This window comes from Cnephaeus nilssonii (genome assembly GCF_951640355.1).
Source record: "Cnephaeus nilssonii genome assembly, chromosome: 5".
Classification (NCBI taxonomy): domain Eukaryota; kingdom Metazoa; phylum Chordata; class Mammalia; order Chiroptera; family Vespertilionidae; genus Cnephaeus; species Cnephaeus nilssonii.
The window spans coordinates 6021998-6302035 of NC_137076.1; the positions used below are offsets into that span (position 1 = coordinate 6021998).

Consider the following 280038-nt stretch of genomic DNA (forward strand, 5'->3'; position numbering starts at 1 on the left):
TTCTTCTTACACTTCTTAAAGAGTACCTTTCAGCATTTCATATAATACTGGTTTGGTGGTGATGAATTCCTTTAGCTTTTTCTTATCTGTGAAGCTCTTTATCTGACCTTCAATTCTGAATGATAGCTTTGCTGGGTAGAGTAATCTTGGTTGTAGGTTCTTGCTATTCATCACTTTGAATATTTCTTGCCACTCCCGTCTGGCCTGCATAGTTTCTGTTGAGAAATCAGCTGACAGTCGTATGGGTGCTCCCTTGTAGGTAACTAACTGTTTTTTTTCTTGCTGCCTTTAATATTCTCTCTTTGTCTTTTGCTCTTGGCATTTTAATTATGATGTGTCTTGCTGTGGTCCTCTTTGGATTCCTTTTGTTTGGGGTTCTGTGCACTTCCTGGACTTTAAGTCTATTTCTTTCACCAGGTGGGGACGTTTTAAGTCAAATAGGTTTTCAGTATCTTGCTCTCTCTCTTCTTCTGGCACCCCCATAATTCGGATGTTGTTATGCTTGAAGTTGTCCCAGAGGCTCCTTACACTATCTTCAAATTTTTTTATTCTTTTTTCTTTTCCGGTTGAGTGTTTTTTGCTTCTTTGTATTTCAAATCTTTGACTTGATTCTTGCGTTCCTCTAGTCTACTGTTAGGTCTCTGTATAATATTTTTTATTTCAGTCAGTGTATGTTTAATTTCTAGTTGGTCCTTTTTCATATCCTCGAGGGTCTCGCTAAATTTATCAGCCTTTTCTAGGAAATTCTTGAAAAACTTTATAACCGTGGTTTTGAACTCTATATCCAGTCGTTTGTTTTCCTCCATTTCTTTCGTTTGTGATCTGTTTCTTTGTCTCCGCATTTTTGCTGCTTCCCTGAGTTGGTAGGGTAGCTTTGTGTGGTAGGTGTCCTATAGGGCCCAGTGGCTCAGCCTCCCCAGTTACCTAAGGTGGACACTCTTGGTGCACCCCTTTGTGGACTGTGTGTACAGCCTTGTTGTAGTTAAGTCTTGATTGTTGTTGGTATCACTGGGAGGAATTGACCTCCAGGCCAATTGACTGTGAGGATCAGCTGTGTCTATGCTGGGAGAACTTCTGTGCTGGAGACAGCCTTATGAGACAAGACTTGCAAAATTGCAAAAGCCTCTGTGCTCAGCTTGGATGGGGCGGAGTCTCAGGGCTGAGCAGACAGCCTTGGCTTCCCGTCAGCCCTGCCCTATGAGGCCCCTGGGTCTCAGTGTCCCTCAGTAATTGCTGCAGTCCTCTCTGCACGCGCTTGCGCACACGCCTACAGACCTCTGCCTTTCTCGGCTCCCCTGAGTTTCTGTGCGTTCCTCTCTTTTCCCGACAGTCCAGACTCCCCCTGTATGAGTCTGGGTCCCCAGGGTCTCGCCCGGAACTGGGGTTCAGTGCAGTCGGAACTGGGGTTCAGTGCAGTCAGGAGCTTCCGTCTCCCTCCCGCTAGAGAAAGCCAGCCAGGCACTCAGCCACCCGTCCTCTCCACGCCTGTGTCTCCGTACCTCAGCCTTTTGCAGCTCCTCTGATTCTCCGTGTGCCCCTCTCTTTCCTTCTAGTTGTAGAATTTCCACTCATCCAGCTTTCCTGTGGTTCTGGATGATGTCCGTTCTGTCTTTTAGCTGAAGTTTTGAAATTGTTGTGCGAGGCAGCAGTTTAGGTGTTCACCTATGTCGCCATCTTGGTTTCCCCAATGACCACAAATTTAATTGCTCCAGGCACATAACTTTATTACGCTGCAGTTCTGGAGGTCATCACCTAAAATGCGTCTGCAGGGCTAGTTCCTTTTGGAGGTTCTGGGAGAGCATCCATTCCCTGCCTTTCCAGCTTCCAGAGGCTGCTTGCGTTCCTTGGTTCGAGAACCCTTCCTGTCTCCAAAGCCAGTAGTATCGCGTCTTCTCTCCTCCCTGACCTCTGCTTCTGTTGTCACATCCTCTCATTTTTCTCTATCCCTGTGACTCTAACTGTACCGCCTCCCTAACTTTTGTAATTACATTGGGTTCACTTGGATAATCTTCCCATCTCAAAATCTTCAACCACATCTGCAAAATAATCTTTGCCCTACAGGGTGTTTGTTTTGTTTTAAATCAGTTCCTGGGGTTAGGATGAGGACATCTTTCCGGAGGAGACATTATTCTGCCTACAACATACCCCACAATAGTTACTTGCATGACAATGAGTTCAGCCCACAATAACACATTCTACTTTTATTATTTATAATTCTATTTAAGATAGGATTTTATTTGTAGAAACTAAATAGCACAGAACTTATCTGGGACGTACTGTTTAGATACTAAGTCACATAATTTCCTGCAGCTTTTTATCAATGCGCCTGAATCTTCCTTTCACCCATGAGAATAGATCAAACGACTTCAGTCATGTGCCTGAGATAGAGCCATTTGCCTAATTTTCTTCGTGTCCAGAGTTACCATTCTACAACCGTCTGAGTGCAGAGGAAATCAAAATGTCCCCTGCTTTCCTTCCCCCTCATTGATTGTATTTATAACCTGAATACTAATCATTTTTTGTTCCTCTAGACCACTGATCTTCAACCAATGAGCCTCCACACACAGGTGTGTCGCAAGAATTTTCAAAACAGGCAATACCTGTTTAGTCAGGGGCACCAACCTCTTTTCCCTTAGATTGTCAGATTAAAAAAAAAAATGACAACAGCCAACGTAACAATAACTGTCTTGTGTGGATAAACCAAAATTATACCTTATTTTGGTCAGATCAGCAAAATATATACTTTTTGGTGTGCTGCAGAATTTTAGTAATTAGTCTATGTGTGCCGTGAGATGGAAAAGATTGAAAAGCACTGCTCTACACAAATAGAAAAAGCTTACTCATAGGAGATCACATTCCTGAGCATAGCAAGTAAGATAAGAATGAAGGGGGAAGCTCTTTTAACACTCAGTAGAAACTAGACATGAACTAGATAATCTAGGGTTATAAAAATCTATTATATGGCCCTAGCCAGTTTAGCAGAATGGATAAAGCATTGGCCTGAGGATCAAAGGGTCCTGGGTTCAATTCCAGCCAAGGACATATACCTCAGTTGCAGGCTTCTCTCCTGCCCAAGCCCTCGTCAGGGTGTGTGCAGGAAGCAACCAATCGATGTGTTCCTCTCACATCGATATTTCTGTCTTTCCCTCTTCCACTCTCTCTAAAAATCAATGGAAAAATACCCATGGGTGAAAATTAACACACAAACAACAACAACAACAAAACCCACCAAAACAAAGTATCTATTATATGAAGAAAAAAATATGGAAGGGAAATATATACTACACCATACTACATCTAATTATCAGTGTTCAACTGTTGTTATCTTGATCCTTGGGGGCTGCTAAAACCACATAACCACAGACCGGGTGACTTATAAACAACGGAAATGTATTGCTCACAGTTCTGGATGCTGCAAGTTGGGGACCAGGTTGCCAGCACTGTTGGGGGAGGGCTCTCCTTGGAGCCACAGCCTTGAGGTAGTGTCCTCACCTGGTAGAAGAAGGGGCTGGGGAGCGCTGTGGGACTGCCTTCATAACATCACTAATCCCACTCAGATCGCCCTTTAACCAGCCTGCTCGCCCCCAACTGCCCCCCCTGCTGGCCTGATTGCCTCCAACAGTACCTCCCTGCTGGCCTGATTGCCTCCAACAGCACCTCCCTGCTGGCCTGATTGCCTCCAACAGCACCTCCCTGCTGGCCTGATTGCCTCCAACAGCACCTCCCTGCTGGCCTGATCACCCCCAACTTCCCCCCCTTCCAGCCTGCTCACCGCCTACTGCCTTCCCTGCCAGCCTGCTCGCCCCCTACGTCCCCCCTCACCTCCCTAAGGCCCCACCTTCTCACTCCATCACCTTTGGGGGTAGGATTTCAGCATATGAACCAGGGGGAACACAAACATTCAGACCATAGTAACTATCAATGTATAAAACCTTTTCACATCTTAATTATGTGGTTTCCAGCCTGACGCTCCAGCGCTAGCTATTTTCAGGGCTGCCAAGCAGGACACCAGGCTTTCTCCGTGGCACTCTTATTGGCTTCAAGTCTTCAGAGTTCAGACAGGGCTCTTTAAAACATGATACTCCAGTCAAAGTTTTCGGTCAATAAAACCACTATTGGAAACCGGTTTTATTGAATTTATGCAAAGAAATGTATTGCCATGATTTATTTATTAAGTATTGCCAAGTTGCGGAGGAATTATATAAGGAGAAAAATATATATTGACCTGCTTTTAGATCTTCTGATTTTTCCTTGCCAGTCCTTTTATGGACTTCTCAGAGAAATATATATATTTTAATGTATTATAACCAAACAGTAACTGTTAAATGACAAGAAGAAATTTAAAATGTGTAACCCCCTTCTAGGATAGCTAATATATGGCCATTAACTATGGTGCTCAGTGTGGGAAACTGTACACTTGCCAGTTACTCCCAAAGACTACTAAAGTCTGTTGACCAACATAGGTCTATAGTAATTGGTGGCAGATGCATTAAAATCTGTAACAGAATCAAAGGTTAATATAACATATTAGTAGCCTGGTGCATGAAATTTGTGCATGGGGGGGGGGTATCCCTCAGCCCGGCCTGCACCTTCTCCAATCTGGGACCCCTTGGGGGGTGTCTGACTGCCGGTTTAGGCCTGAGGGATCGGGCCTAAACCGGCAGTTGGACATCCCCCTCGCAATCCAGGACCGCTGGCTCCTAACCGCTCACCTGTCTGCCTGCCTGATTGCCCCTAACCACTCTGCCTGCCGGCCTGCTCACCCCCAAATTCCCCCTCACTGGTCTTCTCACCCCCAACTTCCCCCCTTTGCTGGCCTGATTGCCCCCAACTTCCCCCCCACCAGCCTGATTACCCCCAACTCCCCCCCCCCCGCCAGCCTGCTTGCCCCCAACTGCCCCCCCCCCCGCTGGACTGATTGCCTCTAACAGCACCCCTCTGCTGGCCTGATCACCCCCAAATTCCCCCCCTTCCAGCCTGCTCGCCGCCTACTGCCCGCCCCCCCCCCGCCAGCCTGCTCACCCCAACTGCCCCCCTACCGGCCTGCTTGCCCCCAACTGCTCCCCCTGCCAGCATGCTTGCCCCAAACTGCCTCTCCCGCTGGTCTGATCATGCCTAACTGCCCCCCACTGCTGGCCTGCTCACCCCAACTGACCCCCACCAGTCTGCTTGCCGCAACTGCCCCCCCTGCTGGCCTGATTGCCCCCAACTGCACGCCCCTGCTGGCCTGCTCACCCCTAACTGCCCCCCTGCCAGCCTCCTCACCGTCTACTGCCCCCCCCAGCCTGCTCGCCCCCTATGTCCCCCTGCCGGCCTGCTCACCCCCTACTGCCCCCCCAACAGGCCTGCTCGCCCCCAACTGCCCCCCCCCCCGGCGGCATGCTTGCCCCAAACTGCTCCTCCTGTTGGCCTGATCATGCCCAACTGCCCCCCACTACCAGCCTGCTCACCCCAACTGACCTCCCTCTGCTGGCCTGCTTGCCCCCAACTGGCCTGCTCACTCCCAACTACCCCCGCCAGCCTGATTGCCCCCAACTGCCCCCCCTGCTGACCTGCTCACCCCCAACTGCCCCCCCGACTGGCCTGCTCGCTCCAACTGGCCCCCCCTGCCGGCCTGCTCACCCCCAACTTCCCCCACAACCGGCCTGATCACCCCCAACTGCCCTTCCCTCCTGGCCTGATCACCCCTAACCGCCTCTGCCTCGGCCCTGCCACTATGGCTTTGTCTGGGCAGCGGCCACAGAGCCAGCTGGGGCGACCAAGGAAGCCAAGCCTCCCGCCCACTCTCTGGCTGGCTTGGCTTCTTCAGCGACCAAGGAAGCCACACCTCCCGCCTGCTCTCTGGCTGGCTCCGGCTGGTGCTACCATCTTTGTCATGTCAATTTGCATATTCACTCCTTATTGGCTGTGGGCACCACCATCTTTTATTGCAAAGTGATGGTTAATTTGCATATTACTCTTTTATTAGATAATCAAGCGCCATCTCAGGATAGCAAGCTGACATGGCGAACGTGGGCAGTTTCACGGGAAGCTCTGTCAAGCAAAAAAGGACGGAAACATTTCAATAGCTATTGTGTCCAGAACATTGTATTAGTTGCTGTCATTCTGACCACTTAACACAAAGTAATTATTTCCAACCTAAAGATACAGAAGCTAAAGCTCAGGATTATTTAATTCATCCACAGTCCAGCTGCCTCCCAGGAAAGGATAGACTGTTTCAATAAAGGCCTATTTCATTTTTAAAAACATATATTCTTTTAAAAAATACATATTTGTATGCTTTCAGAGAGGGAGGGAGAGATTGAAACATCAATGATTAGAGAGAATCACTGATCTGCTGCCTCCTGCATGCCCCCTACTGGGGATCAAACCCGAAACCTGGGCATGTGCTTTGACTGGAATCCAACCCAGGACCCTTCAGTCAGCAGGCTGACGCTCTATCCCTGGCTAGGGTGGCCTATTTCATTTCTGAAGGGAAAGAGAAATTACCTAAGTGTGCACTAAAAGAACCCAAGGGTTTAAATGATAAATTTAGCCAGTTCTGTTGTGAAAATGTAATATAAATAGGAATGCATGTTGTTAAAGAATTTAAATGCCCTGTATCCTGTAATCCCCTCCTTTATTTTGAACACCAACAGAGCATGTGGACATAGTTTCTGTGCACTTTCCTCCTCCTCGACAGTGCCTGTCTCCAGGCCACGTGGAGCTCACCCTGTCTTGGCTCAGGTTGCTTTTTCTGCTTGAAACACGTTTCCTTTCCTCCAGATGATGTCATGCTTGCCCATCAGTAAGGATTTACTTCATTCAAATGCCACCTCTACAAAGTGAGCTCTTCCTGCAAAAACCCCTATTAAAATAGCATCCCCTTCTCAGCACTTAGCATGTGAACTTGGTTTGTTTGTTTGTTTCTACTACTTGTCTCCTCCAAAGAGAATATAAATACATTCCTTAAGGAACAGGATCCACCTCGCTTCTCCAGCACGTGAATTATTCTTAGGACACAGGAGGCCGTCTCAAATAATGTAGGAAATTGCAAGCGGCACAAAGTGAGACCACACTGTATTCGCAGTAGAGGGGGGAAAAGTGTGAAAAGAGACCAAAGAAACGGAATGGAGCCAGTGTAGGCGGACTAGTGCCTATCACCCCCGAAGCAAATGGAAACAAAATACTACTAGGCAAACACTTCAATAGTAGTGCTTACACCATGCCAGGCACTGCCAAGCATTGCACATGCATCCCCTCTTATCATCCCTCATAATAATACCCCTGTCACTCCAATTCTGCAGATGAGTCAAGTGAAACACCTGGGCTGACTGGCTAGGGTCACAGAATGAGCCCCTGGCAGAGTCTGAATCCGAGCCCCGGTGGTTGGAGTCGCTGCCTCTCCAAAAAAGCCCAGTGACCGGCGGCACCGACACCCCAAGGTCCCTCCGTGCCCACAAAAGGACGTCCATGTGTTTAAAATAACTGAGAGCCCGCCAGGGCGGCGCGAACCGTGCACCAGGAGGTATTCGGCCGATCCCCCAGCAGGGGGCGTGGAGGAGGCAGCCCATGCATGTTGATGTTCTCTCTCAAATCCATAAAAACATATTAAAAACAAACTAAAAAAACAGGTAGCAATGATAATTATTTAAAAAAAAATAATTGGAGAGGCTGGAAGACTTAACAGCCAAGGGTGGTTCCGACATCACTGGTTACGAAGTGGGACATTCTCAGTGCTCATCGCCCTCTCGGGCCTCCGAGGTCCCCCCCCAGCGCAGCCTCCTTCTCCCCACCCTCCACCTCCGCCCGCCCCGGCGCCGCCTCGCGCGCGTCCCACGGCCACACCGCGCCTGCCCCGCCTGCCTCGCCTGCCCCGCCTGCCCCGCCTGCCCCGCCTGCCCCGCCTGCCCCGCCTGCCTCGCCTTCCCCGCCTGCCTCGCCGGTGGGGCGCGGGGACGCCTGCCCCGCCTGCCCCGCTAGCACTGAGGAAAGGGTGCGGGGCGAGAGCGCGGCGCTGACGTTCATTTCTACGACTGGGGCTTATTTTGGGGTCCTCTCCGCCCCTGCCCTTGATGAGAAAAGAGGAGATACGTCCACTCAGAGACGCGCAGCCGTGGGCGATGGGGCTCTCGGGCCACGGGCGCCCGCGCCCTCGTCGCTCTGAGCGTGAGCAGCGGCGCCCCCCAGCGTTGGCTTCCGCACGTTCCGCCGCCGAGCCCGATGACGCAAAGCGCCTGCGCCGCTCTGATGACGTAATACCTGCGCCGCCAGCGAGCGGGCCGCGCGTGCCGAGGCTTGGGTTCCCTTTGCCCCACGGATTTCCGCGCCGCCCGTGGGTCCCGCGCCCCGGCAGCATGAAGGAGACGCCGCTTTCAAACTGCGAGCGCCGCTTCCTCCTCCGCGCCATCGAGGAGAGGAAGGTAGACGGCCCCGGGGGCCTCGGGCTGCGTGGGCGCTCGGTGGCGCGGCCGCGCGCGGACCGGGCCCTCGGAACCCCTGGGGGGTGTTCCCAGTCTCCCGGGTTTTGTCTCCAGTGGGTTCTTCTCAAGGCTCGAGCTGGCTCCGAACTAAGCAACTACCGCTGCCCACCGTGGGGCGGTCAGCATCCCGCTTCCCCCCGGAGCCCAGCCCCGGGCCTGCCAGAGTAGCTGTTCCCTGAATATTGCCGAGGAACTAACCGAGTGAATGTTGTGCTTTCAGCGGCTGGACGGCAGGCAGACCTATGATTACAGGAACATCAGGATCTCGTTCGGAACGGATTACGGGTGCTGTGTTGTGGAGCTCGGGAAAACAAGGTAACAGAGCCTTCGCAATCGAAGCTCAGTGGCGGGAAGTTTAAAAGAACGTAATTGGCTCAGTTGGTGACCGAGCAGCTAGGAAGTCTGGCCTGTACTTTGTTTAGCTGCCAAAAATAAGTATAGTTCCTTTAATGCAAGATTTATTTTTTATTTATAGTCGCACTTAAAATTTGTAATCGTAACTATATTTTCTGCCACATGGGCATCCTATAGTTCTTGGTTGCACCGAGTTTCCTGCATGTCGTGTCAATAAGTAGGTCCTACTTACCTGTTTTTCCTGAGTGACATGAGAATTAGGTTTGTTTGTTTTTGTTTTTTTTCTGGAGTGTTTTTAAAGGTGTGTATTAGCTTACTAGGGCTGTCATAAAATACCACTACTTGGGTGGCTTAAATGACAGAAATGTATTGTCCCACGTTGTGGAGGCCAAAAGTCCAGGATCCAGGTGACAGCAGGGCTGATTTCTCCTGAGACTTTTCTTCTTGGCTACAAATAAATGCATTCTCCCTGTGTCTTCACCCGGACTTCCCTCCGCGTGCCTTCATGGCCCTGGTGTGTCCGAGAATTCGGTTTTTAATATTCATTTGGAAGTTGTGAGGACATTGGTCAGATAATGTTGGTGAACCGGTGCCATAGGAAAATTTCTTTCTTAAGAAATCTCAAGTTTTCAAGGTATCTTGTATGAATAGATACTTATTTTAGAAAAGAGAAGGTAAGGTCATTGATTTTTTTTCTTTTTTTTTTTAAGGATCTGTAGAATAATCAGTATTGTAAATAAGAGATTTTTTTTCTTGTATTTCTTTGGGTACACCAATATGCACTTTTTTTCCTGTATATATTCTACTACTATACTTTATATGTAATATAAAGCCTCTAATGATGTATCCTGCCGAGTGTCTTATTACTCAGAGTAAGATTGAAACTTAATTAGTATTTGTTTTAGATTTTTTTAATTGGAAAGGAAATGTATTTAGTCAACAGATTTGTACTTTGTCTTTGCAGAGTTCTTGGACAGGTTTCCTGTGAACTTGTTTCTCCAAAACTCAATAGGGCAACTGAAGGTATACTCTTTTTTAACCTTGAGCTCTCTCAGATGGCTGCCCCGGCTTTTGAACCTGGCAGGTATTTAAATCTCCTTCTTAAACTGCTTTCACCAGAGACGAGAGCAGCGGCCAGGTATTGTTCTAATGCCTAGTGTCATAATCATGACATTAGCCCATTCCTATCTTCATAGGCAGTCAGACCTCTTGGTGAAGTTGAATCGTCTCTTGGAAAGATGTCTAAGAAATTCGAAGTGTATAGACACTGAATCTCTCTGTGTTGTTGCTGGTGAAAAGGTGGGGAGTATGCCCAAAATTCTTAGTTAGGATGAATATTGTTGATTCATCGATCCCTGTATCTCTACATTAATTCTCAGAGTTTCACTTAACTTATTTTTATACTGGTTCACTTTAGTTCAAATGTTCCCTGGGTGCCACCTCTAGAATTTCGTGTCATCTCTTTCTGAAGGGACAAAAAACATTGTGAAAATAGCAACTTGAATTTGTGTAAAAATGTCTTATTCAGAGAACTGGTTTTTCATATATTTTTATTTTCTTGTGTTATTTAAGTCAGTTGATGGAAGCAGGTAATGTTTTCCTTATTGGATGAAGAACTGAAGAACAGATTCAGTCCTTCATCTGGATAGGCCACACAGTGAGTCAGTGGCAGGCTGGTATTGGAAATCTTATTGTTGTGCATGATGGTATTAGAACTTTATTCTTGATTAGGGTATTTTGACCATCTTCCTTTTTTTAAACTATATTTTTTATTGATTTTAAAGAGGAAGGGAGAGGGAAAGAGAAACACCCATGTTGAGAAAGAATCATTGATTGGCTGCCTCCTGCATGTCCTCTACTGGGGACCAAGCTGGCAACCCAGGCATGTGCCCTTGACTGGCATCGAACCCGAGACGCTGCAGTCCTCAGCCCAGTGCTCTATCCACTGAGCCAAACCAGCTAGGACTTTTGACCAGCTTTTTTACTTCAGGAAGTCCCTTAGCCTTTCCCCGTTCCAAGCTTGAATGTGACACTACTCGAATTACTTGTAGGGTTATCATAAATATTATCAAGTAAAACCTAAGAGGTTGAGGTTTTTGAGTTAGGAGAGACAATAAAAATATAATTAGGCTTGTTAGGGAAATTTTAGTATTAAATGTAGAATGGTTTGTATATTTTGAGCATATATTTTACTGTTGTCAAATGACTCAAAGAACGGTAAACTATTGGTATTTCAGATGTTGGTCTGACTTAACATTTTTCTAAATATAGTTTTATTGATAACAAGAGAAGAAATAACCCTGTTTTAACAGCAAGAGAAAATTTGGCACATAATGTTACTTTTACTTTTAAATAGCCATTGGTTGTGATCAGTTAGGATTTATTTTTGTTTTAAATTCACATTCAGGTTTGGCAGATACGTGTGGACCTACATTTATTAAATCATGACGGAAATATTATTGATGCTGCCAGCATTGCAGCCATTGTAGCCTTGTGTCACTTCCGAAGACCTGACGTGTCTGTCCAAGGAGATGAAGTAACACTGGTAAGCTCCCACGATGTGAGCCACGCTCCCCTCTGAATGAGTGAATATCCTTGATGTGCAGGCAACTTGTTGGTCAGGTCTTGTTGTAGATGGAAATAGGTATATTATAAAATTTGTTTGCAAGCCCTGACCAGTTTGGCTCAGTGGATAGAGCATTGGCCTGCGGACTCCAGGGTCCCAGGTTCGATTCCTGTCAAGGGCATGTACCTTGGTTGTGGGCACATCCCCAGTAGGGGGTGTGCGGGAGGCAGCTGATAGATGTTTCTCTCTCATCGATGTTTCTAGCTCTCTATCCCTCTCCCTTCCTCTCTGTAAAAAATCAATAAAATATATTTTTAAAAAAAATTTGTTTGCAAGGCAAAAACTACATATCATCAAAATTGTCTTTGAAATCTCTTAAATATCCTATAGTGAAGTATCTGTTAGTAAAAGCATACCGTAGCCTGGCTTTCTAGAATAGAACTAGATGACTTCTTTGGATTGAGCATGGGTGAACTAGTTGTTTTACGTTTAGACCATATGTGTGAAAAATACGTGAGTCTCAGCACAGTGAGATGCTGTGAGGCGAAGTTCTTCAGAAATACCTGTAAGGCTTGTTCTAACATTGCTAGGCTCCACTCTCAGAGGAGGATGCGGTAAAACCTAGGGTAGTGCACTTCTATCAGCTCCCAGGTGATACTGATGCTGCTGGTGCAAGGACCACATTTTGAAAACCACTGTTGAGTATGTCCATTTTAATTTATGTAAATTACATGCTAGAGTTGTGAAAGTGCATGTGGTGGTAATTTGAGTCCTGGAGTTATAAAAGGAAACATCAGAGGTCCAGATTCTCTAAGCAGTCATTCATGATGCTGCTCTTAGGCAGTAGAGGGGAGCAGATTTGTTAAAGACTTAGAAGTAGGGACAGTAGAGATGTGGTCTTTTAGAGGAGGGAGATGGTATAAAGAAGTAAAAACAAGTAAGTGATTAGTAGACAAAAAAAAAAGGTATCAATTAAAAATACTGTAGAGGGGCATTAAAAATGGTGGCAGGGTAAGTGGATGCTGCACAGACACGCTCCCAGGACCAAACTGGAATTACAACTAAAATACAGAAAAACTTCCTGAATAATTAATACCGAGAACCGAAAGTGCAGATCACAAAGAGACTGATAGGAGGGGCGGAGGTGTGAAAGGGCTGGCAGGGTGCCCACAGACAGCAACTGAAGTTCCCGAGAGCTATCTCAGTTGTGAGGGGTTGCCACTGAGAACTCTGGGATCTAATCCCCAAGCTGGTCTCCCCAGCAAAGAGCCACAACTGAGAAAGTAACCACATAACATCTGGCTGTAAAAAGCAGTGGGGTTGCTGTCTGCCAGGGAGTGACAGCTGAAAATTCAGACACCCTGTTAAAGGGCCAATGCATGAAATTCCCTGTGGAGCCACCCACCTTGTGCTCCGCCAGAGGGAGGGCAGAGTGGACCAGAGCTGTGTGAGCAGAAGCCAGGATTGAGAACTCGAGGGTTAGAGCTCAGAAAGCAGACAACCCCCCAGTTTCCTGTGCTGAGTCATTCCCTCACACAGCGGGAGGACATCTTTCCCAGCAGACATCTGCCTTGCCTGGGGGGAAGACAGTGGACACACCCTATTGGAAAACACCTTGCCCTGAGGCCACTTAAGAGATTAAAAGTAACAAATTAGCCTCCAGGCAGAAGCAACTGCCCCACCCTGTTGAAAAAAACTCGCCACACCTGAGGGTGATTGCTTGGGGGCAGTTCAAGTCAGAATCCTATCAGTCTGTAGGTAGAGATGGTCTCTGGAGGTTTTGAGTCTTTGACTGATCTAATTAGCTAGAATTAGTGTTTGACACTGTCCTGCACTAGAGATTGAGAGGCGTAGAAAATCTACCTAATACATACATAGTCACAAACCCAAACAAACAGCCAAAATAAGGAGACAAAGAAACAACCCAATGAACAAGAGAATTCTCCAGAAGAACAATAAATGAAGCAGAGATAAGAAATTTTATCTGAAACAGAGTTCAGGGTAATGATGGTCAACAGCATGAAAAAAATATATAGTAACTATGAAAAAAGAACAGTTGGAAATAAAGAATGACATAACACAAACAAAGAACACAATGGAAGGAATACACAGCAAATTAGGGGAAGCTGAGGATCAAATCAGTGAATTAGAAACAGGGTTGAAAAAAATCAATTAGAGAACCAAAAAGAAAAAACAATTAAAAAACTGGAGGACAGCTTAAGGGAGCTGTGGGACAATGTGAAACATAACAATATTAGAATAACGTATGCCAGAAGAGGCAGAAAGGGAGAATGGGATAGAGAAGGTGTTTGAAGAAATTATGGCAGAAAACTTCCCTAACATGATAAAAGGAAAAAGCCACACAAGTTCAGGAGCCACAGAGAACCCCAAGCAAGAAGAACCAATAAACCCATGCCCAGACACATCATAATTAAAATGCCAAAAATTAAAGACAAAGAATTTTAAAGGCAGAAAGAGAAAAACAAACTGGAGAGTTATTGCTGGTGGTAATACAAAATGGTGCAGCCACAATGGAAAAGGTGGCTGTTTCTTAAAAATCGAAGTGTAAACGTATAGAGCCCAGAAATTCCATGCCTAGAAATCTACTCAAGTGGACGGGAAGGAAAGTGTATGTTCACCCAAAGACTTTTATGTGAATGTTCATAGCATATTTGTAATAGCCCCAAACTGGTAACAATCCAAATGTTTATCACTGGAGAATGGAGAAACAGAATGTGGTCTGTCCATACCATGGACTACAATTCAGCAGTAAAAAGCACCAACCTGCTGATACATACCAAAGAATGGGTGAGACATGCTAAGCTGAAAGGAGGCGGATGCGAAAGACTAAAAATTGTTTGATTCCACTTATAGGGAATGCCCAGAAAAGGCGGATTTATAGAGACAGGAAGTAGATCGATGGTTGCTTGGGGCTGGGAGTGAGAATTGACTGCAAACAGGCTCAAGGAAGGTTGTAGGGGGAGGATGGTCATGGAAATGTTAAAAAACTAGATTGGGGTGATGGTTACATAACTGTAAATGTATTAGAAAGGTACTAAAATGTGAATCCTATCCTTCTGATGAGTGGACTTACGGTATGTAAAATATACCTCAATACCGCTTTTTGACAAATGCATTAAGTTTTTTGGTGTGTTTTTTTTAACACATTTTATTTATTTTTTTTACAGAGAGGAAGGGAGAGGGATAGAGAATTAGAAACATTGATGAGAGAGAAACATCGATCAGTTGCTTTCTGCACACCCCCTACTGGGGTTGTGCCCGCAACCAAGGTACATGCCTTTGACCGGAATCGAACCTGGGACCCTTCAGTCCGCAGGCTGACGCTCTATCCACTGAGCCAAACCGGTTAGGGCCAAATGCATAAAGTTTTAAGGAACATTAGCGACAAAGGCAGATAGGTAATAGAAAGTTATTTAAGTACTCATTGAGGATTGAGGGAAGTTCATTTTTTATTTTACTGTTTGATGTACAGGATGATTTTTGTATGTTCTCTTATTTCCAAACAGTACACTCCGGAAGAGCGGGACCCTGTCCCGTTGAGCATCCACCACATGCCCATCTGCGTCAGTTTTGCCTTCTTCCAGCAGGGGTGAGTCTCCTCCTCTCGTGGCCGAAGTGAGCATCGCAGCTGGGAAATGTGCTGTGGGCAAATACGCCAACCCTCCTTCCATACTACAGCACCTCACAGTCCAGAAAGAACTGCATTTCTCACTGTGGCCCTATCTTGTAAGAGCTGTAGTTGGAAAAGAGCTTTCTCCATAGAAGAGACATTTTTCTTTTCATGGTATATCATAAATTTATGAATTTACTACCACGTGGGAGCAGCTTCTGTTTCCTGGAGGTGTGCAGGTGTTTAGAGAATTGTATGCTCAGCTCTGATTTGGGGAAGTGGGGAGAGAATCAGGATTAACGGAAGCAGGACTTTGGAACACGTTCAGGGGCGTCGTTCTAGGATCAGGCATGGGGAACGGTTCTCGCCTGGGAAAGTCGGCTCCTTCAGCTCCCAGTTTCCTCACAACTCCCTGCTGGTTCCTCCCACGGCAGCAAACCTGGGGCCTGGGGCCATGCCTGTACCTTCCCATGAAAGCCTGGGCCTTACATCTTCGTAGAAACAAAGGGAGCTGTACATATTTTTAACAGTTTTATGAATAAGAACCAGAGGAAAGCTTTCACCTTTCCGTCATTGTAGTGTAGAATTTCATTAGAGGGAAATGGACCAGCAACATCAAGCAGAAAGATGTGAGTCTGCCCTAACAGGTTTGGCTCAGTGGATAGAGTGTCGGCCTGCAGACTGAAGGGTCCCAGGTTCGATTCCAGTCAAGGGCATGTACCTTGGTTGCGGGCACATCCCCAGTAGGAGGTGTGCAGGAGGCAGCTGATTGATGTTTCCCTCTCATCAATGTTTCTACCTTTCCCTCTCCCTTCCTCTCTGTAAAAAATCAATAAAATATTTTTTAAAAAAAGAAAGACGTGAGTCATACATGTAATTTAAAATTTCCCAGACATTAAAAAGTTAAAAATAGGTAAATTTAATTTCTATATATTTAATTTTACTTAGTATATCTAAGGTATTACCTTATTTTAATATGTAATCATTATCTTAAATTTGTTCACGAAATACATTTTATTTCTACTAAATCTTCGAACTCCAGTATTGTGCACTTAGCTTGGACTCACTACACTAGAAGGGCTCAGCAAACAAGTGACTGAGGCTACCATTAGACATACAGAAATAGTGTTTTCTAAATGAGCCATTACCGGAACCTGAAAGACATTCAGACCACAGGCCATTAAGGAGACTCTAAGATTAACCAGATTATCAAGTTTTTATTAATGAGCCACAAGTTACTTAATCCAAGTGATAGCATTAGATTTTGATTGTATATTATTTTTAAAAAAAACTATTATGAACTTGATTTTACTGTGATAGCTAGCAATATACACATAGTGTTATTTTGGATCCATAAAACAAATTCTCTTGTATCTTTTCCCCTTAAAATGACTCAAATTCACAGGCTTAGGCCTTTACTGTGTTGACTTTATTAATGCCATCTTTAAAAAAATATCCATTATCTTAAATTTGACATGATTTGTTCAGGTCCGTTTAACATTCCTTTCAGAACATTTTTATTGGTGGATCCCAGCGAGCGCGAGGAGCGTGTTATGGATGGCTTGCTGGTGATTGCCGTGAACAAGCACCGAGAGATTTGTACCATCCAGTCCAGCGGTGGGATAATGCTGCTAAATGAGCAGGTTAGTGCTGCGGTTAACATCCCATTTAGAAGCTTTTTCTCATTTTTTTAACTAAAATCCAACAAGGGCATTTCCAGTGATTCATCCTTGGCTGTGCTGGAATCCGGTTTCAGTACTGTCATCACCCTGTTGAGACGAGTTACCTTCCTCTTCCCTGCTGCGCCCATGCATGGCCTCCAGAGTCTAACCTCTCTAGGTAGAGAGACACGGTACTTTCCAGGGAAGAACGAGGTTCATATTTCTATCCAAAAAAAGTGTCACAAATAGGAGTGAGGTTAAAAGTAAAGTACTTGTAGAATTTGGGTATAATAAGCAGTTCTCAAACCCAGCTCCATATCAGATTCCCACGGACTTTTAGAAAAGAGGCTGCCAGGTACTGAGGTGCAGGTGCTTGAGCGCAGCCTGCTTTGTTGGAGCTCCGGCTCTGCATTAGACTGACTGGCCTTGGCCAATAATTTCAGATCTTCATGCCTCCGCTTCTTCATCTGTAAATAGGGAGTAAGTTCCTAGTGACACTTCATTGGTAGAAGAATGTAAAGGTAAGTAGGCGTGTGACACTGTAGCATATGTTAAGTGAGCAGTAAATGTAAGTTTTCTCATCACTGCCATTCCCAGCTCCCTAACTCCAGAGACACATCCATTAGGCGCCGACGCCCGAGAACCTTGCTTTCTGAAAGCTCCAGGGATGCTCTGTGGCCTGTTGACGTTGCTCACTCACACAGAGGCAGTCAGTGCACCGAGCTTGTGTGCGTCCTGGCCTTTCCTGGGGTCTGTTAGTGCCGCGGGGATGTTTTTGGGTCTGTTTCCTTAATGTGAGAGTCCTTCAAATATTCTAAAACAACTCCCACAACTTGCTTTATTTTATGTCTACATTACATTAGGAAACAAAGGCAGGCTTAAGTTGTGAAGTTAGAAAAGCTAATCTTGTTCTTGGTTTTGTTAGAGAAAGCTATTTGGTTTGTTGTCTTTAAATAACAGCTCATTTTTATAAACAGGTTTTGAGATGCAGTAAAATAGCTGGTGTGAAAGTGGCAGAAATCACAGAGCTAATCCAGAAGGCTTTGGAGAATGACCAGAAAGTTCGGTAAGTTTAATTTTGTTAGAACCAAGTGGTCTTTTTATAGATTTTTCTGTTAAGGATTCTTCTTGCACAGGGGTAACCACACACTTTCCTTATCTGTTAATCTCAGTTGAATATACTAAATGTTGTTTGAAAGTAGATTGAACTGTTTGTTGTATTGTATTCCAACTTAAACAGTCTGTATTGAAAAGCCACATGATATTTTTCTTTAAAAAAAGTAAACATGTTCTTAGGAAAAAGAATCTGGTAACGCAAATTAACTGAAAGGACACACACTGGGCTGATTCCCATCTTCTCCCCATGTGACATTACACCGGACCTGTAGCCCCGCATCAGTGTCTTCTACGACGTGGAGGTTAATGCCTGCCTGTATGGCTGGTTTGAGGATTAGAAAATAACCTACTTTAAGCCCTTGGCATGTGCCCAGCACATGATTCAATACATGGTAATTACAGGAACTTGTATTATGTCTCTTGATAGGCATAATAAATTGGTGAGGATAAGTTAGTCTCACCAAAGGGTAAAATAGTTAACATTTTTTTCTTTTTTGTCTTCTCGTCCATCTACCATCCACCCCGTCCCCTTTCCTTCCCCCAAATACCACACACAGGAAAGAAGGTGGGAAGTTTGGCTTTGCAGAGTCTATAGCAAAACAAAGGATCACAGCATTTAAAATGGAAAAGGCCCCTGTTGACACCTCTGACGTCGAGGAGAAGGCAGAAGAAATCCTGGCTGAAGCGGAGCCTCCCCCAGACGTGTATCTTTACTGGTGCTGGGGTTTGCTTTTCCAGTAGCAACAGGATTCATTCCACTGGGGCCTTACTAGGCTGTGGAAGGGGTACATACTGACATTTCTCTGAAACACTATACTTTGTTAGAAAAAACATTTAAGATACCAGATAGTGAAGTCAGTAAGTTGATGGTCTAATGTCCACCTTCTCTTCAGCTATCCTACAAAATCCAGAAAATTCTCTAAACCAATTTATAGCGTTTCATTTTCTTTTGAAAAATTAGCCTTTAATCTCAATGGCACGGTCAATCATTCTACACTATTACATATTGTTCTTGAATTTTTTCTACATTCACCAAATTTATTAGTATACAACTAAAATGTTCAGAGCCAGTCTCTTGATGTTTCTCACCATTATGTCCATAACAATCTTGAGTTATGTTTTTTCTTCATTGTTCAGCCACCTATAGTATAAGCTATTAAATTTCTTCTCCTAAGACTTTGAGGCACACTTCTGTCTTAAAAAGAAAACTTCCTTTAACTGTTAAGTGTTTCTAAACCTGTGCTCTGGACTCCTGGAACTGCCCAGATTGGAGAAGGAGTAGAGAATTCCTGGGGTGACCTTGAAGACTCTGAGAAAGAAGACGAGGATGAAGGCGGCAGCGATGAAGCCATCATTCTGGATGGAGTGAGGACGGACGTGGGGACGGAAGTCTCCAATACTGGAAGCCAAGGTGGGTGGTACTTTATGGCTTTTAGTATTAGACCAGAGGCCCGATGCATGAAAATCGTGCAAGAATAGGCCTTCCTTTCCCCAGCTGTTGGTACCGGCTTCCCTCTGGCACCTGGGACCTGGGCTTTGCTCCGGCAGGCACCTGGGATCCGGGCTTCCCTCTGGCCCTGGCTTTGTCCGGAATGATGTCTGGTCTAATTAGCATACTACCCTTTTATTATTATAGACTAGAGGCCCGGTGCACGAAAATTCGTGCACTCAGGGTGGCGGGGGGGGGGGGGGTCCCTCAGCCTGGCCTGTGCCCTCTTGCAGTCAGGGCCCCTCGGGGAATGTCCAACTGATGGTTTAGGTTCGCTCCCCAGGGGATTGGGCCTAAGCTGCTAGTCAGACATCCCTCTGGCAGCCCGGGATCCTCAGGAGATGTCTGATTAATGGAGAGAGTGAGCCTAAGCCATTAGTCAGCTTAGTGTTGCCGTGGAGGCAGGAGAGGCTCCTGCCACTGCGCTGGCCAGCCATGAGACCGGCTTCTGCGCCACGTCCCAGGTCAGGGACACAGGCAGGCAGCGTCACATCCCAGGACAGGGACGGATTCAGATAGCACCGTGTCCCAGGTCAGGGACGCAGGCAGGCAGCGTCACGTCCCAGGTCAGGGACGGATTCAGATAGCACCGTGTCCCAGGTCAGGGACGCAGGCAGGCAGCGTCACGTCCCAGGTCAGGGATGCAGGCAAGCAGCTTCACCTCAGCGCTGGGTGAAACGTTAGGGCTGGGCAGGCCTGGGTGTGCCTCTGTTGGGGGCAGAAGTCCCCGCCCCCGTCCCTGCCCCCCAGCTCCTGTGCGTACACAACCCGTTGACTGGTCGTGATCATGACACCATTGGGACCAATTAGCATATTACCTCTGTATTATATATAGGATGTTATGTAGACATGTAAATTATATATGTAGTTATATGTGTATAGAATCTATCCCTATTTATAAAGTACCACTAAGATAGGGATTATTTTTATATTAGCAGTTCCTGTTTTTAGAGGAACTGAATTTCAACTAAACTGTTGAAGCTAACCGCACTATTAACTCCAATTCTTTTCTAAAGGAATATGCTTGTTTGTGGTAGCTCTTTGATATGTAAATGTAGTTGCATTTTTAATGTGTTGTTCTCTTTTCTTTTATGTATATCTCTCTGGGCCAGTTTTAAGGAGGTTTCTTAAAGATCTTATTTCTGCATGCTAATTTTTCTTTGTAGTTCTTAAGAGTGAAACATATAAAGCCTGTAACATTCTACAGTACCAGAAATGTCCTACATCTACACTGTCTAATATAACAGGTCCACTAGCCACCCACATGCAGCTGTTGAGCACTGAAATGTGGCTTGTGTGACTGAGGAATTGAATTCTAAAGTTTACTTATTTTTCTGTTAATCCTCACCTGAGGATATTTTTCCCATTGATTTTTAGAGAGTGGAAGGAAGGGAGGGAGAGAGAGACAGTGACATAGATGTGAAAGAGACACATTGATTGGTTGGTTTTTGCACCAGCCCCAACTGGGACTCAGGATCGAACTTGCAACCCAGGTACATGCCCTTGACCAGGAATAGAACCCTCAACCCTTCAGTGCAAGGGCCAACGTTCTAACCACTGACACATCAGCCAGGGCTGAGTTCTAACATTTAATTCTGGCTCCTACATTGGTACAAAATCCTAGAGTTACCTAGAAAACGTGTAGTCCTAGGTGTTTCTTGCATTCTGAAATACATAGAACTGGAGCAATTGTTTTTACCTGTGGGTGTTTCGTCTTCCAAGAAAACCCAACTTCTTGCTTGGCCCACAGTAGAAAATAATCACGAGTTGTTTTTTATGTAGTAAAAACAAATCATACGAGGAAGAATATAGGCATTAGGTGGGCAGGGAACTAAAGGATGCACTTACAGTCTGTGATGCACAGTCCAGCCTGCCTTTGAGGAGGAATTCAGTGCCTGTGAGCATGACTGAGCTTGCTGGGTTTTGTAGAAAAAACATCCCCATTGATTGGGACCTTTATTCACTTTCCCAGGGTTAGGGTTAGGGTTAGGGTTTGGCATCACTCTTCCAGAGCTTGGTCCAGATATTTATTTACTACTAGAGGCCCGGTGCACGAAAAATCATGCACTCAGTGGGGCGGGTCCCTCAATCCGGCCTGTGCCCTCTTGCAGCCCGGGAGCCCTCAGGGGATGTCCAATTTATGGCTTAGGCCCGCTCCCCACAGTTGGACATCTTTAGTGCCGCAGAGGTGGGAGAAGCTCCCGCCACCACCGATGCACTCGCCAGCCGTGAGCCCGGCTTCTGCTGAGCGGCACTCCTCATGTGTTGAGCATCTGCCCCCTGGTGGTCAGTGTGTGTCATAATGACCAGTCATTCTGCCATTCTGTCAATTTGCATATTAACCTTTTATTATATAGGATATATTTATAGCATATACGCTGCTTCCACAGTGAGACCATGAATGAAGCTTTAGACTTTCCATGTAATTACATATACATCAGTCAGTCTTTAATGCTGCATAGAATTCTGTAGTGTTGAATGTTACTAGTTGGTTTAGTTATTCCCTTATTGATACACTGTTTCAGTGCTACAGTGAGCATCCTTTCATATGTTCCTTTACATATTTGTGAACTGTTTTTCTAAGATTAATAAGACTAACTGCTAGAATATTCAATTGCTAGCTTCAAGATTAATATTTTCAACTGAATAATAAAGGTGGACTTAAGCCAGTTGGGAGGACAGAGCAGGTAAAGCCTTTCTAAAGCTTATAAACAAAGTGAGAAACTAACTGAAAACTCAAAACATGAAGACCTGATATACCAACAGCCAATTGGGGAAAGGGATAATCCACATTATGTATCATTAATGAAGGCTCAGGAGAAAACTACAAAGTAATTCTCACATATAAATGGCCAGTTACATATGCCAACCCTGGTAGTAATAAAGGAAATAAATTCAAAGCAAAAAGATAAGAGCATTTTTTGACTGCTGTATTGGGCAATATTAAAAATACTAGCGTTGGCAAGGTTGTATGAGAAAATGGGTTCTTCATAGACTATTTCTTGGAATGTAAATTGGAACAATATTTATGAAGGGGTTTGGCAGTATCGTTTGGAATGTATATATACCTTTTGGCCCAACCACTATGTTTCTAGGTATTTCCATTACAGTGTTTATAATAGGGAGAAATGAAAAATTTAGATCTCCAAAATTAACAAATTCTAAGATAAACTGTGGTACCTTATAGAGTGGCACGAGCACTTTGAATGGCATCTTGACTTGTTTCCAAATTGGTTCTACAAGATGATATATACACACATATACATATACACTGAGAGGCCAGATTATTATGACCTCTGAACGCATAATAATCTGGCCACTCAGCGTATATAGTATATCTACACTAATAAAAGAGTAACATGCTAATTGACTGTACCTTTGTGATGCCCACCAGCCAATCAGGAGTGAGTATGCAAATTAACCCACCATCTCTGTTGGGTTAATTTGCATACACAAGCTCTGGGTGGCCAGGAGCGGGGTGGGACACTTCCGTCGTCGCCATGGTGACTACGCAGGCGGTCCGCACCACCTCAGCCATTCCAGGCCTCTGGGCAGCATGGGAAGGCAGAAAGGCGGCTCCAGGTGGAGCGAAGGCGGCGCCAAAAGCCAGGGGAAGGAAGGCCCATTCTTGCACGAATCTTTGTGCATCGGGCCTCGTGTGTGTGTGTGTGTGTGTGTGTTAGAGGCCCGGTGCATGAATTGGTGCATGGGTGGTGTCCGGCCAGCCTGGCCAGGGGGAGGGGACATGGGCGGTTGGCCGCCAGCCTGCCTGCTGGTTGAACTCCTGGTCAAGGGGACAATTTGCATATTAGCCTTTTATTATATAGGATATACACTGAGTGGCCAGATTATTATATGTTCAGAGATCATAATAATCTGGCCACTCAGTGTGTATGTGTGTATGTGTACACACACACACACACACACACACACAGATTTCCCCTAACTTTTCTATTATGAATGTACAGAATGATGATGTAATTAAAGACATGTTTGGGGAATCAAGCATACTGTTTCAAAGCTCCAAGAAGTTACCTGAGGGAAGGAAAGAACCAAGTAGGCCTGGCAGCCCGCCCTCAGAGTAAACTGGGCTCTAGTTGTATGAAACAGTTTTAGAATTGCTGCTATGGAAACCAATTTGGAAACTTTTAAAGAGATTACAGGCCCACCTCAGATATACGGAGGGTTTGCTTCCAGATCTTCACAATACAGCGAGTTACTACTTTAAGTTAAAAACAACTTATTGCTCAAAAATGCTAACCATCACCTGAGCCTGTAGGAGAAATAGCCTTTCTGAATACAGTGAACCCAGGTGCCTGTACTTACATTGCTTCCTGAACATTTTCTTAAAGAGGCCCCTATCGTGCTGTCTGACAGTGAAGAAGAAGAAACGATCATTTTAGAACCAGACAAGAATCCGAAGAAAATAAGGTAACAGTTTCTGGTTTATTTCTCTGGTTTTATTCTCATCTTACCTACTGTAAACAAAGAGTTGTCTCTTTCTCATTAGAAGTCTATAAACATTAGGACCTAATTCTATAGAATTGTTTGGATGCCTTTCAAAGTCACTTTTACTGTCATAGTTGGCAAATGTTATATATATCCTACTGGGAAAAAGTAAGGCCTCCTATTTTTATGATCCAGAATTTAACAAGCACAGTGGGGTGAATCAGCTTCTGGTACTAGTACTGTTCGTAAACTCATAATTGACTTTATTCACAGAACACAGACCATCAGTGCAAAACAAGAAAAAGCACCAAGTAAAACAGCAGTGAAGAAGAGAAGAAAGAAGAGAACTGCTAATTAAAGCTCACATGGTTGTATTTGTGTACAGAACTATTAAAAGGATATTTATTTAAGTGCTAGCAACCTTGAACATTTTTTATTCACAAATCCATTATAAAATCTAGTCATTTCCTTCGCTTTTACATTATGCTTTTAGTAAACCTTCTGGAAAACTTAACAGGTTTTAAATAACTGCCACTTCAGCTGTGTCCAGGTGAACAGGCGTGGAGAGCACTCTCCTGGTGTACACCAAGGACCATGACTGGTCAGCAAGCAGATCCACTCCAGACACGCTGGTTGTGCGAGCCAGCAAATGGCTGGATGCTCAGGAAAGTGGATGTCAGAACTGCTGTCTGTTTTCCCGAAACTAATTTTATGAGAACCCCTTCCAGTCCCCATAGGAGAAATTTACTTCTCTGTGAAACCCTGAAGTCAAATTTTTACTTCAAATTAAATTTGACTTACAAACTAAGTTTTTCAAATCAATTTATTAATTCTTACTCTTATTATCCTGACAGCTGGCATCATTAATACTTTAACAAAACCACTCATAATCAGCCACATATCTAAGATACGACAGTACATGTACAAAAGATATACAAATTAAAACCATTAAAAAGGAATAGAGACCATAATTTGTACTTGACCATAACTTTTGTATTCAGAAATGATTGTAAATTTAAAACTTTAAAAACTGTACACCATATACCTTGATTTAACTCTTAGAAAGCAAAGTCAGTCTTTCACTGTTACACCTGTAGTGTCTCTGGTGGGATGAGGAGAGAAACACCATGATACCTGTAAGCAGGGGAAAAAATCCACTTTTAGTCAACATTCATTGAGTGAATATACAAAGAACTCAAAGTGCTGTTTCTACCTGAGCAAGCAATGATTACAAAACACATACACACATGCCCGTCCCCTCTTCTCCCTCAAATACAGGACAGACACAGCCCTGCCAAGAGAACAGCCCCCAAGGAGGCTGTGCCCAATTCGCGGACCCTTTCATAAAGGTCAAATGTCATGGATCTCGGAACCATACGACACCCCGGGAAGCCAGCTCCTTTAAATCATGTTGCCCTACCCCATTTGGCTCAGTGGATAGAGCGTTGGCCTACAGACTGAAGGGTCACGGGTTCAATTCCAGTTAAGCGCATGTGCCTCTGTCCTGGCCCATGTGGGAGGCAACCAGTCAATGTGTCTCACATCAATGTTTCTCTCCATCTCTCCCTCTCCCTTGAACTCTCTAAAAACCATGGAAAAAATATCCTCTGGTAAGTAAGGATTAACAACAAGGTTTGGTTCAGTGGATAGAGTGTTGGCCTATGGACTGAAGGGTCCTGGGCTCGATTCTGGTCAAGGGCACATGCCTGGATTGTGGGCTCAATCCCCAGTAAGGGGTGTGCAGGAGGCGGCCAATCAATGATTCTCATCATTAATGTTTCTCCCTCTCCCTCTGAAATCAATGAAAACATATGAAAAAAAATTCTCATGTTCCGCCTTACTTGGAATGTTTGTACTTTTCCCTGATGGACTGCTGCGCGTGCTGTGGCGCTCTGAGGTAGGTCTGGTGCAGGTCCAGGAGACAGGGCTTCAGACTCTCCAGGGTGTAGCCCGTCTTCTGTACCAGGGATTCCGGCTGCAGAGGGAGAACACGGCTGGGTTGGTTTCAGGAGCAGCCACAGTTAACATTTGGCACTGAGCTGCAGCTGTAAATTTCAGTGCTAACAGCAACTGACAGGTCTACCAGTTTTCTAAGCTGGCATTCCAACGCTTTTATGCTGATTTGGATCGATTTCGACTACTTTCCCTGCAGCAGGTTGGGAGGCAATGCTTTCAACACACCTTTTAAATCCAAGCAACAACAAAGCTTTCTACCTAACAAACACGCTTAAACTGTGTTAATGTTAAAGTTTTCCCAGGTCAGTCAGTTAATGGCCCAAGCGGTTAAGTCCCAAGGTATATGTGTGATGATGTAATACATACCCAGCTTTGTCCCGTGACTGTGTAGAGTGCTAGATGAAAGGCCGCTCCGGCAATAACTGATGGCAAATACTTAAGGTAGGGGTCAGCATCTATCAAACTTAACTCTCCCAAAAACTGGAATGAAAAGTAATATGCTTTATGGTCATAAGAGCTCTAGAATTCAAACCTCACATCTCTGCCTTCTGACCTATTTCCCCTGAAGACTGACTGTAGAGCAACCATCGGGGAAAATTCCCACAGCCTCGTCTTTTAGATACATTCACTATCATAAGTGTTTTCCATTCTCTCCCTCACTTTCCTCTTAATCTCTTTTTTAAATCCCCAAGGGAGAGAGAAACATCAATCGGTTGTGTCCCGGCTAGGAACTGAACCCCCAACCTTTGGGTGTTTTGGTGTACGGGACGAGATCCAAGCACCTGAGACACCCAGCCAGAGCACTTTTAATAACTTTAAAAATAATCTGGCTACCATTTCCCAAGACTTTATTTCTATTATCTTTTGCCAATGGTAGTCTTTCTTCCATACTGCAGCATGAATCTGTCCCTGGAATATTAAATCCCTTGACCAGAGCTGCATAATAAAACTAGGGCTTGTCCCTAATTGTGACCTAACAATCTTGCATCAACAAAATGAACTTACCATCGCTAAACTTTCAACTTTGCAGTTCGAAGGCTGCTGGTGCAGAAAGTACTGGGTGAGGAACTGATTTACAGTTGGTGCCGCCAAGTCAAAAGAAAGGACTTTCAGAACGAGGTGCTCCATTCTCAGAACTTGTTTCTTGGTGTAGGTATCATCTGTAATGTACACAAACTCTGCTACCTCTGGGGGGTATATTTCTTCAAACTTTCTACAAGGAAAAAAGTTTTAAGTAATCAGTCCTAAAAGAGAAGCAAGCATGAATATCCCAATTCTGAAATCCCTCTAGCAGATTACACAGAACAAATCCAGTTTCTGCGGAGACTGGGTAAATGCTAATTAGAAGACCCAGATCAATGAAGGACTTTTAAGATCTTTCTCCCAGTGCAGTCAAAGGAAATAAGTGAGAAGCATGAGACTTCCCAAGGACACCACGTAACTGAAAATTTAAGAAATTTTCTTAGAAAAATAAACATTTTATATTTTAGTTTTAAAATTTAGTTTTCATGTCTTAATGAGATTTTGCTCATATGCTGGAAAGCACTTTTTAATGGAAGGGACCACATGTTAAAACTTTGTAATCTGGTATGAAAATGTAGCCAGTGTACATGTTAACTCAACAAGGTACCCTGGGATCCAGATCTGGAAAAGTAATGTCCTAAATTAGGCAGGTTTCATCCACACCTGTCACCACTGAAGTAGGCACCAACTCTCTGCCTTGTGTAGTATTGTCACATGTTAAAAATCACGTTAGTTCCATGCACAGAAAGGTACTGATCCCTTTTAACCGAACGAACTTACGAGGCCAACAGCATAGCAGCAGTGCCCACCAGCTGAAGTTTTCCTCTCAGCACAGACATGGAGGAAAGGAACCTGTCGATGTAGTTCACCGCCAAGTGCAGGGTCTCATTCTGTAGTTTATATTCTTCTCCTACTTCAACTAGCCAGTCCACGAGGATGGCCCTCATGCTGTTGTTGATGTCTGGCTGCTTCTTCATGTAGCCCACTTTAGGCTTACATTTAATCTGTTCAGAAAGTCACTTAGCATAGTGTTAATGCAGTTAGATTGTTCTACACTCGCAAAGTAGCTATATGCTAGAAACCAAAGTACAGCATTACAGTACTGCACGGGAAGTTAAAAAAGCTCACAAACGCCCTCAATGCCATCTCACCACACTGAGTAAGTAACAACATAGAAAGTGGTCCTTAAAGCCTTTACCTCCATTTCCCTGAGGTATGTGTGAATGTCCTCATGGTAGTCTGGGACTTCATTAACACTCACTGGCTTTTCCTCTTCCAACACAATTGACATGTCCATAGCGTGTGGTGACTCTGGGAGAATTCAAAAGCACGATTCAGTTCCTCGTTTAATTTTCTCTTTTTATATTTCCATTTATTTCAGAGAGGAAGGGAGAGGGAGAGAGACTGATACATCAATGATGAGAGAGAATCATTGACTGGATGCCTCCTGCATGCCCCTACTGGAGATCAGCCTTCAACTCGAGCACGTGCCCTTGACGGGAATCGAACCTGGGACCCAAACCGGCTAGGGCCCTCATTTAATTTTCTATTTAATTGCCAAAAGTGATTGCCCTTGTAGGTGTCCCACACTGCCAAAGCAATTATTTCACTGATGACAAAGTATACAGACTACCTCACTCTGGTTTTAGTACCTGTCCACTTAGCTTTAGAATGAATTTAATTAATAAGAAAAAATAATGACAGGCCAATCACAGGTATTATGTTAGAGTATCTCTCATCTTCCAAGAGAGACAGTGGCACGGTGGTTCTATTAGGACAGGATTAAAATCCAAGTTCTAAGATAACACACAGGATTTGCTCTTAAGAATTTGCAGAGCCCCAAGTCAGATGCATTCAAAGCACAATCTAGGCCAGTGATGGGCAACCTTTTGAGCTTGGTGTCAAACTTCGCCAAAAAACTGAGCATAACTCGGGTAGTGTGTCACTTTGAGGAAAAAACATTATTTCGCGATATTTATAGTTTAAATAACATAAATGTATAATTGTTATATATAATTGTATTTAATAAACCAAAAACTAAATATTTAACTTACCTGCTTAGTGACTTCTTTGTTCATCCGTCAGTCGGTTTCTTTTATTGGTCTTGATATTATTTAGCTTGTGTGGGGTGCCGTGAACTAAGATAAGTGAGGGGGAGGGGGAATTCTTTAACTAACCTGCCTATTAGTGACTTTTTTGTTGTTGAATTTTATTAGCTAAATCTTCAATTGAAGGTTGGTATTTTGTACACTTCAGGCCCAAGCAAGCGCTACTAACTTCATTTGTCAATCTGTTTCTTTTGTTGGTTTTGATATTATTTAACGCTGAGAATAAGGCCTCACAAAAGTATGTAGAGGGGAAAATTGTGAGTAAAGCCATTGCTATATTTTTCAGGGTGCTAAAAGTGTCTGGTAGTCGGTTCCAGGCACTCCAAATTTCCTGTTCGTAGTGGCACTCCTCTTGATTCTCCAAGCGGCACCTTTCCAGATTCTCAAGCTTTGACCTCAAGTCGACAAACACCTGAGCCCAGATACTGTCTTGAAATTCTGCAAGTTGCATCTCCAAATCATCAATTTGCATCCATTGGAAACCATTTAATTCCAAACTACTGTAGACTACTACATCAGGATACTTCATTATTTTCATGGTCTGTTCTAGACTTCTAAATTGACTAAATCTATCACTAAACTGGTCAAGTAACGAGTCTAAAACATGCTGGTACTTCATATGCAAGAGCTCCATTTCATTTTGTACAGCTGCACTGGCCTTCTCAAAATACTTTGTTACTTGAGGAAAATACTTATAAGTTTTAGTTTCTACATCTCGCTTGAAAATTTTAACTTTACTTTCAAAAGCTTTTATGTATCCAAACATAACGTCAATACTTTTGCCAAAACCTTGTAACTTAAGTTCAGTTCATTAATATGAACAGAGAGATCTGTAAAAAACATCAGGGTGTTGACCCACTTATCATCATTAAGCTGAGGAAAGTTTCCCAGATCCTTATCGTCAAGAAATACCTTAATTTCTTCAAAGCACTCCACAAAGCGCTCAAGAACTTTGCCTTGGCTCAGCCATCTTACATTATTGTACATCAGCAGTCCACTGTAGGTGGAATCAACCTCCAGTGAAAGTGCCGAAAATTCTCGCTTGTGAAGGGGGCGAGCAGCTATTAAATTAACTATTTTTGTAACAACTGGCATTAAGTCGTTTAAGTCGGTGAATCCTGCCTTGGCACATAAAGCCTCCTGATGGATAATACAATGAAAAGGCACAATCGGATGTCCAATAGCTTCTGTAAACCATTTGACAAATCCGACTTTTTCCCCCACCATATTTGGTGCCCCATCTGTCGTCACTGACACAACTTTAGAGATATCAATGCTTAGGTCACGAAATGTTTGTATAACAACCTTACATATTTCGCTTCCTGATTTACTTGTTGACACTGATACTAACTTTATCAACTCTTCTCTCATTGTGAGACCATCAGAATCTCGACCAATAACGGCCAACTGAGCATGTGATGTGACATCAGTAGTTTCATCAAGAGAGATCGAAAAATATTTACACTTCCGTATGTCTCTCAATTGATGTTGTACGTTTGTGTTCAGTCTCATTATTCGGTCTTTTATGATATTTCTACTGAGTGGTAACTCAGATATTCTCTTAATAATTGCATCTTTATTGTGCATATCGTGAAATAGAACTGGTGCACATCTTAGGAGAGTTTCTTTAATAAATTTTCCCTCACTGAGTGCTTTTCCATGCTGAGCTATAGAGCAATGCTCAAACTTGCAGATGTTAAATTTGTAGAGCCTTTCATAAATTTAACCCTTTGCACTCGCTTGCTTTTTTCTCGATTCCTTTATTCTAATGCTAACCGTGTCGAGTCACACTTGACATCCAAGTGCACAAGGTTAAGGATGGAATTAGATTGGCTCTTATAAAGGTGTAGCTGCCTGGAAATGTATTCCTTCCTTTCATCCTCACTTTTTTCCAAGAGCGGGGAATGATTAGTTTCAAAATGTCTATTTATATTCCACGTTCTGCTTACTACCGTTTCAGTAATAGAACGCAAAATGATCTACCATTTTTTTCTATAAAGCCATACATCTCGGTCCATGTCTCTTGAAAAGGTCGGCCACTGCTACTACCACTTCCTTTACTTAACCTTAGTTTTTTATTTTTTGGGTTCTCCATCAGGGGGGCAGTGACAGAAGGTAGAATTATAGATAGCTTGTTAGGCCTGCAGGCAATTAGGGGTTAACTAGCCTAACTAACCACAAAATGGTGCATATAACTGTCTTTTAGGAAAGGGCAGGGTTAAGAAGCAGAAATAGGGGTTAATAAGGATGCACAACAGTAATAGTGGTGAAATGGAGTCTGCGCTATGGAGCAAGATGGTGTTCCTTATGTGAATGAAAATGGCTGCCGCTATTTCTAATGGCGGGAAACGGCACCCATAGCACGCCACAAACCCTCGCCTCTCCCAGCCTCCTCCTCACTTATCTCAGTAATGATGGATTAGAAATCCATGACACCCCAGAACAGTAGATAATGGTTGCTGTGGTTAACTGTTATTTGGTTACTGGTAATGGCAGGGTCCCCAGAGATGCGTCCCCCGCTGCGTTCCGCTGCTCCCTGCTCTGCCGGCGGAAGTGAGGGCAAAGATCCCGGCTTAACCAGAAGTCCCAGAACTAGACGCTCTGTGCCGGACTTCTGTTGTTTTGGCCTGCAGACCTCCGGCACAGAGTGTCTAATAGGGGAGGATGAAACATTTGCGACTAGAGTCTTGGAGTTAATGTTTCATCCTCTAGTCGCAAATGTTTCATCCTCAGGAGCAGCAAATGTTTCATCCTCGGCATGCGGCCGCCTCAGCGGCTGCGTGTCATCAGAAATGGCTACGCGTGTCAGTGCTGACACGTGTGTCATAGGTTCGCCATCACTGATCTAGGCAATAACTAGAAGCAGGGCTAACACTACATTCAACAAGTGATTCATCTTTTTCAATTTTAAATTCTCTTTTGAAGCAAAGAATATCCTCCATTTTTGTTTTCACTTCAAGGTTCACTTTGAGGTTAAAATTTATTGCAAATTTTAAATAAAAATACATAAATTGTTTTAATTCCAAAGGACCACCTCTCACCAGCAGAACTAAAAGTGAAATGAGTTTGGATTTAGTGAGCTGTCCAGTGACTCAACAGCCCCAGGTACAGAAGCAGTCCACTGTGGGCACAGCTGCTTTGATCCACTATAGATCCACTATTCTCCTTACAGCTGCTTACGTACAAATACCTATGGTTCAACCCGACTCACAGGACAGCGTTCCTCGCTGGTGTCAGAGGATGGCTCAGACTGGTTTCACAGAAACAAAATTTTAAAGCCAGGAGAGATGTTAGATATCAGGGCAGGTCAAGCTGCACGCTCACACAGCACTCTCTGCAGTGGAATGCACCAAGGGAGTCTTAGGAATGAATAGAACTGAAATCTGTTCTCCCAACCCTGGGAACATCTCTAGGTCAGATTAAAACCAGGGTTTGAGATCTAGTTAAACTGATGGGACTGGCAGGAGCACCCAATTTGGATCTGGGTCTTTTTGTCGGCACTGGGTCATGTATTAGCTGTGAGGTCTGAGATAAATCACAGTTTCTAAACTTGTGACATTAAACCAAACTCATTATATAGTAAGGATAAGGTAAGATGCCTTACAATGCAAAATATCATTAACCCAACCTATTTAATAATTATGATTACATCGATTTGATACAGATGTTCGTTAAAACTTACCAAAGCTATCTTCCATTGGATAATCAAGAGGCACCAGTGGTTTTCTTGGTTCAGGTAAAGCAATAGCTGAATTAAACGCCAGGACATCTTCGCATTCTGTTTCTTTAGACTCGCCTGAGCTCTTCTGAGTCTCTTCTGGTTCATCCACGTGAATGGTAAATGCAGGCTGTTTGCTGTTTGCTTTCCAGGGAGGAACAATGACACGCTCATCATTTACAGGAAGATCCTTCAGAGGTGCAACCTAAGAAGAAACCAATGACTGACTTTGAGCTTATTAAATGGAGTGTTGCTTTCTTCCCCTTATGGGTCTCAGCCACCGCTTCTACTCCCAACTACTCCAGGAAAAGAAACTTTCTGGGGCAAAATCCAGGCAAGGAAGTTTGGGTAGTCAAGGAAAAGAAGGGATGGTTCAATTTGTCACAGGCACGTATACAAAGGTTAGAGAGTCATACCGAGTGGAAATATGAAAAATTAATCAAGGCCACAAGAGGGATAGAGAGGCCAAAAGATGACAAGCTTAGGAAAGAGATGGCAAAAACATGTTGGTCACCACGTTCACCCCGGGGTGGAGCAACAGAGCAAATCCGGTAAAATGGCGGAATTTACCCCAAACACAGTATTTTTATATCCTTTCCTAAAGTAGAGGTAACCTCCTAACTTCCTTCTATGGGGAGGCGGAAGGAGGTCCTAGGGTTTAAAAGCTAAGAGTAAGGCGTGGAGGCGGGCACAGACCACACAGGCGGCAGGGCTTGGTTTGACCCCATTATCTGCAGAAAAATAACCCAACAGAGGACAGACAAGCAGCAAACACACAGTGGGAGTCACGGTTCCCTCCCAGTGGCCTCCCAACACGCCAAAACCAGGGATCGGGGGACGGCAGACCCAGACCTCCCCAGAAGCCAGCGTGCCTTCTCGCCCCTCTCCCCTGCCTAACCCCCGGCGGAACCACGCTCATCGGTACCCGTCGCGTCTTGGGCCTCTGCGGCGGCGCTGGAGCCCGCTGGTTCACGGCCTTCAGTGCCGCCAGCCGGGCCCGGGTCCGGGGCTGCTGGGCGGGAGAGGCCTTCTCGGGGTTGATGTTCTCCTGGTCCTCGTGGGGTGCCGTCTGCTGCAAGGAGAGCGGCGCCGAGCCCGCCTCGCGGGCCGCAGAGGAGCCCAACATCACTGCTCCGAGGCCGCGGCGGGATCCGCCTGCGGCGCCAAGCAGCGTGCACTCGCTCCCGCCGACCGGCCGCGCCGAGGAACGCTCCCGCCGTGGGCGCCCGCCTCAGCCCGGCCCGCCCGCCCGGGATGGCCGAGAGCCGAGGAGGCTGCGGAAGCGCAGGCACGGCCGGGGTGAGCAGCCAGGGACACACCGAGAAGAAGCGAGCTGCCCGCCGGAGCGGCGGCTGTTCAGGCAGTTCAAGTATCCCGCGACTATTGAAATGGGCCAATGACAAGGGCCGCAGCCCGTGACGTCACCCGAGCGACCCGGCGCCGGGGAGTGAAGGCGGCCGCGCCCGCAGAGGGGCAGGGGCGTGGCAGGGCGTGGCGGGAGGGCAGCGCCTGCGCGGGCAGGGGCGGGGCCTGCGCTGGCGGGGGCGGGGCCTGCGCGGGCAGGGGCGGGGCCTGCCTTAGGCGGGAGGCGGGGCCTGCTTTAGGCGGACTTTAAACGAGCCCGCCAGGCCGGCTGGGCGCCAGGCTGCTGCCCGCAGGCCCGTTAAACGACCCAATGAGCCGCCGCTGCCTTTGGCCCTGGGGCCTCAGGTAGCTTCACGACGTGTTTCCCAAGGTCTAACTGGCTCGGCCCCTCACGGGCCTGCTAGTCTTGGTCAAGTTAGTCTCAGTTTCCTTATCTGTCCCTTGTTAGTATCCACATGTCATACACTAGTCGTCAGGGTTAAATTATGTGCACAGGTCGTTTAACACGCTCCCGCTGCAGTGGCAGACTGTCATCTACCATTTAGGTGTTTCTTCAGTCTCAGGCTTTCCATTTCTCCTAATGAAGATGCAATTAATTTGAGGTGCCACCTTGAACGACTGTTGATCTGTATAACAAATAGTAATGTTCTACAAGAAATTCAACTAGACAGCCATTAATTCCCATTTCCCCCCAAGCTGTAACAGCCAATAAAAAGCACCCAATGACCTACATATAACTGTGTTCCATTTAGAAATGAAGGTTGTTTGAATATAGTAAAATATATGACCTTATTAAAATAAAACTCTTAGCGATATGTGCCTTTAACAATTTTTCACATTTAATATACAATAAGGCTCACACATAACAAATATAATGGCATATAATTAAGAAGCATGATTGTTTTCTGACAAATTCATGGTGTGCCCTTCTTAAAAACATAAATAGCTTATTTTCCATTATAATCTTTATGCCATTTTAAAGCAACCTTTACAATATTCCCCTTGAATATGAATAAATATGAATTAAGTTTAATAAACAAAATCTCCATAGCCTTAAAGTCTTATTTCCCCTCACACATGATATAAAGGAAATGCGTGGATGCTATTGCAGGAAACTCTAAGAAGCCATCATTGCTCTTGACTATTCACATGGGTACTTGGTAATTCTACTGGTTACAGAGCGTCACCTTAAGATCACCCCCCCTCCATCGGTGCAAGCTCTGCTCATTTTTCTGTCCACACTTTATACCAAACTGAACCTGGTCACAATGCTCATTATCAAGCAAGAGTGAAATCAGGTGCAAATCAATCTCAACTCCTGGAAAAAATAATTGGTAGGTTATATCCACAGGCTGACAACATACATAATAACCAGGACACAAACCAGGTACCGAAATGTGGGTTCTAGTCCCCAGTTTACAAAATAATAGCATTTCCTCTTCATCACTTAACCTCAGTAAAAATGAGCTTTCTTATATGATTTGAGAATATAACATATGTTGTGAAAGTCAAATGAGTTAACGAATGTAAATACATTCTGAAAAATGTAAAGCAGTTTATACATATACTGTATGGGAGTAGCTTAAATATTTAAATACAGAGTGGGGCAAAAGTAGGCTTACAGTTGTGAGTATGCAAGTTTATTCTTGTGTTATATTTTTAATATATTTTTATTGATTTCAGAGACAAAGGGAGGAGAGATAGAAATATCAATAATGAGAGAGAATTATTGATTAATTGCCTCCTGCACATGCCCTACTGAGGATTAAGCCTGAAACCCAGGCATGTGCCCTGAGCCAGAATTAAACCATGACTTCCTGGTTCATAGGCTGACACTCTACCACTGAGCGACAGTGGCGGGGGTCTTGTGTTATTATTTATTATTACATTTTCCATACGAACAACTGTAAACCTACTTTAGTCCACACACTATATAGTTTTATTTTTAAAATATTATTTCTCAGCATAAAATTTAAAACACCACTTGCAAAAGAATTCATTAAAATCCCTTATAATCATTCTATTTGTATTTTAAGAATAAAAATGCTATTTATTTTTAAAAGGTTGCATTCATCAAAAGAAATGAAGCATTACTAAAAATATTCATTTATCTCAAATATTTTTAGATAATATTTAAAAAGTATCCTATATAATAAAAGCCTAATATGCAAATTGTCCCCTGGGCAGTCATTGATCAGGAGTTCGACTGCTCACTATGACGTACACTGACCACCAGGGAGCAGTGTGGTACATGGCGGCCGTTGGCGATGCAGCGCTGGCAGCGGGTGGCAGTGGAGGCGCTGCCGGCCCCGATGGGCCCCGATGACAGCAGGATGGTGGAGCAGGCGAGCAGGCGGCACCAGGCCAACGCGGGGTGCCAGGCGGGGCTGCAGGGCACAAGTTAGGGCCCAATCTCCACAGGCCATCCCCAGGGACCCCACCCGTGCACACATTTTGTGCACTGGGCCTCTAGTTTGAAATAAAAGTTTGCACAGTTAGCTTGTAATTTTATTTTAACATTTTCATTTAAAGAGACAACTTCTCCAGAACTTTACCTTACTTACATTTCATGCAGCATCAAAGAAAGCAATCAGTGTGTTTTGGTCATAACTGTCCAGAATCTCCAGTAAAAGAGGTACTTTGGTTTTCACATTGGTGCCTTTGAACTTGAACTTATCTATAAAAAGATCGGTGATCATCCCTATAAAGAAAATGTTAATTTCCTGTCATTGATTAGTTCTAATTAATGACACAATATTTAATGAAAGTAAATGATTTCTTGATAATCTATTTCTAATCACCTGTAATTCCATTATTTATAAACAAATCTAAAAGGACTGGTGCTTTAAAAAATATTTATTTTGGAGAGATTTTAAGGCAAGTTTAAAAATGTAAGTCATTTGGCTAATAACTCTCTTAACAACTGGTTATGGCTATTACTTCAGGCAATCAAAGGCTGACCAGTTCTGAAATGCTCTTGGCATATAGGGCATCACAAGTGGTTTGCTTTTCACTAAGGCTGACCAGATGACATAGTGTAGAGCAAGCATGTCAAACTCACGGCCCACAATGAGTATTTTGGAGGCCCAGCCAATATAAGGGTATGTAAGAAACGTGTTAATAAAAATTTCATAACTTAATTTTTACAATATCCTGTTATACATAATTACTAATAATGAACTACAATGTTCGCTAATGACTGATTACTATAAACATGTTGTATTCATTTTCCTTACTCGCCTTACGCACAGGCACACCATTTCTCTCCACTAATACCAGCAGTGAATATTTTAGCAGCCGATGGCCACGTCATTAGTCTTGTGCTGACTTATTTGGTGTGAGCAACAGGAAATATTACGCTTTCGGAGAACAAGAAAAATAGGTTTATTTGTGTTATGTTTCTTAATTTGTGAAGTTATTCAGTGTTTGGTAAGTTAATGTTCAAGAAAAAATATTAATTGTTATTAAAATGTTCTATTATTTTATGTTAATGATTACTCATTTATTTCAGCCCTTTGTATTCAGCATGGCTCTATGGAAATAAACCGACGTTTCTATGAAAATTGAAGTTTTTGTTTTTTTGTGGCCCACATACACTTACACCTTGTTTATTTGGCCCATGTTAGCCTTTGAGTTTGACATGCTTGCTGTAGAGATTCGGTTCTCAACAGGTTTATTTAGATTAAAATATTCCACCCTGGCTAGTGTGGTTAAGTGGTTAGAGTGTCAGCCTGAGCACCAAAGAGTTGGGAGTTTGATTCCCGGTCAAGGGCATGTACCTGGTTTGTGGGTTTGCTCCCTGCCCCCAGTTTGGGACTGTGTGGGAGGCAACCAAACTATGTTTCCTTCTCTCTCTCTCTCTCTCTCTCTCTCTCTCTCTCTCTCTCCCTCTCTCTCTCTCTCTCTCTCCTTCCCTCCCTCCCTCCCTCTCTCCCACTTTCTCTGAAAAAGCAGTGGAAAAAATATCCTCCGGCGAGGATTAGCCATATAAATAAGTAAATAAAATTCCATCTACATGTGGACCATTCTTGGGATTTGACCTAAAGGCAAATATTTTTAGGTTCAAAGATCTGGGCAAATTATTGCACCTTTAAGTTCTCTCATATGTACAATGGGGTTAATTCAAGCTGTCAATCCTTTATCCAAAACCCTAGTTACAAGAGATATTTGAGAATTTTTCAGTTTAGAAGGACAATAAAAGGAATACAGCTTATATGGCGTAATAGCCAAGGGGGTAAACAGAGCAACGTTTCTGCAACAAAACACATTGATAAAGAACCATACTAGAGAGAAACCAAGATGGCGGCATATGTAAACACCTGAACTTGCTGCCTTGCACAACCACTTCAAAACTACAACTAAAAGGCAAAACGGACATCATCCAGAACCACAGGAAGGCTGGCTGAGTGGAAATTCTACAACTAGAAGGGAAGAGAAAAGCACACTGAGACTCAGAGGAGGTGCGGAAGTAAATTGCAGAGGTATGGAGGCGCGCGCGTGCGCGGAGAAGGCTGGCAACCGAGTACACGGCTGGCTTTTTCAATCCACAGGGAGACAAAAGCTCCCGACTGCTCTGAACTCCAGTTCCAGGCAAGACTCTGGGGTCCCAGACTCATACGGGGAGAAACTGGACTGTCTGGCAGCGGGCGGCTTTCTCTCAGAGGTGCTTGCAGTGATTACCAAGGGACACTGAGACCCGGGGGCCTCTTAGGGCAGGGCTGACGGGAAGCCATTGCTGTTTGCTCCGCTCTGAGACTCCGCCCCACCCCAGCGGTGCAAAGAGGCTTTTGCATATGAATGGCCTGGTCCTTTGAATTTTAAACTTACCTAACAAACTGCAGCTGAGTCAGAGAGACCCAGAACATCCAAAAGAAGGCCCAAGGCCCCACAGCAGCCTGCATTGCTTCACAGCTGGGCCTCATCTGGGCACCTCCAAAACCCAAACAAAGAAGAGGAATCTGCAGATCTCTCCATAGCTCCTGCTGGGTGGCCTCAAGCAGAGGCTAAATTAGCACCTTCTTGGAAATCCAAGATCCAGTGTACCCAGGGGTTAGAGTAGGACCATCCAGATTACAACTCCTCAGATCCATTAAGGGACACACTCAGGGGGCAGACTCAGTGAGCACCAAAGCCCCATAAGGGTGTCTCCAGCACAGAAGTTCTCCCAGCATAGACACAGCTGATCCTCACAGCCAATTGGCCTGGAAGTCAATTCCTCCCAGTGATACCAACAACAATCAAGGCTTAACTACAACAAGACTGTGCACACAGCCCACAAAGGGGTGCACCAAGAGTGTCCACCTCAGGTAACTGGGGAGGCTGAGCCACTAGGCCCTATAGGATACCTACCACACAAAGCTACCCTACCAACTCAGGGAAGCAGTGAAAATGCAGAGACAAAGAAACAGGTCACAATGACAGAAATGGAGGAAAGCAAACTACTGGATATAGAGTTCAAAACCACAGTTATAAGGTTTTTCAAGAATTTTCTAGAAAAGGCCAATAAATTTAGTGAGACCCTCGAGGATATGAAAAAGGACCAACTAGAAATTAAGCATACACTGACTGAAATAAAAAATAATATACAGAGATCCAACAGCAGACTAGAGGATCGCAAGAATCAAGTCAAAGATTTGAAATACAAAGAAGCAAAAAACACTCGACCGGAAAAGCAAAAAGAAAAAAAATCCAAAAATTTGAAGATAGTGTAAGGAGCCTCTGGGACAACTTCAAGCGTACCAACATCAGAATTATGGGGGTGCCAGAAGAAGAGAGAGAGCAAGATACTGAAAACCTATTTGAAGAAATAATGACTGAAAACTTCCCCCACCTGGTGAAAGAAATAGACTTACAAGTCCAGGAAGCACACAGAACCCCAAACAAAAGGAATCCAAAGAGGACCACACCAAGACACATCATAATTAAAATGCCAAGAGCAAAAGACAAAGAGAGAATATTAAAAGCAGCAAGAGAAAAACAGTTAGTTACCTACAAGGGAGCACCCATACAACTGTCAGCTGATTTCTCAACAGAAACTATACAGGCCAAACGGGAGTGGCAAGAAATATTCAAAGTGATGAATAGCAAGAACCTACAACCAAGATTACTCTATCCAGCAAAGCTATCAATCAGAATTGAAGGTCAGATAAAGAGCTTCACAGATAAGAAAAAGCTAAAGGAGTTCATCACCTCCAAACCAGTATTATATGAAATGATGAAAGGTATTCTTGAAGAAGAAGAAGAAGAAGAAGAAGAAGAAGAAGAAGAAGAAGAAGAAGAAGAAGAAGAGGAGGAGGAGGAGGAGGAGGAGGAGGAGGAGGAGGAGGAGGAGGAGGAGGAGGAGGAGGAGGAGGAGGAGGAGGAGGAGGAAGAGGAAGAGGAGGAAGAAGAAGAAGAAGAAGAAGAAGAAGAAGAAGAAGAAGAAGAAGAAGAAGAAGAAGGTAAAGATAAAAATTATGAACAACAAATACATGTCTATCAACAAGTGAATCTAAAAATCAAGTGAATAAAAAATCTGATAAACAGAATAAGCTGGTGAATATAATAGAATCAGGGGCATAGAAAGGGAGTGGACTGACAATCCTCGGGGGGAAAGGGATGTGGAGGGTGCGGGAAGAGACTGGACAAACATCGTACACCTATGGATGAGGACAGTGTGGTGGGGGGAGTAAGGGCATGGGGTGGGGTGGGAATCGGGTGGAGGGGAGCTATGAGGGGAAAAAAGAGGAACAACTGTAATAATCTGAACAATAAAGATTTATTAATAAAAATTAAAAAAAGAACCACACTAAGTGGAATAAGAGACTATAAATAACCTCATGCCAGTTTAAGTGAAGTTTTGCCATTATATTAATTCAGCCCAAGTCACATTTGATGCAAAATTAATGAAAAAAGCTTTCTTTTCAAAGCTTTCTGCGTTTTGGAATTTGTGATGAGCGATGTTGGTTCTGTGCCATGCACCTGCTAAGTTGCTCTAAGGATGGAAGTTCATGTGTTTGCCATTTAGTAAATACTAAGATATTAGGTCTTATTATTACAGTTTGTGAGCAAGTCTCTGAAATTCATTACGCAGGCTGAAGGGTCAATGTAGACTGATGACACCAATTAACTCTACAGAAGACTTGACACAGAGCAAAAAGCAGGCACTGGGGGTGAGGGGGTTCTGTAGGCCCTGCCGCTTCCTGCCGAGGTGACAGCAAATGCTTTGTCTCAGACTTCACATTAAAAATAAAAAATGGAGATGACATCATCTACCTTGCAAAGCTGTGTGAAGGATTAAATGTGCCACCTGATTATGAAGATGCTGTAGATAATCTGGTGTGCTGTGCACAATGGGTCTCAGGTAAAGATGGCAAAAAAGAACTTTTTCTTAAGTTATTCCTTTCAACCCACTCTAGCTCTCTTTCAATATAATTTGTGAAACACTCAATTTCTACCACCAAAGCAAAATGAGTTTTGGGTTGGCATAGCACATATATATCCTTTATTAAATTATGGTAAAATTATTAAATGTTACATGTTGATTTTCACAATAGCAACAAAGCCTGAAAATTACTGGTGTGAATTATAGCCTAAACCATAATGCTTCCTAAGTTATATTCATTTCACACCAGGTTCCTTCGTATATATAAGTCCATTGCATTAAACTTATTTTACTTCCTAATTTTGCTTGCATTTTATCGAGTAAAAATATTAAATAGTAGGTCCAGCTGGTATGGTCCAGTGATTGAGTGTTAAATCATGAACCAGAAGGTCACGGTACAATTCCCGATCAGGGCACCTGCCTGGGTTTCGGGCTCGATCCCTAGTTGGGGGTGTGCAGGAGGCAGCTGATCAATGATTCTCTCTCATCATTGGTGTTCCTATCTCTCCCCCTTCTCCCTTCCTCTCTCTGAAATCAATAAAAAATATTTAAAAATATTAAATATTAGAGCAAACTTGACAAAATTAATATTGTAAGCAACAAATTGGCTGTCATAGGTTCACGATTGCTGTAATCTTTGCCTGTCTCCTCTGCCCAGCTTCCCTCAAACAGCCAGAAGAAGAGAGATACGGCAAGGCATTCTAAACAGCACACTGACCATAGAGCCTTTCCAGGTGTGCAGGCTGCTTCTTGTACTCCTCCTGCAGGCGGTCTGCCTCTTCCAGAATGCAGCGGTACTCTGGTATCAGAAAGTCTGTATTTCCTTCATGAACCTGCAATTCCTTATTTTAAATTAAAAACGGAAGAAACTTAATGTTTAAATTCAATCCAGTGTAACTTTAAAGTCTTTACAATTTTAGAAATCCCATCACAACAAAATAGTGATCATGAGTCCAAAACACATACACTTACTTTTAAAGCATCAATTAACTGCACTTTCTTAGCCAAAAGCAACTGGTACTCCAGCTTTGGGTGGATTAGCTCTAGAGTGTGCTTAACTGACATTTCATTGATCTCTAGAAGGAGTCGAGCCAGACACAGTTAGACAGTCATTTTGATTAGAAACATTCTTATTATAACAACAACCAAAAAAAAAAAAACCAAAAAAAAGATTAATTTTTCTTTCTTTTTTTACCGTATGAAATGTTGAGGTTAATTTTCTTTTTTGTAGCTTCTTTAGAGAGCACATCTTTTAGGATGGATATAGTTGAAATGTTGTCAGATTTAAAAACTCCTTCTCCTTTTCTACAAAATTAACATACATTTTTAAAAGGACAGCTTTAGAAGGAAATACACCCAGTAAACATATATTTTATAACTAGTGTTTAGATTTCATTTGATTTTAGATTTCTCTCTATATACATCTCATTATTAATAGAAAGCATATTTAAATGTGTAAACTTTTACTGTTATATTAATTCAAGTTCTGAACATACTTGTAAAACTTAACAAAAGATGGCAGATATATGTCTCCTAAAGATATGTGAAGTCATAGTATGTCCTTCATGTAAAACAGCGTATGTGTTTTCACAAATAAGATTCCAATAGCTAACCCTTCATGTATATAAAACAGAGGTGCTGTTTCTCTCTGATGTGCTCATGCGCTCATCCTGACGCTGACGGCAAACCTAAGAGTAACAGCTTCTGTGTCAGGCCGGCATCATCAAGCGGCTTATGGTCCCAGGACCCTCTTCCTTTGGGGGAACCACTCCCTCCCTCTCACCTCCTCCATCCACAGGACCTCCCTGGCACTGGCCTCAAGCCCATTTCTGGGACTCCAGGGGGAAGCAGTTAGCAGTGTATCCCACACCACCGACCACAGCGGGTCACGGCTCACCAATGGCACTCAATCCTGGGATTTTTGTTACTGGAACTAGTGGGAAAGAGACTCTATGGTAGCTGATGGCACCGCTGCCACCATGGCTACACAGGACAGCCAAGAGGACAGAACAGAGCGGTGCAGCAGAGAGATCTGCCTCCATGACATCAGCGAGGGCGCTGGCCGGCGACCTGAGCCAGGACTGCGCCTCTGACGTGACAGGCGCTGGGAATGCCATTTACTAGGTTAAGCCGTTTGTGCTGGCTCTATTTTCTCATGACCAGATATTTCCGTTTCCTAACTAACATCTACCATTTTTCATGCATTTAATGGGCCTTTGGTTTGGCTTTCATACACACCAATAGTTTATATTGACTAGTTATAGGCAAATACCGATTTCTTTCTTCTAGAAAGATGATCCCACACAATTTTGATGCCAATTATAGTTTAGAAATCATGAGATTTTTCACTGGTCTTTAATTCTAACTGATGGAAGTTACTATTAAACACACAGTACCTGACACTGGGGGTGACTTACATGGCTTGTTTTCTTCTAATCACCACAATTCAATGAATCTGTGCTACTATTTCCACTCCTCCGAAAAGAAAAGTACAGGTCAACGAGTGAAGTAATCTAGCCTAAGAGCCAAGAGTCACACACAGTAGGGCCGCTTCCTCCACACATACGCACTTTACGTAGATGCCTGGAAACGTTTACTGAGAACCACTATGTTCAAAGCCATGTGTTAGGCACTTGGAGGACTCACACAAAAATAATTAAGAAATAGACTCTGGCCCTGGCTGGGTAGCTCAGTTGGTTGGAGCATTGTCCTGATACTCTAAGGCTGAGGGTTCGATCCTGGTCAGGGCACATACAAGAGTCAACCAATGAATGTATAAATAAGTGGAACAACAAATCAATCTCAATCTTTCTCTCTCTCTTTCTCCCTCCCTCACTTCTCCCCTCCCTCTCTGAAATCAATAAAAATACAAAAATTTTAAAAAAAGAAATAGACTCTGACCATGAGGAGCTTATAGTCCAATTTAGAGATACAAGCTTACAGAAAAACATTATTATATACTTCAAATGAATAATAATAAATACCTAAGGAAGGTAAGAATAAAATGCCATGGGAACAGAGAAGAGAATCAAGAAAAACTTGAAAATGTAGCTATGAGTTGGGCCTTGAAGAATAAGTAGCGTGTGACTGGTAAGGGGAGAATATTAAAGGACACAGAGTGGTAAAGAGCAAAGTTATGCTGTTACACAAATACACGCTCTGCCTGCTTCGGCAGCACATACACCAAACATATGCACTGTGCCAGGGCACGTGGAATCGTCGGCTATGCCTGAAGCATAAGGCTCACTGTAGTACCTCAAACAGGAGTCATTCATTGCTCCAGGTTTGGACACATGAGATGCTGGCAGGCACAGTGAAACGGGTCCGAGGACTGATCCTAAAACCAATTAGATTTCTGGAGAGCTCCAGGCCCCGAAAGGCTGCGTTCTGAGGTAACACGATGTGTGTGTTCCCGGCTGTTTCCAGAATTAGCATGCTAAAGCTCAGCTAGGAGGCAGAACAGTTCAAGAATCTGCTTAGGAAAAGAATCCCTAAGAGACAGAGACCAGGGGAGGAGAAGCCACCCAGTCCCCTCCAAATAAAACAAAATTAAAAAAAAAAATCAAACAAACAAAGAACAACTACAGATGAAGTGGGATGAGAATGCGAAGACTCCGAATGGGAGGGTGAGGCTCAGAGCACAGAGGAGAAGTCACCCAAGAGAAGGAAGTCATCTCACACTCAGCAGAGGAAGGAAGGAGAGGAGGTCAGCTTCCCTGTGCTCAGAATCAGACACTGAGGGAGCCACTGCAGAGGAGCGGGAGGGAAGGCAAGGTGTGCGTGCAACCAGCCACCTCCCCTCATGATACACCGCCTTCAAAAGCCGGCATGTCCTCAGCTGCGAAGTGCTGAGCCATTTCCTATTTTTGCATAAATTTGGGAAGGACTGTCAAATTTACAATGTCTTCCTATTAAGGACTATGGAATATATTACTCCACTGAATCAAGTCTTTTATGTCAATAAAATTTGAAAGTTTCATCAAGTAACTTCTGTATATTTCTTTTTTTTAATTAATTTATTTATTCATTTCAAAGAGAGAGGAAGGGAGTGAGAATGAGAGAAAGAGAGAAATATCGATCTGTTGTTCCACTTGTTTATGCATTCATTGGTTGACTCTTGTATGTGCCCTAACCAGAGATCAAACTCACAACGTTGGTGTGACAGGGCGACACTCTAACCACCTGAGCTACTGGTCCAGGGCCATGTGAATTTTTATTCAATCATTTTTAAAAATTCATTAATTCTGCTTGTTTTTCAATAGATTCTCTCGAATAGTATAGGTTTCAAATCTATTATTTACAAATTGTTCCTGCTTTAAAACAAAGAAAATGTGGAAGCTCGTTTATATCAAAACACTTGTGGGTGGCTTAGCTCAGTGGTTGAGTGTGGGTCCATGCACCAGGAGGTCACTGGTTCTATTCCTGGTCAGGGCACAGGCCTGGGTTTCCAGCTTGATCCCCAGTAGGGGGCGTGCAGAAGGCAGCCAATCAATGATTCTTTCTCATCATTGATGTTTCTCTCTCTCCCTCTCCCTTCCTCTCTCTAAAAATCAATTAAAAAAACATACTTAAACACCCCACACACGTGTGAACCAGTAACGAGCTGTATTACCTGTAGGTGCTTTCCAGCTGTGTGTCCAGGAAGGTGTTCTGGAAGTAAAACGTCACACATTCTCCGGCCGGAGGTTTCTCGGGAACTTCAGGAAGGCAAAACACCACCCAGGAGTGAACTTCCGCAAAACTGAACTGGCCCGTTAAAGTCAGTGTGTTCATGGGTCTGTAATTCACAGCAGAGGGACACATTTGTGTGTGGAAGTGTGTTCGATGTACACAAAATACTAACAAACAGAATTTTGTAGTAACAGCTAAACAAATATAAGTTTGTTTAATTTTTCTCAGATCAATCTTACCCATCAGATAAATGAACATTCTGATTTCATGGAAGAGAGAAAGAATATCTATTCCTCTGCTTTTACCAGTCAGGGGACACAAGTAGCTTGTTTTTATTATAGCATCTTTACAAATAAAATCCAGTTTGCTCAGGCATATTTCACTTTTTAAAAGTTCACCTAATACTCCTACTGTACAAACTATCAAAACATACAAGAATCTCCTTAGGGAAATAATGAGGTCATGTGACAGCCCAGGACCGGGCTTCTGAGTAACATGAACAAGGGCCTGAAACCCCTCCTTGGCTTACCAGCTGCAGGCACGGGGCAGGGAGGGGTCAATACCTTCTATCTTGCAGGGACGTGGAAGGGTTAGAGGAATTCTAAGAAGATACAGAATTAAGGAACCTGAAGCTAGAAGAGATTTTGAGATCATCCAGGCCACCGTCTCATTTGCAGATAAGAAAACCAAATGAGATTGTTATGTCCCCCAAGTCACACAGGAACAGAGGCAAGATTCGAACCTGGTCTCTTGCTTCCCCGTGGCTGTTCTTTGCAGCTCGCCATGCCACCACCATCCACAACTTTGACTTTGAAGCAGGGAGACATACCCAAAAGAATCTCTCCTCTTTAATGCTCTAAAAGAAATCCTTAGGAACATTTCTCCTTACATCTTATTTAAGCCACCTCCCTTTCCCATTCCACGCTGCGATAGGAAAGACATGGGCGGTGGTCTCACATTATAGCTGTTTCTTATGTCAGCAAGTTCCTTCCTTCCTAAGCATCCCAGTGTCATTTGTAAAACGGAGGCATTTCCACCTGACTTGCCGGACGACTTAAACGATACCTAAGCCCCTAGCACAATGCATGGCGCAGGGCAAGTATTCAATAACTCATTTCTTTCCCTTCTCCCTCGTTTAAGCCATGTCTCTCATCTTCAGGAAGTGAAAAACTACAAACAGGAGGATGCTTAAATTATAGGGGAAGTGGGAAATAGCCGATTATCGCAGTCAATGGCTCGAATATTTCCTGAGGTAGAACAGAGAGGAAACAGAATGTTTGAGGCTCACGCACCAAGGGCCTGTTCACAGGAAACGCAAAAGAGAAACGGTGACTCTGCTGATCGCGGGACGGCAGTCCACGCGAAAGAGGAAGTCCAGCTCAGCCAGCCTCCGAAAGTAGACAGGGGCCCTAACATGCAGTAGGAATACCAATCCACAGCCTTGAAATGAAAATGGACACATCTCTACCAGAACTGACACCATACAAATTAAAGGCAAGTTGCCCTGGCTGGAGTGGCTCAGTTGGTTGAGCGCCGTCCCATGCACAGATACGTCACCGGTTCGATTCCCAGTTCAGGGCACACACCCAGGTTGCATGTTCAATCCCTGGTTGGGGCGCGTACAGGAGGTAAAAGATGGATGTTGCTCTCACATTGATCTCTCTCTCTCTCCTTCCTTCCCTCTCCGCTTCCCTTCCTTTCTCTCCAAAACATCAATAAAAACATATTTTTAAAAATTATCTGCATCATGTAATATCCTAAAAGTGAACTGCTCCTGCCTTGGTCCTACCTGTCACGATCCATACAGTGGGTTCTCTGATGCAGTGAAAGGGGTTTGATAAGGTACTGGCGGACCTGACAGGTTTTGGGTTGAATTCTTGGAGTCACGTATGCTTGGAGTGTGCCATACTGGCCTTCAATTGAGCGGATCTGATTCAACACAGAAGAGGAAAGAAAATAAGAATAACCCAGCAACGTAAGCATTCTCTCTAAAATGGTTAACACAAGTACTCAAGTACGTAGGCCTTCGTCTCTTCTGCGATATTTTGAAGAAAATAATGACATTCTATTAAACAGCTACTTTTTATCACTAGAGTAAAGGAAGATTTTCGTAGAGGAAAGCAAAATTAACCGATCTACTGAAGCTGTTCCCACCACATGTTTTCAGGTCATCTGTCTACTATTCCAAAAAACATACATTGTCACATACTACCCTGCACATTTAAAAGCACTGTCTATAGCCCTAGTCGGTGTGGCTCAGTGGATAGAGTGTCAGCCTGTGGACTGAAGGGTCCCGGGTTCGGTTCCAGTCAAGGGCACATTCTGGTTTCGGGCTTGATCCCCAGCAGGAGGCAGCCAGTCAATGATTCTCTCTCATCATTGATGTTTCTATCTCTCTCCCTCTCCATTCCGCTCTGAAATCAATAAAAATGTATTAAAACAGAACAAAACAAAAACCACCATATACTATATTTTATAAGATTCACATAAAAATGGTTAGAATTTAGACATTTTTGTTGAAGGGATAAGTGAGTTTTTCAAATAACGAAAACTTACATTCTCAGAAATGGGGGTACTATAGCATAAAGCTGCTGTTATAAAAATCTACTGACAGCCCTAACTGGTTTGGCTCAGTGGATGGAGCGTCGGCCTGCAGACTGAAGGGTCCCAGGTTCGAGTTCGGTCAAGGGCACATGCCCAGTAGGGGGTGTGCAGGAGGCAGCCAATCAATGATTCTCTCTCATCATTGATGTTTCTAACTCTCCCTTCTTCTCTGAAATCAATAAGAATATATATATATTTTTAAATCTACTGACAGAAAATGTTGCCAAGAACTTCACTCTTGACTTTCTATGAAAATAGAAGCAGACTCATAATCTATTATGACATATTTAGATTAGGAAATTCTTTTGAGCTATTTTGAATGTGGCTGGTGGGCTATCCTGGGAATTCAAAACCGGTTACCAGAAGACAGTAATTCAGTGAACTAAGACCTAATCTCAGAAGAGGTGGAGAGCTGCCCAGTTCTGCCTCCCGCCCCCTCAGCTCCTCTCTGCTGAAATCCATGTCCTGGGTGGTACTCCCTCTTGTATTACAAAGGTGGCTTCTCTAATCTGATATTTTAACTCACACTTTTCCTGGAATGTGAGGGGGAAAAAAGAATCAATGTTTTCCCTGAATGGGAAAAATAAATACAAGTTTAAAGCAAGATTTTTTTGCGAACGTTACACTACAAATATTGCTCTCAATGGGAAGACAGAAAAGATAAAAGGAAAAGAAATAATGAAGAAAATAAAAATTAGGATAAAGCTATATTTTAGGGCTACTTTTATTTTTTTAAAAATATGGAACAATTCACGAATTTGCGTGTCATCCCTGCGCAGGGGCCGTTGCTCATCTTTTCTGCATCGTTCCCATTTTAGTATATGTGCTGCTGAAGCGAGCACTAGGGTTTCTTTATAAAGGGTAAGCTTACACATAATCTTAAAGAGGAAGCTGCACATAACTTTCCCACAATAAAAGGTCATAATGCTCTCTCTGGTTACATAATTCATATTCCTTATTTTAAATATCCTAATGATCAAGAAAGATGACCATTATTGCTATTTGGGTAGCATCCTTTCATATCTCTCTATACAGATGTACAAAAACAAGTATATAATTCCACATAAATTCTATTTATATAATAAACATCTTTGTTTTTACTTTTTAAAAAATTTAATAAATCTTTATTGTTCAGATTATTACAATTGTCCCTCTTTTTCCCCCCATAGCTCCCCTCCACCCGGTTCCCACCCCATCCCATGCCCTTACTCCCCCAGCCCCACTGTCCTCATCCATAGGTATACGATTTTTGTCCAGTCTCTTCCCACACCCCCAAACTCCTTTCCCCCTGAGGATTGTCAGTCCACTCCCTTTCTATGCCCCTGATTCTATTATATTCACCAGCTTATTCTGTTCATCAGATTTTTTATTCACTTGATTTTTAGATTCACTTGTTGATAGACATGTATTTGTTGTTCATAATTTTTATCTTAACCTTTTTCTTCTTCCTCTTCTTAAAGAATACCTTTCAGCATTTCATATAATACTGGTTTGGTGGTGATGAACTCCTTTAGCTTTTTCTTATCTGTGAAGCTCTTTATCTGACCTTCAATTCTGAATGATAGCTTTGCTGGGTAGAGTAATCTTGGTTGTAGGTTCTTGCTCTTCATCACTTTAAATATTTCTTACCACTCCCATCTGGCCTGTATAGTTTCTGTTGAGAAATCAGCTGACAATCGTATGGGTGCTCCCTTGTAGGTAACTAACTGTTTTTCTCTTGCTGCTTTTAATATTCTCTGTCTTTTGCTCTTGGCATTTTAATTATGATGTGTCTTGGTGTGGTCCTCTTTGGATTCCTTTTGTTTGGGGTTCTGTGCGCTTCCTGGACTTGTAAGTCTATTTCTTTCACCAGGTGGGGGAAGTTTTCAGTCATTATTTCTTCAAATAGGTTTTCAGTATCTTGCTCTCTCTCTTCTTCTGGCACCCCCATAATTCTGATGTTGGTACGCTTGAAGTTGTCTCAGAGGCTCCTTACACTATCTTCAAATTTTTAGATTCTTTTTTCTTTTTGCTTTTCCGGTCGAGTGTTTTTTGCTTCTTTGTATTTCAAATCTTTGACTTGATTCTTGTGGTCCTCTAGTCTGCTGTTAGGTCTCTGTATAATATTTTTTATTTCAGTCATCAGTGTATGCTTAATTTCTAGTTGGTCCTTTTTCATATCCTCGAGGGTCTCGCTAAATTTATTGGCCTTTTCTAGGAAATTCTTGAAAAACCTTATGACCGTGGTTTTGAACTCTATATCCAGTCGTTTGCTTTCCTCCATTTCTTTCATTTGTGACCTGTTTTTTGTCTTCACATTTTTGCTGCTTCCCTGAGTTGGTAGAGTAGCTTTGTGTGGTAGGTGTCCTATAGGGCCCAGTGGCTCAGCCTCCCCAGTTACCTGAGGTGGACACTCTTGGTGCACCCCTTTGTGGACTGTGTGTACAGCCTTGTTGTAGTTAAGTCTTGATTGTTGTTGGTATCACTGAGAGGAATTGACCACCAGGCCAATTGGCTGTGAGGATCAGCTGTGTCTATGATGGGAGAACTTCTGTACTGGAGACACCCTTACGAGACAAGACTTGCAAAACTGCAAAAGCCTCTGTGCTCAGCTTGGATGGGGCGGAGTCTCAGGGCAGAGCAGACAGCCTTGGTTTCCTGTCAGCCCTGCCCTATGAGGACACTGGGTCTCAGTGTTCCTCGGTAATCGCTGCAAGCACCTCTGAGAGAAAGCCGCCCTTGAGTTTCGCCTGCTGCCAGACAGTCCAGTTTCTCCCCGAATGAGTCTGGGTTCCCAGAAACTCACCCGGAACTGGAGTTCAGCACAATCGGGAGCTTCCGTCTCCCTCCTGCTTTAGAAAGCCAGCCGCACACTCAGCCGCCCGTGCACTCAGCAGTCTGTCCTCTGTGTGCGTGCACGCCTCCGCACGTCTGCCTTCCGCAGCTCCCCTGAGTCTCAGTGTGCTTTCTCTTTTCCTGACAGTCCAGATTCCCCCCGAATGAGTCTGGTTTCCCAGAGTCTCGCCCGGGACTGGAGTTCAGCACAGTCGGGAGCTTCCGTCTCCCTCCCGCTTTAGAAAGCCAGTCGCACACTCAGCCGCCAGTCCTCTCCACGCGCATGTCTCCATACTTCAGCCTTTTGCAACTTCTCTGAGTCTCAATGTGCTTTCCTCTTTCCTTCTAGTTGTAGAATTTCCACTCAGCCAGCTTTCCTGTGGTTCTGGATGGTGTCTGTTTCGTCTTCTGGTTGTAGTTTTGATGTTGTTGTGCGAGGCAGCAGTTTAGGTGTTTACGTATGCCGCCATCTTGGTTTCTCCTTTGTTTTTACTTTTAACAATCACATTTTCCCCTTATCGCTGCCTGTCCTCATACCGTCTTTACCTCCCTGCCTTCCCCCACTGTGGAACCTGTCAAACAAGACAGGTGAGTTTCTTACACACCTTTCTTCATATTTATGTCATTATAATAAACATATATACATATTCAGAGGTTTCATCTGCGGTATGTGTTTTTCAGGAATCTGCTCCATGTTACCAGGAATACATTTATTGCAGCTGTGTAATATTCTTTGGAATGAAAAGTAGCTATTTAACCCACCATTAAATTATCAAGTGTTCATTTTGGTTCCACTTTTCTGCCTCTACAAACAATGCTGCAATTACACTTCCATGAGTACAACACTGTGATCCTATTGCTGTGAAACTGATTCCTCCAAATGAGTGACTGTAACACTTGTCCTTTCCTTCAGCTAGGATTGCGTGTCCTTTTCCTCATCCCTGCCACCTGGTGATGTTGCTCTGTACAATTTTTTGCCAACCTGTCAGATAAGCAGAAACTGTTTTTTGGTTATTTTAATTTTAATTTCCCTAATAATGAGGTAGAACATTTTGATCCCCTCTTCTGTGAATTGACTATCCATATCCTTTGCCTATTTTCCTTATTCGGTAGTCTTTTAAAAAAAAAAATTTTTTTTTTTTTATTTCAGAGAGGAAGGGAGAGGGAGAGAGAGAGAAACATCAATGATGAGAGAGGATCATGGATAGGCTGCCTCCTGCACGCCCCACACTGGGGATCCAGCCCTGACTGGGAATGGAGCCGTGATCTCCTGGTTTAGAGGTCGAATGCCCACATCAGCCAGGCTTGGTAGTCTTTTTAATAACAACTTACAGGCAGTCTTTATATTTTATTGACATTCACCCATTACCTGGAAGACAAGTAAATTTCCTTTTTTAAATAACTAGGTACTTAATTCATCTAAATATTTTTATATATGACATAAGTAGCTGCTTAATTTTCTTCCAGATGAATGCTAGTTGTGCCAACAACTATTTTTAAAAAGGAAATAGTAAGTTAGTGAATCTTTCTCTAATTACAAATGTCACACATTACATTTCCATAAATGTGTGCTGGGGTCTATTCCTAGACCGTATTTTGTTGGATGGCCTATTTATTTAGGCCTTATAAATACCCTGCAATCGCAGGCATCTTATCATAGTTACACAGTATGTTTTACTACACGGCAGGATAAGTCCCACCTTTTTTTCTTTCTCAGTTCTCTTGGCTCTTTCAGGCATTTATTCTTTTCTCTGAACTACAAAAGTTTTTGTACCCAATTTTAAAAATAACATAGCTTTTAAATATTTTTAGGCCTACTTCCAAATGAATTGGCACCGTCTTGCTCAGTAAAAATGTAACTTAAAATGTTTAATTAGGTCACATAAAATATGCTTAAATATATTCCTTTAGTAATAAACTTATTCAGTTTTCAACTTCTCTTTTGAATTACATGAAAGGGGACTTAATGTAGACTAAAATAAATTGTTTAGAAAAAAATTCGTTTAACTGAAACTTCTTTAACTCTATGTAAAAAAATTGTGTAGCAGCATCTCTCTTGAAAAAAACACTCAGAAGATCAGCAACACCAGAAAGACATTATTGTTCTTAATTTTTAGATCATAAATGTATCAAAAATAAAAAAATTAAATCTCACATTACAAATTAAATAACTAAAATAGATTTATGTGCTAAAAACAATATTTAATTATAGAAGTACTTATGTTGCTAAAATACTTTAAAAGATTTTCTCTAGAATAAATAGTAATAAATGATATCGCTGGAATGGAACCAGAAAAATCCAGGTAGTAGGAAAATATAGATACTTCAACAACCAAATGACCTGACCTGGCCAGTTTGGTTCAGTGGTAGAGCGTCAGCACGTGGCCTGAAGGGTCATGGTTTTGATTCTGGTCAAGGGCACGTAACTCGGTTGCAGGCTCGGTCCTCGGCCCTGGTCGGGGCACGTGTGGAGGTAACCAATCGATGTCTCTCACATCAATGTTTCTCTCTCTGTCTCTCCCCCTCCCTTCCATTCTCTCTAAAAAAATCAATGAAAAAAAATCCTTGGGAACAAAAATCATCCCAGCCAAGTGGCTCAGTTGGTTGGAGCGTCGTCTTGTGCACCGAAAGATTGCCGGTTGGATTCCTGGTCAGGGCACATACCTAGGTTGCCAGTTCAAGCACCAGTCAGGGCTCATATGGGAGGCAACAGATCGATGTTTCTCTTTCTCCCTTCTCCTCTCTAAAATCTATAAAACACAGCCTCAGGTGAGGATTAAGAAGAAGTTAGTGAAATCTGAACAGTAAATATTTGATGACATCTAGGAATTACTGTAAATTTTTCTTAGGTTATATTTTCTTGTGGTTATGTGTTTTTTTAAAAATATATTTTTATTGATTTCAGAAAGGAAGAGAGAAGGAGAGACAGAAACATCAATGATGAGAATCATTGATCGGTTGCCTCCTGCACGCCCCCCACCGGGGATCACACCCACAACCCGGGCATGTGCCCTTGACCAGAATTGAACACGGGACCCTTCAGTCCACAGGCTGACGCTCTATCCACTTAGCAAAACCAGCTAGGGCCTATGGTTATGTTTTTAAAATAAGAGTTATCTTTTAAACATATGTACCAAAATATTTATTTACAAGTGAAATGATAAAATATCCTTCAAAATATTTGCTTCAAAATGATTTGGAATGGAGAGTGAGAGGATAAACAAAACTACTGTGAGTTGGACACTGAGGGAGCTGGAGTCCTTACGTTTAAATGTTTGAAACTTTCCGTAAGAGAAAATTAGAAAACAAATGTCCAACTGCAGGAAATTAAGGACTGGTAACTGCAGAGAAGATGCTTGGTTAAGTGATACCAGCAGAGATAGTGGTCTGGGCTGAATTAAAACCTAAGAGATTATTTAAAAGTCATTACTCAAAAATGACTCATTTCAGGGAGAAATTTAATGCAAAGAAATTATATCTTATGTTATACCAATATAAAAAAACAAAGTTCTGACTTTCAAGTAAAGGTAACTTCAAACACTTTACCTTGAGCTCCAGCCTTGTGGTATTTGCCTGGCACCGGTAAGTGGCGAGAAGAAAGTTGTCGCTGGACTGGGTAGAATTCAAAGTTAAGAAAAAGGATGAATCCTTGTTTTTAACAGAATAAACAGCATCAGTAATGGTTACCGTTTGCCGAGCACCTCTCATTTGGGTGGCACTGTGCTAAAGGCTTTTTGCTTATTCCTATGCAGTAAGTTTTACAGATGAAGAAACTGAGGCATGAGCGGTTGGGTTAATTTCCCAAAAGCCAGTAAGTAATAAAATTGGAATTGAAATTCATGTCTTTTAAGACTCTAAAGCTCATGCTCTTTCCATCTTGAATATCTATAACATTTAAAAATACTGTTTTCTAAAAATGTAATGGATAGTAAAAACTGCTAATGTTTATATTATAAACACAAAGACATCAATGTTTAGAATGTCTTTGATTTTCACAAATACTTACAGAGGACTGAGAAATATCTCATCTCTGTATTTCCACCAATGGCTTACTGTAGGAATTCAATGTTTGGTGAATTAAATTGCAGAGATAACTTCAAGTATTATAACTTCTTGAAATTAAATGTTAAACGACTAAAAGAGCATAAAATAAGACTGGCCATATGTTGAAGTTGGTGATGAGTACATGAAGATAATTCTACTATTCTACTTTTGTATGTACTTGAAATCCCCACAGTAAGGTTTTTATAAAGCTATCGTGCCTGAAAGTAGGTTTTAAATTAGTGTAAAATACTCATTCCCAAGAATCCAGCAGTGATGTAAATAAGGTTACTCTTTCACAGTAATTTACAAATGAAAGATCTTAGGTTTATATTAACTTGATTTTTAAAATGATGATAAAAATGTAGACCCTAGTGTTTTATGTTATAATTTGCAAACAGGGATGACAAGCCATATATAACACAATACAACCGTTATAAAATTTCTTATCAAGTGAAAAAGCTTTATGTTATATTGTAAATTATTCCCTAATATAGCTATCAACTTTGTTCTTTATCTATTCTTCTTATTCCTCCTTTTTGTATATGTATAACCACATGCCCGCTGCGGCCCCGACTGCTGCTCAGGCTGCTGGGCACGCAGCCATGGCAGCCCTTGCTTCCCGCCCGCCTCCTCAGGAGCACACCCGCTCTGGGGCTGCTCCCCAAGGGCACGGTGCATCCAGAAGCTCCAACACAATCTCATCCCTTGTACTTTGCACACAGGTGCTCGATAAATGTCTGCTGAATGAACATTAAGCAAAATTCAACAAGCCCAGAAAAGGTGAGGAAGGGCTGGCAGAAGGGACTGATCACGTTCAAATGCAGGAATGTGTAAGACTATACCGCATTTTCAGGAAATGTCGAGCACTTCAGCGTGGCAGAAATAATGTGCATGGAAGGAAGGTCGCAGATGTGAGACACAAGTGGGAGATGGAATCAGAGCTGCATCCTGGGGGAATCTAGCTCACATGCCACAGGAAACAAGGAGGCTCTGACAGGTTTAGAAGGACACGGTGATGTCTGTTTTAGGAAGAGCTGTCTGGTGACAGTGCACAGCACAGCTGGAAGCGAGGGCCATCCTGGCGACAGAGAAAGGGGATGAGGGAGTGGTTCAAGCAAGCACGGGGCGGGCTGGACAGCTGAGAGCAGTGGAAGGAAGCAGAGCAGGGCAGGACAGCCGGGAAGGACTGGCAGGAACTAATCGGATTTCACGGGTCAAAGGGAAGGATCTAGGACAGCCCAGTTTCTGGATTATCTGAGGGTAAAGAAAGAGCAGAAGCAGATTTTGAGGGGACGGTTATGAAATGAGAAACTGATGAAGAAATATAGACCCCTAGTGGTGTTTGTAGGCTTTATTCAAAATAACAAAATAGAAATGAAATCGTCTGAAGAATTCTTTATTTTCACTCACCTCAGAATCACAGCTGCTGAAGCTGACAACAGCAGAATTTTTGTCCACATCAAGCAAATCTATGGGAACATCACTCTATAGCCAACATTAAAAAAAAAATGTTCAGATGGAAAATTAAAACTTTTTTTCAAAATCTATTTTCTTTAAGGGTTTCCTTATGTTCATCTTTAAAGTTGAGAGTATGAATTCTCTTAATTTACATTTGACTAGAGGCCCAGTGCACAAAATTCATGCTCTGGGGTGGGGGGAGTGTCCCTCAGCCCAGCCTGCGTCCTCTCCAAGTCCAGGAGCCCTCGGAGGAGCCCTTAGGCACGGAGAGGGCCTAAGCTGTCAGTTGGACACCCTTAGCACTGCCATGGAGGCGGGAGAAGCTCCCTCCACTGCAGCTGCACTCACCAGCCCTACTTCTGGCTCAGTGGCACACCCCTGTGGGAGCGCACTGACCACCAGGGGGCAGCTCTTGCATTGAGCGTCTGCCCCCTGGTGGCCATGTGCGTCATAGCGACAGGGGAGGGCAGTTGGGGGCGACCAGGCAGGCAGGTACCTTTCAGTCAATTTGCATATTACCCTTTTATTAGGTAGGATAATATGTACTTCTAGAAAATAAGTAGAGAATAATAATAGAGAATAAGTATTATTATGACCCACTTTTTTCTAATTTGGAATATCAGAAGTCATAGAATATCACCTCACTCTCCCCTTATAAGTATAATCTTCCTGTCTATTTCTGTCAGTGCTAAAAATGTTACCATAGGCTGTAAATAATCACATGGCCATTCTGACTATATCAGTTCATTTTTATTGATTTTAACCTCAGCTGTAACACAGACAGGAGAGAATTTTTGTTCTCCTCTGGAAAGGTAGTTTTTTTTAAATTTTATTTTTCAATTACAGTTTATATTCCATATTATTTAGTATGAGCTTTAGGTGTACAGCACAGTGGTTAGACAATCATATAAGGTACAAAGTATTCCCCCCAATATTCCCAGTACCCACCTGGCATGCCACATAATTACAATATTACTGACTATACTACAGGCCCAGTGCCCGAAATTCATGCACAGGGGAGGGGGGCCCTCAGCCCAGCCTGCACCCTCTTGCAATCCGGGACATCCCTCTTGCAATCTGGGACCGCTGGCTTCTAATTGCTCTCCTGCCTGCCTGCCTGATTGCCCCTAACTACTCGCCTGTCTGCGTGACTGCCCTTAACTGCCTCTGCTTCAGCCCCCACTGCCACAGCTTCGTCAGGAAGGATGTCTGGAAGGTCATTCAGCTGTCCGGTCTAATTAGCATATTCCACTTTTATTATTATAGATTCCCTATGCTGTGCTTTATATCCTGTGACTGTTTTGTGACTACCAGTCTGTACTTCTCATCCCCTGCTTCCCCATCCAGCCCCTGCAGGCAGTCTTGAGGCCGATGCCTGCGCTGTGCTCTGTGTATGTGGTTCCCGAGTTGTTCCAGGCGGCAGTCCTGAGCTAGAGTTAGGAGAGATTTCCGCCTTTACGTTTTGATTAATAATCTGATCTCTCATCCACATCGTTTTAAAGCTTATGTACTTCCTCCCCTTAGTCTTTTCTCATTTTCTGATGGGTTTTCTATCATTTCCTTGCTTTCCATTCTTTGTACTATCATCCTTTTCACTCCAACTAAAGAAATCATCCTATATATAAAAAAGAGGTAATATGCAAATTGACCATCACTCCAACACACAAGATGGCCACCCCCATGTGGACACAAGATGGCCAGCAGGGGAGGGCAGTTGGGAGGAACCAGGCCTGCAAGGGAGGGCAGTTGGGGGCGATCAGGCCTGCTGGGGAGGGCAGTTAGGGGTGACTAGGCTGGCAGGAGGGCAGTTAGGGGCAACCAGGCCTGCAGGGGAGGGCAGTTGGGGGGACTAGGCCTGCAGGGGAGGGCAGTTGGCAGGGACAAGGCCTACAGGGGAGGGAAGTTGGGGGGACCAGGCCTGCAGGGGAGGGCAGTTAGGGGTGACCAGGCCTGCAGGGGAGGGAAGTTGGGAGTGACCAGGCCTGCAGGGGGGACCAGGCTTGCAGGGGAGGGCAGTTGGGAGTGACCAGGCTGGCAAGGGAGGGCAGTTAGGGGAAACCAGGCCTGCAGGGAAGGGCAGTTGGGGGCGACCAGGCCTGCAGGGGAGGACAGTTAGGGGCGACCAGGCCAGCAGGGACGGACAGTTAGGTGTGACCAGGCCAGCAGGGGAGGGCAGTTAGAGGCAATCGGGCCGGCAGGGGAGGGCAGTTAGGGGCGACCAGGCCTGCAGGGGAGGACAGTTAGGGGTGACCAGGCCAGCAGGGGAGGGCAGTTAGAAGCAATTGGGCCAGCAGGGGAGCAGTTAGGCATCGATTAGGCTGGCAGGGGAGTACTTAAGGGGTGATCAGGCTGGCAGGCAGAAGCAGTTAGGCGCAATCAGGCAGGCAAGCAGTTGGGAGCCAGCAGTGCTGGATTGTGAGAGGGATCCCAGGTTGGAGAGGGTGCAGGCTGGGCTGAGGGACACACACCCCTCCCCCCATGCATGAATTTCGTGCACCGGGCCTCTATTTAAATATATTGAAGAATGAAGTTGTACATTATTATCCCTACATTTCACCTTCGGGATTATGTTCTTTGCCTACTGACCTCCCTAAGAACTGGTAATGCAAGCTGTACTGCAGGCTATTTATTTCAGTATTTGAAGTTTAAAGGTTCTAATAAGGGCATTAAACACTGCAGTTTTCTAAGTTGCATCTCTATTACGATTCTCTTAAAGGTTAGCCGAAGTATAAAATCCTTACTGTCCTTTCTGACTCATCCTCAAACTTAAGTGCATCAGCCTTTTGTTTAATATGCATAGGATAAATAAAGTAAAGCTGTAATTTTGATAATTTATGAGCAAACTGATAATCTAATAGAAGACTAAAATAAGCCTTTGAAAGTACTATCTAAACTAAATATAATATTTAAAAGACCAACATTTACATTACAGGTTAGACATTCTGCTTACCTGTATTAAGACATTGTCTACCGCAGTCTGCACCTCCAAGATAAGGCTGTAGCTGGCATCATCTTTATTTAATGTAAATTTGTCATTTATGCTAAAGGAAGGGACTGCTGATTTTGCTTTGCTTGACTGCGAAGACTGTTGATACTTCTCTCTTTCCTGTGTTACCTTAACCTGAAGTTGCTCCAACTCAGTCCTGGAGGAAAACAGATACAACTCTGTCACCTGTAAGTGTAAACATTTGAGGTCCTTAAAATGTTTATCAAAATTTGAGACATTTACTTCTGCAAAATGGAATTTTTTAACCCTCACCTCAGGACCTATTTAGATAGAGGAAGGGGGAGAGGAAGTTCGAGAGAGAGGAAGAATGAGAGAGAGAAATTGATGCACTCTGACCAGGGATAGAAACTACAACCTTTTTTGGTGTACGGGATGACACTCCAACCAACTGAGCCACCCAGCCGGAGTGGCGAATGGATTTTTATTGGTTGAGCTAGAACTGTAACACTAATAGGAACAAAATTTTTGCTTATAGGACTAACTAAACGATTCCATATTATTTATCTCTAATCTAAAAATTAAAACATCTACTCAGTCCCACACGAGTAACATTAATACAAAGCTGTAGGTATCAAGGCAGGCTGCAGACAGCCAATGCTCACACACGACCCTGGCCATGGCACCCACAGCACCAATCGGAGGAGAACCTGCTGTCCGGGCACAGGAACACATCAGACGTGAGAAGAAGAAACCAGTGAACATGCACCTTTCAGTAAGACATCAGGGAGACAGACAAAATAAGAAGGAGGCTGCAGAGTTCTAACATTTGGGGACCACAAGGGTGATCAGGAAGCGTGGAGCAGCAGACTCTCGGTCCAGTGCTGGGGAGGATGCTGGGACTGAACTGCACGGGCAGTGCTGGCAGTCGCTCCCGCTGAACTGAATGGGTGACAGAGCAATCCCTGGGTCTAAGGAAGTCAACGCTATTCATTTCCACTAAGAAAACTTATAAGCCAGAGTTAGAGATTCAGAAAGGCCTGCAGGAGCAGTGAGCATTAGAATGAGTGAGTGCAGAGCCATCTGTGTTAGCTGCTTTAATGCCTGTAAAAAAAACAAAACATAGCCCTAACCGGTTTGGCTCAGTGGATAGAGCATCAGCCTGCGGACTCAAGGGTCCCAGGTTCGATTCCGGTCAAGGGCATGTACCTTGGTTGCGGGCACATCCCCAGTAGGGGGTGTGCAAGAGGCAGCTGATTGATGTTTCTCTCTCATCGATGTTTCTAACTCTCTATCCCTCTCCCTTCCTCTCTGTGGGAAATCAATAAAATATATTTAAAAAAAACAAAAAACATGACGACTACCTATCACCACACAAACAATATACTTCTCTGTCTAAGAAGAAGCCAATATACAATACAGCACACAAAAAGTATATTTCTAACTCCAAAATACTAATCAGCATTTACTGCTAATTTTCTCAAACTGATAAACTTACATTTAAAAAAGTGATAAACAAATTACTGTGTAATTCCTTCCGATATAATATGCTGCATCTATAAGCAACAAAAGCAACAACCACTGCACACTTCATGAAATGAAAACTAAAAAGGCAAACAAAGGCCACGTTACCGTAAAGAGGAAAGTTTGTTCTGCATCTCCTGGTTGAGCCGGAGCTCTTCGCCCGGCCCGCTCTCCTTGTGCACGGGCTCTGTGGTCAGCCCCGTAACCCAGCCTGCAGGACGGATTGCAACCGGGCACCGTGAGTGCTACAAGGGCTAAAGACACCCAGTCCACTGCCCCGTCCACCAACATCAACCTCACTCCACGGCACACTCCTCTTCAAAACCCCAAACTAAACAACAACTAAGAGAAATTAAGCTGGAAAATAGTCAAACCACAGGGAAATTACTTAAGCATTTTGTGACACCATTTTTGCTTTGCCTGAAATACTATCAAACTATGATTGAGGAGATCTCTCATTTAATTGACAGTTTTAGTTTTCGAGTATGAAATAAGTCAACACATTCTAACAAATGCAAAATAGCTGATGAATAAGAATCGTTTTTCAAAAATTATTTTCATGTTGTTAAACTCTTGTATAACATTGTGAGAATGTAAAAATGACCTAGTGAAAAGCAAGCAAGATTTTATAACAAATGTGTATTTCTTATATTAATGTGTATTAAATAATAAAACATACACTAAATTTCTTTTTAAACCAAAGAATATTATTTAACTTTTAAAGATACTAGTGATATGCCAAACATTCTTTTTAAAAAATATATTTTTATTTATTTTAGAGAGGATGGGAGATGGGGAGATAGAACTATCAATGATGAGAATCCTTGATCGGCTGCCTCCTGCACGCCCCACACTGGGGATCGAGCCCACAACCCAGGCATGTGCCTTGACTGGGAATCGAACCGTGATCTCCGGATTCATAGCTCAACACTCAAACACTGAGCCACACTGGCCAGGCTTAGAAAGTATTATTTAAATACTAGAGGCCCGGTGCACGAAATTCGTGCACGGACGGGGGTTGTCCCTCAGCCCAGCCTGTACCCTCTCTAATCTGGGACATCCCTCTCACAATCCAGGACTGCTGGCTCCCAACTGCTTGCCTGCCTGCCTTCCTGATTGCCCCTAACTGCTTCTGCCTGCCAGCCTGATCACCCCCTAACAACTCCGCTGCCAGCCTGTTTGCCCCCAACTTCCCTCCTCTGCCGGCCTGGTCACTCCTAACTGCCCTCTCCTGCAGGGTTGATCACCTCCAACTGCCCTCCCTTGCAGGCCTGGTCCCTCTCAACTGCCCTCCCTTGCAGGCCTGGTCCTTCTCAACTGCCCTCCCTTGCAGGCCGGGTGCCTCCCAACTGCCCTCTCCTGCTGGCCATCTGTGGTGGCCATCTTGTGTCCACATGGGGGCAGGATCTTTGACCACATGGGGGCAGCTATATTGTGTGTTGCAGTGATGATCAATCTGCATATTACTCTTTTATTAGATAGGATAGAGGCCTGGTACAGGGGTGGGGGCCAGCTGGTTTGCCCTGAAGGGTGTCCCGGATCAGGTGGGGGTTCCCTTGGGGTGTGGGGCAGCCTGAGCAAGGGGCCTGTGGTGGTTTGCAGGCCGGCCACGCCCCCTGGCAACCCAAGCGGAGGCCCTGGTATCTGGAATTTATTTTCCTTCTACAATTGAAACTTTGTAGCCTGGAGCGGAGCCAAGCCTGGGGCTCCCTCCGAGGCCGGCAGCCATTTCTGTTGGGGTTATAATTGAAACTTTGTTGCCTTAAGCGGGTGAGCCCGGCCAGGGTGTGTGAAAAGCTTTGCTTCCCCTGTTGCTGGCGGCAACCCTGGCCTGCTCTCTCAAGCTCCATTCTGCCGCCATTTGTTTGAATTTGTTTACCTTCTATAATTGAAACTTTGTAGCTTGAGTGGAGGCTTAGGCCTGGCAAGGGCAGGCGGAAAGCTTGGCTTCCTCTGTTACCTAGGAAACCTTGCTCTCTGTGGCTGTAGCCATCTTGGTTTGGGTTAATTTGCATACTTGCTCTGATTGAATGGTGGGCGTGGTTTGTGGGCGTGGCTTGTGGGTGTGTTGGAGGTATGGTCAATTTGCATATTTGTCTATTATTAAATAGGATTAACTGTTTTATAAATCAACTAGGGACCCGGTGCACGAAATTCGTGCACTGGGGGTCGGGGGTCCCTCAGCCCAACTTGCCCCCTCTCACACACTGGGAGCCCTCAGGGGATGTCCTACTGATGGCTTAGGCCCGCGCCCCACAGGGAGCGTACCTAAGCCGCAGTCTGGCCTCCCTTTGTGGGAGGCAACTGGGCTGGTCAGGGAAGGCACCAGCCCCATCGCCCCACTGCTGCAGCCACTGTCAGTCACCGCAGCCACCAAGGTGTTTTCATCAACACGGACTCCAGTCCCTTCACCAAGAAAAATTGACAACTTTCTTTAGGGATTTTCAAGATGTGTCTTTCATAGGATATGGATTTATTTATTTATTTTTTATCCTCACCTGAGGGTATGTTTCCATTGACTTTTAGAGAATGTGGAAGAGAAAGGGAAAGACAGAGAGAAACACTTTGATTGGTTGCCTCCTGCATGAGCCCTGATCTGGGCCCCGGCCAGGGAGGAGCCTGCAACCTAGGTACATGCCTTTGATCAGAATCAAACCCAGACCCTGCTGTCTGCAGGCTGAGGCATTATCCACTGAGTCAAACCGGCTAGGGCAGGATATGACATTTCTTAGCCCTCCAGCAGCGGACCTTCATTTTTTTCTCCAGAAGTGTGGTGGAAAAACCCTAGATCACCTTTTTGGATTCTTATTACCCAAGTTACTAAGAATATTACCAGTGACATACAGGAAGCTTAGCCAATGTGCAGTCAGAAAAGGTGTTTCCTCTATAGTTCACACCAATGGAGGGCTGGGCCCTGCCCAGGCCTAAAGCCTCTGGCCGAAGCTTTAGGCCTGAGCAGGCCTCTCCAGCTCCCTCTGATCTCTGGCTCAGCCCCTGCCCAGGCCTGCCCAGACTGAAAGCCTCTTGGGCAGGAGCGGACCCCCAGCTCCCTACAATCAATCGCAGGGGGTCTGCTCCTGCCCAGGCCGAAAGCAGACCCCCAGCTCCCTGCCCAGGCGATCAATCGCAGGGGGTCCGCTGGTGCACCAGGCCGAAGCAACCCCCAGCTCCCTGGGATCGATTGCAGGGGGTCCGCTCATGCACCAGGCCGAAGAAACCCCCAGCTCCCTGCAATCGATGGCAGGGGGTCCGCTCATGCACCAGGCCAAAAGCCTCCGGGGGCAGGTCAAAAGCCTGGCGGGGGAGCTGGGGGTCCGCTCGTGCACCAGGCCAAAAGCCTCAGGCGCCTCTCAGCGGCCGGATAGGTCCGCCCCCCGTTCCTCTCAACGGCTGGATAGGCCACCCCAAGTCCCGCCCCCCAGCCTTCCGCCGGCCCAATCGTGGGCGTAGCGGAGTGATGGTTATTTACATATTACCTTTTTATTAGGTAGGATATACCCTTATTTTTTAACCAATAAATTTTTTAACACTATAGATAAGAGTGACTTACTATTTGGGATAAAGAACACACAGTACAATACAGAGATTATATATTATGGAATTGTACACCCAAAACCTATATAATTTTATTAACCAATGTCACCTCAATAAATTCAATAAAAAAAGTAAAACATAACTAAATGAAAATGAAAATTTTTAAAAATGTTAAAAAGAGGGACTTACTAATAACACATTAAAAAACAGGTGTCAAGCCCTAACCAGTTTGGCTCAGTGGATAGAGCGTTGGCCTGTGGACTGAAAGGTCCCAGGTTCGATTCCGGTCAAGGGCATGTACCTTGGTTGCAGGCACATCCCCAGTAGGAGGTGTGCAGGAGGCAGCCGATTGATGTTTCTAACTCTCTATCTCTCTCCCTTCTCTGTAAAAAATCAACAAAAAACAAACAAACAAGTGTCAAAAGCAATTTATTCAATTTATATTTTTATTATCCATTCTTCCTTCAACTGCCTATTACCCTTTACCTTACCTGAATATGTGGATACTACGATTTCGTCGTAGCCATCTTTCCCCACACAACCTCCCTGGATAGATGTGACACTTTCAGACAGCGCCTAAAAGAAATTTAAGACCAAGCACTTCCTTAATAACTAAACATTTCACAGATATGTTACAGTATGCCACAAAACTTATTTTCCTGTCTCCAGACCTTCCACATATGTTTACTGAACACTTAGTACATGTAGACATTGAGATTGGAAAGGCAAAAACCCTGCACAAATGTCAGAAAATTCCAGTGTTGTTTTTGTTGTTGTTGTTAATCCTCACCCAAAGATATTCTCTCTATTGATTTATTTTTTCTTTTTAGAGAATGGGGGAGAGAGAGAGAGAGAGAGAGAGAGAGAGAGAGAGAGAGAGAGAGAGAGATTGCTTGGTTGCCTTCCGAACACGCCCAACCAGGGGGCCAGGAACCTGGGCAGGGAATGAACCTGCGACCCAGGTACATGCCCTTGACGGGAAATTGAACCCAAGACCCTTTGGTGCATGGGCCAACCACTGACCCACACTGGCCAGGGCACATTCCAGTGCTTTTAAATTTGAGGAAAGATTGAAATGACTCCCATATTTGCATGTACCACTCAACTACAATAGTCATCTAATGAGCAAATATCATTTATTAACATAAAAAAGTTTTAAAAATTGCATAAGCAAAACTCTCAAAATATAGTCTATTATTTGAATTCCATAGATCCTGTCTCATGTGTTTTCTCCAAATAGCTTTTTAGATGAATAAAAAAGATGATGGCATCGATGAAAGCTTTGGAGAATTTGCTACTATGGAGAGAAAGCAAGCTTTTCCGAAAGTTCGGGGTTTACAACTTTTTAAAGTAATACTTCCCCAAATTTTCAGATAATAATCACTTGGGTGAGTCAACTAGCAATCTGTATTTTTAACCAGCACTCTAGGTCAGTAGCTTTTTAAAAAGAAACTTTTTATTTATTGATTATTTTTAGAGAGAGAGGAAGGAGGGAGACATACAGAGAGAGATTTGTTGTCCCACTTATTTATGCATTCATTGGTTGATTCTTGTATGTGCCCTGTCCAGGAATCGAACCCGAAACCTTGGTGTATCGGGACAATGCTCTAACCAGCTGAACTACCCAGCCAGGGCTAAGTGAATAGCTTTTAAGCTATTTGAAAGCAAGCAATGTATTTTATATTGCCATCTAGAATACATTCACACATGAAAATATACAACAACAGATATATCTTAAAAGGTTTGTGTTGCACTCTGATATATTCTAATCTATTCTAATTAATTTAAAAAATGTGTTGCAGCCCTGCTGGCGTGGCTCAGTGGTTGAGCCTTGATCTATGAACCAGGAGATCATGGTTCAATTCCCGGTCAGGGCACATGCCTGGGTTGCACGCATGACCCTCAGTGGGGGGCGTACAGGAGACAGCTGATCAATGATTCTCTCTCATCATTGATGTTCCTTTCTCTCCCTCTCCCTTCCTCTCTGAAGTCAATAAAAATATATATTAAATAAATAATTTTTAAAAAATGCTAGTGACTGCAGGGAGAAAGGGGGATGGGGGGAGGTGGAGGAGGGTCTAGGTGGGATAAATGGTGATGGCTGGAGACTTGACCTGGGGTTGTGAAATTTAACCAGTGTCACCCCAATAAAGTCAATATAAAAGGAAAAAAAATAAAATCCAAAAATAAATAAATATACCCAATTTTTAATCTTTTTTAAAAAGTTAGTTTTCTTCACCCTCCCTATAAGAGTTATCCTGCAAATCAGGCGTTTCTTAGCCTTTCCTGAGACTAATTTCCTGAGACCTGAGAAAGTCAAGTTACAAAGGTTTGCATAAAGTTAGGTTCACAGGTGCATTTTATTTATTTATTTATTATTTTAAAATATATTTTTATTGATTTTAGAGAGGAAGAGAGAGGGGAGAGAGAGAGATAGAAACATCAATGATGAGAGAAAATCATTGATCGGCTGCCTCCTGCACGCCCCCTACTGAGGATTGAGCCCACAACCCCAGGCATGTGCCCTTGACTGGAATCAAACCCAGGACCCTTCGGTCTGCAGGCCGATGCTCTATCCGCTAAGCCAAACCAGCTAGGGCCACAGGTGCATTTTAAATAAGCAGATCTCGCACACACTAGAAGTCTCCAAAACTTTTTGCTCATGTTCCCACTAAAGTAATTCTGAAAAAAACTACGTACCCCCACTTCCCATACATTTTTAAGTTGCCTTTTAGAGTTTTCATCACAACTTTAAATAGTTACAAAGAAAGTAGTTTTTAGAAGTTTTAAAGATTATCATTTTAAAATACAACTGTCATCCTTAAATCAAACCCAATGAAACTAAATACCAGAACTTTATAAACACAATCATTGACTTAAAAAATGGAGAAATAAATCCTTCTTTAACAGTTGGAAATTTTACATTATTCCTTTTTCTCCTTGAACCCTTATTTTCATTCCATTTCCATCATATATATTCATCTTTTTTTGTTGTTGTTAATCCTCACCCGAGGATACTTTTTCCACTGATTTTTAGAAAGAGAGTGGAAGGGAGGGAGGAAGGGATGAGAGAGAGGGAGAGAGAGAGAGAAACACTGATGTGAGAGAGATACATAAATTGTTGCCTCCCGCCCTTGTTCCCATAGGGTGGGGATCAAACCGGCAACCCAGGTAAAATGTGCTCTTAACCCAGAATCAAACCTGAGACCCTTCAGTCCCTGGGCCAATGCTCTAAATACTGAGCAAACCGGCCCCGGCCACATATATTTATCTTAATGAAACATAGTCATATGCTTGCAATTCTTTTATACTTCTTGCAACCCCAAAAAATAAATCGAAATGTTTTATCTTTGGTGATTATAAAACTCTAAGCATTAGAAGTTTCTATCATTATAATTAGTATTACATAATTGATTGAAACGAATATACAAGATTTAGTAAATAATAATTAATACAAAAGCAAAATTCTATAGGAAATGTATCTCATGAGATGAATAAAACATTTTTTTTTCTTCTAAATTACTCATGTAGCACAATGAAAATTATTTACACAAGGCTAGAATAAGACTGGATTCAACATCAGCTCTGGTCTTATTTTTCATTTTCATAGATATAAGCACTAATTCACCTTAGTCACATAAAGATGCTGATGAGAACAAAAGAAATTTTGTTATAGAAAGTTCGTTTAATTATTTCAACATCTTCCAAGTTACACATCTAAAGTCACCAGAGTGCTTCTCCATGCGACTCTGTACCCTGGGACAAACAAGCTTAACGACATGTAAAATCTGTGAACTAAAAATTACTCTCACCTAGCCGTCCTCCTTACACAGTGGAGCCTTGGGGAGCCCCAAGGGAGAGGGCTACTCTTCCCTCTGCTGAAGGACAATTGTACATTGTTCTCACAACCTGGAGCTTCCTCCTGAAACCTCACTGCTCTACAACAACAGTCTCATTTACGTTACCCAAACATGATACTCCGTAATCTATTTTGCATTACAGAAACTAAGGCAAAATATTTAATACTTAGATATACAATATTTAAAAACCAAATGGAAGAGTAATTTGTTATTCAGCTTGAAGACAACACAGGAGTAGTCTAGAGAAGATTTTGTAGCATCAAAGCAGCAATATTTTAAGGCAAACACAAGATTTTAATATATTTCATTTAATAAAACCCAACCCTCTCAGTCATGTCTATAATTAGTTATTTGACTAGTAAGAGGCACATAGTCTTTAACAATGAACTTACTTGATCAAAGCGCAGAACAGGCTCATTTGCATTATTAAAACTGTACACTTCCACCATTCCGTCATCTCTCCCAACAAGTAAATCTTTAACCCCATCACCCATAATGTCAAAGCTGTCAACACACAAAATACCTTTAAAAATGAAAAGAGAAGTTATTAATAATACCAATATTATAGTTAAGTTTATGCCAAGTAAGAATTAAAAAATAGAATAGAGAAAAAAAAACACTAAATAACTGAGCATAATCAGTTACCCATCCTTTTCTTTTCTCTGCATTTGTCTATTTCTAAGGCTTTAAATACAGTCTGCAGGGCAATGGCGCCCCAGTTTCCACCTCCAGCTCTGGCCTCTCTCCAGAGCTCTAGGCTTACATAGCAAAGTCCCTCCTCAGCATCTTCTCCGAGGCATCATTTGCACCTCAAACTTCCCAAGCCCCTGACAAAACTCTCCTGGCACCCCCTTTGTCACACATCAATAATAACGCTCTTTCTCTAGTCTCTCCTCATCTCGGTCTGATAACACCTAGTTGCTCAGGCCAAAAATCTAGACTACATCTCTAATTCTTCTCTTTTTTCTCACTTCCACAACAAACACATTAGCAAATTCTATTAACTCTACGTACAACTTTCCATTTGCAACTACCATTAGCCTAGTCCAGGCTACCGTATCTCGAGTCTAGACCAGGAGAACTTACAACAACTGCAACAATAATCTCCAAGCTGACTTCCGTGCTTCCAATTTGCACCTGCTTCCTTCAAAATCCATTCTCCATGGAGGGTTTTTGTTTGACTTCCCACTGCACTTAGATTAAAATTCAAACCTTTTCCAAGACTCACAAAGACCTACATGATTTGGCCCTTCCCTACCTCTCTGATTTCATCTCAGGCCATGCTGAGGCGTGTAGTCACACTGGTCTTCCGAATGCTTTTCAAATGAACCATGTTATCTCTGCCTCAAGTCTTCTGACCAACTCCTTCTCTTATCAATCAGAGCTGAGCTCAAATTTCACCTCTTATAAGATACCTTCCATGACCACCCACTCAGTCTAAAAGGAGCCTTCCTCCTTCTACCCATCATCATTCCCTGTTACATTTTCTTCAGGTGACTACTTGAAGCTATCTTATTTGTTTATCCTTTGTCTCCCCTAACAAGTGTTTGTTGAAGGAATAAATACATGAATGAACAATGCTGTCCTTATCAATAGCCATCTCACTACTTACCAAGTCAGACATAAGTTTCCCTTAGAAGGTATATATTCCTGAGAAAATAGGAATAGTTCCCTCAGCACTTCTTCCTTGCTTCAAACCAAGTACTCCCAAATTCTAATGTATTCCCTACACCAAACAATGCAAAGTGGATTTGAGCATAGAATGATCTTATAGATGAACCCTAGCCCATAAGAGCCAATCCATTCCAAATTATGATTAGCATGTCTTATTTTTTATTTTTTTTTAATATATTTTATTGATTTTTACAGAGAGGAAGGGAGAGGGATAGAGAGTTAGAAACATTGATGAGAAACATCGATCAGCTGCCTCCCGCACACCCCCTACCGGGATGTGCCCGCAACCAAGGTACATGCCCTTGACCGGAATCGAACCTGGAACCCTTAAGTCCGCAGGCCGACGCTCTATCCACTGAGCCAAACTAGTTGGAGCAGCATGTCTTATTTTTAACAAATTATACCAAAAATATGATAGACCCGATAAATAAACAAATAGTAAATACAACTGAGGTAGCTCTGTGAATTGCCAAGTCTGCTATATACATACTCTGAATGAATAAAAGAATGAACTATACAATCTAGGATACTTTATTTAATAATTACCAAAATTTCAGAATCTGAAAGACATAAAAACATACCTCCCCTCTTTTTCTCATTTTGAATTTCCCACTTGTGTGTTGGCGTGGGTGGAGTGATCTGAACGAGCCCAAGTTTTCCATCTGATGTTCCAAACAAAATGTCTTCTCCAGAGTCACCTAGTCACAGTTAAAGCCAACATGTGCTTACCCCACAACTCATCTCTTTAAAATTAAAATATTTTCACAAATATTGACTTTCAGGTAAAAATCTCATTTAAAAACTAATATATAAAGACAGAAAACTTAATTTGGGAAGATGGTTATATACTCACATAATTGTAAAACCATTAGAGGTAAGACTCTTCCTTATCTAATTTTAAGATGTGAACACGCAAAATTAAGTTCAATAACTCATTACTGTTAGTGGCTGGCAAGTTGTCAGATAACAACCATCTCAGTTCCAGTTCATGCTCCTTCCACAAGTTCCCATTTTCACTTTATATATGGTTAAATGATTAAGAACCTGAAATATCTTGATTTCACATAAGGCACTCCCTTATCTGATTGTGAAAAATGAAAAGCTGATTACCGCCATTTCCATTGTGTAGAGCTAAGACAGTAGGTGGGCCAGAAACTTCAATTTCAAACATCACATCTGATCCCTGAGGGAGAACAAGTATTTTAAAACAAACAGAATACAATTATTTTTTTAAAAAATTTTATTTTAAATCTTCATCTGAGGGTATGTTCTTTTTTAAAATTGATTTTTAGAGAGAGGCAGGGAGAGAGAAAGAAACATTAACTAGTTCCCTCTCATACGCACATGACCAGGGATCAAACCAGCAACCTAGGTATGTGACCTGATCTGGAATTGAACCCGCAACCTTTTGGTGTACAGGATGACACTCTAACCAACTAAGCCACCCGGCCAGGGCCAGAATACAAATTTAAAACAATATAGGCACTCAGAGATAACATCAATACTCATAATGAACTCTGGAATAAAACTGCAGAAAAAATTAGGTTGCTAATATTAACTTGCATGTTAGCAATTTTGCATGTGTTAATTCATTTTATTTTATTTTTTAAGTATTTTTTTAATTTTATTTCAGAGAAGGGAGAGGGAGAGAGACATAGAAACATCAATGATGAGAGAGAATCACTGATTGGCTGCCTCCTGCACGCCCCCTACTAGGGATTGAGCCAGCCTCTTGGGCATATGCCCTGACTGGGAATCAAATGGTGACCCCCTGGTTCATTTTAAAATAAAATATACATAAAGTGTAAAGATCAAGAAGATAAATATTTAAAATATCCTCCACTTTCAATGCTTTTCATTCTAACTCCTCTGTTTGTCTGAAAATCTGACACTGGTCAGTTTTCCTAACAAAACTACCCGGGAACAGTTTGCTTCTGTGCTTTAACGAAGAGCACATTCAAACGTGTGGCCAGGCCTGGAGTTACTTCCTAGGAAAATTCTGGCCTTGCCTTTGGGTGTTTCCAAAACCCGTCCACTGAGAGGCAGGAGGACCTGCTATTTAGACAAGGAAACAAGTTAGTTCCTTTTGTCTTTTTTTCCATTTTGCCACTTGTAATGCTTTTATTTAGTGCATAGTATTTGTGAAACTGTAAAGAATGAGGCAGAAGTACTCATACTCACATGGAAAGAACATCTATGATAAATCACTCAATGACAGGAATTTGCAAAATTAGAGTAAAAAGTTTAAATACATTTAGAATATACAAGAGAGCTATATGCTTTATTTTTTATTTAAAACTAGAGGCCTGGTGCATGAATTCATGCACCAGTGGGGTCCCTTGGCCTGGCCTGCGGGATCGGGCCAAAACTGCCTCTCTGACATCCCCCGAGGGGTCCCGGATTGTGAGAGGGTGCAGGCCAGGCCGAGGGACCCTACCAGTGCACGATCAGGGCCGGGGAGGGACGTGGGAGGACTCCAGGGCATGTCCGGCCCATCTTGCTCAGTCCCAATTGGCTGGACCCCAGCAGTAAGCTAACCTACCAGTCAGAGCACCTGCCCCTTGGTGGTCAGTGTACGTCATAGCGACTAGTTGACTGTCTAACTCCTGGTGGTCAGTGCATGTCATAGTGAGTGGTTGAGCAGCCTTAGCATATCATTAGCATATTACGCTTTGATTGGTTGAATGGATGACCAGACACTTAGCATATTAGGCTTTTACTATATAGGATAACATTAAAAAATTTACAGACATCTACATATCCTATATAATAAAAGGCTTAATATGCAAATCGACCAAGTAGCCAAATGACAAATCGCTATGACGTGCACTGACCACTAGGGGGAAGATGCTCAACGCAGGAGCTGTCCCCTGGTGGTCAGTGGAGCGCCACTCAGCCAGAAGTCAGACATCCCCCAAGGGCCCCTGAACTGCGAGAGGGCGCAGGAACCCCCCACACACACACCCCCCAGCGCACAAATTTCGTGCCCCGGGCCTCTAGTAACTATATAAACACAAAAGGTACCTCTGGTGCAGCAGCCGCCTAGCAAGGCAGACAGGGAGCAGGGAGAAGAGGGAAGACTACACCTTTTTGCTTTCCATAAACCCTTGGGGATTTTTCCCTCTCCAATAAGCATATGGAGCTCTTCTTATAAACAGAGCAGAATCCTAGAATTCAGCCACATCAGTCTCTAATCGAGTGCCAGCCAGCTCCTAAAAAGCCTATTCAAACGACTCCTATCTGGGAGCACGGCGAGGGAGAAGTGAATCTCTGGTCTCTAGAATGACCTGCAACACTACTTTAATTCACCTTAGGGAAAAATAAAACCTCACAGAACCACTGGATTTCCCTTTCATAAAAGGGCTGGTGCCAAGAAATGGCCATCTGGCTATGAAATCCCAGGGGTGGCCCGGAATAAACAGCTCGACTTTCATTCAACTGCACTATCATTGGCCTGTTTCTGAACCAATTAATCTACCTGTTACATATTATTTGCACTTGAACTTTATTTTATGGGTCCCGGTGTGTGTATTTTATTGAAAAGTTACTTTCTTTTCTAGAAAATATTTTTATTGATTTTTAGAGAGAGAGGAATGGAGAAGGAGTGAGAAAGAGAAACATCAGTGTGAGAGCGGCTACTACCTCCTACGGGGAATCAAGCCCACAACCTGGGCATGTGCACTGACCCAGAATCGAACAGCACCCTTTCAGTGCACGGGACGACGCCCAACCAACGAGGCCACATCGGCCAGGGCTGAAGAGTTCCTTTCAAGAAGACATAGTTGACATGGTTATAACAGTTATTACTAGTAACAATGGCCTTAAGCAGTGGTCAGCAAACTGCAGCTCTGTTGACTAATGAGTTTGCTGACCACTGCTAGGGAAAAACACTTAAAAAACATTTTAATAATTTACTAATGTCTTTAACTTGAAGTCAAAACTTCCGGGTAAGGGTAATGCCTTAGCAGTGGTCGGTAAACTCATTAGTCAACAGAGCGGCAAACCGCGGCTCGAGAGCCACAGCTGCAGTTTGCCGACCACTGGCCTTAAGCAGTTGTTTTAGCCAATTATGGCTTTTAATTTTTCCCTCTATCACTCACTCATCTAACTAATATTTACTGAGTGCTTATTCTGTTTCACATACTGTCATAAACAGTAGATAAACTCAAATGATGCAACCCTGATCTCAATATCCCCTGTTAAAGCCCAAGAACCTCTCCCCAAACCAATTTCCTCCTTTAATTTTATTTGTTGGGCGAGGGGAGAGTGATGAAAAAGGAAAAGAAAAACTGGGAAGGTTTTTTGTAGTTAAGGTACCCCATTCTGACTATATTAGTTCAATGCGGCGCGGGGGGGGGGGGGGGGGGGGGCGAGGGAGGAGGGAGCGGGAAATTACCCTTTTTTCCATATATGCCTCTCTAAAAACTTGCCAAAGATCTGAACACATTTGCCTCAAGTAAACAAAATTAGTTATAAATTAAAACATTTTTAAAAAATTTCCAGATATAATTTTAATTAGGACATTTAAAATGGTAGTAACCACTAAAATAATTTATCTTAAGTAGATATTATTTATCCATAGTCATTTATCTAATAATGAAAAATTATAAAGATGCAAATAGCAACCTGTAACACTCGGAGAAGTCTGTCCTGGCAGGCCAGCACCGGGGTAATGTGAGGGAGTCTCTCCACAGGGAGGCAGGTAACATCATTGATTTTGTCCCCAGAAAGGTAATAATGTTGGTCTTTGCAGTCACAATAATGGCTGTAGATATAACTCGCACTGAGAAAGAGATCTGAGCCAGATATGTGCCTGAGAACATGAAAAGTACTTTAAAACATCCATATTTTTAAAAATAAGCATAAAAAACTAATTTTCTTGCACATGTAAAAATAAATGCTTATTTATACAGTGTTAACTATCATTTTATCACAAACTTAAACAGGTTTTTTCATCTCTCCCCACTTAATTTCTAGCTTTTTGGTATAACACTGATTTTGAAAACTGAAAACAAAGAGAAGACAATGATAATCATCTATATCTGAAGATAAATAATGTGTCAAAAAGTAACTGGTTTTGAATGCATACTATGTGCAAAGCACTGCCCTAAGAGATTTACACGTATTAGCTCAATCCTCGGACTGTGTAAACTAGCGACCATGACCATCCCTTTTCACAGGTGAACAATAAAGTGTTAAGTAACTTGCCTCATGGCGCACAACTAGACAGTGGAGTGGATTGCAATTCAACTCAGGTAGTTTTTAACGCTAGCGTTAGCTTTCTTACTACAACACTGTATTGCCTAGAAAAGGCTATTTGAAATGAATCTACTTTAAATGATAACAGTGGGAAAAATGCCTTCATCAGAATTTTATCTTGAAAAAAGAAATGAAACAAGTGCATTTCAAACTATATTTACTACAATTTAGGCAATAATCACAACTATGTTCTAAATTGCAAGATTGAATCCAGTTTTCATCGGAGGAGCTGAAGTTTTTTTTGTTTTTTTTTAAAATATATTTTATTGATTTTTTACAGAGAGGAAGAGAGAGGGATAGAGAGTTAGAAACATCGATGAGAGAGAAACATCGATCAGCTGCCTCCTGCACACCCCCTACTGGGGATGTGCCCGCAACCAAGGTACATGCCCTTGACCGGAATCGAACCTGGGACCCTTGAGTCTGCAGGCCGACGCTCTATCCACTGAGCCAAACCAGTTAGGGCCGGAGGAGCTGAAGTTTTTTGAAAAATTTATAGACTAGTGTGTATCTTCCACTTCTGCTATTACCATGCGATCAGAAAGAGGTTACTGAGGTTTTTTAAAAAATTTTTTAAAAATATATATTTTGCCGAAACCGGTTTGGCTCAGTGGATAGAGCATCGGCCTGCGGACTGAAAGGTCCCAGGTTCAATTCCGGTCAAGGGCATGTACCTTGGTTCCTGGCACATCCCCAGTGGGGGGTGTGCAAGAGGCAGCTGATCAATGTTTCTCTATCATCGATGTTTCTAACTCTCTATCCCTCTCTCTTCCTCTCTGTAATAAAATCAATAAAATATATATTTAAAATATATATATATATATATATATTTTTATTGATTTCAGAGAGGAAGGAGAGGGAGAGAGAGATATAGAAACATCAATGATGAGAGAGAATCATTGATCGGCTGCCTCCTGCACGCCCCCTCCTGGGGATTGGGCCCACAACCCGGGCATGTGCCCTCGACAGGAATTAAACCTGGGCCCCTTCAGTCTGCAGGCTGGTGCTCTATCCACTGAGCCAAACCAGTTAGGGCTACTGAGGTTTTACTTGAAGGATTCATCTATTCACCTCTAAGGTGTACTTAAAACTTTTTGATACTAAGATTATTTCTTATTCTATAATAATCCTCATTGATTTTCTCTTCTTTAATTATTGCTCAGGTGGCCTTACTTTGTGACGCTGCATATCATTCCTATCCACCTAATGAAACTTCACATCTTTTTTTATTATTTAAAATTTCATTTTGAAATCCATCTGCATTATATTTGCATTACATTGTCCAAAGTACTACTTGGCAATCACTATTGTTGACAAAAGTGAGATACATGGAAACGTTAAGCCAGGAAGCATGTGGGAGTGTTAACCAATTTTATAGGTGTCAATTTCCTTACTGAATATTTTTGAGTTATAACCTTGTTTTCTTATGCAACCTTATAAAAATGTGGATTTTCAGGTCATTTTTCAAAAATTAAGTAAATAGCCTTTTCACCCACCTCTGCCACTCTGGTAAAAACAGTTTAAAAACCAGACTCCTAGCCCCGGCTAGTGTGGCTCAATGGCTGAGTGTCAGTCCGTGGACTGAAGGGTCCTGGGATCTATTCCAGTCAGGGGCACGTACCTTGGATGCAGGTTCAATCGCAGGCCTGGTCAGGGTGTGTGCAGAAGGCAACCAATTAATGTGTCTCTCTCATATTGATGTTTCTCTCTCTGTCTCTCCCCCTCCCTTCCACTCTCTCTAAAAAAGAAATGCTCGGCTGGTGTGGCTCAGTGGTTGAGCGTGGACCTATGAACCAGGAAGTCATGGTTCGATTCCTGGTCAGGGCACATGCACAGGTTGCAGGCTCAATCCCCAGTAGGAAGTGTGCAGGAGGCAGCCGATCAATGATTGTTTCCCATCATTGATGTTTCTCTCCCTCCTTTTCCCTTCCTCTCTGAAACCAATAAAAATATATTAAAATAAATAAAAACTAGACTCCTTATTGCAAAAAAGTCATGGGTATATAAAGTACAGCATGGGGAATGTAGTCAGTAATGTTGTAAGAACTATGCATGGTCCCAGGTGGGCACTGGAAATATTGGGGGGAGCACTCTGTAAAGTATGTAACTGTCTAAGCACCATGATATACACCTGAAACTAATATAAAATAACATTAAATGTAAACTGTAATTGAAAAATAAAATAAAAAAACCACTAGACTCCTTATCATCCCAACTCTGTCCACATACCTTTTTAAAAAATATATTTTTATTGATTTCAGAGAGGAAGGGAGAGGGAGAGATAGAAACATCAACGATGAGAGAGATTATTGATTGGCAGCCTCCTGCAAACTTAAATATCTAGAGATTTCTTCAACTTTTTTCTTTTACCCCTTGATTATAAATCATAACTGAGTCAACCAGTCAAAAATAAATGTCATTCAGCTGGCATGGCTCAGTGGTTGAGCATCAACCTATGAACCAGGAGGTCACAGTTTGATTCTCGGTCAGGGCACATGCCTGGGTTGCAGGCTTGATCCCCAGTGTGGGGCGTGCAGGAGGCAGACAATCAATGATACTTTCTCATCATTGATGTTTCTATCTCTCTCCTTCTCCCTGCTTTTCTGAAATCAATAAAATATATTAAAAGAAAACAGAATAAATGTATAAATACTATAAAAGCCTTAACAAGAAAACATTTCAATAACCCACTGATTTTATAATGATTCAAGGTCAAATTTAATTTCCAAATAAATAAAATACCTTTAGTCAATTTTATTTCCCAGAAAACCTGTTACGATATGATACTTAATCAAATGTTTGTCACCTTTCTAAAATGTAAAAAATGTAAAAAGAAATATTAAAAAAGAGAATAGACATACATAGCTTTAATGCTTTCAGTGAGGTTTGTTTCAAAAGAGAGGAACTGTTTTCCTCTTTTTGTGAAGCCTCGAATCTCAGATCCTGCAGCAACAAAAATTTTCTCCTGGGGTGTGTTAAGAATGCCTCCTAGCTCCAGTCTTGCGATCTTCTGCCCTGGTAAAGTCTTGAACACTGCCTGCAGGAATCATTGGGGTGAAATTAAGTAGACAAAGTTACTAAAAGCATTTTCCTTTACTGTAAAAATGCTGGGATTTTAAATTTACAAAAATATTATAGTTCTACTATATAGAAATACTTTTAGATACAAACGAATTTATTTCAGTAGGTCTTCTGGGTTTTTTGCTAAATATCTTGAAATTTTGGAATACTTTTCCCACACATATTTCAGTGACATCCTTAAAATCTAAACCCTTGCAACTCAAAGTAGAGCTCACTGAACAGTGGCATTCCATCACTACTTTTTAAAAAGTGCAGAATCTCAGGCCCAATCTCGATCTACAGAATGAGAATCTGCATTTTCATAAGACTCTCCACCTGGTTCCAATGGACATGCTGTTACACTGAACCACCTTTTAAAAACAAACCTCTCCTAGTTTCTTTATAATTTTTATAAATGTCAGTAGTATAAATAACTACATAATTTACTGGAAACCTTATTACTTCTCTATTAACTGGGAAACAACATTGGTATAAATTTTTTCCTTATTTTCCATTTTATTACTGGCATCAGATTCTTCTCTTCTGTGACTTTAAAATATCTGAGAGGATGCCCTAGCTGGTTTGGCTCAGTGGATAGAGCATCGGCCTACAGACCGAAGGGTCCCAGGTTCGATTCCGATCAAGGGTATGTACCTCAGTTGCAGGCTCCTCCCTGGCCAGGGCCCTGGTCAGGGCACGTGCAGGAGGCAACCAATCAATGCGCTTCTCTCACATGGATATTTCTCTCTGTCTTTCCCTCTCTCTTCCACTCTTTCTAAAAAATCAATGGAAAAATATCCTCAGGTGAGGATTTAAAATAATAATAATAATAATAATAATAATAATAATAAAATATCTGAGAGGATATATGAATAATGGAAATATTAATTTTCTGATAGTTTTCACTTTCTTTATCTTTTTGTAAATCCCATATATAGTATAATGAATATTAGACTTCCCATCTCAAACCCACTACTTGTAAATTATGATCTGTGGACATGAGGCTGTAATGACCACTTCCTGATTAGGTTACGTGAAGTGGCAACGGTGCGGGACAGTCACCTCCATGAACACCATGTTACGTAAGCCGCATCGTACAGACTTGCAGGTTTTCCTGCTGGTCCGAGCAGTAGGTCACAATGCTGAGCGGGTCCGGGAGAGCACCACACAGCAAGGAACTGTGGGGCCTCCAGAAGCTGAGACCCACCCTGGCTTACAGACAGCAATAAAGTGGGGCCTCAGTCCTTCAACAGCAAGGAACTGAATTCTGCCAAAACCCTGAGTTTAGAAACAGGATTTTGAGCTCCGGGAAAGAGAAGGCCTGGCTGACATCTCCATTGCAGCCATGTGAAATTTTGAGCCCAGACTCCTGACCCAGAGAAACTGTGAGATAATAAATGTGTGTTGTTTTAAGCCCCTAAGTTTGCGGTAATTTGCTACTCAGCACACAAAACTAATGGACCACCGTGGGCTGCCAAAGGTGTTTTACAAACAGCCGGCAAATGACTCTTGTGCTGTCTGTAGCCTCGTACTTCATATAACTATTTCCCTCACCACCCATTTTTCATTGAATTTTAGAAAGTTTTTAACCTAGGATTATTCAATAAGTGGTGTGTTTCTCTTTTAGAAATTCCTGTTTTCCCCTAAAAATGCTGTACATACCACTGCTTCTCCTTTCTTCATGCCAAAGCACAAAACTACCCCTTCATGATCTCCAATAACCACCTGTAATAGATTGAAGAGAATCTACAATTATTATTATTATACCCTATTAACTATATATGGAGAAAACAATATTCTCAATATATAAATTGTGATTTTAAAAGCAGAAATCAGAAAATCTAGGACACCCCCTCAAAAATTAATCCTCCAAAGAATTATAGAAAAGGCTAACTAGAAGGCCATGGAGTGGTTATGAAAGGAGGTGGTCATATGTTCTGTTCCTACAATGTAAAAGCACAAGAGAATAAGGACAGAGATGGCAGGGAGGTCATTTCTTTTTTTCTTAACTGAAGCATAAGAACATTTCAAAACATTACCAAATAAAGCGGTGACTCACTGATTTGATATTTTTAAACTTGTTTAATGGAAAACTTTTAACATATGCAAATGTACACAGAATAACATAATGAATTCCCATGTATCCATCACCCAGCTTTAACAATGATCAATTATCCAATGTGGCCAATGAATTACTCTGAAATAAATAGAAAGGGAGATTTTAACATCTCTTTCTCAGAAATTGATCAAGAAGACAAAAGAAATAGATTAGAAAAACAATTACTTTTGATCTAATATATAAGCATCCTATATAATAAAATCCTAATATGCAAATCAACCAAACAGTGGATAGAGAGGAACTGTTTTCCTCTTTTTGTGAGGAAATGACCATTTACTATGACATGCACTGACCACTGGGGGCAGACGCTCAACACAGGAGCTGCCCCAGCCTGCAAACCCTGACCGGTGGTGGTGGGGGAGGGGGGGGAGAGGGAGAGGAGGCCAGCAACCAGGCGGCACCAGGCCAGCCAAGGCGGGTGCGAGCAGGGGCCTCGATCACACCACTGATCGGACCTGATCACCGGCCAGGCCTAGGAACCCTACCCGTGCATGAATTTCATGCACTGGGCTTCTAGTATATTTATATATGTAGGAGTGTGTGTGTGTGTGTGTGTGTGTGTGTGTGTGTAAATAAATAAGTTACTCATCCCAAGAATCAAAATATAAATGTTCTTTTCAAGCACAAAATTGGCCTATTAGGATATAAAACGAGTCTCAAATATAGTAATGTTGATATTGTGCAGATTTTGTTCTTAGGCCACTGATTCTTAACTTCTACAGGGGATCACAAACCCCTTTGTGTACTTGATGAAAATGTGGACTTTTTCCCTAGAGCAATGAGCATTCACAAATAATTATGTGCACATTTTCAGATTCATGGATCTTTGAAAAGATGAAGAAACACATAGTTAAGGTTTTGTTTTTTGACAATACACTACTCAATAATTTGTAAAACAATCTATTACAGGGATTCCCAAAGTGGGTTCCTAGACACATGGAAGTCAAAGAGAACCTTTTAGGGAATCTGCCCAGTCAACACATTTTTCTAAGAAAGACTTTATTTTCCTTTTTAATTAGGTTGATATTTGCAATGATGATACAGAACTGGTGGGCAAAGTTAACGGTATCTGACAAGAAATAAAACAATGACACAAAACAATATCAGTAACCTATCTTCATCATCAAATGAGAGTTAAGGGGAAAACAATCTAGTTTCATGTAAGAATGTCCTTGATGAAGCAATAAAAATAATTAATCTTACTAAATATTGACCCTTGAATACATGTCTTTTTAATATTTAGTGTGAAAAAAATAGGAAGTATGCATTAAACACATCTGCTGTATACCCAAAAAGCACTTGTATCATTGTTTGAGTGATGAACGACACTACGACATGTTGTGTGTTTTTTAATTGATTTTTAGAGAGAGAGGAAGGAGAGACAGAGAGAAACATTGACCAGCTGTCAACTGGGGACCTTTAGGTGCATGGGGCAATGCTCAACCAACTAAACCACACCGGCCAGGGCCAAATGTGATATGTTTGATATTCTATAATAAAATGTGTTGCCCTGGCAGACACATACACAATCTGGTACACACAAGTATACACATAAATTATTTCCAAAAAAACAGAATATGATTTTAATAGGTTTACTTATACTATTTACTAACTGTGCATAATCCTCTCTAATAAAAGAGAAACATGCAAATTGACCGAACCTTCACTATGCCCACAAGCCACGCCCACCAGCCAATCAGGGTGAGTTTGCAAATTAACCCAACCAAGATGGCAGTTAATTTGCATATCCAGGCCAGAGCAAAGACTGAAGACAGCATAGAAAGAAGCCAAGCGCTGCAGAAGGGAGCGAAGCTGTGGAGAAGCAAGCAAGCGGGGCGGCGGAGAAGGGAGGGAAGCAGGCGGGGCGGGGGAGAAGGGAGGGAAGCAGGCGGGGCAGCGACCGCAGCAGGAAGCCCTATTGCAGGAATCTTCCTGCAAAGGGCCTCTAGTCTATATATATAAAAGGCTAATATGCTAAGTGTCTGACTGACTGATGGGCTGCTATGACACACATTGACCACCAGGGGACAGACGCTCAATGCAGGAGCTTCAGTGACTTGACAGCAGCAATTCTCAGGTGATGCACCCTGAAACCAGAGAGGAGGGAGCCTGATTCCTTGTGGAGCCGCACAATTCCACCTTCGGCCATGGGTTATGTTGTTGCTGGGGCACTGTCACCCCGAATCTGGTTTACTGCACACTGCGTTTGCGTTACACACCCTGTACAACAGCAACTTTGCAGAGTGCCCTCTCGCACTCAGGGACCCCTTGGGGGATGTCAGAGAGCCGGTTTTGGCCTAATTCCCACAGGCCAGGCCAAGGGACCCCAACTGCTGGAAGGACCCCGGCTCACTCTGCAGATGCTGGGAAGGGACTATGGAGGTTGGCCCTTTTTGCCCAGTCCCGCCCCACCAGCCACCTTCTAATTAATTTCCTTTCAATGTGCACGAGTCCATGCACTGGGTCACTAGTAAGCTTATAATGTTCTAGAAAATGACTGTTTATAAATGTCACTTGGTATTTCAACCTGTGTTCTAATCTAAAGAACTTCATTGCCATTTTCACACTAGCATTGTAAAAAGAACAGCTTACCACTAAGGAAGGAAACACAAACCTCTCCTCTGCTGCGGCTAAGGCGATGTGCAGAAATCGCATCGCTACAGTACCTTTTGTGCAGCGCTGCCTCTGGAGGCCGGGAGCAGCTTCATGGTCTTCTGCGATGTCACTCCCACCTGGAAACACAGCAGCACCCGTGAATGTTCTCTCACCCGTCCCCTAAGTCTCTACATCGGAAATCAGCAGGACCGGCAGGTGCAGGTCGCAGTGAGTTTTATTTTTCACTGCAATGATTAGTGATACAAAGTAATTATTACTATCAGCGACGTACTTGTTACCTAATAAAATATGTCACAAAAGTCAGAACACAGGAAATAACCCCCAAACAATCAAATTTACCTTTGTCAAAATTTATGCTGTCAAGCCAAAAAAAATTTTTTTGTGTGTGACCTTACTGACAAGCTACTTCATGAAAAAATATTTCTAGAAGCCTTCTTTTACAAGTTCATACAGTTGTTAGAGGTTTTGTGTTTTTTTTTGTAAAGGAAATTAAAAATCTTGATTGGACACAGAGTAATTATTAAAAAGGCAACAAAGAAGATTTTTGCTAAAACACCAAATATCCTGATGGCAATGATGTCCAATAAAACTGATGCTGAAGATGGTTTTACAAAAGGTACAGAAGAGGGAAAATGGCTTGTTCCCCGGAACTGTCACCAGCGGTGCACTGAGAGCTGGGGGAGGAGGACCAGAGACTAGTTGGAGAAAACAACCAATCCGGAAAGAATCCCCAGGCAGTGTGATCTATAATGTTATTCTGCATGCCGGGGAGGGGTACTACAGTTTAAAAGCATGTACTTGGATTTGGACTGAAACATAAATCTAGGAAGGGACGTGAAGGACGGCCGGAGGGAGGTGGGGCTGGAGGCTGGGAGCCCAATCCGGAGGCTGTTTCAATTACCCGAGCAACAGGGCGGGGGGACAATGGAGATGAGAAATGGGGCCTATTCGAGGGGCGTTTAATTTAGATGAGCAAGGCAGGCGCGGCGACAGCGGGAGACGGGCGAGAGCCGGCGGGAGCGCTCAGCATAACCCCCGGGCAGGTGACCGGCCACACGAGCACCGCCGGCCGGACGGGCTGGCCGAGCCGCAGGACGTGGAGCAGACGAGGGAACGCAGGCGGCGCCAAGGCTGTTTCTACAGCAACTGCCTCCTCCGAGCCCCGGGACCCTCATCCATCCCAGGACCATTCAGAATGTCCATGGGGATTCGGGACTTGTTGGCCGCGGTCAGGTCGGACGGGCCCGGCTTACAGGAAGGAATAGGGGCGCTCCGGGGAGGGTACGGGGAGACGGGGACTCAGGGTCAGAGGGATCGGGGGTCGCGTCGGAGCCCGCGGCGCCAGCTTCCTTCCCGGACGCCGTGGACCGTCGCGGACGAGCCGGAGCTGCCCGGGAGGAGGGCGACCCGAGGGCAGCTCCCCGCCCCGCATTCGCCACCGGCCCCGCTCCCGCGCACCGAAGTCAGTGGAGGACCGACCGCGGCCTCCGGGCAGCTGGGCCCGCCGCACGGCGCCGCCCCGCCCCGTCGGGTTTACCTGAACGTAATCCGCTCGGTGCAAATGCAGATCCATGACGGCGGCGGGGACGCGCCGGGCACCGCCGGGCAGCGCCGGGCCGGGCCCGCACGGACAGAGATGCCAGACCCCGGGCCTCCAGGGGAAACTGCTCAACAGCTCAACTCTAGTCCCTCGGAGGGGCGACCCCAGCCCACGGCCGCAGTGGGGGATGCAATCGCGGGCCTCAGAGCTACGGCGTCCGGCGTGACGTCAACACGTTCGTGCGAGTGGGCCACCAACGAAAGGAAAGCCACGCCCCTTTCCCAACCTGCTCCAATCAGAGGTGAAAAGGGACTGAGTGTGAAAGGGTGGTTTCCAGGGAGACCGGAGACGCAGTCTTGGCTCCACCCCACCGCTGCCCTGAGCTGCACTTGTTAAGTCTTTTTGAATGAAAAGGACTGATGTGAAGACGGGTACGTTCCGACCTATTTCTCCGACATTGGAAAGGATCCCCCAACGAATTTCACCGTTATCGGCGTTAGCTTATTGCAGCAGTTCTCAAACTTTTGGCTTTAGGATCCCTTTACAATATTCTTACAAACTTTTGAGGGCCCCACAGACCTTTTGTTTATATGTTATCTATTGATATTTACCGTATTAGAAATTAGAACTGAAACTTTAAAAAATGTTTAAAAATAAAATCATTAAATATTTTTATGAAAAATAACATTTTCCAAATCTATTTACTGCCCACCAGGATAGTAAATAGGGGAGTCCCAATTCTACTTCTGCATTCAATCTATTTGGTATATGTGTGTGCTTTTTTTAAGTATATGAAGAAAATTTGATCCAAACTCAACAAGTGGTAGTTTTTGAAAAGTTGGTTGCAATGTGGAATGTGGCTTCATCATACAACATTCAAAAGTTCCATTTATTAATATCACCATGGATTTCATCAGAACATATTTTAAGTATTGGAAAGCTGTCAACCTCAGATGGTGGATACAAATTTTGCAAAACTCTAACTTGTGCATAAAGGCTCAAATTTTAATAATTGGTAAAATATCCATTGTTTTCCTTAAAATGATAGGTTCACTTCTTCAATTCACAAGAAAGTGAATTGAATGCCAAATATCCAAATCCAAATAATCATAATTTGTTAATTGTGCTTTAAAAAAATGTTCCATGAAAAAAAAATGAGTTCAGCTAGCAGCCCAAATATAATCACACCAGTGCTTTTCCTTGAGGGAACTGATGTACTTTGGTATTCAGTAGAAATGATGTATGCATATTGCCCATTTCATCACATAGAATACTTAAAGACACTCAAGAGTAAAGACTTAAAATGAACAATTTTTACTGCTTCATAACACACATTCTTACATGAAACTTTTGTTTCCTGACAATGTGGGCATGACGAATAAGAGATTACTGCTATAGTTTGAAGCCGCTGCTTTGTCTCATGCTTAAGAACCGGCAGTAGCAACCTCCAAGGCTTTTGTACCATCAGTGCAAATGTCAACACAGTGAAAAAGGCAAGTAACATTTTAGTGTTATGAAAATACAGTTTCGAAATCAGAGACCTCCTGAAAAGGCCGCAGGGACCCTCAAACTACTGCTGACCTGTGGGGACCCAGGATCCGACCTAGAGCTGACATTCCTGGACTCCTGTCCATCTACAGAAATACTATCGGTGAGTAAGATACTGTACCTTCCCCAGTTTCTGTGGTCTGCGAGGGAAGAGTTCATGAATGATTGTGAATCAAGAATTAGCCCTAGCTGGTTTGGCTCAGTGGATAGAGCATCGGCCTGCCGACTGGAGGGTCCTGGGTCCGATTCCGGTCAAGGGCACATGCCCAGGTTGCGGGCTCATCCCTAGTAGGGGGCGTGCGGGAGGAAGCCAATCAATGATTCTCTCTCATTATTGATGTTTCTAGCTCTCTCTCTCTCTCTCTCTCTCTCTCTCTCTCTCTCTCTCCCCCTTCCTCTCTGGAATCAATAAAAATATATTTAAAATAATAATAAAAACATATTGATTTAAAAAAAAAATTAAACCCCTGAACCTGATCGGCGTGGATCAGTGGTTGAGCTTTGACCTATGAACTTGGAGATTACGGTTCAATTCCCCATCAGGGCATATGCCCAGGTTGTGGGCTTGGTCCCCAGTGTGGGGTATGCAGGAGGCAGCTGATCAGTGATTATCTCTCATCATTGATGCTTCCATCTCTCCCTCTCCCTTCCTCTCTGAAACAAAAAATAATAATTTTGACCAGAATTGAACCCAGGACCCTTCAGTCCAAAGGCTGATGCTTTATCCACTGAGCAAAACCAGCCAGGGCAAAAAATATATATATATATTTAAAAAGAATTAAACCCTTCAGAAGAGTTGCTTCTTAGGAAGATAAATCATTTCCAACAGAAGAATCTGAGGTTTTGCCCAGGTTCCAAGCTGTTCCAGGTCATTCTTTTTCTGAGGCTAATATAACCACATTAAAATAAATAGTAATGCCTTGAGATGGGTTAGCTCTGTAACAATTTGGGAAAATATATATTAATTTAGGCTCAACAAAAATACAGATAAATTTTAGAAGTAAATTGAAAAATAGACATAGAGGAGCTAGGATAAAACAGAATTGTATAGAACTTAGGGGGTTGGAAGGTTTATTAGGAAGATAGGGCCACCATAACGAAGTACCCTCAGCTGGGTGGCTTCAACAAGAGAAATGCATTTTCTTACAGGATCTCACTGGCCAGGAGCACAAGATCAAGTTGTCAGTGGGGAACCAAACCCATCTCCTGAGGCCTCTCTCCTTGGCCATCTTCAAACTGTGACCTCACCTGTCTTCCTTCTGCGTCTGTGTCCTAATCTCCTCTCCTAATAAGGGCACCTGTCCTGTCAGAGTAAGCCCTACCCTAGTGACTTCATTTTAATGTAATTCTCTCATAAAGCCCCATCTCCAAATTCAGTCGAATTCTGAGGTCCTGGGGGTTAGGACTTCGGCAAGTGAATTTGGGGTGGGGGGAGGGCAGGCACAATTCAGCCCATAACAGGAAGGAAGGTGTCTAATCTGTGTTGGGAGTTCTACAGTTGTGGGAGGCAGGACTTAATGCTGTGAGCTGTGTCTTTATTCAAGACTCCGAGGAGTGTAGGCTGAATGTATCCAGCTGAATTGGACACGTTTCCCCAACCCCCAGATGGGAATATTACTAAATATTCCATTCAAAACGTCCACACTTACAGTCCTAGACAATACTGTAAGACTGACAGTATTGTTGTAATATAGTAGAGAAACATATAACAATGAAAAAATTCAATATTTTATTCAGTTCTGAGGCATAACATTAAATACAGAAAGTTTGAAAAACATTTAAGACAAAGTACTATTAGAATAGCATAAAAGTTAGTGAAATAGTCTACAATGGTAGCAAAAATGTATAAAGTTCTTTTCTTAATTTTTTTAAGTCCCAAGAAGTAGAAATTAAGAAATCATCTTAAAGAGCTTTATGTGGTTCCACTTAATGCTCGTTTTGTCTTCATGTCTAGAAAGCCTTGCTGTGTGAGAGCAATGATCTTAAAGTACCATGTTTTAAACCGGTGTCTGGGGCCTATAAAACTACCCTGGAGTTGTGGTCACAATTCGTATTCCTCTCAGTCTTGATGCAAACAGATGGAACAGGAGGTTAAGCATAACTCTATGAGCCATGGAAGCCTAACGGCAGTAATGTATTTGAGTGTTTCGTGGTCTGTGAAGAGATGAGGGAACTTACTGGCCTGTATCCCCTCTCCTGTGAAAGCCCTGAGGCGTTGTAGATATTACCAGTATTCAGCTCAGTTACACAATAAGCCGAGAACAGATACATCACAACCTGTTTTGTGTAGAAAGTATAAGCGCAATGCTTCGATCAGATCAAGGATGCCAAGCATTGTGAGCAACGGCAAAGAGAGGCCTCAACGGGCAATGACACCCACCCGGTGATGCTTGGACAGACCGCTCCAGGCCCACAGCCACTGCTCTGCCCTATTTCTTCCCAGAAGCATGGCCTCCAGAACGCAGAGGCAGAAATCAGGAGGTCATAACAAAATAACCACCCTGCACCGCCCCCGTAAAACAATTCACCGTCCTGCTGACTAAATTCACATGACTGAAAAACAGCAAATGAACATCTAAGACAGAAAACAGTCTATCCTTTAGAAAAATGTTTAATAAGTTACTTTGAGCAATGCTATGAAACTTCAACATAATGATATTTTCTATTAATCCATTTCATTGTTAAATTCTTCCTCAGGGCTCAAAGGTTCTAGGATTGTTAGTGATGCCAAAAATTCTAAGAAAATCTGATCAAGTCAGAGCTGCTTGTCAGTTGTCTTCAGTTTCTATTTTTTTAAAAACCGCTTCAGCACTTGGACCAGAGAAGGTGCGCTACATAGTGATGGCCTTTTTATTTGTGTTTGTACTTTGTTGGCAGTTCAGTGCAGGCGGTCTCAACAAATTTACTGCGCACCTCCTTTGTACCAGGCACTGTGCTAGGTGCTGGAGACACAAAGATGAGTAAGACATAGTCCCTGTCCCCAAGGAGTTTACTCACAGTCTCTGGGAGGCCCACAGATAGTGCAAAGATGTGGTAGAGTTCATTCTAAAATGGACAAAAATGGCAGCCATCGGGCCTTCCCATACAATATCGTGTCGTGGTTTGTAATGCCAAGGCAGACAAGGCCAATGAAGACCATTTACACGTGATAAAACAGTAAAATCATGAAGACCTAACTTTCGAAGATTCACATGATAAAGGTAGTTAACACTAAAAATGTACACCATGGTTTTTCAAGTACTTCATACTTAGAAATATTATTGCCCACATTTGCGCTATAGTCCAAGCCGCGGTCCAGGCTCCACGTCACTCACACCTCGGCGAGCTGGGGCTCAGCTTCTCGCTGAGCTTATGAATGAGCATGGCTAGCTCCTCCGTCGCCTGGCTCTTGTCCTCCAACAGTTCATAACGAAGGCTGGAGATATCTTGCTTGATTTCTTTTAGTTCGCCTGAAGTATTGGAATTAAAGAAACACAAAATCGGTCATTTTCTCTTTGGATTCAGAAGAGGACAAAGAGTGAAATTCCTACGATATAAATACACTTGCCCCATAACGTCACCAAAATAGATTTTTTTTCCCCTTTAAGACATGTCTGTCTTTAAAAATATGGTGACCTTTGTAAAAAAGCCATAAAAGTAGCCCAGCTGTTTTTAAATAGGAAAGCTCACTGCGGGTACCGTCCTGTGGCTCAGCCAGCGTTGACTGCGGGTGGCTTCCCTGTCCTCTGACCTACAGGCAGGGCCTCCTTCCCGTCCGCAGGAAGGCTCTGGGGTTCCCTCAGCCATGCAGGCGGGCACCTACAGAGATCCTCTCCCGTGGCTAGTGTGGAAGGGAATCCCAGCAGAACAAAATGCTACTAACAATGAGTCAATCTATTTAACAGGCAAAGACATGGAAGAAGTAAATGTAGGTCAAGGTTGAAGCAAGGGAAAGGAAGGAGCGTGTTTATTAGGGAAGGCAATGTCAATGAACGTGGCGTCAAGGAACAACAGATCAGTCTGTGGTGCACAGAGGGTGGACATGTAAGGACGTGAGGAGCAACGGTGAATTAAGGGGTTCGGCCGGGGCACCGCTGGCTATGTGGGCATCATGGGCGTCTCCACAGCAGACTTTTGGCGATTAAAACACAACTGTTCCCAGAACTCAGCGTGGCAGTATTTGGAGCGTATGTCGATTGCAACGAAAAAACTGGATTCTCTTGCAAATGATTGCAATGGAGATAAGCCCTTGATCTTGAAAGCGGAACCGTGAAGCAGCGATTTATCTCGAATCCAAGAAATGATTCTTCAAATGATTGGCACTTTAACAGCTTTTTAATGAGAATCACATGTAAAGCCTACCTTTCACGATCTTTCCTGGCATCTTTGTGATGTTTTTAAAGTACCATTTCTACATTCTTTAATTATATAAAGGTCAGAACCTTTTCATTTTTTTTAGGAATTCTAACTCTTCCCCAAGAATACACACAAGGCATTTCCAGGTTCCTTCGTGGCAGAAAAAGAAAAGAGTGATTCTTCCTTTTGCATCCGGCAGCATAGAGGGAAGACTGGTGAGCTGATCTCACCTGAAACCCAGGCCGGGCCCTGGTGGAGGAAGTGGGTTCTCACACCCTTCAGTGTCATATTTGGACCGGCAGCCCCGTGAACCCACAATGTCCTCCCTACAGAATCCTCCTCCCTCTTTCTGAGTTACGGGGCACTGCACGCCAAGTGTGTTCAGTCTGCCAACTCGGGGAAACAAATTACCCAACCCCTTTGGACTTTAGTCTCCTCCTTTGTAACAGGAGGTGGTTCGCTATGTGATACACTTTCTTGGTTAGAACTTGGTTCACAGCGCCAGTTCTTCAGCCATGTTCCTCCTCTGTGCGGGCTGTGGGAGACGGCTCCTTGTTTCTGATGCTGCCCCGGCCAGCCACGTCCCCAGCACCTCGCTGTGTTTTGTTTTCAGGGAGTGAGGGAACAACTGATCAGATTTCCCAGTCCAGCCCTGTCTCCTTCACTGTCTCTAGGTCCCCGTGACTGGATTTTTGCTGGCTGTCATTCTCATCTTTACAGATTTCTTTTCTACCACTGGATTGACTCGGATTTGCAAGGGTTTCCTTTCCTTAATCAAATACTGGTTTCAAAGCTCAGTAACAGTTTTATTGAGTTTAGCTCTTTTTTTTTTTTTTTCTTAACAGTGCCAACAGGTCTATTGGCATCTGATTGGTGTTGCAAACTATAGATTTGAACTTATTGCTCCAGGTTGATTTCTTTTCAACTCCGGGCATTGGCCTACACCCCAGCCTTTGATGAAAACGTTCCTAGTTCACAACGGATGCCCTGCCTAGGATTTACCTGGAAAAATAGGCACGTTGAAGTAAGGGGCCAAGGAGAAACATGGAAGGCAAGAGAAAAACAGATGGGAAAAAAATGGGCTAGAGGTTTCTTTTTGGACAAGAAAATGAAGATCTGTCTGAAGAAGTGTGGATTCTGTCTCAGGCAACTGTCATTTCACCTGCATCACTGGGGAAATGTTAACACTCATGTGAACTCACTGAAACGCCCATCTTACGTTAATAGGAAATTAAAAGAAAGACGGCAGTCTTCACATTCTAAGAATCAGGGCATTTGGAGTAGAGATAAATTGTCGCTGATTGACATTTTAAAAACTGTTTCTTTAAAAAGATAGCATTTTAGAAATGTAACATAAGATTCTCCTGTCAATCTTGGAAGGACTCAACCTGTTCCCTGAGATTGGATTTTTAAAGGATCCTTCACTATGCCGTTTTCCAAGTTCGTGCACTTAGTTGTAAAAGGTTGTTTCTCGGTTTGGGGATGCTTACCTTCATTCACTTCGTCATTCTCTTTGTCTACTTGTGCTTTCAAAACATACCGCTTTATGAGTCTTTTCATTATCTGCTGTTGGGAAAGAAGAAACGATTCCATCACCAATGGCACCCTGCTCTCCAAAGAGCTTTACATGCCTGCAAAGCAAACAGCTCAGGGGGAGGGGTTTAATGTAACTATTTGCAGGAGAACCCCCAGGTTTCAGAATGTAACCCTTTCCCACCTTTTACTGAGACTGACTGCATACCTCACAAGCATGTCCCTCCATCCCACCCCCAGGGACAGAAGGAGCTTTTCACAAAGGTTCAGTTGGAAGAGTTCAATTCGTGGTTTCTCTTTCCAACACGATTTATCTTTAAGGCGTGTTGACACTACATTGTCATCTATAGACACTACCTTGTTTCTCATTGCTGTGGTTCCTGTTTTTAAACAAAACCAAATCTATGCTCAACAGAGAGAACTTAGAAAATACAGAGAAGAACAACAAAGAAATACACGAAGTCATCAATTATCCCACAATCCGAAGAGAATCTGTTGGTATTTTGGCGTATGTCCTCCCAATACTTTTCTTTAAGTGTTGTACATATACTAATCACTATAGAGATTGTGTTTTATGTTTTTTAAATGCCATATATTCTGTTATATTGTATGCTTTCCTCTCCTAGCAATATATAGTGCAAATATACTCAATCTAAATATATGCTCTTACAGGATAATTGTTTTCCTATATGGAAAAAAATCACCCTGGAGCCCTACTTCATATCATACGCACAAAAATTAATTCCATATGCATCTTAAATGTGAATTCCACATGCATTTAAATTCCTCAAAAGACAGTACAGGAGAATCTGTTTGTAAATTCAGTGTAGAGCTGTAAGTTTTTCAATAAGATAAAAATTCTAATTACAATAGAAAGGATTGATAAATTCAACTTCATTACAATTAAAACTTCTGTTAATAAAGATACCATGAAGGAAGTAGAAAGTCAAGCCACAAACTGGGAGAAAATATAGGCAATACTTGTAACTGGTAATGAATTTGGATCCAAAATATATGAAGAACTTTAATCCAATATGAAAAACTCAACCCAACAGAAAAATGGGCAAAAGAGACATGTGCAGAAAAGGAACCGTGAATGGTCAATAAGCACATAAAACAATCCTCAACTATTTTCTTGGGAAAATGCAAATTACAATGAAAAGGAGATATAATTTCACATCTAAAAAGGGAAAAATTAACATATCTTATAATGGCAAGTGTTGGAAAGGATAAGGATCAATGGAATTTTATACTTTCGTGATTTTATACTTTTTATAAAATTTTATACTTTTTCAACCTTTTCCATCTCATGGTGCACATAAACTAACAACTAAAATTACTAAAATAGGTATGATTTTGACTCATTCACACTGGAGCCATACTTCAGACCATGCACACAAAAATTAACTCCACATATATCTTAAATGTGAATTCCACATGCATTTCAAATTCTTCAAAAGACAATAGAGGAGAATATGTTTATAAATTCAGTGTGGAGCTGTAAGTTTTTCAATGAGATAAAACTTTTGGTTTTATTGTTACTGCTATTACTGTGTTGGCTATTATCATTTTTTAATTTGACAATCTGAGGGGAAAGACATCAGCACCCTGACTAAGTAGTCACGTAGCCCATGTTTTACCGAGTCTTGCGGCACACGGGTTGAAAATCGCTGCTTTAAGGCATGCGTATAGTATAAATAGACCATTTTGACAAACACTTTGGCATTTCCTTTTAGAGCTGAACTTTTGCATGCATAGCCTTTCACTCAGAAAGTCTACTCCTGGTCTAGTACCTAGGGAAGCTTCATACATGTATGTGGACCAAGAGGCATAAACGACGTTTATTGCAATCTTGTCCAAAATAGCAAAATAAAACAGAAAACCATCTAAACAAGTATCAACAGGAGACCAGACAAATCACGGTATGTTACACAATATAATGTCATTGGGGTCACTAATAAAATTGATGAGCCATAGCCACACATAACAATAGAGATGAATCTTAGAAGCATAAATGTCGAATGGAAAATTCAAACTGAATTCACGAAGTATGAAATCATTCTTACAAAGCTCAATAAGAAGCCTACCTGATGCATGTTTGGGATTATCTATATGTGCAATAAGCCTATATTTGAAAAGAAAACCAGAGTGAGAGGATGAGAAACCCCAACCTCTGGCTAGAATTACCTGGCGGCAAGGTGTGGGCCAGGGACCAGATCATGCTATCAGGTAGGAGGTGGCTTCAGAGGTGTGCGGGTAGTTATACCTCATAACTTATTATGTGGCACATATTCTTCTGCACATATCAAATATCACAAAAGATAATGAAGGAAAGAGAAAAAGGGCCTGAACTAAAATGCAGGTACAGTAGGCCCCCCCTTATCCGTGGGGGATTGCCTCCAAGACCTCGCACTAGATGCCTGAAACCACAGGTAGCGCTAAACTGAACATACACTGTTTTCTCCTACACACAAAAACCTATAATAAAGTTTAATTGATAAATTAGGCAATTTCACGGAGAGAAGACTCATTCTTACCATGGACCTTAGCAACCTCAGCATATGATTTTTTTTCTTTACTTATAAAGTAGAGAACTTCCACTTTACAGCTTCTCTCTGTCATATCCAATTGCCAGCATCACTACTCTTGCACTTTGGGGCCGTTATAAAACCAGGGTGACTTGAACACAGGCACTGTGACACCTCCACAGTCCATCTGATGGCCGTGGCGGCCACGAAATGACTTATGGGTGAGAGGTCTATCCTGGACAAAGGGGTGAGTGATGTCCTGGGTGGGACAGAGTAAAATGGCAAGAGAGTTCATCATGCTATTCGGAACACACACAATTCAATTTATGACTTATTTCTGGAAATTTCCATATAATATTTTTGGACTGCAGTTGACGGCAGGCAACTGAAACCTCAGAAAGTGAAACCACTGATGAGGAGGACTACTGTATCGGGAGAATGAAAAATATGTCTCAGGTTTAAAGAAGCAGAAATTATGAACCTAAGTGACCTGTTAGAGGCCAAGGTCAAGTAAAAGGATCTGGGATGATCCAAAGCGTCTGTCACAGAGAATAATGACAGATCAAGAGGCGCTCATGCTATGGAGCAGGAAAAGCCCACCTTACCAGCCACAATAAAATATAAAACCAGTTGGGCTCTGTGGACTCCGGGCCCCAGGACAGACTCACAGTCGGGTGGGCATTAGCCTGAACTCGCTCATTCAAGTACCAAATATTTACTGAAAACTAGCTCTGCGGCCGGTAGTGAGCCTGGTAGTGAGCCAGGTAGTGAGTCAGGTAGTGAGCCAGGTAGTGAGTAAGGCAGTGAGTCAGGTAGTGAGCCTGGTGGTGAGCCATGTAGTGAGTCAGGTAGTGAGCCAGGTAGTGAGCCTGGTAGTGAGTCAGGTAGTGAGCCAGGTAGTGAGCCAGGTAGTGAGTAAGGCAGTGAGTCAGGTAGTGAGCCTGGTGGTGAGCCATGTAGTGAGTCAGGTAGTGAGACAGGTAGTGAGCCTGGTAGTGAGCCATGTAGTGAGTCGGATAGTGAGCCATGTAGTGAGTCAGGTAGTGAGTCAGGCAGTGAGTCAGGTAGTGAGTCGGATAGTGAGCCAGGTAGTGAGTCAGGTAGTGAGCCATGTAGTGATTCAGGTAGTGAGCCATGTAGTGAGTCAGGTAGTGAGTCAGGCAGTGAGTCAGGTAGTGAGCCTGGTAGTGAGCCATGTAGTGAGTCGGATAGTGAGCCATGTAGTGAGTCAGGTAGTGAGTCAGGCAGTGAGTCAGGTAGTGAGCCTGGTAGTGAGCCATGTAGTGAGTCGGATAGTGAGCCAGGTAGTGAGTCAGGTAGTGAGCCATGTAGTGATTCAGGTAGTGAGCCAGGTAGTGAGCCTGGTAGTGAGTCAGGTAGTGAGCCTGGTAGTGAGTCAGGTAGTGAGTCAGGTAGTGAGTCAGGTAGTGAGTCAGGTAGTGAGTCAGGTAGTGAGCCTGGTACTGAGCCTGGTAGTGAGTCAGGTAGTGAGCCAGGTAGTGAGCCTGGTAGTGAGTCAGGTAGTGAGCCTGGTAGTGAGCCTGGTAGTGAGTCAGGTAGTGAGCCTGGTACTGAGCCTGGTAGTGAGTCAGGTAGTGAGCCAGGTAGTGAGTCAGGTAGTGAGCCTGGTAGTGAGCCTGGTACTGAGCCTGGTAGTGAGTCAGGTAGTGAGCCAGGTAGTGAGTCAGGTAGTGAGCCAGGTAGTGAGTCAGGTAGTGAGTCAGGTAGTGAGTCAGGTAATGAGTCAGGTAATGAGTCAGGTAGTGAGCCAGGTAGTGAGTCAGGTAGTGAGTCAGGTAGTGAGTCAGGTAGTGAGCCTGGTAGTGAGTCAGGTAGTGAGTCAGGTAGTAGTCAGGTAATGAGTCAGGTAGTGAGTTAGGGAGTCAGGATGCAGCAATGAACACAGCCCCTACTCCAGTGAAGCCTGACTGGAACAGTTCACTCTGACGGGCGAACATTTCGGGGTTAAAATTAAGTTTAGGGGACAGTGACGGCAGATTCCTATAGAAAGAAATGTATATCGGTTAATGTAGCTTGAAGAGTAAACTATTTTCGACAAGTAGTGCTGAGACAATGGACTATCTCTGTGGAAAGTTAAATTGTGGTCTCCACCTCGCACCATATGCCAAAAAGGAAAAGGAGCCAAATGGACAGAAGATCTAAATGCGACCAGGCTGCCACTAGCAGCTGGGGGCAGCCACCGCTCCTCAGGGCTTGGTGACAATCATAAACCAGTGCTGGACTCACACATACTGCCTCCTCACCCCCACCAGGAAAAAGGCTGAGGCATGGGGGGGGGGAGGTTATTCTCTCCCTTCCCTGTGCAAAGGAGGGGGTGCCCCCCAGGCCAGGGAAGGGGGAGATCCAAGGCAATTACTCAGAGAGATCAGGGTTGCCTAAACAAAAGGGAGCCTGGCATCCCGCTCCCTGTTAAATGTCCATTCCAGCAGACCTGCTCCCGGCAACTTCAGGGAGAAAAGAAGATCCAAGATAAGAGAGAAACAGCCATCGGGTTAGCCTGTGTTTTCATTACTTGTCAAACACACATCTCCACTATGTTGCGTGGAAGTCAGTCATACCCATCAGGACAGTCTGTCCATACACGGGACCAGGACAATGACTATCCCAATGGGAAGGGGGGCAATTGGATCCATGTCCAGTCAGAGCCAGATTTCCAGGCCAGGGAGCTGCGCTGCGCAGAGGGGATGCCGCCCACAGGCTCTTCCAAGCCTTCGCCCGCCCCTCGTGGCCAGCACCCGAGCAGCACGGTGGTGCCTGCCACCCAGAGGACTTGGCAGTGCGGTCACTGCTGGGGCAGGGGTGACGATGCAAGGACTCAGCCACCGCCACAGCTGGTCCCAGAGGCAGGATTTTCTTCTCCCGCTGAGTGAACGAAAGCTGCTTAAACTCGTGAAGCTTCCGTTTCCTCATCTATTTAATGGGGGTAATAAACTCAACCCATAAAGTGTGCAGACTGAGTAATCGAATGCATGTACAAGCAACAGCTCCTGCTTAGAAAAGGTCAGCTCGCCCAGCTGGCGTGGCTCAGTGCTTGAGCTTCGACCCATAAACCAAGAGGTCATGGTTCAATTCCCGGTCAGGGCACATGTCCAGGTTGCAGGCTTGATCCCCATTAGGGGGCGTGCAGGAGGCAGCTGATCAATGATTCTCTCTCATCATTGATGCTTTTATCTCTCTCTCCCTCTCCCTTCCTCTCTCTAATACCAATAAAAACATTTTTTAAAAAAAGGACAGGTTAGCTCTTGTTAGTATTATTTGTAAAGATAAAAATTGAAGATGAAGATGTCTACATTCCCTCGCACAATCTCTCTAAAATATTTATGTACTGTTATCTGAAACCATGCTGGAAAAAGTCTATGAAAACTAACATTTCTGGCCAGGAGGGATGATAATGGAAAAGAAAATGTTTTTTGAAATTCAGGCTCCCTAGAAACACCCTGGGCAAAGCCACTCAGATTAAACTCCCTCGTTGAGGGAAAACAGGAAGCCTATTATCTCCATTTTATCTTTAAGCTGCAGGGAAACTATGGCTACAAGCTGACATTTCCCCCTTCAATATTAGATGTGTTTTCAGCTTTCCACAAAAATCTCTACCTTCCTATTCACAGCTTAAATATACTCATCCACCAAGTCTGAGCCTGTCTGTGAAGCAAGAAGACACCTCATGTCTGATTGAAATCAGGTTCCCCAATGTGAGGAGACCTGGAAATAGTCCATCCCTTAGTTCATGTTGGAAAGATAACACATGTGAATTCCAAAATGACGTGCAGCTCTAACTAGGGGCCAAGGTTAGCCATTTCCACTGTTAGTTATTCTTCAGAGATATTCCAAAAATGCTCTGAATTGTGGCAGCAACGTTAGAATTAGTGTCTCCCAAAGGCGACCACTTTAAAGGAAAAATCCCCACCTAGCAGATTAAGACCTGGAATTTCGTAGGTAAGTCATCTATTATAATCACACTGCATAAAACGGAAATCCATAACAACTAAACCAACTGTTGCTATCACTCATGGAGTCCATAATAAAGAGATTTTATCTAAATATAATCAAGTCCTTTCTGTCAAGTTTGGTTGGTGTCTGTAGAGCTGACTGAGACTTTTTTCTCAGCGTTCCTCTTTTTCTACTATCACTTTTTGGGAGGCACAGATTACGCCACAGGCACAGGGAATTCTCCTTAGAAAATACGAAATGTACAGGATTCTGGAGTCGGCCTTTAGCAAGGATCATCTCATTTAGAAGCATAACCATTTTCAGCTGCAAGAAGCTTGAGTTTGACAGTGAATGTGGGAATTTCTCTGCTTCTTCCAAATTACTCAAAATCAACAAGGAAAATAATAAACAGAAATAACAAGCTCCTTCTTTAATGGAGCTTAGAGGCATCCTTACCTTTTTTTAGAGAGGCTATATGCAAAGGTCGACTGGGGGTATGGGGCAATGTTAAGAGCAGACAGTCATGGCTGAGAGCTTCCCTTGACCTCATTATATCAATTCTACAGAAGCTTGGACCACTGGGTTGAAAGAGAAATTATAGAGAAAAGTCCTGTTTGCCAGAAGTACTCAGTGAGCTAGAGATGACATATAAGCTGAGAATTTTCAAGAAGGGAAAAAATAAAATCATCATAGAAATGAAAGGTATATTAGAAGTAGCATACATGAAGATAGGCAGGATACAATACAATATGAGAATAAAAGAGAAGCCAAAAGGAGAAAGGGATGAAAATTCAAAAGGAATAGAGGAAAAAATGGCAGCTCTGGAAAACAGGCAAAGAAGATTCAGTGGGCATCTAATTGGTATCTTTGAAGAAGGAACCCCAAAAACTATTTCAAGATATAATTCAAGAAAATTATTCAGAGATAAAAGAAGACTTGAATGTGCAGATTGAATGGCCTTACTGTGTGCCAGTAAAATTCACACAGATCCACTTATAGAACAATCAATAGCAAGTTATTGGATTTTAAAGATTGAAAAAAAAAAAATCTGGGTCATTCAAACACAACCTAGGTCAACTATAAGCCAAAAACAATCACGCTGTCCTCCAATTCTTTCCCATGAACGTTCCATTGTAGGAACAGGGGGACAATGTTTACAAAGACATTAAGAAAATAAAGTCATGTCTAAGAGTGTTACAGCTAGTCAGTATAAACACATAGCAAATAGGAAACAGCTGTGAACATGAAATAACTCAGAAAACATCATTTCCATGGCTCCCCTTGAAGAAGCTACAAGAAGACAAATTGACAACAGAGAGATTAATAGGAAACTATGGCCAGAAAAAATGGTGGTGAGTATTGACTGTTTAATTGTGATCCTGACAAGGTAGTGAAGGGGATCAGAACATGGCACCCCGAATATGTCACATCGCATAATTATTTTGAGCTAAAGGCGACTGAGAAGCAGAAAACGCAGAAAGAGCTCTCTGCCCTCCTCCTATCGCCTAACAGCAGGACGGGCATGTCCTTTCTGAAGGTCTGGCCCTCCACTCTCCTGAATCCTCACTAAGACAGGAAGCTGTCCTGAGACGGGTCTGCAAAACAAACCTTCCCAAAGCCACCTGCCTCTTCCATTACTTCCCCATATACTTACCTTCCCACGATTTATCACCTCCCGCCCCCTGCCCGGAGCCCAACCTCCTTTCCTTTGTCTTGTCACTTCCCAAGAGGGTATATAAGCCCCACGTTCTAACTGCCTCTTTGAGTTACTGGTCGCCGGGTTCTCCCGGGTGTACGGGCTCTGCGTGTGTAAAGAAGCTGTTTTTATCCCCCCTCCCTCCCCCCTCCCCGTTAAGCTGTCTTCTGGTAGTTCAATTCGCAGGCCTTAGGTGCTGAACCTAAGGGGTAGAGGAAGGTGATTTTTGGTTGGTTGTGTGTTTTTTAACTCTCCTATCGTTCTAGTGACTTAACTAGCAAAAGCTGGGAGGAGACGGGGAGCATGATAAAAGATAAAATAAGCATATTCATTTTCTCATATTTTACAGTGGACGGTCAAAAGACAGCACTTGAAACTTGTAAGCCAAGTAACAGAGCTATCAGTAGGTGTAAAGACGTAAGGATACGCCCCAACACAAATAACTTAATCCACTTCAGCAGAGGCGGTCAGATCTGGTTCCTTTTTTTTTTTTTTTTTTTAGCTTGGCACAAGGCCACTTGGAATTAAACCCTCATTTCCTAGTTTCCATTGCAGATACGTTATCTGTGTAGCTTTACTAGAAGTTCCTCCCCGGAAGGAGGCATATCTTTCTTCCCTTTTGCCTTCTAATCGCATTGTGGAGGCAGAACTAGTAGCCAGGGCTCCGCTGGCTTTCTAGGCCCAGGGCCCCAGGCGATCACGTGAGACTGAGAGGTATGCACGCAGAGTGCAAGATAGGAAAGGCCTGGGTCCCTGGCATTGTTAGCATCAGCCCAGCCCTGGAATCATCACCTCCTGACTTCTTCATGAGAGAGAAAGAAATGTCTATCTTCTTTCAGCCAGGTAGTGGCTGGTATTTGGTGGGTCTGTGTGATTTGCAGCAAACTTTAATCCTAATTAATACAAACATTAGGAGGATTATTTTGAAATGATACTGAGTACACCAAAGATCTGAACACTTGGAAAGGTATATCGTGTTCATGAAAAGGAAGACAGAACATTATAATGATGTCAGTTCTTAGGTTAACACAATCACAATAAGAATAGCAACATGCTGAAACCGGTTTGGCTCAGTGTCGGCCTGCGGACTGAAGGGTCCCAGGTTTGATTCCGGTCAAGGGCATGTACATTGGTTGCGGGCACATCCCCAGTAGGGGGTGTGCAGGAGGCAGCTGGTCGATGTTTCTCTCTCATCGATGTTTCTGGCTCTCTATCCCTCTCCCTTCCTCTCTGTAAAAAAATCAATAAAATATATTTAAAAAAAGAGAATATCAACAGGATATTGTGCAAACTGGACAGGCTGACTCTAAAATTCAAATAAATAAACAAGGAAGGAAAAATGGAAAAATTATGCAAAATAAGAGTCCTAAAGTAAGGACATAAGGGTGTTTGTATTTTATGTGTTTTATTTTGTTTTAAACTGTAATAATTAAAATAATGTGGTTCTACAGCATCAAAAGCCTAGAAATATATCTAAATAGATATAATAATTTAGTAAATAATAAAGGTGGTATTTTAAATCAGTAGAAAAGATGCCCAGGGGTGTAATCATCTGGAAAAAAAATAAATTAGAATCCCCACCTCACATGTTGCATCAAAATATAGTCTATGTGGATCAAATATCTTCAGTTAAAAAGTTAAAACCATGAAAATACTAAAGAAAATATAGGTTAAAGAAAATTCTCATGTGGTGAAAGATCTTTCTAAAAAGGACACAATACCTGAAGTCATACAAAATTTGTAAAGTTGACTACACAAAAATAAAAAAGTTGGGGAAAAAACACCCATAAACATTAAAGAGACATACAACACACTGGGGGCAAAGGGGTAAGGGGAAATTCAATTATATCACAGACAATGGACTGATTTTCTTAAAAGAATTAATTGATTCTTAAAAGAATTCCTCTTAATATATAGCAAAAAGCCCATCAAGAAAGGCAAATGTATACTGGGTCTTAAGCATATAGAACACTGAAAGTAAAGAGATGGCCACGTTCGTTCATGGTAAAGAATGCAAAGCAAAACTGCATTGTGATGCCGTTTTCACCCATTTGGGCAAGGTCAAAACCACTGGCGACGAGCACACTGCTGGACAATTGAGGAGGATACGGGCGCTCTCATACATTTATTCTCAGAATATAAATTGGTACACGTTCCATCAAAATCAGTTTGATAATAGTTGAACAATTATAGAATACACTTGTTCTTTAGCCAGACAATGCTACAGATCTGCACAGTTAAAATGCCACGTATGCAAGGTTGCTTGCTGTAATAGCTCATAGTAGCATAGCCTCCCTTTCCACCAAAATGATAAATGAAGTCAAACATATAATGGAATATAATATAACCATTAAGAAGTCAGACTTTGGCAATCAGTGTGCCAAGCAATTTTGCAGAATTTGCTGCTTCCAAGAAAATTGTATAAAGAGAACTATAACCATTGACTGTCATCACCACACATCATCCAACTCTTTGCTCCTCATTCTTGCAATCTTGTACACATCAGAAATCTAAAGACTGGATAATCAAAAGTGGTCAACCAGATGGAAAACAGAGAACTATAACCGGTTGTGAGTTGGAGAATAGTGCTCAAATGTCACATCCAATGTCAAAATGCAAAACGTATTTTAAAGTAGCATGGACGAAACAGTATAGCCTAAGAAGCCACCTGAAACATGGATCTCCTGCAGGGAAAACCTGGAGAAATGAGTCAGAGATTATTTTCCAAATATGCCGTCTCTCTCCCTGCTTCCTCCAGCTCAAGGTACAAGTGTCCTTTGGAAATTGTGCCAACACTTTGCTTTCAATATAGCAAAACACTCTTCCTCCTCAACCAAAAAAATAATAATAAAGAACTTAGACTCTGAATTATAAAATCCCCTCCATAACTGAACCTACTTTGTTCTATTCTATCCTCATAGTATATTTGGATGATCTAATTCTCCTCACTAAACACACACACACACACACACAGATACAGAATTACAGACATAAAGAGATATGTTTAATGAATACTTACCTGATAACGTGTTGGCTGATTGAGAATGCTGTTAAAACTGTGTGATTCAAAAACTCTCGAGTTAGACTGAGTGAAGAGGTTTAACTAGGAAAAAATACAATTAACCTAGTAAATCAGAATACATTCATTTGGAAATAACAAATATAATCTACTTTATCCTCCTTGATAACGTTTCTGGATTCAGCACTTCTGAGGGACATTTTGTGGAAGCTGAGTTCTAGATGTGGTTTAGTATATTTCCGAAGGTCAGAGTTAATGGGAGCAGCATGCTCACATCACTGACGTGCTGGCAGCATGCGCTGTCACAGAGCTGGTTAACTGAAAACATCCTTTTACAAGTGGGCTCGTGCTAAGCATTCCTGATCCTGGGGACCGTGAACACTTTATCAACATGTATCCAGGGCGCCTAGAAGGTGAAGCTGCATAGAAGCGTTTCTACCAGCTCCGAGCCGGGTTCCTCTCCCATGTGAACGGAACACGCACGTTCGGATGGCATCGTTTAGTATTTTCTAGCCCTAAAGTATCTGCCCAAATAGCATGTCTTCCCGAGTATCTTGGCCCTAGACTAAGGTGACCAGATCGTCCCGCTTTTGGCGGGACAGTCCCGATTTTTAACAATTTGTCCCACATCCCACAGCGTTTTAAAAAAGTCCCTATATGTGGAAAGATCTTTGACAAAAGGGGTCTGGAGGCTCCTTCCTCTCTTCTAAAAAAAGAAAAACAGAAACATATGTTTTCTCCAAATTTTCGCTAAATTCAGTTCACAGAGAATATCTATGGATAGGAGAGTAAACAGCTCCCCGCACAATTCACCAAATCAAAATGGCAGTTGGAAGCAGATGTTAGAGCCTGGGAGGCTGAGGGGTGTGGCTCAGCCTTCCTTCTCTCTCAGCAGCCCCCCCAGGACAGCTGCTCTTCCCGCCGGCACCCCACAGGGAGCACGCCTGCCCCTCGCGGTCCTGGGCACACCCTGCCTTTCCCTCTCGGGGTCCAGGTAGCCATGTGCCACCTGAATGCCCTCTCCGTTAGCATCTTCCCTTCTCCATCATGACACCATCAGGCAGAAGTCGGGGATCGCCGCTTACAGAAAGACCATGCTAGGGTGTGAAGCGTAAGGGATTGCATTCCCATCGTGGGGAGGCTTTCTTTGAAAAGAATAAAGCCTCAGCTACTAAATGCCCAGAGAAGCACAGTCAACTTCAGCAGCAGCAGAATTTGCCCAAGATGGCAAGTAGAGGCTGGCCCCTTGAAGAGAGCAGCACCCTGCGGCTGAAGGTGCAGCTGGCGGGGAGGTGGGCAGAGCCAGGCCAGAGCGCAGCGGTGAGGGGGCGGCCGGGCGCAGCAGGAAGCGCGGGGTCTGGTGCTGCCTTCAGTCCCACGCCTGCCCCGCTGGGCCCGTGCCCTCGCACAAGTGAGCGACTTTAGTGGCTCCAGCTGTCTCAGCTATAAGGTGGGAACAATAGTCATACCTACCTCACAGTGCTGCATGAGGGTCAAATGTACAGCAAAACACTTGGCAAACTGCGGATGAGGAAAGGCACTGCTATGTGTCTGGGCTGGAACTTGGTACGCCTCTGTCATTCTCACGAGAACCCTCCAAGGCTTCCTCTTTCAGCTGCGACACTCGGGGCTCAGAGCGACGGAGCACTTTACCCAGGGGGCTCGCCAATAGGCCGTAAGCCCGGAATTCAAACCCGGTCAGACGCCCAGGCCCTCTTCCTGACAGTAAACTGCCTCTCGGTGGGCACGCACGGGGTACTGTTTGAAACCTTGGGATGCCGCAACCCATCACTGCCTTGCAGATGCATGGCCTTAAGGACCCACACCCAGGTGTAAAGGCTTCAAAGGCCACCTTCCTACGGAATGAGCTGCCAGGGGGTTACAGACTTGGAAAGCACCTCTGTCTTCAAAGGTGAGAAATGAAATCGCATGAATCCAGCCCTGGGCCAGCGTCACGGAGAACCAGGTCCAGCTCGGCTCAGAGGCCTGGGTTTCCTGGAGATGACAGTGCTGTCTTGCGGCTCCCAGCGGCAGGACGTTCTTACAACCTCAGGCAGGAGTGTTAGCCCCACCCTTTCCTCCGACCTGCCTTGCTCACTATTATTTGTGGTTCTGCCCCTGTCTTCCTGTGTCCTATGCCAATTCTGTCTCTGAAAACTGAGTTCATGGTAATAAACTGTTATCATGAAACTCATCTCTGTTGATGAGTTTGACTCGACCGGGGCCACTCAAGGACACACCGTTCTTGATTATTTCTGAAAGGGGCATTTACGGTTAATACTTGAGGACGCTCTTAGGCCTGCATCAATTTTATAACACTGAAGGAAAAAGGAGTCTTTAGCCCAATAAAGGGTCTGTACAAATAAGAAGTCTATGGTGATGTTGAACATACATACAACCATGAGGAAAATGTTCAGTTAAAACTCTTCAACTTTGGAAGAACAGTTGTAAGCATGTAACACAGGAAACCAAGTGTTCTGTTCACTTTTAACGAGTTAAAGGATTTCTTGTTTGATTTTAATCGGGTAGTTTACGTGAAATTATGACCCAAAGCAAGGCATAGATTAAGTGACCTCTTGACACATTAGGAAAGTATTAATCATTCGTCTATGAAAGACTGTGGAATGGACAATACTTTCGACATCTTCTAAGTTCACACAGAAAAATTATTGGACACACATCGGAAGGCCAGGAGAAAGACACCACATTCCCCGTGAGGCCGCGCGCGGGGAGCGTCGGATACCTACCCTGGACTTGGAGTTCCCCAGCCCCATTTCTATGTCTTTCTGAAGCCTCCTCCTCCTGCATTTGGAGAAGTTAATGATCCGCATGATGAAATAAACAAATGACTTTGGACTAGGAACTAGACTGAAGGGTGGAGGTAATGTTTTTCCATCATCAAAATAAGATAACCAAAGTTTCGAGCGAGCAAACTTCCATTCGACATCGCTGTCATCCTGTGTCACAAGACATAAAAGACAGAACTCATTTTAAAAACTAAAAATTCTAGTAATCGATTCTATAGGGTGTTACAATGAACCTAAATTATGCTTTTGAAATAGATAAGTGATGTATATACAATTATCTGCTTATAATTTCTATTGTTCTACATAATATTCTATCAACTTCCTTGATACTCATTTTTTATTTTATTTTTCTCTTCCATATGCTTCTGTGTGTACCCACTGAAATTTAACAAGGATTTCTGGCCCCCGCCCAAGACACAAAGAAAAGCACAAGAAAAAGTCAGGGTCAAGGAAGGATGGGAAGATTATCCTCTCTCCCTGCCAATTCTGTACATCCATCAATAGTTCCCCACTCCCTAGCCACCCTCCCTCCCATCCAAGAGGCTGTAGATACAGCATACTATACCCCCAGGGCAAAGGGAAAAACGGTACTCAGATGAAATTGCACTTTGGCGTTTATGTGTCTCCCATATGTCCTCAAATGTCACACAAGGCCCTCAGCGCTGCCCCCTGGTGACAGGCGTGACCATCCTACTGGGAGAAATGATGGAGAGGAGAAACGACGAGGAGGGGGTCCAGAGTGGAAGAAGTTGGCTCCCTTGGTTCACACTCGCTAGACAAGCAGGAATGCCAAGTACCACAGTTCTCCTACCTGGAGGCCCTCGCTTTGGCTTTGATAGCACTATCTGTGTGTCTCTAAAGCACACAGAGAGACTCAGTGGACTTAACAAACAGCAAGGCCCTAAGAAGCTACTGAACACTAAACCGGAGGACATAGAAAACATACTCACAACCGTGAAGAAAGGTTCCAACCAGCCCAATCCGAAACCCCAAGTAGAATGATTTCCACAACAGTAAAAGTTCCAACTGGATAAAGAACATCAGCAATGTTTGCCAGATGCCTAGCAATGCCCCTCCAGGACCTTTCACGGCTGGCTGGCTAATGGGGAGAGAGCAACCTCCCAATGCCTAGCACTTCTTCCAGCCGCCAATTTCAAAACTTCTGAAACAGACCCCGAGAGTGATGATAAAGCCGTGGGGAGCCCCGAGGTGCCCCTAGAAGATACAGGAAGGCGCAGGCTGTCTGTCTTGGTGGAAAACACAGAGGACGGCCTGGGCGCACCCCGCCTCTTCGCTTCCAGGAGCTGGACCACCCACAGGGCACGACGCAGATGTGCTGTGTTATTAGAACGACGGCAAGGACAGACCCACGGGTAGGAGTCTGCTTACCTCAATTTCTTGGTACGAGCTGTTAATCATAGCAATTAACATGTTGAGCAAAACGACCACCATAGTCACATTGTATATTCCATAAAGCACGTATCCAATATTCTCTATGAACTTGTGATCGTATTTGAGCACAACTGAAGTCACTTCAGACAACCCGAATATGGACCAAAACAGAGTCTTGAAGCTTTCTTCCACACTGTCGAAAGAATGAGGCACACCGTCAGCAAGCGAACAGTTTTCCGTGTTAAAAAGTCAGAAGTAAAAACAAGTTAGGGTCTGGCCACTGTACCAATGTCCAATGTCATCATAAAATACCATCATAAACCCCAGAATGGAATTATCTATATATATAAAACCCTGAGTGACCGTTCGACCATTCAACCATTAGACCGGTTGCTATGCACTCACTGACCACCAGGGGGCAGACACTCAACTCAGGAACTGCCCCCTGGTGGTCAGTGCACTCCCACAGTGGAGCACCGCTCAGCTGACGGATGGGTGCCAGACACAACGCTCTTGACTGGCAAGCACAGCTGCAGCAGCAGCAGCACTATTGAGCGGCCACGGCTGCAGGCAGGCACAGCGGGGGACCGGGATGAACGGGATTGGCGAGGCACCTGGCCAGGCTTGGGCTCCTCCCGGCCGCCTGCCACTTTGCGCACTACTACATCCCTGGGGGGATGTCAGACTGCCAGTTTCAGCCGATCCCAGAGGGGTCCCGGATTGTGAGAGGGCGCAGGCCAGGCTGAGGGACCCCACCAGGCTGAGGCTGAGGGCCCCGGATTCATGCACCGGGCCTCTAGTTTTACTACAATGTTTAACAGAAGCTATTCTCGGGTTTTCAGAAGCGTGTGGTTACTTGGTGCTGACGCACAGCCGTTCTGTAAGTTATCCGGGAAAAAGTCTCCGGAGTAGACGTTTTTGGGGAAAGAAGTTCTACCACCATGCCCATTCCTGTCTCCTAGAAGGATGGAAGTTTGGGGTGTGATCTTGTAGGTGGTTCAGAATCTCAATCAGGTTTTCTGAAGTAGAACAAGGTCGGCAAAATTATATGCCCACTTCCAGAAAACCATGCACAGGCATCTTCCTTGCAGCGAGGCAGTGGGGCAGAAAGAGCACCCGGACACCCACCCGTAGGGCGTGGTAAACAGTTCTGTACACCCACAGGCGAAACGCTATGACACAGATCTATCCTCCGGCGTCTATATAAAATGATACCTTCTTAAGTAAAAAAAGTAAGATGTAGCAAGTGGGAAATAGTCTACAATTTGAATAAAAAAGAGGGGTATACAAACGCTTATATTCTTGTTTATGCAAAAAATCTCCGAAAGTACCGGACAGAACCCCTGCCCCTGGGAACTGGGGGGCACCTACAGCTGTGGGCCCAGGTGAGGGGTCAGGCTTTCACGGCAGACACCGCTCCCGTGAGCCATGTCACAGGGATTAGCACCTGCTGGGAGGTATGCTTGGCTGCAGACGAAGAGGAGGCAACAGAAGGAGAGATTCCTCTGCTTTTCCCTCAGTTTAAATAATCTACTTCCTGACTCCTGGTCCCATGCAGCAGTGAGCACATAGCCTCCCCGCTCCCCCCCCACCCCCCGACGAAGGCCCCAGTTTATCCCTTAAATGGGCTTTGCCAGCTGAATGCGGCTGGTCTCAGCATATGACCCCATTGTAACTGCTGGTCTGTGAGCAGCAGGAATAACCCTTCAATAACTACCCACGTAGACTCCATCGCAAAGGAAAGGTCGAGAGCGAGTCCTACGCGGACACCGAGCTTGTTTTCATTGCTGCAGTGCTATCCCAGAGCACACGGGGTCGCCTTTCTTCTGAGGAACAATCTCCTCCTGTTACGAATTCTGTATTTCATCTGGACCATAGCATTTGTGTTACTCTGTACAACTTGTTCTGGGAAACTGTGCAAATAGCAATATGGAGGTGAATAAAATTCTTTCTTATCTTAAAAAAAAAAAGTGAGACCTTTTTCCAAAGATTTATGAAAACTTTTTAAAATATCTTATAACAGATTCTAAATAACAATTCTATAGATTTATAGGTTTTAGTACTAGTTTGTTCATTCATTCATTCAACCAATATTGCCGGAGCACCTATTATGTTCTAGAAGTTGTGCTGGGCCCTGGGGGTAGGGGCGGAATAAAATCCTGTTCCTACAGAGCTACTCTCTGTTATAGAACATTTGTCCGCGTGCTGTCATAGCGCGGGTGCTAGGAGACAGAAAACTACAACCTCCCTGTTCCTGCCATTAATTTCACGGCCTCAGGGAATTCCCGCCTTCTTCCTCTTGCTCCTTGCGCACCCCTCCCTCCCCCTTCATTCCCTCTGACTCTGTGTCAATCTACCTGGTGGGGAGGGGACAGAGACAGAGAGGGCGCTGGCGGGTCCTACTCCCACTGTGGGCGAGAGGCTTTCTATAAATTACCTATGTAACCCGCACGACAACCTGCCTTAAACCTTTTTGTGCTTATTTTTAAAACTAGAGGCCCAGCGCGCATGAAATTGTGCGCGGTTAGGGTCCCTAGGCCTAGCCTGGCCTCCGTCACGTGGCCTCTGCCACCCTGCGAGCTACGTGAAGCTCCCGCCCCGGGACGCTCAGCGATGCTCACGGCCCCTCGACTGCTCCTCAAGGCTCCCCGATCCCACAACTGCCCCGCGAAACTCGCCTGCCCCGCGACTGCTTTGTGAAACTCACCGCCGCCTGGGTGACTGCTCCACTAAGCTCACGGCCACCCCACGAAGCAGCCCGCCACCACCGCTCAACAGTCCCCAGTCCTGCCCCCCCCACCCCCCGTCATGGTGAACAGCTCGGGGGCTGGGGGAGAGGGGAGACCGAGAGGTGCTCCATGCACTTCACGGTGACCGGTCGCCCGTTCGGTCGTGACGCCACCGAGCTCTTTATATATATTAGGATGATGAAACTAACAGAGACACGTTAACGGCCAGAGGCCACGGCGGCCGGCCAGCAGGCCGCACCGGCAGCCAGGCCGCCTGGTTTCCAAGCCGCGTTCTCCCACGGTGCTCGGTGCCCGTCCTCACACAGCCGCGGAGGAAACCTCAGGGCCAAAGGCCTTCGGAGCTCCAGGCTCCCTGTGCGCCTCCCACTGGGTTCAGACAGACATTTTCTTCACTGAAAGCAAGAGCTTCAGGTCTCGTTCACCCGAGACCTGCTCTCTACTGACGACTTGAAAGAATTAATTTCTGAACAACGTGATGCCTGGCAGGGCGTGAGGCTCCATCTCAGTCTATCGGGAACGTGCTGACCGTCCAGCTGGTGTCCCGTGGGACATTTCCAGACACAAAGGGAGGTGGAGGGCATGGCCTCCCACCTGCAAGGCCTGAGTACAGAGGGAGGGCCACCTGCACGACAGCCAGACCCATGGGTGACAGCGAATCTCCGTCTGGATGTCTCCATGCTGACAGAGCTTAAACGGACAAAGACTAAGGGAGCTCAATCAAGGAAGACTTCCTGGGAGAGGTGAGTCTGCACTGCGGAACCAGTCTGACCAGAGGAAGGACACAGTTACCGTTCCAGTGGGCCGTACTCACTGAGCTGTCATTTCTCCTGCTTGACTCCCTCTACTTTTTTGAAATAACAGTAATAGCTACAAAATGATGAAACTAAATTTAATGTCATACATAATGTAAGAGACATCCAGTATTAAAATTTTACTACTCAACTCTCTCAAAATAGCCCATTTTTTGTCTAGGATTTTTCCGAATTCTGATTCATCCTGTGGTCAACTGCTCACTAAGCTCAGAGCAGAATCTGTGGAGCAGTGTCAGTACACACGGGCGCTGTTTCCAATGGAGTCTTTTCTTCTCTTAAAAACATCGCTATTACAATCACTGAGTTTTCCTTTGCTTCATCTACACGTGTTAGAATTTATCCTCATCCTGCCAAGCCTACAAGACATCTTACTTACGTGGTAAAAGCAGCGTTTACTTTCGCCCCAAGGTAGTAAGAGTACAGGATGAACATGCCAATCATAAAGGCGAGAAACACCATAATGAAGAGGACCATGAACTTGAAGATGTCCTTCACGGTCCTGCCCAGGGAGATCTGCAAGGGGCCGAAGCTCTCGTTGGCGGGGAGGATGTAGGCAATCCGGGAGAAGCTGAGCACCACGGCGATGGCGTAGAGTCCTTCCGATATGATCTGAGGGTCGGAGGGGAGCCACTTGTCTCTGGCTGGAAACAGAGAGGGAGGTTAAACATGGGCCTTTCCATTCATTGCTAACTATGCAAAGCCAATACCTCCACTGGGCGCTACCTTGTAGGTAGGTGGTTAATGTCTCCGTCAAAGCTATTCTAGATTTAATGAACGGTCTGGGCTCTATTTGACGTGTTAAAGCAGAAACGTATGAATCCTACACTCATGTGAATTATTCCAGTGGAGATACTAAGCTGACTTCGCATTGAGCAGAAACAGAATTAAGTGCGAAAGATGGAGGTTAAACGCTTCATGAGACACAGGCGGTCAGGATGACAAAACGACAGGCCTGACTGATGGTTTATCGGCCAACAAGTCTGTCATCCTATAAACTTGGGGCACAAAACTTCTGTATACCGTGGGAATTAGTTCATCTCACAGTTAATGAAGTAAAACGTCATAATAACAGATGTGAGAATGTCCCGGATAACAACGGTGCTGTCGACGCAGTATCTGAACAAGATACCGTGTTCCTGGAAAACGAAAACTGCTACTGAGCCACAGAGGTTCTAATGAGGTCCCCAGCACCCTTTCAAGGTCACTTCTCAAGGTCACAGGAGACTGTTTCCCTGGAAGGCCAATGAAGTGCGATGGGGCTGATTTTGTGTGAACGGGGCCACTCCCAGGAGAAGGCAGGCATCACACACCTTTGCAACAACAATAAAAAGGACCGTTTATTGAGTGTTTACTATGCACCAGGCCCTGGGATTTCAGCAGCCCTACAGACCTGGTGTTATTGTTATCCTCCTTTCAGAGATGCAGACTACAAGGCGTGGAAAGGTTAAAAACTTGATCAAAGTCACACACATAATAAGCAGTGTGGTCTGAATTCACAAATTTCCCCTCAGATGACAGCCATTAACGACACATGAATACATGTAAAGAGATGGGTGATCGAGAACTGAAGTATATATTACACAAAAATGCAACCAAGTTAGTTCTTTAATGACAAATGGTGATCACTTGTTTCTTTGATCTGGTCTCCCTGGTACAGAAACCTCTTTGCTCACCAGCTCCAAGGCAGCGCGCTTAGATGTCACAACGTGTAAAATGCACATCTACGCGCTGGAGCAGACGCCAGCCCGCTCAGTGCGGTTAACACGCTGCGCGTCCGCGCTGCAAGGCAAGCCTCCGTGTCACCTACAGACTACGCTTCACGTCGGAACACGCGTGAACTCTGCCTGAGTTTCCTCAGCTGTAAAACGAAGGCGAGGCCGTAATTCCTAGTCTTTTCCAGATCTGAGATTTTGCAATGATGGGAGCATTTGCTCGTTGCGGGCGCCTGATCCTGCCTCGGGGGGGGAGGGAGGCTACGGTTCTCTAACGTGGGGCGTGCTGGGAGGGCAGGCATCGGGGTCCTGGCACACTGGGCATCGGCCGGGCCGGGCTGCTCTGTGACACAGACGTGTGGCACCTCCGCCTCCCGCGCCACCTGGAGGAGGCACGGCCTCCTCTCCGGGATTCTGCCGGTTCTCAAGCCTGTGATCTCGTGGCCACTCTGTGCACCTCCCCTGTACCGGTCAGCACCTCGCAGACACGCTCTCAGGGACTCAGCTCCCACACAATCACCTTCTCCAGCTACTTCCCCCTCATCAAGACAGGCTCACGTCCTCAGTGCCCCTGAGAGTCAACTATGTCCTTAGACTTAAGGGTGATTTTTCTCCCACCTTGCAGCACCTTCTTTTTGTGGATGTGAAAGCTAAGGCACAGGGAGTAAATGAACTTGAACACAGTCACCCAGCCCTGGAGAGTCAGCCTGGATAGGAACCCGGCTCTGAAGCTCCTGCTGTCTCCACCGTCCAGAATCACTCAACTCACCTCTCCCACCACATCCCCTTCCGAAATGCGGTTCCCGGTGCCCCTTGAAACGCGAGGACCCTGCAGCGAGGACTCACCGTAAGTGAAATACTGTATCTCCGGGGGGAGCGTGGCTTCGCTCAGGTCGCTCTCTTGGACGTAGCTGTCCACGTACTGCTGCGCTTTCGTTGCCTGGAGGAAAGCCAGGAACCTGGCCGTGAACGCGGCGATGAAGATGGAGAGCATCCCGAAGTCCAGCACGTTCCAGAGCTGCACGATGTACTCCCTCGGGCCTTCCAGCCACAGCTCCTTGCACTCGGACCACATCATTCCTGCCACGACACACGGGGCACCGGGAGGCTTTGCGGCTCAGCCTGAGAAGCTCCTACTGGGCCCACCATCAGCCCCATCTCTACACACGCCCCAGCTGCGAAGCACTGTGCTGGGTACCACGGAGCAGACTGCCCTGCTCCCTGGGAAGAGGTGCTGGAAGAGGAAGGTCCCACGGGAATGACTCACTCCCCCAAGTTAGGATTCGGTGAAACACACCTCCACTCGCGGGCCCAGCAACGCTGCCACTCAGACAGAGGGGCGAGGGCCGGCAGGAGGAAACACCCCAGGAAGGCTCCCCAAGTCACGGGTTTTACCCCAGGAGAATTTTGGAGGAGGAAGAATTCATCTTTATAAAATGACACTGGCTCATTATCGAGCCCTAGTGATTAGGGGAGAAATAGCCCCCAAGTGAGCGTCGTCCTGTAGACTTTTAATAAGAACAGCTTCCCTCCCACCTGCCCTAGCCGGTCTGACTCAGTGGAAAGAGCTTCGGCCTGCGAACTGACGGGTCCCAGGTTCGATTCCGGTGCAGGGCATGGACCTCGGTTGCAGGCTTGACCCTTGGTCCTGGTCTAGGTGTGTTCGAAGGCAACCAATCCACGGGAAAATATCCTCAGGTGAGGATTAACAACAAAAGGACAGCTTCCCCATCGTGCCCCCCTCACTCCCTACCCCTCCTCCTTTCAGCTCCATGTGGGGGAGGGCGGTGTCCCTGGGGAACAAGCCCTTCAGCAGGGGAGCCCCGAGGCTATGAGGAAGCTAAAGGCAGAAAAGGCTGCCTGGGAGCAGAGGACACACCACCCCTTGCCTTGACGATGTAAGGGGAAACCACTGTGGAATTTTTAAAAGAAACTCAATGGCTCAAAATAAAATGTCTAAAAGAACGACTTGTCCCAGATCGAGGCCACAGGAGTGAATGAGAGGGAGGAAGCAACCTATTAAATCAGGAACTGAGAAGACACCAGGAAACTTGCTGGGGGAAATAGAGAGGGCGGTGCAAAGGACTTTGGATTAGCGATCAATAGATAAACTGGCTCCAATCTCCGTTGTTTCGCGCATTGCCTAAAATTTTTACTTTAACGGCTAGCTATTCCAAACAGGCCCCTGTGAGACAAAGTAACTGCATGCTGAAAATGGACTCTCCTATCAGCTCTAAAACGGAAATGGTATCAATGTTCTTCAGCATCAGCTGATAGCCACCGGGTGACGCCACAAGAATTTCAGTGAAATATTTGATCATCACAGTGAGTCACATTTAAAAACCTTCATTTTATTCAATAATCGAAGTTAGATTTCAGGAACATAGTATATTAATATTTTTATGTTACTCATAAACATTTCAAATTTAGTATTAGGATACCTGGTAGCATTATCAAGCTGTCAAATTATTGGATTATGTTGCTATTCTGCTAATCTAACAATGGTGATACTGCCACCATATATGTAAAATAACATTTTAAATGGAAAATGACATTGGGGTGGTGAACACACAGCATAATATACAGATGATGTGTTATAGAATTGTATACCTGAAACCTGTATCATTTTATTAACCAACGTCACCCCAATAAATTCAATAAAAAAAGAGAGAAAATTATGATCATGATGTAGATATTGATTTTTGTTTGTTGGTTGGTTAATCCTCACCCGAGGATATTTTTTCCACTGATTTTTTGTTTTGTTTTGTTTTGTTTTAGAGAAAGTGGAAGGAAGGGAGGGGAAGAGACAGAGAGAGAAACAACCATGTGAGAGAGGCACATTGATTGGTTGCCTCCCGCACATGCCCTGGACCAGGATTCGAACCTGAGACCCTTCGATGCTTGGGCCGGTGCTCTAACCACTGAGCACACCAGCCAGAGCTAGACATTGTTTTTGATAGAAATCAGAGCACTTAAAATCCAAGGCTTACCAAGGACCCAAACCATTATTAGCATCTCGGTCCACGTGAACTGGGTGGTCTTGACCCTGAAGATCTGCTTGGGATAGTCGAGGACCGTGATGTTGGGCAGCGTGCTGACGCCTTCGAACCTGTCTGAGGCGTTGAACACAAGCAGGCCCAGGAAGAGGATGAAAGAAGCTGCGTGCGCCACGAACTTCATGAAGGGGCTGCGCAGGGCCTGCCCCAGCTACGGTGAAACAAAAACAAAGAAAAGAAAATTTACTTCTGCAAATCTGGCTCCTACTTATGAAAATTACGATACAGGGTAAGGAAACCCAACGGATGGAATGAGAACACTTTCAAAGCTTTGTTCCTGTTTCTGAAAAGCTCTCGGTTATAAAAATGACTCCTTTTCGGGGATGCTTCCTCCAAAAAGTAACTTAAGCCTTCAGACTTCACTGCTTCTAAATATCCAATGTGCCTTAGGATCGACCACGTTCACAGATGCATTTCTGAAGTCACCGGGCACACCCTGGTGATTCTCATTTTTACATCGAGAGACTAAGCAGGGCCACGGTCCTCAGAGTCCCGGAAAAGCAGTCCCACATTTGTAGCGTGTAATCCTTTACCGCTGTATCACTGAAATGTTATGATAAATTTGTAGATAAATTCGTTCATTTACAACTGAAATGTTATGACGTCTCTGTAGCACATTAATAACACTTGGAAGATTAAAAAGAAATCTTACTGCTGCAGAAGTAAATTGTAGTCCTCTTTTCTAAATAGTCCAACATCAAGTTGTGCTTTGTATGATAGAAAAAAGGCAAAAAATGTTATAATCGGGATAAATGTTTTATCTGTTACTATCCCAATGAGAAGAGGGAGATACAAACGATTAACCCTCTAAGTAGGTTAATTTAAGTGGAAGTCACCCATCCCCGAGTTGGAAAATCGTATAAATAGTGCAAGAGCACCTTACAGCTTCGTTTATAATTACTCTAAGGTCGATCCTTTCAAATCCCACGTGACAGGATGTCCTCAGAAGCCCCGTGTTCTGGGAGAAATGAAAACCATTCCTCCTGTCCCCAGGGCTTCCACGGTCCGCGGACTGGGTACATTCGGTGGGTTTATCAAGTAAGTTCTCCATCCCTCACACTCAAACCCCACGGTTCCGCTCAGTCCGTGACCTCAGAAAGCCCCGTGGTTCACATTGAAAGGACCGCAAACTCAAACAGATGTTTTCGTACATCCACGTCCTTAGCGTGACGTCAACAAATAACCGAGGGCGGTCAGGCGCTTCTGGGGCCGACCACGAAGGCACGCAGACCAGCGCGACGTTTTCCACAGGAAAATGAACACGACGCTCACATCACTGTGCTGCTGGGCAGCTGCGCATTAGGGGGCGGGTGGGTGAGGGGGTACAGCTCGTTTCCTTGGGAGTTGTCAAGTCTCCAAAAGGTTGGTCTTTAAAGACTTCAAATAACGTGAAAGGGAAGCAGCCTGCACTGCAAACGGGGTGTGTGCAGAGCATTCTTGCCAGGCTGTCTTTTCACCATCAGGTAGAGGGTGTGTGGCAGGTGTAAATGTGGGTAGGAACCACGCTGTGCCCTCCCCTCCCCTCCCTGCTGGGCGGCGTTCCCACGCGGGGAGCTGGGCTTCTATGAGTGAAGAGAAAAAGGGGAGTGGACTGAGGGTGCAAGTTCCCACGATCAGGCCGCCCTGAGGGACAAGCACGGATAAACCTGAGCTCCCGTTCCTTTGCCCCAGAAAGGGAAGCTATTTGGGTGGGATGTGACTGTTGCTTTAAGGCATGCTCTCTCACAGTATTTATAGTTTTTAGTCTTAAGCGCTCATGCATTTGAGAAATCGTAGGAGACTTTTCCATGATACATAACCAAGGAACTCAGTCGAGTCACCGAAACGGATCAAAATGCAAACTTTCCGCCCTGAATCGCTCGGGCAGCTCCAGCAGGAGTGAGATGGATGGATACCGCCGCGCATGGACGGTGCCCACAGCGCAGGACGCTGCCGGGAGGCTGCTGAGCCAGGCGGATGGCGGATTTCCAGGGTCGCTCGTAAGTGGCCTTGACTCATTTTGCCTGAAACTGCCTCTGATTTAAACAAAACCAGATTTGGGAATGTAAAAACAGGATTACGGGATCTCAGAACAGCGCCTGTCCCTGGCAGTGCCCTCTACGCGCCTAACGCAGATCCCGTAAGCTGCCCAGCACTCCTTCCCCGTCTGGTTCAGGGGTCCCCTCGGGCACAGTCAGATGAGCTCCACACTGGCACGTGGAGAGAGGGAGAAAAGTCGTGAACAAAAGGAATTCAAGCAAAATAAAAAACCATCAAAAAATTCCGAAGCCCCCACAACCCAATGCTACATTTCCCCTCCCTCTGAAGAACAAAGAGCTTGGGGAACCTGACGTGCACTTTCTTGGACTCTGGATAACACCACGTTGGCAACTGGGCTTAATACACTCAGCCACGTGGCGTGGACAGGTCCAGGCGAGCGCCGCCGGCTGTCAGGCTGGTCGTGGTCCCCCTGCCGCAGGGCCGCCCCCTGTCCGCCCACGGCTGGCCCAGCGGCTCTCTATGGATTAAGCTGCCATAAGAATGAGAACATATGCAGCTTCACTCCACAGCAATTTTATCTTAAAAGCCAAAGCATCACGTGCCTGCAAGGCCATCTATCCCGCTGCACCGAGTCCTCTCTCATCCCCCGTTAGAACTGACCCAGTCACTCAAAAGCAGCATTCGTGTTCCTGAGGCAATTAACACTTAGGGTGAAACGGACAAGACCCTTAAGTACGAAGCTTTTTTCCTTTCAGGAGGACAAGGCACACCAACCACAGAGGAAACGGGTCGGAGAGCTGTACCCGGCTGCACGGTGCGATCCAGTAGCCGATGGCGAGGAACGGGAGGCCCAAGGCCACCACCAGCACCACCAGGCACTTGATGGCTATGGTCTGCTCCCGCAGTCCTGAGAGGTTCTCGTACCAGATGGTGAGGAGCTGCTGCTGGCAGTTGGGGTGAGCCACAAACTGGGGGGAGAGAGAGGGAGGCGGGTTACCATACATCATCCACAGTGCAACTGCTGAAGGTTAAGGTTAACATCCTAGATATTAGTGCACATGTGCCCAGAATGCACGCATTCCCAATGGCTTTTCCAAATTGCTCTGGAACTAACAGAAGAGCCGAAGTGGAAACAGGAGGGTAAAGCGGATGTTGCCCTGGGCCATGGTTCTTTCCACGTGGAGCTCTCCATCACGCAGGCTCCTCTCTGGAACGGGTGGCACATTTCCTCCGTGGACAGGCGGCCCAGCTTGCTGCCTGCCAGCTTACCTGCATTCAGCTCCGATGGAAAGGAAGCGGTGACTTGGTTTGTTGCAGACTATGGGCAAAAGCGAAATGGGCTACGTTTCACGAGCAGCTCCTAAAATGCTACTCGTGGGGAAATATATTCATGAGTGGCCTACATGTACGTACGCACGACCACCGCAAATCTGCAAAAGATTCGCGAGAAGTCGGTGAACCTGCAGGCGTTATGCTCGGTGCACGCTGCACGGGTCCGGGAGCTGGCCCAAAGGTCACGTCCTAACCTGCCCTCTTTTTATGGCTTCCTCTATCACAGGTCAGAACCCACCCCCCGCCCCAACGAACATTTATCTCCCGTAGCGATTTTATAATTCTCATCAGGAAAAATGAGCAAATTATACCAACTTCATCCCCGCCATCATGTTTTATTTTGCCACTTCGTTTTGCCAAGTCACCTGCCTGCAGCTCTCTAGAAGAACTGGGACTCCTTTAAGGCCCTGTCCTTCTTCAGGGAGCAGAATGGACTTGTCATCAGGCCGACGCCAAAGGGTGCCCTTTGGAACGGGTCTGTCTCTTTGAATGGCCAGGTGCAGTTTGCCCAGGCTCAGGAATTATTCAGGGTCATTCACAAGTCAACTATAAGTGCCAACATATTTTTATTTATTTTTGTATTGATTTGGGAGAGGGAGAGAGAGATAGAAACATCAATGATAAGAAAGAATCATCGATGGGCTGCCTCCTGTACACCCCCCTACAAGGGATTGAGCCCGCAACCCGGGCATGTGCCCTTGACTGGAATCGAACCCGGGACCCTTCAGTCCACAGGACGATGCTCTATCCGATGAGCCAAACACCTAGGACAAATGCCAACATATTTTTAAAAGGAGTCTTTAGCGCTACTAAAGTCAAAGTATCGCTGCTTCCACAAAACAGAATAAACAATAACAGTGAACCAGGTAGGAGGCACCCGTGAGATGTTTGTGTGAAATCTGAGAGGAAAGGGGAGCAGCCGCAGTCCCCACCAGGCAGAGGGCTCATCTCCAATCAAGTCCTAGTTCCCGATCCTAAAGCTCGTAGTGGCTCTAGGTAATTCCAACGTTATTTCACTATTTATCAAGAGCACGCCTACAGGGCAATGAAGAGGTTTCCACTTCCTGGTTTATAGTTTCTTTTCATTAAAAAAAATAAAATAAAATAAAACCTCATCCCCCAGGGTGGGCAGTGGAGGCACAACTTCCCCCAGACCTCCTCTCGCCCGCCCTGTGCCGCCCTCTGGAAGCCCGTGGTGGCCACTCTGGCGGCAGCCACGGCGCCTCTGCAGGAGAGACAGATGTGGTTGACAGATGTGGTTGAGGATGAGTCTCCAAGTACTAGATTTGAGATACTTAACTGAAATTTTTTCAGTAATACAAACTGGTAGGGTTTGGGAGAGTCAGAAGTACAAAAAAGAAGATGCTATCTTTTCTTGTTGATGAGCTCAATGTGAAAAAGAGTATTGGAACCTGTACGTTCCTTTCCATTCACTTATAAAAATCCCAGGTCCCGAGGGTCAGTGGGCACTGCCAGCCACGAAGTAAATATGAGACCTTCTTTCCAAACTCAAGATCTGTCACTTTTCCAACGTTCTGATTTTGGAAAACAGTATTTCAAGGTCAATGCAGACATTATTTGAACTCGTGATACATGTGTGGATATATTCAAGGTGGATGGCTTCTGGAGGTCTCTGTGGCAATTTCCTAGGATTCTTGAGAACTCCAAATTTCCACTTCTGCCCTGTGTCTGAGCAGCACTTCCTTCCTGCTTCACCCCTCCTTCTATGTGAGAAATCCTCATCCCCCCTCTACAGTCCCTGTCTCATTCACTAACTCACTCACTCACTCACCCTTCAACATGTCATAATCCCTCCCATGAGCTTAGGCCTTTGGTACAAGGAGATGAAATGGAAGCATTCAGCATTGCCTTAAGTGAAGAGTGGTCTTGATCTGAGGCACACAGCAAGCTACCAATAAATGTGAGAAAAGCAGAGGTTAAAAATGGCGGTGGAGTAAGTAGATGCTACACAGACACACTCCCAGGACCAAACTGGAATTACTAAAATACAAAAAAAATCCAACCATCTTGAATAATCAACTGAAGACTAGTTAGAGAGAACCCTGATAACCACGGACTGAAAGTGGAGACTGCCTAGAGACTGGTAGGAGGGGCAGAGGCGTGAAAGGGCTGGCCAGGTTCAACAAACCACAACTGAAGTTCCGGAGAGATATCTCAGCTGTGGGGGTTCCACTGAGAACTCTGGGGTTGAATCCCCAAGTGGGGCCCCCCAACAGAGAGCACCAGAATTGAGAAGGGTACCCACACAACCAGGCACTTGATGGCTATGGTCTGCTCCCGCAGTCCTGAGAGGTTCTCGTACCAGATGGTGAGGAGCTGCTGCTGGCAGTTGGGGTGAAAAGTAGCACATGGGGTTGCTGTCTGCCAGGGAGAGAAATGGCTGCAAATTCAGGCACCCTCTTAAAGGGCTAACGCACAAAATTTCCTGTGCAGCCACCCACCTTGTGCTCCAGCAGAGGGAGGGCAGAGTGGACTGGAGCTGTGTGAGCAGAAGCCAGGACTGGGGGCTCTGGAGTTAGAACCCCAGTTTCCTGTGCTGAATCATTCCCTCACACTGGGGAGGTCATCTTTCTCATGCAGATCTTTGCTGTGCAGGTGGTTTTTACCTGGGGGGAATGTAGCTGCCCCACCCTATTAGAAAACACCTTGCCCCGGGACTTGGGAGTTTCTGAGACCCATTAAGAGACTGAGAATAACAGCCTCCAGGCAGAAGCAATTACCCCACCCGGTTGAAAAACACTCTTGCCACACCTGTGGACGATTGCCTGAGGGCAAATCAAGACAAAAGTCTATCAGTCTGTAGTCAGAGGTGGTCTCTGGAGGCTTTGAGTCTTTGCCTGACCTAATTAGTCAAAAGCAGCATTTGACACTGTCCTGCAGTAGAGATTGAGATGGATAGCAGATCTACCTAATAAATAAAGGTGAGAAAAGCTATTAGAATGGAGACCTGGACTCATATGCTTGTCAAGATAAATAGCATTTAACACAGTCTTAATTTGAATGTTGGTCCAAATGCCTTGGTGTTTAGAGGGCCTGCATTTGTGGGAAGTTGGATGGATGCAAATAAAAGGCAGGCCTGTGACTGCAGCCAGACTTGGCTTGGCATGGGGAGTGGTGCATCCTGGGAAATCCACAGGTAGAGGATGCGATGTCAGCAGATCAGATAACCGCTCGGGAAGAACTTTTTTATAGGCCGAGGGTTTGATCAAGTCAGAAAATGCCTACGGAGTTAACAGATAGATGACATGTCCGTATGGAATTGGTGGACAAATGTCCCACTTACAAGTGTCCTTGGTAGGTTTTGAACTCTCGAGGGTCTTTCATAACTTTTGAACTCTTGAGGACAGAAGTACTCATGTTGTAGTATGGCTCCCTCTTCCCACTCCTCCTCCTCCAGCTGCTCTTTAAATTTGAAGATGTGCTTTATGGCATTAATTACACTGTATAAGGTTACATAGACTCAAAGACTTGATGGAAATCCATCCTTTCCACGTGACACAAGAGGGTGATCCATCTTTGACTCACTGTGACTTGTTCACATAGTGCAGATCCTTAATCTATGTTAAATACGATGTTTGCACCTTGTCATACTTTACTCTTCAGCTTAACAGGTATACTTCCTATACTACTAATTTTTCCCTCTTCTTAATTGAGATAATAAACATCACCGTATGGCATCTGTTGCCCCTCCCCCCCCCCATTTATTTTTAGAGAGAGTGGAAGGGAGGGGTAGAGACACAGACAGGGAAACATCAACGTGAGAGAGACACATCGATTGGTTGCCTCCCATACATGCCCCAACCAGGGCCAGGGATTTGAGCCTGCAACTGAGGTACATGCCCTTGACTGGAATCAAACCTAAGACCCTTCAGTCAGTGGGCCAGCTCTCCACAGGCTGACACTCTAACCACTGAGCCAAACCAGCCAGGGCTGTTGACTTCTTTTAATCCACAGGGGGAAAAAATAGATATTTTCCCTAGTGATTTTAACCGAATACGGGCACACAAGGACCATTTGAAAAAGAAAATGAAACTGATGCAACAGTAGCAAGTGAGGGCAGAAAAGCTAATCCCTCTCGGAGATGAGTTTTGCTCTTTTTAATGACTTCAAAACAGGGCAGTGACCTATATATCTCTGGACTGGTTTACCTCCTAAAGCACCCTGCCACTGCCCGCCAGTCCTAGTGGCTGGGAGAACGCGTATGCTGTTTTCTAACGTCAGTGGACCAGCAAATTGAAATCATTCCAAAAATAATACCCTTATTCGAGGTTTCCTGATTTAAAGGAAGAATGATTGACACATAAGAAAATCCCAGTCTTTCCATGGAACAAAATGACTGTAGCATTGAGAAAACACCTTTTTCCTGCCAAGTTGACTAATAGGTTGTAAACTGAACCCCCATTCGTGGCAGACTATTAAGAAAAAATTCACGTTACACTACGTTTTCATGAAATCCGCCTTGACCAGAACTATCTTCGTGGGGACACTGGGGCGCAGAACATGGTGGGAATGTTCCGTTTTGCTTTTAATTTCATTGTTGGAGCCTCAGTTCATACAACTTAAAAGAAAATATTCCTGTGGGTACAACCTAGATCATTCCACCTTCTTTTTAAAGTTCCTGAATTGTGATGCATAAACGGAAAACTTGCATGGTTCGAGTTTTCTGGATTTCGAGCCCACCGGGTGTGAACTGCTCTGCCACCTCCCGGTGCCTGGGCACAGGCCGGCCCGGCGGAGGCTGCCGGCGCGGGGTCAGGGCCCGGCCGGCACGGGCGCCCCAGTCTCTGCCGTGTGTGCCCCCCGTGTCTCGCTGCGAGGCTCCACCTCTGAGCTTTCTCTGCAGGTGCCGGGGAGAGCTTTTTGTGTCTACACTGCTGTGTCTCCTCTGGGGGCTGTCTCCTTACACTTAATCCCCCCATGGAGGAAAGGGGAGAGCGGGGGAAACTGAGGACAGGTCCCCGCCTCCTCAGAGCCCTTTTTCAGGAAGATCTGGTGTCTCTTATCTCTGCCAAGGGCTTTCTTACAATAGCTACTAGCGACAGGCAGAAGTCTTGGTATGCCTGTGGGTGCAGGGGACTGGCATTCCTCTTTACGTCACACAGAAGATGGACAGACAGAACTAGAACTCAGGACTTGGGGCAGGGGGGCAAACAGTCCCTAATTCTAATTTAAAAATAATTCATGTGTTTTTTTTTCTTGTACCCATTTTCAAAAAAATCCAATTTCATCTTCCGTTCTCTTGTAGTAGAAGAATGTCGATAACCCTATGAACAGTAACAGTATTTACCATCTTCCCAGTGGTGTTATTTCCCTTATAGACTCCTTAGAAATGATGAATAGTCTTCAAAATTCCTGATGAAAAGCACATTACTGTTTCCCGCCAGTAGCATTTGATAGCCCGTTACAGCAGCAGCATTAAGAATCGTAAGTTTTCATTATTTAATAATTTAAGAGAGGTGAAATAGTATTTGTATTTTAATATGCATTTCCTTTGTTACCAAGGTGCTTGAAAATTTTAAATGTTTGTTAGCCATTTTAATTTTCTCTTCTGTGAATTACCTGTTCAAGCTCTTACCTTATTTTTCTATAAAGCTCTGGAAATTTTTCTCATAAATTTGTTTGAGCTTGTTTGATATTAAGAATAGCAGTCCATTATAAGTTATAATTGAGAAAAATATTTCTCCCAGATCTTTCCAATGTACAGGGTTTTAGGCTGCATGTGATCAAACTATTTATATTTTTGCTTTGTTATTCCCTCTACTGCTTTTATTTTGGAATGTTCTTTCCCACATAATCATTAAATTCATGTTGAGACCCCTGCTATGCAGATCTTTCATATTTTCGTTTTCTTGATTAACTGCCATCGAGTCTCTAAGGCCTGGTTGAACCCGTGGTGGGATTCCCGAGCTCCGGCAGCTCCGAGCCCAGACAGGAGTCATAGACCCAGAACCTGAGCTGGGGGGCGGGAGGGGGGGGGGGAGGAGGGGGGAGGGGGGAGATCTGGGCAGATGGAGGGAGACACTTCCTGAGTCTCTTATAAACCCTAGCAGCCGCCCGTTACATAAAACTGGTTTCCTTGGTGGAATTATGGGCTGATGTGAATAAATATGCGTTTATATTTTTATGCGGGGAAAATTCTCTAACACAAAGTTATCCTGAAATCCCAGTGCCTTTCATGTAGCCATAGGCACCTCAGGGCCACAGCGTGTGTGTGTGTCGGAGGGGGGGGGCAGGCCGGGGAGAGGGGGGACATGCATCCTTATAATCTGAGAGGAACTTTTTCTTGGGGAATAGAAAGGAGAAGGTGGGGGAAAGGACGTCAGGAGTGGGTGGGTGTTTTCCCTCTTTGCTGGAGTGGAGATGGGTGAGTGCTGAGAACAATTCAGGAAGCCTTTGAGAGAGAAAAAAATAGAACTTGGGGCTTTGGGGCATTCCAGAATAGGGTCCTTCTGTACATTTTCCAAATGAGCATTCCAAATCAAAGACTTCAACTAATATTCATTGTATAGCATCAAACAAACAAACCAGGACACCTCAAAGTCTTAACTCTCTTTTCAGTTCCACATATGTTATTTTAAATATATATATATAATAAATATATACATATTTAATATATCTTTTTAAAAATGTATTTTTATTGATTTCAGAGAGGAAGGGAGAGGGAAAGAGAGATAGAAACATCAATGATGAGAAAGAATCATTGATAGGCTGCCTCCTGCACGCCCCACATTGGGGATCGAGCCCGCAACCCGGGCATGTGCCCTTCACCGGAATCGAACCCTTCAGTCTGCAGACCGATGCTCTACCCACTGAGCCATACCGAGTAGGGCCACATATATTCTTTTGGCTGTTGTTACCTGATAGTTGACTGACAGCAAGTTTATTACTAATGACACCTCCTACACTGTGGTCTCCACACCCATTTATTTAAGATGGACATGCAGGAGGACTTGCACTCTGCGAGACAGCTGGGTAACAGACACATCTGCAGACGAGCTGTCTGCTCACGGGACACTTTCAAAGCCATGATTGAGAACCTGTGACAAGCGGAATCACTGCTTCCCGCTCGGGTGCTCAAGAGAAGAGATGCGCACTGCAAGACCTGTGCATGAATCCAGACAGATTTCCAAACGCGTCTTAATATCCATCTTACCCAAAACGATCTTATCTTGTAACTGGCAATGCCTTGAGAATCACTTTCACTTTGAGTTTCACTGTCCTGTTACATAGAGGGGAGGTCTGTCATTGATGGCTGGCCACAATCACGTGAAAACCACATGCGGAAGTTCTCTACATTCTGGTAGCATTGTGTACGTGTGTGTGTGTGTGTGTGTGTGTGTGTGTGTGTGTGTGTGTGTGTGTAGAGTGATCCTCACTTGCTGTCAGGGGACCGCCTGGCCTAGCGCCCCCTCCCGTGAGAGGCGGTGTGGGTGCCTTGGTGTGAAAGGGGCCGCGTCCATCAGGCAGGACTCGCAGCCTCCAGGGGCGCAGGGCCAGCCACCTGCAGCAGAGGCGGAGTTGCTCTGTTTGGGCCACAGAAACTCCCTCAGGGCGTCAGCTCTGGAAGCCAGCGGAGAGAAGCTGTCCTCGCGTCTCCTGAAGACTCCTGACCCTCCGCCTAGCCCTCACTCACTTCCTTTCGGCGTGAGCTAGAACCAGTGCAGTGAACACGAAATCCGTCTTCGATGACTAAGAACAGAACTTGCTTAAGAGCCATCATTCTGAGAATGAGTCGTCGTAACGCAGAGATGCTATTAGCTACAACTTACTGAACAATCCCGTGTCTGCGCCTGTGCTGATTACGTCGCCTGCAGCAGCTCAGTAATCCCGGAGCCAGCGGAACAAGTAGTTACTACCGTTGTCTGCACTTTGCCAACAAGCACACCGAGGCTCGGACTGGTTAGGGGACGTGCCGCGGTCACACGGGGGCTTGAGCCCTTGCAGGCTGGCTCCGGAGCCTGCCCGCCTCAGCTCCCTGCCACACTGTGTGACACCAGCTCTACCGATAACGGCTTACTTCTCTGTGATTTATCAGCGTCTCTTAAAAGCACAAAACAATTCCATTTATCTAACATATATAAGCTGTTGGATTCTGGGTAAGACATTTTTATTACAGTAAAACATCATAACCTCAATTTTCATGAATTATTTAAAAGCCCCATACAAGTAGAAGATAGATACACATAACAGTTTATCTAAAATAACCAGGTTAAAAAAAATCATAATTTTATTTTTGGCGAATGCTATGTGACCTCAGACGTGTCATTTAAGCTGGGAGAACCTTAGTTTCTTTGTAGAATAAAAATCTCATCATCTATCTGATCTATATTGTAGGCAAAACGGATAATAACATAGGTCTGGTGCAAGGATTAACGTGAGAATGTATGTGACAGTCCCTTCCAAAAGCGTGTACAAGTAACAGATTTTATTGTTATCAACTGCATCGTGACGGGCAGTTTAGTTCTTTGGCATGTCTCAATCCATTGAAATCCCACCAAAACCCTGAGACAGATAGGAAACATTATCCACCATTTATAGAGGAAACTGAAATGTAAAGAAGTCCTATGACTTATCCCAGGTCTCACAACCCATCGAGAGTGGAGAGGATCAGAAGCTCGGTATTTGACTCCTCACTTTACCAGGATGCTTCACTCATTCCTTTCAAGAAGGAAAAAGGATCTTTTACCACAACATCTACTCTCATGATTGGAAAAATGTCCTGGAATCACAGCCTGGCGGGTATTCCGTGTGGATCCCAACGCGCTGGACGGGAGCAGCCACTCACCTTTTTGACCTCATACTTAATGGCAAGTTTGACGCGGCTCAGGGAGGCCTTGTGCTTGTGCGTCTCCGCAGACTCCGCCGACTCCAGGTCTCCGTTCAGGATGGCTTCCACCTCTTCCGAGTCCCGGCACAGGTCCAGCACTCCCACCACGAAGTCTTTGCATTGCATGGACAGCTTCCGATAGTCATTCTGAGAATGAGAGGTTTGGCGTTTAGAACAGAGGATTTGCTGAGCCCATGGGAAGGGTGTAGGGTCCTCTGTGCGTGAGGAGAAGCAGTTCCTTCCTCTGGTCGGAGGCTGCAGCCCCCTGGGGATGGACTCGCCCCCTCCCACCCGCAGCCAGGACCTTCTGCAGCCTGCCCACCGTGAGAGACACCCCAAAAGCGCTGCGCACAGCAGTCCCTGGTTTGTATTAAGAGATGTTGCCTAAATGCTGATGCTGAAGGGCCAAAGGATCAAAAGGAGTCGAATCTCTACATGATCGTTTTCTTAAAGCCAAAACAAAACCATTTCTATAGCGGAAAAACATTTTTACATCAGTTATTTTATTCTACTTATTTCTAGTTGAGGGACAACAAAAATTTTTTTAAATGGGGATTTTCCTAAAGTGGCGACTTGACACAGGAGATGGAGCACATGTGGGAATGACGTGTCCAGGTGCTATCTCCCGCCTTGCTGGAGACGCTGCTCCAAGTGCAGTCGGACCTCACCCAGCAGCCCCGACGCGCCTGGCCATGCGCCAGAAGGCCATTCCCACGCAGCCCCGGGGCCCTGATGTGTTCCTGACACACCTATGTCTGGGGATGACTGGCGTGCAGGGAAGGGCGTGTGGGGAAGGTCAGGGACCAGCAGAGAGGGGGTGTTTCCCCTTGTTGGTCTGCAGGGCACGTGCCCACGTCCTGAGGAAGACAAGTGTCTGATTATACGTCACTGAAGTGCCAAGGGTTGCAGAGTACCGATGCCTGAGAGAAAAGATGCCAGGCCGCTGGAACTAACACCTCGCGAGAAATAACCTGTGAATCTCCCCTTCCATTCGCATGTGTGTGTAGTGCATGGACTGGTATGAGGAAGTCAGCGGGCAACCTCCCCTGTTACCTCCTGATTGCAGCTCTATTTCTCGCCTCTTGGTTCCTGTCAAGGTGTTATCGACCATCGTAGGAAAGTGCCTCACTTCCGGAAACCCCAGTTCCATTTCTATGGCTCTCACTAAAATTATCGCCCGTTAAGGAAGTTAGCCAGATGATCATCTAATGTGGTGCACTTGAGGAAAATGGATTCCTCATTTTGACATGTCCTGAGACACTGTGTGTCTATTAACTAAACAATACTTTGCACAGCAGAATTTCCTAATTCTGGGCTTCCAAAAAGCATACCTTAAAAAAAGGCATGGCCCTAGCTGGTTTGGCTCAGCGGATAGAGCGTTGGCCTGGGAACTGAAGGGTCCCGGGTTTGATTCCGGTCAAGGGCACAGGACCGGGTTGTGGGCTCCATCCCCAGTAGGGGGCATGCAGGAGGCAGCTGATCAATGATTCTCTCTCATCATTTATGTTTCTATCTCTCTCTCCCTCCCTTCCTCTCTGGAATCAATAAAAATATACTTAAAAAAAAAAAAAGGCATGAGGGCCCAGCTAGCATGGCTCAGTGGTTGAGCATTGACCTATGAGCCAGGAGGTCATGGTTCCATTCCCGGTCAGGACATATGCCCAGGTTGTGAGCTCGATCCCCAATGTGGGGTGTGCAGGAGGCAGCTGATCAATGATTCTCTCTCATCATTGATGTTTCTCTCTCTCTCTCCCTCTCCCTTCCTCTCTGAATTCAATAAAATATTACTTTTTAAAAAGGTGTTCTAATTTCGTTTTTTTTAAAAAGGATATGAGGAATTCCACTTTTCCCCTTTAAATAATTAATTTACATGATGTGATGGGCAAAAGTCACATTACCAACCAAAATAAACAAGAGGAGGAGAGAGTGTGTAGAGGCTACCCAGACTAGAAAAGTTTCCATTTCAGACATCAGAAATCCAGATAAAGGACAGTTACAGTTAATCCTCTTCCTCTCATAAGGGAACAGATAAAATGAATAAAAACTTCAATCTTTGGTTTCCATTCAATTTGGAACCAGGCAACTGATAAAATTAATAAAATGTTCAGCCGCTGGTTTCTATGCAGAGTGTCTGCCTTCCATGCCTGGAAGACTAATGAAATATTTTATTATAGCATCCAGAAGTATTAAATCCATGTCTGTTCCCATAGAAAGCTCCCCTTTTAATACAATTTTTTAGATGAAATTTCCTCGTGTGCCTCTTCAGTTCAGACTGTTCTATAAGATTTGGTACAACATAGGACGGCCATTGCCCCATTGAGCAGAAATAAAAGAGACTATTTCCTGTGCTTGAAGAAAATGTGGGGACCACTTCTGCAGCAATACCTAAATAATGACTCATTATCTTAAAACACTGTGATCTGTACATTGTCCAGTCTGAAAGAAAGCCACGTGGGTTGTTCACATCCACTGAGAGATCAGTCACACAAGCTGCAAGGACAACACCGTGTTTTCATAACCACGGAAACCTTTCCTGGGGGAGAAGTCTGTGACCCCAGCACAGGAAACAGTCAGAGCTGGGCAATGGGCGTTTCTTCCACTGTGGTCACGGGATGGCGTGTCTCATTATTTGCGGAGCTCCCCGGGAACATGGGGGTACAGACAGCCCTTCCCAGGTGCAAAAGGAACCAGCCTGCTCTGACCACCAGGAGGAGCTGCCTTCACCGAGACCGTCTGTCCGCTCTGCATTTCCTAATGATTTCCCCCTGATTTAGTTTTGCTTAATCGTCTTCATCAGGCCACTCATCCATCACCTGGGCCTGCCACGAAGTTATGGGCTGGACCTGCTGCCCACTTGGCAGAGCAGGAACTCAAAAGCCCAAGGACCACCCTGGCCAGTGGCTTAGTTGATTGGAGCATCGTGCCATCCACCAAAAGGTTCGGTCTCTATCCCCAGTCGGGGCACGTACAGGAGGCAACCCATGGATGTCTCTCTCACTCACTCTCTCACTCTTCCTTCCTCTCTCTCTAAAATCAGTAAAAACATATCCTTGGGTGAAGGTAATAATAATAATAAATAAAAAAGCCCAAGGACCTGCACAAGCCAGAGAAAGAACAATGGCGCTCCATCCTCACCGTGCCCCGTCTCCAGGTTTCAGCACTCATAGCAACTGTAAGGCTGACTCATCATTCTAATTCTCTTCCATCCTTTTCCAAAATCCCTTTTATCCTTAAGAGGAAAGCGGGAATTCAATTCTAAGTAGGCTGGGCCCTGTCCGATCCTAGCCCTCATAACAAAGAGAGGGCAGTGGTTGAAGCGTCAATCTGAAGCCAGACTTCTTAGGCTCAAACACTGCTTCTACCGCTCACTGCTGTGAGATCTTGAGAAGTCACTCAGCCGCTCTGATGAGAACAAGCCCGCCTAACAGTGCTACTGTGAGGATTAAAGGCTCAGTGTGCTTGGTGCACATCAAGGACTCCAGAAGGGCTTCAATATTGCCACGTACAGCACGTGAGATAGAATATTGAGGACTGCACCCACGAGTCCCACATCGGGGCCTGGCAGGCGGAACCTTGGCTATAGGCCTTGCTTTCTCTGTAAAATGAGAGTCTGTCTATTCAGACGATTCCTAGAACATCTTCCTGCTGTAAAATGCTGCCTTGCTTCAGCATTATATTCATTCTCCTCTTCCTGACAGCCCTGCTGTGAAATTGCTCTTCTACTTTAAAGAGAGGAAAACTGAGGCACAGGGAGGGCAAAAGGATTTTTTTTTCCTTTTTTCAAAAATGTGCACCACTGACTCAGAATTAGGAAATTCCACTTTGCGTTCTCACAGCTTAATAAATGACTAGCTTGCTGGCCTCTGACACGCGGAGGATTGGACCCAGAGGCCATCCTGTCCAGGACTCTGTCTCTCGGAACAGGTACAGACAGCACGTGCACACCCAAAATCCGCCTGTAATAACCTGTCACCACGCGGTCCTCCATTCATTTTTCTAAATCTGTATCCGAGCGTGGGCAGCCTCCTGGGGTAATGACCTTCGTGTGTTTTCGGCACCAGGCTTCCTGCATTCTTCTAGAAGCTCTGGAAACTGCAAGGCGGCTGGGAGCCTTCTCTCAAGCACCTGAGTGGTGGCGATTTGAGGGGCGAGATGCCCGATCTCCCAGGCCATTGGGCAGATGAAACAGGGATCGGTGCCCACAAAGGGAAAAACCACCTCTTTTTCGCTAGGCAGCACACTGTCTATTTTCTCATTTCAGAGCTGGTACTTTGAGCTCAAAGTCTCTGTGGAAAGAATACAGAGAACACCACGAACCAGGGCAAATGAGGTGAGCTGCTTGCCTCTGCGATGAGCGTCCCTCCACCGCCCCTTCCAGCAGAGTTCGGGGTCAGAGCGGGGAAAGCTGTTTTCTCAGTCTAAGGCCCTGACAGATGGACATGAGTGTGGGGCAGGAGGGCAAGGGGGTGAGGAGAGGGCAGGTAACCAGGCAACAGCAGGACAGGTAAGAATAAGGAAGAAAAGGAATATGCAACCAGGGGAGGGGACTTGTGGTCCCTGGACACCATGACTCAGACAAGGCTACGCCACCCAACAGCTTCCCATAGAATTCAGATCAAGGCACAGTGAGATTTAGATGATTTCCGAATATCCTTAGCTATCTGGTAGCTTTTATGCATGCCCTCCTAAACTCAATTGTGTTCTCTCTCTCTCTCTCTCTCTCTCTCTCTCTTCCTCCCTCCCTCCCTCCCTCCCTCCCTCCCTCCCTCCCTCCCTCTCCCTCTCCCTCTTTACTTGCAATATTCCCCACCTTTGAAAGGTTATCAGAGGTGACTGTAGTCAGAGTAAAGGGGACTCTAAGTATTATCAATATAGATTTCGCCAGCTTCAGGGGAAAGCAAAAAATGACAGACTTTTCAACCATGGCTTTACTGAGATAACTTCTCTGGGCAGAATTGCATACATCATCATCTTCTGCAAATTATTAAAACATATTCCCTTTTGTAGAATCTCTTTTATAGACTTTCAATATATAACAAGCAGAATACATTAAAAAAGGTTGAGTGATATTTGAAAGGCAAACAAATTTAGAATTATATTTTTATTACTATGCCAAAATAAAGAAATAGTATTTAGAACTATTTTACCTGAATGTTTTTCTATTCTCTCTAAAGAGAATTTGAGGCTTTCAAATGTTCTGAGTTCTGTCTAAAAACAAATTCATTTGGGGCCCAAGGAAATAAGTCTTTTAAATATTACATAATGAATCTCTTCAAAGGGACTAGATATAAGGTAAATATTTATTTTATTCTTTGTATGTTCGCACATTTTCCAAAATTTTTATAATAAATATGTGTAGCTTTTATACCAGAAAAGTATTTTAATGGAGTAACAAATAAAATTACCCTACAGCCAGAGTGCCACCAGCACAAGATGAGGGTTGTCCGATGAGGAGGAATTTGGTGTGTATGGAAGGGGGAAAAGGCCCACCAAACTTTCCATTTCTTGCAACCCCTTGGCCTGAATTATATTGCTAGTTGCATTTGTGTAAATCTCACTTAAGCATGAAAAAATGCACTAAGATCTGAAAGACAGAATGACCGCTCTTCCTCAATCTGCCATCACAACGCTGAACTGAAAAGCAGAGGGACTCAGCATCCAGAAAACAATTCAAGGAACTGAAACAGGGATCGGTGCCCACAAAGGGAAAAAACACCTCTTTTTCGCTAGGCAGCACATTGTCTGTGTTTTTCATTTCAAAGCTGGTACTTTGAGCTCAAAGTACAATCACCTCAGGTGGAGAGCCGGAGACAGGGTCCTGCTGAAAACCCGCCTACTGACTGTCCACCGCTAATGCATCTCCTCTCACCCAGGTTAATTGGTAGGACCGTCCAACATGCACAGGAGGACTGAGCAATTGAATCAACAATAACAATGTTTTCCATCAATGTGTACTTTTTATAAAAATGAATTGCACTGATTGACTGGAGATGATGTCCAGGACAAAATAAATAAATAAATCCAATAAAGCAGAACACTGGACCGCCCTTGCCTTTCTGGTGGACCTGGTGTCTGGGTCCACGTTCGTCAGGCTGAATACACATTTGTGGGTTTCAGGGAGAGGCATTCTGGTCAGATGAATGAAATGACTTTGGCAGCATTTTATATTAGCCTTTTGACTTTCAATCTAAATGTCTGAGCTAATAAGCAGTGAACTAATCCTATTTGCATGCTGGATCCCACCACACAACTAACTACACAAGAGGGGGAAGACGTTGGAAGGGAGACATTCACGCCAAATCCCTCCGTTTGACAAAAGCGGACATAACGGTTACCCAGAAAAATTCTAGTTCTCAGATCCAGCCTATCCCAGTCCAGAAAACAAATTTTTCACAGCGCCAAGCTGGGCAGGGAAAAGCATCAGATCGCTTCTGAACGGCGCTCCCGACCCCTGGTTACTTAAACTCCCCGGGGCAGCGCTGGTTTGGGAGCCAAGCAGGGCAGGCGCCAGGCAGGCGGCGGCGGCCGCGCGGGGCGCCCGGCTTACCTTGAACTCCTTTTCGATGTTGGCCAGCTTGGCCAGCTCGTTGCTGAGCTCCAGGGCGGTGAGCACGGGGTCCTCGCTGGACAGGGACAGGTAGGCCGGGCTGGCCAGCCCCTTGTAGGCGTTGATCCTGGAGCGCGAGTGGCTGAAGGAGTCGCGCCGCTGCTTGTCGGTGCAGTCGCCGCACTTGCAGAAGTAGTCGTGCGGCCGCTCGATGCGCGCGCCGCGCAGCAGCAGCATGTGCACCACCTCGTACTTCTGGCAGTGCGCCGCCAGGATGATGGGCGTGATGTCGGGCGAGAAGCGCGTGCCGTCCTCGTCGTAGGCGTAGAAGTCGTCGTCCTGCAGCTCCTGCTCGCAGGGGCTGAGCGTCAGGCGCCCGCTGGCCGCGAAGCCGGGGTGGTTGAGGATGGCCTCCACGATGCGCACGTAGCCCTTGCTGATGGCCAGCAGCAGCGCGTCGCCGATGCGCGCCAGGTTCTCCTTCTTGAGCAGCAGCTCCGTCACCTCCAGGTGCTCGTTGCCCACGGCCAGCTGCAGCGCGTTCTGGCCCATGTAGTCCACGCAGTTGACGTTGAGCGTGCGGGACTCCTCCAGCATCTTGCGCACCACCGGGATGTTGCCGTACTCGGCCGCGTCCAGGAAGCGCTCCTCCTCGGCCGTGAGGCTGGTGCCGCGGTCGTTGAACATGAAGGCCGGGCCCCGCACGGCCTGGCGCCGGCCCTTCTCCCGCATCGCCGTCTTGCGCCTCAGGGATGGGCTTTCATCCATGGACCTGGTCAGCAGCAAAGAGAGAAGAGCTGTCGACCAGCAGGGCGAACTGCTCCCTGCAGGCGTCGGGCCCTGCGGGAATCCACAGCTCCGGGCTCAGCGCTAACAGCGCCCCCGAAATGCACACCTGTACCTGGGCGGCCTGAGCCGGGGAGCAGCCGCCAGCCCCGCCAACCGGAGCTCCGGTCCACAGAAACCGCTCCAGGAGAGGCAGTGACAGAAACACTTGCCAGACACCGCGCCTCCCTGCGACCCTGGCAGAGACGGAGCTCAGCGGACCTGTGGAAATGGCCTTCTACTGCTCAGCAGTCTGGAAATACAGGCTAGCAGGTGCCCGAGGGCTGGAGAAAGGACGATTTTCAAGAATTAAGCCAGAACATGCTCTCAAGTCATTGCACATTTTCAACTAAATACAGTAATTGATTATAAAGGAAAAAAGAAAGAAAAATCTGAGTATTTAGCCAAGCGTCATCTTTCAGGCCTGCCCCCGCCGCCCCCCCAAAAAACCCCTATAAGATTAATTTTTCCAATAATACAGACAAGATTTATCAATTATAAAGTTAGAGCATCAATCTAGATATATGTCATTGAACAGAACTGTGCCTTTATAACGAGTTGCTAAATTACCAATATTATATAGTTGCCTCTCTGAACTACGGTACGTTATGGTTTAAAATCACTCGCATTACTTGTGAATAAAGCACCTGACACTAAAGCACATCCAGGGCTGTGCACCGGCCCTAACAGCAGCCGTAGGGCTGAGTGTCCGCTGCCTACAGTCAGGCTAGCGGCTCATGTGCAGCGGCTGGAGTTCACAGTCCAGCTGCTGTGTGCTGGGCAGGTAACGTCGCCTCCCTGGGTCTCCTTACCCAGGGCTCACAGGCACATTTACAAAGCACTCCAGATTGTCCTCATGAGCTCATGAATGAAAAAGCTTTTCTAGAAGTTCTGAGTCTCTGGAAAATGATGTTAAATAATATCATTTTTAACATTTCAATGGTTATTATTATAAGTACAAATCTGCCTCTTAATATATATATTTTTTATTGATTTTTTACAGAGAGGAAGGGAGAGGGATAGAGAGCCAGAAACGTCCATGAGAGAGAAACATCGACCAGCTGCCTCCTGCACACCCCCCACCGGGGATGTGCCCGCAACCAAGGTACATGCCCTTGACCGGAACCGAACCCGGGACCCTCCAGTCCGCAGGCCGACGCTCTATCCACTGAGCCAAACCGGTCTTGGCCAAATCTGCATCTTTACCTTTGCCCAGTTCTAACATTCTTGCTGACTGAAGTGCTTAATATAACTTCCTTTTCTAAAAGTCTGTGATTTGTGTGTGTTTTTGTGTGTGTGTGTGAGTTGCACCACCAGAGGGACCAGATAAAGCTCTTCTCACATCACTGACTTTTGAAGCAAATCAGAGTGACGAGTTGAAAGTGAATGGCTGGGGGGGAATGCTTTCCTTCCACAATATGTGTTCCCGAAACGCCTCCTGCTATTGACCAAACAGTATCCGCAGGCTCAGGAGCCGAACACCAACGAGAGAGGACACCGGCCTCCGGGCGGCTGGAGGGGACCCCGGGCCTCAGCCAAGGGACGGGCTCGGAGGCCACGGCAGAGGTTTCCAGACAGAGCACGGGCGGGGCCGGGCACGCCGCTCTGCAGAGCGAGAAAGGCAGAGGCCCCAGAGAGGCTCGTTAGCGAGCCCAGGGCAGAGCGCGCTGTGGCTGGCACCCGTTCTAACAGCTCAACTGGTGTTGGGTGATCAACTTTAAAAATCAAACACAGTGTTTATATACAGGGTGGGGCAAAAGTAGGATTACAGTTGTTCAGATGAAAAATCTCTCTATATAAAAGGCTAAACAACCAGCTGACTGGCCGGTAGCGATGACGCGCACGGACCACCACGGGGCAGACGAGACGCTCAACACAGGAACTGCCGAGCGACAGCCACTTTGCAGAGTGCCCTCTCGCACTCTGGGACCTCTTGGGGGACGTCGCACTGCTGGTTTAGGCCCGATCCCCACAGGCCACGCTGAGGGACCCCCACCTGCCAGAGGGACCCACTCACTCCACAGACACCCTTCGAGCCCCGGCGCCACCCCAGATGCGCCGGTGGGGAGGGACCCATGGGAGGTTGGCTCCAGGGCGTGCCTGGCCCGTCTTGCCCAGTCCCACCCTGCCCGCCACCTTCTAATTAATTTCCTTTCAACGTGCACGAATCCGTGCTCTGGGCCTCTAGTAACACAATTAATTAATAAATAATAATACAAGAATAAACTGTTTCATGTCCGCACAACTGTAAACCTACTTTTGCCCCACCCTGTACACACACACACACACACACACACACACACAGTATATACACATATCTATGCACACATACAAATGTATTTGCTGCAATTTCTAGAAAGCAACTGAAGACTCTTGGGGAGTGGAACTGAGTATCCACAGGGGGAGGGAGATTTTTACTTACAGCTTTAGCACATTTTGAATAGTTTTAACCACAGTTTGAATATTTTTACTAAAAAATAAAATTCATGTTTTCAATTTTTATTTATTTTAATCCCTTAGGTACTTATTGGCAATTAATCTTTCTGAAACTAAATAAATGCCCTGTGTTTGACTATTATTTGTAGGGTATAGATGTGTAGTGTGTAGAATGGTGTGTGGTGACTGGGGTGTGTGTGCTGTGTGTATATCTGTGTTTGTCTATGTGTGCTGGTATGATGATGATTTTTAAGTGGGAAACAGCACTCACTGAGCTGCCCAGAAGAGAACTGTGTTTCGTGACCAGACTCTATGACAAGGGTTTTAAACAAAAACCATATGCGGGAAGCCACCGCTTGCCAATACTGTCACGAGAGTGCACCAAGAAATGCGGAAGGCCAATGGACCTTGGGCATAGGCAGGGCTGATGCTAAGCACCGATTGTTCATCTTGAGATAGTGGTGGCTCAAGGCAATTCCCTAACCTGATAATCCCTTTACTGTTTACCAAACTTTACCTTTGATCTACCTGTATGCATTGCTAAAGGGCAAATGTGTACTCAAGTAAATAAATAGTGGACCAGGCCAGAAGTGTGTGTGTCTCTTTAAGAAAGAGGCTCCACCTGGCTCCAATGCCTTCTAAATTCATATTTCTTGTATAGCATTTTCATTTGTGCGTCGGCCCCTCCTTCAGATCCTGAACCCTGTCTGCAAAGGTCACGGCACCATAAATGTTGTCAGTGTAAAAGTGAGTATGCTTTCTTATTATTAACTAGAGGCCCGATGCATGAAATTTGTGCAAAGGGCTCAGCTGTTGCAGCCCCAGCTGCCTCAGCCCTCTCAGCCCTGGCTTCATCCAGAAGGTCATCCGGACGGTCATTCTATTGTTCGGTCTAATTAGCATATTAGCTCTTTATTATATAGAACTAGTGACTCAGTGGACAGATTCATGCACATTGAAAGGAAATTAACAAGAAGGTTGCCAGTGGGGTGGAACTGGGCAAGATGGGCCAGACATGCCCTGGAGCCAACCTCCCGCTTCCCTCCCCGGCCGGCCACACCTGGGGTGGCACTGTAGCTTGAAGGGCATCTGCAGAGTGAGTGGGGTCCCTCCAGCAGTGAGATTCCTCAGTTTGGCCTGTGGGCATCGGGCCAAAACCGGCTCTCTGACATCCCCCAAGGGGTCCTGGAGTGCGAGAGGGCACTCTGCAAAGTTGCTGTTGTACAGGGTGTGGAACGCAAACACAAGTGTGCAGTAAACCAGATTAGGGGCAACAGTGCCCCAGCAACAACAAAACCCATGGCCGAAGGTGGAATCATGCGGCCCCGCGAGGAATTGGGCTCCCTCCTCTCTGGTTTTAGGGTGGGTCACCTGAGAACCGCTGCTGCCAAGTCACTGCAGCTTGGCAGCTCCTATGTTGAGTGTCTGCCCCTGGTGGTCAGTGCGCATCATAGCTACCAGACGGATGGACACTTAGCATATTAGCCTTTTATGTATATATAGATAGTATGGATTTCATTGGTTAATATTTTTACCATTAAGCTATACACTGGTACTCTTTAAATGGCTAGAATTTCCACATTGTGTAAAAGATGGATTTTGTACTTACCATTGATAGGTTGACATTATCTATGACTACAGAATATATATACAGAGTATATGTCTGCAATTCCAATCTAAACTCAGATGGGTTATCTTTGGGGAAATAAACTCATTATTAGTTAATGTTACATCTTAATGGAAAGGGGTTTTTATCTAGTGTTGCTACCTACAAAGAACATCATTTTTTAAAAAAACAACAAACCACCTTTTCTCCCAAAAGAGAGAAAATACTAGAGGATGATTCTTTCATAAATTTTTTCTTTGTATCTCAGTATCTAAAACTTTTTTCTTAGTATTTCTTCATTTTTGGGAACTTACGACTCCACACTGTATATTTGAGTTGAAATGTGGGATTTTAGTACTATACAACACAAGTCCCATGAGTCATTTTGATTTTGTCTTTAAATGACTCTAACACTGAGTTAAGTGTGAAGTGAGATTTCTCAATCAGAACAAATTATACTGTAATTTCATACTAAAAGAGCCAACTTAATGCTACTTAGAGTGAATCCACATAGAAAGTGCCTTCTGTAAAAAACTTTCCTTACAGTATTAAGGTAAGCTTCACTAAAATGGACTGATAGAATGGCATGAGCCACATTTGATTCATCCACAATGCATAAACCTGGTGCCAATCTCAGCTGGTCTGGGCAAGCCTCTCCTCTAGCATCCTATATAATAAAAGCCTAATATGCAAATTGTCCCCTTGGGCGGTCGTTTGACCAGGAGTTGGACTGGGAGACCAGGAGTTCAACCGCTTGCTATGACATGTGCTGACCACCAGGGGGTGGCACAGAACATGTTGGGTGTCGGCGACACAGCACTGGCAGCGGGAGGCAGCCCCGACGAGTGTGGGACTGAGGTGGGATGGTAGAGTAGGTGAGCAGGTGGCTCCAGGCCAAGGGTAAGAGCAGGGGCCCAATCCCCGCAGGCCACCCTGAGGGACCCCACCCATGCACGAATTCGTGCACCGGGCCTCTAGTGAGGAATAAGGAAGGAGAGAGGGTGAATGGGAGAGGATGCTTAACTTCAGTAATGCCAACACTAACATCATTTTGCCGGACAGTTTATCTTCAGTTCTGCATCCAGTGGGCGGACGCGTTCGCCGCTGCAGGGGCCTTCTTTCCAGCAGAGCACCGGAGGGACACTGACCTAAATCAGACGCTCGACAAGAGCCACGTGCAGGCTCCTTCGTGGCTCAGACGGATGCTGGTACCATCTGACTGCTATGGACTGCATTGTGTCCCTCCCACAAATCCCTATGTTGAAGCTCTAACCCCCAATGAGGTGGTATTGGAGATGGAGGGAATTAGGGTTAGATGAGATCGTGAGGGAAGAGACCTCATGATGGGATCAGTGCCCTTGTAAGGAAAGATACCAGAGAGCTTGCTCATTCTCCTCCCAGCTCCTTCCCCCCACGTGAGGACACGGAGGGAAGTCAGCAGCCCTGCAAGCAGGAGGAGAGCGCACAGAACCTGACCATGCTGGCACCCTGGCCTCAGACTTCAGGCTCCAAACCTGTGAGGAAACGCAGTTGTCGTTTCAGCCACCAGGTCTATGATGGTACTTCGTTACAACAGCCCAAGCTAAGGAAGACACGGACCATACAGCTTAAGGCAAAACAAACAAACAAACAAAAAACAACTTTTTCATGCTTTCTGAAACAAACCTTGGGTTCTAAGTACTAGTTCAAACACTGAAGCAGATACAAAGTTCTTCCTGAGAAATATTTTGGTGAACCCGAAGGCAACCCTTTTCTCCACTCGATTCAGAATCAAAAGTACAAGGAACACTCCTCAGTGTTTATAACTTTGCCAGCAACGCCTCTGACCTCTATCCGTGTCTCTGCAAGTGTGCTTTGAGGACCACCTGCCTCCAGATCCCTTGGAATGCCTGTTAAAATGCAGATTTCTAGGCCCCGTTCTAGATGAAATGAAGCAGAATCTCTCAGGAGTAGGTTCCTGGGATGTCTGTTTTATATGAGCATCCACACTGAATGCTGGGACTCTCCCGTATAAAAGCAATGGGCTATCCTGCACCCATGACCTCGGACTGTGAGGCCTTTAAACACCTGGCACACTGTCCCTGCCAAATGTAAAGCGGAAATGATAGATTTGAGCGGAGGGACAGGCAGCCTGATGTTCATTTCGGTCCGCTAGGCTGTATGACTATTTAAAGTTTGATCTCTAGGAAGCGAGTGACTTGAGTCATAATAATAAGCCTGCAGAAATGCCTTCATCAGTGACTCCTTGTTTTTACCAAGGACTGATATTTTTTAAAAGATTTTCTTCAATATGGCATCGAAAGGGTTAAAGAGGCTGTCCATTATAGTATTCATTGTACCTTTTATGGGGATTCAAGTTCTAACGTCATCCTAGAATTGTGTAGCAAGAAGCCTCTCTCTCTAGATGAGTTTGCTTCCTTTAATCTAATAATATTGACGATATAATCCTGGCCTATGTGGGGGTTTTTGCCCACGATATCCAGGAACTTAGTTTCGATCTAAAAATGCTCAATTACCATCACATTTCTACCCCAGACTTTAGTCTCTCCCCTCAACTGAAATGACTTCTCACCTAGATTTTAAATCAATGATCCTATATTCTGTGTGTTTTAAAGCTATTTTATGGTTATCTAAACTCCTTTTAAAAATAGAGTATTAATAAATACTTCCAGCCCTGACCGGTTTGGCTCAGTGGATAGAGCGTTGGCCTGCAAACTGAAGGGTCCCGGGTTCGATTCCACTCAAGGGCATGTACCTGGGTTGTGGGCACATCCCCAGTAGGGGGTGTGCAGGAGGCAGCTGATCGATGTTTCTCTCTCATTGATGTTTCTAGCTCTCTATCCCTCTCCCTTCCTCTCTGTAAGAAAAATCAATAAAATATATTTAAATAAATACCTCCTCTCAAATGCCCCACTGCCAATCCCCATGCTTTATATATCATTAGCCTGTGCCCCACAGGGAGTGCATACTCAATAAATACCTGCCCAGTTGAGTTCCCAAATCTCTTCCCAGGTCCTGTCCTCTCACTGGACCTCAGGTCCCACATAGACAACTCTCTGTCCCCTGGTCACTCTAAAACGCCCTCTCCCTTAAGCCAGCACCCATCATCTCAGGCTGCTCACTCAGGGTTAGCAAGTTCGGTCACCCGTGACTCACTGTTTCCATCCTGCCCGTCACTACGTTCTGAAGCTTCTCCTTGGGAATGTTTCTCATCTGGGGCCCTTTCTTCTGGGTCTCACTGCCTGAACCCTCCTCAGGTCCTTCACAGGTCCAGGCTGGGTCCCGACAACAGGTCCAGGCTGGATCCTTGTTACAAGTCCAGGCTGGGTCCTTGTTACAGGTCCAGGCTGGGTCACGACAACAGGTCCAGGCTGGATCCTTGTTACAGGTCCAGGCTGGGTCCTTGTTACAGGTCCAGGCTGGGTCTTTATAACAGCTCTCCAACAGAGCCGGCGTGAGGGAAGGCAACTGCCCTTTACTGAGGGCCAGTGTGTACATACGTTTTCACGCACTATCGTATCTAATTCTCAGAAGAATGCTAAGAAGCAGGCATTATTTTCTCTGTTTCCTAAATGAGAACACTGAGCTCACAAGAGAGTGCCTAAGGGAACCCTCAGTAAAATGCCTGGGCTGAGGGTCACCTATAGAGATGGGTGGGTGGAATGTTTGGGGGGCAGTGGAGCAGATTTTAGAGGGCAAGTGCAAAGAGAACGTTTAAGGTAATTTTACAGCTTCCTGCAAGAGAGGGGATTTTGCGAGCAGAATTTGGGGAAAAGGGAATTGTCTTGAGGAAGGATGTGCTCCATTCCTCTTCACTCTGATTAACGCTGAAGGAGCTGGCCCCGGAGCGCCCTCGCACGCACACAGAAAGCTCGCCCACGCGGCAGCACAGCCCGGTGCTCACGGCCCCGGAGAAGGAAGACGGAGCAGAGGGAAGGACATGTGCCCACGTGGGTCCAATAGGCTCTTACTCTGCTTACTCTTTTGAAGGTCTGGCCCAGCCCAGCCTGGTCAAGCAGCAGAATGGTGAGGCCTTCTCAAGCCACCCTCAGCTCCCCCGGGCCGTGGAGCCTGCGATGAGAGTGAGAGCCGGGGAACCGGCCCCAAGACTAGGGACGACCCCGGGTGCTGTGGGCTGGACCTGGGACATCTGCTGCAGGAGCCGGGGCCCGTGGGAGCTGAGCGGAAACCACGGACACCAGGGAGCCCAGCTGGGTCCTGACAAAGGCAGGTCAGCCAAGATCAAGGCGCTTCCGCTGACAGGCAGCACCAAACAGACAAGGAACATCGCCCAGAGATCAGAAGAGTCAGAGGACACCAACTCTGTTCCCTCCAGGGACACATGTGGCCCCTTCCTCAATGCCCAGAGGCTACAGAGACAGCAGAGGGGGGAGCAGCTTTCCAAAAACCTGAGCACCAAGTGAGAGACAATTTCTTTAAAAAGAAAATGCACTTCACAGTATCAAACTGAGATCAGTGAAATCGGCCCCAGAGCATCTCTCCGGAGGGTCCTAACCAGGGTGGACACTTGGACCATGAAGAGACACCGACCCCTTGTGAGGAATCAGCAAGCAAAGACACAGCTGAAGGCACAGGAGACACTGTCCTGGCTGAGCGAGTCCCTTGGTAACGCAGGGCAAGCCTTCCTTCCTGGTTCACGCACATAACTGCCTAATTGCTTAATTTATTGATTGCTTAATTCACTTGTTGAATGAGAATAAGTGTCTGTTGAGCAAGCAAAACACAAAACACAATTGACTTATGTCATCGCAACAGAGCCAAATACGTGCAGGAGAGGCTCAAACTCCTGTGCGCTGATACTAACTCTCCAGACGAAGAGCCCTGATTGGAAGGACACCTTCTGGAAGGTCACTGAAAGGTAGAGAATTAGGAGATGAGACTCGGAGGACCCGTGCCAGGCTCTCTCTACTCCACCGCCACCGCGCTGTGTCTAGGGAGTAAGAAGCGTGATAACAGTTTGCAAAGTAACAGCGTTACTACATGCTTAGCTATATGTTGGGACGTTTTGGTTCTATGAGGAACAGTTTCTGAAATGGCTCTCTGGATTGAATGACAAGGTCTTTCGCACCCAGCAACAACTGACATTATCAAAGAAGTCACCTTGTCCCCTGTTGGGAGGAGGCGAAGAACTGACCAGCTACTCCATCCAACAAGCAAGGAAGCAGGCCAAGTAATAACATAGCCAAGGAGAATCACACCCAAATTGTTCGGACTAATCCGTTCACACGCCGGAGGAAGTAAATGTGCCAACGGGCGAGGACTTGGTCTGTCATCCTGTGAAGGGCAAGGAGAGCAGACGGAGCCACAGAAGAGAAGTGGTGGGAAAAGCACAGAAGAGGGGACAGTGTGAGAGCAGCCACATGCTGGCATGGTGCTGGGACGGTGAGAGGGAAGCGGTGATGACCGTGCACGGCAGGCGCTGACAAAGGGCAAGGAAGGCATAGGGGAAAAGTCAAAAATAACAAACCCACTGTCCCCTGGCAAGCAGGCACCTGCCAGTCAATGTGGCCATCTCTGGGGACATCTGCCATCTATGTGGTGCATCTGACCCGTCGAAGGAGGAAAGGGCATCTGACCAGGGGCCTCAATAGTGTCATCCAAACACACGTGTAGACTGTCTGTCAATATACGTGTTTGTGAGGTGGGAGCCAGCCGACACTCAGGAGCCCCTAAATGTGCAACGTGCAAGGATGCAGGAAGGCGCCCCATCAGCACCACTGTCTGGGGGACGGGATGGGGGCTTCGGCAGGGCCTGAATCCTGGCAGCACGAGCAAGTGGTGACAGGCTGTCACAGGAGCCACCAAACCAGCAGGTACCGCACTCCTGTCAAACAGGAAAGCGCAGCCTTCCTTCCTAAAGACTCTCATCAGACAAAAACCTGAAGGTAGAGATCCCAGCACTTCCAGGTCTAGAAGACCCCGGCTCCACAGCCGTGAATTCCCGAGCGGTTCTGCTGGCCTGCGGTACATTCAGGACTCTCCGCGCGTCGGTCCGCACACCTAGGAGACGCGTGCGAATCCCACCTCCCTGTCCCCTGCTCAGAAGAGGGGTGCCTGGCCCTCAGCAGCCGAACCAGAGCCCAAGCCACGCCACAGCGCGCTCCCTCCGAAAGCCCACGGGGCCGCGGGGAGGGCCCTGGCCACTGCCCGCAGGACTTCTCGATAGTATTTCTTCAATGCACGTGCCCGAGAAAGTGGTCGCGCAAACGCCTTCTAGAACTTCATGTTCCTGCTTCCAGAAATGGCATTTGGGGTGCAGCTCCATCAAGCCCACCATCACGCACCTTGGCATCGCTGCTCTCCGGCCGTGTCCTCGACAACCCGTCAGCGCCCTGGAGAGCAGGGACCAGCTCTCTCCAGCCCCCAGGGTCTGGCTTTTAGGACATGGCCGGTGAGATCTGAGTGAGACGGACGGACGCACAGAGGCACGCATGCTTAACCTGGAGACGGGAGGCCCGGGAACAGGCGATTTTCCCGTCCAGATCAAAGAACACCCTGGGTCACATATGATTATGTGTGAGAGTGGTGATGGAGGGGAATTGGAGCAATTCTTCTATTAAAAAAGAATGTCACGAGTACTTGAATATAGATTAATAATCATAAATTAAAGTAATGTAAACAGCCCTAGCCGGTTTGGCTCAGTGGATAGAGCGTCGGCCTGCGAACTGAAGGGTCCCGGGTTCGATTCCAGTCAAGGGCACATGCCCGGGTTGTGGGCTCGATCCCCAGTGGGGGACTTGCAGGAGGCAGCCGATCCATGATTCTCTCTCATCATGGATATTTCTATCTCTCTCTCCCTCTTCCTTCCTCTCTTTTAAAAAAACAATAAAAATATATATTTTAAAAAGTAATGTAAACAGCCATTCTCCTTTCAAAGCAGATTTCGGCTTAATTCCATTTAATTCTTACTTATGCCACAAAAAGTAACAGACGGATTCTGAATCTCTTGATTTTGATCTTTCACAAAATTATGTTTAGCCAGAAAAATTTGGGGGCAAATGGAGGATCAATCTCAGAATTAATAAGATCTAATAATTATTACTTAAACTTACTTTCAAAAATAAACTAATTTTCACAATACTTCCTAAATCTAATTTTTGTTATTTCAGGAAAATTAGTGACAATGGAATTAGAAGTCAAATACAAGTTCAGTCTGTAATTGAACAAGAATTGAGACACAATGAACTCAAAAAATAAAAAACTTCTTATCCAAGAAAAGCTCATATTTGGCTATTTAAATATATTAGTCATAATCATATATATATACTAGTGGCCCGGTGCATGAAATTTGTGCATATTAAAAGGGAATTAATTAGAGGAAATATTTTAATATTGCTATTTGCCCTTTCTCTATAATAGAAGTGTCAGAGATGAAAGAAAATTAGTAAAATGTATATGAAAATCTCCCTCCTTTCAGAGTCTGGGGCGTCCTGTGGGACCCAGAGTCAAGTCCCCGCCCACCCGCGCAAGCCTTGAAATCCCACAAGACCCAGACCTGGCCTGCCCCACCTCCATCAAGCCCTGCAGGGCGGGGGGGCCCAGCCTCAGGTCCCGGGGGGGGGGGGGCATGGCCTCAGGTCCCCTGCCCCTCGAGGGTGAAAGGGAGTGATGACCATTTGCATATTAGCTCTTTATTACGTAGGATATACATATACCGCTAATGTTATTAGAAGCCAAGGGATCTGGTTTTCTATCATTATCATCCATATCTAAGGTCAAAAGTCTGAGGTCTGAAGATGCTTGCTCACGTCTCATCACCCTGTGATCTACTTTTCAAAAGAGAGTCCAGACACATCAGTCCAGCTTGACAAAATGTATTTAGAAATGCAGGAGAATCTTCCACTGTCATGCTCTCTCCTTAACAGGTCTCACACTTGTGGACAATGAAGTCTCTTTGTTTAAAAAGATCTAGGACCAAATCCATATCATCACCTATTATTTGAATAGTGCAAAGGAAAAAAGGGGATTTTTTTGAACTAGATAATTATAGACAAATATCCCTGACCTAGATGCTGAATTAAAGACAAAAAGCTATGAAATCTTAATTATTCTCATAAAGCCACTGCTGAGGCCCTTATGCACAAGTGTGAAGCTAGCCAACCCACAGTTCACAACTCCAGACCTTCTACCCGGGCCAGACTCCTACGTGTCCACCCTGCCCAGGCCCCTACTCTGGTCCCCTGCTGGTGGTGCAGAGGGTACATTGAGAAGGAGACTGCTCAATGGCCGTCACTGTCACTTGAGCATGCTCCCGAGGGGCAGTCATCTGAGTGTGAGACTTGGTGGTTTTACAAGGGGAACTTCAGATCGCCCTCCCATCACACTGTACGGGTTACTATCTATGGGGACTTCAGATGGCCCTCCCATCACACTGTACAGGTTACTATCTATGGGGACGTCAGATGACCCTCCTATCACACTGTACAGGTTACTATCTATGGGGACGTCAGATGGCCCTCCTATCACACTGTACAGGTTACTATCTATGGGGACGTCAGATGACCCTCCTATCACACTGTACAGGTTACTATCTATGGGGACGTCAGATGGCCCTCCGATCACACTGTACAGGTTACTATCTATGGGGATGTCAGATGGCCCTCCCATCACACTGTACAGGTTACTATCTATGGGGACTTCAGATGGCCCTCCCATCACACTGTACAGGTTACTATCTATGGGGACGTCAGATGACCCTTCCATCACACTGTACAGGTTACTATCTATGGGGACGTCAGATGGCCCTCCTATCACACTGTACAGGTTACTATCTATGGGGAGGTCAGATGGCCCTCCCATCACACTGTACAGGTTACTATCTATGGGGACGTCAGATGGCCCTCCTATCACACTGTACAGGTTACTATCTATGGGGACGTCAGATGGCCCTCCCATCACACTGTACAGGTTACTATCTATGGGGATGTCAGATGGCCCTCCCATCACACTGTACAGGTTACTATCTATGGGGACATCAGATGGCCCTCCCATCACACTGTACAGGTTACTATCTATGGGGACGTCAGATGACCCTCCTATCACACTGTACAGGTTACTATCTATGGGGACGTCAGATGGCCCTCCTATCACACTGTACAGGTTACTATCTATGGGGACGTCAGATGGCCCTCCCGTCACACTGTACAGGTTACTATCTATGGGGACGTCAGATGGCCCTCCCGTCACACTGTACAGGTTACTATCTATGGGGACATCAGATGGCCCTCCTATCACACTGTACAGGTTACTATCTATAGGGACGTCAGATGGCCCTCCCATCACACTGTACAGGTTACTATCTATGGGGACGTCAGATGGCCCTCCTATCACACTGTACAGGTTACTATCTATGGGGACGTCAGATGGCCCTCCTATCACACTGTACAGGTTACTATCTATAGGGACGTCAGATGGCCCTCCCATCACACTGTACAGGTTACTATCTATGGGGATGTCAGATGGCCCTCCTATCACACTGTACAGGTTACTATCTATGGGGACTTCAGATGGCCCTCCCATCACACTGTACAGGTTACTATCTATGGGGACATCAGATGGCCCTCCTATCACACTGTACAGGTTACTATCTATGGGGACGTCAGATGACCCTCCTATCACACTGTTCAGGTTACTATCTATGGGGACGTCAGATGGCCCTCCTATCACACTGTACAGGTTGCTCTCTACTCCATTTGCCTAATAAGATCACTCATGATTCAGAATTTTCTTCCTTCTGTGATCTGGGTTCAGTTAATCATACTCTCTTCATTAGGGCTACGTGAATGCCTAAAAGCCAATCATAGGGTGTCTGGTTTCAAGACGGTGGAATAAAGGCCTTTCCCGCCCAATCTCCTCTCCAAACTTACCCCTAAACAACAAGGAAAACAAAGAATAGTAACACAGATTTCACCTCTCTGAAACCAAAGGGTATTTAGGACCCGCCCACAATAGGTGAGGACAGAAAGGAGAGGAGTTGACAGATTGGTGGTGACTTAGCAGAAAGGAGGAAGGTCCAACTACAGTGCCGGTTGTAAGAAGCTGATCCACCTGCTCGGTACCAAAAACGGCCCAGAAATTGAAGGCCAAAGAAATTCCAGATACTAGAGATGAAGCAGGAGCCAAAAATGGGGGAATTGGCTGAAAACCTGTATAAAGTGTAGGTAGAAACCCTTCCCCCAGATCTCCAACCCCCAACTCATATGATCAAGTGAACACTCTCACCCTTTTAGGAAATAGGATATAAAATATCTGGAGAAATAGGAACAGAGATGCTCTAGATGTGGGGATACCAGGCCCAGGGAAGGGCAGGAACCAAGAACAGGGGATCCCTGCCCAGTTCCGGAGTAACAGCAGCAGGTTTACTTTTTAAAATACTGCATTTTTGAAATAAGACAAAATGCTACAACAAGGAATACCCATAAAACGAGAAAGAGCTCTTAGAGATAAAAAATATATATAATAGTTAAAGCAGAAAAAATATTCATGAGAGAATTGGGGGACAGAGTCAATGGAACATTTCCCCCCGTTTTTATTGTTTAAAGTATTACATATGTCTCCTTTTCCCCCCGATTGACCCCCACCACCACTCCCACCCCCCAGGACAAGGCCTCACCGCTCCAGTGTCTGTGTCCACTGGTTATGCTAATATGCATGCACACAAGTCTTTTGGTTGATCTCTTACCCCCGCCCTTCCCCTGCCTTCTCTCTGAGGTTAGACAACCTGTTCAGTGTTTCTTTGTCTCTGAAGGGAACATTTCAGGAAGAAGAACAGAAAAGAGAAGTGTTGGAAAATGGGAGAGAAGAGAGATCAGTCCAGGAGATCCAACATCCAAATAATAGGAATTCCAGAAAGGTAGACTGAACATAGTGGGTAGGAAATAATAACAGAAATAATACATGAAAACTTCCCAGACTATAGAGCATAATCTTCAGATATTGAAAAGGTTAATCAAGTGTCCAGCTCACGTAATTAAAAAAGACCCATCTCATTTATATGTGGAATCTAATGAACAAAATAGGACTAGAGGCATGGATACATGGAACCATTTCAAAGGGAAGGCGGGTGGGGAGGACTGGAATAGATCAGCCAAAGAACATGGACACAGACAATAGTGTGGTGAAGGCCTGGGCGGGGGTGGCAGGGGCTGGGTGGAGGGGGGCTAACGGGGAGGGGGAGGAAATAGGCGACATCTGTAACAGTGTCAACAATAAAAAAAAAAAAAGAACAAAGACTGATACCATGGCATATCATCCTGAAATTTCAGAATAGCACTAATGAAGAAACAATTATTTTTATTTTCCCTAAAAGCTTCCTGAAGAAAAAAAATAATTGAAAACCACATTCATATGAAGTCAGAGGGTTTTAGAAGGGATGTCTCCAGGAAAACGTACAGAGGCTGCAGAAGATTTAGCTAAAGAAGCAAGAACAGATGAGACCAATATTTACTCCAAGAAAAACAAGTAATTAAAAAAGAAATGCAATCTTACTATGCCACCTGACTCAGCAGTGAGCAATAGTGACATGGTCATAATAACGAAGACTTTAAGATATTAACCAGAAATTGTGATAAGCAGTGTAGCCGAGGATGGAGGGGGAATAAGAGGTATGAGTGAGTGAAACTCCCACCTGAGACTACTGCTAACATCTAAAGTATATGACTAGCCAGAGGGTAGTAGTTGAAGGAGCTGAAAGTGGGCAGGAAGAGAAAGGAAGGGAACCAGGGAACTAGGGGGGGTGGGTTAAAGGGGGGTGCTATTGTTCTTTAAGCCCTTTTATCACTAGCTAACTTACAAAACAATATTCATGTATTACTTCGATAGTACATAGAATAACTTAAAACAACCAACAAAAATAACAACTCTATATTGTACATAGAGAAATTACTCCTCTGAGGGATAAACTAATATTATAATGAAAAGGTTCAGATTATTAAAGGTCTCAAGTCTAATGCTGTGCTAGTCTTCAACATGAAACCCTAACTGTGAAGAAACCTGCCTCCTCCTTCGTAAACCAGGTTGACTTCAGTCCTCAACGTCCAAACTCCTGTCCCTGGAGATTTCACAGGCACTTAGAGAATCTGAGTTCTGTCCCAGGGGCGGGAGGAAGATGCTACCTCCAATCTGATGCCCAAGCCACGCACCCGCCTGCTCTCAGTCCCACAGCCGAGCTAAGCCTGGACCCGGACCCTGAGATGCAGCCAGTGCCGCAGAAACTGACTTCCAACGAGGTCCTCTGGGTGACAAGGCCGAGGGCACGCATCTGCAGCTCCCCAGTCACACAGAACTGAGCCTATTATTTTAATCTTCTAATCACTCTGTGACTTTATTTTTAAATAACTTTTTAAAAATAAAAATTGAATGTCAGGTGTAAAATATGATGATTCGATATACATAGTGAAAAAAGGTTATTAACATACCCACCTCCTCATAAAACTCCTTTTTCTTTTTTCTTTTTGGGGAGAGCATCTGAAATCTACTCTCTCAGCATATAGCCAAGATCCAAGATGTGAAAACAACCTACGTGTTCATTGATAGATGAATGGACAGAGAAACTGACAAATGTATCTAAATCACACTGGAATATTATTCAGCTCAACAAAGGAGACCCTGCCATTGGTGACAACACAGGTAAACCTGGAAGACATTATGCAACGTGAAATAAGCCAGACACAGGAAGTAAAACTGTGTGATCTCGCTCATGTGTGGGATCTGAAAACATCAGGTACACGGGGACAGAGAGCAGATAGGTGGCTCGGGTGTGGGAATGAGAGATGTTGGTCAAAGGAAGCAAAGCTGTAGGACAGGCAAGTGCAGAGCCCACGGCCAGCGTGACGACTACAGTTAATAATTCTGTATCGAATACAGAAGCTGGTCGTCTGCCGAGTGACCCTTAGAAAATGACTTTATTCTCTGCGTGCCAATGTCCTCCTTTCCGATGATAAAACCTGCTTTAAAGAGGCGTGGTTCAAGTTTTAGTGAGTATAAATGACAGCCTGAAGTATTACGTAAACACAAATTACTGCTTTTATTAGGAAAGCACTTCCTCCAAAGAAAAACTACACGGAATTCTCTTTCCCAGACGTCTTTCTCCGAGAACATAACCCTGCAGGGACCTAAGGTCTGTGCCCCTGTGTTACCAGGACCGATCCTTCTCCCAAAGCAGACTCCTAAGCTCCTCTCTGGGTTTATCGAGTATTTGACAACTGCGGGTCAATTCTTCCCTTTTCCTGAAACTCTTCTCTCTCTCTAGGCAGCCTGGCCTTGGTACCACCAGACCCTTCATCATTTTCTGTGTCCTTGCTTCTCTCTCTCTCTCTCTCTCTCTCTCTCTCTCTCTCTCTCTCTCTCTCTTCCTCTCTCTCCCTCTCTCCCTCTCTCCCTCTCTCCCTCTCTCCCTCTCTCCCTCTCCTCTCACAAAATATTTTCCCTGAGATAAGAGAGCCTAGGATCCCTTTGTTTTTCCCATCACATTTCTTCTTCGGTGACACCATATACTCTGTAACCATGCCCATCAGATAGTAAGTAGACTCTCAGATTCTCTGAGCTTTAAACTTGCATTTCCATCCTTCTGTTTGACAAACCCTCCTCTTTGTTCTTTTCTTTTCAACAATGACATCAATAATCTCTTAGTTATCTAGGTTTAAATCACCAAGTCCTCTCCGACCCTGCTTTCTCTATAAACCATGGAGAAAGCAGTTAGCTGCAAATTCCCAAAGATTCTATCTGTATTCTCCCTTCTAATCTCTCCTCCTTCCATCCCATCAGTACCACACAGTTACAGACCCTAATCTCAGCCTGGAGAGCCACAATCGCCCCTAACTTATTTATTCACAGTCTGCCAATTGCTGCTTCAATCCATCCTGCTCTCGGAGTGGCTTTGATCAAATTGCTGCTGCTCTGAAACAATCAATAACTTCCTATTGCTTCTTCCTGGCATAAGGATCCTCCACATTAATGCCCCAAACCAACACATCCAGCTACATCTCACTGTTTTCCTACACATATCTGTGTTCCAACCAAACTCAACTAATATATTCCCTAGACAGGGCTGGCATTTGGGAAGGGGAGTGGGGGGCGGGGGGGCGGGGAGAGGAGAGAAGGCTTGAAGTAATTACCCATTCTGTCTCTGCCTCATAGCCTATGCATCTTTTTCTAAAATATGTTTTTATTGATTTCAGAGAGAGAAAGGGAGAGGGGGAGAGGAATGGAAACATCAATGGTGAGAGAGAATCATTGATTGGCTGCCTCCTGCACGCTCCGTACTGGGAATCGAGCTGACACTGGGGCAGGTGCCTTGACCAGGAATCTCACCGTGACCTCCTGGTTTATGTGTGAGGCTCAACCACTGGACAACACTGGCCAGGCACATCTTTTAAGGCCCACAAAGGTTTCCTCGATTTCTCCACAACCTCAAGTTGTCCGTCTCTCCTTTGCACTTGACCCTACATAGCTCTATCCTTGTGTATGTGTGTGTTTATGTTGCTTATTCTACTCTAACTTATAGCATAATTGCCTATGATCAGCGTTATTTCCACCTCTCCCTCGTGAGACTTTAAATTTCTTTCTTGAGTGCAGACAAGTTGCCATACCCATCTTTGTGGCTTGCTGTACTTAGCCTGCACTTTGCACATGTAAATGCCTAAGAAATATCTTTGAATTGAAATTCATGAGAATGCCTTCAAATGCCTTTTGGAGTTTATCAGCTATATTACAACCAAATAGACTTCGGGAATGAGGTCATCTTGCCAATGATACATTACTTGGCCCTAGGTTGGCAAATAATTAAGATAAAGGAAGTTTCAATTTGAATCGCTGGTTGAAGCAAGAATTCTATCAAAGGTTTTTTTAAAAGTCTTGTTAGTGATATAACAGATGCCATTCTTCCTCCTAAATAAGTGTGTTTAAATTTCCCAAACAGCCCAGCCGGCCTGGCTCAGTGGCTGAGCATCGACCTATGAACTAGGAGGTAGGAGTTCGATTCCCGGTCAGGGCACATGCCTGGGTTGTGGGCTCCATCCCCAGTGGGGGTCATGCAGGGGGCAGCCGATCGATGATTCTCTCTCATCATTGATGTTTCTCTCTCTCTCTCCCTCTCCCTTCCTCTCTGAAATCAATAAAATATATATTTTTAAAATTCCAAATAGCCTCCTGGGGCATGGACAGTGAAATGAACCCCAGGACTGCCCTGAGGAGTCTTCTTGGCGGAAGTGGTTCCACCCTCAGCACCCCTTCTCTTCTGCCTCCTGAGGGTGACCTGGGGCCATCCTGCTCCGATTCCTTCCTAGGGCTGTTTGTTTGTTCCGTGGGCTCTGAAACTGGGCATGTTCTGCTCAGATGGAATAAAGAGCTAATCTCTGCTGGAGATACCAACGTAGTCTCTGACGTTACCCAGTCACAGGCCTCAAATAAACACGGAGAGCTGGCTGCCCTGCCTCCAGAACAAATGTTTCTTAATGCCTGTCTCCTTCAAATGACCCCATCTTCCCACCCGCTTTAGGAGTAAGCACAGGACAACATGCTTGCTGAGCTGTGTAAACTCCCCACGCAGACAGAGGATGCTCCATTAGCAGTTGGACAGCCAGTCTGCATGGCGCTTGCCCCGTGCTTGGGTTATCGACCCCAACTTGGAAAGGCAGAGCGAGAATCTCTGTTCCGCCCCGCTTTCTCCGCTAAGAGTGCTCTCATTGGTGTCCAACTTAATTTTAAAGAATCAAGAAACTGAGTAGGGTTCTAAAACCCAAATGGACAAAAGGAAAAAATGTCTAAAACCCTAGGGAGGCAGGGAAGCGAGCTGGCGGCGCTTGAATCCCAACGGATCCCATGACTTCCTCCACTTCCTGGGCCGCCCACGTCCACTGCAGGCCAATCCTCAGCAACAACTGAACACATCGGAGCGCGACGCTCCCTTTAAAGCAGAAGCCTTCCCGGGGCACCTGCTGCCAGCCTCCGCTGTCTGTGTTCCAGGATGGCTGGTGGTCCCGGTGGCCCCAGCGGCCGAGACCGGGCAGCCGGCCGCCCGCGGCAGCAGGGGGCGCTGCAGAACCACCTCCTCGGGCCCCGGCCCGGGCGGGCAGGACCGCGGCCCTCCGACCCTCGCTTCCCACCTAGCTCTGAGGTTCTTCCTAAAAAAGACAATAAACCCCGCGTCACGCCCCGGGTACGTGACAGCAGAGCCAGGGGGCCTGCGCCCTGTAAAAGGAGTCGCCCTCTCCTTCATCCTCTCTGCGTCTCGCAGACCCGGGCATGAAGCGAAGTTGCTCCTTCTCACACTTAGCGCCGACCTCACCTCCTTTAAGGAGGCACCGCTCCTGACCCCGAGCCGCCCGGAGCCGCAGCCCCGTCTCCCGGCCGCCCTCTCCCGGGGGGCCCGCAGGCTCCGGCTGCAGACTCCGGTGAGCGGGCCGTCGGGAAACCCGCGGCCGGGCACACCGTCCACCGCTCTCTATCGCACACGGTCCCTCCCTTCGCCCCGACGGCCCGAGCCTCCGAGGGGACCCGCGTTCCCCGGGGGCTCACGCTGGGGCGCGGGACGCGTCGGAGGTGCGCGCGCGCCCTAGTCGGTGCGCACCTGGCCTTCCTTGACCCCCACCCCCGGGGGAGCGGGGCCCCCGGCATTCTCCCGGTTTCCCGTCCGCGGCGCCAGGCGCGCCCCCGGCTGCCGGAGAGGAAGCGTCCGCGGGGCCGGCTCGCGGGGCAGGTCCGCGCGCTTCGGCCGGGACAGGGCCCCGCCAGGCCGTCCGCGCCCCGGAAGTCCCCCAGGGAACGGTCCCCGAATCAGACCGGCTGGGGCCTGAGGTCCCGGGCACGTCGCGGGATGGCGGGGGCGCCTCCCTCCGGGCCGCTGCGGCCGGTACTTACAGATCGGGCTCCGGCGACCAGGGCGGCGGGCGGCGGCCGTGCGGTTCCTGCGACGAGGTCGCCGAGCGCAGCTCCAGCCCCCCGTTGACGCCCCTCCAGCCCCGCCGGCGGCGCTGCGGCTCGGCGCCCACGTCCTCCTCCTCCTCCTCCTCCTCCTCCTCCTCCTCCTCGGGCGCGGGGAAGGTCACCCTCGCCTGCTCCTTGCACTTCTTGACCTTGGTGGACATCGCGCCGGCCGCGGTCCGAGCGGGGGGACGCCAGCCGCCGGCCTCCGCCTTCGCCGCGCCGTCTCCCCGCCGCGCCCCCGGCCCGCCTCCCGCGCCCCGCGCAGCCCCGGACGGGGAGCGAGGAGGAGAGCGCGGCGCGGCCCGACACCCGGCAGCCGGAGAGGGGAGCCGAGGCCGCCGCGCCGCCGCCCACCATCCACCCGCGGCAGCTGCGGCTTCGGCGGCGGCGGCGGCTGCGAGGACTCAGCCCGGGGCCGAGCGGGGCGCCGGGGCTGCCTGCTCCGCCAGCATCGCTCGCTGGGATGGAGCGGTGCTCAGGGCCAGGGAGCTGGAGGGGGCGGGGGACCCACTCCTCCGACTGGGCGCTGGAGAGGAGTCGGGCCAGCAGGTGGGGAGGCAGGAGGGCAGAGAAACGCCTCCTCCCCCCGCCGTCCCTTCCAGCTCCACCGCCTCCCCTGCAGATACAAGTTTCCTACAGGAAAAGACAGATCGGCTGGCGGGTGGCTCATTGTCCTGCAGCCTGTTCACCCATCGACTACGGAGCTCACTTGTCCTTGCTCCTCACTCCGAGACTCAGTGGAACCCGCGGAGTTCAAGTGCACGAGGGCCTCTGGGCCCGGGAATGGCGATGTATGTTTTCAATGCGCACGGTGCTTTGGGTTGTGGGTTTTTTTTTTTTAAAACGAATCTCAGAGGCATCTGACAGGATATCTATACTTTCCAAGGAATATTTTCCAGCAAAAGTTAGTCCTTTTAAAACCAAGCCAAAAAGTAAATAAATAAAGCATTTTAAAATACAAGAGCAGTATTTATTCTAGGAGAAAAGACTCGTGGCATTTTAGTCCGAAGGAGTCTTAAGGATCGAGGAACTTATCATCATTTTAGAAATAAGGAAACGGAGGCCTAGAGAGACTGAGGGAATAAACCAGGCAGGTAGCTGGTGGGGAGACTCAGACTAGACCCAGGCGAGCGTATTTTGCAAAGTTCCTATTGCCTCGAGTAGGCAGCTCTCCAGCAAGTCCAACTTGGAAGACTCACAGAAATACCAGACGCGCCGTGATGAAATAAAAAGATACTCATTTTTTATTGTGGCCAATTTTACCGTATTTCTTTGAGGAGCAGTTCTTCCCAAATTTAAACAAAACACACATAAGGAAATGTAGCTCTTTGGAACTTAACCCCTTTAAAGTAAATAGAACATTGTGTGTTTTATTCAGATGATAATGCGTCTGTGTGCTTCGGAAGCAATGATATTTACCGCCTGATAGAGAAGAAAACAATACATCTGGTGCTTTACAGGGGAAGCACTTTTCCCCAGGGGCACCGATGGGCGTGAGCTGCAGAGCCGCACCCCGGAGTTCACAGCCCCCTGCACCCCCCTCAGCCCCACCCCAATATCGCTAAAGCCAGGCTGTGCTCAGTTCAGGCTCCCATCGGCCCCAACCCGCCTCTCTGTGCCCTTCATTCCGAGGCCACGCTCCAGCTCGTCTGATCCTGACTTTCCTCTGGAAACAGCTCAGGTTGACATCCAGATTTGGCCGCCCAGCCCTCCTGGTCTGACCTCATCCTCCACCTCGCCTCCCATCCTCCCCCATTCCACATCCTAACTTTGGTCACCGAGCCTTTCACTCATTGCCTGGCATTCTGGACGCTTCCCCACGCCCCTGCCTCGGTCTGTGGCATTCCTGTCACTGAACTGACTCTCTCTTCCCCCCTCCACCGGCACAGTTCTACTTTCCCTAAGGACCCAGGTGCCACGTGCTCTCAGCTGACACCCCTGGATGTGCCAGTGGAGCTCACGTGGCCCCTGGTCCTCACTGTATTGGCCCTGTGGTACCACAGTCTCACCACGGGTCACGTGGTATTGAAATGACTCTATGTGTCTGGCTCCTCTTCAGACTGTGACCTCTGTGAGGATGGCTTGGGACCTTATTTCCTTCCAGCTAGTTGGGGGCTCATCTTTTTGCTTTTGACATTAGCTCAGCATCTTGTAGGAAGCGGTTATAGGGTTAAGCCTCGGACTGACCTGCTGGCAAAGTCGCAAACAAGTCCCAGCTTAGAGGGCACAGTCCTCTAAGCATAATAAAGCTTGATCTTGTAACTGCTCCCTAGTTCTTTCCTGGGTAGCTAGTGGGCTGTGGGAGGGGCAGCAAGTGCTGCCAAAACAAGTGAAACTTACAACAACATTGGAGATTACCTTGTTTGTCCCTGATTATATATAAAGCCTCAGCTTTGCAGTCTGGATCTGTTCTGTGGCCTCAGCCAGGCACAGAAGATCCACCTAGACCCAGCTTTTTCTCTTTGTCTATCATTTCTCCATCCTTCGTCGCCCCCGCTCAGGCTCACCGAACCCTTGGCTGTGCTGGCGCGGCCCAGCATCTGATGATGTGATGTGCAGCACACGCTCAATGCATGTCTGCTGAGTGGATTCAGGGAGGCTACAGGTTCTTTATAATTACGTTAACAAGTTGACAGGCTGCTCTGTGAGGTTCCAGATAGCAGCGCTGCAGGAAGCCTGCAGTCACGGAGTCTCCTGCACGCTGGACCAGTTGCTGGGGCTGCCATAACAAGTGTCACAGGCTGGCTGGCTTACACGACAGACTTGTTTTCTAACAATTCCGGCAGCTGGGAGTCCCGGATCCAGATGGTAGTAGGGTTAGTTTCTTCGGAGGCCTCTCTCCTTCACTTGTAGATGGCCACTCCCTGTCCTCACGCGGCCTTCCCTCTGTGTCTGTGTCCAAATCTCATTTTCTTATAAGGACACCTGTCATATGGGGTTAGGGTCCACCCTATGACCTTATTTTTAACTTAATTACCCTTTCCAAGGCCCCATTTCCAAATATAGTCACATTCTGAGGATCTGGGGGTTAGGACTTCAACATATGAGTTTGCAAGGGGGGTGGGTGGCACAGTTCAGCCCATAACACTGATTTGATTTGATTTATTTAATTTTTTTAGAAAGAGTGGAAGAGAGAGGGAAAGACAGAGAGATACATTGATGTGAAAGAAACACATCAATTGGTTGCCTCCTGCATGAGTCCCAACCAGGACCCAGGCCAGGGAGGAGATACAAACAAGGTATGTACCCTTGACCAGAATTGAACCCGGGACCCAATGTGGTTGTTTGTTTATTAACTGAGTTTTAAGAGTTCTTTGAATAATTTGGATAACAGTGCTTTATCTCTTTATCTCTCTCTCTCTCTCTCTCTCTCTCTCTCTCTCTCACACACACACACACACACACACACACACACACACATAATACTAGAGGCCCAGTGCACAAAATTCATGCACGCGGGGTGGGGTCGGGGGGAAGGGTCCCTCAGCCCAGCCTGCACCTCTTGCAATCCGGGAGCCCTCGGGGGATGTCCGACTGCCAGCTTAGGCCCGCTGTGGGGAGTGGGCCTGAGCCGGCAGTTGGACATCCTTAGCGCTGCTGTGGAGGCGGGAGAGGCTCCTGCCACCACCACTGTGCTTGCCAGCAGTGAGCCCGGCTTCTGGCTGAGTGGGGCTCCCCCTGTGGGAGCGCACTGACCACCAGAAGGCAGCTCCTGCGTTGAGCGTCTGCCCCCTGGTGGTCAGTGCACGTCATAGCAACCAGTCGTTCCACCGCTTGGTGGATTTGCATATTAGCCTTTTATTATATAGGAGGATTTTCTCCTAGTCTGTGGCTTGTCTTCTTATCCTCTTGATTCTTTGCTTTTTTGTTGTTAATCCTCACCTGAGGAGATTTTTCCCACTGCTTTTCAGGGAGAGTGGAAGGGGGGGAGGGAGGAGTGGGGCAGGGATGGAGCCTGCAACTGAGGTAGGTGGCCTTGATCAGAATTGAACCCACAACCCTTCAGTCCTTGGGCTGACGCTCTAACTACTGACCCACACAGGCTAGAGCTGTCTTCTTATCCTCTTGATTCTTTGCTTTTTAAGGTAAACTTAAGTAATTAATATTCTTAGCAGCATAAACTAGTAAGATGGGAAATGCTGCATATCAGAACAATTAAACCTGAAAACAGAGGATCCCTCTACTTCCTAGTATATGGAGTAATTCACTCCAGTGCCTCTTACACAGTTTACAGTGTCCTATAAACAGTATCACTAACGCTTGTAATCCTTGTACAGAGCAAGCCAATCCAGGCAGTTTTCTAACTTAAAACAAGCACTTTGAAAATTGCTTCCTGAGTTAGAAGTTTGGAACTCCACACTTACTGTATTAGAGAAAAAAAAAGTTGTAAGTGATGCTTATATTTCCTAATGGCTCCCACATACCTACTTTTTGTTTCAGTGACAGTATAGGGTGGCATCTGAGAACATATGCTCTGGGCCAGTTTTCAACTGGGCGCCCTGCTGAGGGGAGTGATGAAACCTCGCGAGTCCTGCTCTGTGTCACCTGGGACGGGATCATCCTTGGTCCAGGTCTCCACCTGCAGACACCCTGCCCGACGGCCACTCAGCAGGGAGGCATCGCAGTGCTTGTGTTCAAGTCACCCTTGTTTTACTTCCTAACGACCCCAAAGTGCCAGAGCCGTGATGCTGCTCAGTGCCTGCTTTAGGGGCAAGGTGCGTGCAGGACACGAAGATGTTTTGAGAGAGAGGGAGAGAGAACATTCACATGTTTTGTTACAGTGTATTGTTAGAATTGCCCCACTTTATCACTAGTTATTGTTGTTAATCTCCCACTGTGCACTACACCTTATCATAGGTGTGTACAATAGGAAAAACCGTACCACATGGAGGGCTCGGTACTCTCTGTGATCTCAGGCATCCATTCGGGGGTCTTGGAGCATATCCCCATGGATAAGGGGGCTGCCATGTATGTAAGAATTAGCAACCTCTACAGCAGATCACTGTTGTGAACTGTAGAACTAACAACACAGGTCTGAAGTCTCGGTCCTCAAGCGAGGACCTGCCTGCCTAACTCAGATGTTCCTCTAGTAGCGTTTACTAAACTGTACAAGCGTGGGCTTACTGGTCTGTCTTGCTCACTGGACTTCAAGGTCTATTGGGGCAGGGACAGCGTCTCATCCGACCTTGTCACACCCATGGAATCATAATGCTGGAAACAAAGGAGGTGTTCAATAAATGGTCACTAGTAACAGCAGCGGTAGGGACAGCAGATACTCGATAAATATTTATGGAATGAGGACGCGGGGGTGAGGAGAAGGAGGAAGGGAATGTTCTTCTGCTTTGGACATTGTGCCAACTTCAAGTTAAATCTGAGGATGGGTGGGATTTTTGGGGGGTGCCTTCCCATTCTTTCTCGCACACCTTTTCCTATGTTAGGGTGCCCCACTTCCCTGGCACCTACGGACTCAGGGACTTCGTATTGTTTTAATTCTCCCACGATGTTATCTCTCTGGCCTGCCATCTCCCAAAGTGCTCCAGGCTTCACAATCCCTCTGTCTCCCCTGCCGGTCAGAACTGCTGTTCCTTCAGGGCCGCCACCGCAGCTGTTAAAGGGAACGTGTCTTACACGAATTCCATGTGTATGAATACCTAAGAGTCCTTAGTGCTCCAAGAGATTTACATTTTTAAAAAGCTGCAATGAACATCCATTTAGTGGAATTGTCAGCTGTGTGTTAAAAATGAAGTGAGAGGAAGACGCTTTGGGGGGGCCTGGGTCAGGTGAGCTACCAAGAAGCAAGCCAGCCTTGGGGTAACTTTCCTACGGGGTTCCTTTCATCCTCCCAGCCATTGAAGCTGCAGTTCCAAAGGATTTATGCTTGCCTCCCAGCCCCCGCCAGCATCCGCCCATGGCGTTGTCAGGAAGGGCTGCCAGCGTGAGGAGAGCCGAACGGGGGCCACGGGGCAGAGCTAGCAGCTTTCGGTACAGCCTTGACCTTGAGAAAATAGGGACAGAGTGTATTACTATTGGAAGGCAATTCTCCACGAGTGCCTCACGTTCTGTACATCTTGCAAGGGGAGACAGTGGCTGCCTTTGTCCTGGCGTATCTTTCCAAGAGGCACACAGCCTTGGAAGGCAGAGAGCGTGTCTCTCTCTGGAGCAAAGAGCAGGTTGGGTACTGTCCAGTATGATAAAGGGAATGCTCCCCCGGGATCGCTAGAAGAGAGTCGCTGCCTAAGCTCGGGGTTCCTCTCTTGTGATGCACCCACGGCACGTGCAGGTACCATCGGCCCCCTTCCTGTCACTCTGGGAACGGGGGCTTGGGGAACTGGGACAAGTGGTGACACTGGCTACTGCCACCGGTGGGAGGAATACCCTGTCCTTTGCCTCTGATCCGGGCCTTTCGTGCCTCTGCCAGTATCCATGAAACTGTAACTAACTTGTCAGCTTGTAAATAGTGTTAAATCTCAGACCCTTCATCGTTCTTGACAATTATTACAAGTTACAGATGAAAACATTTCCAGCTCTCCCCAGAACAGATACCTCCAACAGTAAATTAGGTTCTTAAAGGGGTTATTGCAACTTTCCCCTGGGACTGAATGCATTATTAATTAATTTTTCTGTGCCCAAGTACTCTTTTACGTCCTTGCTAATAATGATTTTTTTTTAACGTGAAAACAGTACCAAAGGGAACCAATGCTCTTGACTCAGTGAGACACAGACCTGCTGATGCTCGGTTTGTACTGGGAGCGTGAGGAGTGGGCTGGCATGCCCCCCGCCAGCACGGAGATCACACTCGCGGTGAAAGAGGGTGAGTGGCTGGCGTTCGTTCCTCTGCATGTACCTACAGAAACCAAATCTGCCCAGCCTCTATTTTTGGCAAGGGTAAGAACAACTCTGCTTTATCCTAATTCCTATTCCTGCCCACCCCCTTCCAACGCCTATTTAAAGACATGTTCCTCAAAGTTATATTTGTCCTTCCTCGAGGGAGGAAAAAAGTCCTGGTCACGTACCAGTGGGAAACTGGCAGAAACATAAGTCACCTGTCAGAAAGGGAGTTTGAGAAAATAGAGGCGTTTCACCTCTCCAGTATTTTTACTTGTAGTGAAATGAGCTGAAATAATTTCTTATTCACATGATTCCTATGCAGGGTGAATCCTTAGGACATATTAAAAATGGTGATAAAAACTAAAGTGTAACTCTCTCTCCCCCGCCCCCTTGTTTCTCTAGCCTTTGATGTCAAGTTTATTCTGTGCTACAGGCACATCTCTTGCAGCTGCACGTGCAGCCCACCCTGAGTCCGAGTGGCTCAGGAGTAGAGTTAGGATAACGCTGTAGTCTCCACAGGACCAGGGTGCCCTCCTCTGCTTTGTGTAAAAGCACAGGCATCTCCTCACCACCAGTGGATGAGCCTGCTCACACCCTTGTCTAACCAGGTAGGAATTTAGGGAGGGGACGGGTGGCCTCACTTAAACACTCAAGATACAAAGGACAGTGCATCCCCATTGCTTTAAGCCATGACCGTCCTACCCCTCCCCATTAGCCATCTTAATCTTCAAATGTGACCCCTTTATCTTGTCATCCTTCACTTTGGGCAGAAATGTTGAGAGAGCAAAAGGGCAGAGAAATAGGAGAGAAGACACACAAAGTCCTCCTCGTCTCCCTATAGTCACCTGGAATAAACTACCTTAAAAATGTATGAAGCATCCATAGATACAGGGATGCTCAATGGTCTTATTTTAATGCAAATCTCATTAAAAATTAAAATGACAAGATACTCATACAGCAACATAAACTAACTTTATTCATATTTTTAAATGATATAATCCTAATGTCTTTAAGGATTTTAGGGGTAAGGGAAAGAGTGGAGATTATCTAGAAAACCATGAACTGTGTGGATTTGAAGCATATCTTCAAGGACATCTAATCTGATCACCTTATAATGCTTGAATCCCTGGGTACTGACCCCACTAGCTGTTCATACATATACATTAACATATCTATCGTGTAAACAGTATTTAAAAATATGACCCACTTGCCTCTGTAGATTCTTTTTTAAGGCAGTAAATCTTTTCTTAAGAGAGGTTTAGATGTCGGGAGGGGGGTGGGGGGGGAGAGGAGAGGGGAATCAATGGTGTGGTTTACATCTTAATCAATGAGTCAGATTGAAGAGTAATTGCCCTTACAAGGAAAATGGTTGTGTCTCTCAGTGGTGGACTTCAGGTGATGTGCATGAGGGTCCTGGGGAGCACTGATGCCCAAGGCCACCTTTATCTACAAGGCCTGGGGAAGTCCACCTGGACAGGTACAGATCAAATGCAGTCAACTTCTTTATGATTAGGAGCTGGGGATGGGAATGGAGAGCAATCAGGAAGGGTCTACATTATCATAAGCCAAACAGAAGACAGGTTACAGAAGTTTGCATACAATAGATTTAGGCTTGACTACAAAACAGGAGCATGTTGTAAGATATAATTTGAAAGTGGATGCCTTGAATCTTGGCTTAAGTTTGATTTCTCCTGGAAAGGGGGCCTGGGCCTAGGGACTTGGCTGGCACCGTGAGGTGCTGCTTGCTGCAGGGCCCAGGCATGGTCCCCAGAGAGTCGGTATCTGCATCAAGCAAGCTGTCCCCGCACACGGAAGTCTCTCTCATGCATTAGTCTTGCTACTGAGCAACAAAAAGGACTGATTTCTTTAGAATGTTTTGTCTGCTTTATGAGGATATCCCCCCTAGTCAACTATTTCACTACCAGCTCTCCCAAAGGGGGAAAGGAGATGGCAGGCTCCCAAACCATCAATGGCTTCAATTCTCATGTAAAGCCAGCTTAGCGAGTGGATTTTTACCAAAAATGCACAGAAGGGCCTATGCTGCCAATATCTTATTTAAAAATAATCAGCTCATCCTTGGCTAGCTATATTGTGTGTGCGATAGCCAAATGCATTAAAGCGTCGACAAAGACACATTTGGAGATAACTTGGCAAAAACCCAATATCCTCGAGTGAATTGATTTCAAGAGGAATGATGAAAGCTCATAAGGAGCACAGCAGGCATTAAGGATTTATGTGTTACTACTGTTAAGAGGGAAAAATGGAATAGTTTATTAGGATGACTTTTGTGAGAACATGTAAGATCTTATTTATCAGAGTAGACCTGCTTTTGAAGCTACTTTTATATAAATGCAAAATATAATGCGGCCATGAATGACATGATCTTAAACACGGAAAATGTAAGACTGGTGTATCATGTGAGGCAGTCATGATCAGAGTCCACATACTTGATTTCCCAGAATCTCAAATCATCATCATCATCTACTCTTTTCTGCTATTCCTTTCTGTTTAATGTGGATGAGCACTTACAGGATGATGCACTGGAAACCTAAATTAAGTCCATCAGCATAGGACTTAAAACCCTGCAGTCTCCTCATTGTCTCCAGATAATGTCCTTTACTTAACACGTAAGACCTTTGGTGATCTGGTATTTGTCTATCTTTCTGGCCTTATCAACTGCCACCTTCCCTTTGAGACTTTGTATATGTGTATCCTCTGCCCAAAACATATTCATTCAAAAAAGTTATTTGAAGGTTTTTTAGAAGCCATATAGAATTTTGCATATGACACAAGTCAAGATTGAAGTTGACCAAGGATCATATATCAGTGTTTATGTAATTTATCTACAACACACTGTCTTCAAACTTTCCTGAATTTAGCAAAAATTCTTCCCATATTTCCTTTTTTTAGTAACTCACTGATATAGGTAAATGGTGCAGAAAATAAATGCTAAGCCTTTTGTTTGCATTATTGTTAAATGATTTAAGGCTTTATTATCTAATCATTTTATACTCTCAAAAAGATATTAGTCACTTTATCAAGGCAGTTGTTTTCCTGTTAAATCTTAGTGTCTTATTTCTTAGCCACACTTCAAAACTCAAGAGATTAGTAATTTTTCTATGTGAAAATGTTAAATATGCAATACATGATTGTACAAACCCATTTAATTTCATTCTTTATCTTCTTTTAATCAAACAGTCTCCCTTATCAGAGTTCAATCGTTATTTGGTTAATTATTAATAGCTATGTGTATTTTATATGATGTGGACATGGATAGTCACAGTAAAATAATCTATATATATAAAAGCCTAATATGCAAAATGTCCCCTCGGGAGTTTGACCGAGTGTTCAATTGCTCACTATGGCATGTGCTGACCACCAGGGGGCAGTGAGGAATGAAGGAAGACCCCAGCTGGCAGCCAGTAGCCGGGGAAGGGAGGCTCCGACGGGCAGCCAAAAGGAAGGCCCCGATCGGCCCTGATCTCCAGCCAAGCCAAGGGACCCTACCCATGCATGAATTTCATGCACCGGGCCTCTAGTTTATAATAAAAAAATAAAAAATTGGATTTGGTAAAGAATTATCATTTCCCATGTCATAGAATACTATGCTGGTATAAAAGCCATGTTGTAGAAGAATATTTGTAGGAAAAAGTCCATGATATACATTAAGTAAAAATTGTGGGCTATTGAATTTTATGTATGGCATTTCCTCCCCATACAAACCAACATAGCAAAAGGACTGAGAATTTTCACCTTTCCCTGGGACAGAAGAGTGGGGAGAGGTGTTTAGGATTTGTGATGACTTTTAAGTTTTCCCTTATGTTTTCTGTGCTTTTTAAATTTTATGCACCAACCATGTACCTGTGTTACCTGTATAAATAGAAAAAATATTTAAAAGTGAATTGCTCAAATAAAAAATAGTTTTTGTTTAATTTCATCATCTAAATCAACCAATATATTTTTTTAACACAACCTGGTGCAAGATACTGTAGAAGATATTTTAAAAATACTTTTTTTTGTAGAATTAGCATCATTAAAATGTCTATACTACCCAAGAAATCTATAAATTAAATGCAATTCCCATTAAAATGCCAATGGCATACTTCAAAGAGCTAGAACAAACTTTCCAAAAATTCATCCGGAATAAAAATAGACCCCAAATAGCTGCAGCAATCCTGAGAAAGAAGAACAAAGTTGGAGAGATCACAATACCAGATATCAAGCTACTCTCACAACAGCTGGGTACTGGCACCAGAACAGACATATAGACCATAGAACAGAACAGAGAACCCAGAAATCGACACAAGCCATTATGCTCAATTAATACTTGACAAAGGAGGCAAGAGCATATAATGGAGTTAAGACAGTCTCTTCAATAAATGGTGTTGGAAAAAATGGACAGATACTTGCAAAAAAAATGAAACTAGACCACCAACTTACACCATACACAAAAATAAACTCAAAATGGATAAAGGACTTAAACGTAAGATGGGAAACCATAAAAATCCTAAAGACTCCATAGGCAGCAAAATAGCAGACATTTGTCATAGCAATATCTTTACCAATACAGCTCCCAGGGCAATGGAGACTAAGGAGAAAACAAACAAATGGGACTACATCAAAATAAAAAGCTTCTGCACCGCAAAAGAAACTATCAACAAAACAACAAGAAAGCCCACTGCATGGGAGAACATATATGCCAATGTTATCTCTGATAAGGATTTAATCTCCAAAATTTACAGGGAACTCATACAACTTAACAAAAGGAAGATAAACGATCCAATCAAAAAATGGGCAACAGACCTAAATAGACACTTTTCGAAAGAGGGCATACAGAAAGCCAAGAAACACATGAAAACATGCTCCAAGTCACTAATTATCCGAGAGATGCAAATCAAAACGACAATGAGGTACCATCTCACACCTGTCAGAATGGCCATCATCAACAAATCAACAAACGACAAGTGCTGGCGAGGATGCAGAGAAAAAGGAACCCTAGTGCACTGCTGGTGGGAATGCAGACTGGTGCAGCCACTGTGGAAAACAGTATGGAGTTTCCTCAAAAAATTAACAATAGAACTGCCATTTGACCCAGTGATCCCACTTCTAGGAATATATCCCAAGAAAACAGAAACACCAATCAGAAAGGATATATGCACCCCTATGTTCATAGCAGCACAATTTACAATAGCTAAGATTTGGAAACAACCTAAGTGCCCATCAGCAGATGAGAGGATTAGAAAACTGTGGTACATCTACACAATGGAATACTACGCTGCTGTAAAAAAGAAGGAATTGCAACAGCATGGATGGAACTGGAGAGCATTATGCTAAGCGAAATAAGCCAGTCAGTGAAAGATAAATATCACATGATCTCACTCATTTGTGGAATATAATGAACAACATAAACTGATGAACAAAAATAGATACAGAGGCAAAGAAGCATCGAATAGACTGGCAATCTACAGCGGGAAGGCAGGGGAGGGTTGGGGTGAGGATAAGAGATCAACCGAAGGATTTGTATACATGTATATAAGCATAACAAATGGACACAAGACACTGGGGAGAGGGGGTGAGGGCATGTGCCAGGGCTAGGGGAGGCAGGGGGCAGGTCAATGGGGGAAAAAGGAGACATATGTACTACTATTTGTAATACTTTAAACAATACAATAAAAATTTTTTAAAAAATACTTTTTTTCTCCCTTGCAGTCAAAGAACTTTCAGCCACGTTTTAGAAGAATTGGATGTAAAAATATAAGATGTTGCCTGGCCGGCGTGGCTCAGTGGTTGTGTTGTGGACTCACTCCCCAGTAGGGGGCGTGCAGGAGGCAGCCAATCGATGATTCTCTCTCATCATTGATGTTTCTCTCTCTCTCTCTCCCTCTCCCTTCCTTTCTGAAATCAATAAAAATATATTTAACACATACGTAAGAAAGGTAATGAGCACATATGAATTATAGAGAAATATTGCTATGAGGAGAATCACTTCTCTGCTTGACATTCCTGTGTTAATCTGATACACTGTGACTCTAACCAGCCCCTGCCTTTTTCTTCCCCATTTGTTGTGTTCCACTGCTGATTTCATCGTCTGTATATAACCCTGTTCCTGAGTTCCTTTTTGGTGGCATTTAGCAACACGCAGTTCTGAAACTCCCTCGTTCCCCTCCTGCAGGCCACTTAGTCACACGGAGGAACTTGACAGGACACAGTGGTCATTTCAACCCCTACCCTTTGTCTAGATTTCCATTTAGATATGACATCTAAAACTTCCTTCCCTGTTGCCTGATGTGGGTTAAATGGTAGGGGAGAAAAACTGTCCCATCTTCTCACTCTGGGGCTCTTGACACCTGTTCTCAGGTAAAGAAGGGGGTGCGCTCTTCCCGGCAGGTGCACAAGGCGCTGAACCCAGCACCTGTTGTGGGTGGGGCGGAGCAAGGAGGGCGGGACCCAGGGCTCTGAACTGTATTGCACATGAGGACCCTGACCTTGGGTGTTTCTCTCCCTCAGTATTTAACTGTTTGTTCATTCTTCCCCTGGGAAAGACTGGGAATGAAGTATTGTCATTCGGAGAAGCTAAGTCCACCGTAAAGTAATCTATTACTTAGCACCCAAAGAAAACCCACATTCTTGCCTCTAACGTGGAAACTGAGGCCTTCAATGTCCCTGAACGCTATCGATGGGGTCAGTGAGACGAGTAAGCATTGAGTCAGTGCTTCTGTTGCTCGTTGTAGATTTTCACAGGTTCCTTCCGGAGCGGTTTTATGAGAATGTGAATTTCCCCCCAGAGGGAGTTAAAGATAGGATAAGTTTAAAAAGTGCTGCACTTCAAAGTGATAACAGGGTCTTCATGACATTTCTTCATCCTTGATAAGTGAGAAAGATGCGGGGATAAATATTTCCCCAGAGCACTTGTGAATTCTATTTGTCTAATGAAAATTTTAATTTTTCCTTCTTATTATTGATTTCTCCTTCCTTCTCTCCTTCTTCCCGAATTCCTATTTTCTTTAATAAATTACGTACACATGTTTGAACGTAGATTCCCATAGCTGGTGCTGAGGAGTGAGTGTGTCTTTTCTCATTGATTTAATGAATACAAACGTTTATAAGTCCTCTTCCCTGAGGGCAAAGCAATGATGAAAAACAACAGGACCCTCCCTATTGAAACACAACTGCTCAACAGCTCCTGTAGAAGCTGAAAATAATTTCTTTGAAATTAAAAAAAAACAACATAGCCAAATGAATGCTTTATTCAAGTAACGTATTTGATGTAAAGAAATTTTAGATCACTGTTTCCCCATTATACGGGAAAGTTGTTTCCCTGAATTAAAAATCTCTACTAAAGGATGACTTCCTAACATCACACTCGCTCTTACATAATTACACGCCTGTTAAAAGACACAGATTGTTCATTAAACAAAGAGATTACCATTTTCAAAAGTAATATTTATTGAGCCATTTTCTATACCTGAAGCTAGAGATTCTGCTAATAAAAGTATTGGTGGAATAGAGAGAAAAGTTGTCCTCTGTGTTTTTATTTTCCTTCCTGGTAGTGACTGTTTACATTATTCACTTTATCTGAGGAGAATTTAGGATTTGTAAAAATGCCGCTTTTAGCCTGCTGACTATTCTTGATATTTTATTTTTACCTGAACATTAAAAAGTCCTGAATACTTGGTTAGGCTCTAAATTTCCAGAGGACAAGAATAGAAAAAGGAAAGTGATCTTTCCCAGGGCCCTGGCTGCTCACAGAGTCCGGGTGGAAAATGCCCCGTGTGCCTGAAGGCTCGGGAGGAAAAGCAGCGGCTGGCACGGTCAGAACCCAGAGCCGGCGCCTAGCCATCGCCTGCCCGCACCGTGCTTCACCTGTGCAGAGCGCGAGGTGTAAAGAAGCCAGGTGACATCCCCAAGGTGACTCTGCCGGCCAGTTCCCTTACAAGCCTGCCCTTTCTCCTTCCTCATCCTCCCGGGCTCTTGAGTAAGATGGCCCTAGGCTACTTGTCTTGATTTCTTGAGCTGAGCAGCTCTTTAAAAAGCAGGGTATCGAACAGACTGTCCAACTACAGGGGGAAGGTGGGGGTTGGGGGCGTCGGTAAGAGATCAACTGAAGGACTTGTAAGCATGCATATAAGCACAACCAATAGACACAAGACACTGCGGGGGGCGGGGGACGGGGAGGGGGGTGAGGGCAAGTGCCGGGGGGGTGCGGGTAGGAGAGGCCAAGGGGAGGTCAATGGGGGGAAAAAGAAAGGAGACATATGTACTACTATTTGTAATACCTTAAACAATAAATAAATTAATTTTAAAAATGTACATGTGATCAATTTCATAGCACAACTCTTTTGTGACCTCATAAACTGAAGAAAAAATGTTGTAAGAAAACTCAAAACTCTGACACATTCACAATGTAATAGTGTCCTCAGCTCTTCCTGCAGAGTTAGTGTTAAAAGCACAAGGGAAGGACTTGTACGCATGCATATAAGCACAACCAATAGTCACAAAACACTGGGGGTGGGGGAGTGAGGGCAAGTGCGGGGGTGGGGGGATAGGGGAGGCCAGAAGGAAGTCAATGGGGGGAAAAAAAGAGACATATGTACTACTATTTGTAATACCTTAAACAATAAAATAAAATTAATTAAATAAATAAATAAATAAATAAATAAATAAATAGCAGGGTATTTTACATTTGTTAAGGAGTTAGCAGTATGATCACAGGCACCATTCAGAGTATCTGGCCTACCACACCCCAGGCTTGAACTCTGCTGCCCTTTGCAGCTCCATTCTGCTGCTTCTCACTAACCCAGCGAAACCCCCCACCACACTCCCACTTCTGCCACCGCCACACCCGGTGCCAGCTGCCTTTGTGCCGGTGCCTTCACCTTCATCCTCCTCCTCCTCCTCCACTCCCAAGAATGCGTTTGCCTACTTTCTTTTCTGTCTGGAGAAATCCTCTCTGTCCTTTAGGCCCAGTGTAAAGTCACCTGCTCTGGGAACCTCCCCTGACCGCCCCTCACCGCACCCAGGGCACAATTACTCCCTCCCTCCTTTGTGCACTAACAGCATTACCCTGGGTAGAGATCAGCCTGTCATTTGGTATTAAAGGACCATATCTCATTAGTATGTGTGTCCCTAATGCGATGTGGCCATTCACTAAGTCTTTGGAGAACTAATTGTGGGAATCTTGGTTGCCCAACTTCCATTTCACTGCTCTGGGGCCTTGCTCCTATCACTCAGAGGAGATTTTCTTGGCTTTAGGGGTCAGCTTTGTTTCTGTCATTGTCCTTCATGCTTACAGAGAATCTTCTAATAGAGCTGTTTCTTTGTCACACTCCTTTCTGTCAGTAGTATTTAACGTCTTTAAAGAAAATAGGGTTCTCAGTGTAAAACACCATTATTGTATAGAATGGCCATCAAACATGTAATTATTTTTATTTAATTGTAAGACTCCATTATTGGCCTGCACATTTTAAAACTATTTTTATTGGCCGCCAGCCACTCCTTGCCTCTCCTTCCCTGGCCGAAGCCCGGGGGACAGAGCGGGAAGCCAGGACCACGTTCCGCCGCAAGCTGACTGGCCCTCGACGACCACAACCCCGCCGGCTTCAACAGCAAAGATGAAACAGAATTTAGAAACTTTATTGTTTGGCTTGAAGACCAGAAAATCAGACACTACAAGACTGAAGACAGAGGTAATTTAAGAAACATCCATAGCAGTGACTGGTACAAGTTCTTTGAAAAGTATCTCACAGATGTTAGCTGTCCTTTCAAGATTCAAGGTCGACAAGAAACAATTGACTGGCTTCTTGGTTTAGCCGTTAGACTTGAATATGGAGATAACACTGAAAAATATAAGGACTCCGGTATCTGATAAAACAAAAAATGCTGACAATGCAGCTAAAAATGCAGAGCCATTGATCAATTTGGATGTCAATAATCCTGATTTTAAGGCTGGTGTGATGGCTTTGGCTAACCTTCTTCAGATTCAACGTCATGATGATTACCTGGTAATGCTTAAGGCAATTCGCATTTTGGTCCAGGAACGCCGGACACAGGATGCAGTTGCTAAAGCAAATCAAGCAAAAGAGGGATTGCCTGTTGCTTTAGAGAAGCTTATTCTTGGTTTTGACACCGGAGACGCAGTTCTTCATGAAGCTGCTCAAATTCTGCGATTGCTGCCTATAGAAGAGCTCAGAGAGCTACCGACAAAAATTAATGAAACCAGAGTATCTGTTCAGGCAATTATTCCTGACCCAAAGACAGACCACAGACGGGGGAAAGTTGGAAGATGGACCTTTTAGGATTTCGGCCTCTCGCCTATTTAGTACAGATGGGAACCATGCACACCGTGGTATGTGTTTCAAAATCAAACATCACATTTTCAAGGGAAGAATCCCAGAAAATTGACTATGTTTTAGAGATTTACCATCAGTGCTTTTTCTTTAATAAAGTTTGGGAAAGCGGGAAAAAAAATATTTTTATTGATTTCAGAGAGGAAGGGAGAGGGAGAGAGAGATTGAAACATCAATGATGAGAGAGAATCATTGATGGGCTGGATCGAGCCTGCAACCCAGGCATGTGTCCTGACAAGGAATCGAACCGTGACCTCTGGTTTCATAGGTCAACGCTCAACCACTGAGCCATGCCAGCTGGGCTTGGCCTGCGCAGTTTTTCAGAATGATTTGATTCTTAAGAATTTTGAAAGCTAGGTAGGTGGTAGTTTTTATTTTTAAAAAATTATACATGTAATATAAGAAAATATTTTAACTATACAAAAATTTATTCTGACAATATCCATGTCTACTATTTCACACTCCTTTTCCCGGAATACCGAATCCTCCTTATAGGTAACCACTCATAACAATTTAGTGTGTATCATTCAGACATGGGTTTAGATGATGTTAACGGAGCCTTTGGGTCATGGTGTTGGTTCCTTTACATGAAAGAAAAAGATTAGATTGCGGGAAGTCTCTTGGTTCTTCAAACTGTAATTTCATCTTTAACTTTTTCACTGAAGTAGAACATACATTCCAAAAAAGTACATAAATCACATATGTTCAGCTGGATGAATTTTCACGAATGGAACGCATGCTCTATAATTAGATAAATCAAGATACAGAACACTACCCAGGACTCCCTTCATGCCCCCTCCATCATTACCCCTCATTTCTTTTCTTTTTTTAAAATTTGATGGGGAATATGCAACCAAATAGGAAACTGTCCCTATTGAATGTATTTCCTTTTTAAAAAAAGTATTTTTATTCATTTCAGAGAGAGGAAGGGAGAGACAGAGAAAGATAGAAGAAACATTAATGATGAGAGAGGATCCTTGATCAGCTGCCTCCTGCACGCCCCACACTGGGGATCAAGCTCACAACCCTGGGCCTGTGCCCTGACCTGGAATCAAACGTGACCTCCTGGTTCATGGGTGGACACTCAACCACTGAGCCACACTGGCCGAGTGCCTCTCTTATTTCTAACACAATAAAGTCTTGCCTGTTTCTGAACTTTATATAAATGGAATCATACAGTACACATTCTCTTTTGTATCTGTCTTCTTTTGATCAATATTATGTTTGTAAGATTCTAAAAGCTGTTTTAAAAAATGAGTAATATTGCAGTATCTAAGATTTTAATCAATGTCTATGAGATGTTTTCCATGTCACCAGTTCAGAAAGAAGGCAGCTATTATGAAGCATGCATGAAATTCCTCTCTAGGGGATGCCTGCTCAGCATTCATCCCTGTCATTCCTAATAGGAACCCAGCTTTATTAGGGTGTTTGCACTCCCCTTTCCTGTGCAATCCATGTGATTTATGGTGGGTGAGCCTGATTAGTAATCCTGCTCCTCATCGCCAGGGATTGGCTGAGGAATGGGAGCCCCATTTGACCAATGAAACCTGAAGAGAAGTCTGCTGGGGCTCCTGGGAAATATTCTGCCTACAACTCAAGAGATGCTAGCAGAAGTGACCCTCTAGCTCTTCTTCTGGGTGTGGTCATGTGTGTGTGAGGTTCAGACCTCCAACGCTACCCCATCACCAGCCCTGAGACTGAGGTCAATACAAGGAGGAAGAGAACCGAGAATCACAGGAAATAGGGCCACTACTGTACTGAGCCATCCTTGAGCCCATCCTGCCTCCAAACGTCCAGTTAGGTCATTCAGCATATCTTGTCATTGTTTAATCCAGGTGGGAGTTTCTTGTTTGCTCATTTTTAAAAAATACTTAACACTAACGGCATTTTAACCAAAACATCTCCTAAGGACTTGGAGGAAGACCTGGAAGTGAGTCCAACTGGAGTCCATGTATTTTTTTAAATAGTTTTTCAGAATTTGATGGCTAGAGTGAATTCGTTTTCTAAGCTGGAAAACTCACTTGGAATTTCATTCCAAAGCATAATTCTCGATATTAATAAAGAGGAGGAATTGTGAATGTGCTTCTTAAGAAACGGATGCTTGCCTAACCAGCATGGCTCAGTGGTTGAGCATCAACCTATGAACCAGGAGGTCACTTGCCTTTTGTAATCTAAAGTTGTTATGGCACAGAGTTAGAATGACTAGCTGATCCTCGAGGGATGATCTTGAATATTCAAGTTATATTTTACTTTAGTGCAAAAAAAAAATCAGTATTTAATGCAGAGCAGTTAGTAGCACCTACTAAAAATGAAAAGCGTTAAGTAGTAATGAGATAGTGTGCTCCAAATCATCCTTCCAATACCATCATTTGCTGGAAATGTTCCAAAAGGAAATGGAAATAGAGGGATTCTATTTTACTTGCATACAACAAGGGGGGAATCGTGTTCAGCTGCCGTCAATAAGAACACGTTGGATGTAGATGGAATTTGAACCAAAAAATGAAGGTAATATTGTGCCTTTGGAAAGCCAAGCTCTCCACTGTGATTTAAAGTGTTGTTGTTTATAGTAAGCATCTTGACAAAAGCAGAACATGAATAAGAAGCCTGAGTCATTATCATGAATCTATATGTCAAGCTGTGAGTAAGGAAAAGGGGCATAAACTAGCTAAAATCTCATTCAAGCCAGTGTCCTTTAAATGCACCCAGGCATTCTTAGAAATAATGTCATCAGGAGAAGAGTCGCAAAGCATCGTTACTCTGAGTCTGATCTAAAAATCAATAATAAAAGCTTTTCTCCATGTAAAATAATTATTTCATTATGTGTTTCCCTTGGTCACCAATCAGAAATTTAATAGTGAATTGGATGTAACCTGAACTCCTTTCCTCTTTCTCCATCCCTTCCTCCCTAACTTATTTCCTTCCTTCCATTCTTTTGAATGGAAGGGACAAAATACTCAGAAGTTATCATTTCCAAAACCAAGGAAATCAACTGAGGATTTTCATGGGCTTGCTAGCTGTATCAATGAGCTATTGTCGCACGACAAACCATCTCAAAACGTTATGATTTCCAACAATCATTTATATAGTTCACTAGAGGCCCGGTGCATGAAATTTGTGCATTGGGGGGGGGGGGGGTGTCCCTCAGCCCGGCCTGCACCCTCTCCAACCTGGGACCCCTCGAAGGATGTCCTACTGCCGGTTTACAGGGATCAGGCCTAAATCAGCAGTCGGACATCCCTCTTGCAATCCAGGACTGCTGGCTTCTAATCGCTCACCTGCCTGATTGCCCCTAACCACTCTGCCTGCCGGCCTGCTTGCCCCCAACTGCCTCCCCTGCTGGCCTGCTCACCCCCATCTCTCCTCCCTACTGGCCTGCTAGCCCCCAACTGCCCCCCCTGCTGGCCTGCTCACTCCAAACTTCCCCCCCCTGCTGTCCTGATCACCTCCAACTGACCCCCACTGATGACCTGCTCGCCCCCAACCGGCCCCCTGCTGGTCTGCTTACCCCTAACGGCCCCGTCCCCCACCAGCCTGATCACTCTCAACTGCTTTTCTATCCTAGCCTGATCACCCACAACTGCCCTCCCCTCTTGGCCTCTAACCGCCTCTACCTCAGCCCCGCCACCATGACTTTGTCCAGAAGAACATCCAGAAGGTCTCCCAGTCTAATTAGCATATTACCCTTTTATTAGTATAGATAGAGGCCTGGTGCATGGGTGGGGGCCAGCTGGTTTGCCCTGAAGGGTGTCCCGGATCAGGGTGGGGGTTCCCTTGGAGTGTGGGGCGGCCCGGGTGAGGGGCTGTGGTGGTTTGCAGGCTGGCCATGCCCCCATGGGGTGAGGGTTCCCACTGGGGGGGGCATGGCCAGCCTGGGTGAGGGGCTGAGGGCCATTTTCAGGCTGGCCACACCCCCTTCAGGATGGGGGATCTCGCTGGGGTGCCTAGACAGCCTGGGTGAGGAGCTGAGGGCTGTTTTCATGCTGGCCACACCCCCCGGTGATCCAGGCCCCCAGCCCCTCTTTTTTTTTTTTTTTTTTTTTTTAGCGCCTCCTTGAGCGGGGTCCAGGGCCGGCTGGAAGCAGGTATCTGGGATTTATTTACCTTCTATAATTGAAACTTTGTAGCCTTGAGCGGAGGCCAGGGCCGGCCAGGGCGGGCGGGAAGCTTGGCTTTTTCCATCGCTGGGGGCAACCCAAGCCTCCTGCTTGCTCCAGCTCTGTGGCCATTGCCATCTTTGTTGGGCTAATTTGCATACTCGCTCCTGATTGGCTGGTGGGTGTAGCAGAGTGATGGTCAATTTGCATGTTTATCTTTTATTAGTGTAGATGATACTGCCACTCAAGTCGGTCATGTAGGCTGGTCTCACCTGGGCTCCCTCACCTATCTGCATGCAGCTGCATGGTGGTGAGGGAACTCTAGTTCCAGGGCTTGGCAGGCACCTCGTGGTTCTCCTCCATGTGACCTTTCATCCTCTAGCAGGCTAGCCAGAGTCTATGCTCAAGGTGGAGGCAGAGGTCCAGCACAGAAAGAGGAAGCATGCAAAGTTCTTGAGGCCTAGGCTTAAAACTGGCACAGGTTCACTGCTGCCACATTCTATCAGTCTAAACAAGTCACCAGGCCAACTCAGATTTAAGACGTGGGGAATAGTCTTTACCTCTTGATAGGAAGAGATGCAAAGGCATGAATACAGGAAGGTTGTTAATTGGGACCTTCAAGTGCTCAATCTGCCGTATTAGCTACTGTTCTCCTAACACTTTAAAACAAGCATGTCAAACTCAAAGGCTAACACAGGCCAAATAAATAAGGTTTAAGTTAATATGGGCCGCAAAAAACAAAAGCTTCAATTTTCATAGAAACATAAGTTTATTTCAATAGAGACACACTGAATACAAAGGGCTGAAATAAATGAGTAATCCTATATAATAAAAGGGTAATATGCAAATTGACCCTAATGGCAGAACGACCGGTTGCTATGACCCACATTGACCACCAGGGGGCAGACGCTCAATGCAGGAGCTGCCCCCTGGTGATCAGTGCACTTCCACAGGGGAAGCATCACTCAGCCAGAAGCTGGCTCATGGCTGGCCAGTGCAGCGGATCCTACCTCCGCGGCAGCGCTCAGGATGTCTGACTAACGGCTTAGTCCCACCATTAGTCGGACATCCCCCGAGGGCTCCCAGGCTGCCAGAGGGATGTCTGACTGCCAACATAGACCCAATCCCCTGGTGGACATCCCCCAAGAGGGCATGGGCCAGGCTGAGGGACGCACACCCCCTGAGTGCACAAATTTTCATGCACTGGGCCTCTAGTCATTAACATAAAATAATAGAACATTTTAATAAAAATTAATATTTTTACTTGAACATTAACTTACCAGACACTGAATAACTGCACAAATTAATAAGCATAATGTAAATAAACCTATTTTTCTTGTTCTCCAAAAGCGAAATATTTCCTGTTGCCACACCAAACAAGTCAGTACAAGACTAGTATTAGTGGAGAAAATAGGTGCACCTACACGTTTAAGGGAAATGAATGCAACACAATTATAGTAATCAGTCATTAGTGAAGGTTGTAGCTCATTATTAATAATTATGTATAACAGAATATTGTAAAAATTAAGTTACAATTTTTTTTAATTTAATAAATCTTTATTGTTCAGATTATTACAATTGTTCCTCTTTTGTCCCCCATAGCTCCCCTCCACCTGGTTCCCACCCCACCCTCTGCCCTTACCTCCCCCACCACTGTCCTCATCCATAGGTGTACAATTTTTGTCCAGTCTCTTCCCGCAACCCCAACACCCCTTTCCCCCCGAGAATTGTCAGTCCACTCCCTTTCTATGCCCTGATTCTATTATATTCACTGGTTTATTCTGTTCATCAGATTTTTTTATTCACTTGATTTTTAGATTCACTTGTTGATAGATATGTATTTGTTGTTCATAATTTTTATCTTTACCTTTTTCTTCTTCTTCCTCTTCTTAAAGAATATCCTTCAGCATTTCATTTAATACTGGTTTGGTGGTGATGAACTCCTTTAGCTTTTTCTTATCTGTGAAGCTCTTTATCTGCCCTTCAATTCTGAATGATAACTTTGCTGGGTAGAGTAATCTTGGTTGTAGGTTCTTGCTATTCATCACTTTGAATATTTCTTGCCACTCCCATTTGGCCTGCATAGTTTCTGTTGAGAAATCAGCTGACAATCGAATGGGTACTCCCTTGTAGGTAGCTAACTGTTTTTCTCTTGCTGCTTTTAATATTCTCTCTTTGTCTTTTGCTCTTGGCATTTTAATTATGATGTGTCTTGGTGTGGTCCTCTTTGGATTCCTTTTGTTTGGGGTTCTGTGCGCTTCCTGGACTTGTAAGTCTATTTCTTTCACCAGGTGGGGGAAGTTTTCTGTCATTATTTCTTCAAATAGGTTTTCAGTATCTTGCTCTCTCTCTTCTTCTGGCACCCCCATAATTTGGATGTTGGTACGCTTGAAGTTGTCCCAGAGGCTCCTTACACTATCTTCAAATTTTTGGATTCTTTTTTCTTTTTGCTTTTCCGGTTGAGTGTTTTTTGCTTCTTTGTATTTCAAATCTTTGACTTGATTCTTGTGATCCTCTAATCTGCTGTTAGATCTCTGTATAATATTTTTTATTTCAGTCAGTGTATGCTTAATTTCTAGTTGGTCCTTTTTCATATCCTCGAGGGTTTCACTAAATCTATCGGCCTTTTCTAGAAAATTCTTGATAAACCTTATAAGCATGGTTTTGAACTCTATATCCAGTAGTTTGCTTTCCTCCATTTCTTTCATTTGTGACCTGTTTATTTGTCTCCGTATTTTGGCTGCTTCCCTGAGTTGGTAGAGTGGCTTTGTGTGCTAGGTGCCCAATAGGGCCCAGTGGCTCAGCCTCCCCAGTTACCTGAGGTGGACACTCTTGGTGCATCCCTTTGTGGGCTGTGTGCACAGTCTTGTTGTAGATAAGCCTTGATTGTTGTTGGTATCACTAGGAGGAATTGACCTCCAGGCCAGTTGGCTCTGAGGATCAGCTGTGTCTACGCTGGAAGAACTTCTGTGCTGGAGACACCCTTATGAGACAAGATTTGCAAAAGCCTCTGTGCTCAGCTTGGATGGGGCGGAGTCTCAGGGCAGAGTAGACAGCATTGGTTTCCCATCAGCCCTGCCCTAATAGGCCCCTGTGTCTCAGTGTTCCGTGGTAATTGCTGCAAGCACCTCTGAGAGAAAGCTGCCCTTGAGTTCTGTCCACTGCCAGACAGTCCAGTTTCTTCCCGAATGAGTCTGGGTCCCCAGAGTCTCACCCGGAACTGGAGTTCAGCACAGTCGGGAGCTTTTGTCTCCCTCCTGCTTGAGAAAGCCAGCCGCACACTCAGTTGCCAGCCCTCTCTGCGCGCGCACCTCAGTACCTCTGCCTCCTGCAGCTCCTCTGAGTCTGTGTGCTTTTCTCTTTCCTTCTAGTTGTAGAAATTCCACTCAGCCAGCCTTCCTGTGGTTCTGGATGATGTCCGTTTTGTCTTTTAGTTGTAGTTTTGAAATTGTTGTGCGAGGCAGCAGTTTAGATGTTTACCTATGCCGCCATCTTGGTTTCTCTCCAAGTTACAAAATTTTTATTAAAACGTTAGTATATACCATTATATTGGCTGGGCCCAAAAAATATTCATTGTGGGCCGCATGCGGCCCGCAGGCCATGAGTTTGACATGCTTGCTTTAAAACATTTATTAAATAAATATCTTTTTAAAATTTCTATTTTACCAAGAATTTTTATTCAGGAGTGAATATTCAATTTTATTAAATGTTCCCCCCTACCTTTGCATGTGTAAAGATGATCATGGATTGGAGTTTTCCTCCTTTGAACCATGTGATGGATTACCTTAATAGATTTTCTAATATTGAACTTTCCTTGCACGCTTGGAAAGCACCTTACTTGGTTGTGGCTATTGTTCTTTTATTACACTTATTAATCTCATTGTCACTATTAAAATTTGATAGCTTATGAATGGTCTGTAGTTTTCTTTTTTGTGCTAGATTTGGTATTAGAGTTATAATTCTCTGTCAGAGAGAAATTTCCAGATTTTGTCCTAAAGAATATTATATCATAGATTGCCAAATTCTGGCTAGATTTTTCATTCTATTGCTCAATCCCGTTATTGTTTACTAGATGACTCACTCTGATTCCCCTAAATTCTCTTACTTCCTCAAGCCTCCAAATCTCTTTTATTTATTCATAGTGTGATACAGGCAGTTTCGGACTTGGCCTCCAGAGATACCTTCTTTCTGATATTTATACCTTTGTGTAATCCCCTCACTTGGATGTGAGAAGGACCTGTGACTGGTTTCCAACCAGTAGAACATAGCAAAGATAATGGGATGCCACTTCCATGGTTAGGTGATGTAAGATAGTGACTTCTGTCTTATTAACAGACTCTCTCCCTTACAGACTGATCAAGCAAGTTCCCGTGTTGAGAGGCCCCCATGGTAAGGAAATGACGGTGGCCTGTGGCCAACAGCCCTTGAAAACTAATTCTTCCAACAACCAGGTCCTTCCCCAGTGAAGCCTTCAGGTGAGACCTCAGCCCTGGCCAAGCCCTACCTGCACCTGAGAGATACAAGGAGGCAGAAGTCCCTGCATTCCAGTTCCTCAGAAGCTGTGAGGTTATGGCTATTGTTTTAAGCTGCTGAGCTTGTGGTAATTTGTGCCCGCTCCTAAATGTGGGCTGGGTGTGGGGTCAGCCACATGGACAGCGGCAAACAGTGTGTGTGGCATTCCTGTGTTAGGTCGGAGGGTTTCATGATGGTTCTGCTCAGGCCCCATGTTCTCACCTGGCCTTTGCACATGTGGGCAAGGCAGACCCCTGGAAACTGTTCTGGAAAATGAGAAAAAGTCGGTGACTGAGGACATCAGCTCCCTAACAGAAAAACTGGAGGGACAGCAGAAACAAATGAATAGCATGAGAAAGGAAGCAAAGAGGGGAGAGAGAGAGGAGGCAGCGGGGGGGGGGGGGGGGGAGAGATTTAAAATAAACAACAACAACAAAAAAACCACCTATAAGCAAATATAAGGATCATTGAACAGCTATAAAGTGGATTACAACTTTGCCTTGGCTCATTCCTGTAGAACTCAGCCTCCTTTGTAATAAGCCCTGAGAGTGAGCTGTGTTGACCTATTTGGGCTCATCTTAGGGTGCACATCTTTCCTGTCTGTTCCTGCCTTCTCCTTTCTATCTCCCTCCTTCGGCCCTCCTTCTGACCGCTCACCTGTGTGCAGACAGCTTCCTCCTTACAGCTACTGGCTTCCACCTTGTTTTGCCTAATTTGGATTCCCCTCTGCAGGGCAAATTTCATTTCTCATTCCTCCACGGAGAGAAGGGAAAGAAAAAGATAAAGAAGACACTACTAAGTCCCTGGCATAGTCATTCAATGTGTCCGAAGTAAGACAGGCTGCATAATTTTCAGTGCCCCTTGTTCAGAATTTATTAAGAATTTCATGATGGCAGAGCTGGCCTGTCCGGGGCTGGGCTCTGTGCAGCTGCCCGTCTGGGGCTGGGCTCCGAGCAGCTGCCCGTCTGGGGCTGGGCTCTGTGCAGCTGCCCGTCTGGGGCTGGGCTCTGAGCAGCTGCCCGTCTGGGGCTGGGCTCCGAGCAGCTGCCCGTCTGGGGCTGGGCTCTGAGCAGCTGCCCGTCTGGGGCTGGGCTCTGAGCAGCTGCCCGTCTGGGGCTGGGCTCCGAGCAGCTGCCCGTCTGGGGCTGGGCTCTGAGCAGCTGCCCGTCTGGGGCTGGGATCTGAGCAGCTGCCCGTCTGGGGCTGGGCTCTGAGCAGCTGCCCGTCTGGGGCTGGGCTCTGAGCAGTTGGTAGGATGGATCCTCATGAAGCTGATCCTGGGTGGAGCTATTTGGTCCCCTTCTGCCTCTCATGGCCATCCTTTAGGGAGGCTGGTCCCATCCTCGCATCCAGGAGGGTGGATTAAGCCAATGGTGCATCCCCATTGCCTTGGTCAGGAAGGGGTTTAGGATGTACACGTGGGACGGTTCTGGCCAATGGAGTCTGATTACATGATTGACAGGAAGAGACACAGGAGAAGGAACACTCTTCTTTTCCTACTCGTTACCACCTGTGCGGTAATGCCTGGCATTGCCGTAGCCATGTGCTAAGCGAGGGACATTTTCCTAAAGATGGCCAAGGGGAAGGAGAAGAAACCCATCGATTTGTTGTTGAATTAACTAGCCGTGAAGCCATTCTTGCTTGTCTTCTTGGTGTGTGAAATAATGAAATATTTTCAAATGGATTTTTAGAGAGAGAGAGAAACACTGATTTGTGGTTCCACTTATTTATGCATTCATTGGTTGTTTCTTGTATGCACTCTGAATGGAGATTGAACCCACAACCTTGGTGTACCTGGACGAGGCTCTATCCGGCCAGGGCTATAAGCAGCTCAATTTACCTATCAAAGTAATCAAATTCTTACATAAAAGCAAATCCGTTCATAAAAACAAAACCATAAAAAAAAAAACAGACAGAAAAGTGAATCCTGGAGCAGAACAGGGGACAGGGCCTCTGGATGGCCTTCTCCCCCTGAAGAGTCCCATCGCCCACTGTCCAGTTTCTCGCCCTCTCGCGAGATGTTAAGCACGTAAGTTTATAGCAAGTTTGGAAACAGGAAGCAAGGTAACAAACATATTAAACGAAATGAAAACCCAGATTTTAGAAACAGGTTTGATCATAGAAACTTTGATTTACAAATAAGATCTCCTAAGGGTAGCACGTGCGTAAATGTTGCCAGTTTAGACACAGAAACAATAAACCCTTGAATGTGCTTTTTTGGGGTCACCTTGGAAATTACCACCGTCAGTGACTTAGAGGTGAACTACCGGGAACTCTTTCTTGAGCTGCCGCTAAACAAATGTGGTCTGAAGCTATTTGTTAGGGTTAGGACTCTGTCTATGGTAAGGGTGAGGAAGCCTAACTCGGGCTGACTTGGGCTTACATAACCAGAGACTCCAAGGGGGACTGGATTCTGGCCCAGTTGGATCCAGGCTCAAATAACACAGTCTCTCTCTCTCTCTCTCTCTCTCTCTCTCTCTCTCTCTCTCTCTCTCTCTCGGCTCTGCCATCCTTGAGCGAGAAGGTGCTCTGATTGGACAGGTCTCCTCACATCCCTGCCTGGCTCCAGGGGGGTGGGGGGCGGGGTGCACCTACCCCAGGCCCCTGGACTGATTGCGAAGGAGGGGCGGGTTCCAAAGGGTTTTGTCTGAGAAGGTAGGGGAGAGGGTGCCAGGCCAACAATAACACGTGTCTGTATGACTGTTGCGCAACGGATTCCCGGTGAAATTTTAGTTTATGCATAGCAAGTATTGCAGGGAAAGATGAATGTTACCCACAAGTCAAAATAAAGAATTCTGAATCCAACACTAATTTGTTTTGAAGTTAAGGGTGTGTGTATGTGTGGGTTTTTTTTCTTCTTCTTCTTCTTAATATACCAAATAAGTTTTGAGGCTTGAGTTAAGAATTTAGTCTTCTGTCTTAATCATCCCAAAGCTAATTCTGTTTCTAAATTGAAGGGGGTGTGAATTCACACATGTCTAATCTCAGACGTAAATTGGAAAAGAATGAAATGAAACCAGAGACATAATGTGTGTTAGCAAATCAGAATGATGACAGGCGAGAGATGACAAAGCAAGATTCTTGAGTGAAACTATCTATTATGCTCCATCAAAGTGACAATTTAAGAGCCAGGATGTGAATTTCCACAACTTGATTGGGTTCATACTAACATCTCTGACTGCTTGTCAGCGAAGACGATTCCGTGAGGGAGCTGGCTTCGTGTGTTAGAAAGCAACCCCGTGTTCCTTCCTTTTCTCTTAAACATCTTGCATTCTAAACGTCTCGTCACAAGATGTTGAATGCCCGGAGTTCCCATGAACTGGAAGGCATACCCCGAATTCTTAACTGAACTTTTTATTTGCTGGGAGCTCAGGGATTCACCTTTTCCAAGACCCAGATCTCCAGATCTGCATGAATTCGAGCTTGCCTCATTTTCATTGGCACAAAGACAGACGCATTAGTTCCTCGTCCTAGAATAACAGGACATCCTTTATTGCCAGCGGAGGTAACTGGAAAACATTGCAGTAATTTATAGATGCTGTGTAATTGTAAGACAACGTGTTATTCCAAGGGCTGAAGAAAAATTAGCTATTTAAGAGGTGGTTTATCTGAGTCAAAATTATGGCATTGCTTTGCAAGGAGTTTTCCTGCGCCTCCTGCAAACCCAACTCCTTTTAAAGTTAGCACCTGAGGATTGTGCACTGTTGCAGTCAGGATGGACGGCAAGGCCTGGGGTGGGGTGAAGGGCTTGACCAGAGGCAGAGATATGTAAAAAACGCCCAGTTCATTCAGTATCATCTTTTTATGTCTGACTCAGCAGGCAGCATCCATCACCACAACGTACAATAATAATATGTCACTAAGGGGAAGTGTATCTGAAAGGAAAGCTGACGATGGCTGGTTTTCCCTTATAAGGAAGAGGAGGCATAATTCACTGCAGCGGTGAAATCAACCTCCGTACATCCCTGTGCAGCTCCTTTGTCCTGGCAGACTGGGGGGGGGGGGGGTAGGGGGTGAGACCCAGGCAGGGCCCATGGCTCTGAGAGTCTGTGGCCACTCAAAGGGCCTTGACCCCGAGTTGAGCTGGCCAATAGGGTCAGACAGAGCTGCAGCACTCTCCCCACCCCACATACAGTAGGAGGAACCATTGCTTTGGTGGTTGTTACAGTTGTTTGAGGTCGCAAAGGAGCCAGAGCAGGCCAGGTGGCGGGAAGCTCGAGCTGGTGGTCCAGCCAGGGGTCTCTGAGAAACAAGCCTGGCCTTACATGCCTTACATGCTAAGGTGTCTGTCTGCCCTGGAAACCTGGCTGTAACCGTCTTGCCGTTCCTTGGGATCATGGGTAAACATTTGCCATACATCAAAATGCATGAATATTGGGGGGGTTGGAGGCGGGGGATATGGCTGGGATTCAAGGAAAAGCAGCCTGAGTTCCCATCTAAGGTCGTGTGAGTGGGGAAATGGAGGCACGGTGGCGTGAGACTGAGGGCTCTGTAGAGCGGGAGCTGGGTCATGAGTATCACCCACATTGGCACAGAAATTCTGGGGAGAATATGGCCTGGGCGCTTGAGTTGGCATCTAAGTCACTAACATACTAACAGTTACGTCACAATTGAGAGAGTCACTGTGTACCAGGCCTCAGACTGAGTTCTTATGCGTTCTCCTCATTCTGCACAATTCTGTGTGGTTTTCATTACTTTCCCTCGTTGGGATGAAGAAACTGAGGCGTAGGATGTTAAATAACTTGCCAGGGGCCATCCATCTAAGCCAGTGATGGCGAACCTATGACACGCGTGTCAGCACTGACATGCGTAGCCATTTCTGATGACACACGGCCACATGCCTAGGATGAAACATTTGCTGCTCCTGAGGATGAAACATTTGCGACTAGAGTCTTGGAGTTAGTTTTTTCCTCAAAGTGACACACTACCCGAGTTATGCTCAGTTTTTTGGCGAAGTTTGACACACCAAGCTCAAAAGGTTGCCCATCACTGAGATTCTAAGCTAAGCAGAGAGCAGACACCTGCAGGACCCCGGCCGGGTTCTCAGACGTCCGCCCCAACCCCCTGGCCCTCGGGCCCACACGCCCTCCCTTTAGTGGAAATAATTAAGTGCTGCCTGTCAGTGCTGCCCCAAACCCCTAGACCTTTTTAGTTTGAAAAGAAATCACTATTATCCATAACCATTATTGATTATCTAATTGGTATGAGTGAAAGGGAAAAGGTATAATACCTAATTGCTAGCCTTTTGAGAATTATAATCAAGTGGGATACATATGCTAAATATTAAAATAGAATTAAAAACCAATGTATGACATTCAAACCAAACCCCCAGGGCTCGGCTGACGTGGAACACTGTGAAGTTACGGAAGGAGAGATATTGCGGGGTTTTGGGGCAGCTCCCCGAAGCTGTGCGGGTTTGGGCAAGTCCTTAACCTCCCCCGTCTCAGCTGCCCACTGGTCCTATGGGAACAGTCAGAGCTTCGACGTGGCATGAGCCCTAAGTAAGATGACAAATGGAAAATTGCTCTGTGAACCACAAAGTCTTACACAAATTTGCTGTCATTGTAGAATTCTAGTGCAAAATGACTGTCCCTGGGGACTGGAAAACCGCCCATCTTCTCCCTCAAAGGTCAAAGCCGGTCATCCAACAAGGGGCTCCTTCTACACCGTCCCCACCTGCTCTGTGGGCAGAGTTGTTGGCGAGAGCAGGCAGCCGTTGTAACAAGAAATAAAAGAGGGCAAACACTGCCACCAGGCCCGTCCCCTCCCGGCACCGTCTGTCCTCTGTTGGTAAGGAGCCTCCGTGTGACACCTGGGTGTTTCTCAAGCACCCTCTTTTCTTCGCTGCACCACTCCCCCCCCCCCCCCCCCTGGCAACCTCAGGCGCTCTTGGCCTCTTCCCAGGCTTTGCAACAGCCCCTCAACCCATTTCCCACACCACCGCCCCGTGATCTCCCCAAGATGCAAATGTGGTCCCGAGGCTCTCCAGCTCCAGACCTGGACCACCTTGCCCGGATGAGTGAGGGTATCAGCCGTACAGCACCCTCACCGCCTTCCCAGAGCCCGGATGAGTGTGGTGTGAGCCCCGCATCATCCTCACCGCCTTCCCAGGGCCCGGATGAGTGAGGTGTGAGCCTTACAGAGCCCTCACCGCCTTCCCAGGGCCCGGATGAGTGAGGTGTGAACCTTACAGAGCCCTCACCGCCTTCCCAGGGCCCGGATGAGTGTGGTGTGAACCTTACAGAGCCCTCACCGCCTTCCCAGGGCCCGGATGAGTGAGGTGTGAACCTTACAGAGCCCTCACCGCCTTCCCAGGGCCCGGATGAGCGTGGTGTGAGCCCCGCAGAGCCCTCACCGACAGCTCTCACCTCTCCGTGTAACCACCTCTCAGCGCTTCTCGGGTCGCACCGCAGTCAGCTGGACCCCAGGCCTTGCAGTCACACTCTGCATGTGTCCTTCCCCTCGTCCTGGTGACGTGTCACCCACCTGTCCACCCCTGTCCCTGCTCCGCTCCCAGCCCTGTCCCATCACCCCACCCGCAGAGGGAGAGTCAGGGTTCTCTTTGGCCCATTCACACGTGAAGTGTGCTCCTCTCACAGCCTTCCCCGGGAGTACCATTATTTACTCTTCTCCCCAACTACACTGGACTCCCCGAGGGAGGCCCGTCCTCACATCGGAACCCTCACCCGGAGTCTGTCACAGCTCCTTCACGCACGCCGAAGGAATCAATGCACTAGCACCGACTTAAACACCCCAGAGAGTGCCGGGTAGCAACAGCCGCATTAGCAATTCATTATGGAAGCGCAGCGTGCCTGTAACTGTCTGTCTTATTACTCAGCGTGGACATTTTTTCACTCGGAATAACTGAAGTTGTCATATTCAAAAGAGGTGTCACTGGCTGGCTGGATGCTGATGCTTAGGAAGTGTCAGCGCAGGATCCCACCAAGACGTTTCTGTCAAATTCTCATGTCCAATGCCCTTCCTTTGGAGCCTGCAGAAAAGGGTGGACTCTATTAATCATGGCATTCTGGCTGCAGCTATTAGCCTACGACTGTCAAAGGTGCAGCCGGTGAGGGCCAGCAGGGGCGAAGGAGCCTCTCAGAAGGAAGGAACCCAGGGCAGGGACCACTGTCTGGGGAGAGTGGAGGTCCGGCGTGGTGTCCGCCAAGGGCGCTTCATCGATGAGCGCCGGGGAGGCCAGTGCAGGGCACAACCGCTTTGGTGCTTTCCTGTGCAATGGCGAATGTCAGCGCTCCCTCCAGAAGCAGCAGCGGAAGGCTCTAACGAGGGGCTCGTGTCTGGGAAGCCACAGTTTACACGGGACAAGTGGTAACACCAAGGGGGTTTAGAAGGAGAAATGGGTAGCCCTTTCCTCTTCCTCCAGTTTTTAAAGGGGCTTCCTTAAGTAGCATATATCTATTAATGTCCATGCGTAAAGCTTGCTTTTCTGGGAAGGCTGGGTTATTGCTTCACTTTGTTACTTGGCTTATTGTGTGAATGTGTTCACCTGCCCACCTACATTATAAATTCCCAATTGAAAAAAAAACTATGACTATCAGAGAAACCAAGATGGCGGCATAGGTAAACACCTGAACTTGCTGCCTCACACAACCACTTCAAAACTACAACTAAAAGACAAAACGGACATCATCCAGAACCACAGGAAGGCTGGCTGAGTGGAAATTCTACAACTAGAAGGAAAGAGAAAAGCACACTGAGACTCAGAGGAGCTGCAGAAGTAAAGTGCGGAGGTACGGAGGCGCGTGCAGAGGGCTGGCCACTGAGGACGCAGTTGTCTTTTTCAATTGGGAGGGAGACGGAAGCTCCTGACTGCTCTGAACTCTAGTACTGGGCGAGACTCTGGGGACCCAGACTCATACGGGGGTAAACTGGACTGTCTGGCATCGGGCTGGAACACGAGGGCAGCTTTTTCTCAGAGGTGCTTGCAGCGATTACCGCGGGACACTGAGACCCCGGGGGCCTCTTAGGGCAGGGCTGAAGGTCAGCCATTACTGTTTGCTCCACCCTGTTGATTCCCTGAAACCCCACCCCACCCAATTTACAACCCCACCCCAGCTGTGTGCAGAGGCTTTTGCATATGAATGGCCTGGCCCTTTGCAATCTAAAATTACCTAACACACTGCAGCTGGGTCAGAGAGCCCCAGAACTTCCAAAAGAAGGCCCAAGGCCCCACAGCAGCTTGCATTGCTTCACAACTGGGCCTCATCTGGGCACCTCCAAACCCCAAACAAAGAAGAGGAATCGGCAGATCTCTCCGTAGCTCCTGCTGGGTGGCCACAGGCAGAGCCAAATTTGCACCTCCTTGGAGATCCAAGAGTCAGTGTACCCAGTGGTCAGAGTGGGACCATCCAGATTACAACTCCTCAGATCCATAAGGGACACACTCAGGGGGCAGACTCAGTGAGCACCAAAGCTCCACTGAAGCAAGTCCTGCCCCATAAGGATGTCTCCAGCACAGAAGTTCTCCCATTGTAGACACAACTGATCCTCACAGCCAACTGGCCTGGAGGTCAATTCCTCCCAGGAATACCAACAATAATCAAGGCTTAACTACAACAAGAATGTGCACACAGCCCACAAAGGGGTATACCAAAAGTGTCCACCTCAGGTAAATGGGGAGGCTGAGCCACTGAGCCCTATAGGACACCTAGCACACAAAGCCACTCTATCAACACAGGGAAGCCGCCAAAATATGGAGACAAAGAAACAGGTCACAAATGACAGACATGGAGGAAAGCAAATGACTGGATATAGAGTTCAAAACCATGGTTATAAGGTTTTTCAAAAATTTTCTAGAAACTGCCGATAAATTTAGTGAGTCCCTCGAGGATATGAAAAAGGACCAACTAGAAATTAAGCATACACTGACTGAAATAAAGAATAATATTCAGAGATCCAACAGCAGACTAGAGAATCACAAGAATCAAGTCAAAGATTTGAAATACGAACAAGCAAAAAACACCCAACCGGGAAAGAAAAAAGAATTAAAAAATATGAAGATAGTGTAAGAAGCCTCTGGGACAACTTCAAGCATACCAACATCTGAATTATGGGGGTGCCAGAAGAAGAGAGAGAGCAAGATATTGAAAACCTATTTGAAGAAATGACAGAAAACTTCCCCCACCTGGTGAAAGAAATAGACTTACAAGTCCAGGAAGCGCACAGAACCCCAAACAAAAGGAATCCAAAGAGGACCTCACCAAGATACATCATAATTAATCCTTTGCACTCACTTGCTTTTTTCTCGATTCCTTTATTCTAATGCTAACCGTGTCGAGTCACACTCGACATCTGAGTGCAAAAGGTTAAAATGCCAAAAGCAAAAGACAAAGAGAGAATATTAAAAGCAGCAAGAGAAAAACAGTTAGTTACCTACAAGGGAGCACCCATATGATTGTCAGCTGATTTCTCAACAGAAACTATGCAGGCCAGACAGGAGTGGCAAGAAATATTCAAAGTGATGAATAGCAAGAACCTACAACCAAGATTACTCTACCCAGCAAAGCTATCATTCAGAATTGAAGGGCAGATAAAGAGCTTCACAGATAAGAAAAAGCTAAAGGAGTTCATCACCGCCAAATGAGTATTATATGAAATGCTGAAGGGTATTCTTTAAGAAGAGGAAGAAGAAGAAAAAGGTAAAGATAAAAATTATGAACAGCAAATACATATCTATCAACAAGTGAATCTAAAAATCAAGTGAATAAAAAATCTGAGGAACAGAATAAACTGGTGAATATAATAGAATCAGGGCATAGAAAGGGAGTGGACTGACAATTCTCCGGGGGAAAGGAGTGTGGGGGTGTGTGGGGAGAGACTGTACAAAAATCGTACCCCTATGGATGAGGACAGTGGGGGGCGGGTAAGGGCAGAGGGTGGGTGGGAACCGGGTGGAGGGGAGCTATGGGGGGAAAAAAGAGGAACAACTGTAATAATCTGAACAATAAAGATTTATTTTTTTAAAAAGACTATGACTATCATCATCATCATCACTGTTGGGCCTCGAAGCAGTTATCACCATACTGTGTAGGTGGTGCATCAGGAATGAAAAGTCAGAAGTCAGATCAGGCTTACAATGGCCTATAAATACCGCTGTGCGCCTCTAGCGTGAGCTAAATAGAAGACTTCCTCCCAGCGATTCTGGCTCACAGGTACAGCAATGAACTCTCTGAGGACAACATTAATTTCTATATATAAACGAGCTGTTCAGAAATCCATTTCATTTGCTTTTTTCCTCAGGGGCTAATTAACGTGAGCGTTTCCTCTGCCTCTCCCCGAAATGCATGTTGGGCAGCAGCCCAAATTGTGAAAGGAAGGATCACCAGGTGAGGTCTCTCTGAAACCCCCCTCACTCCTGCTCTCGCCCATTTCGGTCCTCCTTTGAGATGAAAGCCAGCAGGTTTAGTGCAATCCATGCTGGATTTTGTGAGTCTACGTTTTGGATAACAGTGAAAACAATAACAAATACTTCTTCACATTCCCGAGTGTCCTCTTTCCGACCCTGGTAAACAGTGATCTCCATCTTTTTGTCTTTTTCTCACTGTGACGGAGAAAGAAGCTGCTAATCTCTGTGGTTCAGGTGCCGGGGCTTACGGGGAATGGTCTGTGTCTCCCGGGACGTGGTGCTGGTGGGCGGTGAATCCGGGGCCCTCCCTCTGTGAGCCCGGGACAGCCAGGGGCGTGCTCCTTCCCTCGGAGGCTCTGTCCTGGGTGCTGGACTCTGGAGGGAGGGACGCAACGAAGGAACGTAGGGCCTTGCGCATTTTGGTGCCCTGAGCAGTAGGGAGACCCTCTAGGTTCTTCCGAGCTGCCTGCTTCCCAGTGTGGTTGTCCAGCCTTCTGGCACTTCCGTCAGCCCCTGATAACCCTTCGCCAGCACGTGGTTTGGGCACTTGCCTTGCTCTCTCTGAGTCCCTTCTACATGCCCTCCACTGGAAAGTAGTTGCTGGCCGCCCCTTGCGATGCGTCTTTCTCTTTCTAGGAGGGCTTCGTGCCCCCCCCCCCCCACTTCCCTCTCTTCTCCTTCTGTGTCCTGCTACTCTCCCAACGTGTCCCTGATTCTCTGTCCTCTGCCGGTTACCCCAGCAACCGTGTGGCAGCGTGTTGGCCTCAGTTATCTGCAGAGGCAGGAACACCCACCCTGGGTGAAGGCAGAGGTCAGAGTGAGCCAGGGTCTCAGGAACGCAGGGTCGGCCCCTGGGCCGGGAGGCAGGCGAGCCCCGAGGCGGGAGGAGAGGCGGGGATCAGACACGGAGTCCCCAGGGGAGACAATCACTCTGAGCGGAGGTCTAGCTGACACAGGGACGTCTGTGCCAGGCCAGGCTGCTCTGGGGAGACTGCCCCACCCCCTTTCCCGCCCCCCAAATAAAACAACATGGATTTTTATCCAAATTCTATTTGATCTGCATGAAGACAGCTCACCATTTTCTAATGCAATGGGACAATGAGACCTTCTGGATGTGTTTTTGAATATTAATAGCTGTCATTTATTGAGTGCTTATTACTAATCATACATGCCAGGCTCTTGGTCAAGCACTCTGAGGGTAAGGAGACTGGACACGGAGGGAGGTTAAGTCACCTGCCCAGGTCACACACCGAGTGAATGACACAGCCGAGACTGAGCTCATGTCTGTCAACTCGGAGCCCCAGTTCTGACCATTGGGGTCCTGCCCCTAAATGCCTTCAATTGGCCTGGGCTCTAGGACACGCATGACTATGTCGTCCAGCTCCACGCTTCCCCCTGGCACAGGACACGTTCAATAAATAGGTGTGGCCCTAGCCAGTTTGGCTCAGTAGATAGAGTGTTGGCCTTCGGACTGAAGGGTCCCAAATTCTATTCCTATCAAGGGCATATACCCGGGCTCAATCCCCAGTGTGGGGCGTGCAGGAGGCAGCCACTCAATGATTTTCTCTCATCACTGATGTTTCTATCTCTCTCCCGCTTCCTTCCTCTCTGAAATCAATAAAAATATATCTTAAAAACATACGTGTTAAGTAAACATGGACAGAGAGCCTGTAGCTTGATTCTTGTTCGTTGCTGTAGGAACAGGCACGCCTTTGGCTTCTTTCCGGGCAACGCTGCCCCCCTGCCCTGACCATATGCAAACGGGCTGCCCCCGCTCTCACCCTCCGCTGATTGGCCCGGTGGCCCAGCCTGGAGCTGATGGGCACTGGTAGGGCCCAGCTGGGTGCGCACAAGCCAGGCCACCCGGAGGGGCCTCCTCACTGACATTTCGACTGGGACCAGCATCCAGTCTCCTCTCCTCTGGTGGTGAAGCTGGCGACACGGGCACAGAGCACCGGTGGGCACACGTGAAGCAGCAGGTCTGAGCAGGAAAAGCTGGCCTGCGGGAGAAGCTGAGATATGAGAGCTCGAAACCGCGAGGAGAGACGGAGTAAGAATGGCAGAGTCTGCGACCTGGTACCAAGTTCTTCTCAAGTCCCAGCTGCCCCCGTTGCCGGTCCACGGCCTTGGCCAACGCTAGGTTCTCACGAACACAGTAAGTCCGTGTGCTGCTGAGCAGAAGGGGAGAAGACTCTGTTTCGGTGGCACGTGCCTCTCCATCTCTGCACTCAGACTGTATTCCTCCACAGAGCAGAGGGGCTCAGTTTGCAATAACTAGCCGATAACACTGCTGTTTTCTTGTCTCCTTTGACTGTCAAGGCTTTTGTGTGGTAAGGAAGCTTGCCTGACCACTGGGTAGCAAAACACAAATTCGTTCAGGAACCCCATACTTCTCCAGACCAGCTGATGATGAAGGCTCTGTGCCACCCGGGACATGAGGAAGTAAGCCGAGCTTAATTTAATTCATCATTAAGTTATTCTATAATGATGAGTCAATTACTATATAATTAGTCATTACTAAATTAGTATTTAGTCATTAGTATGTTATTTGATTTGTAAAACTGATACTAGTAAATTAGGCACAGCCAGTGTGGCTCAGTGGTTAAGCATTAGCCCATGAACCAGGAGGTCATGGTTCAATTCCAGGTCAGGGCACATGCTCAATCCCCAGTAGGGAGGGTGTGCAGGAGGCAGCAGATCAATGATTCTTTCTCATCGTTAATGTTTCTGTCTCTCCCTCTCCCTTCCTCTCTGAAACAATAAAATATATATCCTATCTAATAAAGAGGGAATATGCTAATTGACTCTTACGCCATTGCAAAGATGGCGGTGCCCACAGCCAATAAGGAGGAAATATGCTAATTGATTGCCCCGCCCTCAAAGATGGCAGTGCCCACAGCCACAAGATGGCGGCGCCCAGTCCTCTCAGCCCTGCCGGGGTGGCAGGCACGTGGCAAGGCTGGGCCCGCCTGGGGAAGGGCCCGGCCTTGCCACATGCCTGCCTCCAGAGTTCCCCAGTCCCCTCTGCCCCCCCAACCCCTCAGGGCTGGCCCGAGGTGCAGGCAAGCCTCAGATGGCGGCTGCCCAGCTGCCCAGGGCCGCCCGAGGCTCAGGTAACCAGGGCCAGCTGAGGCTTGCACTACCGGCAGTGGCAGCAGCAGAGGTGTGATGGGGGCGTCGCCTTACCCTGATCACCGGGTTGCCTCCCGCCCCTGAGGGCTCCAGGACTGTGAGAGGGGGCAGGCTGGGCTGAGGGGACCGCCCCCCGCTCCCCGCTCCAGTGCATTAATTTTCATGCACTGGGCTTCTAGTATATATATATTTTAAAAACCAACAAAACTCTGGTAAATTAGGAGGTAACTCTCCCCCTTATGAAAACTGCATCATGGATTGCTGCAAATATTTGGTTTCAGGGTCACAGATACTGCCCTGACAATGAACAAAATCTCCACTTGTGGGGAAACTGAGGGTCACAGTGAGTCCACACACACCTTATTCAAAACCGTATTTACCACCGAAGCAAGGCTGCCGAGTTCTCACACTGCCCAAGGACTCCTGGCTTGGGACCCAGGTGGGAGCCTAAACCCAGAAGCCCTCGCTTCTCGCGCTGACACGTGCCCTGGAGGCTGCCTGCACGCCCTCGAAGGCATCAGACAGCCCGCAGCGGCCCCACCAGAGCAAAGCAAAGCCTGGGACCTGAAACTCCTTTGAAAGAAAACGAATGACAGACTAACATTCTTCCTACATGTGTGAGCACACGCACGCCCAGGAAGTGCTTATTAAACTCAATAAACACATTCTAGAATGAGGAAGGCAGTGCTTTTCTTGATAACATGCCAAAAGGACCCCGAGAGCAAAGGCCTTAAAATTTATTGTTTCTTTTCCCGGCTATTTCCTCCCGGGAGTTTGTTTTCTACTCGACCCAACAGCATTAGGACCGATGACCACCCTATTGTATCCCTTGTCAAGTGGAGACACCAGAGCCTAGGACACTTACATTAACTAAAAATATTTATTTCCCATCAACGCTTCCCTCCTCCATGGGCCGTGGGCGGCAAACTCGTGAGCCACATGCGGCTCTTTGGTCCCTTGAGTGTGGCTCTTCCACAGAATACCACGGCCTGGGCGAGTCTATTTTGAAGAAGTGGCGTTAGAAGAAGTTTAAGTTTAAAAAATTTGGCTCTCAAAAGAAATTCCAATCGTTGTGCTGTTGATATTTGGCTCTGCTGACTAATGAGTTTGCTGACCACGGCCCTAGGGCTTCCCAGATCCTCATGGTGCTCATGACCGATAAGGAAACAGCCCGGTGAGTTGTGCAATCCCACCCCCATTAATGGAGTTTGGGTTTGTCCACACTGACAGTGAGCGCTCTCTGTGGCTCACCATCCCCTGCTTTTTTATACCGCAAAACGGTCCTGGGCATGCTCACGGTGCTTTCTATAAATAACAGCCCCACATTCCAGCTTTCGAAGGAGCACATTCGGCTAAACATAGACCGTGGAGACAAGTCACCCCTGTTTTTCTGGCGGTATATCACGGGCGCTAATTCCGGCTGTTCTCCCGGCCCATCCCAGCGTGGCCTTGGTTATTTTGGGTCTTTCGCAGAGGTCAGCATCCCCCTGCAAGGACTTCAGAGTTGGAGCGCCGACCGGCAGTGCCCAGCCTGGGATCCTGGCCTCCCAGCTGCAATCACCATTACTCGGGGGGCCACGCCGTTGCTCAGTAGCCCCACGGAGAGCCTGGTCCCCAAACCAGAGGTTTGGGAGTCCCTTGATAAGTGCAGGGGCCACAAAACCATTTGAAAGTCGAGGTCTGGCTGTTACTGACCTTGAACTTCCCCAGCTGAAGCAGGAAGACAGGCGACTGGGCCTGGGAAGCTAGCGGCAGCCCAGTGGCTCTGTGGAACATGTGACGAACACAAGAGACTTCCAGGGAGATGTGGGCAGCCTCGCAGCCGGAGCCGCCACCGGAGAACCTGGGTGTTACGCGGTGTGACTTGGTTAAGTCTCTCTTGCTTTTTGCTTGTTCATTTCATTTTATTTGGGAAAGTGTATGCCATTCAGCACCAGAAATCTGAAATAGAAGTCTTCTGGAGTTACTTGGTATTGGGTCTTCATTTTGGATACACTTTTTCCTTCAGATGCTTGGCTCTCTGTCTGTAATCTCCGATTTGGCTCTAAAATGCACCAGGTCCATCGGTCACACCGGAGCTACTGCGGGAGGACTAGCGGTCCGTGGAGAGCTTCTCATTTACAAAATGCGACATCACACCCACCCATCACTGCTCCCAGAACACGATGGGCAGGATGCGTTCTTCGGGTTTGGAATTGAAACTGAAATCAGACTGATTTTATGGCCAGTCCACAGAGGACGCCCGGAACCCAAACCCTGGCCAGCCCTCCTTGCATTTTAATCAGAGCAGCTTTGCTCTTAGGAACGGGTGTAACTTGCACGGTGGAAGGGGGCGCTGGGTCGGAGCCCAGGACCTCCAGCCAGAGGAGCTTGCAATGGTTGCTCAGTCTTTCTGAGCCTCGGTTTCCCTTCCTGGACAATGCAGTCCCTTTGGCTCCCGCATTCTGTGATCCACCGATAGGCAAACCGGGCAGCAGGAGTCTTTCTTTGCTCCGCATCCGATACGAACGTGACGCGTGCACTGTGCGAGCAGAAGGAAAACGCTTGGGGAGAAAAGAATGGAGTCATGTTTCTCCTCTACCTTGTCCCCTTTCGCTGCCCCCTTGGCCTGCCGCCCTGGTGAGCGACTTACTGCTGCTCACGGCCTCATCTTCGTCAGCTGCCGCGCGGAGAAACGGCACTGTCCCGGTGGCCTCCCGGAGTGGCCCAGCTTCTGTCTCCAGCAAGCACCGCTCAGCACAGGCCGGCAGCACCCGGAGCCGCGGGAAGTGAGGTTGGCGGCTTTGCTCGGACTTTAGGTTCACCTTCTACGTTTGTGTTGAGGACAGAGAAGCAAACACTGCTTTCGTTTTTGAATCTTGACTCTAACTTGTCCTGCGTGTGAAACCAGTACTTGCTGGAAATAAGTGGAGAAGAGAGCTTTCCTGGGGGAGGCTCGCCTCAGGCACGGCACCTGCCCGCACAGTTAGGTCAGAGGGTATCGGTGTCTCCCCTGGGCCGAGGTCGCTGCCACGTCCATCAGCTGGAAATGGGGTGGGAAGCACATTCTCGGGCTTCATCTGAGACCGACTGAGTCAGAAACTCTGGGGTGGGGGCCCCCGAGATCTGCTTTAAAGCCCCCAGAGAATTTGAAGCACTTTCAAGTTTGAGAACTAGAGTTCGATCATTCTCCTAGCAGGGTATTTTTTCACTCCAAACTGCCAGCATGGTTCTATGGGAGTGACATCACGGAGGTGTCTGTTGGTGGCACGCAAGAAACTCTGTGGGGCGAGGAAGGCCTGGCTGGCACTAGAGAACAACCATTAGCTACCCCGCAGCACTCCACTACCCTGCACCTGCACTGCTCCTGTCCTTGTCTATGTCTTACAGATGTGCTGCACCAATCCAGTACGCAATGTAACCCTAAACCCTAAGAGACTTGTAACTAGCAAACTATGTTCGAACCTGAGTTCAAGTCCACCGAACTGTCGTCTCCTGTGATGATCCCATCGGGCTGGTCCTACCGCGATCCACCTTGTCTCTCAGGTCTCGCGTGACCCTGGGTCTATGGGATCCGTCCCGCCAGAGATTTCTCCACTCTGCCCAGTGCAATGCCACACGGTTTTACAGGTGAACGAGCCTGATTACCCTGAGGACCAGCACCCCCCACAGGCGCCCGATCTGGCTTGTTAATGCAGTTAATCATAGCAGAGGCCTTGTCTGGCGGAGGCATTCTGTGGTTTGATCAGCGCGTCAATTTCCAAGGTTAATAGGTGCTCACACGCTCCCCAAACGTGCAAGTTCAACGTGAGCTTACCACAGGCGTCATATTCACCTGAAGAGGGCGAGCATTTGGGTTGAGCTGCTTAACAATTGTGTGACATTGAGCAAATCACGTGACCTCTGAGAACCTTGCTTCCTTATCTGCAAAATAGGGGCCTCACAGCCAGGGTGCAGAATCCGGAGGGAACGCGTTTGTTTTAAATGCTGCTCACTCGCCTCCCTGCCCCTTGAGTTTTCCAGCCTCTCAGCCTTGAAGCGGAGACCCGGGCCTTCCCCTCCCGTTGGTCATGGGAAGGCAGTGGGGCGTGGCGTCTATACCGCAGGCTTGGGTCTGAATCCTCCACGTTGACTGCACTGGCCGTGCGGCTCTGGGCAATCTGCCTAAGCTCTTTGAGCTTTCGTTTCCCTCTCCACAGCAGGAGGTGCTGATAATACCTTCAGGCAGAGCTGGGAAGATAAGTTTGTAAGACGTTTAGCCTGTCACATGGCGAGCCTTCAGATGATTATCATCATCGCCTCTCTTTCTTAGCAGGCATGGAACCTGGTGCCGCCTCCCTCTTCGGACCTGGCTACTCATTGATTTTTTTTTTTTTTTCTTATCATGAGACAGAAATTGTAAGACACGACTTCCTTCCACTCTTTTTTTATCAATTCAATGCCTGTCTATATCTGGCTATCAGCCATGCTGTTTGAAGCACACTCATTGAAGATGAAGATGGGATGTCTCCATCGATGATTGGTTCTGATCTCTGGGACAGGGTGGTTCACTTATGGTCATTCAAACACGGTAGATGAGAGGAGTTTAGTGGAAGGACTGATTACAAAGTGCATGCTGGGTGAAGGCGGAACCCCCGGGGACAGGGAAGTACCCTGGACTAGCAACTGCAGGCCCATTGTACCCCATTGTACCCCAGGCCGGAGCGGGGAGTAGTCCCAGACCTGGACGGAGTGACAGCCTTGGGCGGAGAAATCCTGCCGTGGCCAGCACACCCCAGCTCTGTCCCACCTTCCGGTCTGCACACTCCCAGCGCCTGCCTCCCACCGGCCGCTGCCTCACACTGTCACCCACCAAGGTCTCTAGGAGTCCGTCTGTGAGTCGTGGGACTGTTGTAACGACATACCCCAACAGGGTGGCTTAGAGACAGAAACTGCCTCTGTCCCGTTCTCATCTTTCCTCCTTACTCATTAGTCCTTTCCCTTCAATGCCTTTCTTACCAGTTCCACAGTGCCCACGTGAACCAATGCCCTGCTCACTCACACATATGTTCATAGCCCCTCTGCTGGCCTCCTTGTCTGTCTTCTCCTCCGTGTCAGTTCACCCTGCACACACAGAATAGCTTTTATCATCTGCTTATGGAATGATAGAGGCTTCCAACTGCCAATCAAATGCCGCTCAGTTCTGTCCAATCATATTTCTCCTTACTTGGCGTCATAGCTGCACCCTCCCCATAGAACCTCGCATCTTCCCCCCTGCTATTATTACACCTCTGATGGCTCCCTGTTGGACATGAGGCCTACACTTCCAGCATGGCATGGAACTGGCCTTTCAATGACAAGGTAGAGGTAACCTCAAAACACAAGGCTTAGCAAGTGTATTTTGATAGCACTTGCTATTTTGATAGCATTGTTATCCTTAATTTATACAACTTCTCAAACCTAGGGTTCAGCTGGTCAAGCTGTTATTTGGCAACTTTAAAAAATATGTCCTGTCCATGGACCACAGTGTGGTGATTGCAGGGATGGTGGGGTAGGAGAGGTAGAAGAGGGCATAGGTGATGGCGGTGATAAATGGTGGTGGCAGTGTTGCTCAGCGGTTGGAGCATCCTCCTGTGTACTGAAGTGTCATAGGTTCGATTCCCAGTCAGGGCACATACCCAGGCTGCAGGTTCAATCCCTGATCAGGGCACATGCGGGAGGCAACCCATCAGTGTTTCTCTCTCTCTTCCTCTTTCTCTAAAATCAATAAAGAACATATCCTCGGGTGAGAATAAAAAAGAGAGAAAATATATGTCCCAACCCTGGAACCTTTGCTTCATATGTAGGCATATTCCCACTATGAGTACATGAACTCAGTTTTAATCATATTGATCCTTTATAAATTAGATGGGCTAAATGTGACGAACAGCCCTTGTTACTAAGTGAAGAAGTGTTTGGAAATTAAGTCACTTAACAGTGCCTGAGCAGGTAATCATTTGAAGTAAACTCTTAGCTAGCTTACACTATATAAAAGTATCACATGTTTTTGCAAAAAGGCTATAGCATTAAAAATTGAAGGTTAGAACCCGGAGTCTCCTCTTTTGTCATGAATACATTTCAATTTTTACCGTAGAAACAAGAGACTATTTTCATTATACTATTTATGGTAGCCAATTATCTCCCTGTTGAAAGAGGATTCATATAACCTACTTTAGGAAAAATGGTTGAGAGGCTATTTCGGTTTTCAGTGTCTAGGGATTTTGCATCTTCATTTTCTATCATAGTTCCATATTGTCGTCAGAGTGGGGTTTTGTGCACACTTTAGTTGGGAGGAAGTTACTGTAATTCAGAAAGCATATTACTCCCTGCCAATCACCAGTAGGCATGTGGCTCAAGGTGGGTCAGGGGTTGCCTGTGCTGTTTGCAGGGACAGTTAGGACAGAGCCTGCTGGGGCGGGCTGGCTGGGGCATCTCAGGGAGAGTGGCTTTACTTCGTGAACACGAGAAGAACAGTCTCGTACACGCACATTTGCTGTTACTTGGTTTTGTAGCCAAACAGTGCTTCTTGGGTTTCTTGTCTTCTCCACGAAGTCGAAGAGGTCCCAGTTTTCTCTTTTAAATATATTTTTATTGATTTCAGAGAGGAAGGGAGAGGGAGAGATAGATAGAAACATCAATGATGAGTAAGAGAGAATCATTGATTGGCTGCCTCCTGCACGCCCCTACTGGAGATCGAGCCCGCAACCTGGGCATGTGCCCTTGACCGAAATCACACCCGGAACCCTTCAGTCTGAAGGCCGACGCTCTATCCACTGAGCCAAATCAGCTAGGGCAGTGGTCGGCAAACTCATTAGTCAACAGAGCCAAATATCAACAGTACAACGATTGGAATTTCTTTTGAGAGCCAAATTTTTCAAACTTAAACTTCTTCTAACGCCACTTCTTCAAAATAGACTCGCCCAGGCTGTGGTATTTTGTGGAAGAGCCACACTCAAGGGGCCAAAGAGCCGCATGTGGCTCGCGAGCCGCGGTTTGCCGACCACTGGGTTAGAGCATTGTCCCAATATGCCAAGGTTGTGGGTTTGATCCCCGGTCAGGGCACGTACAAGAATCAACCAATGAATGCATAACGTAAGTGGAACAACAAATGGATGTTTCTAGTTCTCTCTTTCTCTTTCCTTCCTCCCCCTCCCCCACTTCCTCTCTCTCAAATCAATGAAAGCATATACTTGGGTGAGGAGTGAAAAACAACCACTGAGGTTTATCCTCCGCGCAGGGTGTGGCATAGAGCAGCACCCAGAGGACATTTACTGCCTTAAGTCTGCAGCAACTGTGGGGGAGCTGCGCCCCTCCCGGCTTACCCTGCAGTTTGTGCTCATCCTCCTCAGAACACTGACCTGGTTTCCGTTGCCCCTCGTCTGTAGGACATGTCTGGACTCATATTGTAGAAAGTGTTGCATTTTTCCCCTAAGAGCCTCCTCAGCCCATTAAATCTGTGGTTCAGAAAGAGGCTATTGCTGCTTTCCTGTGTTCCAGCCCGTCCCAGGGAACTGGCTACCCCGGGGTCGCTCAGGCTGGTGATGAGAGTCCGTCACTGAGTGACAGACACGCACAGCGTGAGCCGCTGAGGATGTGATTTATGAAGAGTCGGGAACCTGGTACAGAAACGTGTCCCAGCAGAGCCGGGCCTCCGTCCGGTCCGTCCGGTCCGCACAGGCTGGGCTGGGACGTCCTGGCTGACCTCGGGCGCCTCGCTGCCCGGTCCAGGTCTCGCGGGCTGTGTGCGGGAGGGACAGCCCCTCACCCGTCACATCAGGAAGAAAGGCGCCTGTACAGCCTTTTCTTTTCAAAAGGAGAGTGTTGGAAGCATTGGACAGGAGCAATGGGGAGGCGGCTGGGGTGCCTGGCTTCCCCCTAGGCCTCCGGTGTATTCAAGGCCACTGGGGGGGGGGGGGGGGCGGGGGGCGGAGAGTGACTTGAAGGGAGCATCTTTGGACTGAAAGGGCGCCAAGAGTTTGGAGTTGGGAATGCTGGCAGGACCGGGGAAGGAAGTGGGTGCTGTTTCATCTTCTGATGTGACATAAACGGAAGCAAATAGTCTCATCGCAAAGCACAAAGCACCCTCCACCCCCTCCCACCTCCCATGGGTATGACTGAGGGGAAATAAAGCCAGTGAGTGGCTTCCGTTAAATTCTCAGGATACAGGATGTCACCGCCATCTACTCTCTCCTTTCATTTTGCTAGAATAGAGGACATAAAAACATTTTTTCCAGTTTAAGTGGACAAAGTGATTGCACCCTGGAGTGGTTTCCTGAAGAAGCAGGTCAAACAGGAGAAAAAGCCAGCGATCTCTGGTCTCTTAAAGCAGCGGTCGCCAACCGGTGGTCCCACTTTAAGACTTAAAGGAGCCCGAGGAAGGACAGGAGCCCGTGTGGGATTGTACGGAGCAGAGAGCACGTCTGCACACGTGAGAACTGAGCTTCGCTGTCTCATTAGAGGAACAAGAGATGAAGACATGGAAAGGCCAGCCCTGGGGTGACTCGCACGCGACCCTGATGGATCCCGTGGGCCTTGCTGGGGACCCTCACACCCACCTTCCTTTTCTCAAGATCCTAAATAACTGACCGAGCACCAAGCGGGCCTCCAAGAGACTGGGCTGCGTGCAGCCGACGGCAGGGAGCGTGACCGAGAACCAGACCAAGCAGGGGCCTCGTGCCACAGCACTGCCGGAGGCACAAGATCAGAGCAACTATCTTTTTTTTTTTTAAGTTCTTTGGTTGATCTCTTCCCTCCCACCCACCCTCCCCCGCCTTCCCTCTGAGCTTCCGCTTCAGGCTGTTCCATGCTTCCATGTCTCTGGATTTATTTTGTTCATCAGTTTTTTTGTTCTTTAGATTCCACATCTGAGTGAGATCATGTGATACTTGTCTTTCTCTGACTGGCTTATTTCGCTTAGCATAATGCTCTCCAGGTCCCTCTAGGGTGTCTCAAAGGGTAAGAGATCCTTTTTTTTACTGCTGCATAGCATTCCGTGGTATAAATGTATCACAGCTTTTTATCCACTCATCTACTGATGGGCACCTGGGTTGTTTCCAGATCTTGGCTATTATAAAGAACACTGCTATGAACACAGGGGTACATATATTCTTTCTGATTGGTGTTTTGGGTTTCTTAGGCTATATTCCTAGAAGTGGGATCACTGGGTCAAATGGCAGTCCCATATTTAATTTTTTGAGGAAACTCCACACTGTTTCCATAGTGGCTGCACCAGTCCGCATTCCCACCAGCAGTGCACTATGGTATCTTTTATCCTCGTCCTCGCCAGCACTTGTCATTTATTGATTGTTGATGGTAGCCATTCTGACAGGGCAACTATGATTTTTTTAAAATATATTTTTCAGAGAGGAAGGGAAAGGGAGAGAGAGATAGAAACATCAATGATGAGAGAGAATCATTGATTGGCTGCCTCCTGCACGCCCCACAATGGGGATCAAGCCTGCAACCTGGGCATGTGCCCTGACCAGGAATTGAACTGTGACCTCCTGGTTCATAGGTCAATGCTCAACCACTGAGCCACAGCAGCTGGGTAAGAGCAATTGTGGTTTACTGGAAAGCATTTTTCTGGGCTGCAAGTACTTGCTATTTTCATGTTTATGAAATGACCTCACAGGGAGAGGGAAAGCAATTCATGATCAGAGTAATTTCAAATGGCAGCGTTTTAAAATTCAAGTAACAAATGCAGGGCAAAGTGGAAGTCATTAACGAACCACCACGCCAAGAGGAATGAACACACTCTTTTAGAGTGATCAGAAAATAGTGAGAAATACTCACTGTTTGCCCAGCACGGCGGAGATGAAGGAAGTCATATACAAGCAGATTCCATCTTTCAAGGAGATGGAACACTGACATTAAATACTTATTTACAAAAGCATCTCGAGGGTCAGAGGCGCGTTTAGAAGTATGTGTTACAGGCGGTGTGTGCTCATCTGAATCAGCTCTCCTAGAGGCAGCTCGGACTCAGTGTCTGCCAGCTCCTCTGGGGTAGCCTCTCCCACCATGGCCGTCACCGAAGGCAGAGTTGGAAAGAGATGTGAACGTTTCTGGGAATTTACCCGAAGAATCCCAAAACACGAATTCAAGAGAATATATGCAGCCCTGTGTTCATTGCAGCATTAGTTACTATAGCCAAGATGTGGAAGCAGCCCAAGTGCCCATCAGCAAGTGAGTGGATAAAAAGGCTGTGATGCCCTAGCCGGGTTGCTCAGTGGTTAGAGTGTTGGCTAGAGGACAGAAGGGTTGCGGGTTCGGTTCCGGTTGGGCACAGGGGAAGGCAACCAACTGATGTGTCTCTCTCACATCGATGTTTCTCTCTGCCTCTACCCCTCCCTTCCACTCTCTCTAAAAATCAATGGAAAAAAATGTGACAACGTGGATGGACCTGGAGAGCATTATGCTAAGTGAAAAAAGCCAGAGAAAGACAAGTACCATATGATCTCATTCATATGTAGAGTGTAGTGAACAAAATGAACAAACAAGCAAAATAGAGACAGACTCATAGAGCAGGCAGACAGCTCTGGTGGGGTAGGAGATGCGGGGTGGGGGGGGAGGGGGGAGGGATTGAAAAAAAAAAAAAAGAAAGAGAGAACTCATGGGCCTGGACAACAGTGTGGTGATTGTGGGGGTGTGGAGGTGGAAGAGGGCGTACAGGAGATGAATGGTGATGGAAAAAATAACATAAATAAATAAATAGCTAGAAAGCAGCCAGTACAAGCCAGCTCCAGGTGGCCTGGCCATTGTCCACATGGAAGCGCCCAGTGCACCATTGACCGCAGGTGTCCCGGGCGGCGGGCGGAGCGCCAGCTGCCAGGCTCCTGTCAGGACGCCTCACCAGGAGGAGGTGGGGGTGAAACAGGGAACTTACGAAGGGAAGGCGCTTGGTCTGTCCTCCCCACCTCTTCACACCCTGGCAGAGCCTCGGACGGAGTAGAGACTCCATAAAGAAATGCGTGTTGAATAACACAAACAAGTGGTTAGACTGGAAGGAAGTGGAAGGATTTTTTTGAGCAAAACTTTTTTTTCTTAAAAAACAAAGATAAAGCTGGAGAGACTAAAATAGGTCCGGCCAAATATCAATGTCTACCCAAGCTGTGGGTAGATGCACACATACTGTTATTTGTTATTTTCTGATTTCTTCTGTATATTAGAAATATGCCATAATAAAAACATTTTTAAAAGCTGAGAGGAAAGGGGGATTATGTGAACAAAGGCTCAGGGGTCAGAATGAACACAATACCATGGGTGCTGAGCAGACCTTAGATCTGAGCAGTGTGGCAGGGAACAGCAGGAGCCAGGCTTGGGGGTAAGAACGCGGATGAATGGGACCCCCAGTTAACTGCTGCCTGTTGTACTTTGTAAGTGATGCTGAAGAACTCAGTCCATTCTGTCTCCTTAGAATTATAATGCATTTGTTAAATTTTGAGGTTCTGTATTTGTGGGGGGAACTTAGTGACTTCATCAAAATTAGAATTAGAAGGGGAGGGACATATTTAATTTACTTCATAGGGAAATGGACAGCTTAAATGAAGATGCTTGTTATTGTGAAATGCATCAGCGGCGTTTATCAACGCAGCTGCCTCCGGATTGAACATCATCCACGTCGCCCAACCCCCTCTCCCAGCCCAAAACGCACACATGCTCTGAAACCGCCTAAAGCAGAGTCCACTGGGACAGGCGCATAGGATGGCACAGGGGCCCCCGAATGAAGGCTCAGTGTTCTATCCGTTGCATAAAATAAAGGATAATAATCATACGTAAATGTGCACTCGGTTGGAAGTCCACTGTTGACGAAAGGAAAGAGGGCTGCATGTGCCCCGGAGCCCGGGGAGCTAGAGAAGGGCGCTCTCGCCTCTGCCTGGCACCCCGCTGCGCTGGCACCGTGTGGAGTGAGCGACGCCTTCGGAAGGGGCCCAGGCACCGCTCTCAGAGGCCCTTGTGTCGCCGTGCGCTCTGCACACTGCACGTAGCGCCCGCAGCCGCCGCCAGCCACAGCCACAGGGAAGCGGCCACCGCCAGCCTGCCACGCGGGCGTCTGCAATGCAATCCAGGACGCGCTTATTGATTCTCTCGGGCCCTTGTTATCGAAAGCTGGCCCAGGTTCGCTACATTAGCATCCGGGTTAAAATAGGGGCGGCAGTGATGGCTACCAATGGAGCAACTGGGGTCACAAATCAACCACGAGACACAATCTTCTAAAAGGGGAATTCGTCAAAGTTTACCAACCGGCGCGCAACCAGGATGCGCCTGGCACGCATTGCGCTGGCGCAGCCGATGGAACACACCGCCCCTTCTCTGGCATGCCCCTCTGCGGCAGCTACGCCCAGCCGAAGCCACGACAGTCCTCTCCCACGGTCCGCACGGTACCGGCACACACTCATTGCCCCTGGGTAAGACTCTGAGTTGGCCTTCATGAAATGTTTAGAATACCTTCAAGAATAAGCTCCGGGCAATTATCATGGAATTTCCAGGTCAGACGGTTTTCCTCCTACCAAACATTAAATCCTGTGATAAAGGAGAAGACTCCCTTCTTGTTCTGTTCCAGCATGCTTACCCAAGTCTGCTTTCCAGCCACCATTTCGGAGACACACACCCCCCACCCCCGCCCCGTCCCACCTCCCCCGGTGCATCAGGTCTGCCTTCCACACACACACATTGCATCTCCCGTGCAGTAGAAGTGCCTTTGTAGATGGATGGCACTCACTGCACTTCGTCACTACATGTTGGTGAGATACTTTGACTAATGTCTGCCTTCCCATTGAGTACCATGAGGTTAAGACTTTTACTCAATAGCATCCGTATCCCCTTGCTTTACACAGCACTGAGCTTAGAGGACTCAATGCACTTCAGCTAAATGGGTGCTCAGTTACAAATGACTACTAACCTTCACTCCTACATTCCGTAGAATAGTATCTCCATCAATAGGTCTATACAGTCTTACTACTTAAATCCAAATTACTTAGTAAAGAATTTCCCTTTCCAAACACTTCCCTACCTAGGCAGGCCTCACATTAACCTTTTTTTCCCACCAAAGCCAGGCAAGTCATTTGTCTATCTAGTTATTCCATAAGTCCCCAGAAAGTGAAAAGTTTATAAAAACCAGCCATATAATAGAATTCAAACAATATGCTATGGTTATATTGTTGGTCATTTTTGGAACTTGGATTGTTAAATATAACATCTATTTCCATAGCATAATATACTGATGTTTGTCTTTGCCAATATATTTTCAGTTTACTTGATAGGAATTGAAATGTATTCTTAAAAACACAGAGAACTTTTGAATAAAGAGAAAATATCAAAGTCATTATGGACCATTGTGTCCTGTTAGGAAATCATCTAGTAAAAGCTTTCAACTTGGATAACCTTTTGAGCTCATTAGAGCTAATAGTTACAAAATACTTCCTCGTACATCTTTCTGGATGTTTCACTGTTAGCTCTTTTCAAAAGAATGGAACACTTTACTTTTTGGATTTGCAAACTATCAGGATAATGAAAATTAAGACATTTTGAACCAATAATAAAAGGATGTTGTCTCAAATTTTTTGACACATGGATGACCCTGCTACATATTCTACCACACAGAGCGACAGTAACCCCCCTGCTATGTATGAGTGCAGTTAACCATGATCTCTTGCCAAAATACTTGCTATGGCAAAGATAAATTCCCCCCGTGTTGGGGGAAGTGGAGCTGGCTTTGGTGAATGAATGTTGGCCAGTAAGTTCCTCATGATTTGTGGGATTTACTCCAGGAAAAATGTTGCCACTGCAGAGGAACATAAATGCCTCCTTTTCCTCAGAAACAACAACCGCCGAAACAATAAGAAATCATCTGATTCCATTTGTCACGTTAGCTGCCAGAAAATGAGATGAAATTCCAGTTCCAAGTTCTCTGCTCTTTTCAGGGGGCTGTGAGCATTTATTGTAGAATTCAGATACTTTGAATGTGTGCAGGCATCACTGGGCTGGTTGCTTAAGGTCACCTGGAGGGCAGGGCTTGCCTTCCTGCTGTCGGATGCGTGCACACCACAGGCCAGCTGGGCAGCCTCGGTCCAGGTCAGGCTCCATGAGGCTGGCCCCCAGGGAGTGGAATTCTATAAGAAAGTCCTGGTGATGTCTAATCGCCTGCCTTCTAATTGGAGCCCAAACAAGCTGTGATCTGTGCCACATTTCTGCTTTCTGCTTTAGCTAATAAATCCAGGTGGGATCTGAATTTTTAAAACAAGAAGGCAATTTATCTCCACGGAAGGAAACAAAAATGATTTTCAGAACTTTCCAATTCATGCCTTCCTGTGATTAAGTGCTTTACAGAGTCTTAAAAACACCTGTTGGGGTGAATGGGAGTAGGGTGCATATGTTGAAGCCATGACTGCCTCGTCCTACTTGCTGAATTTCACAATCAAGCAGCCACGTCAGAGCACAGCCCTTCCCTGGTTTTTACCCAGGGAGCTGTTTGAAGTGCTTTCAGGAAAAATCGTAGGTGATCACAAACACCAAAATACACAGGTTCACAGACCTGGTGTTTCCCGACATTCTGCAATGTTGGTCCATATTAAAACGGGTTCTCCGTCCACTGTGGGACTCACAGCTGGCCAGTGCCTCTCTTTTTTTTTTTTTTACTGGCAATTGTTAGTAATTGCCTCCTTTTACTAATTTTGTACCTTACAGTTACTTGCTTAGTTTGAGTGGAACTGCGGTTTATGGACTCATCAATATATCTACTCAGCCACAGACCCCCACTCCCCTCACCCCACTTCCAGTTCTGACCCGAGAACCAAGCCCTTTCTTCTAAACATGCACACAGCCCTTCCCATGCGGGGAGCACGGCAGGGGGGTTACCCCGGTACTTACAGACACTTCCCTCCTCCGGCTCTCAGGGCGGGCTGTGGGAAGCAACCTGTTCTCCCAGTTTTCAAGCATTTCCGGGAAGAGGGGAATTTCAGATTCCAAATTTATATGACGGTGAAGTCAGGATGACGACTCTCTCTCTCTCTGAGTGTTAATTATTCATTGAAAAGCTTTTTAAAGACACAGTTCAATATTTTGTTCGTGACTCACTGCTAATAAAATTATAAGTCAGGAGTCTCGATTCCTTATAATGGCACTTAACATTCGTTTTATTCTCAAATCACATTTAAAGGGATATAAGCAATTTTTTGGAAATGTTAACGTGAGGTATTCCGTGTACTTCAGCTACCATCACTACCAGCCATTAGAGGTCTTTTCCAATCATTATTCCTGTACTTGTGCCAAATTAATGTTGACCCATCCACTTTCTTCTTTCTTTTTATTGTGGAAAGAGCACTTAACATGAGGTCCAGTTTCCTCGCAGGTTTCTAACTATGCATTGGTTATCTGTAGGTACAGTGTTGTCTGTACAGCTGAGCTATAGAATTTAGTCGTCTCGTGTAAATGAAACTCTATACCCATTTATGCCAACTCTCTACTTCCACCACCACCCAGCCCCTGGCAACCACATTCTAGTCTTTATTTCTAAGAGTTTGACTGTTTTAGATACTTTCTCACCTTGATATCCGCACAAGGTTAGGCAAGGATAGCACATAGAATTATTTTGAAACAAAGGGATATTGGGTTTGAACTTTGAAGCTGACAATTGGCAGCAATTGCCTATTTCTACTGATTTCCTGTCCTGGTCCCCGCCCCCTCCCGCCCTTGCTGAGCTTTTAGACCTGATAGAGACGAAGACAGCCGGCTTTGGTGACAGTGAGTCCTCACGTATAGCAAGTCTGAAATTTCATTACGCGTTGTTTGGGATGCACGTTAATGCTATTACTGTAACACAAACATCAAAGAAAATCAGATCACTCGGGGAAAGCCCCCCCGCGGGAAATCCTGTTAGCGGGCTTCAATCACGCTGCGCCTCCCGGTTCAGAAGGCCGTGGCCGCCCACGAGCTGCTCTCCAACCCACCTGCCTAATCAAAGTGCACACATTTGAAACTCATCCAATCAAGTAAGATAACATTTGGAGAGTGTGCTTGTTGGGATTCAGACTGCAGCAACATCAGAATCATTCTGATTGCTAGCAGTGTGTCTGGGCTGGGGCTAAGAAGAGCGAGAGGTAGGAGTGAGCCAGCATTGGAAAGACAGCTTTCCCACGGAAAGCCTAGAGGCTCTGAAGTCCATGTTTCTTTCAGGATTAACGTCTGTTTGTAAAAATATGATTCAGGGTTTGTTGGATTCACTCCATCATATTCCCTGAAAGGAAAACACGAGCGTATAGCATTCATCCTTTTCTGTTTTCACTTGTATTATGTAAAATGAAGTTTCTTCATTCTTTCAACATGGTTTTTTTTTTTTTAACTTATAGCCAAAAACATTTCGCTAATAATCCGTGTTTTGTTGCTTAAGCCCACACTTGCATAAAATACAAGAAACTCAGAGAAACAAAGAGCAAGTATTAGAATGAGGATAATTTTACAACCGAGTAACAGGAATAAATCGACATGAGAGATGCATTCCAAAGAAGATATATTCTTTAAAGTTGGTCCTTGTTAACCATACTAGATAGCATGGGTGGTATTCCTATTTAAGTTCTTTTAATCCTTTTATTTGGTCTGGAAGAAACTCTCACGTCAGAGCACAGCACTTCCAACCTAAAATTTGAACAAAGAGAGAGCCTGCCTCAAGCTCAAAGCCATAGGCAGATAATGACATTTAACTAGAATTTAATACTATCATTTTGCTTTAGTTGAATTTACTTTTACAGTTTTATTCTATTAATGGCAAATTATACTGTTTTTCTATTTATGGTAATGCCAAAATTTCCACTTTTTAAGTAAAAAATGATTTCAGTTAAAGATAAATGTTGAGTAAATATTAGTGCAGCTGGGATGTGGATATGGTAAACATTATGAAGGTGACACAGGGATAGCTGAAGTTTGGAGAACACTAGCCTAGATGTTTGATAAGCCAGGGGGTAGAGAGGATACGGAGCCTTACATATGGCCACCTGGGTGGAAGGTGGCTTTGCAACGAGACTGTGCACTGGGATCTTTAATAGTTCATCTCAGATGGATTTTCCTAGATCAGTTAGTTCCAAATATGGCATTCTCTGTGTATCCACAGCAATTCCACAGCTCCATCCTTATTCTGGTCTTACTAGATCAGCTACTCCCTAGATTGTGATACCTCCATGACAAAGAATTGGAGGGTCATGCTCTTGTTTGGGGCCTTTTTTATTATTATTGACTAGAGGCCCGGTGCACAAAATTAGTGCATTGGGGGTGGAGGGGTCCCTCAGCCTGGCCTGCACCCTCTCCAATCCAAGAACCCTCAAGGGATGTCCAACTGCCTCTCACAATCCAGGACCACTGGCTCCTAACCGCTCGCCTGCCTGCCTGCCTGCCTGATTGTCCCTAACCACCTCTACCTGCCTGCCTGATTGCCCCTAACTGCTCCCCTGCTGGCCTGATAGCCTCTAACCGTCTCTGCCTTGCCCCACACCCGGGACCCAGGATTCCCTCCTCCGGCCAGTCACAGGCACCCAGGAACTGGGCATCCCTCCCTTTGGCTGGCCGCAGGCACCCAAGACCTGGGCTGGCTTCACCTGGGCTGGCCGCAGCCGCAAGGAACTTTGGGCGGGTGGCTTCGCCCGGGCCACAGCCACAGGCACCTGGTACCGCGAGGCAGGTGGCTTGTCCCTCTCCCGGGCAGCAGGCTCAGCCACTGGTGCCCAGGACCACGGGGACCATCGGGCATGCGGCTTGTCCCTCTCCCAGGCCACAGCCTGGCTGGTCCCCATTCCTCTCTTGCAAGTTCATTTGTGCCTGGATGGTTCCCATTCCTCTCTCTCGAGCTCATTTGTGCCTGGCTGGTCCCCATTACTCTTTGCCCAGTGTTGAGTGTCTGAGCCGTTTTGGTGTGACAGCGTGAGGGCTTGAGGACCATTTATTAGCTCTTTATTATATAGGATTATTACTTTCAGCACCTTCCCTTGCCACACCCTTCTACACTCCACTCAGCTCCAACACTTATTAATTCCAGATTTTATTAACTCTGATCCCTTTAAAAGGAATCTCAGCAGTGTTCCTCCGCTCTAACCCTACCAACCGAAGTCCTCTCCATCCTTCCCTCAGGGACCAACTCAAAAGCCAGTTTCTCCATGAAGACTTCCCGAAGCTCAATGCAGTCAGGATTCCTCTCCTCTACGTCCCACTCTTCAAAGGCTCTAATAACAGTACGTTTCACAAACTGCCCTGTGGATTGAGCAGATAGGGAACAAAGTGAGGATGAGGAGTTTGTCATGATTATCTTCATCTTGTTAGTAAACACCCTTAAAATATGTTTAAATTGCATTGCACCATTATCAAATCATGAATTAAAATTACTTTGAAATAATCTTGTAATTATTATTTAAAGTGCTCTTTTGTCATTTTTGTAATAATGTCAACTTTTCTCATTTTTTTTTCTCCAGAAATGGGTTAAAGCATCGCAGTAGTGGGAAAAATCTTGAGGCATTATATTCTAGTAAGAGGATGTCAATTTAACCATCCAAGGGGCATTTATTTCATTTTGGAATTTGGGAGACATTGAGAAAAGGTTGTGTCAGCTCCCTTAGAAACTCATTCCAGTTTTTTGCATCTTTTATTCACAGGAAGTTATTCCTCCCATTGAACCTTAACCACTCCAAGCTTCAGTTTAATTTGTTTTTTATATTTTAAGTCTCATCGTCTCCATGAGAAACAGCTGGTCACCATCCATTTCATTTGTTCCCACCACAGTCAAAAGCCAGCCGTCTAAATATCCTTTGGAAAGCTCAGGCAAGTTTTCCTTTCTAATGGAGAGTCAGAAGGCATCCCACTCTAGCAGGGTAAGTTACTAAGTTTTTCAATGATGAGCCTGGTGAACTCTTGTAAACAGAGAGTTCCCAAGACTACCGTTGAGAGGACAGTATTTCTCAGAGGAGAAATTCAAAGGACACTCTTATGTGGGATTTGAGGAAGGAAATGGATCCAAGTTAGTTTGTAGAAAAGGAATGTGCCAAATTATGAATTCAAAGGAATGTCTGCAGGTCACTAATATTGTGTGAAAAAAACAGATGTTGAGAGAGAGACTTCGGAAAGTTTACATTCTCGTGACCCCAGACGTGATGTGGTCCAAGTACTCAGCTGAGGTTTGGCCAAAGAAGCCGAGGGTCCAACTGAAACTTAACTTGGGGCGTGTGTTGTCCCTGGGCACCCTGCCCACAGGACCGACTCCCACAGGGATGCCCTTATAATGAGGAAAAAATGCACGCGAATTAGTCAGGAGTAATTAGAGGTGGAGCCTCCCACAGTCTGCGGTGGAGAGAGATGGTGGGAGGAGCTGGGAGGGGGTTAGAGGAGATCAATTATGCGGTCGGAGAACAGGGCACTGAGCTGCAGACGGGAGGTCCGGAGCTCGGGAAAGCACTGGCTGCTGCTCTCACTGAGGGTGGGAACAGGGTAGACAACAAAGCCCAAGCCCCGCCTCTCTCCTACCCGTGGGCCTCACTGGCTGCTGCTCTCACTGAGGGTGGGAACAGGGTAGACAACAAAGCCCAAGCCCAGCCTCTCTCCTACCCGTGGGCCTCACTGGCTGCTGCTCTCACTGAGGGTGGGAACAGGGTAGACAATAAAGCCCAAGCCCAGCCTCTCTCTCCTACCCGTGGGCCTCACTGGCTGCTGACCGTTCCACAGAAAGGTGGGCGCTCACTCTCCTGGGCCCACTGGGATCTCACTGGGGCTTACTGCCACTGCACGTTTACAGCTCAGATCACGTGGCCTGCCCAAGAGAGGCTGGGCTGAGAGAGAGAGAGAGAGAGAGAGAGAGAGAGAGGGGAGTAAAAATGAGAACCAAAGCATACCAGCAATAAAAAGGTATCCTGATAAGAGGAAATAAGAATGTGATGTATTATTTGTTGCTTGACAAAGTTATAGACTTAAACAGACTTCACAAATGTATTGAGCTGATTTTTCTAACTTGCTTCAGATTTTACCTAAGCATTGCAGGTAAACAATTAGTGCGTGTTTATGCGATAGCCTAAGATATTTACCAGGTGCTTCTTATTAGAAGGTAAGAGACGTGAAGTTCTCAGAGCAATGCCTGGCGCACAGACCCGGGCAGGTTAGGCCGTGGTCTCGGCTGCTCTCACTGAAGGTAGTGCTCTGGGCTAGGGAGTGGGCTAAGGGGGAGGGCAAAGGCGTGGGCTGGCGCGTGGAGGTTGATCTCAGGGCGCCGCGGAAGGCAGTTCCGTAACTTCTCTAGGCCTGCGCTCTACTGTGAGTGCCCAAGCCCTGAGCCTGACACCCGCCCATTTTCTCCCTCCATCCCTCACCTGACAGTCAGAGGCTTTCCTAAGAGGGAGATCGCAGGCTGCACCTGTTCTCATCTCTTCCTCAGCAGCGTGCACAACCACCTTCCCCCAACACATACACATGTGCACACACACACACACAGAGACGCACATACACGCACATGCACAGACACACATATACACACAGAGACACACACAGACACATATACGCACATGCACAGACACACATATACACACAGAGAGACACACATACATGCACATGCACAGACACACATATACACACAGAGAGACACACATACACGCACATGCACAGACACACATATACACACACAGCCACAAACACACGGGGACACACAGGAACGCACACACAGACAGACATACACACAGACATACATACAGACACACACAGACATACTCACACACAGACCTCCATGGTATTGTTAATTATGACTTTGGGACGGTAAGATTTCCTGTCTAGAATGCTATCCGTGGTTTGTACAGTACTGCATGATGGGTAGGGATAAAAAGTGCTGAAATGCGTTAGGCAGTGCTTCAGAGACAGACTAATTTTCACATATACTTTTATTTCTCAAGAGATAGCACCACACTCACATGCACCCCAGTCTTTCCGGGAAAGCAGAGGTTGAAGGCTTTAGGAAGGCAGTGAGTTTGTGGCTCTAAAGCGTATTTAATACCAAGGCTGACTTCAGCGGCAGCGCACCCAGACAGAAGGAAATGCCCGCCACAGTCGTGCCGGGGACCCCACAGCAGCAGAGCTCCGGACTACGCCTCTGTGGGTGACCACTGAGCACAAAGGAACGAAACTGGGAGGAGAGCAGATCCCTGCCTCAGGGTTAATTTGGAGTCAACCCGCTCAGTGCGGTTCTGTAGCCAGACTCTGATTTAAAGCACTCTGCAAAATGCTAGTCTCCCTGCCTTAATTATGGCCAAGTAACGTGCAGGACTCCACACTACGGCTCTCTCATCTGAGCTTATTATTTTAATATGTATATATTGATTTCAGAGAGGAAGGGAGAGGGACAAAGAGATAGAAACATCAGTGACGAAAGAGAGTCGTTGACTGGCTGCCTCCTGCACGGAATGGAAACTGTGACCTCCTGGTTCGCAGGTCAGCGCTCAGCCAGGAGCCCCGCGGCGGGCTGAGCTGTGGGGTTCCCCTGCAGCCAGCACCCTCCGTGCCCGGGGAGTGCCGCCCCATCGGGACGGGTTCCCAGTCCCTCAGGCCACAGGTTCACTTGGGACCCGCCGCCGAGGAGACTTACTTCCTAGGGAAGCGCCGGAGCGATGCTTTCTGCCCAGGAGAGACGCAGCCTGGGCCGCTCCTGGTGACTGTCCCTGCCCGTCACTGTGCGGCTCCCTCGCTCGTAAGATACAGTGAACGAATTTCCAGCAGCAACGACCTCGGTGAGCCTCGTAGGGTTTGCATCGTGAACAGCTTCCTCAGACCTGTGAGTGATCTTCAGGAAGGCCCAGAGCTGTGCTTGCTGCACAAAGTCAGTCTAGCGGCTCCGTGGCGGGCGGTTTTGCTCAGCCCCCAAAGTCACAATATCTGCCGACATGTTTATTTCCCCGGCTTTGCAGGGGCTCATGGCGCCGGGTGGGCGGAGGCCAGGGATGCTGCCCAGCCGAGAGTTTCCTGTGTGGGTGACGACGTTGTTCAAGGTCACTCCCAATGCAGACGTTATGTGATGCCGTGATGCCGTGCCTTCCATTGCTGCCTGGTCTCCCTCAGTCCCGACCTTCTAACACTGCACTGTTGTTGGAAAAGTTGAATGGAAATGGAATGGATTTTTAAATTTTTACTCTCAGCAGTAGGAAATTACTGAGTTGCTGCTGAGACAGCACTATTTCTAATTTAACTCTGTTGTCTGATGAATTTTAATATATGGAAAAGATTAAAGTCATGGCACATTTTGTTATTGTTGACTCTATTACAGATGCCCCCCATTCCCCCCGATTTGCCCCCCTCTCCCCAGCCCCCCATAGGCCTTCACCACACTATTGTCTGTGTCCATGGGCTATGCATATGTGCACATATAGTCTTTGTTTGATCTCTTCTAGCCCTCCCCCACCCACCTCCCCTCTGAGATTTGCCGTCTGTCCCATGTACTCATGCCTCTGGTCTTATTTTGTTCATCAGTTTGTTCTTTAGATTCCACCTCTAAGTGTGATCAAACAGGACATGCAGATGGCCAATAGACATATGAAAAAAATGCTCAAGGTCATTAATCATCAGAGAGATGCAAATCAAAAAGACAATGAGGTATCACCTTATACTGCTCAGAATGGCAACAATCAATAAATCAACAAACAACAAGTGCTGGCGAGGATGTGGAGAAAAGGGAACCCTCGTGCACTGCTGGTGGGAATGCAGACTGGTGCAGCCACTGTGGAGAACAGTATGGAGTTTCCTCAAAAAGTTAAAAATGGAGCTGCCTTTTGACCCAGTGATCACACTTCTAGGAATATATCCTAGGAAACCAGAAACACCAATCAGAAAGGGTATATGCACCCCTATGTTCATAGCAGCACAATTTACAATAGCTAAGATCTAGAAACAGCCCAAGTGCCCATCAGCAGATGAATGGATTAAAAGACTGTGGCACATCAACACAATGTAAAAAAGAAAGAACTCTTACCATTTGCAACAGCATAGATGGACCTGGAGAGCATTATGCTAAGCAAAATAAGCCAGTCAGAAAGATAAGTATCACATGATCTCACTCATCTGTGAAATATAACGAACAACGTAAACTGATGAACAAGCCCTAACTGGTTTGGCTCAGTGGATAGAACGTTAGCTGCAGACTGAAAGGTCCCAGGTTCAATTCCGGTCAAGGGCATGTACCTTGGTTGCGGGCACATCCCCAGCAGGAGGTGTGCAGGAGGCAGCTGATCCATGTTTCTCTCTCATCGATGTTTCTAACTCTCTATCCCTCTCCCTTCCTCTCTGTAAAAAATCAATAAAATATATTTTTTAAAAATAAACTGATGAACAAAAATAGATCCAGAGACATAGAAGCATCGAACAGACCGTCAAACCTCAGAGGAAAAGCAAGGGAGAGTGGGTGGGAAGACTGGGGGGTGGGGTGGGGTGAGAAGAGATCAACCAAAAAACTTGTATGCATATAAGCATAACCAATGGACACAGAAATCAGAAATGTGGGGGCGGGGAGGGAGGCGGGGTGAAGGCCGGGGCTGGTGGGCATGGGCCAGCTGGGAGAGGACAATGGGGGGAAAGGGGACATATGTAATACTTTCAACAATAAATAATTTTTTAAAAAATAAAAAATTAAAAAAAAAATTTTGTTCTCAGTGGTGGTGGTGTTTTGTGTTATTTTTGGAATTGGAAAAGAAAATCCTACTTGGCACTCAGTGGGCTTTTAGCAAAAGAAAATGCATCTTTGCACTGACCGGTTTGGCTCAGCAGATAGAGCATCGGCCTGCAGACTGAAGGGTCCCAGGTTCGATTCCAATGAGGGGCATGTACCTTGGCTGTAGGCACATCCCCAGTAGGGGGTGTGCAGGAGGCAGCTAATCGATGTTTCTAACTCTCTATCCCTCTCCCTACCTCTCTGTAAAAAATCAATAAAATATATTTTTCAAAAAGAAAAGAAAACGCATCTTTCATCATTTTGGAAATTACTGCCTACTGACTACTGCCTCCCTCTTCTGTCTTTCCGGAATTCCATCGAGGCCAAAAGTTGGGATGTGTGGATCTTGACTATAATACAGGCAGCACCCGGCCATGTGCTGATATGTCACAATATCAGAAGAGGTCTTAACTTTTATCTTTTTGTTCAGGTTTGCTACCTTTTACTGAGTCCTGCGAGAGTATTTTGTCTTGATCATAAGTTCACTAATTCATTTCTTCAGTTATCTGATTCTTCAGAAATTATTCTCCACAAAAATCAGTAAATCACAATATGAATGTCACTGGCTTATTCAAAGAAACTCTAAGACTATATGAAATAAATCCAGCTACAAGCTGTTTATAAGAGAGATATTTATAAAAAATAATTTAGGAAGTTTGAAAATTAAGGGATCAAACAAATATCAGAAGCCATGGGAATAGAAAATTATAATTACCATTTATTTTTATTTCATTCTTGATTAAATGGCAATTTAGTGAAGAATCTTGAAAGTAAGGGAGACCATTAGCAGATGCCATAACAATGAATGCAAATTGCTGAACTAGCCATTACCTCCAGTGATATGAATAAATGTAAAAACTGAAAATAATTTCAAAAGGTTACTTTAAGGGCACTAAGAAAATTAGCATTGGCCAAGTTAAGGTGAAGATCCTTTCTTGTCAGTTTATGCTTGTTGTATGTGTTGCCGACGTAAAACTGAGTTTCTGTCTAAGTCTGTCTACAACAAGCAAAGGGGTTTCTGATACTGTTGAACGGGTTGTTCTAATCATCCCAAAGGGGGTGGACTATGACCTTGAGACCATGAAGAGCTAGTGTGGTCTGCTGTAAGATCAGACTTGTTGGAATATTTATCATAGAAAACGTGCTTGCTCACCTTATGCTGTAAACTGGTTTAGGAATAAGTTTTGGTCATCAATCTTGGGATAAATATCCCACTACTGGTATCTTGTGTTGCTGTTAGGACTACCTCGACCATTATGTCAAAGAAGGGGCAGATGTTGTCAGTATTGCAAATATACATAAAGGCGGTGCTTTTTTTCAAACAGCTAAAGTAAATAAGTAACTTTTAAAAAATAAGTATAAAGACATATTTTTACAAGTAAATAAGCAACAGGTTAACTTTTAAAATATTTATTTACAAATTTAAATAGATAATACATACTTAAAGTTCCACTTTATGAGTTTTACATGAGGCTATACCGAGGTTTGGCTTGGGCTTCGGTACTGTGGATGCCAAGAAAGCAAATACCTATTTCAGTGCCATTTATTATTTTACCCCAGGGGTGTTTCTAAAATTGTTATGTGTAAAGTGAGAACTGAGATGCGGTGGAAATTCAGAGGCCATTTTATTATCTTGAAAGCTCATTTTGTTGTTCTAATGCTACATTTTGAGATCCAACATCTCATGACATTTTTCTCAAGTAAGCATATTAGGGATAAAAAATGTAAGTAAGGCCCTGGCTGGTTTGGCTCAGTGGATAGAGCGTCGCCCTGCGGACTGAAGGGTCCCAGGTTCTATTCTGGTCAAGGGCATGTACCTTGGTTGCGGGCACATCCCCAGTTGTGGGGGGGGGGGGGCGTGCAGGAGGCAGCTGATCAATGTTTCTAACTCTCTATCCCTCTCCCTTCCTCTCTGTAAAAAAATCAATTATATATATATATATATATATATATTTTTTTTTTTTTTTTTTAATGTAAGTAAGGGTTACAAGCGGAAATCTGTCTATAGACTTTGTGGGGTCACCTCACCGAGATGCACCGTTACCACCGACCAGACCTCCAAGTCCATGAGTTGAAGAGAAGTTCTCATTTCCGCTGCTATTCAGGAAGAAGGCGGAATTAATAGCTCAGGGGCAATAGCACCATTAGCAGGTATGTCCAGATCCGGCCCAAAGAGTCTTACTCCTACACTAACTTCCGGTGGGAGAATGGAACTGTTTGGTATTTAAAGTGTCCAGTATAATTTCCCATAGCTGCTCACAGTGCTGAGAAAGAATTATTGTCTCTGCACTGTATCATCTAACTTGTAAATTGTGACTAATACATTTTCATAATAAAATTGTAATTATAGCAACTATTCAAATCTGTCTTCATGTACTTAGATCCCGGAAGGTCATTGTGTGGTGGTGATATTTTGCTTCAGCCTTGAGCTTAGCCACCTATGGATTTTTCACAGTCAGCCATTTGGCATGTGGCCAAAATGTGGAGTTTGGACATCCCTAGTTTCCTGTGTTCTCTTCTTGTATTTTTAATGCAAATACAAGCAAATTCTTGACTATATTCTTATTTTTCCCTTTAATAAATTAGCTTCAAAATACAAAGGCAATGCTAACTAAAAGAAAGCTGTTGTAGAATATCATGTCAGACATGGTAGAATTCAATGAAAAGCCTTATAAGGTAAAAAAAAAAAGACATTTTATATTGGCAAGAGGCATTATTAACCAATGAAAATAGCCATGAATTGGCTAACAATATGGCTTCAAAATCTAAGTAAAAGTTGACAAAGCTACAAGGAATGACAGATTCACAATCCTACCATGAGACTCTCACATACCACTCTCAGAAAAGACAGAGGAAGTAAACAAAGTATAAATAATAAAATAGAGAATGTTGGATGATCCACCTGCCAAACTTGCTCTAGTAGCTACGCATAGAGAAAACACTGTACCCAATAAAGAAAGACAGCACATTCTTTTCAAGTATCCTTGGAGCATTCCCCCAAATTGTCCATGTATTGCTGAAGGAAATAACAAATCCAAAGATTTATACCACATCGGCCACATTTACTGACCCCACGGCAATACAATCAGGAATCAGTAACAAAAGCATATTCAGAAAACCCACCTCTGTAAATTAAAAAACTAAACATTACTTCTAAATATTGGCTGAAAAAGGAAGTCAAAATGAAAAACTCAAAGGATTCAGTACAGAACAAAACTAAAAGCTCTAACTATAAAAGGTAATAAAATAAATGAACTAAGCTTTCAACTCAAGATGCAAATATATGGCCCTGGCCAGTGTTCTCAGTGGTTAGAGTGTTGGCCCACGCACCAAAGGGTCTCAGGTTCGATTCCCGGTCAAGGGCACGTACCTGGGTTGCAGGTTCAATCCCCAGCCCAGTTGGGGTGCATGCAGGAGACAACCAATCACTGTTTCTCTCTCTCTCTCTCTCTCTCTCTCTCTCTCTCTCTCTCCCTCCCCACTTCCACTCTCTCTAAAAATCAATGGAAAAAATATCCTTGGGTGAGGATTAACAACAACAAAAAATGCAAATATATGCAAAAAGTAAGAACTTAATGAAACAAAACAAAAAGTTAACCAATAATTAAAATAAATAAAAGAGAAATAACACTAGGACAAAAGAAGTAACCACAGATACAGGGGAAATTTTAAGTTCTAAGTCTTAGAATGTAAGAGAATAATCATATTATTCAATTACTTTTTTCTAATAATTTTAAAAACCTAAATAAAAAGTTCCTACAATTTTGTAGGAAAATGTACATTTCTAAGATTGGCTCAAGAAGATACAGAAAAGTGAGTGTTAGAAACTGGTTGACCGCCTCCCTGCTCTGCCCTCCCACCAATGGCGCCAGGACCTTTGGTAGGTCACTCTCACCGGGCCTCGAGGGAACAGCCAGTTCTTTTTATCCAGCTGTTTAAGTCAACGTGGGAAGCCACATAATTCATTTTATGAGGCATACCCCTGCTCAAAACAGCCCTCAAAGAAACAATAAGCACATATCTTATATGGATATAAATATGAAAATATGTAAAAATATTAATAAACTAAACCATATAAAGCATAAAAAATGGGATTAGTGTCTCTTGAAAATAAGGCAAGTAGGTTTGTCCCAGGAATGCTGATAAGTTTCAGCATTTGACAAGATTTGAACCAATGTAACTCATTTCAGAAGAGATTAAAGGAGGAATTCATATAAACTTCTCAAGAGAAGCCAAAGAAGCTTTTGATTAAATTCAACAGCCATTTATGAACTCTTATAAAACCAGGAGACAACCTTGATAAAGGTTAGCTGCTAAAACCCCACAGTGACGCCATCCTTAACGAGGATGGGGCTGGGACTGGGAGAGGCAGCTAAGCAGGCTCAGGCACAGCGTGTGCAGGGCACCATAACCTCGGTAACAAGAGATAGCACGGCTGCCGATGAGGCGGAGGACTGTGTGCCGGCACAGGTGCCTTATGTGTTGTTTTTCAGTGATAATCCCCCCCCCCCCCCCCGCCCAGCCAGAGCATTTATTTTCTTAAATATTGAAAATTAAAAAGCAGATGTATTAAAACTCAATATTATTTTAAATTTAAATATTTCATTTACAACAAAACCAGAATTTTACAAATTTACTTTCTTCATTTTAATGGAAGTGAACACATTGTCAAAATCTGTTTCTTTGCTTCTCTCTTTTTCAATTGAGAGCGTGATCATTTTTAGAATTTTTCTTGGCCAAGTGATGATCTTAAATAACCACTATTAGGATAAAAAATTGGATGCAGTACTTCTAAATTAATAAAAGGGGGGGGGGGGAAATGTCCAAGAAAAGTTGAATAATTATTGTGAATTCAGAAAAGAAGGAAAGAAAGAGAAAACTCGAAGAGGCATCAATAAGATGACAAGAATCTGATTATACATATTAATTACATAATAACTGTAAAGTGGCTAATTTTTTTGATTAACAAAGATGGTTAGCCTGAGTAAGAAAGATATCCTGCATGTGCTACTTGCAAAAAGACATGCTTATAACTAAGAGACCCCTAAACATTGTCAATTGATTGACAAAGAATATCAATAAATACAGACAAAAAGAAGAGAACAGGGTGGCAGGGATAAGTTAGAAGAAGTAGAGTTCAAAGGAAAATGCACTAACTGGGAAAATGCAGCAGAATTCAGCTGGCGTAGAAGTGAATTTTACGGCAACACCTTGACTTAGCTGATATAGTTAAACTCTACAGAGGGTTTACGCTCAACCCCAATGCCCATGAAACATGTACACAGTCACAAATACGGGGGGAAAGGAGACATATGTAAACTTTCAACAAGAAAGAATTTAAATAAAGGTAAATAAATAAATAGTCACAAAGAAAAGTTCAATAAATTTGCAATCCAAACAGGCCACATTCCCTTATCACAATGTAATAAAATGAGAACTTTACTATAAAAAATGAGCGAGTACAGAAGACAGGGGATTTAAGGATTCTGTCCTCTGCTAAGTAACTCTTGGGCTAGAGGGGGGAATCAACACTAAAACACAAACTGTTGCCCCCGGGGTCCTGTGTGCCAAGCACTCCCCTCGGCGCTGGGAACACAGCCGTGAAGTTAGAGCTGCTCAGAAAAGCCATCGATCAGCAAATAAATCAGTAAGTGTTTGTACTGGAAGGTGAATAAAGGGAACTCAGTGACGAAACATAAAAATAGATGGGGCTGGTGGTCAAGAGGCCTCTCTGAGGGTAGAAGGTGCCATGCAAACTGGTGGGCAGCCTGGCCAAGAGAATGAACAGCTTATGCACACCCTGCGTGGGAACCAGTGGCTGTGAGGGGACCAGTGGCTGCGTGGGGACCAGTGGCTGTGAGGGGACCAGTGGCTGTGAGGGGACCAGTGGCTGTGAGGGGACCGGTGGCTGTGAGGGGACCAGTGGCTGCGTGGGAACCAGTGGCTGTGAGGGGACCAGTGGCTGTGAGGGGACCAGTGGCTGTGAGGGGACCGGTGGCTGTGAGGGGACCGGTGGCTGCGTGGGGACCAGTGGCTGTGAGGGGACCAGTGGCTGTGAGGGGACCAATGGCTGTGAGGGGACCAGTGGCTGTGAGGGGACCAATGGCTGTGAGGGGACCAGTGGCTGTGAGGGGACCAGTGGCTGCGTGGGGACCAGTGGCTGTGAGGGGACCAGTGGCTGTGAGGGGACCGGTGGCTGTGAGGGGACCAGTGGCTGTGAGGGGACCAGTGGCTGTGAGGGGACCGGTGGCTGTGAGGGGACCAGTGGCTGCGTGGGGACCAGTGGCTGTGAGGGGACCAGTGGCTGTGAGGGGACCAATGGCTGTGAGGGAACCAGTGGCTGTGAGGGGACCAGTGGCTGTGAGGGGACCAATGGCTGTGAGGGGACCAGTGGCTGTGAGGGGACCGGTGGCTGTGAGGGGACCAGTGGCTGCGTGGGGACCAGTGGCTGTGAGGGGACCAGTGGCTGTGAGGGGACCAGTGGCTGTGAGGGGACCAATGGCTGTGAGGGGACCAGTGGCTGTGAGGGGACCAGTGGCTGCACAGGGACCAGTGGCTGTGAGGGAACCAGTGGCTGTGAGGGGACCAGTGGCTGCGTGGGGACCAGTGGCTGTGAGGGGACCAGTGGCTGTGAGGGGACCAGTGGCTGTGAGGGGACCAGTGGCTGCGTGGGGACCAGTGGCTTTGAGGAGACCAGTGGCTGCGTGGGGACCAGTGGCTGTGAGGGGACCGGTGGCTGCACAGGGACCAGTGGCTGTGAGGGAACCAGTGGCTGTGAGGGAAGAAGTGGCTGTGAGGGGACCAGTGGCTGTGAGGAGACCAGTGGCTGTGAGGGGACAGTGGCTGTGAGGGGACCAGTGGCTGCACAGGGACCAGTGGCTGTGAGGGGACCAGTGGCTGTGAGGAGACCAGTGGCTGTGAGGGGATCAATGGCTGTGAGGGGACCAGTGGCTGTGAGGGGACCAGTGGCTGCATGGGGACCAGTGGCTGCACAGGGACCAGTGGCTGTGAGGGGACCAGTGGCTGTGAGGGGACCAGTGGCCTGGGTGCCCCAAGTGAGTGAAGGGCAGATGGCTGGAGAGGAGACAAAGGACATGTCACAGCCTCTTGCCGGAGCTCAGCTTTTACTGTAAACGTGACCGGAAGCTCTTGATGAATGTTGAGGTATGGGGAGTAATGTGATACGATTTATATTTTTAAAGAGCTCTGCTGGTGTGAAAACAAACTTGAAGCTGAAGCAGCCGGGGAGAGAGAGGGAGAGTGAGAGAGAGAGAGGGAGACAGAGAGAGGGAGAGAGAGAGAGAAAGAGTGGAGGGGAGAGAGAATGAAAAGAGATGGTGCTGTTATTTAGGACACTTTGGAAGTTTAAATAGCTCAGGATGAGACTCTGCCTTCATTCATGATGCAGGGATGATCATTAAAGGCCTCGGGGTGTGCCTCAGGTATCGCTCAAGAAGGAAGAGCTGGTAGAGTGGGTTTGAAAGTAAATAAGAAAAAGAAACCATTTAGCTAGAGAGCAAGAGCTAAGCTTTGTCCCTTCAGCTGCTGGAGAGCAGGAAGGTGGACAGGGGTCAGCAAAGTGCTGAGGAGGAGGAAATTGGGAGAACTGGTATCTGGAGGCAGTGAAGGCCAGTTTCAGAAGGGACGGCGTGACGGGCTGCTGCTTCATCAGGTAAGGTGAGGGCGAGAAATAGTGGCCCCTGGGTTTGGCTGGATGAACGTCACCGGTGATTTTGATAAAGGTGGCTTCAGTATAGTGTAGCTAAACGCCTGGCGAAATAGAATGGAGGACTTGGAAACAGTAAACATAGACAACTCCTTAGGAAATATTGCTAAATGAGAGCAGAAAAATGGTGAGGTTGCTCAGAGTGTTATATTACACTAGGAACCCAGTGCATGAATTTGTGCACCTTGAAAGGAACTGTGGGCGGCGAGGCTGCAGTGGGCACTGGGGTGGGTCTCAGCCCATCCTCCGTGCTCCCGCCCAGCCCCTCCCACCACGGCCCCCCGATCCCCTATCTTCTGCAGCCCTGCTCCCACCACCGCTGCTCCCACATGCTGACGGCGCCAGCCCAGTTTCCACCCACTGATGGTGCAGAGTGATTGGGGCCGGTGCCAGCAGTGGGTGCAGGCGGGGCCAGGGCCGTCAGCAGGTGTGAGTGGAGGCTGCTGCCCCGATCACCCCTCAGGAGCAGGGGGAGGTGGAGAAGCCCTCAGGAACGTTGGGGCCTGCAGCCACCACTCACACCCGCTAACAGTGCCGAGCTATTGGGACCGGCGCTGAGCACCGGCAGTGGGTACAAGCCCTGGGTGGGACCGCGGTGCACAGGAGCAAAGAATTTTCAATAACCACCAGAGGCTCACCCTGATGACAGTGACCAGCGCCCTGCGTTTGTCTGGAGCCCCCGCTCACCTGCTCCACCATCCCACCGCGGCCAATGCCCACCATGTTCCACGCACGCTCCTAGTGATCAGCGCACGTCATAGCAACTGGTTGTTCAGTTGTTTGGTTGTTCCGACATTCAGTCTATTTGCATATTAGCCTTTTATTACATAGGATTATTATATAGGATGGGAATACAGATAGGACAGAAATTGATAAAGTTATCTAAAATCGTGATCACTAGATTATAATATATTTAATTCTATGGGATTGGGGTAAATCAGAACCCCAAAGAAAATATTTTAGTATTTAAATAGTATTATTATTAAACATAAATAAGAAACAATGAAATGAATTAAGTACTAAAAACAAAAAGCTAAAAAAAAAAAAAGAAAGAAAAAATAAACCAAAGGAAAAAAGCAAAGGTTTAACTAAAGATAAATTTAGAAATTAATTAATAAAAAAGAGCCAATAGATTAAATTCAAGAGCTGGTTCTTTAAAAAGACCAACAAAATAGAGAAGCATTTTCTAAATTTCCAAAAAAAAGGGGAGAGAAACATACCATATCAGGCATTTAAAATGGATAATCACAGATATAAAGGAAATTTTAAAAATCACAGGCAAATAATAACAAATGCACATGTCACTGTATGCAAGGGACTGTGGTACTTTCTATGAATTAAGTCATTTAAATCTCACAACAACCCTGTGAGGGGAGTTTGTTATTAGCCCAGGATTACAGATGAAGTGAAGCAGGGAGAGGCTGAGTCATCAGCACAAGGTCACCACCTACCTGGCAGAGAGAAGGGGTGCAGGTCTGACAGCCCGCTCCAGAGGCCATGGTCTCTACAAGGCACAGCCTGTGTACACAAGGCAGAAGCCTCATGTCAACAAATATGAAAACGCAGCTCTCTCAGAAAATCACGAACGCCTGAAGGTGATTAAAGATGAGGTAGAAAATCCCCAATGACCCATAACGATGGAGGAAATTGAAAAGTTAGTCCAAGACATAATGCTTGTAAAGGTCCCAGGCTTGGATGGCTTTAGAGGTAATTCCTGTGTTATTTCTAAGTGTTTCAGAGCCGTGATTTTTTTTTTTTTATTGATTGATTTTAAAGAGAGAGAGAGAAACATCCATTTGCTGCTCCACTCTTTTATGCATTTATCAGTTGATTCTTGTATGTGCCCTGAGCAGGGATCCAATGGGCAAGCTTGGCATATCAGGACGATGCTCTCACAACTGAGCTACCCGGTCAGGGCCACAGAGCCTTGGTATTAATAAGAGATATTTGGCCCTCGCCGGTTTTGCTCAGTGGCTAGAGTGTGGCCTGTGGACTGAAGGGTCCCAGGTTCAATTCCGGTCAAGGGCATGTGCCTTGGTTGCAGGCTCGATCCCCAGCCCTGACTGGCGCACTTGCCGGAGGCAACCAGTCGGTGTATCTCTCTCACATTGATGTTTCTCTCTGTGTGTTTTCCCCCCTCCTTTCCACTCTCTCTAAAAATCAATGGAAAAATATCCTCAGGTGAAGATTAACGACAACAACAAAACAGCAAGCATTTGAGTGCATTTTATGAAGCTGACGGAGGTGCAGACACACACACTCACGCACAGTGAGAGTTCATTCTCATGGTCGTTAAGACACACACAGTGCTTACTATGTGCCGGGCGACTCCAAGAGGTTTACATATACTAACTCATTTATTACATGTATCAGCATCTCCTTACATATATTAACTCATTTATTCTTCACAGCAATCCTAATGTTGTCATTTTATAAACAAAGGAAACACACAAGAGAGCTTACGTGACTTGCCCAAAGCTTTTCACACTGCGAGTTAGGGGCAGGTAGTGAACAGGAAAGCTGGCATATGAGCTCAGGCAAGCCGTGCTGATTCAACATTAGGAAGTCCAGTCATTCTATCCATTACATAGAGAAGAAAGGAGAGAAAATTGCATCATCAGACTCACAAATGCCAGCAAGGCACCTGATAAAGTTCAGTTTCAAATTAGCAAATGGAAAAAAAAAATCATGGTGAATGAGAAATAGAAGAGAACTTTCTTATGTTAGAGAATACACAGTGAAGCAAAGTAACAGTAAAACGCTAGCTGCCTTCCCACTAAAACCGGAACACCAGTCATTAGTATTCTCAAATGAAATGGCAAGCTATACAGTTATTGAGGGATACAGAGGACTGTGTGTGTTTGTATACAAAGGAATACCTATATTTGTTAATATTGCACAAGTATTATGTAACTGTTTTGAAAATGAACAATTGGAATCCTGGGTTATTCATCTCTCTAGTTTGTGAGGCTACAGTTTTTGGTGTGTTTTTTTGTTTTTTTGTGTTTTTTTTTTTGGTGTTTTTTTATTAAGCATATGCTTTGCCTCAGGCTTTCTTTTCTTCCTTTTAACAATTTTTTATTGATTTTTAGAGAGAGAGGAAGGAAGAGAAGGGAGGGAGAGAAACATCATGGATTGGCTGCCTCCTGCACGCCCCCTACTGGGGATTGAGTTAGAAATCTGGGCATGTGCCCTGATAGGGAATCAAACCAGCAACCTTTCTGCGCAGAGGATGATGCCCAACCAACTGAGCCACAGGCTGGGCTACAGTTTTGATGATGACATAGCTATTGCTTCTTTGGGGTGTCTTTGAGATTTATAGGCCTTTTGTCTATTTAGATAAAGGAAGCAAACAAAAGAAAGCAAACAATAGAAAGGTAATCTTCCCAATTAATGTTTTTAGAATTTCATGATTCATTCCTCATACTAGCCAACTCACAACTCCCCTCACCTTCTCCCTCAGCCCCAGCTCCTAACCCAGACATTGGTGGTTGGTGGGATGATTTGGGTTTCCAGATTTAATGAATAAAAATATACAATATAGAATGGACACCCAATTAAGTTTGTATTTCAGATAAGCAATGAATTTATTTTTTTAGTATAAGTATGTCCCTTATGGTATTTGGGACATACTTCTACTAAGAAAGTATTTCTTATCAGAAGTTCCAATTTACCTGAGCATCCTGTATTTTATCTGGCAGACCCATGGCTGACCCCAGGTTTTAATATGGGTTCATGCCTTTCTTAAGCCATGGTGAGCTACAAGATTGAAGACTTTTCAGGGCCAAGTTTTCCTATCTTATACAAATTGTATCTCTATAAGTTCCATTTACACAGGAATCTGAGCTATCTAGTCTTTTTTATCACTGTTACCTATAGACATAAGTTCTTAAACATGGATTTGGCTATAATTAATTGTGTTATAGTCCTGTCCGTTAACCAATAAGTAGGCAAGTCCATTGAGCGTGTGGCTGGAGCACGTCGGTGAAAGGGTGTTCACTAGAGGCGCTGACAGGAGGAACAGGAGTGCCGCAGGTGGGCTGTGCCCGGGCTCCACGGAACGGTAAGTGCTCCTTTCTGAAGCTCCTATTGAAGATAAAAGGAGGAAATGTGTCCTCAGGTGGCCAGAGTGTTTATGTGTAATCATCACATTTTACAGGCTCGAGCTTCCCGGGGCTCATTTGTAGACATTTCAATAATTGCTCATTTGGAAAAAAGGTGTTTTATTTGTCCATGAACTAGCTCTGTGAGTGGTCACCATGAGATTTCAGGGAAGGAGCGGGGGTTTTCACCACAGTAAGACCTGAACTCAATCCAGGTTCTACTCATCCCTACCAGTATGGGTTTTTTTTAAATATATATATTTTATTTTGAAACTAGAAGCCCGGTGCACGAAATTCGTGCACGGTGGGGGGTTGTCCCTCAGCCCAGCCTGTACCCTCTCCAATCTGGGACTCCTAGAGGGATGTCCGACTGCCCGTTTAGGCCCAATCCCGCCAGGATCGGGCCTAAACGGGCAGTCGGACATCCCTCTCACAATCCAGGACTGCTGGCTCCCAACTGCTTGCCTGCCTGCCTTCCTGATTGCCCCTAACCGCTTCTGCCTGCCAGCCTGATCACCCCCTAACCACTCCGCTGCCAGCCTGGTTGATGCTTAACTGCTCCCCTGCCAGCCTGTTTGCCCCCAACTTCCCTCCTCTGCCAGCCTGGTCACCCCTAACTGCCCTCTCCTGCAGGGTTGATCACCTCCAACTGCCCTCCTCTGCCGGCCTGGTCACCCCTAACTGCCCTCTCCTGCAGGGTTGATCACCTCCAACTGCCCTCCCTGGCAAGCCTGGTCCCTCTCAACTGCCCTCCCTTGCAGGCCGGGTGCCTCCCAACTGCCCTCCCCTGCTGGCCATCTTGTAGTGGCCATCTTGTGTCCACATGGGGGCAGGATCTTTGACCACATGGGGGCAGCTATATTGTGTGTTGCAGTGATGATCAATCTGCATATTACTCTTTTATTAGATAAGATAGAGGCCTGGTGCACGGGTGGGGGCCAGCTGGTTTGCCCTGAAGGGTGTCCCGGATCAGGGTGGGGTTCCCTTGGGGCGTGGGGCGGCCTGAGTGAGGGGCCTGTGGTGGTTTGCAGGCCAGCCACGCCCCCTGGCAACCCAAGCAGAGGCCCTGGTATCTGGGATTTATTTTCCTTCTACAATTGAAACTTTGTAGCCTGGAGCGGAGCCAAGCCTGCTGCTCCCTCTGGGGCGGCAGCCATTTCTGTGGCAGTTAATTCACCTTCTACAATTGAAACTTTGTAGCCTTAAGCAGGTGGGCCCGGCCACGGTGTGAGGAAAGCTTTGCTTCCCTGTTGCCACCAGTAACCCTGGCCTGCTCTCTCAAGCTCCATTCTGCCACCATTTGTTTGAATTTGTTTACCTTCTATAATTGAAACTTTGTAGCTTGAGTGGAGGCTTAGGCCTGCAACGGCTGGCAGAAAGCTTGGCTTCCTCTGTTACCTAGGAAACGTTGCTGTCTGTGGCTGTAGCCATCTTGGTTGGGGTTAATTTGCATACTCACCCTGATTGACTGGTGGGCGTGGCTTGGCTGGTGGGCGTGGCTTATGTAGCAGAGTGATGGTTAATTTGCATATTACCATTTTATTAGAGAAGATGTTTCAAACACACAGAAAAGTTGAAAGGATGGAAACCAAAACTCATACTCCTCATCTAGATTCACTAAGTGTTAGTAGCTTCACCCTGCCTTCTCTCTTCTCTCCTCTTCTCTTCTCTTCTCTTCTCTTCTCTTCTCTTCTCTTCTCTTCTGCCAAATCATTTCATTGTAGACCGCAGACATTGTGAGACCACATTTCACCTCTAAGATGCTTCAGTGTGCATCTCCCACGACCAAGGACATTCTAGTAACCAACCACAGCACTATCATCACACCTAAGAAAATCAACATCAACTCAATGACATCATTCAGCATACAGCCCACACTCCAATTTACTAAGAAATGTCCACGATAGCTCCACAGCCCACCCTGCCCAGTACCCATCAAGGTGCATGTGTTAAATCTGCCTCTTTGCGCATCATTGCTCCCTCCATCCACAACAGTTCTCTACTTCTTTTGGTTTTTCCCACAACATTGAAGTCTTTGAAGAGGCCAGGCTAACTGTTTCAGGAGATCGTACCACATTCTGGAGTCTTCTGATTCTTGATGAAAATTTTCCAGCATGGACACAGCAAGGCGATGTTTCATATTTGCTAGCACAACGCGTCAGGAGGCACAGAAGCCATCAGGTCAGGCTGTCCCACTGCGTTTGGTAGTTATTAAGTAATTTGAGGGGTAATCATTTGAGATTGTGTCAACATTTCATGCCTTGGTAAGTCAGGACCCCATGGCTTAACTGTCCTATATAATAAAAGGCTAATATACAAATTGCCCCCTCGGGAGTTCGACCACTTGCTATGATGTGCGCTGACCACCAGGGGGCGGTGGGGAACGAAGGAAGGCCCCAGCCGGCAGCCAGAAGGCCCCGATCGGCCCTGATTTCCGGCCAGGCCTAGGGACCCTACCCATGCACAAATTTCGTGCATCGGGCCTCTAATTCCTTCATAATTCAGGGCTGGCCCAGCTATTGTATTGTGTTACAGATGGTGATTTTCTATTCTCACCTTCTACAATCCAGTGGTGGTTTTCTAGTTGTCCCTTACACACTCATTAGCTGTCATTCTCCTGTAAAGAAGAACCATTCCTATCTTCCACCTCTTCTCATATCACCATAAATCCGTGATCTCTTTAATTCAGTGTGTTATAATCCATTACCAACATTTTTCTTTTTGATGTTGAAATTGCCCTGAATTTTGTCAGCGGGTGGCACTTCATGCTGGCTCCTGGGTCCTTCTGATGTGGCCCCGTTCATCTTTGAGCATTTCTTTGCTCTGGCACGAGATGCCCCATGCTCACCTTGTACTTGTACTTTACCTGCCTCAGGCCAGAAATCTTCTAGTTTTCCAAGGAGATCTGGTTCCTTTTAATGGGAAATAAGTTCCAGAAGTCAAGATCAGAATTCTGAATACAATTAGAATAGAAATGTTATTTTCCCAGGCCCTTTCATTGAAAAAATGTAGTTATTTAATATATCATGAAACCGTGAGTTTATACTAACATGTACAATCGAAACCCAACACTATAGGATTCTTTTTCTTTATCTTCTTCTTTGTATCTCTGTTCCCCTCAGTGGAAACCAACTGAGGTTTCCATAGTAAAATATTTAACCATTAGTTCTATACAATATAGAATAGTTTCAGAATTACACCATTAAGGCTACCACCAATAACAAACCTAGTAGGTAAAATTGTACAGTTATCTGCAGTGTCCTTGCATATCCTACAATGGTATATAACCTAGAGAGTGTGCTAAAATTTACTTGAATTCATTTTTTCTACAGAGATAGGTTTTTAACTTCATGTACTGCTAAAATCATTTGTTTCTATTTGTACTAATGTGCTTGATTTTTCACACTTATAATTTAGTTTTATTTTTTGAAAATATATAACATTGACATGTTTCACAAGTCAAAACTATATTTTAAAAAGTATACTCAGCAAAGTCTCTCTTCAAGTCTCTTCTAACTTGTTCCTATCATTGGTGGATGGATGGATGGATGGATGGATGGATGGATGGATGGATGGATGGATGGTTGCGTAAATGGGTGGATGGGTGGATAGATAGATATTTACATATATCCACAGTTCACCTTCTTTCTTGCACAAAAGGTAGCATACTGTATCCTTTTCTTTTGTCTCTTGCTTTTTACACTTAAGGTTGAGTGGAATTTATGGGCCTTAAAGCAAAGACCTACACAGTTTTGTTACAGGTTGCCAATTTTCCTTCATAGGAATGATAATATTTTGTGTTTCTACTAGCAATAGATGAAAGTTTTTTTCCTAGTGCCTGGTCAATGAGTATGTTGCGAAGTTACCGATCTTATAGGTAAGAAATGATAAATTTAAAAATAATTTCAATTTAGAAATGTAAGTATGAGCAAGTTGCTGAGCCTCTCTGAGCTTTAATTTCCTACTTAAGATATAAATGCCTATCTTAAAGGGTTGTTCTGAGGACCAAGTGTGTATAACAGATAGATTTTGTGCATACATTAAAAATCTACGACTTGGCATATAATATATACTTAATAAGTGGTATTTATTATTAATATTAGTATGTATTTAGTGGGCAATAAATTTCAAAGTAACATATTTATCTTTATAAATAAGTCTTGGTAGCTAACATAGAAAACTACCTTTCCTATTATAATAATAAAAGCGTAATATGCTAATTAGACCGGACATCCTTCGGACGTCCTTCCTTCCGGACAAAGCCGCCGCGGAGGCGGTGGGCAGAGGCTCCCAGCCATGGTGGCAGCGGGTGGGGACCAGGGCCAAGACCCTTGCTCGAATTTTGTGCATCAGGCCTCTAGTAGGGAATAACAGACTCAGAGGCCTTAAAGATCATTAGAGGCAAACAGTGTTTATCTCCTATTTCATCTGTAACCGCTTGGTGGTGACTTCTGGAGGGTTATGTTAAGAATGATTAAGATGACAAATCTTTGTTTAGCAGGTTATAATACTTGATTGATAAGTTATACTTACTATGGGCATGAGTGTGAGGAGTACACACATATTCCTGTCACTAATTTGGTTTAATTCATTGATTTTTATAATTGAGGAACTGAGAGCAAAGAGATTGGAATATTCTATATATGGTACAGTAAATCAACATCAAGGTCAAGATGAAAAACTAGAATCCCTAACTCCAGTATCATCAGTATCCTGCTTCTTCCATTGTACCACAGCGTTCTTCTCTCTCTCTCTCTCTCTCTCTCTCTCTCTCTCTCTCTCTCTCTCGGGCTAGAGATTGCCTTGTGGTGTTTAAGTTGTGGGAAATCGTCAGCCATGTCCACAGGGGTGAGCCTCCCATGTTTGTACAGCAGGACAACCTTTCAATCAGCTCCTGTCCCTGGACATTGGGGGGTGGGGAGGAAACTGTGGCAACAAGGAAGGGAACACAGCTCTCAGGGTTCGGCCTGGGGGATTTCTTGTAAATAGAAAACTGAAGGGTAGACATCATTTCAATGGATACAGCTGATTATTATAGTCATCTTATATGCCACCGAGGTGTTGATTCTGTTGTTCATTTTTACTTTTCCAAAGTGCAATGCCTTGTGAGCAGAGGCAGCAAGCCAACCCTCCTGTGTGAAGAGCAGGACGGTGGGGAGGTAACGGTTACTCGAAGAGAGTCCAGCTGCAGTGCAGAGAGCGGAAAACAAGATGACAAGCTTTCCTACAAAGCAATCCATCAAGAGCAAATTAATGCACAGTTCTGCCTTATCGAGCCATCACTTATCTGCCCATCTCAGCCCTGGGACATAGCCTGCAATCCTGAATATGCAAAACCGTCTCTGAAGGAATGAAAATAAAATAGGAAAATGCATGCCCTTCCCCAGAAGCCTCTCATCTAATCACAGTTCGGACTCCGTACGGACTCTGGCTGTGTTCGTGCCAGGCTTTGAGCAGAGGAGTAACATGAACTAACTCCCTTGAACGAGTCACCTTTCCTGACATGTTGAGAACAGACCTGGGTGGGAGAGGTCTCAGGTAAAAGCAGGGAAACCAGGTAGGAAGTGGTTGCCATCATCCTGGCACCAGGTGATGGAGGTGTGGATGGAATGGAGGGATTGGAGTTGGTAAGAACTGCTGAGATTCTAGATGTGCGAGAGGGAGGGCCAGCAGGACCTCCTATGAGGATGGATGTGGGAGTGAGGGATGTGGAGAATGAAGGACGACTCCAGTTTTTCTTCTGGGCAATAGTAAGTGGTATCGCTAATAAAGGAAACGGGGAAGCCCTGGCTGGTTTGGCTCAGTGGATAGAGCGTCGGCCTATGGACTGAAGGGTCTCGGGCTTGATTCCCATCAAGGGCACATGCCCAGGTTGACCCCCAGTGGGGGGCGTGCAGGAGGCAAACATCAATGATTCTCTTCATCACTGATGTTTCTATCTCTCTCTCCCTCTCCCTTCCTCTCTGAAATCAATAAAAATTAAAAAATTAAATAAAAAACAGGGAAGATGGTGAGAGAAGCAGTTTGGGCAGAAAGATTGATACCTTTTAGTGATGATGCCTTGGCATCAAGAAAAAGTTAATTTCTATTAATAGACTTGGTTAGAAAAGCCAGAGCAAATAGGTGATATATCCTTACAGAAAACTTACCTTTGAAAAACAATTTAGAAAAACAATTCAGGTGACTAACCATTGGTAGTTAAAGAACTAAGCTTACATTTTATTTTTTTAATATGTTTTTATTGATTTCAGAGAGGAAGGGAGAGGGAGAGAGAGATAGAAACATCAATGATGAGAGAGAATCATTGATTGGCTGCCTGCTGCACACCCCCTACTGGGGATCGAGCCTGCAACCCAGGCATGTGTCCTTGACCTGGGATCAAGCCCGGGACCCTTCAGTCCAGTCCGTAGGCCGACACTGAGCCAAATCAGCTAGGGCAAGCTTACGTTTTCAAAAATTTTTCCTTGTGTAGAACAGGCGATTCCCTCATAAATCTAGAAAAATTAAAATGTTTCCATTACTAAGACCTGAGAGAACACAAAGTAAAGGACCAATCAGATTTAATGGGGTGAGCTGGGGAACGTCTTCTGGATGAGGTTTGGCTAAACCGGAAGGAAGGAAGAAAGGAAGGAAGGAAGGAAGGGAGGGAGGGAGGGAGGGAGGGAGGAGAGGCTCTCGGCCTGGAGAATGCAAGGAGCCTCCAGCTAAAGCCGAGTCCGGAATTCAGGGAGTAGGAGAGACCATGGTCTGCGAGAGGCTCTGAGAGGAGCAAGAAGAGGAACAAACGGTTAGGCACCAGAGTTCCGGGGCCACCCCTGACTTGATGGGCAAATGCCCACTTCCTCTCCAGAGGGGCTGACTAAATTGTGTCAAAGGCACCTTCATGCCTCAATTCCGATTCTGTAATTTTCAAGAAGGCTTGGTCTTCAAGCCTGGGAAGGGATTATTATTCAGAAGATATTAACCAACTGTTCATCACCTCCATTAACGACCGAGGTGAGAGAAAGAAGGGCAGGTCAAGTCTAACAGAACTCCTTGCCTGTTATTAAATCTCAGAATGAGGTCCTGAGAACAGCCTGCCGGCGGATTAGCCTTCCTAGGCACCATGTCCTGTCGCTGGCCATGCCAAACTCCCATGGTTTCTTATTGCCACTAACGCAGGCCTCACCTGCTCGGACCTCTGTGGTCTGGCCCCAAAGTGTCAGGGCAGACTCGATGCCCACCCTGTGGGCCACATGCCTGAGGGTCTGGTCAATGTGGCTGCCCATCCGGCTCCAATATAGATGTCAGGAGCCTCTGTGAAGACTCGTGGGCACTGCCTCTCTGATGCCGCCCACCTGCCTCACGCGTGTTCCATTTGATACACAGCACCTGTGGCTTCATCGCCTGCCCAGCCATGGATCACCGCTCACAGGTGCACTCACCGCTCACTGGTGCACTCACCGCTCACAGGTGCACACACCGCTCACAGGTGCACTCACCTCTCACTGGTGCACTCACCGCTCACAGGTGCACTCACCTCTCACTGGTGCACTCACCTCCCACTGGTGCACTCACCGCTCACAGGTGCACTCACCGCTCACAGGTGCACTCACCGCTCACTGGTGCACTCACCGCTCACAGGTGCACTCACCACTCACAGGTGCACTCACCTCTCACTGGTGCACTCACCGCTCACTGGTGCACTCACCTCTCACTGGGGCACTCACCTCTCACTGGTGCACTCACCTCTCACTGGTGCACTCACCGCTCACAGGTGCACTCACCTCTCACAGCTGCACTCACCGCTCACAGGTGCACTCACCTCTCACAGGTGCACTCACCGCTCACAGGTGCACTCACCTCTCACAGGTGCACTCACCGCTCACAGGTGCACTCACCACTCACAGGTGCACTCACCTCTCACAGCTGCACTCACCGCTCACAGGTGCACTCACCGCTCACAGGTGCACTCACCTCTCACAGCTGCACTCACCGCTCACAGGTGCACTCACCGCTCACAGGTGCACTCACCTCTCACAGCTGCACTCACCGCTCACAGGTGCACTCACCGCTCACAGGTGCACTCACCTCTCACAGCTGCACTCACCGCTCACAGGTGCACTCACCTCTCACTGGTGCACTCACCGCTCACAGGTGCACTCACCGCTCACAGGTGCACTCACCGCACACAGCTGCACTCACCTCTCACAGGTGCACTCACCATTCACAGGTGCACTCACCTCTCACTGGTGCACTCACCTCTCACTGGTGCACTCACCGCTCACAGGTGCACTCACCTCTCACTGGTGCACTCACCGCTCACAGGTGCACTCACCGCTCACAGGTGCACTCACCTCTCACTGGTGCACTCACCGCTCACAGGTGCACTCACCTCTCACTGGTGCACTCACCGCTCACAGGTGCACTCACCTCTCACTGGTGCACTCACCTCTCACAGGTGCACTCACCTCTCACAGGTGCACTCACTGCTCACAGGTGCACTCACCTCTCACAGCTGCACTCACCGCTCACAGGTGCACTCACCGCTCACAGGTGCACTCACCGCTCACAGGTGCACTCACCTCTCACAGGTGCACTCACCGCTCACAGGTGCACTCACCACTCACAGGTGCACTCACCGCTCACAGGTGCACTCACCTCTCACTGGTGCACTCACCGCTCACTGGTGCACTCACCTCTCACTGGTGCACTCACCTCTCACTGGTGCACTCACCGCTCACAGGTGCACTCACCTCTCACTGGTGCACTCACCTCTCACTGGTGCACTCACCGCTCACAGGTGCACTCACCTCTCACAGCTGCACTCACCGCTCACAGGTGCACTCACCTCTCACAGGTGCACTCACCGCTCACAGGTGCACTCACCTCTCACAGGTGCACTCACCGCTCACAGGTGCACTCACCACTCACAGGTGCACTCACCTCTCACAGCTGCACTCACCGCTCACAGGTGCACTCACCGCTCACAGGTGCACTCACCTCTCACAGCTGCACTCACCGCTCACAGGTGCACTCACCTCTCACAGCTGCACTCACCGCTCACAGGTGCACTCACCGCTCACAGGTGCACTCACCTCTCACAGCTGCACTCACCGCTCACAGGTGCACTCACCTCTCACTGGTGCACTCACCGCTCACAGGTGCACTCACCGCTCACAGGTGCACTCACCGCTCACAGGTGCACTCACCACTCACAGGTGCACTCACCTCTCACAGCTGCACTCACCGCTCACAGGTGCACTCACCTCTCACAGCTGCACTCACCGCTCACAGGTGCACTCACCTCTCACAGGTGCACTCACCGCTCACAGGTGCACTCACCTCTCACAGGTGCACTCACCGCTCACAGGTGCACTCACCACTCACAGGTGCACTCACCTCTCACAGCTGCACTCACCGCTCACAGGTGCACTCACCGCTCACAGGTGCACTCACCTCTCACAGCTGCACTCACCGCTCACAGGTGCACTCACCGCTCACAGGTGCACTCACCGCTCACAGGTGCACTCACCTCTCACGGGTGCACTCACCGCTCACAGGTGCACTCACCGCTCACAGGTGCACTCACCGCTCACAGGTGCACTCACCTCTCACTGGTGCACTCACCGCTCACAGGTGCACTCACCTCTCACAGGTGCACTCACCGCTCACAGGTGCACTCACCTCTCACAGGTGCACTCACCGCTCACAGGTGCACTCACCGCTCACAGGTGCACTCACCTCTCACAGGTGCACTCACCGCTCACAGGTGCACTCACCGCTCACAGGTGCACTCACCGCTCACAGGTGCACTCACCTCTCACTGGTGCACTCACCGCTCACAGGTGCACTCACCTCTCACAGGTGCACTCACCGCTCACAGGTGCACTCACCTCTCACAGGTGCACTCACCGCTCACAGGTGCACTCACCGCTCACAGATGCACTCACCGCTCACTGGTGCACTCACCGCTCACAGGTGCACTCACCGCTCTCAGGTGCACTCACCATTCACAGGTGCACTCACCTCTCACTGGTGCACTCACCGCTCACAGGTGCACTCACCGCTCACAGCTGCACTCACCGCTCACAGCTGCACTCACCTCTCACAGGTGCACTCACCTCTCACTGGTGCACTCACCTCTCACTGGTGCACTCACCTCTCACAGGTGCACTCACCGCTCACAGCTGCACTCACCGCTCACAGCTGCACTCACCTCTCACAGGTGCACTCACCTCTCACTGGTGCACTCACCTCTCACTGGTGCACTCACCTCTCACTGGTGCACTCACCCCTCACAGGTGCACTCACCTCTCACAGGTGCACTCACCGCTCTCAGGTGCACTCACCTCTCACAGGTGCACTCACCGCTCACAGGTGCACTCACCTCTCACAGGTGCACTCACCGCTCACAGGTGCACTCACCTCTCACAGGTGCACTCACCGCTCACAGGTGCACTCACCGCTCACAGGTGCACTCACCTCTCACAGGTGCACTCACCGCTCACAGGTGCACTCACCGCTCACAGGTGCACTCACCGCTCACAGGTGCACTCACCTCTCACTGGTGCACTCACCGTTCACAGGTGCACTCACCTCTCACTGGTGCACTCACCGCTCACAGGTGCACTCACCTCTCACAGGTGCACTCACCGCTCACAGGTGCACTCACCGCTCTCAGGTGCACTCACCTCTCACAGCTGCACTCACCGCTCACAGGTGCACTCACCACTCACAGGTGCACTCACCGCTCACAGGTGCACTCACCTCTCACAGCTGCACTCACCGCTCACAGGTGCACTCACCGCTCACAGGTGCACTCACCTCTCAGTGGTGCACTCACCTCTCACAGCTGCACTCACCGCTCACAGGTGCACTCACCGCTCACAGGTGCACTCACCTCTCACAGGTGCACTCACCGCTCACAGGTGCACTCACCGCTCACAGGTGCACTCACCTCTCACTGGTGCACTCACCGCTCACAGGTGCACTCACCTCTCACAGGTGCACTCACCGCTCACAGGTGCACTCACCGCTCACAGGTGCACTCACCGCTCACAGGTCTTACAACGCATAGACGTGGGGACAGATGGAGGGGTGTTCTCTTGAAACTTACAGAAAGCAAGACAGAATGGTTTCATATTGGTTTGGAGTCATGTGAAGTCCTGATTAGGAGGCAGGGGAAGGTGAAACACGTCATGCCCCATGAGCGTTCACCGGTGCCTGCTCTGCACGCTCACGCTCACACTGGGGGCCAGTTGGGGCTTCATGGTGCGGTGTGGGGTGCAGGGAGCTCAGGTCCTGAGGAGGAGGCTGAGTAGAGGAGGGGGAGGCCCCGTGAACTTCCTGGAATACCAGAGAGCCGGTTAGTGCTGCCGAGGAGCAGAACTGAGGTTCCCTGTTTTATAAGCCATGATTTGAGACACGCATATATTACTCAAACTTTGAAAAATGTTTGGTAAAATGTGAGGAAGTGCTCTCATTTTGCTCTGAGAAGTAAAAAGGAAAGAGAGGGATGATCTTGGTGGTGAAGGCAACACAGCCGTGTTCCATTAGCGAATAGCAACAACACCCGGAGGCACAGAATTTCAGCTCTGTCCCGGGGGCAGAGCTGTCCGGTGTATTGATTGCAGCAATATAAGCCGACTCTGCGTGGCAGTAAAGGATGTTAATTCAATTCCAGGCTGTGATTTAAGGTCCTCACGCCAAAAGATGTCAGTCTAACCACGCGAGCATTTTGCATTTCCCCAGCGTTGACTGTTTTATTGGCGTCTGTGTACTGTGGTCGTTTACGTTCACGTTGTCCTGACAGTTCACCTCGGGATGGATGGCCGCGTGGCCAAATTGCCTCGTGGAAAACCGCGGCCGTCAGTAACCTGATTCCACACGGAGAACAGGCCCTCGGAGGCATGCATGCCTTCCTTCCTTCCCACCGAGCTGAGTCCCTAAGTCCCTCTACAGCTCAAACCGGGATTTCAAAATGAGGAAAACATACATGACAAGGATTTTTAAAAGCGGTGGCTCTCCAGCACTTCTCTCCTGAAACGAGTCTAAAATAACCTCATCATTTGTAAAAATCTCTAAGTCCCTCCTTAAGCAAGAGGTTCCATTCTTTATTCTTTTATTTCTCAGAGGTTCTTATATTAAGTAATGGACAAAATGCAATGTTTTATCGTGGAAAAAAATGATAGCAACAGGAACAAAATAAGGAAAGAACCTAAAATGCTCAATTTCAAATAGCCAAATCTGCTTTCCCTATGGCTGTTATTCTTAGGATTTTTTTTTTATCCTTAAGAGAGACTGGGTGTGTGTGTGTGTGTGTGTGTGTGTGTGTGTGTGTGTTTAATTTTGAATTTGTTGTTTAATCTCCAGCCTAAATGCTTATCTTTGCTATTTAATGGGGTAATTAATGATAAACCTGTTCGATGGCTGTGACATAAATAACTGGACTATAAACATTATGCAAATCTCACAAGAACAGTTACATGCAAATAGCCATACATGACTAAGTGAATGCAGTGCTTGCATTAGATTTTGCACTAATTAAAATAATTTACTGTCAGACCAAAATGAGCTTTTTCCTCCATTAAACTCCTGTGGCACGTGGGTGTCGGTCCAGTATACACTGCAGACTGCCTCGTTTCCCGGGAGTTGGGAGAGGCGCGGAGGGGTGGGGAGCCTGGCTGGTAACTAAGCCCCGGGGCAGTCTCACAGACAGCGTGGGCCGGGCTGGGGTGTGCTGAGAACTAGGTTAAGGTGTGTCTTCCTAGTAAAGAAAAGAAGGAAAGATGGCGGATAGCCGTTCGCACCCAGCCCATGCTGGCAGTGGCCAGGCCCACTCAGAGGGCAGCCAGATGGCCCTTATAAAGGGGGCAGGGGCCACAGGGGAGGGAGGGCCGCGATGCTTAGCGGAAAGCTCAGCAAAGGTGCTGAGAGAATGGGGTGAGGAGGACGAGGAGGGGAGAACCTGAGGAGGCGCCCCTTCTGCTCCTGTGTGAGGGGCGCGCAGTAAGTGGACCAAATCGGTGCAAACCAAATCAGAGTCCGTTCACTGTGTGGATTCTACACAGAAGATGAGAGTGAGTAACGGATGAAAGGAACGGTCCTAGGTTGTTAGGAATACCTTGGCCATTGAGATCGTGTTCATTTTATGGCTTTAAGCTGCCTCTTGGACAAACGTTTGCAGTCTTGGGAGAATCAAATTGGAAGACCCCTGTGTTTAACCCACTTAGAGCCTCACGTTCATGGTGCAGCTCAGCGGGGTGAGAGGCCTTGATGGTAAGTTTGAGGTTTGGTTCCCTCCGTGAGGTGTGTCACGTTACCAGTGGTCCCGGCTGGGAAGCGAGGACACAGGACGTGGGGGGAGCCTGCCTGCAGGTGCCCCGTCAAGGTAACAACCGAATCTGTTTCTCCTGCCGGCAGCTCAGCTCGGGCTGCGGCCCCCTGCGGCTCAGCAGGCACAGAGGAAGGAAGAGTGGCAGGCGGTGGAGGGAGAGCCCCTGGGGCGGGGGTGAGGAGGCAGGCTGCAGAGGGGAGCAGATCCCTCCTCAAACCGCAGGCGCTCAGCCCTGGCCGGGCCCATGTCTGAGAGTGCGGTCCTGGGGGCACTGCTCCACCAGGAGAAAGAGGAGACGGGGGAGGGACCGAGGGGAGGCCTTCCAGTGTCTCTAGATCATTTGTTCTGCATTTCTCATCAGAGAAAAAGGATCCCATGCAAACACAGCAAAAGGTGAGCATTTGCTAATCCTGGGGGTGGGTGCACGTGTGTGATAAACCAGCGGTTCTCCGAGTACGGACCCTGGGCCAGCAGCATCACCGCGACTTGGAAACTTGTTAGAAATGCACAGCCTCAGGCAGCACCAAGCCTGCTGGCTCAGAAGCTCGAGATGGAACCCAGTGATCCGGGTTTTGCCAAGCCCTGCGGTGACGCCGGTGCCCACCGAGACCTGCTGCCATGGAGGGGTCTCCGTTCTTTCCTCCGTGTTCTAAAGTGTCACGGGGTGACGGGGCAGGCCCGGCAGGAACACTGGGGGAGGGCAGCTTTGGGGAGAGGCCACAGGGCAGTTTCGGGATGGGACCCCCTGTCCCGCAGGGTGGGGCTGGATGGGCAAGGACTGGTTTAGAACAAAAGAGAAAGGCAAGATCTGAAAGGAGTGGCGTTAGGCGGCTCAACCAGGACAGAGTCTCGGGTGCAGGACCCCCTTAGCACAGCAGGACCTGTTAGCAGAGGAGCCGAAGGCGACAAGACCTGGCAGCTGCTGAGACCAAGCAGGGCCGCAGAAGGAGGACTGATGGTGCCGAAACACTGGGCTATGGAACTCCCCTCTCCCCCCACTCCGCCCTTCGCACCCCCCTCCTTCACTCCCCACCCAGGCCAGGCCAGGGGCTTTGCAATTGAGGGGCTAGGCTGGCTAAGAGCTAGGGAGGTCGATGCCTTCAGGCAAACTTCCTGTAACAAACTCCCCTGTCTCCTTGCCTGTTCCAGACCTGAGCAAAAAGAGCAGTTAATGTAAATTACACACACACACACACACACACACACACGCACACCCTGGCTGGCTGGCTCGGTTGGTTGGAGTGTTGTCTTATACAACAAAAGGTTGTGGGTTTGATCCCCAGTCAGGGTGCATATGGGAGGCAACCGATGGATATTTCTCACATTGTTTCTCTCTTTCTCCCTTCCTCTCTAGAATCAATAAGCATGTCCTCGGGTGAGGATAACGTGTGTGTGTGTGTGTGTGTGTGTGTGTGTGTGTGTGTAATTTCAACTGCATAAAACATAACAAAATTTAAAACGCCCAGAATAAACGTTTTCCAGCAATCATGACCATAATTAGATTTTCTCAACCTCCGGGTCTCCAGCTTTGTCCTGACTTAACCCAGATGTTTTTCCCATCTTTTGAGTTTCTCTCACGTCGCTCCTCGGCTGTGCACTCCCCCTTCCTTCCCACCGGAAAGGTTTTAAAGCGCTTGGAGTTTAATGTGCTGCCCTGAAGGTCCTGAAGGTCCCGGCCAAGGCCTTAGTTCCAACGGCCAGGTCTGAGGAGGCTGCTGCCTTACACAGCGGTGCTCCACGCCTGCATCACGTGACCTGGTGAAGAGCGCCCCCCCCCCCGCCCCCATCGCCTAAGGCAGACTGGCTGGGAAAGAAAGAGCTGCAGGGAGCCTGAATCCTAATTTTTCAACATCGATTTTGAATTTCGTACAAATGGTGCATCTTAGACAACTACGTACACACACACACACACACACACACACACACGCACTCACACATACCCACACCACACTGCACACAAGCTGGGTGAAATAAGTATTTCATCATCTCGCTGGGATTTATTAGGCGCCTGGAAATGTTCGTGCCGCCATTCTGTCCTTTACCAAACTGTAGGATCCACATCACAGTCCTCGCAGGGAGGTCTAACATCTCTGAGAGCCACTTCAAAGGCAAACCACAATCACTGCCCTGAGCTTCAATTGTCATCAAGAACTGGTCCTCCCTCACTCATCTGTGGACTATAATGAACAACATAAACTGATGAACAAAAATACATCCAGAGGCATAGAAGCATCAAACAGGCTGTCCAACCTATAAGGGAAGGTGGGGGGGTGAGGGGGTAAGAGATCAACCAAAGGACTTGCATGCATGCAGACACTAGGGGGGTGAGAGCATGTGCTGGGGCTTGGGAACGGCCGGGGAGAGGTCAATGGGGGGGGGGGGGGGGAAGGAGACTCGTATAAAGCTTTAAACAATAAAAAATTTAAATTAAAAAAAAAGAACTGGTCCTCCCTCCGGTGTCTTCTTTTTTATGCAGCAGTAAAAATCCCCCGGAAGTGTATTCTATGAGATTAGAGGACCCAGAGGAAGTGAAAACTTTCCAAAACAAACACTCTAATTTTGTAGTCTCAGAAATTATTCCGTGCACAAACTGCACATTAGTAGCTCGGGAGGAAGAATACGGCCCCTGCAAAGGTGCCCGCACCCAGATCCCCAAATCCTGTGGACACGGTAGGCTACACGGAAAGGGGACTGAAGGTTGCTAGTGAGAGGACTTTAAAATAGGGGAATTTTCACGACTATCCAGGGGGATCCTTAAAGAGGAAGTGGGGAGGGGAGCAGAGGAGTGCACACGGGGAGCTGGCTGCCGAGGACCAGGCCCGAGGTTATACCTTTGAAGGTGGAGGAAGGGGCCACCAGCCAAGGAAAGCAGGCGACCTCTCAACGCTGGGCAAGGTGAGGAGATGGATTCTCCCCAGAGCCTCCCCAGGAGCACAGCCCTGCCCACACCTGGTTAGCCCAGAGAGACACCTGCCAGACTCCCACCCTCCAGAACTGTAAGATAAACAGTTGTGTTGTTTAAGCCAGTAAGTTTGTGGTGGTTCGTTATAGCAGCAACTAGAAGCCCGGTGCACGAAATTCGTGCACGGCGGGGGGGTTGTCCCTCAGCCCAGCCTGTACCCTCTCCAATCTGGGACTCCTGGAGGGATGTCCGACTGCCCGTTTAGGCCCGATCCCACCAGGATCGGGCCTAAACGGGCAGTCGGACATCCCTCTCACAATCCAGGACTGCTGGCTCCCAACTGCTTGCCTTCCTGCCTTCCTGATTGCCCCTAACCGCTTCTGCCTGCCAGCCTGATCACCCCCTAAGCACTCCGCTGCCAGCCTGGTTGATGCTTAACTGCTCCCCTGCCAGCCTGTTCGCCCCCAACTTCCCTCCTCTGCCAGCCTGGTCACCCCTAACTGCCCTCTCCTGCAGGGTTGATCACCTCCAACTGCCCTCCCTTGCAAGCCTGGTCCCTCTCAACTGCCCTCCCTTGCAGGCCAGGTGCCTCCCAACTGCCCTCCCCTGCTGGCCATCTTGTAGTGGCCATCTTGTGTCCACATGGGGGCAGGATCTTTGACCACATGGGGGCAGCTATATTGTGTGTTGCAGTGATGATCAATCTGCATATTACTCTTTTATTAGATAGGATAGAGGCCTGGTGCACGGGTGGGGGCCAGCTGGTTTGCCCTGAAGGGTGTCCCGGATCAGGGTGGGGTTCCCTTGGGGCGTGGAGCAGCCTGAGCGAGGGGCCTGTGGTGGTTTGCAGGCCGGCCACGCCCCCTGGCAACCCAAGGGGAGGCCCTGGTATCTGGAATTTATTTTCCTTCTACAATTGAAACTTTGTAGCCTGGAGCGGAGCCAAGCCTGCTGCTCCCTCTGGGGCGGCAGCTATCTCTGTGGCAGTTAATTCACCTTCTACAATTGAAACTTTGTAGCCTTAAGCGGGTGAGCCCAGCCAGGGTGTGCGGAAAGCTTTGCTTCCCCTGTTGCCGCCGGCAACCCTGGCCTGCTCTCTCAAGCTCCATTCTGCCACCATTTGTTTGAATTTGTTTACCTTCTATAATTGAAACTTTGTAGCTTGAGTAGAGGCTTAGGCCTGCAACGGCTATGGAAAGCTTGGCTTGCTCTGTTACCTGGGAAACCTTGCTCACTGTGGCTGTAGCCATCTTGGATTGGGGTTAATTTGCATACTCGCCCTGATTGGCTGGTGGGCGTGGCTTGGTTGGTGGGCGTGGCTTGTGTAGCGGAGTGATGGTTAATTTGCATATTACCATTTTATTAGAGAGGATAGGAAGCTGATACAGTTGGTTTCCCTTTGTATAAGACTGACAGTGGAGACTCACTCACCGTGCACACTGCTGAGGGGGTTGGGGGAGGGTTTCTGAGTTAGGCTGGCCAGGTTCTCTCTGTCTCTCTCATCATGAATCTTCTAGACAGGATTCTGGCAGCAGTAGACCCCAGTTGGGGGTTGGAATCTGAACCCTGACTTCTTTTTTTAAGAGATATTTTTATTTATTTCAGAGAGGAAGGGAAAGGGAGAGAGAGATAGAAACATCAATGATGAGAGACAATTATTGATTGGCTGCCTCCTGCACGCCCCCTATTGGGGATCAAGCCCACAACCTAGGCATGTATCCTGACCAGAATCTAACCGTGACCTCCTGGTTCATAGGTTGACACTCGACCACTGAGCCACACTGGCTGGGCTGAACCCTGACTTCTTACTTTGAAAATGGGGAGATTAGATCACATCATCCAAGAGAAAACAGCTCCCTCTCTGAAGGGCCCTGAGGAGATACGGGTCCACACACACATGCAGACCTCACTGCGGTCATCACTTCTGGCCTTAAAAAGCCTCACATTTGCTGTGTTACTTCTAAAGAGTGAGGATGTGGGATGTTCTGCTCCATTTCACTGTGGTTGAAAGGCCTGTGTTTTCTATATGAGAAAGCACCTTCTGAGCTTGATCTGTAACACCTCAGACGTGGGGTTCAACCACAACCAGAGTGCAGCTCAGCGGGCTGGGGTGGGTGACTGGTAATCACGGGCAGTGGGGGGACACCTGCACACAGAAGCAGCACTGGTCTCTAGCTGCCCCCAAGCGATTCTGCATCGCCAAGGTTCCCTGTGTCCCTGCCACTGTACTTATTGAAGAATGAATGAGTGACTGAATGAATGAATGAATGAGTTAATAAATGAGTAAATGAATATATGAGTGAATGAATGAATGAGAGAATAAATGAATGAGAGAGGGAGTGTGTGAGTGAATGAATGAGTGAATGAGTGAATGAATGAGTAAATATGTAGCCTTCTTGCTGTTTGTCTTCCTTTATCCAACTCTCGGAACAACCCAGCTGGGAAGAGGGAAAAACAGCAGCTGCCTCTGGCCCAAGAGACACCTGGCTTGCCCTCCTCCCGCCATACTCCCCTCGCCAACTCACTTCCCATCAGCTGCCTATCATACCGTCACCCACGTCTGGGTATTGACTCGTGTGTCCTGAGCTTTTCATGGGGGTCTTCTGTTTGAACGAACTGAGACTGTCCGTCTAAAATGCACTGACTAATGCCATAACACATGGGTTAACTAGTCTCCTTCATTTCATTGTCCCACCACGTGAAGCTAACATTCCCTCAGAGGTGGGCCTGGATGGATAATCAGAAATAATAATGAGAGAAGAAAGCAGAGACATTAAGTATTAGAGTATTCATTTTTCCCCAAAGGCCTGGGGAGTCTTACATTTTCATCTAAAGTGTACCTTAGAGAGAAGGGAACATCAGTCACAGAACATGCTAACAACATGCAGGATAAAATAACACCTCTGAGGTCAGGCCAAGGGCGCCTTTCTTACCCGAGCAGAGCACAGTCTCAGCAAGAACTCCCTCTCTTCTCCCAACCCCCACGCGGAGCAAGACGGTACGTTTCCCACTTCCATTTCCCAGGATGCTGGACTATATCACCCAGGAAGTAAGCACGACTGAGCCTGTTTGTTTCCCAAAACCATGAGAACAACGTGAGCTGCCTGGGAAGCTGCGCCCCGGGGACAAGGCTCCCGCTCAGACCCTGCCGCTCGGAGCTCCGTGGAAGCCTGCGGCCCCCCCCCCCCCCCCCCACCGTGGGGAAGCCGCGCTCCGTCCAAGGTCAGCAGCGGGGAAAGGACGCAGCTCGATGACCCCCGCCACGGCGAGGGGTGTTGACTGTGGTCGAAACAGTGCCCCCCACCGCCCGCCGCGGTCATTGCCTTGGACGGGCCGGATTTGGTCCGTTCAGTATATTTTCTGGATGCCTTCCGTCCTGATCAAAGCTTTCCATTCGGTCTCCTGCTCCCCAAGCTGCCACCCTGAGCGGGAGCTGACACAGAGAAGGGGGTGCGCAGGGGCTGGGGAGCAGGGAGAACAGGAAACCATTGGGGGTGAGGGGAGAAGGGGGTGGAAAGGGACGCGCGGAGCCGCCTCCCGGAGAGCCCGAGAGCAGGGACAGCAAAGCGCAAGGACCACAGCAAGGGCAGGGGGAGGGGGGGGAGGTCTGCCGGGAGCGCTGTGTACGCTCCCCGTGACCCCGAGCCCCGAGGTCGGGGCGCTGCTGAGCAGGCAGAACCCGCGCAGGACTGCGACTCAAATGAGACCTCTGCGCTGCTTTTCAGCGGGGGCGCCATCAACCTTGGAGTGAAGAGGCCGTGGGGATGAAGAAGGGCTGTAAAGAGGAAATGTCTCCCCCTAATCGTGGCCAGTTCCAGTGAGCCGTTTTGCCGTTTGCAATGTTACAGTAGCTCTGGGGCGCGATACCCCATCTCATCTTCCTCTTTATTATCCAGAGTTCTTTTTCAATTTCTTATCTCAATAAAATGCAAGTGAAGGGGTCCAAATGCAAGTGAACAGGCGTTTTCTGAACCCCCTTATCTGTCCCCAAGCAGAGCCTCCCAAAAAGAACGCAATTGTCTTAATCCCCTCCCCTGAGAGTGTCCCAGCAGGGAGGACTGACTGACCCTGGAGAGAAGCCGCAGTCACACCCGGCACCTAGACCATCGCCAGCTCGTCCACTCTCCTGAGGGCCACGCATCTCTCCTGCAGTCCCTTATTTCCTCTTTTTTTAAACTTTAAAAAAAAACAAACACATATTGTATTGATTTCTGAGAGGAAGGGAGAGGAAGAGGGAGATAGAAACCTCAATGATGAGAGACTCATTGATCAGCTGCCCCACACACACCCCACACTGGGGATGGATCCCGCAGCCCAGGCATGTGCCCTGAATGGAATCGAACTGTGACCTCCTGGTTCACAGGTCGCCGCTCAACCATTGAGCCTCACCAGCTGGGCACTTATTTCCTCTTCTTCCTCCCTCTCCTCTGTTGAGATGACATAAGCCCCAAACTCTAACCACCTCCTTGGTTCTCATTTTTCTCTGGAGTCATTGGGAGGTCAGCTTCATTCCCAGGCCCCCACATACTGAGCACAGTGGTGAGAGGACAGCTTTGCCTCCCTGACACAGGCCGTCCAGCCTGAGCTGGGTTGGTGTCCTGTCCCTGCATGTCCTTGGACGCTTCTCCCTCTGCCCGTCTCGCCCGCCCTCCTTGCCATTTCTGGTGGCCTCCCGGCCGCCTGTCCCCTTCTATTTAAGAAATATCTACTGTTAGTCCTGGATTCTTTCTCTTTCTTAATGGGAGTACAAACACGAACAGTGAGAATAGCAAATACCTAAGTGAGCCCTTACCTGGGCCAGGTAGTGTTCCCAACATCTTCCATCTCAGGGTACGTCACTCAGTGGCGCTGTCCCCGCCAGGGCTGGGCAGGAATCCAGGGCCAGAGCCTGCGGCCCAGCTCACCGCCTCGGCAGCAGCCTTCATTACACCTGCTCTCTGCTTTCAGGGGCCCGTGTTGTAATGGGACCGGGGGTAAGACAAGGGGACGTTATGTGGCCTGCGACTTACGAGCCTGGTCTACAGAAAGCATTCAAATTCAAAATTTTAAAGCATCGTTTTTGCCAAAGGAAACCATCAGCCCCTGGATGAGGACCACTGGGCAGGCCGCTGGTCTACGGCCTCTGCCCCATAGCAGCTCCCTCCCGAGTAAACACCGAATCCCCAGCCACAGCCATTCCTCTCTGAGATCACCGTGTGTCCAAGGATGGGTGGACGGCCGCTGGCATTTCAAGCTCGTGGTGGTTAAAATGGAACTGAACTCCCGACCCCCACCCCTTCCTCAAAGCGGGCTGCTCTGTGAGTCCATCATTCTGTCATTAACATGTGCTCACATCGTTAACCTGGGTTCATGGGAATCCATCTGAAGAAAATGAAAACACTAACTTGAAAAGATATATGCCCTAACCGGTTTGGCTCAGTGGATAGAGTGTCAGTCTGCGGACTGAAGGGTCCCAGGTTCGATTCCGGTCAAGGGCATGTACCTTGGTTGCGGGCACATCCCCAGTAGGGAGTGTGCAGGAGGCAGCTGATCGATGTTTCTCTCTCATCGATGTTTCTAACTCTCTATCCCTCTCCCTTCCTCTCTGTAAAAAAATCAATAAAATATATTCAAAAACTAACTAAATAAATAAATCTTCTTTGTACATAAAAAAAAAAAGATATATGCACCCCATGTTCATTGCAGCATTATTTACAACTAGAGGCCCAGTGGATGAAAATTCGTGCACTCAGCGCAGTCCGGGACCCCTCGGGGGATGGCCACCTGCCGACTTAGGCCCACTCCCAGGGGATCGGGCCTAAGCTGGCAGTCAGACATCCCTCTGGCAGCCTGGGAGCTCTCGGGAGACGTCTGACTGAGACGTCTGGCTTAGCCGTCAGTCAGACATCCTTAGCACTACTGAGGAGATGGGAGAGGCTCCCACCACTGCCGCTCTCAGCCCAGCCTGGCTTGTGGCTGAGCAGCACTCCCCCTGTGGAAGCTCACTGACCACCAGGGGGCAGCTCCTGCGTTGAGCATATGCCCCCTGGTGGTGAGTGCACGTCATAGCGACTGGTCATTCCTGGTCTTCCACCGTTAGGGTAAATTTGCATATTACCCTTTTATTATATAGGATAGCCTAGATATGGAAGCAACCTAAGTGCCCATTGATGGATGCATGGAGAAAGATGGAGAAAGAATGGCTAAATAAAATGTAATATATACACACAAAATAGAATATTATTCAGCCACAAGGGAATCTTGCCATTTGTAACAACATGGATGAACCTAGAAGCTATTATGCTAAGTGAAATAAGACAGAGAAGACAAATAGCATATGATTTCACTTATGTGTGGAATCTAAAAAAAAGAAAAATATTCTTAATAAAATACAGCTTCCTGTTAACATCTTATCTAGTGCTTAAATATTTTAAATGGACTTTTGCATATGCTTTCTCATTTGATCATCACATGGAGTAAGAGAATAAGATGTAATCTCTCTTTGTAGACAAGGACACTGAAGTTCTAGGACAGTGGTCAGCGACTTTCAACCGCCCTGATTATGTGCACCTTGCAAGCTAAGAAGGGGTTTCACATTTTTTAAATATCTGGGGGAGGAGGGATCAAAAGAAGAAGAATATATCATGATGTGAAAATTATATGAAACTCAAATGTCAGTGTTCATTGTGAAGTTTTAGGGGATGATACGTCTGCGTTCACTCACTATATTGCCCAATGGCTGCGTCCACACTCCGTCAGCACAGCTCTGTGGTGGAAACAGAGGCCCCGTGTCCTGCAAAGCTGGAAATACATGTGGGGCAAGAGTAGGTTGGCAGTTGTTCATATGAAACTAATACAATAGATAATAAATAATAATACAAGAATAGACTGTTTTGTGTACTTACAACTGTAAATCTGCCTTCTCCCTTCCCTGTATATATATAATAGAGGCCCGGTGCACGAAATTTGTGCACTCGGCGGGGGGGGGGGGGGGGGGGTCCCTCAGCCTGGCTGTGCCCTCTCACAGTCCAGGAGCCCTCGGGGGATATCCGACTGCCACGGAGGCAGGAGAGGCTCCCGCCACTGCTGCTGCGTTGGCCAGCTGTGAGCCCGGCTCAGGGCTTCTGGCTGAGCAGTGCTCCCCCTGTGGGAGCTCACTGCCCCCTGGTGGTCAGTGAATGTCATAGCAACCAGTTGTTCCACTCTTCGGTCAATTTGCATATTAGCCTTTTCTTATATAGGATATTCACCACTGGCCCGCCAGCCTAGCACGGGCTAGCGGACCCTGGCACTTAGCGGTGAATGACTTGTCCCAGATGGCGCACTGCAGGACAATTTTCTGCAACCCAATGCAGGTCCTTTGAGCAGCTCAAAGAGAGGCTCACAGACTAGCTGTTTCACTGCTTTGTAGACAAAATAGAAGGAATATTTTTATGCTTTTGAACCATTCGGGGACTGCCAGGCTTCTTAGTTCCCATTCCAATTGTAAACTCCATTATGGAAGCAGGACAAGTAGCAAACTCACAGACAGGCTCAGAGCAGCTGGCGAACACCTCCCGCTCGCTAAACATCTCACTCCTCGCCCAGAGCCGCCCTAGAGCTGAAGTGTCGCCTGCAGGATGCGAAAGCAGCTCGAGGAACGCATTCTTAGCCTGTCGGTAGCCATAAGATTAACGAGAGTGTCACACCCCTCGGTGCTGTTGTGACTGAGGAAAAGCAAAGTAACAGATGGCGCAAAGAAGCAGCACCCTCAAACCATGCCACAATGTGGCTTCTCCTAAAAACATTCTGTCAGTGTTTACTGACAGTGTCTGCCCACTTGCTGCATGCACAGAGAATGCTCTGGAAACTCAGCCATGGGCCTGGCCTGCTTCGGGACATGTGTGGCCACAGTCAGCAGGCAACCTGGACACCAGCCAGCTGTTCTCAGCAGGGAGTACGTGCCCCAGAGATGTTAAATGGACAAGATGGCCCATCCGGGCACTTTCCCAAATGTCCCTGTGAGCCCAGGGCATCCGTTATTTGCTTTTTCTGCATGAATTCTCAGAAAATCAATCACATCCATATCCAAATATACTAGTAAACATATTTCAAAACCCAGTGAACTTTTAGAACAATGAAGTAAGGCTCATTCTCCCTATCTCGTGTTAGTGTGGGTAGTAGGAATGTCTACTTCAGCATTAGAAAACATGGAATGCAATCTCCTTCCCTAAAATTCCATGGAGTATTAAGACCAATCACTCATAAGGGGTTCACGTGCTATGATTTTTCTTGCATGTTATGGTTACTAATGCATTTGTTAAGAATAAAGTCAAAACACACATATACTACTACTAGAGGCCCGGTACACGAATTCATGCACCAGTGGGGTCCAGCCGGCCTGCCCTGATCAGGGCCAATCAGGCTAGGCTGGCCAGGGGGAGAGGACGCAGGAGGTCGGCGGGCCAGCCCCAACCCCTGGTCGAACTCCGGTCAAACTCCTGGTCGAGGGGACAATTTGCATATTACTCTTTTATTATATAGGATGAGAATATTTGTAAGGGCTTCAGCTGAGAGGCAGTGTATTTCATCACCATCATCACCATCTATATATATAAAAGCCAAGCGACCGGAACGACCTGAACAACTGGAACGACTGGTTGCTATGACATGCACTGCAGCCGGCCAACATCCCGCAGCCCCTCCCCCCAGCCAGCTGGCCCCAATCGGCCACAATCGGGGTGGGCTGGTGGGCCCCACCCATGCACAAATTCATGCACCGGGCTTCCAGTCACTAATAAAAGCCTTTTGGGAATACATTGAGCTTGACTTTCTACTAAGCTGCCCATCAGGAAACCTCTTCACGGTGGAGAGGATGAGGAGGGCAGACGCTTGCCTGCCCGAGTTCACACTTGCACCAGGTCCTAGGGTCCTCAGCGTGTATGCTCAGCATTCTGTGACCTAGCCTACCACTGCAGGTCCTGTTTTCTAAATTTTTACTTCAAAATGAGCTAAGCTTTACAGAAAAGTTGCAAAAATACTGCAAAGGTAACAAAATATCCATGTGTATTTCACCCAGATTCCTCAAAAGTCAACCTTTTACAGTTGCTTTATTGTTGTTTGTAGAAATAGAGGTAGCTGGATCAATCACGTGCTCTGCACCACTGGAGAGTAAGGGATAGACAATGCTCCTTCAGCACTGAATGTGGAGTGCGTACGTCCTGAAACCAGGACGTCCTCTGTGCAGCAGCAGTACAGCTCATAAAGCAGGAAATTAACTGTGACACAGGTGCGTTTGATGTACAGATATCACTCAAATGTTACCATTCTCTCAGGAAAAGGGGAAGATCTGGTTTTCCATGTGCTTCAACCTAGGAGCACTAATTGGTTTTCTTCTCTCTTCAGTCGCCTTTAATCGGGAATCTCCAGTCGGCTGACCTTGACACTTCCGAAGAGTTCAGGCCATTTATTTTGAAAAGCATCCATTTGCAGACGCTGATATTCCTCACGATTAGGGTCACACAGTGTGTTCAGGCAGGAGCACCACGTGGTGAGGCCGGGCCCTTTCTCGGGGCATTACTCCAGGAGAGGATGGGGCCCATGTGTCCGATTAGAGATGCCATTAACCGGAGCACTCAGGAAGGTCGTGTCCACGGCGTTTCCCACTGCAAATTTTCTGTAGTTCCCTTTGTCCTGGGTGGAGTTGCAGTGAGGCCATCGAATATCCTGTCTCATTAAGCTTTCAACCTGTCATTTCTTGCCTGAAACAGTTATTACTGTTTCAGTGGTGATTTTCTACATGTATTACTGTAGGGAGGAGCTTTTCCTTCCTTACACACTTAGTTACCTCCTTATATTAGCATAAACATGAACTCTCATTTTACTCAATGCGTGGTAAACCATTGCTGTTATTGCTTATTTTGATGTATAAATGACCCGGGGTTGGCTAACGCTTGGGGTGAGCAGTAAGTCACCTGCTCTGCATGCATAATTCTGGCAGCACCATGAAGGGTACTTCAGGAAGTACTGTTCTAGTCTGGGTTTTCTAGAGAAGCAGAACCAATGGGAGATATAGACAGACAGGCAGACAGACAGATAGACAGACAGACAGACAGATAGATACATACATACATACACACATACATGGATGGATAGATACATACATACATACATACACACACATATACATGGATGGATAGATAGATAGATACATACATACATACATGGCTAGATGGATAGATAGATAGATAGATAGATAGATAGATAGATAGATAGATAAAAGAGATTTACTGTAAGGAAACTCCTCATGTGACTATGGAGACTGAGAAACTCAAGATTTACAGTCAGCAAACGGAGACCAGGAGAGCCGATGTGTAAGTCGTAATCCGAGTCCAAAGTCAGGAGGAGGCCCGTGTCGCAGCTCAAGGGCAATCAGGCAGAGAGGAAGAACCCCTTCTTCCTCCGTGTTTATTCCGTGGGACCGCCTGAGGCCCCCCCCACACTGGGCTTCACTCAGCGTAGAGATCATCCGTTCATCTGATCCAGAAACACCCTCACAGACACACCCAGAAATAACGTGTGGCCACACGCACATGCCTGGGCACCCCACAGCTCGTCCAAGCTAACACATCAAATTGCCATTGGACATCTAAGAACATAAAGTTACTTCTGTGAATCAAATATTCAAGTAAGTGGCACTTCCTTCCACTATTCCTACGAAGACAGCTTCCTCTTGGGTGGCTCAACACAAATGGAAGTGAAAACTAGACTTGGCCAACGCCCAGGTTTTCAGAGTTACAAGGTGGCCTAAGTGAGACCATTAGTAAAGGCGAGGCTGTAAACAGAGAGCACCTCCCAAATGCACACTCAGTGGCCGTAAAGTACGCAGAAGACATAAGGTTCAGTGGTGGGCAGCGGTCTCCTGGGTCAGGACAGCAGTCTCTGGTCACGCCTCTTCATCCTTCAACATATGAGCAAGGGGCAAAACCAAGAGACTTCCCTTTTTAGCCACTGGTCATGTCATTTTAGAATAAATTCAATTATTTTTATAACTCAGCATTGGACTTTTGAGTTTAGTGCTCTGAACGCAATGTTCTGTTGTGTAATTTTCTGGGCCCAACAACTTCCTTGGAGTAAACAAGTAGGAACTACAAGACCACACGTGGCCTTGCCCGGCTCTTGCGTGGGGCCCGGGTCACAGGAGTGCAGTCCCAAAGGCCTCCTGAGCACGACCCAGGAGTCGGGTTGTGACGTTTTTAACAAGTGGGTAAAAATCTCATTGAAACTCTCATTTGAAAAAGATTTCATCTTTGTTTAGAAAATTCTGTTTTCAAGTTTTTTAAGGAGGCAGCGATGAGAGTTTTTAATCAGAGACAGTTGCGTTAGTTTTGATTATAAAGATAATGGAACCCTGGCAAAATCTCTTCATATTTGTTTTTAAAATGTTCTTTTTCAAAAAGGAGTTACTTTCTTACTCGTTTTTTGCAAGCATCACCTTTTCTTTGATGACAGACGTGGATAGAATTTTTTTAAACTAATATGATTAGACATAATTATTTCAGCCTCAAAGTGGCCCATTAAAGCCATGCTACAAGTCAAGGTTTGTCTCTGCTGTTTTCTCTTCACTGACTTGTTCTTGCTGAGTTGTTTCTATCTCTGATCTGAGGTTTCTTTGCAGGAATATCCTAGAGGCCACCTGTCCATTACGATGTACAAAGCCATTCGTTTTGACACACATACACTCAATTTGCACATGCTGGAAACCAGTAAGTGCACACCAAGCTGACACCCCACCCACCGCCCTAACGGTCCTATGCCTTCTCAGGGTCCGTCCTGCTCCAGACCTGACATGTGGCCGACCACCTGACAGACAGGTGATCTCCACATTGCATAGGATCACTTGGTGTTTGCACACTCTCCCAGGCACCAGCTTCATCTTGGATCCATCACAGTGAGGCCAAGGAAATTCCAACTACGAATCAGTGCAGAGATGTTTAAAGCCTTCAGATTCTTCAGGACAAGCAAGCCTTCCTCTTCCTAATACTGAAGTGCTCTCGGAGCATAACGTGGGTGCGTTTTGCTAGTCAGCCTCTGCCTCTTTACTCTGCCTTACCCTCAGCACCCCCTGCGTCCGAGTGGGTGGTAGGGAACAGGACTCAAGGAGAGGAGTTGAAAACCACAACCTGCACCACATCAGGGTCCACCACTTAGCATGTACTCCACATTAAGTTGCCATGGTGACGTGTAATTGATCTTTTCTGTGATCTCGTTGGGTGTCAGGTCCCACTTAGCCTGTGGCCCCCACAGAACCAGCCTTGGCACCGACACTCATGGTTCTGTGAGTCCATCCTTGGGAGCATGGCCTGGGTCCTCACTCACCCTGACTCACTCCACCTGGTGGAGTACAATGAGAGCTTCAAGAGTTGGGCCTGGCCCTAACCGGTTTGGCTCAGTGGATAGGGCGTCGGCCTGTGGACTGAAGGGTCCCAGGTTCGATTCCGGTCAAGGGCACGTACCTTGGTTGCGGGCACATTCCCCAGTAGGGAGTGTGCAGGAGGCAGCTGATGGATGTTTCTCTCTCATCGATGTTTCTAACTCTCTATCCCTCTCCCTTCCTCTCTGTAAAAAATCAATAAAATATATTTTTTTAAAAAGAAAGAGTTGGGCCTGAAAATGGATATTCGTGAGAAGTAGAAGCAAATCACAGCAGGGAGCTAACAACATAAAAATACTTCAGACTGGGAGGGATGGAAGCTATGGTTCCTGCTGTGACATACACAATGGACACAGCAGGGGGCAGCTCTAAAAACCAGCAGAGGGAAAGTATGTCTACGGAAAATGGCCTAAAATACCCCCGGAGAGCTCAGATGCCTCCTGTCAGAGTGTCATGATCACAGAAAAGTCTGGGTTCAAGAGAGCAAATCTGTGGCCCAAGGTTAAGTTTGAGTCCCAAGGGAAATTGTGCCCGTCTCACAGTGCATCCCTCCTTCTCCCCGCAACCCCCAAGAACGTCATGGCCACGTTAATTACTATGTCCATTCCAAACCACCTCGCTCCGGAGAAGTGGATGGGGAGGCTAAGTAATCCAGACTCAGTCCTCAGTCTACACAAGGCATCTATTCGAGATCAGCGTTTCAGTAGGGCTCAGACCTGTGGTGCCTGTGGGTCATGAGGAGGCCATGTGACATCATCACCAGGGTACTTTTTGAAGGTCAGCTGACCTGGCACCTCAAGGTGAGACTACTCTGAAGTGAATGAAGAATGAAAATGAACGCATAAGCCTGTAATCATCGTTTAATATTGTGTGTGTCCAGAGAGGATTATTTTCCATAAAGATCACAATCCTCTGGGGGAGAATTTAAAAAAAAAAAAAATCACATCTAACAAGTAAATCTCTCTGGTAGTGACCCAGAACTGCCGACTGGTGTTGAAGAAATCATTTTTCCTAGTTGGGTAACTGGTGAGAGTTTCTTACACTCGGTCCATGTTATAGTTGTGACCTGTGGATTGTAAAGTCCTGGAGGCAATGCCTGCACGTTTTGTTTGGTGACTTAAAGACCTGCCCCAGCGGCACAGTATGAAATAAGTAGAGAATTTTTGGATCTTGAGGCTGCTTTCAGCTGAGTTAACAAACCTCATCTCCACCTGCTGAAGCCCTGAAGTGACGTGTCATCTTACGTAACAAGTGTCCGGAGGTACGGTGACAAATCGTCTAGCCTCTGGACATCAGCGTCGCTGAGCGGCCAGCTCCCCTCGGGGATCAGGTGGCCCCAGTCCTGGCGTCCTGTGCAGATGTCAGAATCTGATGGACGGGCGGCCACGCTCCCCAGGCCTCTCTGAGAGCAGGAAACATTTTCAGGAAGCTCCCAAATTCCTTGTTCCAGGAACTAGGTCACATGGTAACTATTAAACCAAGCACTGACAAAGCAAATACCACACAGCCATTCATTTAGACGAGTCGGGACTTAATTCTGAGGCTCATGAAGAAAAAGTGGACAACTGTATCCGATTAGAGAGGATTTGGTTGTAGCCGAGATCCAAAATCTAATCGAGGCTGAAATAAGAAAGAAAATCCACCACTTTCCATGGCTGACCATGTAGAACAACTTAACTTTTAAAGCCAGCTGTCTCTAAATCTTTAAAAATAAAAATTAAATTATCAAAATTCAAACACAATAACTTTTTTAAAGAAAACAGAGGACCCGTTTGAAGACATTATGCCTTGCGGTGCACCATGGGGAATCCTCTCTGGCTGCCGCCTGGCCTCCTGCGGGGGGCGGGGCAGGAGGGGACCAGCCGACAGGTGAGCGTGTCCCAACCGCCCCCCACGTGTCCACTCCAGTCACAACACCCTCACAAGCAAGCCCTCGGCGCCCACTTACCATGCTGGCCGGCGGCGCGCGGGCTGGGGGCCTGGCTGTGAAGAGCCGAGAGCCGCCAGGTGCGCCTGCGACCCCCTGGGCGCCTCTCCCCTGAGCAGCAGGACGGCCACCGCGAAGCTGCCGTCCCTTCAGTGGCCGGGGGTTTGGTTTAAGGAGATGCTGCATACGGGGGGGGGGGGGGGGGGGAGGGGGGGCAAAGGAGGTTTCCAGTTGTGAGTACTTGAAGCACAGTTTATTCTTATGTTATTATTTGTTAATTATTGTATAACTAGAGGCCCGGTGCACGAAATTCGTGCACGGAGGGGGGTTGTCCCTCAGCCCAGCCTGCACCCTCTCCAATCTGGGACCCCTCAAGGGATGTCCGACTGCCCGTTTAGGCCCGATCCCAGGGATCGGGCCTAAACGGGCAGTCGGACATCCCTCTCACAATCCAGGACTGCTGGCTCCCAACTGCTTGCCTGCCTGCCTTCCTGATTGCCCCTAACCACTTCTGCCTGCCAGCCTGATCACCCCCTTACCACTCTGCTGCCAGCCTGTTTGCCCCCAACTTCCCTCCTCTGCCGGCCTGGTTACCCCTAACTGCCCTCTCCTGCAGGGTTGATCACCTCCAACTGCCCTCCCTTGCAGGCCTGGTCCTTCTCAACTGCCCTCCCTTGCAGGCCGGGTGCCTCCCAACTGCCCTCTCCTGCTGGCTATCTTGTGTCCACATGGGGGCAGGATCTTTGACCACATGGGGGCAGCTATATTGTGTGTTGCAGTGATGATCAATCTGCATAGTACTCTTTTATTAGATAGGATGACATTTCTTTCTTTTTTTTTTTTTTTATCCTCACCTGAGTATATGTTTCCATTGACTTTTAGAGAATGTGAAAGAGAAAGGGAAAGACAGAGAGAAACATCAAAGTGAGAGGAATACTTAGATTGCTTGCCTCCTTCCTGAGCCCTGACCTGGGCCCCAGCCAGGGAGGAGCCTGCAACTTAGGTACATGCCCTTGATCAGAATCTAACCTGGACTCTGCGGTTGGCAAACCTAGACATTATCCACTGAGCCAAACCGTGTAGGGCAGGTTATGACATTTCTTAGCCCTCCAGCAGCGGACCTTCATTTTTTTCTCCAGGAGTGTGGTGGAAAAGCCCTAGATCACTTTTTTGGATTCTTATACCCAAGTTACTAAGAATATTACCAGTGGCATACAGGGAGCTTAGCCAATGAGTGGTCAGAAAAGGTATTTTCTCTGTAGTTCACACCTATCTCCTGTGATCTCCGGCTCCACCCCTGCCAAGGCCTAAAGCCTCCAGCCCTGGGCAGGGACCCCCAGCTGGCTCTGATCGCCCTGCTCTACCCCTAGCCAAGGCCGCAAGCCTCTGTTTGAGGCTCGGGCCCTGGGCAGGGACCCCCAGCTGGTTCCAATTGCCCACAGACACCCACAGCTGGCTCTATCACCCGGCTCCACCCAGGGCCAAGGCTGCAAACCTCTAGGCTTGGGCTCTGGGCAGGGACCCCCAGCTGGCTCCGATCGCCCACAGGGGACCCCAGCTTGCTCTGATTGCCAGGCTCTGCCCCAGCGGCCAAGGCCGCAAGCCTCTGGCAGAGGCTTGGGCTCTGGGCAGGGACCCCCAGCTGGCTCGGATCACCTGCAAGGGACCCCAGCTGGCTCCGCTGGAGGGCTCCACCCCCAGCCAAGGCCTAAAGCCTCTGGCAGAGGCTTGGGCTCTGGGCAGGGACCCCCAGCTGGCTCCGATCGCCCTCAGGGGACCCCAGCTGGCTCTGATCGCCAGGCTCCGATCACCAGGCTCCGCCCCAATGGCCAAGGCTGCAAGCCTCTGGCCAAGGCTTGGGCTCTGGGCAGGACCCCCAGCTGGCTCTGATCTCCCCGCTCCGCCCCCATCCAATGCCGCAAGCCTCTGTTTGAGGCTCGGCCCCTGGGCAGGGACCCCCAGATGGCTCTATCCCCCGCTCCATCCAAGGCCAAGGCCTCAAGCTTCTGTTTGAGGCTTGGGCCCTGGTCAGGGACCCCCAGCTGGCTCCAATCACCGCAGGGGACCCCAGCTGGTTCCAGTGGCCCAGCTCCACCCCCAGCCAATGCCGCAAGACTCTGGCTGAGGCTCGGGCCCTGGACAGGGACCCCCAGCTGGCTCTGATCGCCTGCAGGGGACCCCAGCTGGCTCTGATCACCTGTGGGGGACCCCTGCTGGCTCTGATATTCCCCTCTGATCTTCGGCTCCAATATCCCAGTTCCAACAACTGCTCTCAGAGGCTGCAGTCATCTTGGTTAGGTGTATTTGCATATTCCCTTTCTGATTGGCCAGTGGGCGTGGCTGGTGGGCGTGGCTTGTGAGTGTAGCGGAGTGATGATTTGCATATTACTGTTTTATAGAGAGGATTTCCATGTGAGCAGCTGCACACCTACCTTCACCCCACCTGCATCTCATCACTGAGGTGGCATCCGTCTGCATCACTGGAAGGACCCGCCCACAGTGCCAAAGCGGGGCCCCGGCTGCCCGCTGCCCGCCTCAGTCAGATGGTTGTTGGATGCTGGGGAGACCCCGAGGGCTCCAGCAGAGACCAGGGCACGTGTGGGCGCATGCGAGAGGCTTGGGGCATTGGCGGTTTACCAACTCTTACTACTGCATCTTGACATTTTTAACATCCCTTCACCTATGAGCACAAGCCAGACCCCTCTCAGGACCCTCCTGCGCAGCAGCTGCGCCGGACGCGGTGGCCATTTAGTGCAGGTCTGAGTCTCCCCAAGTTCCGCTCGGCTGGAGACCAGCGCCCTGGGCTTCGGCACTTTTCCAGGAACTTGGCGCTCTGCTCAGCAGCATGTCCCGGAGGTGCACTGGCCTGTGGCCCAGCACGATGGCTTCCTGGTTTTCAGCAGTTAGCCTTTTCTCCTTCTGCTCCCTCCTCGTGCCTGCCTCCCTCTTACCTGTTACTTGGGTGTCTCTGGTTGTTCTCTGCTGAACCCCCATTGCCTAGAATAGTGGCCGGTGCCCAAGGAATGAGCCGCTGAGGCTGCTGGGGGAAAGGAAAGGCGGCTCCTGCAGAGAAGCGGTGGGGAGGGACGCTGAAGGGAGACCACTGGGGTCCTGAAGTTCCCTGGGGGAGCACCCCACGCAGAGAAGCTGTGCCTGGAGGACAGCAGCGGGTCCCATCCTCTTCTCCAAGGCAGGACTGAGTCCAGGAGAACCTGAGCGAGCCGGGTTACGCACAGGGCAGTGGGGGAGTGATGCCTTTGCATTCTCCTCAGTCCCACCTGCCAACAGCCGCCAGTTCATCCATCAGTTCATCGTGACAGAGAAACGCAATTGCTTGGCTTTTAGACAAGCCTGACCGCCTGGTCCTCATCCCAGCTCCTCCTCGCCTCTGCCTCGTCTGAGCGAGAGCCTCTCCCTGCGCTTCCTTCTCCAGCCTCTTCGAGGGCACCTGACCTTGGCTTGACAGCTCCCTGAGTCATGCATAGCCTTAGTCAGGCATTGCTTTTATTCGGCTCCAGGTCCACCTCCAACTGTCTTAGATTCTAAGTTCCAGGAGTGCAGGCAATAAGTCTATGTAGCTGTCAATTAAAGTCACTCAAGGCACGAGGTACAAGGATGCACTCTGAAGATTTTCTAAAAATAATGCTGGTGAGGGTCCCTGAAATCTGACGCATAAGGCCATAAGGATAGTCACGTCTGCGAACTGCGATTCTCCAGCTGGGGTTCATAAACTTGGGTGGAAAACATTCTATCTCTTTTTACTGTCTCTAGCATCAATGTATTAATTTCTTCAATTATTAATATAGGCAACAAGCCACAGGCATATCCGCTGTACATGTGATGCAGATTTGGAGGGCGCGGTGGGTGGTTTTCTGTCAGCTTGGCTAGGTTGTGGTCGCCAGTTACCTAATCAAACGCTGGCCTAGTGGTCTGCGAAGGTCTTCGGTGGGTGTGATTAGCATCTAAAATCAGCTGACTTGAAGTACGGGAGTTCACCCTGCATAATGGGGCTGGCCTCATCCAATCAGTTGTAAGGCCTTGAGAGCAAGTTATAGTAACTTTAGAATAATAAGTCAGTGGTAGGATTTCAACATTTAAACTTGTTTGGAACAGAGGAAGAATTTAATTAATTCCAGAATAATAAAATTGGATAGTCACGGGCAAAGTGAAATACATTTTTCCTGTGCCATTCAAGTGAAGAAGGCTGAACACCTTTTGCTATTACTCACAATGTTGGTTTTCCTACGGAGAAATGACAGAAACCTTGAGTCATATTTCTGGACTTGTCATTTTAGTCTGCATATTTATTAACTCATCCAAAGTAGAATCAATGCTGTAGGTTTTCTGTCTAGATAAGCTCTCTTCTCTCTGTCTCTAAAATGTCTATCTTTCCAGTAATTTGCAGTTTCCTACCAATAAATGATACTAACATTTCCCCTTGTATTTTTATGATTGAATCATAATAGTTCTTTATATATTCTGGATACAAATTCCTTAAAAATCAATAAAATACATGATTACAAAAATGTTCTATCGTTCTTTGTGTTGTCTTTTCATTTCTGATGACATCATTTGTAGCGGACATGACCTAGTTCACCACCTGGAGTTAAGCTAAGGTGACCAGATTTTAACATTGGTAAAGCGGGACATCATTGACTGGGGTGTGGGGGGGGAGGGGTTCTTTTTTTTTAAAATAAATTTTATTGATTTTTTACAGAGAGGAAGAGAGAGGATAGAGAGTTAGAAATATCGATGAGAGAGAAACATCGATCAGCTGCCTCTTGCACACCCCCTACTGGGGATGTGCCCGCAACCAAGGTACATGTCCTTGACCGGAATTGAACCTGGGACCCTTGAGTCCGCAGGCCGATGCTCTATCCACTGAGCCAAACTGGTTTCGGCCCGGGCAGGGGTGGGGGGGAGGGAGGGGGGTTTGATTAAAAATTTGGTCTATATTGTAATCGCTTTTGGTTTTTTTTAATAAAAGAAAATTCACTTCTTAGATCATCGTTGAATTTGCATCCTCTTTTCTTACTCATTATGTTAAAAATCTTAAAAAAATAATTTAAAATTATATTATAAATTATTATATACATATTGCTTAAAAACACAGTAAGTAGGTACATAATTACATGAACATATTTTATTGTTAGTTTATAAATTAAATTAATTTGATTGTTATAAAGTAACTATATTTTAAAAATTATTTTAATCCTATATTTCTTTCTAAATAATAACAATACTAACTTGTATTATTTTTCCTCTGAATTTGCCGTAACGTAAGTCGTAAGTGTCACTTTCAAGGCTGGCGCTAGACTTTTTGCCACCACTATAAAATATAAATAATACGAGTACTGTCTGCTAAATTCAAGAAAATTTATGTATTTATGAAATAAATTACTTACCTAAATTATCTGAATAGCTGATTTGTAATGACATCACTTGTTTAACTAGCTTACTAGCACGCAGTACGATGTGTACCGTCTGAGAGACAGTTACAAAATGTTTTCGTCGTTGCCAATCCCAAAAGATGCCATTGTTCATTAAGTCCAAACAATGGTGGTCGAATTTTAACAACTGATCAACAATGCAAACTTTGATAAGCAGTTCTCGATAATCAGTTCTCAACAATCATTTGTTATTATTAAAGTTTAACATTATAAAATTAACAAAAATAATATAAAACTCATATCCTGGCTAAATAGCCACATGGCCGCCGAAAACCGCATATTCCCTTCCCGTTCTCCCACCTTTCCCTAGCTTGTCGTGCATTCTTTCCAAAAATGGGGACTTTTTTAAAACGCCGCGGGACGCGGGACAAATTGTTAAAAATCGGAACTGTCCCGCCAAAAGCGGGACGTCTGGTCACCTTAAGTTAAGCCCCAAAGAAAATGCACAGACAAGCCCAGGACCTGCAAGGAGACCTAGAACTTGAAACAGCCTTCTCCTGTAACTGCTGGAGGACAACGAGAACAGCCTACACCAAGGACACGGTGAACCCTGTGGAGATTGAAGGACAGTACAAACAATTTGGACTATGTCTCTTTTTCAAGTCCTGCAATGGCTTGCTGTTGAATCTAGCATAAATTCCAAACTCCTTATCACAGGCTACAACCTTGATACTCAAGTCCAGGGCATGGAACAGCAGCAATATCACCTGGAGTTGCTGAAAATGCAGATCCGACTCCAGACCTTGAATCAGAACCTGTATTTTATTTTATTTTTAAAAAATCTTTATTGTTGAGAGTATTACAGATATCCCCCTGTTTCACACACACACACATTGCCCCCCCACCCAGTTCCTGCCCCACCCCAGACCTTCACCACCCTATCGTCTGTGTCCATAGATAATGCATATATGCATACAAGATCTTTGGTTAATCTCTTCTTACCCTCCCCCTTCCCTCAGTCTTCCATTCTTCCATGCCTCTGGTTCTATTTTATTCACCACTTTATTTTGTTCATCAGATTTCTTGCTCATTTATTTTGATTTTTAGATTCAATTGTTGGTAGATATTTATTGACATTTTATTGTTCATATTTTTTAATCCTTCCTCTCCCTCCTTCTCCACTTCGTTCTTCCTCCTCCTCCTCCTCCTCCTCCTCTTCTTCTCCTCCTCCTCCTTCTCCTTCTCCTTCTTCTTCTTTCTTCTTCTTCTTTCTCTTCTTAAAGAATACCTTCAACATTTCATGTAATACTGGTTTGGTACTGATGGACTCCTTTAGTTTTTTTCTTCTCTGACTCTCTTTATCTGACCTTCAATTCTAAATTATAGCTTTGCTGGGTAGAGTTATCTTTGTTGTAGGTCCTTGCTATTCATCACTTGGAATATTTCTTGCCACTCCCTTCTGGCCTGCAAAGTTTCTGTTAAGAAATCAGCTGACAGTCGTATGGGTGCTCCCTTGTACATAATTAACTGCTTTTCTCTTGCTGCTTTTAAGATTCTCTCTTTGTCTTTAGCTCTTGGCATTTTAATTATGCTGTGTCTTAATATGAGCTTTTTGGGTTCCTCTTGTTTGGGACTCTCTGCACTTCCTGGATGTGTAAGCCTATTTTTTTTCACCAGTTAGGGAAGTTTTCTGTCATTATTTCTTCAAATAGGTTTTCAATATCTTGCTCTCTCTCTTCTCCTTCTGGCACCCTCGTAATGTGAATGTTGTTACGCTTGAAGTTGTCCCAGAGGCTCCTTACACTATCTGCATATTTTGGGATTCTTTTTTCTTTTTGCTCTTCTGATTGGGTGGGTTTTTTTTGTTTTGTTTTGTTTGTTTGTTTTTTGCTTCCTCATATTCCAAATTGTTGATTTGATTCTCAGAATCCTCTACTCTACTGTTGAATCCCTGTAAGTTATTTTTTATTTCAGTTAGTGTATCCTTCACTTCTGACTGGTCCTTTTTTGTCTTTGAAAGTCTCACTAAGATCCTTGAAAGTTTCACTAAGTCCCCTGAAGCTCTCATTAAGATCCTTAAGAATCCTTATAACTCTGTATCTAGTAGTTTGATTGCTTCCACTTCATTTAGCTTTTTTCTGGAGATTTCTTCTGTTCTTTCATTTGTTTCATGTTTCTTTGTCTCCATATTTTGGCTGTTTTCCTGTGTTTGTTTCTATGTATTAGGTAGAGCTGCTATGTCTCCTGGAATTCGTAGAGTGGCTTTGTGTAGTAGGTGTCCTATAGGGCCCAGTGGCTCAGCTTCCCCACTCACCTGAGCTGGGTGCGCACTCTAGATATGCCCCTGTGTGGGCTGTGTACACAGTCTTGTTGCTGAGCCTTGATTGCTGTTGATGTCACTGGGAGGAATTAACCTCCAGGCCAATTGGCCATGAGGACCAGCTACAACTACAATGGAAGAGCTGCTGTGCAGGAGATGCCCCTATGGAGCAGGACTTACTTCAGTGGGACTTTAGTGCTCACTGAGTCTGCCCCTTGAGTGTGTTGTTTGTGGATGTGTAGAGTTGTAATTTGCTATGGTCTAAAGCTGTCCATCAGCTACACTGGCCCTGGGGCCTCCCAAGAGGTGCAAAGTCAGCCACTACCTGGGGCCACCCAATCTGCAGATGACAGCTATTTGTATTGGGCTTGGAAGTGCCTGGGCAAGGCCAAGCTGTGAAGCAAGGCAGGCTGGTGCTAGTGCCACATCTTGGGCCTCTTATTGATAGGTATGGGAACACTTATGCTAGCTGCAACTTTTTGAGAGATTTTAGGGAAGTCTGAAGCCTGAGCCAGGACAGGTCATTCATATGGAAAAGCCCCTGCAAACAGCTTGGGTGGGGCTTCAAATTGGATGGGGCGGGATCTCAGGGGATCACCAGTGGGGAGCAAACAGTGTGAGCCAAGTTGATGGAGCCTCAGCTATGGCTGCCAGTCGGCTTTGTGACAGGGGAGGTCCCAGCAGAGGGACAGTGACCCCTGTCTGGAAGAAAGCTGCCCCAGAGTTCTTGCCCTGATGCCAGACAATCCAGTTCCTCCTTGCATGCCCCAGGTTCCTTTCAAGATGACATTCCAGCACTGGAACCCAGAGAGATTGAGTAGGAGTAAGTCCTTGTGCCAGCCCTTTAAGAGGAACTGCCTGGGTCTCCAGCAGCCTCTGTGTCACTCAGCCACAGTCCCCACTGGTTTTTACAGCCCAAAGTTATGTGGACTCCTCTTCCCAGCTCTGGAACCCTGGGCCGGGGGTCTGATGTGGGGCTGGGACCTCTTGCTCCTCACAGGAGGCCTCCGCAGCTGGAATATCCCTCCCTATTAAAAACACATTATACATGACCAGCCCATTCTGCACCTCCACCCCTCCTACCAGTCTGGATGTCCTTCTTTACTTCTCTAGTTGTAGGACTTCCATTCAGCCAGATTTCAGGTAGTTCTGAATGGTGGTTGTCCCGTATTTTAGTTGTAATTTTGATGTGGTTGTGAGAGGCAGTGAGTACCAGCATTTGCCTACACTGCTATCTTGGTTCTTTCCAGAATCTGTATTTTAGAAAGGTCCCCAGGTGCTTTTTCCGTAATTAGAGTGTGAGGGGCATTGGTATACATGATCATAAATGAATAATTTACACTATGTGGTGATGGTCAAGGCATTTATTTCAGCTTAGGAAAAGCCACTACATGTTATGTCTGAGGCTTAAAATCCAAGAGGGAAATCCCACTAGCACAGTGCCAAGTGCTTTTCACCCTGACTTGCTGAGCCCGCAGCCGAACGGATCCTCTATCAATTCCTTGCATGGCAGCTTTTCCTGCCCTAGTGCCTCTACACATGCTGTGGGAATTGTGCCTGGAATGCTACCCCTTTCGTCCACACAATTTTCTGATCTCTACTCCAACGTCACCTCCCCAGAGGACCCTTTCCTGATCACCACCCCCTAAAGTCTCCAATCCTCTCGCTGCCCACTTCTTCTCTGCCATGAGCTTTAGCACAATGTGCAGATTATTTATTAATGTTAAACTTTTTATGTGGAAATAATTTGACTCACAAGACATTGTAAAAACAGTACAGAGAGTGCTGTGGACCTCTTACCCAGCCTTCCCATCGGCACCTTGTATCCCGTGTTACATTATTACTGTAACTAGAAGATTTTGTTTGCTTGTTTCTTCTCCCTGATCTCACTATTTAAAGTTAAATCCAGTCATTCTCTACCACATTCCCTTGTTCCGGTTCCTTCTTTGTAGTCATATCTTCATACTCACTATCTAAAACTATCTCATTTATGTCTTTACTTGGATGTTTCACATCTTTACTCCTAGGACTTAAGTCCTATGAAGGCAAGGAATGTGTTCGCCATGGTATAACCAGCACTGATAAGAGTGCTGTAATTGCTAAGCAAAACCACGTCATTGCTTAACAAATATTGATTCCATCAATGAGTGGGTGTAGGCAGAGGTCCAGTAGTAATTGAGGAACATGTTACAACAATTAATTGCAGGCCACTAGTCGATAAATAAGTTCTAGAGCAGCACAGTGATTATAGTCAACCACACAGCATGACATACGTCAACGTTGCCAAGAGACTAGATCTTAAATGTTCTCCCCACAGAAGAATGACTATGTGACGGGATCGAGGTGTTACTAAAGCTATGTCATGTGATTGTCATGTTGTAGCACATAAACATATCAAATCAACATGTTGTACACCTTAAACTTACACAATGTGGTATGTCATGTCGGTTGAAGGTGCCCCCCCAAATTAATCATAGAATTCAATACTTCTGACGACCACATTTTATTGTTGTCATATGTTGAATGGTGGGAAGGAAATATATAACTTCAGTTTCCTTGTCTATAAGAAGATATTCAGGAAATACAGTCATCTGTACTTTAAAATTTTTTCTTCAAGTTGATAGCATCATCCTTTGTTGGTCTATTTGATGAAATATGTGCAGAGGTCTTTAGAATGAGGGTGTGAGAGAGCTTTTTCAGGCAGATAATTCTCCTTTTTAATTGGACACAGGAGTCTACTTTTTGAAACTGTGTCAGAAGCTGCTTTGTTCAGACAAGAAAGAAAGAATGCTGCTAGGGGAGAAAAAGCATCTCAAAGAACATAACTGTGGGACTTCTGCTAGTTTGCTCTGAAAATAGTGTTTCTGTCTGGCTTAGGTGTTATTGCTACCAGCAGATTCCAGTGCCTCTGCAGCAATGGATATTTTCGTTTCCATCTTTTTCTTTAATATATTTTATTTATTTTTTACAGAGAGGAAGGGAGAGGGACAGAGAGTTAGAAACATCGATGAGAGAGAAACATCGATCAGCAGCCTCCTGCACACCCCCTACTGGGGATGTGCCAGCAACCAAGGTACATGCCCTTGACCGGAATCGAACCTGGGACCCTTGAGTCCGCAGGCCAACGCTCTATCCACTGAGCCAAACCGGTCAGGGCCCATCTTTATTTTAATAAATCTTGATCCAATGTCTGCACCTTGGATTTCATAGTAAGCTTGAATGTATCACTAATACTTTCTACTCCACGTTTTATTAAAAACTTGTTTTTTACTTTTTTTAAATCGTTGACACTGTTACAGATGCCTCATTTCCCCCACTTTGCCCAGCTCCACCCAGCCCCTGCCCCTTCCTCCTGGCATCACCACACTGTTGTCTGTGGCTATGGGTTATGCACATACACTATGTTCTTTGGCTAATCCCTTCACCTTCTTTCACCCAGTCCCCCGTTCCCCTCTCCCTCTAACAGTTGTCAGTCTGTTCCCTGTCTGTTTCTATTTTGTTCATCAGTTTCCACAGTAAATACCAAGACACACTTAGGTGTTAGTTTTGCGCTGCTTTTTATATTGTATCTTTGTAGATTAGAATGATTTCATCTAAACCAGACAAATTATTATATGTTAAAGGTAAACAGTGGCTCCTAGTCACGTGTTTGTTTAAAAGACTTGAGCTTTCGTCTCTCTGCTATCCTGACTTTAGGTCACCATATCTTCTTGGGAGCCAATGAATTTATATGTATAAAGTGCTCAAGCAAAATATATTGACACATGCCAAGTGCTCAAAATGTATTAACTATAGCAATTATTATGATGCTAAAATATAATGGTATCACTCCAGCAAATCTGAATATGTAGTGTTAGTCGAAAATGTAGGGTCCTTTAAACATAATAGATATTGGGTTCTTGCATCATATTTCAAGTTGAGAAGTATAGTCAATAACCCAAAGCAGCAGAGAATGGTAACTTTGTTTTTAAAACTAGAGGCCTGGTGCACGAAAATTCATGCACTGGAGGGGGGGGGAATCCCTCAGCCCGGCCTGCACCCTCTCGCAGTCCAGGAGGCCTCGGGGGATGTCTGACTGACAGCTTAGGCCCGCTCCCCATGGACTACCTGTGGGAGTGCACTGACCACCAGGGAGCAGCTCTGGCCCCGCCCCCCATCGCCCTGTCACCAGTTGCCGCTGCCCCCCAATTGCTGTCCTTTGCCCGCTGGCACCCACCTTGGCTGGCCTGGTGCTCCCACTTACAGGCCCTGCCTCCCCCCCCCCCCAAGTCATTTCACCAATCAGTCGATTTGCATATTAGGCTTTTATTATATAGGATACTGTTTAGCAAATGAAGTCCAAGTACAGAGTGAGCATTTCACATTCAAATGAAGGGTGTGGTGTTGATTGATTTTTAATTTCTCTTTGACATGTTTATTTTTATATGGATTTCCTGTTATCTGAAGTGAACTGTTCTTCCCTTGCTTATGTAATAACCACTTACTGAATGTTTACCTCAAGCCAGTCACAATGCCAGGCCTGCGCACAAAGCTCTGTCAGACAGTCCCCTCCTCAGCAAATTGAAAAACACTGTGATGTGTCTTTACTGATGAAATAACGATGGCATGAAGTTGGTACCAGCTCCGATGCTGGGGGTGGAAGGCATGCCCACGGCCCACACGGGTCAATACAACCGCTGTGCCCATTGCCATGAGGGTAAGTGTGGAAACCAGGAACAGTTAAGGAGACTCAAGGAGACTTGGACTGAGATTTCTGGAGAACAGACTTGCTTTTTCTTGCTGGATCAAAAGCAGGCAGGGTGTAGGGCCTGGAGCTCTGCCCTGTTCAGCTGTCCTGGGAACGGACGTCCGTGCAGTGAACAGAGAGACATGACCACGCCTGGTCCCACACACATGGCGAGGAGCCACATGCCTGGCCATAGCCACATGCCTGGCCGCAGCCACATGCCTGGCTATAGCCAAGCTGCTTCTGCTGTTTAAAGCCTATGAGGGTCGGTCCACTACCTTCACTTAGGCCTGCTTAAGTTACATTTCTATCACACACAATGGAAAGGACTTGAACTTCACGTGGGTTGGGGAAGAAAACAAGGTAAACAGGAACCATTCAACTGCAGTGCTAGGTTAGAATTTTACTCTGGCTCATCCTCAGCTTTGCTACGGTCCATAAGCTCCTAGGGGCAGGGGCCACGTCCGGTTTGACCATAGATGGAGGGCCTAGTCCAGTGTCTGGCAAACCACCTTGTCACTATTTCTTGACTGAAGCGAAGAAGAAAAATAGAGACGTGAAAAGTCAAAATAAAGACTTTGAGCCCTAGCTAGTTTGGCTCAGTAGATAGAGTGTTGGCCTGCAGACTGAAGGGTCATGGGTTCGATTTCGTCAAGGCACATGCCAGGGTTGCGGGCTTGATCCCCAGTAGGGGGCATGCAGGAGGCAGCTGATCAATGATTCTCTCTCATCATTGATATTTCTATCTCTCCCTTCCTCTCTGAAATCAATAAAAATACACTTTTTTAAAAAAGACTTTGAAATAATTTTTCACACTGACCCGAGGACCTGAGATACAGTGACAGGTGACTGATGAATTGCAGAAAGACTGACATAGCAGCAGAGGCAACAGACGGGGTTTATTAGAAAGTGAGATGCTGCCACTTGGGCTAGCGCGCATGCCAAGCAGGCTTGACCAATACTGAGCAACGAGGGGCAATCCTCCCCTTTAGCCTCTCCTGGACCACACACAAAATCAAGGAGGGCGTACAAAAATTTTAAACTTTATATTTTTTTAAAAAGAATGATCAGATCAATGAGTAAGATTATAAGATACAAAATAAAGGTAGTAAGGGTTTTAAAATAAGGTATGTGGAGTGTGTGTTTCAAAGAATTCTAAAAAGATGGAAAAAGAGACTGGTTTTAGGAAAAGGTATTTGCCAGGCGTTATGGGCTGAATTGTGTTCCCTCGAATGTTGCATGTTGAAGAGTTAACCCCAGAACCTCAGGACGTGGCTGTGTTTGGAGATGGGCCTTTGGAGAGGTAAGTTAAAAAGAAGCTGACAGGCAAGTCCCTAACGCGGCAGCTGGTGTCCTTGTAAGAAGAGGAGAGTAGGACACAATGAGAGATGCCGCGGTCCTTGCACACAGAAAGGACCGCCTGAGGGCACGGTGAGGAGGCGGCCGTCCGCAGAACAAGCGCGAGGTCTCAGAGGAACCGAGCCTGTGACGCCTTGACCTCGGACTCCCAGTCTCCAGAGCAGTGAGCAAACACCTGCTGGCTAAGCCGTCCCCTCGGGGATGCGTGGTCGCGGCAGCATTAGCAAACCAGTGCAAGCGTAAACTCTTCCTGCGTTTGGAGGGAGAAAGTGTAAGTTGATGGAGAGCCAAAGAAAAAGACAGTTGTACTTCAATAAATACTGTATTTTACATCAGAATAGGTAACACGTGCCCGCATCACTAAACTCAATCGTTATGAAAAGGATGTAGAGTGGGAGAGAACTCTTTCTCCAGCGGCTCCCGGCCCAGTTAGCTCCCAGCCTGGTACTATTCTGTGCCCGTTTCTCCAGCATCTCTCCAGTGGTGACTGTGCCTAAAAGTGTGTGTGTGTGTGTGTGTGTGTGTGTGTGTGTGTGTGTATGTGTGTGTGTGTATGCGCACGTGCACACACACATGTTATTTTACACTATGCACCATTGACTGGAAATTTTAACTTTTGTCCAATTTAGTCTTTGACCAGTATGTTTTTGGAGTCAATTTTTTGGTTTGGGCCTATTATTATTTTTCACACGTAGACATATATTTTTGCTCTTCAGCTTTTTTTTAAATATATATTTTATGGACTTCAGAGAGGAAGGGAGAGGGAAAGAGATAGACACACCAATAATGAGAATCATTGATCAGCCGCCACCTGCATGCCCCCTAATGGGGATCAAGCCCACAACCCGGGCATGTACCCTTGACCAGAATCGAACCAGGGACCCTTCAGTCCACAGGCTGACGTTCTATCCTTGGATGCTTGTCAGATTTTAAAATAATGTACATTGTAATCCGGGTGAGCCTGGGCCCCGGGTCCGGGCGAGGCCGTGGGCCCCTGGATCCGGGCGAGCCTGGGCCCCGGGTCCGGGCGAGGCCGCGGGCCCCTGGATCCGGGCGAGCCTGGGCCCCGGGTCCGGGCGAGGCCGCGGGCCCCTGGATCCGGGCGAGCCTGGGCCCCGGGATCCGGGCGAGCCTGGGCCCCGGGATCCGGGCGAGGCCGCGGGCCCCTGGATCCGGGCGAGCCTGGGCCCCGGGTCCGGGCGAGGCCGCGGGCCCCTGGATCCGGGCGAGCCTGGGCCCCGGGTCCGGGCGAGGCCGCGGGCCCCTGGATCCGGGCGAGCCTGGGCCCCGGGTCCGGGCGAGGCCGCGGGCCCCTGGATCCGGGCGAGCCTGGGCCCCGGGTCCGGGTGAGGCCGTGGGCCCCTGGATCCGGTTGAAGCCGTGCCCCTGGGTCCGGCCGAGACCAAACCAGAGGGAGTCGGACCTGCATTACCACCATTTGTCCACCATCCAGAGCTGAGGGGTCAGTGCCGACATGTACTCATAAGGAACAGGTGGACATTGATTTTGGGTCTCAAAAGAACTGTTGGTCCAGAAAGAAACTCACTACAGACTGATTCATTTGCCTGTCAGCATAACTATTATTGCTCGTCACACATTCAATTCTTATAAGTATATCTCTAGTGACACATGATTTCGCTCATCTAGGGGAAATGACGAACAACATGGACTGATGAACAAGAACAGAACCAGAAACAAGGAGGCACCGATCGGACTATCGGGCCTCAGAGGGAGGATAGGGGAGGGTGGGGGGAAAGGGAGAGATCAACCAAAGGTCTTGTGTGCATGCATAAGAGCCTAACCAATGGTTAAGTTCAACAGGGGGTTGGGGCATCCATGGGGAGGGGTGTGGGATGGGAATGGGGGGATGAGGACAAATATGTGACACCTTAATCAATAAAGAAATTTTAAAAAAATAAAAAAATAAAAATAAAAATAAAAACGAAAAAAAAAATAATAATGTACATTGTAGATCATCTCATATCAGGGCATTTATAGCTATCACACTTTTTCACAGCTCTACAGATGTTCCGTAATTTTTAAACTGGTCGTTTAGAATTGAACATTTTTAGGTTGTTAACAATCTTTGACTTTTACAAAAAATGTAGCAATGGACAGTGGGTACATTGGTCATGAGCGAAGACATCTGCATGATTCACTCTCGAAGTGGACATGCTGGGTCAGAGAAATGTGCACTTCGAGCTTTAGTTGAGGCTATTTCCTCCACACGCCCACAGCAAGGTGAGGGGTGCCGTTTCCCCACGCCCTTTCTGATTCTGTGGTGACCGAATCGTTCTTTGTCTTGTTTACAGGGATGCTTACCGGAACTTACATTTAATAAAACGACATAAAGCTTTATGCACACATTACACCAATGTCAGGGTGTTCAGGGTGCACTATAATTATGTTAAGAAATGCTAGTAAGTGCTGGGGGTTAGTTTGTTGTTAGGTCATAATGATAGTCACGTCTATCATTACACACGTATATGTTCTTTTGTTACTAATTAGTGTCCTTTCCTTTCAACTTGTCTTTTCATTTCAAAAGACCACTCTGTACTTTTTTTTTGCAATTTCCTGTTAATCTATAATTATTTCAATGTTAAAGGTTAAACACACACACACACACACACACACACACACACACACACACACACGAAAACCATTAGAGGGCTTCTATCATTACAGCGGTTCTTAGGGGGCCTCTGGACGGAGACAGCGGCTCTGGTACCTTATTCTCCTGACAAGCTGGTGGAAAGCGAAAGTAGGCGGGCGGCCAGTGAGGGAGGGAGTTTTGCCATGGAATCAGTGAGCCCAGGGCAATGTCCGGGAGTGTAATATCTCACAGCATCAAACACCTTTGGATGGAGAGGGTTTCAAACCGAACGTTTCGTTTTGATGATGTGGTCTGGTGCAAGGCTGCAGTAGCAAGGTGGGATGGGAAGGAAGACCAGCAGAAACTTTCCGATTCCCACAGTCCACTGCGGGTTGGGTGACATGCAGTGGATTTCAGCCCTCTCCCCCCGCCCCCCGCCCCCCTCCACACACACACAGACACACACACAGGCACACAGACACACACAGACACACACACACACACACACACACACACGCACGCACGCACGCACGCGCGCGCGCGCGGCTCCAGGGCGATGCAGTTCTCCTTGAGGAAACAGAACCACATCTACAGAACTCCCAGTGCAGAGAGCGAGCCCTGGGGCAGCGTCCCCCCTGGGCACAGTTGGTAGTTTGTAGCAAACTTGAATCTTTGTGGGGAATCCTGGAGCCTTCCTGGAGCCAAGATTAAGGATGAGGGGGGTTTGCCCGGCTGATGTGCTCAGTGGTTTCGCATCGAGCCAGGAACCAGGAGGGCACAGGCCTGGGTTGCAGGCTCGATCCCCTGTGCGGGGCGTACCGGAGGCAGCTGATCCATGATGTTTCTCTCTCTCTATCCCTCTCCTTTCCTCGCTCTCTAAAAAATGAAAAAATAAAATAGATAACCCTTGCTGCTATTCTACTAAATCACCATTTTTAAAAAAGTGATGGGGATTTTTCCAAGCTTTGAAAACGGTTGAAATTCATTTCTGTGCAGAAGTGCAGAAATAAACTCTAAAGAGTTCATTCTGATAGGGATGGTGGGCGTGTCCTGGTGGCCGGTGGAGTACCTGCTCCTCTCTTCTTGGTTTCCATCCAGCCCCTTCATGAACCACTGCGGCCGGGGCCTCGTGTGTTTAACCTTCCCTGGCTTTATTTTACATGTGGTTTCATGTGTGTTCCTTTGGGGTAAGAGTGGAACTGCCCCGTGGAAATGTTATCTGGGGGACTTCAGCTCAGGAAGGAAGTCAGAAGAGAGATTTCAGCACAGAATTCAGGAGGCTGGGTCCAGGAATATTTAAGGGCATGAGCTTTGGAGCCACACTGCTTGGGTTCAACCCCGACCTCTCCAGATAATGTAACTTACTCCTGTATTTCTGTATGAGTTGGGGTTCTCCAGAGAAACTGAATATATAAATACATTAAGGTGACCAGATGTCCCGCTTTTGGCGGGACAGTCCTGACTTTTAACAATTTGTCCCGCGTCCCGCGGCATTTTAAAAAAGTCCCGATTTTTGGAAAGAATGCACGACAAGCTAGGGAGCGGCGGGAGAACGGGAAGGGAATATACGGTTTTCGGCGGCCATGTGGCTATTTAGCCAGGATATGAGTTTTATATTAGTTTTGTTAATTTTATAATGTTAAACTTTAATAATAACAAATAATT

General features: G+C 46.3%; 4 protein-coding genes and 1 pseudogene across 8 annotated transcripts; 2 read left to right on the plus strand and 3 right to left on the minus strand.

Moving 5' to 3' along the window:
• The first annotated feature begins 7921 nt into the window (after positions 1-7921).
• Positions 7922-24144, plus strand: EXOSC9 (exosome component 9). The gene is made up of 12 exons (XM_079770969.1): positions 7922-8402; positions 8683-8777; positions 9781-9900; positions 10013-10115; positions 11224-11361; positions 14910-14992; positions 16524-16656; positions 17652-17740; positions 18348-18494; positions 19017-19201; positions 23632-23710; positions 24002-24144. Exons 1-12 carry the CDS (start codon positions 8055-8057, stop codon positions 24084-24086), a joined length of 1605 nt encoding a protein of 534 aa, XP_079627095.1. The 5' UTR covers positions 7922-8054; the 3' UTR covers positions 24087-24144.
• A 128-nt stretch (positions 24145-24272) lies between these two features.
• On the minus strand, positions 24273-33917 carry CCNA2 (cyclin A2). The gene is made up of 8 exons (XM_079770970.1): positions 33459-33917; positions 32498-32738; positions 27906-28018; positions 27488-27711; positions 26690-26897; positions 26051-26164; positions 25570-25703; positions 24273-24862 (listed from the first exon to the last, which is right to left on the minus strand). Exons 1-8 carry the CDS (start codon positions 33657-33659, stop codon positions 24814-24816), a joined length of 1284 nt encoding a protein of 427 aa, XP_079627096.1. The 5' UTR covers positions 33660-33917; the 3' UTR covers positions 24273-24813.
• An 838-nt stretch (positions 33918-34755) lies between these two features.
• BBS7 (Bardet-Biedl syndrome 7) lies at positions 34756-85195 on the minus strand. Of its 2 annotated transcripts, none has more exons than XM_079772767.1 (20): positions 84980-85195; positions 83493-83558; positions 80370-80432; positions 78509-78684; positions 75015-75201; positions 71499-71571; positions 70970-71086; positions 69107-69237; positions 65346-65430; positions 61429-61531; positions 59803-59995; positions 56805-56879; positions 54897-54962; positions 47722-47861; positions 45874-46038; positions 42457-42566; positions 42234-42337; positions 41980-42103; positions 36463-36575; positions 34756-36367 (listed from the first exon to the last, which is right to left on the minus strand). In XM_079772767.1, exons 1-19 carry the CDS (start codon positions 85013-85015, stop codon positions 36466-36468), a joined length of 2124 nt encoding a protein of 707 aa, XP_079628893.1. In that variant the 5' UTR covers positions 85016-85195; the 3' UTR covers positions 34756-36367; positions 36463-36465. The 2 variants fall into 2 exon arrangements, with proteins under 2 accessions (XP_079628893.1, XP_079628892.1); XM_079772766.1 differs by having other exon boundaries at positions 36463-36599.
• Positions 85196-89799: 4604 nt separating this feature from the next.
• Positions 89800-156800, minus strand: TRPC3 (transient receptor potential cation channel subfamily C member 3; the record flags this gene model as incomplete). Of its 3 annotated transcripts, XM_079773136.1 has the most annotated exons (13): positions 89800-89979; positions 92356-92431; positions 103593-103676; positions 105066-105113; positions 106340-106549; positions 107789-107984; positions 111730-111994; positions 113912-114145; positions 116056-116272; positions 118905-119069; positions 128240-128428; positions 134829-135600; positions 156574-156800. In XM_079773136.1, 13 exons carry the CDS (start codon positions 156798-156800, stop codon positions 89837-89839), a joined length of 2826 nt encoding a protein of 941 aa, XP_079629262.1. In that variant the 3' UTR covers positions 89800-89836. The 3 variants fall into 3 exon arrangements, with proteins under 3 accessions (XP_079629262.1, XP_079629263.1, XP_079629264.1); XM_079773137.1 differs by lacking the exon at positions 105066-105113; XM_079773138.1 differs by lacking the exons at positions 103593-103676; positions 105066-105113.
• A 6607-nt stretch (positions 156801-163407) lies between these two features.
• LOC307100310 (RNA transcription, translation and transport factor protein-like) lies at positions 163408-173762 on the plus strand (annotated as a pseudogene). The gene is made up of 2 exons: positions 163408-163450; positions 172988-173762. The product of its transcript is annotated as an RNA transcription, translation and transport factor protein-like (transcript).
• The last annotated feature ends 106276 nt before the right edge of the window (positions 173763-280038 follow it).

Bases quoted from the DNA above. Each gene is read 5' to 3' on its own strand.
- EXOSC9 (XM_079770969.1), top strand. From the start codon at position 8,055: ATGAGAAAAGAGGAGATACGTCCACTCAGAGACGCGCAGCCGTGGGCG. The intron at 8,778-9,780 runs GTAACAGAGCCT...TTGTCTTTGCAG, and splicing joins GTGGAGCTCGGGAAAACAAG to AGTTCTTGGACAGGTTTCCT. The intron at 18,495-19,016 runs GTATCTTTACTG...TTAACTGTTAAG, and splicing joins GCGGAGCCTCCCCCAGACGT to TGTTTCTAAACCTGTGCTCT.
- CCNA2 (XM_079770970.1), bottom strand. From the start codon at position 33,659: ATGTTGGGCTCCTCTGCGGCCCGCGAGGCGGGCTCGGCGCCGCTCTCC. The intron at 26,898-27,487 runs GTAAGTTCGTTC...TTTTCCTTGTAG, and splicing joins GCTGCTATGCTGTTGGCCTC to AAAGTTTGAAGAAATATACC. The intron at 24,863-25,569 runs GTAAGGCGGAAC...CCCTGCTTACAG, and splicing joins GAAAAGTACAAACATTCCAA to GTATCATGGTGTTTCTCTCC.
- BBS7 (XM_079772766.1), bottom strand. From the start codon at position 85,015: ATGGATCTGCATTTGCACCGAGCGGATTACGTTCAG. The intron at 61,532-65,345 runs GTAAGGTAAAGG...TCCGTCCTGCAG, and splicing joins CGTAGTATCCACATATTCAG to GCTGGGTTACGGGGCTGACC. The intron at 46,039-47,721 runs GTAGGACCAAGG...TGTGAATTACAG, and splicing joins CACTGTATGGATCGTGACAG to ACCCATGAACACACTGACTT.